Here is a 288,358-nt window from a genome sequence, read left to right on the forward strand (position 1 = left end):
GGCTCCAGTATTGAACTCCAGGGGACACCAGTAGTGATTGGGTGCCAGCCACATTTAACTCCGTTTACCACCACTCTTTAGGCCCAGCCATGCAGCCAGTTTTTAATTCAGTGTAGAGTGCCCTTATCCAAGCCTTGTGCCATGAGTTTCTGAAGGGGAACACTGTGGGAGGCAGTGTCAAAGGCATTACTAAAGTCCAGGTAGACAGCATCCACAGCATTTCCTTCACCCACTAAGCAGGTCACTTTATTATAGAAGGAGATCAGATTAGTTAGGCAGGACCTGCCTTCCACAAACCCATGCTCAGCGACTGCTCACAGGCTGTCACCGTCAACCAGAGTTCCAGGATATTGTATTTTGAAAGCTGAAGTGTTTTTTGATGAAAGGTGATTTATAAATGTATTTAACAGTTTATCCTAACTCAGTGAGAAACAGTGTATCAGACAGCTTGTTTCACTAAGGTATGAGCCTCAGGACCAACCTAGTGACGCAAGAATGTAAGATTAGGTTTCTAAAGAACCTGAAAAAGCAGCCTAAATTCATAGGAACAAAAGAGATATTTATCTAAATCTTTTTCTGCACAGTTACTTTCTGTAATTTCTGGGGCTTTGTTTTGTGCACTTTCTGTGATAGTCAATATGTCAAAGATGCAATGACAGAGAGTGAGGAACTCTTACAGAGCATATAATAGTGGCACATTATCATATATACCAGGCATATAATGTACTGAATGTAGATTTTTAGATTAAAATGTAAGTTCAGGTATTTAAGGCACAGTAAAGAAAAAGCCCCTCAAGGTACCTAGAAGACTCCTTTTTAAATTATAACTTTATTATCACAGGTTTATTAAAATAATTTTCAGCAAAATTAATTTCCTTCCAAGAAACAGGAAAAAAAAATTCAGAAATTATTCAGAAATTATGCTTAGATACCCAGTAGTGTTTGAATTTAATCTGTAATCAGTGCATCTAATGAATCCAGTTGCAAAGCTACTCAGTTAATATACCTTTGTTATACTGGGGTTATAAATAATAAATATATAAATAATACTGGAGTTGAATTAAAAGCATGCTGCAAAGAAGGAACTAGCTATTAAATCACCTGTTAAGACAGTAGTGCTTTTAACTTGGTACTACTTAAAGATGCTACATAATAAAGATATCTGTCAGCGATAACAGGAACTTGGTATCAAAGACTGAGACATCTATTTTACTACAAGCATCCAAATAGCAAGTAATTTCTCTTAATTGCAAGGTAAGTTTTCTTCAGTATCCTAACAGGTTTTTTTAAAAACAAATTGGAAAAAAAAAGGGATGGAACAAATGCTTAAGTGAGTGACTCTCACAGGCAAACACTGAAGATATCTTATTAATGTAACATTGTTGAACAGTTTAAGTGGCAAAGCAGCTTGGAAAGCAGAGGAAGAGAAACTGAAAATGCTGTAAGCTTTAAATAAAACATAAAATTGTTGTGTGTGCATGTGTGTAAGGAGAGGACCCTTACACATAAGTCAGTGTTTGATATGTGGCATATAATTACAGGAAGTTTGTAGAAGGTGCCATGATACCTGCCAATTATCAGCAGGCAGAAAATGCAGATAACATACATAATTCATCAGCATACTGCCCTTTGTTGTTAAGACAGCTCCCATAACATTTAGCTCCATAACATAACTGCTTATTCAAAACAAGACATTTAAATTCAGGTGAAATACTGAACCTCTTCAAAACCTGTTCCGTTATTATACCGATTCATATATATATATGCACTGCTAAATGTTATCAGGGAACACTACTGCTACACAAATTAATATGTGCACACTAATCTGTTCTGTTATGAGGAGCAAAAGAAGTGTTATCACTGTCAGTCAACCCTGACATTCTTGCATGAGAAAATCTGTTATCCAGATAATAACAACAACAACAACAACAACAATAATAATAATATTGTAACAAAATTATTTTTATGTTCTTAACATATTTGTTGTTTATTCTGCTAGTCTCATTCAGAATATTTCAGTAACTGCAAATAATTAAAATGTATTTAATAAATTATACACAGGTCAGTTCAGCTTGATTTCTTTCCAGCTGTAGTCTTTAATTGCACCTGACTGAAGTCGGATGGACCTTAGAAAATCCATATATCTAGACAAGGGCTAGCAGTAAGTACCGATCAGATATTATGTGGAGGATTCTCATGGGTAGGAACGCCTTCATTTAAGGTAAAAAAAAGCAAACACCCCAACACCTGAATTTTAAAATGCCTAATAGAAATACAGTGGTTCTGGAAATAATTAGCATCCATTCCTGGACTATGAAGAGATAGAAAACAGTTCTGTGTTTAGAAAGAGAAAGACCTGAGATAGAACAGAAATTGGTGTACAGTACAAAAAAGCATAAAGAAGAAGGAAATTAACTGCTTTTATTTACTATTTCAGAATATGAGAAGGAGAAGACACATCATGAAATCAGAAGTGTATAAAACAGGAAGGTTGTTGCAGCCGGAGTTCACCCCCACAAGGTGAGAGCTCCTTTGCATAAAGAAGATTTCTACAAAGTTTGAACTTTTGTGAGTGATGAGCAACTTCACACCCATATATAAAGGAAGTTGTGAATGTTCTCATTGTGTGCAAAGGTCCATGTTACTGTATCAAAGCTGCCACTGTCTGATGGACGTATTTCCTTTATGAAGGGGTTATCTACATTTGCCTGTGCTGGTTCTGATTCTGCATAAGCAAATGTGCTCTGCAGCTAGAGTACACCACATCCTGTGTTTTTACTAAATAAAACCAAAATTCTTAGAAGAGGCAAATCCTTCTTAGTCAGAAAATAATTTTCTTAGGAAGAATAACCAAATCTAGTAAATTGGAAATCATGTAGAGACACATGACAAGGAAGTGATCAGAAAAGGGGAAGATAGGTAGAAAAATGGGCAAGAGATTTGTTCTCTCTTCCTGGGCTGCAGTTAACCAAAGACCCTCACTGGCAGCTTGCCAGTAACCCTTTCCAAGCTTCTCTGTTTTCATTACTGGCCTGAATGATGCCTTGAAGAAGAACAAAATACCCACAGCTACAGGGAAAAGCTACCAGTTCAGCTCAGTAAAACTTTTTTGGTTAAATTTTCACAAGGCTGTTGATGAAAACAGCGAAAAAGAAGCAACTGATTACATCCCAGTTTATGCAGTTTTTGAATAAGCAAAACAAGCTGCAAAAAGAACTTTGTGGGAGAAGCTCAAGCTGACACTCCTCCCTGACTCTGAAGATTCCCCCAGAGCCCAAGTACTGTCTCCTTCTCTGCCAAGCTGGTTATCCTTGCTGTGTGGGTTCTGAAGCCAGCTGATAACTCAGTGGCTGGGGAGTCCTTTGGCTAGACCTGAGGAGAAGTTGGCAGGTATTGCCTCTCATTTTATATTTTATCATCCAAACTCATCTCTGACATAAGACACTATTTGTTCTAGCAAATGCAGACCTGAATATCTGTAATTAAGATCAGATTTTGGATATGGTGCTTTGTTCAGCTGCAAATAAATTCAAATCAATTTGTCAGCATGTAAAACAGTACAAAGCATTGCCATACTTGTGTCCAACACAAAACATACACTATTTATCCGTATGAACACTGCTAAAATTAAGCAACATATTTACATGCATGCAGAATAAAAAGTCATTTCAGATAAGTAGGTAAAGGTGTACTGTGCTGCATAAACAAAATACTCATTGTACTCTCAAATGATCTGTATACCCTAAATGTAAAAATCACTGTACTACTGATTATTTCCCCTGAGTACATATCAAACAGTGCCAAAGGGCAGAACATTACCAGACTAGTTCAACCACAGCTCAGGCTTTGCCAGGATGATGATCTCCACACATTTATTTGTCTTTGTTGCCCTTTCTCTCACCCTTGATGATTATTTCACACATATGGCTGCTATGTGGGAACAAGATGGCAGGAAGATGAGGAAAGTAAGTGTTGGAAAACGGATGCAGTTTAGTATGAGCAGAGAACATTGCTGTCTGTAGGATGGGCAGAGAACATTGCCCTCTGTAGTAAGATGCAGTCAAGTCACCTAAATATATGGACAGTGGTAAAACAAGTGAGGAAGCTAAGAAAAGGAAGGAAACAAGAAGTTTAAGGAAGTCCTTGCTTCATTTTTTTTCCACCAATCTATAGACAAGGTTGTTTCGGCTGTGCTTGGTAGTGTTTTATTTACCTAGGGTTAATCAGATAATTTTTGTCATGCTTGTTTGCACCTAAGAAATCCTTCCAAAAGGCAAATATGTTCTTTTCACAGGTACTACACTCTATTAGGTGATGCAGCTATAGCCATTGCTCAAAGCAACTAACCCATGACTGTAGTATATCCTGACTGGAGAGATGTTGCCAAAATATCTCTCCCAGTTTGGGATTGTAAACACTTAGTTTCTTCAGATTGGTAGTTTGTAACTCCTTTTGTTTACACACATTTGTAAGAAAATCTGACAACGGAAGAAAAAGTACAAATATTTCCCCTGCTTTCCCAATAAAATTGAAAGAGTTAGGCCTCAGTACCAGTTAAAGTATGTAGTACGATATTAAACAAAAGGGATAATGCTGAGGAAACAGGAATTCCCCATCCCTAGATACATAAAAGATGACCTTGGGGTACCAGGAAAAAAGGTCATCTCTAAAAGTCCAGCATTCTGTCATTTATCAATGCTTCCACTCATGCATACTGGGCAAAGTTACTTTTAGATCTCATGGTGTGCTGAAAATTCCACCCTCCAACATTAACTTTGATGTACTAGCTCAGTTTGGAAGCAAATGGAGCTGTATTTGCAAGCCAAACTACAATCTACAATGAAATGCATTGAACTCTACAAATATACAGTATTTACAATATTTACAAGTATTTACAGTTGTCAAACAGCACAAGGATCCCCCTGGACAAAAGACCAGAAAAGAAGCTGTAACAGCTTCCCCCTCCCTTCCTCTCCCTGTGCCCCTATAAAAAGGGAGGAGAGAGAAGAAGAGAAAGTTAATACCAGACAAAACAATGCAGCCAAGCTCAGCAAAGTCAGTTAGTATCTCCCTAGTGAAGAAGTGAGAAGAGAAGAGAAGGGAAGGGAAGGGAAGGGAAGGGAAGGGAAGGGAAGGGAAGGGAAGGGAAGGGAAGGGAAGGGAAGGGAAGGGAAGGGAAGGGAAGGGAAGGGAAGGGAAGGGAAGGGAAGGGAAGGGAAGGGAAGGGAAGGGAAGGGAAGGGAAGGGAAGGGAAGGGAAGGGAAGGGAAGGGAAGGGAAGGGAAGGGAAGGGAAGGGAAGGGAAGGGAAGGGAAGGGAAGGGAAGGGAAGGGAAGGGAGGGGAAGGGAGGGGAAGAGAAGGGAAGAGAAGGGAAGAGAAGAGAAGAGAAGAGAAGAGAAGAGAAGAGAAGAGAAGAGAAGAGAAGAGAAGAGAAGAGAAGAGAAGAGAAGAGAAGAGAAGAGAAGAGAAGAGAAGAGAAGAGAAGAGAAGAGAAGAGAAGAGAAGAGAAGAGAAGAGAAGAGAAGAGAAGAGAAGAGAAGAGAAGAGAAGAGAAGAGGAAGAGAAGAGAAGAGAAGAGAAGAGAAGAGAAGAGAAGAGAAGAGAAGAGAAGAGAAGAGAAGAGAAGAGAAGAGAAGAGAAGAGAAGAGAAGAGAAGAGAAGAGAAGAGAAGAGAAGAGAAGAGAAGAGAAGAGAAGAGAAGAGAAAAGAGAAAAATTGTTTTGGGAACCAAATCTTATGGAAGATATCCCTCCAATGGAATTGTTTAGAATAATCTTATTTCCTTTTTACACCCAACAGTAATTTATTTACATTTTTCCTAGTTTCTGCTTGAAATCTGTGAAAAATTTTAAAGGCATAGTCTAAAACTACCACCGGTCTATATGAATGTAAAACCCTTGCAAGATGTAAAGACAATCAGACCAGTGATTTCTGAGTTAAAAAATGGAATAAAACTTTATTCTTTTCCTTGCTGACTTACTAAGAATGGGTTTTGAACATGCACAGAAACTTCTTTCATTCACTGAAAGTGTCCCCACTGGGTAGCAGTCATGGAGTGTGCCTGAGCCAGGGCTGAACTTTACAAAAGGTGGAGTTTATAGCTATGCCCTGTTGTTGCTAAAGAAAGAACACAACTGTACATACATTTTAAAGTAATAGAGGAAATTCCATGGTTTATGGCACAAATAGTTTGCATAATATACTCTAGTCATACAAAAATTATGGTTTGTTCTGTATGGAGAGTTAAATCAAGAACTGTAAATATAGGCACATTTTCTTCAAACATACACTGATAGGCATTTTAATTACAGTATCACATTGTGGAATAGTTGTCATGGTTTAACCCCTGCTGGCAGCTGAGCCCCACACTGCCTCTCATTCACTCACCTCCTGGGTGGGATGGGGGAAAGAATCTGAAGAGTAGAAGTGAGAAAACTTGTAGGTTGAGGTAAAATAGTTTAATAGATAAATTAAAAAGTGCACACACAAGAAATGCAGAAGGAGACATTGCTTTACTGCTTCCCATGGGCAGGGAGGTGTTAAGCCATCTCAAGCAAAGCAGGGCTCCATCACATGTAATGGTTACTTGGAAATACAAACACCACCACTCTGAACAGACCCTCTTCCTCCTGGTTCCCCCAGCTTTGTACGTTGAGCATCACGTCATACGCTATGGGAAATCCTTTTGGTCAGCTGGGGTCAGCTGCCCCAGCTGTGTCTCATCCCAGCTATTTGTGCATTCCCAGCCGGCTTGGTGGAGTGAGAAGCAGAAAAGGCCTTGCCTCTGTGTAAGCACTGCTCAGCAAGAGCTAAAATACCACCATTATCAACGTTGTTTTCAGCACAAATCCAAAATGTGTTCCCATTAGTAGCTCCTATAGAGAGAATTAACCCTGTCCCAGCCAAACCCAGCACAATAAGTCAGAGACCATGTTTTTTATCAAACACTTTACTAATTCTTTCCATACTCTTGACACAAATAATTGATATTTGTGCCATCTCATATTCTGTACAAGTTCAGATTTGTACCATGCATCAGGTATTGTTCGTGTGGCTTTCAAAATGAATATAGAAATCAAAACTAAAATACACTGAAGTGACAAACTGCTCTAAAATATTGCATATGTATAATATATCTAATGTTCATCATCAGTAAAACTCACAGTCTTTGCTGAAGAAATGTTGGCTTTGGGATCTCAAAGCAAAGATGCTGTCAAGGACTATAGCAGTGGCTGTTCAACTTTCATTTTTGATATAACGCAGGACACAATCTCTGTTATTCAGATGCAGGAAAAAGGACTTAAATTCTTCAGTGTGCATGGTGTGCTTCCAGCTGAGTAACAGGTGTTAAGATAGGTAGACTCAGACATAAACTAGGCAGTTATAATTTCTCCTATTTGTTAAAGTAGCAGCTGCTTTTTATTACAGAATTTTCAGATGCAGAACCTCAGATGATGTAAATTATCAAATCCACTGAGGTAAATCTGAACTATGATAGTTTACAACAGATGAGAATCTAAGCTATCACTGGCAATACAGCCTTGCTACAGGAATCTTAAATAAGAAATCCTGCCTAATGGATACAGCAAAAAGTCTGGAAAATCATTTGATCTGATTGTGTCAGTCAGTCCATATGTTAAAAGCAGGGTGTGATCATCTGAGGAATACTTGCCAGCTTGTGGATATGATTTAACTGTAATTTAAAGTGCAGACTAGATTCACCATTTTGTAGCAGAAACAAGACTACTATTAATCTACAGAGCTGTAACAGCCTTCAAAAGTATGTCAGCCAGGAATACCTTCAGCCTGAGCAGTAATTAGATTGCTCTTACAAACACCTGACCACTCTCACAACACTTGGACATAAGGGACTTCTCATCAGAAGTCTGAAAGGCTTGGGCTTTTTATGAAGAAATATCTCCTTCAATGCAAAAAAGAGCACAATTGGAGAGAGGAGGATTGAGAACATTTTGCCACCTTCCCCCCTGCCACAGCTCAAAATATGTTTATTCAGATGCCCAAGAAAAAGGCCTCTCCTTGTGACATTATTGCAACACAAATAATAGCAACTGGGACACAAGACTCTGGTAGAAGATGGTAAAATCACCATGGAAGCTTAGGGTATGAAGCTGTCTCTTTCTTTTTTTCTTTCTTTTTCTTTTTTCCCCCCTTTTTTTAAAAGCATCCCTTTCTTCACAGGATCACAGGATGTTAGGGGTTGTAAGTGACCTCCAGAGATCATTGAGTCTAACCCCCCTGCCAGGATCATAGAATCTAGTACAGGTCACACAGGAACGCATCCAGATGGGTCTTGAAAGTCTCCAGAGAAGGAGACTCCACAACCTCTCTGGGCAGCCTGTTCCAGTGCTCTGTGACCCTCACAGTGAAGAAGCTCCTCCTCATGTTGAGGTGGAACCTTCTGTGTTATAACTTACATCCATTATTCCTAGTCCTATCACAGGGTGCAATGGAGAAGAGCCTGTCCCGTTCCTCTTGACACCCAGCCCTTAGATATTTATCAATATTTATTAAATCCTCTCTCAGTCTTCTCTTCTCCAGACTAAACAGCCCCAGGTCTCTCAGTTTCTCCTCATAAGGCATGTGCTCCAGTCCCTCAATCGTCCTGGTAGGCCTCTGTTGGACTCTCTCCATTAGATCCTTGTCCCTCTTGAACTGGGGAGGCCAAAACTGGATGCAGTATTCCAGGTGAGGTCTCACCATGGCAGAGTAGAGGGGGAGGAGAACCTCCCTCGATCTGCTGGACACACTCCCCTTAATGCACCCCAGGATCCCATTGGCCTTCTCTGCCACAAGGGCAAATTGCTGGCTTGTTATCGACCAGGACTCCCAGGTCCTTCTCCAGCAGATCACCTCCTAACCTTCTCAATAGTGTCCAAGTCATTAAAGAGGTTGGGAGACGTGTAAGGGATATCAAGCCCAACGTTGCACCAAAAGCCTGGAAAAAAGGATTGCTATCAAGCGTAAGCTCGGAGGAACCTTAACAGAAAAAAAATTCAGATCATTAATCGTAAAGAAAAATGAGTGCCAACAGAGATACAAATATCCAATTCTTGCTGGGAACACTTGGAATGCTGATCTCATTACAGCATGCTTCTCAATTTATTTTAAATTTCTTATGTAATCGTACTCTGTTTTCAAGTTCTTGTCACTGCACAGAGGTCCCTTTTGTATAAGTTCACATTCAGGTCAAGTTCAGAAAGGCTTCATAGCTATCAGAGACAAGACATCCTGCCAATGTGGTTTTCCCCTAAGCTGCAAGAAGGCTGAAGTAAGAGATATTTGCCTCTCTCTCTTTTTTTTTTTTTTTAATGAACTTTTCAGCCAAGCAAGTGCATCATTTTAGTTTTCTGCACAGGTTTGCTGTAAATAAGGATCAGTTAATGTTAATAATTACTTCTGCACTTTGTATTTGAGGGACTAAGTATCACTTTACAAACAAGAGCCTAAACACAGGTTATAAGTTTTTGGACAGCCTTAAACCCAGCTGTCAATATGGACATACCCTTGGAGCATCTAAAAATCATACAGGCATATAAGAGTTAATACATGAGCTAAGACTGTTAATTCAACACAGTATTCCACCTTCTGTATATGACCACAAGCTCATATAGTAACACAGAATCACCACACACACTGTTAATTAACAAGACTGTAGCTCAGAAACTGAAATAAAAAAGAAGTGCTAAAATTCCTTGTGTGGCTGGCTGTGCCCTGTGTAAGTCTACAGACCAGGCTTTTCTGAAATATGGATCCCTTGGCACTCTATACCATTTACAGACAACTATGCTCTTTCTTAAACTGCTGCAACTGCACTGAAATTCCAGTGCAAATGTTAACATTCATAGACAAAAAAAAGGGATTATGAAGTAAACCCATAGCAGAACTGAAGAATCAAGACCACCCATCAGAGACGTGGCTAGAACATCCTCTGTGACCATCTGGGCTGATCTGTTTTGTCATGGAAGTCCCTGAGATTTCCTGAACTATTACTGAATTCAGCTAGAATGTATCTTTTAAGACAGACATCTCTTGGGATTGAAACCACTTAAGATGGAAAGCCCATTATAATTTTCATTAAACTGTTCCAGTGATTAACTTCTCATTATTTAGGGAAAAAAACCCAACCCAAACCAAAAACCCCCACAAAACTCAACTAAACCCATTTGATTCTATTTTGATTTTGTTCAGCTTCAATATTCAGCACTAGGATCCTGTTATGTCTTTGTCAGGTAGATGGAAAATCCAGATAGTAAGTTTTTGTTTCATTACAGATACTTTTGGACTGCAGTAAATACACTTAAAACTTCCCTGTATCACACTACATTAATCAGTGATTCTTCTGGCTCTTCTCTCAACCTTTTCTACAAACAGCCTTCTTGAATACTAAACTGGACAAAGTAAATACCAGCAAAAAATGTTTCAGTGCCAAACTTATAACTAGTACTCTCTTTATAGTCCTTTAGTGATTTCTCTTTGTATAGCCAAGAATTACATGAGATGTTTGATCACAGCACCATATTTGAGTTCATCCATTGTTCCTCCACTAATCTCTCTGCACCTCTTCATTCCTCCCTTAAATGCCCAAATCAGAACATAAGAAAAATTCCAAACAGTATTTTCAGTTCTTCTTACGTCCAGCAAAACACAAAGTTTTTTAGCTAAAACAGGCAATAGCAACATTAGCTTTGCTATAACATGACTAATGATTGGAGTATGGGAATCATCTGCAGATGACATCACTTTATCCTGATTTGTTACAATTGTACCAACACCAGAACTGCATCAATGACTTCTCTTTGGTGTTTATTACATCCCTAGTACTTTAGGTCATCTGTGAATGTCATTAATAATTTTGAACAATGCTTGATGTAATTTCAAACAAACATTAAATAACACATGGCCAGAAGCAGTTCATAAAATCCTAACATGAATATACTTGCTAGGTTAGAAGTCCTTATTTATTGTTTTGGTTTTGGCTGTCATTGAACCAATATTCTATTAATTAAAAGTAATAGTGATCAAATTAGCATGGAATATAGAAAGTGTCATGCAGTGGTAAGTCAAAACATTTGGAAGAAGTATTACATAAACGCTATTGTTACATATTTTTTTTTTTTTAATCAACTGTGCTGTTTAGTAAACTGTAGTCATATCTGGTTTTCATATAACCTTATTGATCAACATTAGTTCTACTGGCTTCCTTTAATAGCTTATACATCAGTCATACATTTTTTGCCTACATGGATACCAGCCATCTAGTCATCTGGATTGTCCTCCTTACCCTTTTGATTGCCGGTATTTTTAACTTTGTCAAATCCTCTAGATTGTCTTTCCCCATTTGAAATTTGTTGAAAACAGATAGTACCAAGCCAGACAGCTGTTTGGTCAGTTTGAATATAAACACTGAACTGAAGCTACTGAATTAAGGGACGTGTTACTTTAAACCCAGCCTTGGCTAACATACTCTTGAGTTACTGCTTGAATAGGATGTGTTTTCTCACCTTGCAAAGTAATAGAAGTGTGATGGTTTGAAATAAATAGTGTGTCGGTGTGAGCTGAAATTCCCCCCCCACACACACCGACATAGAAGTCTGGGGCTTACCTGTATGCTTGAAATGTAGGGGATGGGGGGTGGGGAAGTAATTATTCAGTCTTTTGTGTGTTTTACTAGCAAAATTTCCATAATTTCTGTATATCCATATGATTCTTAGGATCAGCATAGATCTCCCTAAATGTACCACTTCAAGCCATGAGGGCAGCAAGAGACATGAACGATGTCATTCTTTGCAAATGTAACTTCCATTTACAGTGCTGACATCATAGGAAGTATTAACTATACATAAAATATTCCATCAGACTGGATGATATGTTATCTCCAGGTGGTGTGTTGAGGCAATAAAGAGCAATCACTGTTCTGAACATCTATTGAAAAGGCAGAGTCATCTTAAAATCTAGCCGACTCTCAAGAGTTCTGTATTTTCCTACACATCTCCTAAATGACTTGTGAAGCCTCTTTACAGAAATGTGTCTTTCCTGCTGACAGATGCACTCAAAACAAGTGACTCACTTAAACAAAACCAGAGAAGTTAGATACAGATAAAAATGCAGGTACTGTAAGCAGGGAATTATTTTGGTTCAGCATTGCTTGCAACAGCTGATACGTCTGAATGAGAAAGGTGTAGTTGTGTTGACCGTGTTCCTTTCAGAAAGATGTGACTTATGGAGAGACATGAGGAAACAAGGTATAATTTAGTCCACCTTCATTCTGCCAGACCACAACTTCCTGTGTAAAAGACTTCTGCAAGAGTATCACAATGTGCAATGAAGTGTTTATTAGACTACATTTATCAACAGTTTATACCTGGGGCAGCAGAGGACTCACTGAGATCTAGAATTTCTTTTGATATTCCCCTCTGCATGCAATTATGCTTTCACTCTTCAAGACAAGATCTATACAAATTATACCACAATACTGGTGTTGAGATCAGTGTAAGCCAAACTAATAAATTTTGCATAATTTTCACTCTGCAGATGCTGAAATATATTCTCATCCAAATTGAAGCTTGGAACATTATTTTTCTGTCTTCAACCTGCTTTCAAACAGCTGTCCTCTGAATGTTAATTTCAGTCCTGTGCTGGCAGATCCACATAGAGGTGTCATGAATGTTGCCATAGTTGTATTCTCCATTTAGTAAACAGTATGATATAAACCCACAGTCAATTGTAATAATGCAACTTAGATCAATTCTAAGTGGTTCCTTTTCATTTACACTTCTTAAAATCTGAGTAAGCAGAGACTGTGGTTTAATTTCCAAGTTGTCTGTACAGAGGACACCATCCCCTTAAAGAGTGCTCAAACTTAGCAAGAAATTTTTAATTACTAGGACCATCATTGTGGATGAGGCAAGAAATTCTGAGCAACGGGAAAAAGTAGCCTTCCTCCCCTTAACAGATGTGGTAATGTAACTCATGAGTACCAGGAGAAGGTTGTCACCACAGCATCAATTACTGGCAAAGGAAACTGTAACTTTTGCAAGGCCCAGAGCTATTTTGGGAGGATTTTTCTGACACTAGAATCAGCTCAGGGTGGATCCAATTTCCCTGGCAGTAAATACCATTTAGAGGGTGGAGCAGGCGACAGACTGAGTTTATACACTCATCCTTCAAATCTTGCTCCCATTAGTTCTACCCTTCTCTTCCTCAGTTCTTCTATTGCTAATTCATATCTTAGTGATTTCTTCTTTTTTAAGGAAACAATCTCTAGCTTTCCTCGTGAACTTCAAAAGAAAGCATTCAACTGCAGCCACTAAACTCGGGGGGGGGGGGGGGGGGGGGAGGGGGGCGGGGGGCGGGGCGGGGTGGGGGGTGAGGAGGGAGTAAGGGGGTCCCTGCCCAGAGGTTCCATTTTTGGGAACCACTAAAACCATGCATTTTACATGGAGATGCCAGAATGGTTTTCTATTCCTTCTGCTCAAGGACCACAACATCCACAGGATGACTGCTGATGACATCTGCCTAAACTTGAAGTGCTCTCCTGGATCATTTGAACAAAACACAGTGCCTGTATCTACTCCCTCTGAAGAACCACAATACAGCCCAGCAGAGGATAGTGTCCAGCAATAATCACAGAATCACAGAATTTCAGGCGCTGGAGGGGACCTCAAAGGATGATCTAGTCCAACACTTCTGCCAGAGCAGGATCACCTACAGACACAGGAATGCATCCAGGTGAGTTTTGAATATCTCCAGAGAGGGAGACTCCATAACCTCCTGGGGCAGCCTGTTCCAGTGCTCCATCACCCTCACAGTGAAGAAATTTTCCCTCATGTTTCCATGGAACTTCCTATGCCTCAACTTCCACCCATTGCCCCTTGTCATGTCATCAGGCACCACCGAGAAGAGCCTGGCTCCATCCTCTTGGGACTCAGCCTTTACATATTTATAAACATTGATGAGATCACCTTTCAGACTCCTCCAAGCTACAGAGCCCCAGCTCCCTCAGTCTCTTGTCATAAAGATGTTCCACTCCCCTCATCATCCTTGTGGCTCTGCACTGGACTCTTTCAAGTAGCTCCTTGTCTTTCTGAACTGAGTGGTCCAGAACTGGACACAGTATCCCAGATGTGGCATCACCAGTGCAGAGCAGAGGGGGAGGAGGAGAACCTCTCTTGACCTACTGGTCACACCTCTTCTAATCCACCCCAGCTCATCTTAATCCCTGGGCACAATGGAGGAAAAAGAAACGTGCTCTCCCCTTCTCTTTACAGCAATTTAAGAGGTTAGATGTTGTTAAGTGATGCACTAGTGCTGCATCAAACCCTCCCTCCCTCACCTCCGTCTGCGGAGGTTCGAATGGAGGAAGACAAAGGCACGAAATTGCCTTCCCCTCGCCATGGGGTTTGAGCAGGGAGAGGTAAAAAGGCGCCTTTCTTCCGGACGGTGGCTGAAGTCCCTTATGTGTATTCACCGATACAGGGATTTGGAACTGTGACTGGCTGGGTGCTTTGCGCCCAGTGTGCCTTGGCACTGGACACATTGTCTAGTGAAATCTTAAACAGAGTGACCAGAAAGCGGTCTCGGACTCTCTCTGGACTCGGTTTCCTGGGATTCGTGCTGGGACTCACTAGATTCACAGCGACATTAGCCTGCAGCACCCGGAGCTGGCTTGTCCCCGGACCTGCCTACCCTGTGGTCCTGCTCCCTGCCCCATGCGGGAGCGACCCTGCCTGCCGTAAACCGCAGCTGTTGGCTGGAAACAGACCGGCGGTGCAGCTTCTCTTGCTTCTCTTGCACTGCTCAGGTGCAGCACTGCTCCACGAGATTTACCTCTTGGGAGCTGTGTTTTAGGACACTTTAACTTTGGCGGGTCCCTTTTTCCTCTGGATTTGTGCTGCATGATTCACAAATTGGATTATAAAGCTTGCAGTTCTGGAGGCTGCCACTGAGAAGAGATCCAGGAACCATCTCCAAATTCCTACTCCGTCCTGGTGAGTAAAATCTGACACATCAGCTTTACCTAGGGTCCTGGCTTGCCTCTGATTTTATAAGTGAGGTAAAGCTATTTTGTGGCTTAACCTTTTCCGTTTTCTGAATTCTCTGAATTGTACTAAAGTTGCCCATAAGCACCCTTGTAGAATTCACAACCGAATAGAACCTGTAAATAAAAATTTAATCCGTGTTGTACATAATTTTGGGGCAGGGATTTAGGTAAAATAAAGATAACTATATTTTTATAATTCCTGACTTGTTAATTTAGCCCAAATCAAAACAGCTAGTAGAAAAAAAAAATTAAATCCTTGCTTCAAGAGAGGATTTTCAGTGAAAGCTTTGAAGCTACTGATATAGAATGAAGCACTGCTTTTGCTGGCAAACTTTTACTACAGAGCTCTAACTGTAGCTTATCTCTGTACTCTAAATTTGACTATGAGACTTAGCTTGGGATATTAGTGCTGGTACAATTTCCAAGACTGCAGGACAGGAAGAATAGAAAGAAGGAAGGCAAGCAGACAGAAATTTTATGGGGCATTAGTTGGGATTGAAAAGTACAGTGCACAATAAACTGGCAGCACCAAAGTATGGTCTAAGATGGAAAAGAGAAACGACAGAAACAGGCAAATAGAGAATGAAAATGCTTACAGGTGGGGTATAAAGGTTGAGGTACATCAACACCACCCAAGATATACCTCAGTAACCTGTGTTTAACTATGAAAGCCGACTGTTCCAAATGGATACAGTATTTCACAGCTCAGTCACTTGGTGTTGCAGGGATAACTTGGTAAAACTAGTACACCTGAGTCTTATCTGCACTTAGGCTACAAAATTTCAAATACTTTCTAAAGCCCTGGGTCAAATGCACAAGTTTTACTTACTTAAACCCAAGCAGCAAAAGTATTCAAGGATGGAACTGACACTGAATACTGCTATACAGATAAAAATAAAAGATGAAGTTGAGGTAGGAAGAAAAAAGAAGAAAAAAAGTGAAAACTATTCCTCAAACTGTTACACCCTTGCATTGGGTATTTATTAATTATTCTTTAGTGCATAGTCTTCTTTGGTAAAACGAAGCTTATCCACATGGCACAACATAATTTTTCTGCCACACATAAAAAAAATCTTGATCTCTAATTTCATAGGATGCCTGAATTATACACAAACTCTTCTATTTACAGCACTGCCATATAAGTTTAAATATCTTTGATACAACCCAATAGAAAGGGTTGTAAATGCTGACTGGGTGTTTCAGCTCCATCAGAGCTAGAGGCAGGCTTGCAATATTATTCAAATACTTCTAAACTAAAAATTTAAGCACCAATAGGAATCAAATGTTAAATAGACTGTTAAGGAAACACCTTAAACATCAGTTCAGTTTGCCCAGCTGGCTAAAGTTATTGGCAACCAACTATGAAAAGAATGCCAGTTATCTGAAGAGCAATCATTTAAGCACTGCTTAGCTATCTGTGCCTTTTCTCTGCCTCCACACTTTCTGTGGGTCCTCAGATACAATTCATATGGGCAGAGAAGTGCACATAAGACTGGTAAAAATCTGAAGCAAGTTGCTGGCCAGTTAGCTATGCTCTCCTCTTCCTTGCACTGATGTCTTGGCTGTGCTAGTGGAGACAAGCAGGCACCAGCACAGCAAGGGTCCTACAGACACGCACCACGTCTTAATAGCACCCGGGCAGAAGCTTTGGGTTATCTTTATTTAAGCTGTTCCTTTCCATGCACAGCTGTTACCATTATGAATGAACCTTGACTCATATTTACTGAAACAGGAGAAAGAAGAGTTTTGCTTTTGATTATTTTTTGCCATTTTATTTTATTGCTGTTGATGGGTTTGTGGAGGGGTTTTTTTATGGTTTTGTTTTGTTTGTGTGTTTGGGCGTGGTTTCGTTTGTTTAATACCATTTTTAAAGCCATTCTACCAGCACTTAAAATCTTGCACTTCTCAGAATTTCAGTATATGTTGCTTCGCTTTCTTTGCCACAGGTCATATCTAGGTATACAATGCCTTTCGTTCCTGACATTAGAGGTCTGAGGTTTGCATGACCTTCTTCATGCAGTTTCTAACCATGAATTATTACGTTGCCTGCTAGAACAAGGCAGTTATTTAGCTTAATGCAAGGAAGTTTAAATTAAAGTGCAATTTAAAGTGAGGAAGCCTGAGAAGATAAAAAAAAAGGTTTGTTAGCATAGGTTGCTTATCTACAAGAATGTAGACCAATAATATTTCCTTTTAGATCATCAGTTAATTTCACTTTCTGTATGTTGTGTGTGCTGAGGTGCTCCTGCAGATGCTGGAAGATAATTGGTGGCATCTTGCATCTGATTAATTTCTGAACTGTCCTATTACAGTTTTGGTGCAGGATGCCTGACCAGAAGAGAATAAAGCATTGAAGAATATTCATTTTCTAAACTACTTTACCCCAATTAAGAGTATGGATTTGCAGTAAAGAGACAGAACACCTGAAGCTTTCATCAAATTTTATTTTATTTCAATACAAAAAAAAAATGCAATTCTTTTAAAACAGTTCATAAAAACCTGTGAGAGCAGTAACATGATTTTACTTTCTTCATGAATTCCGCAACTCAGACCTATAGAAAGTCACAACAAAAACAGAGGGATGTTAAATCTACAGTCCTCTCAGAGACAGGAATTTCTGCTTTTGACTTTTTTACAAATGGTAAGTGAATAAGTAAAACACTGAAGAAAGGTGAGAAAGCCTTATTGTTCAATTTCAAGACTCTGAAATTCTGAACCCTCTAAATCAGCTCAACATGTTTAATAAGTCACTTACACCTCTTACTTGTAACAGTGATGCTTTTATCCCTACTAACCCTGTAGTGAACTAAACTGTCCCAACAGATACCCCAACACAAAGCTCCTTATAAGGAAGAAATAATTTATTCCCAGGGTCTGTTCTCAATAAATGTAAACCGAATGTGCTCATTCCTTAAGGAAATACATGGCAGCATTAATTCATGTAGCTCTGGGACTACGGCACACACAATGCCCTATGCTTAACTCTATCTCATAATGACTTCATGCATCAAATATCAAGCCACACAAAAAGGCAGAGGACACAGAAATGAATGTCAAGTGGATTCAGCTCACATTAAGATGTTTGTCTCTTTTTCTTATTCTATGATATTGGCAAAGCATGTGTAGTATTTTAAGTGTATTTTCCTAAATGCTTGTTTAGATTCCAGCCTCTGACTGCAGTTTTGGAATCATCACAGAATTTAATTAGAATTAAAGCTACACTTTGAAAGGGCTCATTCAGTGCTGCTAGTTTATTTTCACTTTAACAGAGAAAATCCAAAGAGTTGGCAATATTATCTAGACTATTTGATTTAAAAGGCTAGTAATAAGGCAAACAGTCTTTAAACAAAAAATTCTTAACTAAAATAGTTGCTGAACATAGAATAGCTTGAGTTGGAAAGGACCTTAAAGATCATCTAGTGTGAAGAAAAATTAAAAAGTCTTAAAACCATCACAAGTTCCAACTTCCCCTGCCATGAGCAGTGACACATTCCACTAAACCAAGTTGCTCAAAGCCTCATCCAGACTGGTCTTAAACACTTAAGGGATGAGGCATCCACAACTTTTCTGGGCAACCCTTCAGAGAGTCTCATCACCCTCACCAGAAAGAACTTCCATGTCTGATCTAAATCGACCCTGCTCTAGTTTAAAACCATTACCCCTCATCCTATGACCACATGCCCTTATAAATAGCCCCTCTCCACTTTTTCTGTAGCTCCCCTTCAGGTACTGGAAGGCTGCTGTAAGGTCTCTGGGAGGAACCTTCTCTTCTCTAGGCTGAACAGCCCCAACTTTCTCAGTCTGTCCTTGTAAAATAGGAGACCCTGCTTCGGACTTTCTTCAACAGATCCACATGAAGGAAACTGTTTTAAGAAAACATTGTAAAACTGAAAATATCAATAAACTACACTATTTTCTTCACTGACACTCATTACTACTGTTTCTCCTGTATTTGAATTTCCAGTCACTACATTGCAAGGCACAGTGATATTACCTTCACCTTCAGCAGTGTTTTTCAAGCTTTCAAATGAGAAATGCTGGAATACATCTAGCATACATAAACCCCTAGCTTTGTTAAAAGAATTGAAGTACATAGTTATCTAAGATGGTAAAAAAAAAAAAAAAACCAAACCTTGATTTAGCATTGCAAATTGAGCTATTTTCATGAGCCCATCAGTCTTGTATTTATTTTTGTCCTCTTGCTCTAAGTATTTTCCTTTTTTTTTCCTTAAAATTCTAGTTCTGAGAATTCTCTAGACTCTCCTCTTGCATTTGCTCCTCTTTATCTCCAACCCTCTACATTCCCAGTGTTTTGAAATATTTTATGTGGTGCATGAATACAGATTCTTGTTCAGTTGCAGGGCAGGAATCACAAATCCCATCTTTCCAGATAAGTTTTAACTTTGATGGTCACCCTTAGCTTGTCACCATCCATTTTTCTACATTTAGACCACTATTTGCTTCATGCAAACATAGTTATGCAGCTGTATGCAATCTTTCTTTAAAATAAGCACAACTGGCAGAATGCTTAAGCTCTATACATGCTACTGGAATGAGCAAAAATGACTGCAAGTGGTCTAGCACTTTGAAAGATTATTAAGAAGGAATTTCATGGACTGCTTGCCAAGGGTATTTTTCCAAGTAGCTCATAGAATAGCCTTTGATTACAGGCAGGAAGTTAACCAAGCTAAGGTTGCTGCTTTCCAGCCATTCCTTCCTCTCTGCATAGCTCTGGAAGTACCTCACAAAAACTTGAAACAGAACCTCCCAAAACTCTGAGGGAGAAAAAGATGAAATGAATGCCCAGCCAACAATGTCTTCCCATAAAAAGAACATCAATTGAAAGAAAAACTAACTAGAAATGAAAATAAAGTTCAGATACAGCTTTAACACATTTTAATTTCTTCCCTGGAGTTGACACATCTTTCCACTTGGTTTCAGGAAGTTAAAGGACCTCAGGGTGCAAAACTGACAGGGCAAAGGAACTTCAGCCTCACATGTTAATTTGCAAGCAGTTATGGTGCTATACCCATGCAGAGTGAGCCCAAGAAGAATGCTTATAGTGGAATACCAGGAGCAAAACCACCATTACTTCTTCAAGTATTCCCTAGCCTCACCAGGATCCTCTGTAGCTGTTAATATTCATAGACTTAATGGGAAGCAGCTGAGTGTAGATGGATGAAAAGACCTATGGGCTTTTATCCTGGGGTTTCTGAAGCAAATTTAATAATTTCTGCCAAGATCTGCAAAGACAGGAGAATGATTAAGTTGAGATAAGTGACACATGGCCTACTTCTGCTTATTATGGATATTTTGTTGTTTGTCAGCCCTCCTTTCACCCTTCTTCTTTCTCAATTTTTATTGTATAGCTTCTTCACTGTGATGGGAAGAATTCTTCCCATCAGTAGCATCAGTGTTATTTTAATTGCAGCAGGTGGCTAAGACCTAATAAAGAACAGCCATTACCCATTTTAGAAAAGCATTTTTAATGACTTGTTAGACATTTGTTTAAAATAGAAATAGCACAAGAACAACAGAGAAGTAGCTTTGAAATGTGAACAATTGTAACAAAGAGTGACAGGGCAAAAATTAAAAATAGTTGTTTTTTTTTACTTTCTACATATTCCATTTCTCTGCTTTCAGAAATACTGAAAGCAATATCATATTAATAGTAAATCACATTAATAGTTAAAGAAAGTAATGCACCCTCATCTGTGGCCTGTAGTATTCAGGTTCCGTAACACCTCCAAAATTTAGAGTTAAGTTTTAAAATCCAGTAGACCACTTGCAAAATACATTCCTGAAACGAGGAAGCCAGTTAATACCCCAGAAAGGTATCTGTGGATTTATGAAACTGGCACCTCTACCAATAACTGTTTCTATATTTAGAAGCACTACCATCCATTTAAATTAATTTCTTATCCAGAAGGTAGCTCTCATGACCCCAAAGAAAACCCAACTTGTAGTATACACAACCCCGTCCCCCCCCCCAAAAAAAAACCCCAACACACAAAAAAAAAAAAAAAAAAAAAAAAAAAAAAAAAAAAAAAAAACCAACCAAAAAACCCCAACCAACCAACCAACCAAAAAAAACCCACAACCAAACCCAACGATGTAGAACATAGTTCAGGCCTGGTCTGTAGTCTGCAGTTTAAACTCCTTGGTTTAAGAATGACAGTTATTTTGTTGGTATAAGCAATTGAAGCAGAGGAAGAAAAAAGAAAGTTCTATAGCTAGATGCAAAAAAAATTGTCTACCTGTAAAATTTCAAATCAGTGCTACTGCCTCAGAGCTTATAAGCATATAAAAAGGCCACTACTTGAATACTTTCAATGGTCTCCAGATGACCATTGATCATTCTTAAAAAAAACAAGTCAGCAAATCTGATACGATCCATTCAAGTTCCCATCCACTTTTAATGCAAAATGCTCTTCAATGTAAAGCTCTTCAATCCTCTGTCGAGGAAACAAGCAATTGTTTTCCTCTGTGTTTTTGGTGGAAAAATAACCTGCAGATATAAAGTTTGGTGTTACCTGTACTTAGGTCTTAGCCTGGCACACCTGACAGTCTTTCATTGCCATCCCGTACCCCCTCTCCCTGCCCCAGACTGCGCACCTTCCAGCTGAAGACTTGCATTGAACCATGGAAAATGTAGTCTAGCTGGGTAAACCAGCCTACGGGAATGAAGCCACTATGCACTCAAATTAGGGCTTCTGCATTATAGGCTAGCAGGTACTGTTCATTGGGAAATCCAAAGCAGATGAATCAGTATTGTCTTCAACTGTGAAAAACGCCATTTCCAAGCTACATTTCCAAAATACCTATTTAATAGAAGATACTGATCATTTTCCATAAGAAAGACGGTATCAGTTCTGATTACTAGTCCTGATCCTTATTTTACAGCGTTTTCATATTTCACATCAGCAGCTTGGCTGTGGCCGGGACCAGAACTCGTCTCTGCCACACGCAGACGTAGCGTTGGGTACTTATTTACCCGGTACTGTGCAGAGCCCGACATCCTCAGACTGCCGTCGTGGTACGGTTCCTCAGTGCCTTTTTCTTCTTGTTGTTGTTCAGAAGGTCTTTCACTTTGAGGACTCGGAACGATCCCGAATTGTTTGGTTTTTTAACGAACACGGAAAACAAAACCGAATCCTTCCGACTTGACGCTCTGCCGCACCGCCTGCTAAAGATTAACCGGGGCAGATGGCCGCCACCAGCCCTCTCACAGTGCCTTCCACACACCGAGGCGAACACAATGCCTTGTGTTCAACCGATTACTCACAGCAGGTCTGTGGCGCCCAGCCTTTCACCTCGGGCTGCCGGAGCCGTTCAAGGCCAAATCATCTGCGGAGCGAACCGGCCGCCACGCATTGGCACCAGGCTGTAAACGGCACCAACGGGACAGCCTCGGGGCACACCTACGCTGAGGGCGTGCTACGGGAACGCGCGGGGGCATAGGCAGGCTTCAGCGGCAGTCCCGGCCTCCTCCCCTGCGCCAGCCTCCGCCTTTTCCCTCTCGGCCGCAGCGGTTACCGTATATTCCCGCTGCGAGGCGCAGATCGCCCCGCCCGCCGGCTTTCCCAGCAGAGGTGACCGGGTTGAGGCCGCCGGCGGTCCCACCCCCGCATTCCATTCCCTACATGGTGGCAGACAGGGGCGCCGGCGGCCACGCCCCCTTTTCCCACCACACGCGCGAGGCGCGCCCGGGTTTGCGAGCGTGACATCAGCGAAGGGGTGGAGCTGGCGGCGGCCCAGGAGCGCGCACCCGGCCGCCAGCGCTCGTAACAAGCAGTCCCCGGGTCGTTCTATTTACGTTTGTGGCACCGATTTGCATGGGGCTCCGCCCCCAGCCAGTGGGCCAGGAGTCCGGCTCCGCCCCTCGCTGCCAAATTAGGGTAGAAGGGGCGTGTCTCGAGGGGGCTCGCGGCCGTGCGTTGCCTTCCTGGAGCCGTTTATAGGGTACAGCCACTTCCGCTGTCTGCTTAGAAGCGGCGCGATCATGGCGGAGCGCGGTCAGCTCCCTCCCCCCGCCAAGCGCCTCTGCTGCAGACCCGGCTATGGCTCGGGATGTAGGCCGGGCCAGCGGGCGGGCGGCGCCGGACCCGGCAGCGGGGCGCTCTGCGCCGGACCCTCCTCCGCAGCCGCTGCCGCCGCCGCCCTGGGGCTGCTGCCACTCGGCAAGACCCAAAGCCCCGAGTCCTTGTTGGACATCTCGGCTCGCAAGGTGGCGGAGAAGTGGCCCTTCCAGCGGGTGGAGGAGCGGTTCGAGCGGATTCCGGAGCCAGTGCAGCGCAGGATCGTCTACTGGTCTTTCCCCCGCAGCGAGAGGGAGATCTGCATGTACTCCTCCTTTAACACTGGTGCCGAAGACTCCGCCGCCACCCCCGGAGGGGCCGCCACCACGCCTGGCGGGGCCGCGGACGCTGCCGCTGACGAGAACCGCCTGCCCTTCCGCAGGGGCATCGCTCTGCTCGACGGTGGCTGTGTCGATAACGTCCTGCAAGTCGGTGAGTCACCGGTCAAGGCCGCGCTCCGGAGCCGTGCGCCGCCGGCCTCCCCCGCCGCGGGTCTCTCCCTGCATGTCACCCGCCTGCCGTCCGGGGAGCCGCCTCCTCCTTGTTCTCCTTCCACTGCCCTGGTGGCCAGAGCATTCTCGTCTCCTGCGGCAGCCCCTGAGGGGGAGTCCGCCAGTGCAGGCGGAGAACTGCTCCCCTCTATTCCCCGCGTCGCGGCCCGGCCCATACGAGCCTTTCGCTCCCCGGCTATAATGCGGGACGGGCAACTTCCTCCGCCGGTCTCCTCCCCCTCGCACCCAGGACACACAGTAACTCCTTCTCTCTGTGACACCGCACGGACCCCGCCGCCGGGCGGGCCTCCCCCTTGTCCCTTTAACTCCTACCCCACCCCAGTGTCCTGCACGCTCCCGGTAATCCAGCCCATGTAATCCCGTTTGGTTGTGCTCCCTCCCAGCGCCCACCCATGGTAATCCGGGTCATCGCTTTACCCCGAGCCACAATAGCGAGGAGATGCCGCCCCCCCAATCCCGGGGGGGACCGCCGGTGGAAATGAATCAGCAGAAGGACGACCGGCGGGGGAAGGAGCTGGGGACGTGGGGGCTGGATGCGCCGCCGTCCAAAATAAAGACATAAAAGCGGAGCGAGACCCCAGCAGCGGGTGTGCGGGGGGCGGGGAGCGGGGGGGGAAGTCTACGAACAAAGACATTTTCAGGGCAGCGACGGCGGCGGCGAGCCGGAGGGGAGGGAGCGCGATCCGCCCTGCCTAAGGGGGTATGGCGAGGGGTTCCTTTGGCGTGAGCCGCTTCGTCACAAGGGGGGGAAACGCTGCTTTTCCTCCTGGAACAATACTAACCCCCCTTCCCCTCCCACAACCCCGCCGCCTGCCGCTGCTCTTCACCCATGGTAAGCGCCCCTGGTTAACTCCTCCCTGCCTGTGTTTAAAGGGCTGCAGAGGTGGCTATCCCCCTCACTTTCGGGGAGCTGTCCGCCGGGGGCGGCTCCCCTCCCGAATAAGGGGGAGCCACCCGCAGCAGACATCCCCCCTCCGCCTCCGGTGGATGATGCTTGTTATGCGATTCGACCACTTTGTTTCCATTTTCATGTTTATTTCTGCCTTTTTTTTATTGTGTTTTGTTTTTTTGTAGGTTTTTTTTTTTTTTTTTTTTAGTCCTATACAGTTTTCTGTCGCTTTCCCTCCTCCTTCCCCGAAAAGGGGAAGCCAGACAAAAGAGGCTGCTGTTCGCCTTTTGTTGGCGACTGTGGCTTTGGATGTGGGGAGAGTACACCGGAATCTTCCTCCTTCCCCCAGATCCTCGGTCTTGCCCGCTGCGGATTTGACTTGGCGGGCGGTTTGTGAACGTGCCGTCGGGTTTTTTTCCCGAAGAGAAGCTATGTCACTGCTCGTGTACTCAGTGCCCTTCTGCCTAGGGGGACTATAATATTTTTATTTAGTTTTAAATCTAATTTACTTTCTTGTAAGTTTCATCTTTTGACTTTCCCTTTCCAGAGGTCTGAAGTACATCTGTGGTTGTTGGGACTGGCAAAACCAGATGCAGGGCTTTTTGAATTGGGTTAGAAATGGCGAGATTTTTGTTGGTTTTTTTCCCCCTTGCTTGCACTTGATTCTGTTTGCAGGCGATGAGGAATGACAGGAGCGCGCATAGGGAGGGTTTTTTGGCTGATTACATTTATGACAGGAATTCACTGTGAAAATAAAGCCAAGGGGCAATAAATAAAAGATTGCAATCATCTCTAGGAGACAGAAACCCAGCATGGGCTTTGCATTGCTTGCTTTCAGCAGTGGACTAGGCCTCAGTGAGTACTTGTGAAAAAGTAACTTTTTATATGGCTTTGAAAGGAGAGGGGCCTTGAGTAATGCTGGCAAGGGTCAATGTGAAAAAAGAAAACACACATAAATACAACTGAAGTGTTGACTGCTGTTTCTGGGGCCTTAAAATGTATTCCAAAGACATTCTATACCTACTGCTGAAAATGTTTACTTTTTTTGTTTGTTTGGTTTTTTTTCCTCAATCTTATTGTATCTCCTTTGGAAGACTGTGCAGACATGGTAGAGGAAACTGGTGATATGAAGCATGCCAGTTGTTTTGACAGAGGCCTTTGGCTTGCCTGGCCAGGGGGTCATGGAGCACTTGGGTAGGCTGAGTCCTTCTGTAGGAAAGTTCTTGTGTAATTTGGGTAGGTGGCTGTGTCACTGGGGCCAGCTCTTGCTTCCTTGTGAAGCAGAGAGGTGCAACTGTTAAAGCCAATTCAACTGGAATGAGTTATATGGGGTGGAGAATGGAACTGAATCCATATAATATGGCTGAATATGCAGCATTGAGGAAAACTAAATGTTGCATTTATGAAAGTGTATATTTAGCAACCATATAAATGTGAATTGGCATTCTCTGCTGTATGAGTAATGGAAACTCTGTAAATGTTTACTGTTGCACTATGGAAAAGTGCAGTTATTGGACAAAGTACGTTTTATTACGTATCAAATCTACCAGCCATACTTTTAATCTTAAGTAGTACTATAAACAGGGAATGCAGGATTTGATTCCTGAGGGAGATACATAAACTTCAGTTCAGTGTTAGCTAAATGAAACAATTTGCTTCTGAATTTTACATACTTATTTTTTCAGTCTAGCCCTGATTAAGCATATAGACAATTTTATCATGGCAACTTATTTAAAGTGGGAGAATTAAAAAACTTGGTCTACACTGCTAGAAGTTTTCCTGTGAACCTGTTTTGTGCCTCCACCTTCATCTCCTGTGTGATGAAAGGAAAATCCTAAGTAAAAGGAGGATAACACATTAGTGATATACACAAATAATCAGTTAAGTTGTCTGCTAGGCTATTTTGAAGGTGAATGATACTGTCCTAGTATAATAATGAGCATCAATTAATTTGAAATATTTTTCTCCAACGAGCGGGCTTCAGAATTCCTGTTGCATCTAATTTTTGTCTGTTTCAGTTAGACAAGGAGGATTTTCTCTTTCAATTTACAGAAAAATCCCATCAAGCAAAACAGAATGTGGGCTCCCAAATCAGATGTTTTCAACTGCATAAAACAGAGATTTTCTACCATACATGTTTTTAGTTTATTTCAAACCAAATATTTTTAGTAAAAATTACGGTGTAAAAACCAGAGCACTTTATGAGTAAATACAACAATCTGGAAAGAAAATTAGAAATTGGCTGTTCCATATGGCCAGATTTGTGAAGATGCCCACAGTGAGCATACAGTTTTATATGGTGAATCGTACATTTGATTTCTTCAGTTAGTGTACACTACTGTATTGTCACAGTTCTGGCTATCAAGGCTGGGAGAGGTGTGATCCCACAATAGCACAGTTGACCTGGCCAGAGGCCTTAATGCAGCTATTCTAGGAGAACTAAAAAAACTGCCTCTGCTGGTATGACTCTACTTGCTCAAGGAAATACAGAGACTGCCTTTGCTGTAGTTCTGTACTGTTGTAGCTGCATCCACATTAGAAGTAGTTGAGGTGTTTCATTAATATGTCATGTAAGTACTCAGAGTATTCTTGTATATCTGTAATTTGAGGTCGGTTTGTCTTTGCATAGACCCTACTTGCTCATTCAGGCCTTTTTTAAGGTGTTACAATTCTTTTCATTGTACCGTGAGACTTTGTAGTCCTGCCTCTTAGGTATGAATGACAAGGAAGTGAGTTGGAGGGAAGGGACTCCTAGGGAGGGAAATAATGTAAAGGATTAATTGACTGACACTTACTACAACTCTAGCACTTAATGTTTATATTGTCACTTTAGTTCTGCCTTGCCTCTGGAAGAAGGTTCAGCCAAACAATGTTATCAGCATGGACACATACTTGCTTTTTTGAAGCCTCTTGGTGATGTGTGATCAGGAGGATATAACCAAAACACAAGTAAAATTTCTCAAGTGTAAGGTAGTGGCTAGAGCCACCTGGATGTTTCTTTTGTTGATTCTCAAAGGAAGTTAAAGACTTAAGACTTTCCCCTCCCTCGCCCCCAAATTTGTCTTTTAATAAGTATGTAACTTCTGACTCAGAGGTGCTTTAATAATCTGTTATTACAGGTTATTTTTCTCCCTCCCTTTTTTATTTTTTTTTAAGTATGAGGTAAAAGTTGCTTTCAAAATGAGAAGCCATTTTTTTTCTTCCAGGAAGAGGAGAAAGCTTTGCAGGGCCAAACTGGTAACTGCTACATGTAATTTTGATGGGATGTGTATTACCTGGCAAATTTCAGATCTGTTTATAATAGATGATGAATTTAGATAACTCAGAATCTAGGTAATTTTGTTTTTTCTAGGCATTTTTACTCCAAATTTCATGAAACTGTAGAGCAAGTAAAGCAAAGTAATCTCTTATTTTAAAGTTCAGTTGTTGAAATGCCAGCAGTATAATGTGAAACACCACAGCAAGTATTTTAGTAGCAAAGCTAGCAGCGATTGAGTTGAAATGTGCCTTTTAGCAGACATGATTTTCACTGATGCATTCAATATATATCTTTTTGTTAATGAAACCTGTAGGATGAGTAGATTTAGTAAAAATATTTAATGCAAGTTGAGTGACAAAAGGAAGGCTTTTATTTGTGGAGATGCAAATACTATTCTTTGCATTAACTTCTTGATGTGCCATGATACCAATTGGTCCTGGTATATGTAGTAACCTTTTTCTAAGGAGAAAAGGTTGTGTTAAACTCTGGGGAAAATTTTATCTGCTGACACACCAAAGGAAGTATGGTTTCTTTCACAGTCAGCCTGTTGTTGGTGTTTCGTTAGGTATATATGACTAAAATAAGTAATCCAGAATTTGGTAATAGCATATTGTGATAGGGGAATAGACAAAAAATGTCTGACTCTTTGCTGAACTTTTTTTATTTAGTTCCAAGATGACTAGTCTTGTGAAAGTATTTTCATTGATTCCAGTTTCAGTTTGCTTTAGGAAATAGCTATCAGTATGTCCAATTTCCAGGACAGAAACAAGTAAACTTGTTTTATGTGTTTCTTCCCCAAAGGGAGGCATCTGAATGCTTTTCAGTTTCCCTAATTAATGCATTACATTCCAAATCTTACAGGGAATGTGCAAGCTATTTTCAGCCTGTGTGCTCTGATGTACTATCTTTGATCTTGAATAATTTGGAAAAAAAAAAGAGGGAAAGAAAGGAAGAAGACTTTCCTTCAAGACCAGCTCACTAAATGTGGAAAACTTTGTAAATCTACTTCTGCCTGTTTTCAGTCTTTCTAAAAGTATCTAGACTATTTCACGAGAAAGTAAGCACTTTAAAATTTCAAGATATGTAAATAAGACTTTATAATAGCTATGTGATTATGAATAGTAGGATAAATGTAATAGGACAGTGTCAATATTGCTGTGGAATTTACCTACTTTTTAAGGAGAAAGTGAATCAAAATTGTCTTCTCATCAGTTTGGAAAAGAAAGAATCTTCCATGAAAGTGTTGTACCAAGTTGGCCTAACAATTTTACACTGTTCTAGCTCGTTTTCATGTCTCTTATGTTTCATTTTCCCCTAACTTCAAGGCTTTCCTCACTTCCAAGGAAACAATTTTCATTTTCAAAGCTTGCTTTCAGTTTTAGAAAGTGATACACATCTCTGTGTGATCAGATGTTTTGGTATGTAGCAATTCTTGAGTTTGAGCCAGTTGTCATGCTAGCAGCTGATGTCTTGGCGTGCTCTATCCCTGTGCTCAGACTTTCAGAGATGAACAATTAAAAGCAAAATCTGTGCGTAAGGGTAGGCTGGAACTGTTTAAAAGTCAACATCAGGCAGACTGGTTTCCTTAAAAATTGGTAGCTTGTTTCTGTGTTTGGCCATGTCATTTGCCCTTTTCTTTTTTTTTTTTTTTTTTAAGTGAACCTGTTAAAATTGAACTCTTATGTAAGACTCTAGTAAAGTTCTAATTAAAAAAATATAACCTACTTTGAAAAGAAGCATGTAGTCTACAGGTATTTTTACTGGTGAATGATAAAGTATATTAGATGTCACACTGAGATATGTGTGCATGGGTTTAATTTTAATGTCACCTGCTGTCTAGGTAATCTAGATATGTCAAGACAAATTATTACGTATTTTAGTAGTGTAACAAAATGAATGCAAAGTTATAGTAGTATTGGAATGCAGCTGACATCCCTTAACTTGCTTTTTTTTTTTTAGCCCATGTTCTTTGGGGATTAGGTGGAAGGATTTCCTGCATCTTAAAAAAGAAAGAAAAAAAAAAGGACCATACTATTTTAACTGACAAAAGCTATTCTAATTTATGAATATACTGTCTGTGACAGGAACTAATTTGAAAATTTAAAGAGCTTTCATGTGCAGCAAGGGTACAGATTAAATGTGAATTCTGATTGCCTGGAATGCGGTCAGCCTGGCAGCTTGTGAATACTTGAGTACTGTCCAACAACTGTGCTTATTCTGGGAGATCTGCATCCTTTTGAACTTCCAGTTTCTCCTCTCTGTTTACTATCTAAGACTACCTGTCTAAAATATAGCTGGATATGTATGCAGCCCTTGACATGGCTTCCTAACCTTCTGTGACCTGGATCACTAGAAATGTTGGCTGGTACTCTATGCTGGTTTGCATTCTCCTCCTAGCTACATGCCAATTACCATGATTTATGTGATGCTCTTGCGGTGCATTACACTGCTGTCCTCCAACAAAGTAGCAATATGCAGTCTGTGTTGTCTAATTCTTGCTATTGCAGACCAGGATGTCTAGAAAACGTGTGATATAAGTCACTATCTTAAAATATTTTTTTCCTGACTTCTGCAAATGTGGAAACAGACCAGAGAAGCGTAACAGTAACTACAGTGTAGAGAATTCCTTTGTGGTTAAGTCAGAACTGATAAAAGGGCTGCTTTAGAAGCTGAGTAGTTGTACAAAAGACTTTCTCGTTTAACACAATTCAATATAGACTGAAATGTTTTCTAATATGAGTGTTTTACTAACACTTTATTAACCCTTCTGAAAAAAAATTATGGAAGAGGTGAATCTTGAACAGTATTTAGAGTGTATTTTAAGGTAATTGTGATACGTGCAGTCACACACTTTAGATACAAGAGCTTAATTTATTACTTTTGTTAGTTTTTTACTCTAAGTCTCTACTGCCTTGTTGCAAATGAGTGCATTTTGCTGTCTTGAAATACCTAGAAATTTATGCTTTGGAAATGCATGGGCAGTGGCTGAGAAGGCTGACATTAATTGGAAGGATACAGTAAAATCTGTCACTAGGTTTAAATTCACACTAATACAGCTAGTTGATCAGGTAAAATCAGGTAATTGACTGAACTAATGTGCTAAAAATTCAGGTGACTTACCTCATGTCCAGCATTATTTAACAATCTGCCTGTTCACATAAGTCATATTTCATTGTTAGTTGATGCCAGACCTTTAATACATTGCAGGATTGTTGGAAAATAAGTGGGGATAGTAGGAAGAAATTTCACAGAAGGGGATGTTGCTTTCTTTTTCCCCAAAAATTGCATTCAAAAGATTGTTTTAAAGGCTGGGGAAATCAAATATTGTATAGCTGTATGACTTCTAAGAAATGAGACACTTTATTGTATGCATGCCAAGTTTTAACTGCTAAGTGGTTACTGACAGCCAGTAGTAATGCAAATACAGTGCAGGAACTGTGGAGGAATTGTGCAGCTGACTACAATGTTTAATTTATACTAACTAATGAAATAAAAAACATTTGACCACTGAGGCACTTAAAATTGGGTAAACTGTTTTATAAAGTGTGAGACAAATTTACAATCTGTAATAGAGCAGAGGATCAGGTTTGCATGTATTCTAACTATTTTGGTGTTTTTAAGCTTGTGTTAAATGCAGGGTTTTGGGTTAAAGGCTTTTACCAGCACTGGCTGTCAGATTTGTTTCCTTTTTAATCATAAGTTTGATTTTTTTTCTTTTTATTCTAATCCCTTGCCCTCTCTTTGCTATTGGTGTTTAGCTCTGTGTGAAAGGCAAATATTTTCACCAAATAAGCTTTTAGCTTGCCATTGTCAAGACCAGCTGGTGAAGTTTATTACTAGTCCTTAGTTTCTACGTTCAGCTTTGGTGTTTTGACTGACCTAAAGTTCATAGATGCACCAATCCATATTATGTGATTAATGATGATCCCATGGTATGTTTATGGAAAGTATAAGTAAAGTAGGTAGTGTGGTCTTCAGGGTTTAATATGCTTAGATGATACATGTAAGTGGCTGTTTTGTGGCAGCAATGAAGAAGCGTTTAGGAGTTAACAAGTTTGGCTCATTGGACAAGATGTACTTGAAGATAAGAGTGAAAGGCTGAGTTTCCTTTTTTTAGATGAGAAGCTAGGAAGAGAAGTGGGGAGATGACGTCTACCTTATGCCAGGCATCTTCAAAGGCCTTAGCAGGTTCTGGAAGAGGTGTATTTAAAGAGGATACAGTCTTGACCACATTCTATATGGTCAACTTTCAATAGGTATTAATGAAGGCATAGAAACTGATAGGTTCTTCCCTACAAAATAAAACAAAGTTTTTGAAGTGGAAAGCAGGCTGGAAACCAGTAACATAGCTTTACTGTAGCTTTTGAAATTATAAAATATTTTTGAAGTTATGAAGTGTATGTTCTCTCAATCTCTCTTTAAAGCCTTATGTTTGAATTTCAATTTCATAAATAAGATGTATCTGACGCACAAAGGAAATGTGCTGTTTTTCAGAAGGCACTGACTTTCTATTTATTTGCAGGGTGTTTGTCAGATTGTACTTTAACGAAAGCTATTTCTGTTGAGTCATGGTGGAGGCTTTACTATTACAGTGGTAAAACAAACCCATTCACTTAGTTTTTATAACTGAAATAATTTTTTTTAATAGAGATAAATATGTATTGTGAAGATCATAGAACAGAACTGTGTTTCTTTTATTATAGGCCACAGTCAAATTGTATTTCAATTCTTCTCAACAGGCAATAAATGGCTTAATTTTTAAAGCTTTGTGTATATATGTGTGTGTTCTTTGTTTTTTTTTCTTTTTCCTTCTTTCTTCTTTTACTTCCTTTCCTACAGTAGTGAATATTTGTGGACCCAGACTTGTGAAAAACAGACTCCCTTTGCAGGGCTATATGTAGTACTGACCTGGGCATAACGATGTGGGTGCAGTGAGAAGACAGGAATGTGGTGAAGACTGATGCACAGCTTTATTAGGAACCTCTTTAGACAGAGGAAGTAGGAAGGGGAGGGAGGAAGAAAGCTGAGTTGAGAATGGTGATCAGGGCTGGAGATAGTGGATTCCCTTCTCCTCCCCCCCTCCCCCCCATGTGGATAAGAGGCCATGTGTAAGACTAATCTGGACTTTGTAGGGGTAGAAGACAAATGGTAAAGTTTGGAAACAGAACAAATGTGAGTATTTTAATCTCAGCAGCTAAGAGATCCAAAGTTTTGTTGGGTTTAAAAGGATGGACTTCTATGTGCATGAGGCAGGAAGGAAGGGTACTGATGTGGTTGGAAAACTGAATCCTCCCAGCATGTAGAGTAAGCTTGAAAAGGAGCAAGGTGGCATTAAGATCAAAGCTACTACTTTCTGGTTACTCAGGGTGTGAAATGATAACTAGTGAAATGTTAGACTGGATATATGGAAAGACATATGAATCATGAGCATACACTTCAGTGAATCCTCTGTTACCTTTCCCTCCCTCCTTGATTAACAAAAGGAAGTTAAGAAGTAGAAATAAATTGTTGAGAAGGAGGAAGCAGATGAGAATGACTGCGCAATGAGACACTAGGCTATGATTTTTAGGACGTAAAAGGAGAACCACAAAAGCCAGGAAAATCCTAAAGTTCTTGGACAAAAATCATTGATTTATGGAAGTGCTTAAAGGTGAAGGAATCCAAATTCTGAAATGCATCTATCTCCACTGGGGATCTCAGAGAGTCATTCCTGTGTGATGCATTGCACTGAAACCAGTGAAGATTCAATGGCAGAACCACATTCCAGGCAAGGGCCTTGGCATACTCAATGACTTGGCTGTGGGAGCAAGAAGATGGTGTTGTGGGACAGGTGGTGGTGTGGTATAACAGAAGTGCCTCAGGCAGAAATTAATGGGTGAATGAATTGGGAGACTCAGCAGTGTAAGAGTGCAAAAAAACCTCTATGTATTAACCTAGCATGCATGTCACCTGGTTCTAAGGCATAGAGGGTTATTTGTGGCTGTGTTTTGGGTCAGGTAGCCTGGAAGGCATTAAACCTTGGTGAGGACATGAGTGTCCTGAGCTTAGGGATCAGGGAGTGTGGTGTGAGTGAGTAACACAAAGTCAGAGTAGATCCACCTGTATATATAGGTGATGTGGGTTTCAAGTGCCAGAAGTGGAGTGGGAAGGGTGTGTTTGCAGGGTGGGCTGGAGGTGGGACTGCTGCTAAGGTAGGTTGCAATTTAATCTTCCATCAGTAGCTGCATACAAGTAGCATAAGTAACCCAGCAGCATGTTCAGCACAGGCTGGAGCATCCTTTGATAGGCTCATTTTCCCCAGAGCTCAGTGCTTTCGAACTCTGCTCTCAGCACCAGTTTGCTCCTCTTCTGCAGCCAAAAGCACTGCTGGACTTTTGTTGGTTTGCTTTCCTGTTGGGATGAATATATTTGTGAGAAAAGTCCTGTTGTGAGGTTTGTCAGAAGTATGTGCAATAGGTGTTTACCAGTGTCCAGTGGGGTGGTTATGGCTCATTAGCCCTGACATGGGCATGCTGGTGCAGTGATTGACACAGGGTTTCCATTCATTCACTTGAGCTGTGCTTGTCAGCTGTTCAGAGGCTCTTGTACTGGCCTGCGAAATCTGGGCTGCGTTGTATAGGTGGTGTACTGGTCTTTGTTGGTATTACTGCTAAAATACAAGCTTGATCTTCTTTCTAAGACTGATAACATTAGGTTGACTGTCAAAGATTGTGAATAACAAGGACCACAAAACTTTACTGGTAGAGAAGCTGAAGCTATTTCCAGTTACAATTTAGCCGTGTTACCTTGTCCCTCCTTTTTACTAGAAAGCAGGGTACATTCCTTGCTGACCAAGCCTGCTGCCCTAAGGAAAGCTGCTGATACAGTAGCACAACATGGTTGAGAATGCAGGAGTCTTGCTCCAAGAGCCTGTTCCAGCAGACTTGCTCCCTTTTGTCAATCAGTGAACCTCTTCCAAAGACAGACTATGAAACAGGCCTATCAAAATAAATGCTTTTCATTGTGAAATACTCCAGTCATGAATATGGTAAATGAAATAACTGACTCATTTGCTCTACTGTGACTCAGGTACTGCTCTGTGCCTCGTTGTGTAACTCCCAGAGCAGAAAATGCGCATTGCTATGCTTATAAAATTGTATTTTGAAAGTTTTTGTGATTGCTATTTGCAGACTTCCACAACTGTGAAGACCACTGTGGTGTTCACCTTGAAGTTACACAGTTGCTTCAGGATAGCTTGAAGGCAGGCTGCTGTCAAAGGGACACTGCCGTTATCTTCAGGTTTGCAGCTTGTGTCAGGGCTTAAGGAGCTGTGTGGTGAGGTAGAAAACTGGCCTGCTTGTGAATTCAGATTTTGTTGAGTGAGTTTTACCTGGCCTATTGGCCAAGAAAATACTACTGTTGATTTAAGGGAGAGGAGACTGCAAGACAGGGGCACTGAGTAAGTCACACGTAAACTGGCTTAAAGTGATCATGAAACCCTAACTGCTGCCTGAATAAAGGAGATGGCTTCTGTGCTTAGGAATTCACCCATACCAAAAGGTACCCTGTTTGTTCTAGAGACAGCAGCATGGTCCTTTCCTGGTTGTGCTGGGTCTGTATGAGTGAGTTGCCTCACATATGTTTTTATATACTGTGTTTTACTGTGCAACAAAACCTTATCCAAGTAATCAGTATCCCTTCCACACTCCACCAGTGGTTACAAGAAAACCAGACAAATCCTTACTTTAAGAGTATAGGAAAAGAGAAGGAAATACCTGTCTATTCCAGTGGTACATGTTCATGTCTCTCTGTGTCTGCATGGCTGCTGCAAAAGGTGCTTTTTGCCTTCAGAGTTAGTATCTTTCCTCTTCTCTTGCGATAGTGCTGACCTAAAGCATGCTTAGGTATACCACAGATTTTTGATGTATTTTTACTACTTGTTATGCAGTTTACTGACTAGATAACATGTTCTATGTTTATTTATAGCTGTTATATTAATTTGTTAAAATAAATGTTCACACCTTTTTCTCTGCTTAGGCCTGCTGAGCCAGCATGGTTAAGAATTATCTGAAGTCTTGTTTTTTTTGCTTTTTGACTTTGATTTTTTTGCCACTTGGCAATCTCACTGGAGGCAGCAGGGTCCTGGTGGTACAGTAGAAACTTCAGTTGTCTTGCATGGTCTTTATTACTACTGCTTATTCCTAAGGAAACAATGGAGATGACTTGTGGATCTCAATCTTAGGTTGTAGGACCTAAGCGGTCCTACACCTTGCACATAGTTGGGGGGGGGGGAAATGCCTACTGATTGTAAAGTGAGTGCTTTGTGGGGTTCCAGTAGCATTGCTGTTTCCCCAAGTAGAGTAGCAGTTGAGCAGAACATTAGTGCTTTTGTGTAACTTGCTTAGTGTGGAAGTTAAATGTCAGACAGCTGCTCTAGTAAGTGAGGCATGTTTACTGAAATGATCTTTTTTTTTCAGGATTCAAAGCTGTGTGATCTATTCCAGATGGACCTAACTAATGTAGAGGGAAGAAGTTCATTAGAAGACTTGTTGCATACTTCACAGTGCAGATGAGTTCATTTTCAGGCCAGAAATAACTTCCTTTTACCATGAAGATGTTTAGTGGGGCTTTATGTGGGCCTGTCTAGAATATACTTTGGCTTTCTCTGGAGGAGATTAAATCTTATTACAGTTGCTATTTTAGAAGTATCCTGCTTTGATGCAGAAGGATTGCTCTGGGTTGCTCATTTTCTACAGCTCTGCCCCTAGATGATTGTGGCTGTCAGACTTTTTGAGGAGTTCATGAGCAAGAGACTGGGTCTCTAAGTTGAACAGAGCTTAAGCAGGGTAGCTTGGTATTCTTGGTTGTCTCCTGTGGAAGGAAGCCTGCTTGACTTTGTGGGATAACTGCCCAGCTGGAATGCAAGTTAATCTAGTGCACTTCAGGAGCAAGGTGGAGATGCTTACAACCGAGAGATGTCTGTTATGTCTGGAAGTTAAGATCTGTGAAGCTGGCCTTCCAAACAGGCTGAAGGAGGGAGTCTTGTGAAGATAGGACTATCGTGTTTTGGCTAGAACTAACGAATCAAGGCAAAACCAGCAAAACATACAACTGCAAAACATTCTGAAGGCTGTTAGTGCCTGAGTGAAGGCCTTTGCAATTTTAATGCTAAAGTTGACGCTCCTCAGTGTGATAATGAGCCACTTGGGGTATGTGCTAAACATGTGACTTACTAAACTCTCCACCCTAATCATGCTAAATCATATCTCCCACAATATTCTCCTAGAGAAGCTGGCACCTTATGGCTTGGACGGATGGATGCTTCACTGGGTTAAAAACTGGACGGATGTCTGATAAGAGTTCTGGTGAACAGAGTTGGCCAGTCACAAGTGGTGTTCCCCAGGGCTCAGTTCTGAGGACAGTCTTATTTTATTAGTGATCTGTATGAGGGAATTGAGTGCTCCCCCATTAAGTTTGCAGATGACACCAAATTGGGCAAGGATGTTGGTCTGCCTTCTGGTAGGAAGGCTCTGCAGAGGGATCTGGACAGGCTGGAACAATGGAATGATGTCAGTTATGTGAGGTTTAACAAGATTAAGTGCTGGGTCTTGCCCTTTGGGCCACAACAACCCCATGCAATACTACAGGCTTGGGGGAGAGTGGCTGGAAAGTTGCCCATCAAAAAAGGACCTGGGGGTGCTGGTTGACAGCTGGCTGAATATGAGCCAGTAGTATGCTCAGGTGGCCAGAAAGGCCAACAAGCATTCTGGTCTGGACCAGGAATAGTGTGGCCAGTCAGAAGGAGAGAAGCAATTGTTCCCCTGTACTTGGCAGTGCTGAGGCTGCACCTCTAGTACTGTGGGTTTTGGGCTCCTCACTACAAGAAGGACATTGATTTGCTGGAGCATGTCCAGAAGAAGGCCAATAAAGCTGGTGAAGGGTCCAGAGAACAAGTCTTAGGAGGAACAACTCTGGGAACTAGGGTTATTTAGTCTGGAGAAGAGGAGGCTGAAGGGAGACCTCATCGCTCTCTACAACTACATGGAAAGATGTTGAAGTGATGCTGGTGTTGATCCCTTCTCCCAGGTAACTGGAGATAGAATGAGAGGAAATGGCCTCAGCTTGCATCAGGGGTGGTTTAGATTAGATATTAGTAAAAATTTACAGAATGAGTGGTCAGGCATTGTAGGAGGCTGCCTGTGGAGGTGGTGGAATCATTGTCCCTGGAACTGTTCAAAAGATGAAATGGCACTTCAGGACATGGCCATGGTGGTGTCATGTTGATGTCTGGACTACATGAGGTCTTCGCGAACTTTAATGATTCTATGGTTCTAAACATCAGGGGAACATCTCTCTTTGTGGGGGGAAAGACTGTCTGTATGGGAAAGACTAGGGATTTAGCTGAGATGGTTGAAGAGCTCTGTTCCTTCCCCACCCTAAGACAGGTGCTTTCTTGGTAAAGACCTGCACCTTCAATATATGGCTTAACTTTTGCTGGCATTTCTATCACGTTAGTGCTGTTGCAGAGATTTGTGTCTCTGACTTTGTTGGATGTTACCCAGGATTTGTTGACTTGAACTCAATCACTTGCAGATAGTGCATTTATCACTGCAAATCCTGAAGTCTGTTTTATCTGTTGCTTTAATAAATTAAACCTATGATTTTAACTTTGTGAACCTCTTTCAGTGCAAATCGTTGGGGCACTGGAAAGAGGCAAACAGTAATTTTGTCTAGCAGTTCTAGTAAGAGTCCTGGAATTCTGAGACAGGCAGAGGTCAGGATTTTCTTGCTAATGCTACAGACCTCCAACCTTAATTGAATTGTCTAGTTCCTTCCTAACCTCTGCAGGTGGTAGTTGTTGCACATGTGTTGAGGATTAGGGCTGGGTCAGCCAATAAATGAGAGACAGGCTCTCTAAGTCTTCTCTCTTCCTGAAGGGAAGAGAAAGGGAATAAGGATGAGAGACTCATGATTTTGAAAAGAAACCTGAAACTACTTTAGTGAAAATAACTAAAAAATATATGTATAAGTACACAAAACCAATATCAAAACCAACTATCCAATGGCAATTAGTCATCATCACCACCAAATTCATGGCAGAAATCTCTTACTGCACTCAATGGCAGATGGGAACTGGATTCAGGACCACATGGATTGAAGGCAGAATGGAGAGTCCTTCTCAGACACTTGCCATTGAAGAGGCCCTCAGCTTTATATTGAATATGATGTATATGGAATGGAATACCTAGCTGGTCAGTTTAAGGTCACCTATCCTGCCCACTCCTCTCCACAGGTGAGACCTTTTACTCTGCACCCCCAATGTGGTACAAAAGATGTAGCAGTGACCTTGGCCTGCATACAAGTCCTTGGTACCATCTATTGAGTGTTACCACTGCTAGTGCCAGACACTGCCTGGGAAAGATGCTGTTAACCTTCAGAAAGTGCAGCTACTTAGAGTGAGCTAGCAAGTAAAAGCATCAAACACAATTACTCCTATTCTAGCTAAAACAAATGCAACACATTTATCTAAGCTCCTAAACTAAATATTTCATATTTCAGGAATGTGAAATTACTTAATCTACAATCTTTTCTGCTCCATTGCTGAACTGCTATTAGTCTTACAAAGTTAGGTGGCTGGTTTCTCTTTTAGGCTTATCACAAGTGTTTAATGTCATACTTGTGTAAGATGACCATTATTTATACAAGCCAGGTTTAAGAAGTACCAGCTTGTCCACTTTAGAGAATGAACAGCAGTCAGGTATATCAGTCCTTCAATTTTTGTTCCAATTAGTGTGGCTTCACAGCTGTGTTCCTTTTTACCCCTCCACCTCTACCCCTATTTCCTCTTCACTGTTTTGAAGACGAGTTCAATCAGAGGAAACTGTTCAGAATAGCGTATTGAGCTATACACAGTGCTGTTGCTGTCGTGAAACTACCAAATAGGAAAAAGAACAGTCTCCTTGAGTAATGCAGGAGGTTCTTTAAACAGTCAAATAAAACTGTTCAATTTTGAAGTTTAGTTAAGTTTTATATTCAGGATAAGATCTGAATGGGAGAAGAGAGCAGTGCTTGTAGGCGTCCTTTATCTTCATGAAATTCTTCAGTTTCCCTGAAGTAGGTGGATGTGTATATATGAATTATTATATTTACAAAAGGCCAAGATTGTGACACAGGTTCAGGTTAGACTAGTATTTTGAATCATATTTTATTCATAATTGAATATATTTCATCTTTTAATTTGGGGAAAACTTACTTTCCCCCTTCAGTGAGCATTATTCATTGGAAAGGCACTTAGGGTTAAAAGCATGAGTATTTTGTGTACTACATTTGATTGCTCCTCCTTAAACCTGCCAAACTGAAAACTTTCTGGGATTAATGTTTTTAATGAAATGGAGCTCACAGTGGATGTTCTTAGCACAACTTTGAGGTTAGCTCTTTGCATGCAGATTTGCTCACAAGTTCAGAATTTTGCAGAACTGGTTCAGGAATCCTGATGTGCCCTTGGCACCCTTACAAAGTCCCCTAGAAGCATTATGTAAATAGCTTCAACACCAGCTGGAGGTGAGAATGCAGCCTGTGGGTGCATGGCAAGAAGCTGCTGCATGTCAACTGCTTGTTGTAATTTCCTCTCTTCAGAGCTTTATCTTGCACCTTCCCAAAAGATAGCTGACTGCTATCCACCACGGGGTAAAGTCTTGTGGATTATTTTCCAGTCACAGTTGGGAGGCTGTCCGCAGGGCAATTCCTGTGGAGCAAGGAGTGTGCCACCAGTTGTCTTTGCTGCAGTAGGTGTGAAGTTATACAAGATTGTTTGACCTAGTAGAAAAGTCTAAGGCAACTCGTAAGATTTTTAAATAGGAGAAAAGAGGTCACTTTAGGTTCGGATAACTACTACTACTAAAATTGGTTAGTTTTATCGCTTGGTGCTGTTTAAGTTCAGGCCAGAGTTCCTGTCAGTTCTGCTGTGCAGATGGCTGGTTTAGTTCATCTAGTAGTCTCTTTAAGGATAAAATTGCATGCAAACTAGAAGCTGGAAATTGAAACTTAACCTCTGCTAAATGCATGCTAGATGAACTTTGAGTCTGCACAGTGATTTGATATACTTCTGTCAAGTTCAATTTGTTACAGATTCAGGGTGCAAATACTGAATTTTAGCTTATACTACTTGGGTAGAAACAACAGACAAAATTGAGTAGTCTGAGTCTTTGAGAGATGTGCTTTAATAATATCTTCCGAAGAATAGTACTCTATCAGGCAACAAAGCAGAGAGAAGGGGTTTCCACACTGTGATTGAAATCTTAGCTGTTGGGATGCCTCAGAACATTGTTCACTTGAATCTTATACAAAGCTTGCATTTAGATAGAAGTGGATATTCATGTTTTAGCCCATTGTGAATATTTAGTAAATAGAGAAATTAGAATCAGTGTGTCAGCTTTGGAAATACCATCCTTCTCAAAAGAAGGAAAAATTTATGCTGAATGATTAATTATCTTGAAGGTACAGGTCCACTGTGTGAGTTTTATGATGGTTTCAGTTAATTTCCTTCTCTTCCTCCCTGTGTAGTAGTGACTAAAAGAAAAGACAAAGGCAAACCTGAACCCCATGCTGTTTGTATGAAGAAACAGATGAGATTTAAACCACCTATTTGTAAACAGAATGTGACACTGACCTGATTGAATGTGTTGGTTGTGAACTTTCTGAAAGGTGTCAATTCTTGGTTGCTAAAAACTCGAGGAATGTTCCTCATGATTGTAAACTTTGAATTATTTTTTCCCCCTTTTTATCCTGGTTATTCTGGATAGTTCGGTACACCTTGACTAAGCCTGCTTTCATTTCATACATTTGGAGAGAGAAAACAGAACACAAAGGAGGCACCTCAGCTCAAAATTGCGATAGATTCCATTTAACCTGGTCACTTAGGAGAAAAAGATGTTTGTTGGAAGGTTGGATAAATGTGAGTATGCTGTATCTTGGTCATTGTTTGAGGTTTATACCCAAAGTCAAATACCAAATTGGGGAATGTACTAGAACTGGTAGGTTTTTTAAAAGAGAAAAACGTAGCATGGGAAGGCAACCTGGCTTTTAGCCAGTTTGCTAAAAGTTACAAAATTCTTGAGTGTTCCTGGAAAACTACACTGACAGGATTCAGAGTTGATATGCATCTACTGTGTGAGATTTTTATCAGCCCAGCTAGCATTTAACAGGAGCAGGACCTGTAGCAAAATCATCATTAATCTATATGCCAATGATGACTCTACTGCTCCTTTTGCTAATGCTCTCACATTTCACCTGAGCAGCTAGCATGGGGATAGCCTATTTTTGGCATTCTGAGGTTAATTATGTTTAGTATGCCATTTACACAGATTGATTTTTGAAGCCTCATACGAAATAATGTGAAAGGAAAGGAGAAAAGAAGTATCTCAGAATATATTGAAACACTTGTGTGTTTTGGAGACTTTCTTCCATTGTAGACACAAACTACTTGCCAGCTTTCATTCTCTGACGTTAGTAATAGGTTTTCCATACATGTGCAGCTGTTTATTGTGTGAACAGCTGACAAAAGCTTAGGCTTTCAGAGGTAAGGTGAGCTTTCCTCTGGGTAGAACAAAGAGCTTTAGTTGGGGGGAAAGGCGTTTTTCTCCAGAAGCACAAGTGTAAAGGCAGCTGGTAGCATGAGGGCAATATAGAAACGTATCTGGAAATTCAATTCTCCCAGCTGTGGTGTTACTGAAGCACAGGGGTATATTTTTATCTTACTGTCTTTAAGGATGTTAATATTTAGCTATTAAAGTGTTATCTGCTTTTGTATGCTGCTTTCTGGATTATTAAAAAAATGCTATAATTCATACAGAATAATTGTGCAAGCATTTCCTATCCTCTATTTTAACAAAAATGGTGTGAGTTGTCTTTGTGGTGGGGAGTAGGGGAGTTGCTGGGGTTAAACTAGATTAAATAAATAAACAAACCCTGTAGGTCTTGGAGCTCTTGGGTTTTCCTGCACTCAGCATTATGTGGGAGTGTTATGAAAATACTTGTTCAAAGTAAGCAACCCCTGGTGTTTGTAAACCAATATCTTGATGTGCTTGCTTTTGTAATGCTTCTTCCACAGCCACAGTACCTTTTATTTTGCATACATGTTATTACTTAGATAACCTTAGAGGAATGTTACTCATCTCCCCTTTAGTTTTCCTTTGCATCTAAACCTTTACCACAAAACATTCTTGAGCTCTGTGATTGCTTTAATTCTTGCTGTTTGTTTATTCTGCCGCTTAACCCTATAACTGTCAGAACTTTGTTAAGGAGAAATGTATGTTCTGCTTTGAAGGGTGGCTGCTGCTAACATGTGCAGATTAACTGGAGGAGGGTCATGCCCATGACATAGATAGATGTGTTCTTCGCTGAATTGAAAACTGTCTGGATGGCCAGGCCCAAAGGGTTGTGTTAAATGGAGTTAAATCCAGTTTGTGGCCAGTCGCAAGCAGTGTCCCCATGGCTTGGTACTGGGGCCACTTCTGTTGCACATCTTTATCAGTGATTTGGATGAGGGGATTGAATGCACCCTCAGCAAGTTTGCAGAGGACACTAAACTGAGTGGGAGTGTTGATCTGCTTGAGGGTAGGAAAGCACTGCAGAAGAGATCTGGACAGGCTGGATCTATGGGCTGAGGCAAATGGGATGAGGTTTAACCAGACCAGGTTCCATGTCATCCACTTTGGTCACATCAACCCCAAGTAACTCTTTGGTCTTGGGGAAGAGTGGCTGGAAAGCAGCCTGGTGGGAAAGGATCTGGGGGTACTAGTAGATGTCCAGCTGAACTTGAGCCAGCAGTGTGCCTAGGTGGCCATGAAGGCTGACAGCATACTGGCCTGTATCAAAAACAGTGTCTCCACCAGGAGTAGGGAGGTGATTGTGCACCTATACTTGGCCCTGGTGTGGCCACAGCTTGAGTACTGTTCAGTGTGCACAGTATAAGAAAGATATGAAGGTCCTGGAGGGTGTCCAGAGAAGAGCAACAAGGCTGGTGAGGGGTTTGGAGGGCAGATTGCATGAGGAGCATCTGAGGGAACTGGAGTTGTTTTATTCTGGAGAAGAGAAGGCTAAGGGTGGATCTTACTGGTTTCTAGAACTACATTAAAAGGAGGTTGTAATGAGGCTGATATTGATTTCTTCTCCCAAGTAACTACTAATAGGATGAGAGGAAAGGGGCTTAAGTCGTGCCAGGGGAAATTTAGATTGGATACTAGGAAAAATTTATTTATTAAAAGAGTGGTGAGGCATTGGAACAGGCTGCCCAGGGAGGTGGTGGAGTTGCCATCCCTGGAGGTGTTCAAGATGGGGTAGATGCGGTGCTTCAGGATACAGTTCAGTAGTCATGGTAGCTGGGTTATGGTTGGACTTAATTATCTGGACTTAATTATCTTGGCTTTCTGGGCTGCAAGTGCACATTGACAGCTCATGTTGAGCTTCTCATCCACTAGCACCCCCAAGTCCCTCTCCTCAGGGCTGCTTTCTAGCTGTGACTGGCTAGGAGGAATGGAACAAAGCTGGAAGTGGGGAGATTCAGGCTGGATGTGAGGAAGAAGTTCTTCCCCATGAGAGTGGTGAGAGCCTGGAATTGGTTGTCCAGAGAGGTGGTTGAGGCCCCATCCCTGGAGGTGTTTAAGGCCAGGCTGGATGAGGCTCTGGCCAGCCTGATGTAGTGTGAGGTGTCCCTGCCTATGGCAGGGGGCTTGGAACTAGATGATCCTTGTGGTCCCTTCCAAGCCTGACTGATTCTATGATTCTATGATCTTAAAGGTCTTTTCCGACCTTAATGGTTCTGTAAGTTCTCCTGACACATAATGCAACAACATGCGGGGAAAGCAGCCTAACTGTACTGTGTAGCCTAAATGACATACAGAAAGTAAGTTCTTGCGCAGATGGAGCAAGGCAGTGTAGCACAACTCAGCTTGTTCATTTGCTGAGAGTAAATTGCTTTGTCTTGAAGTGCAAACCAAAAAAGGCTCCAATACAAGCCATAATTGGCAAACAGATGTTTTTGTACTTTGGTTTATAAACTGTTATGAATCTACTACTTTCTTCATTAATTTGAAGAACATTCCTAATGTGACATCCTACTTGTTAATATGTGCTGTTGAACTCTTTGGGAGGCTTCCTAGAGAAAAGTTGAGTAATGTGATTTTAGTATAGCTGTGTTTAACATTTCATTGGGACCTTTAATTGATACTGAATATTGAAAATATTTATATGCATTAATTAGAAAAAATTATTTTACTGTATTAGTTGAAATACACTTTTTTTATCTCATTCAGTTCTGCACCAGTTATAAAATGTTAAATACTGTAGTTCTAAGTTTTGTCTTGCACGTAGTAGACGCTGAGCTTAGTTACAGCAGACGAGTGCGTAGGCTACTGTTACAGAGGATAAGATGCAATGTGTTCATGAACAACAGAAAAACAATGGAAAAATTGTTACAGCCACCTTTTATCTCAGCGCTTTACACTTTTAAAAACATTCTATGGAATGTTGTCTGTAAAAAGGAAAAAACTGCCAGATTTTAGCATTCTTAAAGGACATAGTGTATATTTGGGAACAGTCTAGAACAGTTCACTGACGAATTATGTATTAGGGTTATCAAAACACTGTGCTCACACTAAATGATGCAGTTAATTACGCTGTGCAAAACGTTCTTCTATATTAGAGATAAAGTTGAGCCGACTCTGCCATCCATTATCTTTTTACGTCACTTTCTTCACCCAAACTGCCCTAGCTCTATTAAGCCTTGATGCGTTTTTTTTTTGGTTTTTTTTTTTTTTTAAATCTCACTTGTGGCTATTGAAGGAACCTTCTGGATTTTGTAGAGCAGCATTAGTGGAGCTCAAGAAACCATTTTGGTTCCCTTTGACTAGATACTGTTATCAATACATTCCTTTTCTTACTCTTCAGTCCCCCTTTCCAAAATTCTGTGTGCTATTGGTTTCTTTGTTGCAAATGAATTAGTGGTATGAAGTGTCTTGTCTGTGACCTTCATTGCCATAGGTTTTTTTAATCTCATGTAATTCGAAAGCTTGGTTGGGTTATTTTGTAGCTTGACACTTTATCTTACTCTATTTATTATGGGTTGTATTTTTAAGACTCATACAAAGCCTTAAATTTTTTTCAAGGGACATCTGCAGTTCTTGAAATGTGGTTCATCCTGTAAAGAGCTGTATGCAGTATGGCTGATTTAAAAGTTGCAGCTTACTTTTCCTTTGTTATTTTAGAACTTGATTCATTCTGTAGAAAGATTGCACATGTCTACACAATGTCATTGGACATTCCTGGTGCATACATAGTATTGTCTGTATCTGCAGTTGAAGAATATGTACTACTGCAATGTTGATGGGCCTTAAATTCAGGTCACATGAATTGCATGTGTTGTGAAGAATATACAACTAATGTATAACCTACTGTAAGCTGATCAAGTGGTTGGAGAACCTAAACTTAATTTTCACTGAGAACTGAAGTAGTTGGAGTCACATTTGTGCAGTACTTTATACCTAGGTCTGTGGACAAGTGTATGTAGTTCAACAGCACTTACGCAGCTAGTTGCTTGGTGCATGTTTGTATTTGTTGGCACTAAAATGTCTTTAAAAAAATAACAAAACCAAACCCAGGTTCTCACTGGTTTCTTTCAAGAAATAGCTGCTCCATGAAGAATGAGCTTTAGCAAGAGGTTCTTAAACAAAAGCACTGCCACTATTCTTTTGAGCTTTTCAAATGTTTTGGCAGGCAGGCAAACGCTTCTGTGTGTTTGCTGGCAGCTGAATTTAAGCTTTAGAATTTTTGGACCGTTATCAATATAGCTTAGACCTATTGTCTCCTTAGGCTGTGTGGTGGTTTATGTGGGATTTTCTGTTGATTTTATTTATTTATTTAAGTGACTAGCTGAGAACTGAAACTTTAGTCTTGATTTTTGGCAGAGTTAATTCAGGGAGAAAATTAGTTCTGTTTCTGGGGTTATGACCTCTCAGTCAAGACTGAAGAATAATGACAGGCATGCTTATCAAACTGATGGAGCAGCATATACAAGGTCTTAAGAATCAGCTGTTTTTATCTGACTCCATTCTAAGATTTCCGTCTAGAGTAAAGCCTGTACTGATAAGGAAGTCACTCTCACCATGAAGAAGTGTTTCCTTATGTTCAGGAGAAACCTCCTGTTGTTTATTATGTCCCATCTCAGGGCCTTAGCCTGTCAAGAGTCTGGCTCCATATACTCTCATCCAATATTTGTACAAGTTGAGTTTTCTCTGAGCTGCCTTTTCTCTGGGCTAAACAGTCCAGGCTATCTGAGCCTTTTTGCTATGTGAGGTGCTTACCTCCCTGCAATCACCTTTGAGGCCCTTTGATGGACTCTATCCAGTAAGTCGATGTCTATCTCATCCTGCGAAGCCCAGCACTACAAGCAAGAGTCCAGGTGTGGCCTCAGTGCTGGCAACACTCCTACAGCCTAGGATGCCACTAGGTACCTTTGCTGCAAGGGCTCTTGCTGAACTTTATACATGAAGATCTCCGTGTTCTTTTCTGCAATGCTACTTTTGAATTGGTTGTGTGATTTTTGTTTTGTTTTGTTTTGTTGTTTTTTTGACCCAGTCTGGAAGTTCGCAGTAGTTAACACTGATTCTGGATGAAAGCGGAATCCAAATCAGTTGCTTATGAGTATCTTTCCAAGCTTGTTACTGAGCACTTGCACTTGTTTGGGAGGTTGGGATTTTCTTTGTTCTATTGATACTTTTTCCTCATAAGTGAAGAGTTTCAAATGATTTTGAAACTTCTGGTATCAAAATAGAGCAGGTTAACTCTTTTCCTGGTTTCAGACTGCTCTTAACTACAAACAGTGAAATAAAACCAGTCATGGCTTACCTTGCTTGTGTAATTGGAACAATTTCATTCTTAACTCTTCAATTAGAGAGTAGTTTCCAGGCAGAATTCATAACTAGCATGAACTCTAATCTATTAGAAGGTGGAGTTTGGAATCAGTGCTGTTTTGTATTTGGAAGGAGATACAGAATTACTTAGAATTCTTAGCATATTGTTTGCTAACAAGTGTTAGTTTGTTAATGCTGTGATTTCCTTGGATTTCTGCTTAATATAACTTAGTTGCAGGTGAGGTGGTTGCAGTGCTCTGTGAGTTCTCACAGATAGGTGTCTTGGGGCATGAGAGTGCTAAAGTAAGGTTTACCTGGATTTCTCCTCTTCCCTTTCCCATTTCTGCCAAATTATCCTGAATAGAGCAAAACAATGAGGAGCTGATGATACTATCTGGAAAAATTTTAGTTATTTTATCTGCAACCAATAGAAAACTGCTGCAGTTTTTAGTAAGCATTTTTAATAGGAGGACATCAGAGAGCTCTACTGTAGTTTAACCTTCTGTCTTTAGTATTATCTCAGCTGAAGTGGGTACAGTGGTGTAGTTAGAGAAGGCTATCTCTGAGGATCTGTTCCCTATCCTTTCCTTTCCTAATCTTCCTTCCACCACCAAATGTCAAGACAGCTCTTTTTAACTCTTCCAGAATGTAAATAAGATGAATCTCCTACAAGTAGATGATAATTAAACCCAAGAATTACTGTTGCAGAATGCATCTGAGTGGCTACTTTCTGGTCAAAGCAAAGAATGTTTTAATGTAAAGCAAACAATACAGCGAAAGTGAAGTAGTTTTCAAGACAGTGATTATTTGTCCTTAATGAGCATTATATTTTTGTATGTTAAATTTGTCACAATTAGAGAAAGTTACAGCAAGTAAAAGAGCTGAAATACTACATCTGTGACATGGTGTTCTTTTCACAGCAAATATTTTCCCAAAAGCGGTCTAAGAAACTCTCAATTTCCACAGTCTGTCTGGCTTTTCTGTGTACATAAGTGTTATAATAAGCATTTTCATGCAGGTGAAGGAGTAACTAAATAGCATGTTTGTATACTGATGACTTTCCCCTCCCCTAAAGAAAAGTTGGGGGTCTCTGTTTTCAGTATAATTTTGGAGATATCTTTCAAGTGGAATGATACACAACTGATCCATGTTCCCCTGTGCTCTTCCTTCCATGCTGTTTGAGAAGTCACTTGCAGTTGCAGTACTAGTGCAGGAGAGGATTATCACATTTAAAAACACATCTGTTTCCTAAAGCTTACATATAAGGTTTGCTATTGTTTTTGTTATCATTATAATACACAACTTTAAGTTCTCTTTGTTACTTGATTAAACTTGAGAAATAAAGGTAGCCTATGATTTAGGTAGAAGGCTGTTGTATGGGCAGAAGACTGGAAAGTGATAAATTAGATGTAGATACAGATACCTACCACCTTGCAATCCAAGTTACAGCTCCAGCTCTCAGAGGACAGTTGAGTGCAGCAATGATACAGCTTTGTAATGTTTGCAGATAAATCCTCCAAATAAAACACAAAAAGGGAAGGAAGAAAGTGTGCTGGAAACAAGTAAGGAATGTGTCTCTGACTTCTGATGACAGTTTATGTGCTTGACCCTGTCTCAGAATTCTAACAATTTCCTCTGCAAATTTTGGTGTTTTAAAATGGTCTTCCTTGAGGAGAATGTAAGCAAAATTTCCTGCTGCTTTCCCCACCTGGACTGGTGAAGACCTGCTTATATCTTTGAACATTTGGAGGAAAACCCTAAGCATTTTCAGACAGTTAGCTGTGGATGTGTAAGAATGAAGTCATAGCCACAAACGCATGGGTGTATTCATTTAGATGGACCTAAGCTGACTTGGAATCTGTAGGGCGGTAGCCTGCCTATAGGCATATTCTTGAGGACATCTTGCAGCAGGTGGAGATAAGCAGAAAAATGTCATGGTAGAGATTTTGTCTGATGCAGTGGCACACAATGTTTTGTTTTGAATGCATTGCAGGAATACTGCTGATGGCTTAAAAAGACGTTAAAAAAAAGTTACAGAAAGACCTTGAATGTAATACAGAAGATTTTGTGGGAATTGAAGATAAATTCATAGTGTGTAATGGATCACTGAAGGTAAAAATAGAAAGTGTTTAGGGTTACACCAGATACAGGAAAGTAACTCAAGTACAGCCAGAGGACTCATAATTACATTAGTGTTGTGAACTTTTCTCATTGATGTTCCCTCCTGCAATGAAAGTGTGTAGCAAAGTATTCATTTCACCAGTCCAATCCCTGCTAAAACTTTTGCCTTCCATCCTGTTTTACAATTTTTTTATCTAGTCATCAAACTTGGTAAGAAAATGTCTGAGTACAAGGGTGCTACAGTTAATTAGACTCTTCCAAATAAGACTGAATTAGGGAAAAATCAGAATTTTTCAAGTCCAAGACTGAAAGCATGTTTTTTTGGTTTGTATTTAAATATTCAACCAAATGAAGCAAATGGGTGCTTTGTCTTTTGCCTGAAATGTAAATTATTTGAGTCTAAGCAATTTCGTTTGGCAGATCTGTGGTGGCAAATACATGGGTAGGATTCTTTTGTCTTGTTTTGGGTTTTGTTGTGGTAGTGTTTTGGTTAGTGTTTTTTTTTTTTTCGGTGGTGTTTTTTTCTGTGGTATTTGGGGTTTGTTGGTTTGTTTGTTTGGAGCCTTTTGTGTTTTTTTGACAAAGAAATTGCCAACTAATAAAACTCATCTTGGCTTCTTCTATTTGGGTCTTCTGCATCTGCACTGTCATTATTCAGCAGTATGAGTGAGGTGACATTGGCATGTTTGGGACCATCTTTAGAAGTTCTGCATGCATCATTTGGTTTTCTGATCTGTTTTGTCAAGAGGACAGTGATGGAAGAGTTCTCTTCATCAGAGGATGTGAACAGGCAAACCACAGGCTGTTTGGTCTGGATATTTGTGCTTCAGATGCTTTTCTCAGTATTTAAGAGTAGTAGGCTAGACTAACCTGTTTTTCCTAAATTTCTTCTGAACACAAATGGAGGTCTCTGAGGTTTAGGCTTTCGTAGGCAGGCATGCTTCTGTTTTGCCAGAGCAGAGTTTCTGTCTTTCCTTTAGTGTCTTTAGTTTAAGTTATTTTGTCCAGAGATTAGATCATGTAGTGAGACAGCCATATGTCCTCTGTTCTCTCATTCTGTGCAGGGCCAGTGAAGTAACAGGAAAAGCTGTTGTGCAAGTACATTAGTAGATTCTGTCTATCACATTTCATTTGGCAGAAGGGGAAGTGATGCTCATTCTGACCAGCACCATTCTGGAGGCAGAAGATAATATAACTTATAAGTATTTTCTGTCTTCGAAGTACATGCTGCTGCAACCAAATCTGTGACAGCAGTTACTTAAATACTTTGGTTTCATTTGTAAACCATGTCTTCACCTTCTACAGTAATTACTAAGGTTATCCCTTCCATCAAAAAACTCAGCTTCCTTGGAATGTGAGACACGGAGTGAATTCTCAGTAGGAGTTTTGTCATAGCTTTGGCTTATGATTTATGCCTTTGCATGGTGACTGTGGATGGTATCAGGTTTTCAGATAAAATGTGAAGTCACCATCACTTAATTAACAGACTTGAAAGGCTGCTTTTTGTAAAAATAATTTTTAAAAGTTGCATTCCCTAAAGAATCAGCAATGAAATGAAAGGCTTGTAAGTAGAGAATTTTGAGTATGACTTAGTCGTTGAGAAGTACAGTAGTTTAGGAGCAAGAAGAAAGAAATTCGCTATTAAGACTCAGGAGACTTTTTCTCCAACAAAGCTGTCCACTCTGAGGAAACAAGTACTCCCCAGGAACCCTTTGGCTCCCTTAAGCTCTTTGGAGATGATGGTGTATGCAGAGCTGTGTTTATTTCAACTACTGAAAAGCCATTTTCTGTCCTCTTGTCTTTTGGGATGTTTCTAGGAGACTACTCAGAGGTTAGATGGCTGCTAATCTGCTTTGACTCACATTTTCTCACAGAGACTGCCCCTTCACAAAGACAGTGTGGATCAAACTCCCTGGGACCTCAGGTCCTTCCTGTTTTTTACATCCTATCCTTAACTTGGGGACAAAATCTTAATGCATCAGGATACAAGTGAACTCTGCTTTCCCCCTCCCCCACCCTCTTTCTGTAAATAGAGCCTAGAGACTTTGTTACTAATTGTGAACATACTACTGTAGGTGGTGTTGCTGTGATATTTAAATATTCTTCAAGACTGGCATTTTACTAGTTTTTTTTTTTTTTTTTTTTTGCAATGATACATTATCCAAGAAAATCTATTAGCCACTTTTTTGGCATTGGTTGGGGCGGCTTTGAGTCACTAATACCTCATAATTTTGCCCTATAGCAGTTACAGTACAGTGTTTTAATGCACTTTGCAATCCCTTACTTCATTTCATTTTGTCTCAGCAATACTACTGTTTTAGCAATTGGCATTTCTGTGTTGGTACAAGCCAGGAATGTTTACAATTTTTTCTGATGTGTTACAGTGTCAAAAGAAGGGGATTCCTCTTGAGTGTTTTGAACAGGTAATTGACTAGCAGCTTATGAGCTACATTTAATTAAAACATCTGTAATAAGTTCCTTATTTCTGGTGTCCCATATGCAAATATAAGTAAGGACTGTACTACTGCAGCATGACAGTATATTGTCATTGTAGTTACACATTTTGGTTGAACTCTGTGATGATAACACTCCTTCAGTTCCTAGAGTTGCTGATATAATTAGCTGATGATGCTTCCTTGACAATTATTGTGTTTTACCTTGAATGTTATATTGGAAATTGATAATACAAGAACATTTGTAAAGGCTGGAAGATGACATAGTAAACTCCAGCATGCTGTGTAAGCAGTGTTTGTGCCTCTTCTTTTAGGTGTTTCACATTTCAAGAAAATGGGTTTAACCCTTGCTGGATGTCTCTACTCTACTCTACTCCTCTAAAAGTAACTAGCAATAATGTATACTCTAATTCATGGTCATAATGAAACAGAGATCGGATCATGGTGTCTTTTACTTGAAATTGGGTTATAATTTTGTGTATTTGGGATGCTCATGAAAGTTTCAGGCTGTTTCATAACTGTTAGTGCTGTGGTGGCCTCTTAACTAAAATAATGTTGAGAATACAAAATGTTCAGGGGCTGATATGCTTGTGTCAGGATCAATGACTTAACTGCCATGTAGATTCTGGATTTTTGGCAATTTCAGAGTTCAGTGAGGAGAGAACAAATGTTACTGTTGTGTGATTTGAACCTACTGTTATGTGGAAGCTGTTGTGAGTTTTACTTTGAAATTTACATTTTACACTAGTAAAAAACTATTAAAATAATTCCTGGGGTAGTTTAAATGTTGACAAGTACAATCTACCATGTATTGTGGCCAGTGGTGAAACTCAAAGTTTCCTTATGTATGATTTAGGCTGTGACTTCACATACATTTCTTGCACTGTCAGTATGACCTGAAATCACTCTCAGCTGCTTCTTCCTGCCTTTGGTTTATTCCTTATGTGTGCCAGCAGAAGTAAGGTTTTAGTTTTGCATGTGGCCTGGTGTGGCAGTATGGGTCAGGGAACTTAGCAGTTAAAGTGGTTTGGTGGGTAATTTTTTGGTATTCTTGTTTGTTTGCTTTTGTTGTTCTTTTTCCTTGTAGCTGAGTCCATTCCTTGATTAATTTCAGAATGTAAGACCATGGAAAAGAGTTCTAGTGAAACTTGAGAGGATGGAGAGTGGGGGGCAAAAATGAAGGTCAGTGGCTCGTGTCATCTGAAGTTTCTGCCACTTCCCCAATGCTGAAGGTTGCACAGATGAGGTCACTTCTGTAGGTATGTTAGCTGTGGATTTCCTAATCCTGATAATAAGTCATAATAATAAGCCACCCAAAACTAAGAGGAGGAAGAAAAACAGCTGACAGCAGTGTCCCTTTCCCTCAAATGGATCTTCAAGGATTTGCTTTATCTGGTGTAGTTCTGCTGGTAAAAAAAACCAAAACAAAACAACAACAACAAAAAAACATGTAACAGACTCAGGACAAGCTTCTTCCTACTCCTCTGTTCTGTTAGTTAAAAAATAGTGATGTGTGCTGCTCTGCTTCCTGAAATGCATCCAGGTTGACTGAGAAAATGGGAGGAGAGTTATTTCCTCTGCAGCACTTGTTCCTCAGGTCTTTGCTGTAGAGTTCATGAAATAGCCTGATGCTCAGAGCTTTGCTGATGCACTACAGTTCAAGGCAGTAACAGCTGACTGAAATCTCTGCGTATCTGTATGCTTCACTATCCATTGCAACACAAACTGTGCAGGCAGGTAAAGGGGCAGGTTAAGGTGTTTTCAAATTCCCCTTTTCTTTAGGCCTCTTATGAATGAAATATGGGTTGTAGAGATGATAAGAAATTACATCTTTTGGAAGTACAGAGCTCACAGGAGAAAACCATGTTAAGTCTCTGTAAATTAAATCTAGGAGTTAAGTTTTTCTTAAATAGAACTTGTGAAGAGTTGCCAGCTCTAAAAATTTAGTTTATCACTGGAGTTTGTCTTTTAAAATGGTTGCAATGCTAGTAATTTCTATTGAACTACAATAAAAATAATCAAGCTTATTGATTTTAAGAGCCACCTTACCATTTCTCTTTACCTACCTTACAAAAAGAAGCATTCACTTAGAGTTTATAAAGTCATCATCTTTGGCTGATGTGGTAGAAGAGTTGTCCATAGATGACTGGAAGGATTTCTTCAAACCTTGTGTACACTGCCACCTCAGTATTTCCCTATCACCTCTGCCCCTACCCATCTGTATTCTGCTGCATGGTGTTTATTATTTTCTGCTGTTTCTGCTAGATCCTGTGTAAACTCGCATTACCAGCCATTCCTAACTCTGAAAATTTTATTCTTAAATTATGATGCAAAAGGGTGTAGCATCAAAAATAATGGGAAGGGCAAGAGTAAGTGAGAACAGATGTAAACCTGTGGTTTCACAGGCTTAATAGCTACATAATTGTAGTGTTGGGTAATTATCAGCTGAAGTGGTCAAAAATCATTATTAACTCCTTCTGAAATCAAAAGTCTTAAATAATAATAAAAAGCCCTGGGACACAGTTTTGAAATTTATTAGTTATTTGCCTCTTTCAGTGCTTTAGGTATTAGCAGTTTTCAGTCTACCCTCAGTAGCTAAAAAGAGAAGCTTAAAAATAGTCCAAATGCCAAAAAGCAGACACAAATAAAACTTTACTGTTTTAAATGAGGGAAGTCCAGTGGAAAGTAGAAAACCCTAAGAAATTGAAGAATGGAATTATTCTAGGAAGATTTCTGCAGATATGAGCACCTGCCCATGTGCTGCCAAGATGTTCAAGCTTTTTCAAATGGTTTAGTTGGGAAATAAGAATCCGGTGATTCTAAATGGTGCTTAGATTGCAACAGCCTGTAGACATTAGTCATTTTCCTGTGTTCAAATCCCAGAGAAGAGCCAGAAAAAGTGCCTTATATGTTTGGCTTCTGTGCTGATGACTTTTTTTTTTCTTTTGAAGACTATTGTGACGATTGTGATGGCGATATGGTAAAAACCACCCAAAGGACGTTGTTCTCAATGAATTGTTCTACCTGGAATTGTTCTGAAGAAGTATTATAAACATGGTAACATGTTAAATCTGAATTTAAAACATCCACCTCTACACCTGAGAGTAATCATTGATTTGAATTTTGTAATACTCTGTAGAGTCTGAAAAGGAGATATACTAAAGGTTTCTCAACTTGTGTTCTATTAGCAGAAGTGAGTTAGGGACATTTCTGGAACAGAAGAAACACAAAGCTTGTGGGGAGTTATTTTTCATAGTTTTTCCAGCTGCCACAAATGAAAACCCCAAACTCGGAAGGAGGGTGCCTAACTCAAATCTCTTTAATGCTGCTGTCAGTTAGTGAAACATTTTTTCAGTTTGTTGGCATTGTTAGTAGCATTTCAGGAAGATTAACATATTTATAAATATGGGAGTTGTACACTGCAGTGATACAATAGATCAGATACAGCAACAGAACCTTTCCAACTCAATTGTCTATTAAATGTAAAATACATACAGAGCTCATGTGTTTAAGGAGGAGGCCAAATTTGTAAACGTGTTTTGGTTTGGGTTTTTTGCATGTGTTGCTGTATATGTTGATAATCTTGCCTTAAAGTATGTGTGTTGTGGTGATTATAGTAGTTATGTGAAAAATTCATTCAAATGCAGTGTCTTGGTGCTTTGAAGGCATTGAATGCATCCATTCTATGCATTTAGATACTGGTGTCAGTTATGCATTCGGATAAAATGCTTTTACTTGCTGTAATTTGTCCAGCTTTCCATCATAATGTGATTTGTGCAGGATTTATAAAACAACACAAAGTTTTAGAAATGTTAGGTACTTAATATTTGAAGTACAATTTTAATTGATAGTGTAAAGTATGTGCCATAAGTGTTACAGTCTTAGAACATTGTTAAGCATCAGTGCTGTAAAGGTTCGATGACCAGAACGTTTACACCTCCTAGTGATGCTGGTTACAGAAAACTGAAAAAGATGCTTTCCTTGAAACCATACTCTAGACTGCATAGAGGGAATATAAAGGCAAATACATCCTTCCTTTTCTCCCACTCTACCTGCTTGTTCCATTTATGAGCACAGGTTGATACTATTATCTGTCTTTCAAATTAAAATGCAGTGCAAAAAAATGATGGTTTAGAAGTCACACCTTTTGTTTTAATTGTCCCAGAGCAATACCCTGTTCTGCAGAATGCTAGATGACTGTCTTCTTATTTTAAGTGGGGAACATTAAAAATTGGAACTTTTTTTTTTTAAGTACAAATGTGGACATCCATTTTAGGAAATCTGGTTCGTTGTTTAAAAAGTAACTTACTAGTCCTTGCCAACACTGTACTTGCCCCTGTTCAAGAAGTATGGTAGATGTTTTTTCCCTTTGGACTTGGGTCACTTGACCTGGTTACAGGAATATGATTACTTGTGTTGGAAATGATAGTGGAGGTCTGGAAACAGCTGGTCAAAACTAAGTATCTGTAAAATGCTTTCCTGCTTTTTGTAAAGAATTTTCTCTAACAGAGTTGCACATTGCCAGCAATCCAGTTGCTGGCTGATTTAACAATTATCTCAAATTTTACTATGGCATTTCTTGGACTGTTTTGATTCAGGTTTGCAGTATCTGTAATGTTGCTGTGCTGAAGTGATGTTGACAGGCACAGTTAAAGAATTTATTTCCTAGCAGGATCCCTATTTTAAATTGAGTGCCTCTTGCTGGGTGCAGGATCATGTATTGGGTAGAGATACTCACCTGAAAGGGCAAACCCAGTGTGTTAGGAAACAAAGTATTTTTGCATGGCATGTGCTCGGAAAACCAGAGCTAAACTAACAGTGTAGAGCGGGATCTGTGATGAGAGAATGTTATGAAGTGCAGTGACAATTACATTACTGTAATAAAGCTACAGTCTGGGTGCAGTGACCTAAAAATGGGTTGTCTTCTTCAGAGAGTCACAAAACAGTGTGAGTGATGGGAAGAAATTTACTACACTGTGCCATCTTCACAGCTTCTGACCAGGAAATGTGCAGTCTCAAAAGTATCACGGCTGTGTGAATAAAATGTGGAATCTAAAGTTACATGACCTGCAGAAAACTTCCTACATTTTCTTCAGATATGTAGAGACTATTGGAAATTATTTGCATGGTAGATGTAGGAGACTTTCACCACGGCTATTCCTGGCCTCCTCCCTTTTTCTGGTTTTAGATCTACTTGTTTTTGAGCCTTCAGTCAGACAGTCGGTTCAAGTGTGATGAGGGCTGCCTTTTCCTATGTTCACCCTGGGCACCGAACCTAGCGCCAGTGACAATCCGCCCACTTCTCTGCCTGTGTGGATCAAGCCGTATGACCAGCGGCACTTTCAGGATTCACGTATAAGTATTGCATATAAGCATCTGATTAAAATCACGGCTGGTGTAGAGACAGTCTCGATGTCTGGCAGTCAGCACATAGAACCGGAGAAAATGAAGGTCATCAGGCTGTGAATGTAGCTGCCCAATTTGCATCTGCTTTGAGGTACTTGAGGCGGATTCCTCTTTTCCCACACACGACACTTAAATACCTTGTCGCTGCAGCCTGTCCAGTCATTTGCTGTCTTTTTGACAAGAGTATTCGGCTGTCGGGAAAGCACCGCACTCCTAAAATCGATTTCGGCTTGCGGTTGTGTGTGTGAGTGTGCGCGGGTGAATAAAGGGTTAAAGGTAGAAGGGGCCGAGGCATTATGCAAGCTGTTAAGTAAAAAGGAAGTGCATTACAAAATGCTGAGCTCAGTAGTCTGGCTCTTGGCCAGGCCTTTGCTTTCTTCACTACAGCTGAGGGCTTTGTAAGCTTCCCACCAGTGGGTTTGTCTGAACTGTTGAGGAATGCTGCTGCCGCCGCCAGCTGACGTCAGGCCGGGCGGTTCAGCCGAGGGCCAGGCGGTGGGGGCGGGGCGGGGAGCAGGCCGCCTCCGCCCGCCCTCATCTCCCTGTGGAGGCCGAAATGTGCACATCTCCCCGTCAGCGTCTTGAGGCCTCCTCGCCACTTCCATCCCCTTCTTAGTCTTCCTCAGACAGACCAGAACCTATGATATAAAGGCAACGTTGCGTTTAACTGTAAAAAAATAATTAGTATGTGTCCCCCAGTTGCAGAAGGTGTATGTTTGTGCTTAACTTTCAGTGCTGCAGATGATTCGGTGAAGGAAAAAAGTCTTTAGCTTTCAAAGCAGTATATGCCTTACAGCAGCCAACAGACAAAACCACAGTCCCATCGCATAACCTTTTTTCTTAAATTAGAGGAAAACTTACTCAGAAAAGTATTTTCAAGGTAGCAAGGTGTTAAGCTTTCAGCTAAAAATAAATTAAATTATCCTGTCTTTGTATTTGATAGCTTTCTGGGGATTCTATGCATCTCTGTAACTGAGTTCATTGTGGATCAAAGGTTCTGGATTATTATGAAATAAATAGAAAAGTTAGCATATCTGGAAAATACTCAGGCTGTGAGGAATGACAGCATGATTTAATATCAGCTATATAGTCAGTATAGGTAAATAGAGAATTACTTAGGTGTTTCGTTTTAAAAAAGATTTGGTTTTAAATTTTTTTTTGTTTTGTTTTGTTTTGTTACTTGATTGTAGAGGCTTCTGGGCTGCCTGGACACTTGCTAAGCAGGTCCAAGCAGCTTCTTTGAAGCTACTCCCTTGACTTTTTAAATTCATTTTGGGGAGTGGGGAGCTGGCTATCTTTTCTCCTATACCATACTTGTTGCTTCTACTCTTCACTAGTAAACCTGGAAACCTTACAGGATGGTGTTTTATCACAGCTCTGTGGTTGGTGTGTACTTGTCACTGTTTTTTTATGAAACAGTCTAATCCTGTTGTAAATTGAAAATGCAGGTTGCAGGACTTCATTTGGAGTTAAATATAACTACATGGTGGAAAATTTACTGATAGTTCTGTGAAGGAGAGAGGAGATAAAAAACAAACAACAAAAGAAACCCCAACCTCCTCCAGAGAAGCCCATTTCTCTTTGCTCTCTTGCTTCTCTCCTGTGAATAGTATATATGTGTAGTAGCGTATGTTACCTGTTCCTAATAGTAAAAGACACATGAGAGAATAGTCAGCAGACCTGTGTGAGCTGTCCTGGGTGCTCTTGTTCTGGCAGGGGCTTGGACTGGATGATCTCTGGTGGTCCCTTTCAGCCCTTAACATTCTGTGATTCTGCGATTACAGATTTTTAAACTTTTAAGAAACTTGTTCGTAGAAGGCAGATCTAGTTCATTAAATGTACTTGTTTGATGGTGTTTGCACCAAGTCTTAAGTGTAACCAAAAATAACCAAGTGTGCTAGTATGGAAAACACTTTAAAAATTTGTTCAAGACATAACCAAGCAAATGTTTGGGACATTAGGAGTCAGCAGGAGTAAGTTTCTCTTGTACTGCAGAGGTTCTGTGTGACTCTGGGTGAGTCACTCTGCTTGAGTGTATTGGTTTCTCCACTGTTCTTTTCCTGTCTTGTCTGTTGAAGACTAGTATTAAATTTTATGACTGCTGCTGGACAGTGCATATCACAGCTGTGCCTCAAGTTCTATCTAGGCAGTACTAATACGGTAGTGTGACTACAAGGAGGCCTCTGGGTTGCCTCTGTGAATCAGACTAGTTTTACATCTCTCATTCCAGAGAGCACAATCTGGGGTTTTCTCTTGAGCTATAAAGTGACTAAGTCTAGTTAAATGCAGCACATCCCATATAAACCAGGAGTTTGGAACTTTCAAGCTTCCTAAATAGTGCAGTGTATTGAATAGAAATTGCATATACTGGATTTGAGCCATGAGAGACTCGCTGAAGTTCTGCATTTAAGCAAAGAATAGGCATTACACAAAACTTAACGTACCATTTACTTATGAAATTCATTGTAAGAAGTTTAACTTGATGTGTGAAGGTGACTTAAATTTCAGGATTGTGAATTTTACTGAGATGTCTATGTAAGTGTGCATTTTCAAAACATTAAAAAAAATCTATGAATTAACATGGCAGAAGCAATTGTAGTTGTGTAGTTGGTTTTCATTTGTGTTATAGTAGATGGTGTTCTGTGTATTTACTGTTTCACTTTTTCAGAGCCTGGTTATTCAAGATACAGTGCTTCCTTCTCTTGTACCTCAAAGTCACTCATAATTGTGATTCAGTGAAAGAAACCTAGAAGCAGTTTGAAGAGAGAGGTTCTTGCACTGTAACTATCTCCCTGGGTGTTATGAATAGGCAAAAATATAATGTTTTTAAGAGCAGCAAAAGGCATTTCTAGTGATAGGGGAGAAAGGGTGAGGAGGGTTAGACTGTGGCTTTGTGTGACTGACTCAAGAGCAGTCTGAAAGCCTTCTACTGAAGCAGTTTCCCTTCCTGGAACTGAGGGTATCTTGGGTTGGACTCCATGCACTCAGCTGTGATGTCACAGAAAGTGTCTGAGCAGAAGTAAGGTCATCTTGGGTTAGACTCTGTTTCATCAGATGTGATGGTCCCTGGCAGAAAAAGGTTCTGAGCAGAGCAGGCAGGGCCCAAAAGCAACGTGCAGAGAGAAGTAGGCAGATGACAAAGCTGGGCTGTGGAGCAAAGGAGCAGAACTGATGCTGCCAGGAGATGCTGTCTGGCAGAGGAACCGTAGTGGCGGTCCTGATGCTTGTGACTCTTGAACGGAGATCAGATATCTGAGTCTGGTGTGGATACCTGTGCTTGGAACCTGTGATGAGCCAAGAGTGAAATCTGGAGTTGGGGGCTAAAATAAACTGCTTTGCTTCTCATGAGGAGGGCGGATTTAGACTGGAGATTAGGAAGAATAAGTTCTTTAGAGGGAGAGGCTGGGAGACACTGGAACAGGTTGCCCTGTGAAGTTGTGGATGCCCCCTCCCTGGAGGTGTTCAAGGCCAGGTTGGATGTGGCCTTGAGGAACCTGGCCTAGTGGAAGGTGTCCCTGCCCATGGCAGGGGTGTTAGAACTAGATGATCTCTAAGGTCCCTTCCAACCTAATCCATTCCATGAATCCATGATTCTTAGTAGAGCCCTTTGCAGAAGATGAATGTTGAAGGTTTAGCAATTATCTCATTCCCACCTCCCCCCTGCATCTCCCAGTCCCCTTGTTGTGGTGTGATGGGCTGGAATTTCCCCCTTCCTCCCCTATTAACAACTCGAGACTAGCTCAGTTCAGAAGCAAATGAAGCTGTGTTACAGGCAGAATGACAATCTATAATGAAATGCAATGAATATGTACAAATATACACTATACACAAAGTTTACAAATATGTACAATTAACAGAAAAACACAACAAAGCCCCCTGGCCCCAGGGGGGCCCTGCTTCTTCCCCAGACCCCCCCTGGCAAAAGGAAGAAAACCAAGAAGCAGAAAGGTTTGTTAAACTTAGCTTTTCAAGGTCAGTGTGCCAGTGTGTTATCTGCAGAAGAGAACGCAGAACTGCCCAGCAGAGAAACACCAGAGAGACAGAGGCTGCCCATACTTTGAGTACTGACTCTTAAACATTTCTATTTCTCCAATGGAAGTGTTTGCTTTCTTACACCCAGTTGTGATTTATTTAAATTCTTTTACCTTTCTGCTCAAACTCTTTGAGAAAAAGTTAAAGGGATATCATTAGAACTACCGCAATCCACCCCTTCTAAACAATGTCACTGGCTGCTACTACTATCCCTCTAATCTAAAACAGTATTTACAACGAGTGAATGAAGTTCATAGTCCATTCCGGTATCTCAGATGTAGATGATTCAAAAGTTCGAATCACAGGAAAAACAGCAAACAGCTTGTTTCCTCGCAGATGGAGCGAAGAAAGGAACAGGGACTCTCAGGTGACTCAGGGCTCTCAGGGTTCGTGCACTGTAGATCTCATGAACTTCCTCTTGGGCGCGATGCTGTATCTGCGCAACACTCTGAATTTAGCCTCTCTCAGCCAAAGTTAGATTTCTTTGTGGAATAAACTGAATTTCACCATTCTCTTGCATCACCCAATAGATGTGCCCAGGACCTTCAGCAGAAACCACCCCTCGGACAGGTTTGGCCTCTCCTGAAGGAGAAAATACCCAAACAGTTTTGCCTAACAGATTCTTTTCTCTGATAACAGGAACTCTATCACCTTCTTCCTTTTGCAACAAATCTGATTGGGCAGGTCCAGCTCGATTCACTGAACCTCTACTATTCACCAACCAGGTTGCTTGTGCTAAATGTTTCTCCCAGTTTTTCAAAGATCCACCCCCCATGGCTTTGAGAGTGGTTTTCAGCAAACCATTGTAGCGTTCGATCTTCCCTGCAGCTGGTGCATAGTAGGGAATGTGGAATATCCACTCGATGCCATGCTCTTTGGCCCAGTTTTTTACAAGATTGTTCTTGAAATGAGTTCCGTTGTCTGACTCAATCCTCTCTGGAGTTCCGTGTCTCCACAGGATTTGTCTCTCCAGGCCAAGAATGGTGTTACGTGCAGTTGCATGAGGAACTGGATAAGTTTCCAGCCATCCAGTGCTTGCCTCTACCATAGTCAGCACATACTGCTTACCAGATGGAGAACGAGGTAGAGTGATGTAGTCAATCTGCCAGGCTTCACCATACTTGTACTTGGACCATCGGTCACCGTACCACAAGGGCTTGATCCGCTTTGCCTGCTTAATAGCAGCACAAATGTCACAGTCATGGATGACTTGTGTGATAGCATCCATGGAAATGTCAATGGATCTGTCACGAGCCCATCGGTAGGTTGCATCTCTGCCTTGATGTCCTGACGAGTCATGGGCCCACCGAGCTAAGAACAGCTCACCTCGGTGTTTCCAGTCAAGATCAGGATCAGGATCAGAGTTTGTGTCCACCTGGGAAACTCTTGCAGCTAGATCTGCCTGATGGTTGTGTTGTTGTTCCTCAGTAGCTTTGCTCTTAGGAATGTGAGCATCGATGTGTCTCACTTTCACTGGGATTCTCTCAATGCGAGCAGCAATGTCTTGCCACAGATCTGCAGCCCAGATTGGCTTTCCTTTCCTCTGCCAGCCATTCTTCTTCCAGTCTTTCAGCCAACCCCACAAGGCATTGGCTACCATCCACGAGTCGGTGTAGAGATAAAGCTTTGGCCATCTCTCACGTTCAGCTACGTTAAGAGCTAGCTGGACAGCTTTTACCTCTGCAAATTGACTGGATTCTCCTTCTCCATCTCTCGCTTCTGCAACTCTGCGCGTTGGACTCCACACTGCAGATTTCCATCTCCGCTTGTTCCCAACAAGACGACAGGAACCGTCTGTGAACAAAGCATATCTCTTGTCATCATCAGACAGATCACTGTAAGGAGGAGCTTCCTCAGCACGAGTTACTCTCTCCTCTGGAGGTTTAGCACAGCTTGTGCCTTCTGGCCAGTTTGTGATCACCTCCACCAAACCAGGCCTTTCGAGATTTCCCATTCGAGCTCTCTGTGTTATCAGAGCCATCCACTTAGACCAGGTAGCATCTGTTGCATGATGTGGTGAAGAACCTTTGCCTTTGAACATCCAATTCAGAACTGGCAATCTAGGAGCTAGAAGAAGTTGTGACTCAGTTCCAATCACTTCAGAAGCAGCTTTCACTCCTTCATAAGCAGCTAAAATCTCTTTCTCTGTTGGAGTGTAGTTTGCCTCTGAGCCTCTGTAGCCACGACCCCAGAAACCAAGAGGACGTCCTCGTGTCTCCCCTGGAGCTCTTTGCCATAAGCACCAGGTTGGACCATTGTCACTCGCGGCCGTGTACAGAATGTTCTTAATGTCTGGACCAGTTCGGACAGGTCCCAGACCCATCGCTTGGACTACCTCTCGCTTGATCTGGTCAAAGGCTGCTTGTTGCTCAGGACCCCATTGGAAACTGTTTCTCTTTCGAGTCACATCATAGAGAGGTTTCACAATCTGACTGTATCCAGGAATGTGCAGTCTCCAAAATCCCACTATGCCTAAGAAACGCAGAGTTTCTTTCTTGTTGATGGGATTTGCCATGGTGGAGACTCTGTTTATCACATCCATTGGGATGTGACGGCGACCATCTTGCCACCGCACTCCCAGAAACTGGATTTCTCTGGCAGGTCCTTTCACCTTGTCTCGCTTGATAGCGAAACCAGCTTGCAAGAGAATGTCAATGATTTTGTTACCTTTCTCGAAGACTTCTTCAGCAGTCTCACCCCAGACGATGATGTCATCGATGAACTGAATGTGTTCTGGAGCTCCACCTTTCTCCAAAGCATCATGGATCACTGCATGGCAGATGGTTGAACTGTGAATCCACCCCTGGGGCAAACGATTGAATGTGTACTGAATGCCTCTCCAGGTGAAAGCAAACTGAGGCCTGCATTCCTCTGCTATGGGAATAGAGAAGAAAGCATTAGCAATGTCTATGGTAGCATACCATTTGGCCTGCTTGGATTCCAGCTCATATTGGAGTTCCATCATGTCTGGCACAGCTGCACTCATGGGTGGAGTTACTTCATTCAAGGCACGGAAATCAACTGTCAGACGCCACTCTCCATTCTGCTTTCTCACAGGCCAGATTGGACTGTTGAAAGGTGAATGAGTTTTGCTGATGACCTTCTGACTCTCCAACTGACGAATCAAGTTTTGAATGGGCACCAAAGAGTCACGGTTGGTTCTGTATTGTCTGTGATGCACAGTTTGAGAAGCAACCGGCAGCTTTACATCCTCTATCTCATGTTGTCCCACAACTGCAGATTCATCTGAAAGCTCAGGTCTAATGGACAACTTCAATTTTCCTCCATCAATTTCTACAGTTGCTATTCCAAAAGCCCATTTGTAACCCTTAGGGTCTTTAAAACGCCCTTCTCTCAGAAAGTCAATTCCCAAAATACAAGGTGCATTAGGACCTGTTACAATAGTATGTTTCTTCCACTGCTTCCCAGTTAAACTTATATCAACCTCTATCTTAAACAACTCTTGAGATCCACCAGTGACTCCCAGAATAGTTATAGATTCTCCCCCTTGATAATTTGATGGTATTATGGTGCACTGAGCTCCTGTGTCAACCAAGGCCCTGTACTTCTGAAATTTTGAAGTGCCAGGCCACTGGATGTACACATCCCAATAGATTCTGTTATCTCCATTATCCCTTACCTCCCCCTGGCGGAAGGCAGGGCACCCCTAATGGTGGGGATTACCTCCACATGTACAGCTCGCACAACGTCCAGCACCAGAATTAGGATCACTGTTGGAGCTATCAGAGTTGTTCTGGGAAACTGAGGAAGCGACAGCTACCCTCCTGGTATTGCTACCTCGGGATCTGCCCTCTGCAGCTCCCGTAACCTCTTGAAAAGATCAGAAGTTGGTTGACCATCCCATCTGTTCATGTTCTCACCAAACTGATCACGCAGAGTTATCCAGATACTGCCACGTGATTGCCTCTGCTGTCTGTTTTGGTTTGACCTATTCTGGAATGGCCTCCTTGGAGCACGTCTGTTTCTGACAGCTGAAACTTGTATCCATCTGGAGGAAGAGGAATCAGAATCATCCCGCTTCATCAAGTTGGATATGGAGGTTTTAAGTTCTGCCTTCAGCTCTTTCATGCAGTTCTCAATCTTTCCAGTCAGAGTTTCAATGGCTGAAACCAAAGAAACATGTGTGAGACTATCTTCCAATTGCCTCATTTGGTCAGTGAAATGGCCAACAGTCGGAGGCACTCCACCATAATTTCTTGCCATAATTCTGCTTGCCGGAATGGTAGCATGATTAGGAGGAGCATGATACAAAAATGTCTTTGTTTTGCAGTTATTTCTTAATTTTCATGACAAGGGAGTGGAAGTGTCTCTTCAGCTTTAAAAGGGCAGAGTGGTCTTAAGTTGTTTTTGTTGCTTTTTTCTTCTCTCTCCAGTCTGGGTTGGTGAATGAGGACAAGGAAAACTTCTTTTGCTTGATGTTTGACTTGATGAGATTTGGACACAGTAGGGGTGACAAATTAACAGCCTTTCTGTCCCATCCCATTTCATGCATATCACTTCCTTTTCAATCTCTCTTCCAGACACTTGGCAGCTATCATTTCAGTCTGTCTGTCCAGCATCCCGTACTGTCCCTGCACCAGGATGTGAGCCATACTGACTGTAACTGTTGGTGCCCTCTGCTAGGAGATCCTGGAGGACTGAAGGAGTCTCAGCTGAGCAGTAGTGAGGAGGGGCTGAATGTTAATGTTTCGAGGAACCCCACACCAAGTGTAGTATGTGTCTTGGAGCTTTTCTGCATAGTGTAGAATTGACTGTTATTTAAATTTTTCTCTCAGTGCTACTTTAAAATAATTTTATCCACAGTGGGCTGTGTCTCAGTGAATGATTTAAGCATTTTCTTAAACTCTTCAGTCCCTCTAGAAAGCTTTTTGTTGACTTAAGACTCTTGTACCTTGAACATTGATTTGAATCTTGTGTCATTTTTATTCGAATTGTGATTTGAATATATATATAATCTATATTGAAAATCTGATTGGTTTGACTGTTTTCCACTCTTTTACCTTATTATGTGAAGTATAAGCTGGATTTTATTAACTTTAGGGTATAATTGGCACAGCTTATTGAGCTGAGTGCATGCTAAAAGCAGGACGCCAGTTGGTGTGGCTTGGATGTTGCTCTCCTCACTAGTAGGAGGCCCAGAATCTTACACAGTTAGAATTTGGTTAAAGAGATTTTGCGTTCTTTAACTGCTTATGATGGCTCAAGTACAGATGATATTTTGCATGAAACATGGTATAACCTTGTTCTAGCCTTGAAGCCTTAGAGCTCTTTTGTACCAGCTGGCATGTTACTGTAACACAGTGTAGTACTTGTGTCACAGAGATACTGTGGGACTGACAGCAACATCTGTATTCACTAGTGCTTTGAAATTTGTTTTCTCTGTATGAGCAAATTAGAAGAATAAAAGCTTGGTTTTGGCCAGCTTCATGAAATTTTGGAAACTTTTGCTCCTGAGTATATTTCGAAGCATTCTCTTTGGAGTGACAATTGTTGCGTAGATCCTTGTAATCTCCATGTTGCTGTAAAGCTGACTGATATTAAAAATATGTCCAAACTTGTGAATCCATTTCCTTATTAGTGATCCTGCTTGTCTGGAAATACATGGTGTTTTTAAAAAAGGAGTTTTTAAAAAAAAACTTACTGGCTGTAAAATTGATGTATTGCTTATTAATGACACACTCTAGAAGAATAATTCCTTTGTGTTCAGAAGTAACTTCTGTGGGTAACTGAACTAATACTCTTTTCCGTGCATTGATATTTCAACAAATAACAATTACAGGAAAGTGACAAAGCATTTTTATAAACAGATTTATACAAGTTAGGGTTTTAGTTTTTATTTTTTGCTCAGGTCCTTTTCCTGGTTTTGGCATAATGCAGTGAGATACTTCTCACATCAACAGGTGGAAATGTTAAGAGGCTTTTGACTTCACTTGCCTGTGTAAGGATCTGTTGTCTGAAATTCTGCTGCCTTTGAAACAATAGCTATTTTTGTACCAGCAATTTACAGTCGTATTAACTATGAAGTGGTGCCTAGTGATGTCTAGGCAGTCCTTCTGCTGCTACAGAGTACTCTTACCACAGAGTGTGTATTATTTAGTTGATTTGTAGGTAAGCAGTGTCTAAGATACTGTGAAGAAATGAAAATAGTTACATTTAGTAATAGATGCTTGAGTTGCTGGGGTTGTGGAGTTTGAAATGGTTCTGACTGAAGAGCAGAGAAGAAAGTTCTTTTTGGCTGTGACAGATTTGGACAATTCTTAGAAGTTTTTGTGGTGAACATAGCTTGTTCTCTGTAAGTACAAATTTTGTTTTGAATGAAGCATTAAAAAATCAGTCCCCAGTGAATTCTGGGTGATTCTTTTTGGCAAGTGGGGACATTTCCCAGGGAGTTGCCAAAATAAGCATCTTGTGTGTATGCTATCTTGGGCTCCTTCCACTACCTCACCCTGTTGAAACAACTTAGTTGGCAATGGCTTTGCCAGCTGCTGGCACCCAGGCTGCTGGGGTTGAGCTGATGGTGCTATTGGTTGGAAGCTATCATCTAAAATTAGACTAGCCAGCAAGAACTGCATGTGGCAGGGAACATCTGCAATTTGTCGTCCTGTTTCCCTTTACTGGGAGGGGGAAACAAATGCAACACAGCTGAATAGATTTCAGAGGACTGGAGAAAACAAATGACCAGCTGTGAGCTTTTGCTCAGTCTGTACCTGTTTGCAATAATTTGAGTTCAGCTTGGTTGTTTTTTGAAGAATAATCGTGGATTTGTGAATGTTTTGTAAGCTTGTAAAATTTTCACAGAAGTACAGCTCTTAGTTTAGCTAATGATGATCGGTCAAGAGCTGATGAAAACTACAGGTGCTTTCAGAATGGAAGGCCTAGTTAGAGAATTTGATCCCAAATGCTTATGGTTATCTAGTTTAAAAGCACATAAGCATTGTTTCTTTCTTTTACAAACCCCAACACTTGTAAATTTGCTGTTGTGTTATGAGTAGAGACATAGTTTATTAAAATCAAGACTAGCAAGAGGAGAGCAGTATTGTCTTAGCAGCTGCAGGTCAGTGCAGAGCATGCTTAGAAGCTATAGCTGTTCATGGAGATTTCATGTTGTGAGTATTGGAGCTTCTTGATCTGGAGGGAAGGAAGAAAGTTGTATATTAAATGCCAAAAAGGATTTATCAGAAATCAAACAGTATTTTTATTTGACACTGTTTCAACTTCCTGCTTAATTAAGATACAGGCATCCTGTGGTGAAAAATCAGTGCCTAGCTTACTTGAGGAAAAGGCTCTTTTTTTCCCTTTGGGGTCTGGCTATGTCCTTTTGTTGTTTGGCTGTGGTTTTTTGTTTGTGGTTGGTGGTTTGTATTTTTTCTTCCTTTTTTTTTTTTTAAGAAAAATAATCCCTAGCAACTCAAGAGAGCAGAAGCAAGTACCTGTTTTTAAATTCTGTGTCCTTAAATGTTGATTTGATGCTTTGAGGCATAAATGATCTTTTTAGTGAGCTCAAGCTTGCCAGACAAAAGAACTACAGAAACAAGCTGAGTAGTTCTTATACAAGAGGCTGCTTTTCAGGGAGAATTTGAAAACAATTCTGGCTCCCTGTTCTCAACAACATTAAATTAAACTTTGTCCTGTGTTACACGTGAACTTTGATGTATATACATTATTGGAGTGATGGTGATAGAATCTCGCAACCTGTGCAAATTGAACTCTAGACTTGAGCTCCTGAGGCCCCAGGCAAGTGAATAGTGCTTTCACCCACAGTAATCCCAGTTGATATTACTTAGCAGCTACGTGTTGGTCAAAAACTAAGACTAGGATTAAAAGGAGGTTTCTTGTCACAAAACTGAAGGGGAAAAACATAAAACCACCATCACTTTTTGAAACCTTCTAAGTGTTTGGATTGCTGTATACACCTTGGAGGTCAGATTTAAGAACTGAATAAATCCTACAGATTTCATTGAGACCGAAACTGTGGGTTAGTACTGTGGGTAAGTATACAGTCTACAAGAAGAGGGAAAACAGTGGATCAGTGCTGAGTTTGTTATTATCAGATTTACCAGGTAAAAGAAACACTTCAAAGGTCAGGATGGAAAATATAAGACAACCTAAAAAAAGGTTGTCTTTATACAAGGTAACACATTATTTTATTCTAATGTTTTCCAAAAAGAAAAAAAAAAGTTACATTGAATTTGATAGTTGAATACTATTCTACTCTGGCTGCTTTGCTTGCATCTGAAACTAATCTCTGGGAAGACTGACATGCATTCTGAAGCAAGAACCACACACAGTGGTAAACTTTCTCTGGTGTACAAGTAGTATTAGAGTAGTAACCTGATGTTGTAGTTCTTGTGCCTTGTCTACTTTTGTCCTATCTGTATTTTTTGTCTTTGCTCACTCACTTGATCTGCGTCTAAAAGGAATGTCTAATTCCTGAACTTTTTCAAACTTCAGAAATGGGAAAGTGTTCTTTTAATGGTTTGTTCTTCCATTACTAACCTGTTCAGAGATTTGCATGTTTTGCTGTATCAGCTGTTGGCTTAGTCTAAAGTGCAATGCTTCCATAAATTTCACAGCTAGATGGAAGGAGGCAGCACCACTCATATATAAAAACTCAGCAGCTGAGCAGTATCTCATAACCTCAGACTTGTATTATTACCGTTTATTAATATTTGGTTACCTGAATCTTCTGTGTTAGGGTTTATTTTCTCTTAGGTATGAAAAATGCAGTTTGCTATAAAAATGCTTGAGGAAAGCTAATGAAGTTCTTTCAGCCTATCTTATTAGATTGTCTTCTCAAAGCTGTTTATATAAAACAGGAAGAAGAGAAATTACCTAGTAGATGGTTCACATATAACCACACTTCAGCATCCATTTGTGAAGGTATTTTACTTTGGTAGACTCCCCTGTTTACACGTGTTGCATGATTTTTCTCACATCACTGTGTGGTGTTGAAGGTTTTTGATACCTTATTGAACAAATTTATATACATCTTATTTAAATCTTCTTTTGGTTTTGATCCCTAGCAAGAAGAAGCTGCTCTTAGGGCCTGAGATCTTGTATAAAGCACACCTCAAGTCAGCTCAGGCTAAAACATAACCAGATTGTGTACCTATGTGAACCAGAACACATGACTTTGGAGGGACTAGGGTTACCTGACCCCAGAATTGGGAAAACCAAATTCTTGCTTCCAAAAATGCCAAATACCTTCCCCCCCCCCCCCCCCCCCCCCCCCCCCCCCCCCAGTCTTAAATATCAATATGTGAACAAACTGTAGGACAGAAAATTCTGTCCTCTAGATGAGAACAAAGAGATCCTTCTTTTTATAATAGTGTCTGCAAAATCAGGCCACAGTGTTGTTCTGGACTGTGAAATGCTTTGTCAGTCTGTTGTCTTCATTCAGAACTAGGAACAAGCTGTGACTGCCACAAGAAATGCATATGCATGTACCAAATTCATGCAGAATTGCTGGCGGAAAACTTGGGCCAACAGCACATAGTTCAACAAATTGACATAAGTACGAACAAGGCTTGTTAATTATCCCATAGCTTACTGGGTTTGCAAATGATTCTGCTAGTTGATCCAAATTGCTGTCAACGTGTATTTTCTTGCACACAAAAAAATGTGCTTTTGCTTTTAAATGATACAACTATTTCAATTCAGGTTGTACATATTTTAAGCAATTGTTGGATTCTTTGATTGAATACTGACATGGGTATCTATACGGAACTCTAGGTGAGGTTTTGAGCATAGCAGAGCTTAAACCCAAACTCCTCTCCTGTATTTACAGTATTGCTGGCTTTTATCTAGACAAGGTTTATCAACTCTGAGGCCACAGCCTTTTTAAAAAGATCGGCTTTTCTTTGTATGTCTATAAGATGCCTACACAATTAGCTGCTGAAAATGCATCTTCAGCTGTTTGGCCCTGAATGTGTTTTGTGGTGCTATGACAACTTCGTCACAAAGAGCCTTGGCTTTGTAGTTTCCAGGCTTGATTAATACAATCTACTGTAATTAGAAATAGGAAAAGCCCCCACAGGCTCTTTTCCAATTTAAATATTCCCACTGCTCCTAAGACTTCCCCAGTTTTCATTGTGCATTGTTTCAGATGAGTCATAATTGAAGTATTTATTTTGCTTAGTACAGCCTAGACACTAGGAAGAGTCCTTGGATTTTATCAGAGCTTTCAGCCTCTGAACAGCTTGGTTTTGGCGTCTCTCAGAAGTTAGAATGATTTGATATGCTCCGTCAGAATGGCCTGAGATATTAGCATAACAGCATTTATGTATTGTACTTTTAAAATGACAGTCCTTATCCAGAAGAAAATTACAGATAATACAAGCAAGACTCATGTCAAGAACAAAGTTCTTGACATGTTCTTCAGTCATTGTTACTTCTTTCTTGTGCCATTGTAGATGGGAAATGATTTGGTGAAGAACATTAAAGTACTGAAGAAGGAAAGAAAGTAAAACACAAAGCTACATAGACTTAATTTTTTCTGGGTGCAATGGTAACTGATTGGACAAAATAGTTTAAAGAGTTTTCAATTTTTAAAATGTGAATTGTAACTTAGCCAAATGTCATTACTCATTTTTTTTTTCCCCACTACAGCTGCTGTAGAAATGTGGGCACAGCTACTGTTTTTGGTAAACAAAGCCTAGTAGCCAGATGGCAGTAATATTAAAGAAGTTGAGTGATATGGTTTGGGAACCATCCAACTGGAATATGTTGTGCTTTGCCTAGGTACCTCAGAGTTAGTACACAGTGGAAGACTTGAATTGTGTTATGACTTCAGTGGCTTGGAAGAACAAACAGAGTATGTAGAATACAAATAATGCTTATTAAACTTGCAGTTGATTTTTTTTTTTTTCTGATAGATGATGCAAATTGCTCTCAGATTGTATTTACTTACACATAAACAGATGTGGTCCTGCTCTAAATTGGGGTAGCTATTCCAAATGTAGTTATGGATATTTTAAACAACTGTTAAATACTATGTTTCAAATTCTGGTTTCATGAAGGCTTAGTTTATCTAATAGATCCTTTCTTCACTCTTATTCTATTCCATCCTCCTAGATGGATGTGGCTAGATGCAGTGCTATGGAAGGAAAAGGAAGAAGTAAAACAGTTTTCTTGCAAGGTATTGATGCCCACAGTACTCAGATGCTCTCTTCCTATTCTTAATCTCATGAGTAATTGTTTACTGTGGTGCATTAAAAGACTCAGCTTAGTGTTTTTTCCTGATTTCTAGAAGTATCTTACAGACAACCTGGCTCTTATAATTAGTTTAGCCACTGTCAAATTTATTGGGAGATAATGAATTGCATCCAGCTTTTCTGATGCAGCTAATGAGTCGTGAAGTACCATCAATAAATGGTGGCAAACTTCTTCAGTCATTAAAAATAGGGTATGTCTTCCTGAAAGACTGCCTGCCTCTTCCCTTTCCTCTCCTTCCCTTTCCGCTTTTGATCTGGAGAAAAAAACATTGTGAAACAGTTGAAGAAACAAGCTGCAGCCCCCACACCTTTCTTCCTCATTTATGCTGCCTCCCCCCCTCTTCCTGTCTAGACTGCCTGCTTCTCATGCACTGCTCTTTGGGGCAGACATTACTTACAGGTTGTGCTGCTCCTTCCTTCATGAGCAACAGCCTGGGCTCTCTCCCATTCTTCATTTGGAGTTCACTTGCTGCTGGTGTTAGACATCCTTCTCATCTGAGTGGTCACTTTACCCTGCAGGCTTTTTACATACGAGCTTCTGATTTTCAGGGTGCTGTAGACGGTAAGCAGTTTTGACAACTGCAGCCTGACTCTTCTGCATCTGGGAGAGGCACAGTGTTGCACATCTTTCCTCTAGAACAACCATCAGCTGTTTTCCATGGTCTAGTCCACGCTGCCATCCTGCTGTGCTTTCACTGCCTTTCCTCAATGATACCATATGTAGTCTATAGTAAGTATAGAATCTATAATAAACATAGATCCCTTTCCCACCCCTACTCCCTTCACTCCCCCCATCTGAGACCCTCTGCAGGTGATTTTCGTGGATTATAAATATAAATAATACTGTAGTGCAAAACATTGGCAAAGTGCCTCTAATACGTTGCAAGTCTTTTTTCTCTGCCCTGTGCACTGGTGGTGGAGTGGGTCAGTGTTGGACAGCATCTAAGTGTTATAGGGAGCTACTTCCTTAGAGGCGTGCTTTTGGATTCCTAAGGAAAACAGAGCAAAACAAGCTTCCTTAGGTGCTTGGTGGCACAGGTACTTAGTGAGATTAGTAATTTTCTGTCTCTTTGTTACAGAATCACAGAATTGTCAAGGTTGGAAGGGACCTCAAAGATCATTGAGACAGGGACACCTCTCACTAGATCAGATTGCTCAGAGCCCCATGCAGCCTGGCCATACAAACTTCCAGGGATGAGGTTTCCACTACCTCCCTGGGCAACCTGTTCCAATGTCCCACCACCTTCATGGTGAAGAACTTCTTCCTAATATCCAACCTGAATCTACCCACTTCTAGTTTTGCTCCATTCCCCCTAGTCCTATCACCACCTGCCATCCTAAAAGGTTCCTCATCAGCTTTTTTGTAGGCCCCCTTCAGATACTGGAAGGCCACAATAAGGTCTCCTTGGAGCCTTCTCTTCTCCAGACTGAATAGCCCCAAATCTCTCAATCTGTCTTCATGGGAGAGGTGCTCCAGCCCTCTGATCACCCTCGTGGCCCTTTTTTGGACGTGTTCTATCACATCCATATCTTTCCTGTAATAGGGCCTCCAGAACTAGATGCAGTACTAAAGGTGGGGTCTCAACAGAGCAGAGTAGAGGGGGAGAATCACCTCCCTTCACCTGCTGGCCACACTTCTCTTGATGTAGCCCAGGATACTGTTGGCTTTCTGGGCTGCAAGTGGACATTGACAGCTCATGTTGAGCTTCTTTCTCATCCACCAAGCCCTTTTCTTCAGGGCTGCTCTCAAGCCAGTCATTGCCCAGCCTATGTCAATCCTTGGGATTGCCCTGACTGGGATGTAGGACATTGCACTTGGTCTTGTTGAACCTCATGAGGTTGGCTTGTGCCCACCTCTCCAGCCTGTCAAGGTCCCTCTGGATGCCATCCCTTCCCTCCAGTGTGTCTGCTGCACCACACAGCTTGGTGTCATCAGCAAACTTGCTGAGGGTGCACTCAATGCCACTGTCCATGTCACCAACAAAGATGTTAAACAAGACTGGTCCCAGCACTGATCCCTGAGCGACTCCACTTGTCACTGGCCTCCACTGGGACATGGAGCCATTGACAGACACTCTTTGGGTGTGGCTGTCAAGCCAGTTCTTTATCCACTGAATGGTCCATCTATCAATCCCGGACTTTACCAGCTTGGAGACCAGGATGCTGTGTGGGACAGTGACAAAGGCTTTGCTCAGGTTCAGGTAAATGCTGCCAGTTGCTTGTCCTTCATCTGATCATGTTTTGACATTTTCATAGAAGGCTATCAGTTGTGTCAGGCACAATTTGCATAGGCAAATTTGTCAGGCACAGTAAGAAGGGAGGTTTCCTCTGCTTTCAAGAAAGGGATGATTTTCTTACTGGAGAACTTTAGGCCAGGAGCTCTGTATTCAAACAAATGTCCTTTTTTTTTAATAAAAGCTTTTTTAAATTAAGTAGCTTGTTTTCAGTAAGTTTCACTCATTCTTTCAGAGATGGTATTGAAATCAGAAGTAAAAGTAGCATTTGTCCTGAGCTATTCAGATGGCAGAACATCTTTATTCTTGTACTGAATTTACCATTTCATTACAGCAAGAGATGCTGCAAGTGTTTTCACGAACATTTTGTTTGATATAAAAATGAGTTCCTAAAACATTTACTGTCCAAATGTGGTAAACAGTAAGGTGGCACAGTTAGCAACAAAATCTCTGAAACTCCCCTGAAACAGAAATAATGCTGATGGCTTTCCCAATGTTCATTTATTTGGAAGACAACCTGAAGAGAAAATACAAAGGTTAATTCTTTTAATACTCTGAACAACTGGACAATTTCTGTTCAGCTTTTTCCAGAACTCATGTATTAGCCTGGTTTAAAAGGTGTGGGTTTTTTTCAGCTATATTTTGTTGTTCATAGTCTACAAGGCTTGGAATTTGCATTGCCCTCTCATGCTGAAAACAAATACCATTTAAAACAAAATGTGTAGAGTGTGACATATGCATTCTTAAAGAAAATAAGTTTTCTGACCAGTTTTATCTCTGGTAGGAATATTTTTAAGACATTAAATATGCAGACCAGTTCCATTTCTACTTCATGAATTTAATGTATATGAATAAAATACGTATTAGCCTTTTTTAGAAGAGTCTTGGTTCTGCTTCAGAATTTTAGTATTCAGAGTGTTTCTCTTTATGTTGACTATGAGGGGTTGCCTTTGTTAAATGTACATGTGGTGAAAGAAATAGATTTTGTTTGTTCTTAATCTGGCAAAGTTCATTTGAGAAATGTCTGTATGCTTGCCTTCATATGCTTCGTAGGACTGTCACAACTATTGAAATATTCATAACTGATAGGGTCAAACATTGCTTAATCTTGACAGGTATTGATGTTTTGTTTGAGTAGCTTACTACTTTAAAAAGAGAAACTGTATATTCCCATAACAGCACCAAAATTACTAAAATGTTCTTGTTGTTTTATAGAATATCTTAAGCAGATCCAAAATGAAGAAAATAAACCATCAGTTTTCCTGATCTGAGTGCACACAAACTCTGTGTGTATATGCATGTATGTAAGGGGCAGGATCGTGGTCGTCTCTACGGTTCCTCCCTCGTACAATCTTCCCAGTATCTGCAGCCCATGCTCTGATCAGTGATGCATAGCAGGCAGCAGTCTGCTTCAGCCTGCTGGTTTCTTTAAGCTGTCAGGCAATGAGTGATACTCTGCTTCACAAAATTTCTCAGGGCGGTGTTTGGGTTGTACGTCAGAACAGCCCAAGTGTGTGTTGGGCAAGCAGAAAGGCTCCGTCTGCTGGAGTCCTTCTGTCCTTAGGAATGAAGTTTGTCTACTGCCTAAATAAAGAACGGAGGTATAGAAAACCCTTGGTCATCCTTTCATACTGAAACAATGGGTATTTGAATGTCACAGGATCAGAGCAGATAAGACTAGATTGGCCTTGTCTGGCCAGCAAGGCCTGTCTCTGCTGCTTCTTTCTCATCTGTAGATCTGTTTGTAGTTTGGAATAAGGAGACCACCAGTTGGGATTTTTGTTCATAACATCCTATAGGGGTTTTTGTCATAGCCCCTAAATCTTATTAACATTGAAATGTTCTGAAAACTAATTCTAGAGCAAATATCTGTTGCATAATCCTGAGTGTTGAGCTGAGATTTTTTTTCGTTTTGTTTTTGTTGCCTTGCACTACATTCACCCTCCAACAGAGAGCAGATGATTGCTTGCTCCAAAGCAGGTTTGTAGTCTCTCCCAGAGGGCATCACTTCAGTAATGCAGAATAGTTTTATTACCATTACTTGAGCTGCTTTGGAAGTATGTCATTCAAGTTAAAACCTGAGCTTGGAACCATACATGCTAGTGCTCACGGCCTTCCTTTTGTTACCTGGAATAACCATGCTCATAATCAGTTTTCCCTGAGTTAGATATAGGGAGGACTATTGACTCTGTGTTATGAAGACATTTGGAACATATTGGAGGAGTTCTTGAAAGACCTGTGCCGGTTCAACTTGATTCTAAACCCCTTGCTTCTTTAGTTTTAAAATTTTGGCTTCTCTGTTCTGAGGTAGTTTGCTGTTCTGAATAAAATCTCTTGCAAAGACCACTGTTCTAGTACAAGCATTTGCATTTTCAGTGGCAAGAGTAGCCTGGAATAGCTTCCTCCCAGCTGTTGAGGTTTGTACCAAAACAGTAAAACTATAGGCTGGGGAATGAGACCCAAGAAATAAACTAAATTATATCAGCAGTTGCAGGCCAAAAGCTTGTCATATTTAGTTATCTCCCTCTGAGTCCTGGCGATTTTTTTGGTCTATGATAGCCTATGAGTTGCTTGTCTGGAGCTCTGTTACAAACGCCACTAGGGAGAAGGTCTAATAAAGTATGGCATTTTTCAAAGGGAATAATGCTACTTAATAGTACATAATGTCTGAACAAACAGGCAGTGAACAGTATATAATCCTGCACATTATGCAGTGGTGCTAAATATATATGTTAGTAAGGTAGCATAAGCTGTACTTGTGAAATTGCCATGTAAAATAGCAGTCTTTAGCAGCAGGGTGCTGCTCTGTGTGAGACTCCTTCACATGTAATGAATAGCTAATTTCAGTGCTATAGTCCATGAGAGGGGAGATCGAGGAGGGTAGGTAACTGCGTCAGCACTGGCTAGCTAGCTCCGTGCTGTGCCGAGATCTTTAGGAGAGGAAAGGAGGCTCCCAGAGACAGACTGAGAGAGAGCTGGGGAGAGATGACCTGACCCGGCATCTCCTGTGAGGATGCCTGAGAGGGCAAGGTGGCTGGGGGCATTCCTGGAGAAGCCACAGGAGATTTAAACCTGATGAAACCAGAAGAGGCTCTCAAACTGTGAGCTGCAAGGCAGCAGCTTTCTTGCTCCTTGGAACCCAGTGAGTGTGGTGCAAGAGGGAGGGGTCGTGGTCAGACAGCTGGGAGCACCTGGCCCTTGGTACAGGCAGGCACAGGGAGAGCAAACAGTGACTGTGTGTGCCCCGGGGGCTCCTTTTGAGTCAGTTCGGTAGCTGGCACGAGCAGGGCGTGTGGGCAGGACAGAAGGTGCGTCAGTTGTACTGAAGGAATGATGGTGGCTACTCAGAGGAGGAAGACTGTGCTCTCTGAACCCACCAAAATGGATACTAGCATCCAGGCCACAGGCTATGAGGAATGCCAGAGCCTTTCACTGGCAACAGGGGGCAGTACTGACTATAGGTGTGTATAGTGTGAGCAGGTTTTTGACCTGCTCAGCCAGTTGGCAGAGCTCCAGGATGAAGTGATGGAGCTCAGGGAAGAGGTGAGTAGGTTAAGAAGCATCAGGGATAGGATAATGGATAACTTTCACAAACTGATTTTTATGAAACAGAACAGCAGTTAACTCTTAGTGAGGCAGAGGATTTGATATCCTCTCATCAGCAAGCTCCTCAGCCTTCCTCCAGTAACTCACATGTGCAGGGTCAGTGGGGACAGGTAGCTACCCAATGAAACAAACAATGCAAATGGAGCAAACGTGCTCTTTTAAGAAGCACACCACCTACAGTGCCCTTGTAGAACAAGTATGAGGCTCTGCAGAAGGAACTGCATTGTGAGCAAGGATAAGGGCTCTTGAAGGCCAAAAGTGCCACCAAGGCCAACTTGCCTTAGGCCAGCCATAAAAACTGACCCTGAAAATACACATTGAAGGGTCATTCTTGTAGGTGACTCCCTGCTGTGGGGAGCAGAGGGCCTGATATGCAGACCAAACCCACTTCATAGAGAGGTCTGCTGTCTCCCTGGTGCCCAGGTAAAGGATGTAGTAGGCAAACTTCCCTCCCTTGTGAGTCTTTCAGATTATTACTCATTTCTGGTTTTTCAGGTGGGTAGTGATGATGCAGCAGTGAGAGGCTCACAATCAATTATCAAAGAGACTTCAGGACCCTGAGGCAACTACTAAAGGGATCAGGAGCTCAAGTTGTGTTCTCCTCCATCCTGACATGAACAATGGGTGAGGGAACATTTAGGAAGAGCCAACAGGTCAATTCATGGCTCTGGGACTGGTGTCATCAACAGGGGTTTGGACTTTATGATCACAATTTAGTTTACAGGGCACCAGAGCTGCAAGCAACCAGTGGGATGAACCTGTCCCAGAGGGGGAAAAGGATTCTAGGGCAGAAGTTGGCAGTGCTCATCGATAGGGCTTTAAACTAGATTTGAAGGGGGAAGGAGTTGTTAATCTCATGCTTCCCTGTGCAAACATTGGGGCAGCTCACCAGAGGCAGAGGGATGGAGTGCTAGCAAGGGCTCTCAACTTGTCAACCTTCTGGAAGCATGCTCTTAGTTAAACAGCTCTTTTCCTTCCCATTTGAATGGGTTGGAATGTTTTGTTATCTTTATTTTAGAGCATCATTTACATTATAATAGACAGCTCTGGTGTAGTACCCAGCTCCTTCCTTCAAATGACTGCTGAGAGAGCAGGGGAGGTTTGTGGAAAGGTATGGCAATGTTATTGCAAGGGACAAGACTGATAGCATTCTTTCTTTCTGGATACTTTTTTTAACTGTTTGAAGTATGAAGAAAACTCAATCCTCTATGTAAAGGGCCTAATTCAGAAGTATTTCAGTGCATTTTGATGAAACCTGGGATTTTGACAATGTTAGAAGTTGAAGTACTAATTTTCAGTTCAAGGTTCTTTGTCACCATTAGAGGCTAGATAGAGAATTTAACTCTGTTCTGCTTCTGCCATTCTTATGATGGTAAAAGAAGTACTTCAAATACTGGGAAGTCACAATCTGAGTATCTTGGGCAGTACTGAAAACTAATTTGTATATAATCTTTTCTCTGTCTTACTATTTCAGTGCACTGTGTCAACACAACCTTAGGCAGGTGACAATGGAATGAAGGAATAGTCCAGTATGTCTCTGAGCTTATTTTAGTCTCATCCAGAAAACAAGCTTTAGCTGTTAGTATTAATATCAACAAGTGCTGTAATTCTTGTCCAACTTCTCTGCCAATAAAGGGCATCCTTCATCTTTACCTGTGTCTCTTTCAGAGTTTATGTAAAGGTATGGGTTTTTTTTCTTCAGGAACTTGGAATGGTCTTGCTTTTCCCTCTCTCATGAAGGTTATGATCAAAATTAAGAACACAGATACAGAACTGTTTTGTACTGCTTATAGACTTGTAGTCATGAGACCTGCATCAAAAAGGAGATTTACTACCACTAAAAGAACCATGTCTAGTTAGAGGATAATAAAATTGATCAACAACCTTGAGTCACAAAATCAGCAGTGTAATTGTTGGTTGAGTTTCATGTTCATCCAGAAGCGTAATGCTTGACTATTTTAGTATGCAACCTAAGGTAACAAAACCAGGCTTTGGTCACAATTCCACAAGCACGCTACCTACTGGCTTATTGCAAATGCTGGCAGTGGTATTATAGATAGATTATGAGAAGTTCAAGCCCAGAAATACATGGCAAGAGAGTGCAGAGATCTGAAGGCATGAAAACAGGTATTTGCTTGGCTCAGTGGTAGAGTGACTTCCCCTCCTTTAGTTTTGTGTCTTCTATATCCTTGCCTCTCTCCACAGTGAAATAATAGTTTCACAAATGTTTCTTTTTTCCTCTGTAAGAAGATGGTTTGTAAGGTGTTCCTTGGCTTGACAGTGAAAGCTGTAAATATGGTATGTTGCCAGATGTCTTTTTTGCTAGGGTCCTCAATCTAAGAGTTTATGTACTATAAAACCTTGTCTGAAGGCCAGATCACAGCATGCAGAATTTCAGAGACTTGCTTAATAAATTTGAATGACAAATTAGATTGTGTTTAGCTGTGTAATTTGTCCTCCTTCCTCAAATCGATTTGTTTTCTTAATTTATCCTTGAAATTTTTTTTTCTTGATGTTGCAGTTCCTTCTTTCCCCTGCTTTTCCAAGCATTTCACAATCTGTGTTGTGGTCTGGAAAGCTTTGATTCTGTGGTTGAGGCATAAATTTTGAAAGAGAAATATCTCGTGTCACATCTTACTGTTCAACTGTATGCATGTTAATAGAAGGTTGGATAATGTGTTGTGTACTAATGTTCTATCTAGACTGAGTAACAGATGTAATATTGTAGCTTGTCAAACTTATGAATGCTGCAGGTTAAAGGTTAATATTCTTAATACTTTCTTGGCTCTGTCAAGGAAGGAGTGGGCTCCTAAATGACCTTTTAAAGAAAATGGTGTATTAATCTTACCTGAATTGTTTAAGGAGCAGCTTTGTGCTCTGAATGTGCTTCAGCAGTAGAACATACAGCAGGCTCCCTGATTCACACACCTACTTTCCTTCAAGTGCTTACTGTGCACAGAGTTCCCAGATCAGAGATGCCAAGAAATTTGGGCCTGCAAACATACTTCTTTGTTGTTTATTTGTTTGAACTAGCAGATATTTGTATTTGATAAATGTAAGATGATCTGTGGTCATCTTGCACTCAAAATTGTGCATTTGAAAATCCATTTTTCTTACACAAAGCCTATTCATTCTCCATCACATGTCTGGAAAAGAGGTGGTGCATATCTGTATGAAGGAGTACTAGTGTGGCAAGTCTGGTTGGCCAGTTTTGATGAGGTGGACTTGTCACCACTACTGTGTTTGTTTTGATTTCATTGGAACAGTGAGAAGTGAATTAGGGGCTAGCCTAGCGATAGTATGGAAATACTGTGAACCGCAAGAATATGTCCACTTGTGTGGGTTTGGGATGCGTGCCGGTGTGATCAAGGATATTCTGAAGAATAATATACGTAACTTTTGCATTTTTTTAGCACTTTTATTGTTACTCCAGTAGTCCCTTAGGATTCCACTAAGTGTTTGGGACTCCCCTGTAGTTGGGTCTGGACAGCTATAAAAATGATTCTTCCTACTTTGTTGGCTTCAGCCATGCAAGGGTGACTCATTTGCATGTTGGTGGTTTTTTTAGACTTCCTGGAACTCTTTCAAAATTATTGTTTTAGTGGCTTATTCTCTGCTGCTTTGTCAGGAAATAGTATGTCATACTTAATTATTTTTCCTGGAAACCCTTATAATGGTCTGGTGACCAGAGGAAGTTGTCAAAAACATTTGTCCTGTAAAATTTACTATCCCAAATGAATTGACACCCTCCAAAAGTCCTACGTAGTGACTCTTATTTCTACACTTAAAAACCTCTTTTTCTCTTTTTACTTTGACTTTCATTGTGAATAAAACAGGAGTTCAGTGAACATTCTGACTCTTGCAGTGATACATAAGCTGCTGTAAAAAAAATAAAGAAAAGAGAAAATAATGTCCTAAGTGCTAAGAACTGTTTTTGTGAATATGTAGTATACAAGTGGAAAAATAGAATCATGGTCATAAAAAAGGGATCTTGCTTACTGTGAGTTTTAATGCCATTTTGTTTGACACAAGTGCACCATTGGTTGCTCTTTGCTTGCCTTTTCTAAACAAAAGAAAATCATTTATTCTACAGCTGGTAATGGAAATAGGAGTGGCAGTTTCCTCTTTTAGGCCAAGTATAAGATTTTGTGGTGTCAGTTTAGTTTAAAAATTACATTAGCTTTTATGTAACTTAAACTTGAATTGTTTGAGTGCAGTCTTAAATTACTCAATCAGTGAAATGTTTTGTGCTGTTGGAATGATCTAAATAGCTTTTGCTGCAGGGGTGTCTGTCCTTAGGACATCCTGTGCTGGATTTTTCCAGATGTAAGACACACTCTCCAGGAAGTAGGAATTGTTTAATCTTTAAAATCTCTTCCCAAGTTTGTATCAGTGATTGCTATTGTCTTCATTTTTAGGATTTTTCCCACTTCCCGTTAAAAAATGCAGAGGGAGTTTGATCAAGCCTTTATCAAGTAGATGAAGCAGCATTTTGAGTCAAGCAGGATGTAGCTTTAAAAAAGTTTTCTTCTTGCTTCCACTCGTCTTCTGATGAAGCTCTGTTCTGTGGCTTGTATTAACTGAGTTTGTCATTGAAAAGCTGTGTAGACAACTGCTGCTAATAATGCCTTATTTGTAAAAGCTGAGCAGCAGTGTTAAGTCCTTACAGAGGAACTGTAAAATTAAGTCAAGGATGGACTGTAACTGTAGATAAAATGAAGCTGAAATGAAAACTACATGTGGTAGCAGCAACAAAGAGTGTGAAAAGTGCAGAGATGTAATTGAGCTGACAGAGGGAAATTTCAAAACAAACAGAAATTTGGTTATACTGGCTTCTTCCTCTCTTTTCCTCCCTTAAAAAAATGAGCAGCTCTTGCTGTAGGCTTTCTTGGCCTCACATGACTTAATTTCTGTTACTTCCTTTTGGTGGAGACAGATGATACTTGGTTACAGCATCAGTGGATAAGGGAAGAACAACTGATGTCATCATCTACCTGGACTTGTGTAAAGCATTTGTTACTGTCTTGTGTGACATCCTGGTCACCAAATTGGAACAAGCATGGGCTTGAGGGCTGGACCACTTACTGAAATGGTTGGATGGCTGCACTCAGCGTTGTGGTCAAGAGCTCAATGACCAAATGGTGACAAGAGATGTCCCTCAGTGGTTGGTACTGGGACCAGTGCTGTTTAACGTATTTGTCAGTGATATGGACAGTGGAATTGGGTGTACCCTCAGAAAGTTTACAGATGACACCAAGCTGCATGGTCCAGTTGACATGCTGGGAAAGGGAGGGAAAGGATGCCATCCAGAGGGACTTGGACAGTCTTGAGAGGTGGGCACAAACCAACCTCATGAAGTTCAAGAAGGCCAAGTTCAAAGTCCTACACCTGGGTTAGGGCAATCCCAAGCACAAATATAGACTGGGTGAAGAGTGACTGGAGAGTAGGCTTGAGGAGAAGGACTTGGGGGTGTTAGTTGACAAAAAACACCTCAACATGAGCCATCAATGTGCACTTGCAGCCCAGAAAGCCAACCGTATGCTGGGCTGAATCAAATAAAGCATGACCAGCAGGATGGGGAAAGTGATTCTGCCCCTCTACTCTCCTCTTGTGAGAACCCAGCTGGAGTACTGCATAAAGTTCTGGGGCTCCCAGCATAAGAGGTATATCAAACTGATAGAGCAGGTCTGGAGGAAGGCCACAAAGATGATCAGAAGGCTGGAGCACCTCTGCTGTCGGGACAGGCTCAGAGAGTTGGGGCTGTTCAGCCTGGAGAAGAGAAGGCTCCAGGGAGACCTTATAGCAGTCTTCCAGTACCTGAAAGGGGCCTACAAGAAAGTTGGGAAGGGATTTTTTTACTGCGGCTTGTAGTGATAGGATGAGAGACAACAGCTATGAACTGAATGAGGGTAGATTTAGACTGGATACTAAGAAGAAACTCTTTATAATGAGGGTAGTGAAATACTGGAACAGGTTGCCCAGGGAGATTGTGGAATACCTCTCTCTGGAAGTATTTAAGGCCAAGGTGGATGAGGGTTTGAGCAACCTGGTTTAGTGGAAGGTGTCCCTGCCCATGGCAGAGGGGGTTGCAGCTAGATGATCTTTAAGGTCCCTTCCAATCTAAACCATTCGATGGATCTGTGAAGCACCTTAGGCAACAGAGGTTATAGGATGAATTGAGAACCTGCTTCTTGCAGGAGGGCTGCCAGCTTTTATTTGCCATGGTAGAGAGAATTCCTTCTCAAAAGGTAGCAATAAATTTGTTTTCACTGATCCTCTGAAGACTGGTCATAATCAGTCCTCCTTGGTCACTCTCATCATGTTCCTGGAATGCAGATCCTTGCAGACTCTTTGCGCATCCTGCTGTTCCCTCAATCTGTTAAATTCACCAGCAAAATGAAGATATGTTTGTCTACATTTAAATGTAGATTAGTAAACTATTTTAACCTCTTATTTCAAGCCTTTTTTTATGGCTGAATATAAACTTGAGCCTAATGCTGACCTACATTTATCCTATTACAATCTGCCTATAAACATTTTAGTGTGCATTAGCTGGACAGTCTGGACAGTGTGGTTAGTTAAAATCTCAATTATTTTGCAGTAGCTACACTTCTAGAAACTTTCTTGGGTATTAATTATCCCTTTTTCCCCCTTACCCTTCATTTTGAATCACAGAAACATTCAGATTCGAGAAGACCTTCATAACCCTACTCTACAAGGTTCACCCCTAAACCGTATCCCCAAGCACCACCTCCAAATGACCTTTAAACACATCCAGGGTTGGTGACTCAACCACCTCCCTGGGCAGCACATTCCAATGCCTGACCATTCTTTCTGTGAAAAAAGTTTTCCTGATGTCCGATATAAACCTATCCTCTTGTAGCTTGAGGCCATTCCTTCTTGTTCTATCACTAATTACCTGTGAGAAGAAACCAGCGCAGTGTCCTTTCAGGTAGTTGTAGACAGCAATGAGGTCTCCTCTTCAGCCTCCTTTTCTCTGAACTAAACAGCCCCAGCTCCTTCAGTTGCTTTTCGTAAGATTTGTTCTCCAGGCCCTTCATCAGCTTCATTGCCCTCCTCTGCACTTGCTTCATGACCTCCACATCTTTCTTGTATTGAGATGCCCAAAATTGGACACAATACTCAAAGATGTGGGCTCACTAGAGTACAAGGGGACAATCACCTTCCTACTCCTGCTGGACACCTCATTTCTAATACAAGCCAGGATGCCATTGGCTTTCTTGGCCACCTGTGCTCACTGCTGGCTCATATTCAGTTGCTTGTCCATAGAACCCCCAGGTCCATTTCTGCCAGACAGCTTTCCAGCCACACTTCCCCAAGCCTGTAGTGTTGCTTGGGCTTGTTGTGACCCAAGTGCATTTGGCCTTGTTGAAGCTCATTCCATTAAGCTTCGTCCATTGATCCAATCTATCCAAGTCCCTCTGTAGAGCCTCGCTATCCTTGTGTAGATCAGCACTCCCTCCGAACTTGGTGTCACCTGCAAACTTAGTGATAACACACTCTGCCTTCATCAAGGTCATCAATAAAGATGTTAAACAGAAGTGGTCCCAACACTGAGCCCTGAGGAGTACCACTTGTGACCAGATGCCAGCTGGATTTAAGTGCACTGACCATCACTCTTTGGGCCCTTTCACCTAGCCAGTGCTTTTTCCATCAGTGTGTGTTCCTCCAAGCCACTAGCAGCCAGTTTGTCCACAAGAATTCTGTGGGGAACAGTGTCAAAGGCTTTTTGAAAGTCTAAGTAGACAAGAATTTCTTTCCCATTTCTTGAGTTTCTTTCCAGTTTTTTTTTCAGCACCAGTGCAACTGCATGATGACTCCTACTTCACGTTTTTGCTGCACCCAGAGAGCCCATTAAATCTTCCTCAGAAGTTAGAGGCTTCTGTGTTCCATGTGTCATAAATCATAAAATGTTAATTTGCCTCCATTTTGTAAACCTTACTATTTCTTTGGCATTCTTGACTTTTTTTTTTTTTATCTGTCCTGTTCTTTGTGGGGTATATTGTTAGAAAAATTGCCATATATGTATACAGCAATAAATCTCCTGCCTACTGGTGTCTCACAGTAACCTGTACTTTTCTACCCACCCACTTTGCAGCTTCCAGACTTGCACTAGATTTTTATTTTGTTCACTGGTGCTCACATGATATGAGAGAGGAGCAAAGTTTGTTTTAAACTGATGCCTTTTTAAAAAACCAAAACCCAGAACAAACAAACCAACTAACAAAACAAAAACACAAACAAAACCAGGCATAACAAAAACCCCCAACAAAATCATCTGACCCCAAACCACCAAGCAACCGACAAAATAAAAACAAACCACACAACCAATAAAAAGGCTTGGCTTGTATACCTGATAGAGGGTGGCCTGTAGCCATGAATTGCAGATCTTTTTGCCCTAAAAGTCAGTCAGCATTACAAAATATATTGACCTGGTTGGAAGAGACCTCAAAAATCATCCAGTCCAACCTTTGACCTGGCACTGAAGGGTCAAAGTGCTCTCTAAACATAAGCTCTTCTGTACCCTGTGTATTCATTACATACAGTAAACGTGTGCTGCTCTTATTAATTGTTCTTTTTAAATACTCCTCATTACCTTTGTACTGCCACGTTTAAGGTTCTGTGGGTAAGTATTTTCCATTTTTAATCAGTCATTTCTCTGGTTTATAAATAGGCTGCTAATCTTGGCTTCAGGCTGAGTGGAGGCATGCAAAGGTTTGACTTCATAGTAATTTCAAAATGTGTTGTTGATCTGTTTTTAGAGTGTTCCAGAGTTCAGACAGCATTGAAAGAAGGATACTATTTTGCAGTCTTAAGAGAAAACCCATTTCTTAAAAGACAAAATTTAAATGAGTTGTAAAGATGGTTTAGACTTCTACTTGTCTTGGGGAAAAAAATGTAACCACTGACTTAAATTATGAAAAGATATCCAATGGGCATAACTGGAAACTACTTTCCATACGCATTTCTCATTGTTTGGTAGACGAGATGAAGGAAAGGTATTTACACAGTGATTGTGTGTTTGCCAAGTAATACAGCAGTATAAATAAATCTTAGCTGATAGGGCTGCAAGTTAATTTAAATGACTGTAAAATATAAAGGGGAGATTCTGATTGCCAATGAAAAGTTATGCATATGTCTTGCGTGCTGAAGGCAAGCTCCTGGAACAACAAACTCTTCCTCTGTGAATGTAAAGTAGAACATGTTTTCCTGACTAGAAGTATATATACAGATATTTCTTGTAAACTACTTGGAAAAAAAGCTCGATGGATGAATAGTAAGGAGAGCATCCATTTGCCAAATGCAGTTGGTAGCACATTTCCTGATTTTAGGCAATGTGCATAGTGGATGAGGTTTGGATGGTGTTCTCAAAAAGTACATGGCAGAAAGCTATTCAAACACACAATTTTTTAAGCTTTAGGGAATTTCTGTGATCCAGTTCTGTCATTTTTGTAAAGGATAAACTATATCTTGTAGTGATGCATGGTTGCGTTACAATGAAAAATTCCAATTGCAGGTGTGAACTTAGTAGGTTTTTATGTTTTTTTCTTGATTTGTTTTGTTGGGTTTTTATAGCCACTGGAATTATTGACAGCACAGAAATATTTTTCAATATATGCAATGCGGGTTTGCGTTTTTTTCATAGTTAAAGTACTGCTGTTATATGTTCATAAGACTGGCTTGTTATTTTTAAAGCTGGTAATGTGTTTTGATATCATGTTATTGGTATTTTAGAATAGGTAGCTGAAAAATTTACTGACAGAATTTTGTTTGTTGGGTTTTTTTTTCCTGTGCATATAGGAACACATTGGAATTTTGAATTTTAAATTATGGAGAGAAAAGAAATCAACAGTCTAAAATTCTAGAATTAATTACCATTTATAGTTAAAAAGTTGTATTGTACTTTACTTTCTTTGAAACACACCACTGTGTAATCTCGGTATCATTTCCCGTCCCCACCCCAGCATTTTAGATAATAATGAATGAACTTTTTAGTTGAAAAGTGTTCTTGAAGTGTTTTAAAATGAATTGTCAGAAAAGGTTTGTAATTTTGAGTAAAAGAGGATTTCTCCCTTTGAAGGGAATACCTATTTGGAGTGAAGGTTGCAGCATTTAGCTGAAGAGACTTTTTTTGCTCCTTTGGCTCTGTTAGCGAAATGTCATCTTTTGAGTTCCCACACAGGTGATTCCTTTTGTCTTCTTCCAGGAGTATGTAACATCTCTCTTGTTATCAGGCTATAAATTAATGTCAGTGAATGCTTTCTAGGAAAGCACAGTGCATCAATTTTACTTGCTACTAATTTTTCACATTTTATTAGGAGTTGATTAGATGGTTAGGTTAAAGATGAAGGCTGTCTGCAGGAGGGGAACAGCCCTCCCTGTTGAGTACTCTGTAGTGTTGTGGGCAGTGAAGAAGGTGGCATTCGATATCTGGTAGGTTAAATTATAACAACCCTACCAGGTCTGCTGAACTGAAATGTCCTCAATTGTTTTTTATGGTGTGTTGAAACCCTTTATAAAGGTTATATTTACTAACAACAATTTCTTTCTTTAAAAACACAAACAGAAATGGAGGAAGAAAATATTGTTTCATAATTACTAGGTATAGTACATCATTGTGGCATAATTAATACAAAGCTTCTACATTCTAACCTGCAAGGACACCTGATGTTTTTGTTTAAACCCTCTGTAATTTAAGAAGGGTAGGTTAGGTAACTTGAACTCTGCTACTGCTGTCATTGTTTAGACCAGAATCTGTGTTTATAAATGTTGATGCTTATAACATGACTTTTCAAAAAAATTTAGTGCAGAGGGAGGGGGAGTCATGAGCTACGTTTATATCTAAATGGTGTAGGGACTTGAAGGCAGGCCTCATATTAAGTCTAAATATTCCTGGAGGTACCCATCTTTCCAGGAAGATTTTAACTTTTTGAATTATTGAATTATATACTGACAGTTTAAAAGTGATAAAACTGTTTGAGCAGGTGGCTGTAGTAGAAGACCTTTCATTGGGCCTTTTTCTACTTGAATTAATGGTTCAAGTATTTATTGAAAGTAGGAAGGAATGGGATCAGGCCCTTTTGATGTTAGAGTGTTAGTCTTTGCCTCAGCTCATAGATGAGAGATAGTTTTATGTATACTTCATAGAAAAGTGTTCTAAAATTCCTGTGTGGTTTCTTTGGACCACCAATCCAACTTGCATTTACTAGGAATTAATCTGTAATAAATAGATCTGGCTAAGCCTTTCTTTTTGGGAGAACATGGTAACATACTGTGACTAGTTAAAAGCCAAAATGAGACGCAGTGGGAGGGAGTATTCTCACTAATGGTGTTCCCCAGGCCATAGTTCTGGGGTTAGTTTTTATTGATAGTTTGGGTGGTGGATCTGAGTGCACCCTCTAAGTTTGTAGATGGTACTAAATTGGGTCGGAGTGTTGATCTACTTGAGCATAGGAAGACTCTGAAGAGGGACATATACAGGCCAGATTGATGAGCTGAGACCAACTGCATGGGTTACACCAACACCACGTAATGCTACAGGCTGGAGGGAGGCTTCTGGAAAGCTTCCCAGAATCAAAGGACCTGCAGGGTGCTGGGTGACAGCTGGCTGAACATGAGCCATCAGTGTGCTCAGGTGACCAAAAAGGCCAACAGCATCCTGGCCTGTAACAGGAATAGTGGCCAGCAGGAGTAGGGAAGTGATTGTGATTGTGCCCCAGTACATGGCACTGATAAGGCCGCACCTCAAATATTGTGTTCAGGTTTGGATCCCTCACTACAAGGACACTGAGGTGCTGGAGCATGTCCAGAGAAGGGCAGTGAAGGTGGTGAAAGATCTAGAGCACAGGTCTTCTGAGGAGCAGCTGAGGGAACTGGGGTTGTTTAGTCTGGAGAAGGGGAGGCCGAGGGGAGACTTCATTGCTCTCTACAGCTACCTGAAAGGAGGTTGTAGAAAGCTGGTGGTTGGTCACTTCTCCAAAGGTAGCAAGCAAGAAGATGAGAGGAAACAGCCTCAAGTTTTTTCGCTGGAAGAGTGGACAGGCATTGGAATGGGCTGTCCAGGGAAGTGTGGGAATCGCTGTCCCTGGAACTGTTCAGAACACGTACAGATTTGGTGCCGAGGGACATACCTTGGTGATGGCCTTGGTAGCGCTAGGCTGACAGTTGAACTCAATGATCTTGAAGGTCTTTTCTAACCTTAATGATTCTGTGATGTAAGCAGCAATTATTCCACTCCTCCATGCAAGTGTTGAGTGGAGACAAAAGCAAGAATGCTGTGTATGCCCGTGCTTTTTTGTCTACCTCCTTTACTCTGTGTGCACTTTACAGCTTACCTGCCTCTTGACTCTTAAGTGCTTCAACTGGTAAACATCCTCTTGCAAAGTCTATCTTAGTGTGTGTGTGTATGACCTTTTTCAGTATACAGAGTACTGCAGCTGAATGTAATCCAGTGATGCCAGTTGTACAGCCTGCTCTGAAATGTACAATGTAAACAAATGGCAAAATGGAAAGATTTCCCTCTTTGTTTCTTCAACTTCTAAAAACAATTGGTGATGCAATATTTTGGATGGGATCTCTGTATATATCTCTTCTTCCTGCCAAATTTTCATGTGATATTGCTTCCCACATTACACTTTCCTGGTATTTCGAGAATACTAAATCAGTTTTGGACTTTAAGTGTGGTTTTCTGTTATTTACATTATAAATAGCTAATGTATAACATCTTACTTGTAGTCTTCATCCCAGACCTTACACGCCCTGTCCATCAAGTTTAATACTAGTACGACAAATGAAATGCCTCTGACAGTGCTTGAGCCAGGATCAGTGTCATGCTTATATAAAATTCAAAAGAAATCCTCAAGTTTTGTTATTCAGTGATAGTGTTGAGAGCCAAGGCTGGGCTTTCATGTTATGCAAACAGGAGTGGATTTAAGTCTGATCTTAAGAATTTGAGACCTTGGTTCAATAGGGTGCTATGTTGACTAGTGGCATTTTTCCTAAGCAAACATCTGCATGGTATATAACATACCTTGTTACTAGCCAATAAAGCTTTTATTATACTGAATGCAAAATAGGACCATAATGCAGACTTCTGAAACAATGTACATATCTCGTTCTGTATTGTAAATCAGATATCCTGTGTGTGGGTAACTGTAGAACTTGCCATCTCCAAAGAGCTACACAAATACAGCCTTCCTACTAGGTTGTTTGGGTGAAGGTGAGCTTTAACACGAGCTCAGCAGTGGAAGAGGTGAAAGCAGTGTGACTTGTGGCAGTGAGTCAGGCATTAGGATTAGGACCTGGGTTCATGCCGCTAGAGTGCACTACTTCCCTCTTACTTAATTGAGAGAATGGTTAAATATGCTGGTAGGTGTTGCATGTTTCCCGGTGAAGGCTTTGAAATGTTGTTGCAAACTTGCTGAGCTACTGGGAGTTTCACACTGGTCTTAATGAGATGCAGCTCTGCTTCTTCAGCTATCTTTTCACAAAGAAATGTTTTTATTACTGTCAAATCTTTATGACTGTTGTGATGGAATGACAAAGAGGTATTGTAAACTAGTTGGGGTTGTTTTGGTCCCTTATGATTTTGTTGATGAAAAGGGTATGTACAAAAGAAAGAGTAATCATATTTGAAATTAAAGCAAGTTCTTTATGTAATTTCTCAGAAATAGATTGACTTTAACAAGAGGTTCTTGATAAAGAGATATAGTATTTTATTTATTATTAAGTTGTTGCTTTTTCCCTGTACAGGTTTCCACTTGAGTGGCACAGTGACAGAGCCTGCAATGCAATCGGAGCCAGAAACTATTTGCAATGTAGCTATCAGCTTTGATCGTTGCAAGATTACCTCAGTGACCTGTAGCTGTGGAAACAAGGACATATTTTACTGTGCCCACGTTGTGGCACTCTCTTTGTACCGGATCCGCAAGCCCGATCAGGTCAAACTGCATCTTCCCATTTCAGAAACACTCTTTCAAATGAACAGAGACCAACTACAAAAATTTGTACAGTATTTGATCACAGTGCACCACACAGAAGTTTTGCCAACTGCTCAAAAATTAGCAGATGAAATTCTTTCTCAGAATTCAGAAATTAATCAAGTCCATGGTGAGTCCTTTTGCTTCATTCCCTCTTTGGTATTGAGCTTTTTGGGTGATGTTCTGGAGTGTGACCTGCTGAGGTCCTTTCTGCAATTATTCTGCAATCCTGTTGTATTTAGTAAAGAGCATGCTTTGCTTTAAAGTGTTTAGAAAGCAATACTTTTCAGAAGAGAAAAGAATTCATCCATAAGTAATGGATTGAGTTGTCTTCAGCGTGGTTAATATGTGGCCTGATCTGCTTCACACTTGTATTTTCCAGCTATGAAAACTCTGGGTTTAGCAGTGCTCTTTCTATTGCCACACTGCTTAAAGGAGCAAATCTACCAGCAATGGTCTTTTGGTTGTTATTTAGTTCTTTTTGAACTAATCTTCTGACATTTTGATTGGGTAATCTTCTTTTCATTACAAAGCACAAAGGAAGTAGGTATTATTTAGTGGTGTTTTTGTTGTTGTGAGTTTTTTCCCTTTCATTAGATATACTTTTATACATACTTTGAGATTTGATTTCTGTATGAATGCAGGAGAAACAGAAGGATCTCTCTTTTAGTTGCTTTTTAATTTTGATTCTGCAGCAGCATACATCTTTGGCAAATTCTTTCCTGCTCCTTTTGCTGCATGTGGTTTTAATGACTGTTTTCTCGTACTGAACATCTTACGTTTGTTAAAGGGTGCTCGATGTGACTTGAGGCTTCTGAGGAGGGTTTTCTATGGATCTTGCTGAATGGAAAGCAGGTAATTGTGGGTTTGAGGTGACCCAGCTAGTTTATTAAAACCCTGTGTCCTTACATGGTCACCTGATAGATGTGTTCTCTGAGGTGAGGTGTAAGTGTAAGGACAGCTTAGATGGGAAGAATAAGTTATCTAAATATCTAAGAATACCTTATTTGTTGTCAGGAACAATTCTTGTGTTTTCAGTATTTAAAAGAGATCTATTTCAAGGAATTTGCAATGCAAACATAACAAAGCTACTTAATATTAGAGGAAGAAAATAATGTGTGTTAGGTACAGTGTAGTCAAAACAAAAGAAGGGAGTCTCTCAGTAACAAGACTCATCTGCAGCCTAGCCCTTCTCCTTAGGGTCTAGTGACTCTGTCAGGCCCAGGGAGGCGGTGCTACATGAAGATGACTTTCAGGAGCAGTGTTTTCCAGCTTTAGGGGCTATGGGGAATATGGCCAGAGGCAAGCTGATTGCTGTAGTTGTTATGGATCGTAAGGAGGTTGGCAGAGCTGCCTGGTGTTGGGGGAAGGAAAGGGAAGCTGAAACATAAAGCCGTAGAGGAAGGTGTTCGGGTGTTCTAAGCTGAAGGCACATAATGCATAAGAGTTGGTAACGGTCTAAACATGGATGATTAAGGAGAATGAGGAATTTCAGTGAGTATGAGAATGGTGCAGGAAAGTGAGTCAAGGGTGATTAGAAAACAGGAAAGCAGGTGAAAGGAAGGACAAATGATGGCTATATATGACTACATTAGCTACACTATGGCTAATGTAAGAGAAGTGAGAAGCTGTTGCAGAGTGCTTAAATTTGATCAATATTAACTCTGTAATTATACTAATTATAGGCATGTTAGTCTTTGACAGCCATTTTCTTATTGTCAAAATACCTCATTACTCATTAGTATTTAACAGCAAAAAGAACAGGAGAGGAAAAACTAAGTTGATCATTAGTTATGGAATTTCATGATAAGAGTACAGTAGTTTAGAATTATCCAAATAAACAAAATGGAGCTGTTTTCCTAGTAAATAAATTGCTGTATGTCTTTATTGACTTTATTTCTTAATAAAGTAACAAAAATTAAAAAAAAAAAAAAAAAAACAAAGGACCCATAATTCAGGCAGCATAAGAAAATAAACTGCTGTTACCAAAGACAGCTCGGTTACAAAAGAGAATCTATAGCCTCCTGCTTTTTATGTTGGACTCCTATAAAACCATGGCCTGTTTTTTTTCAGTGTTTCACAATGTTAAGTAATTGCAGAATTCTTATAAGGATAAAGTAAGCTCCTCTTACATACCAATAAAGCTTTCTTCTGGAATTCATGCAGTAATTCTGTTATTTTGATCTTTAATAAAATTCCTTAAATTAATAAAGTTAATCAAAAGAAAACTGGTTCCAGTAGCATAGGCTGGTGAACGTAAGTTTACTCTTCACTCTGTGATACCGACTGTGCTGCAGATGCTCAGTTTGTAATACAAAATTCCGTTGTATCCCTGTGTTGCCCTGAACAGTTTAACTTCAGTAAACTAACATTTGAAGAGGATTTATGTTGAAAAGTGCTTGAAGGCACTGGTTAGTAAGAGGAAAAACTTAGATAAATGTGCTCATAAAAGTGAAAGGAGATCTGGCACATTGAGAAAGAGGAGGAACAGCTTTGATCAACGGGAAGTTCTGAATCTGGAGTTGGATAAGGAAATTCTTGTTAGTGATACCTACAGGTGTTTTAAATTCAGTGTTTATATAAAAGCTTTTTTTTTTTTTGTCTTTTTTCCCCTCTGTGGTTTCTGTCCTAGTTTTTATGTATTTCCAACAATAAGCAAAAGAAATTTGTACGTAAGAGTGATCTGGGTCATGATGAGCTCTGACCACAGCGGTCTTGTTGATTAGTTTATGAACTGGCTAGGGAGGTGGAACAGCTCTTGCAGCGCTTTCCTTTCACAAAGGTGAGTTGTATAATTGTTCATTTGCTCAAAGTGCTCTTCTGCAGCATTCTGTGTCTGACTTTGGCCTCACATCCTTGTGAGGGAGGTTACTTGGGGAACTAGTGAAGTGACATACACTAATTACATGGGTTTTGAAATGACAAATCCCTCTTGAGTTCCTTGGTGAATACAGGTGATACAATATACTTTCTTCAAAACTGAGCCTCTGCAATGAAGGATAACAGGGTGCTGTTAGAAATACTGGAATGTATTGTCTGTTCACTAAGTTCTTCAGGAGAGCTAAATGGTTCTTTAGAATCCTTTTGCCATGCTAATTTTCGCTTGATGGTGATTACATCACAAGAGGATTTTGCATGTTCTTAGAGCCTTTGAGAAGATGTATTGCCTTCTGATTTTCTCAATATGACTCTGCTCCAGCTGTATGTGTTCCTGAAGATTTCAAGACTGGAGATCTGTGGGGTCCAATCTATACTGGAAGGCAACTGTAGGTGTTTGTACTGATTCCTCGATGCCCTCACTGCGTAACTCTTCTCTTCACTTTGAGGTTCAGTCCTAGATGCTGACTCTAGAAGCTGGATGTGAATTTGGACCCTGCTTAGTTGAGGCTCTTTTCCTCCCTGCTAAATTTTTGTACTGTTGTAGCAGATGTGCTGGCAGGTGTGTATGGCTAGGAAGAGAACAGCCAGCATGACCAATTGCCAGGTACATTTGTCATTTGGATCTGTCTTTTCTTTGGTATGAAACTTTAACTTAAATTGCTTGGAAGGTCAAGGTCAAACTATGTTCCTGAGAATTTGAGTGGAAATAGGAAAGTATCTTCAAGTTTGGGGGAGGGTTCTCTCTATATGAGGTAAGTCTGTTTACATATTAATATCATGTTAGCATTGATTTTGTATTATGTGTGTAGCGAAAAAGGGTCTGTCTTTTATTGGTATAAGGACAGCCTAGCAAACTAATTAAATTATTGATGTTTTAAGCTGTACTGTTTCTTTCCTGAATGTTTAGTGCTGTTGTTGCAATCTCTAGTTCTAGAAGAACTGTATGGATTTCTCCAGATTTCTTCCATTCTCTGATTTTCCTACTCAGCATATCAGTCACTCACCAGTACGAAAAGCCTGGGGAGCTGTTTCTTTGTTGAGGCAGATCTAGGTACCTTGTCTGCTAACACTGATCTGTAGTATACTACAAGTGCTGGTGAAGGCATTCAAGGAAGAAACATCTGTACAAAAAATAGCTTTTAAAAAAGTTTTCATGGTATCTGTTGTTGTTTCTCTATATTGTAAGTTCCAAAGGGCAATCCAGAGGTACAGATGAATGTGTTTTAATATGAACTTAATGTATTTAACTGAAATGGAGATTTTTGTGGAAAATTATAGGGTAGGATAGAATGAACAACCGAATACAATGTATTGCCCATGTACTAGAAAAGGGAACATTTAATGTTAAAGAAGATACATTATTAAAGAGAAAAAAAAAAGAAAGATGGAATTATTCATTTTAGTCCTATTTAAACTGGCAAAATTCATGGAGAGACTAGTTGAAAATGCAAATGTAGAAAATATCAGGTCAATTTCCTTAGAAGAGGCATGAAAATGAAGTATCTCAATGCTTAGTATTAGAATAATTTATTGAACCAGAACTGAGAAGGAAGTTACAAGAAGCCTAGCCAAAACTAAAGAAATTTCAGAAACTCGTGTAGAAGTAAATAAGTAATACAGTGTAAAATAGAAGGAAAGAGTGATAGCTGCAAAATAGGATGAAAGAAATTTGATTTATGAAATTCAGATTTTTAGGAAAGGTATTTTCAAGTACATTAAACAGTAACATAATACTTATTATGTAGAACATAAACAGTGGGATTTTGTTTTCAGACATAGAAGGTAAAAATAAATGTAAATATGATATGTTAGTCTGTACTGATAAAGAAGTTCTATTGTCTGCTACATACAAGTAGACTTTGAAACTTAGCGCTCCATGATTTTGCTGTATGTGCAGATAGAAAGGAATTTTTTTTTTTAAGTTAAAAACTTGTTGGGAGACTTACCAACTTTCTTCAATAAATTAGCACAGCCAGTCCTGTCTTTGTATTTTCTGTTGTTATTACTGGCTGCTTCACAGCCATTTCTCTTTTTCTTTGATGCTGTGCACTGCTGAACAGGTGCTACATCCCACCCAAGAGTTCTGAAATTAAGTAGGAGATGAAGTGACTTGTCTGAACGTTGCATCCTTTGGAGAATATATTTTGAATTTTTTTTATGATGTTTGGTTTTTTGGTAATAATTCTGAGTTTATAACATTAATTGCTAGTCTGTTGTGAATCAACTTCCAGAAGTGTTAGTTTCTATCTGGGACTGTTCAGTCTTGTATAGTTCTCTGTAAATCATGGTTTTTGTGTGTAATACTTCTTCTCCGTGTTCTTCTACTTAGTAGTGCCATGAGATAACATTTAATAAAATTTAAATTATCTACAGTTCTTATGTACTATAAATTTAAGAAGATTTTTAGAAAATGAAGTTTAAAGAAGTTTCAGTATGGCTATGAGTGAATAATATTGCATGGTTTCATTTGAAGCCAACTCTTGTGATGTAATTGGTCATTGGTATGTCCATACTGCAGTTGTAAATTCATGATTGGCTACAGAGAGCAAGTATCACGTGAATGCATATATTTTTTCCAAGGCTTAAGCATACGTCAGGCAAGAGATAAAAGGATTCCATAATTCTGCATCTTCGATGTTACAACTTTTACCGAGTTCCTGTTATCAGGTCCCTGCATAACTCCCTAGGTCACAGTGACTACTGGCAGTCAACCTATCTATGTTTTCCTTTCTAGCTGCACTCTGTTCCCAGGGTGTGCCGCCCATCAGGGTTAAAGCATCTCCTACTATCAGTAAGACAGTGTCTGGAGGTCTGGTCCCTAAATCAATTCCTTCATTGTGATACTTCAAAAATAAGGATCAGGGAAGCAGATTGCGTTCAAGACTATTTTCTGTTGTTGTAACCAGATTTCACAATTGATCTTCACCTAAGTACTTTGCAATATGGGCAATTCTTATCCTATTTTAGTCAGTGCACCTTACTTCACCTGTGCTTACTTTTTCAGGTTATGTTTTCCATATGCAACTTCAATTGCTGAATGTGATTGCTTGTATTTGAAAGTAGTTGCCCTTAAAATTGCTACGTCTATGGTCAAAGTTATTTCTTTAAATGCTTCTGTTTCTTAGACCTTAGGAGTTGGTTGTATTTAACACGTAACCTGCTATGACCATAAGTATAAAAGGCTATTAGCAGGTTTTCAAATTTCATTTGTGTGTCAGTATTATAAACTGTTGTGCACAATATTCCTGCTTTGATTGCTAAAATTTCAACTTAGTAATTTTAGTAAAAGAACAGTAGTAAGTCTGTCTGTATCTATACACAGAGTATAAATACCTTATTTATTGTATTTAACTGTAAGTACATGACGTAAAACCTATTTCAAGCATCAGTCATAGTAGAAGCTAAAGCCAGAGGTTAGAGGGAGGGAGATGAATGTGTTAGTGTCTATAAACTGACACAGTTTAATTGCAAATTTTACTCTTTAGTATAATTATACTGTACTTTTCATTTTCTTAGTTCAGATGTGAAATAATTTATCTTCATGACACCCCTCTAAAGCATGTAAGTAATGCTGATTTATAAGTGGGAACAGGATTTCATCTTGGTACCAAACTGTACTTGCAGAAATTAAATTCAAGACTGCCAGTATTCTTCTCCACAGCCAATCTGGTCTCATGTCTTCAGGAGAAAAGTGGCTATATAGAAATGCTGTCTGTTGTGCTGGGTGATCTATTTGAGTGGGAGAGGAAACATGGTGCATCAGTTAGTATTCACCTTACTTTGTGACCATAATGAGTTTGAAAAGTGCCTAATTGTGAGAGATGGAGCTGACCCTGTCTCAACCATAGAACAAGAGTCATATAGACAGTGGAAATTGAGGCTCCCCCAGTGACACTACTGTGGACTGCTGCCAGGGTGCAAAGGCAGTTTGAACTCATACCTGATTGGACACACCGTCTCTGAACCTTCTTAGCCCATGGCTATTGTTGAAGACAACAGTGTTGAAAGATAAGAGAATTACAACTGTAGCTGGTGCTGGTTGCATGAATTTCTTCTGTAAATCCTGATTAGGAATTTTATCATATCGAGTGCAGCCTTTGTAAGATCTTGTAAGGTAATACTGCTCTGAATTGGACATATCCATAGTACTGTGCTGTACAGCATTGCAATGCTCAGACCCTCAGCTTTTGTAGTTAGCTTTTACATTCTTCTAGACTACTGGAATGAAAATAACACTGGTGTAAGTATAGTAATGTTGAGCCCCTGGGAAAAGTATATTTGGAATTGTGCTGGGAGAAGAGGCGCTTGTGGGGTCAGTGCTGCTGGCTCCAGACAGCAGGCACTGTTGTTCCTCTCAAAGAACCCTGTTGTTAAGGAATCTGTGGTAGCTGTGTTGAAACTTAACCTTGTAGCACAAACTGACCGATGAGCTTTTGATAAAATGTAAACAGTTCCAAAAGGAATTTTGGTTTTTTTTTTCCTTAAATAGGAAGGCTTAGCTGAGGAATCTTGAGCTATTTTTAACTCAATTTAAAAGCAGCCATCCCAAGATTATTTGAAGATAAATCTCCATCAAAGTAAAGGATAAATAAAAGTGTATTTTACATATTGGTGCCTCTATATAGTTCCTTTTCACAGGTCTTCCTTTTCTCTGTTTTAGAGTAATGAAATATTTAAACTATTTGGAAAGTGATACTGCAAACCTGAGTCTGTGTAACAGCTGCTCTCCTTGTTCTCATGTGGCTTGATTTCTGCTTTTATCTTATTTGCAACTGAAGACTTACCAGTATGTTTCATGTTGCTGGCTGAATTGAAAAGTCCCTTAAAACTAACATGCTATAGATGGAAGCACTCACAGAAAAGGAGGTTTTTCATTCCATGTTTTTATATTGTCTTAGACTTGATTCCTGTCTTGTGACACACTGTTAGGGTTTTTATGAAAGGCAGAAGAGTTCATTCATGTCTTCAAAGACACAATTTCTTAGTAATCTAAACACGTGTGTGCTTCTCTAGATATATGTTTATATACAGTAGCGCAGCATTCTCGGCTGTATGCTCTGAAGGTGAATGCAGTGTAGGAAGCTGCTGAGCTGGAGGATTTTTTTAAAATTTTATTTGCTGAGCGACTAGTAGACATGACATACCTCTGAAATTGTAAAACAAAGCCTTGAATCAATAGAATCAATGTTTAATTCCCGTAGCCCTGAAGAGTTGTATATATCTTCGCATTTCAAGTTCTCAAGACTTGTTTGTAAAAACAAGTTTAAAAAAATCTGACTGTATAATATTCCTTCCCTGACAGTTTTGGGGGTTTTGTTTGTTTGTTGTTGGGGTTTTTGGTGGGGGGAGAGTGGGGAGGGCTGGATTTTTTTTTTTATTTGTTTGTGTTTTTGGGTTTTTTTGTTTTGTTTTGTTTTGTTTTTTTAGGTTTTTTTTTGTTTTTGTTTTTTTTTTGTTGTGTTTTTTGGCCACAGAGTTAATACGAACTTGGATTTCAGTGTTAGAGTGATTCAGTTTCTCATGTCATCTCAAAACCTGACAGAGATAGAGATTACACAGTTGTGACAAGCCCAAAATCAACATGTCAAATAAGCTTGAGTCTTGGGCATGCTTTAAATACCTTACATTGGTATAGTGGTGCACTACTATGAGTTATATCCCTGGCAGTCTGGACAAGTGCTTTTCAGCCTTTTCAATTTGAATACCTTTTTAAAACTATCTAGTAGAAATGCAGTCTTCTTCAGGAAAATGTAGATTGCTAGATGGTGCAAGAACTTGTTTTAGTTAGTTAATTCTGTCAGCCTTCAGAAGAGGTGGAAAATCACTCACCACAACCACAGACTTTTGACTTTAGAGCATCCTGTGACCAATGCATTGGGTGATGTAAATGTAGTCACTTCATACTAGGTTAATTCAGGTAGAGTTGCTCTGAATTGACTTTGTGATGATTACATTGCCTATGTAAAAATACTTGTATGGAATCAGAAGCAGTTTCACATAGCTCTAACTCTTATTTAAGATAGAAATGCCTTTAGTGCTTTAAGAACTTGGATTTGTTTGGGGATTTTTTTATACTCTTTGTTTAGGTTTGCAGAGCCATCACAGCTCAGAGGCACCGAGGGTGATGATTTTCCTCATGTCCATCAATAGCAGCGCTCACTATCAGTCACTTAAACCTGAACAAGATTGTGGAAGGTACAGGAATTACACAGGTGTTTTGGGGAGAGTGGTTTTAACATCACAGTTGTAGAAATACTATGCAAAGTCTAATTTTCTAGATAAAAGCGTTCAAGTATAGCTGATCAAATGGGATGAAAAAACCTTATCTTGATTTAATGTTTTGTTATAAAATGTAAATATCATAGAGTGTAATTTCTAAGTGCTTAAAACTGATGAGAATAAATTTAAGTCTGTTTTAAAGAGTGCTTAAATTAAAGCAAAATCATCCAAAACAGGACAAACACAAATTCTAAAAGCTACTACTCTGCAGTAGTCCTCTGCCCTGGATCCATGAGCCTCTTCTTTATAATAGAACATAATGAATTCTTTTCTTGCTGCTTGCAGGTGCTCCTGACCCAACAGCAGGTGCTAGCATAGATGATGAAAACTGCTGGCATTTGGATGAGGAACAGGTCCAAGAACAGGTTAAACTCTTTCTTTCCCAGGGTGGATACCATGGATCAGGGAAGCAGCTCAATTTGCTTTTTGCAAAGGTGCGTTGAGTACTGTAAACTTTTTTCCTCTCCTCCATTCCCCAAGCCAGTTTGTACTTGTTTGTGCGTTACGCAAAGTCCTGTTGTTCTAAAACAAGACAAAGCCTTGAGAACATGATGACAACTTAATTACGAGTTTGTACAGCAGTGCACTGCAATCTGATACATCTTGAGATCAGTGTAACGATGTGAAGTAACATTTCAATCATCTGCAGCTTTGCTGTTCTCCTTCCCACTTCCAGAATGTTGGAAAGACCTGTAGAAATTAGTCTTGCTGCAGTTTTTGTGGTACACAAGTGGATTACTTGTGAAAAAAAATGTCTTTGAGGAATTGCAGTGGGATACTGAAACAAAATTGCTAAAATTGGGAAGACAGGATAATTTTTTTTTGCTTAAAAAATTCACATTGCATTTCTTATTTAACAGAGATGGAATATTTAACACTGCAGCATATTGTCTGTTCTGTGATTTCTTTGGGTTTTTTTCAGTTTGTATTAAAAGACTTGTTTCCTAGGTGCGAGAGATGCTAAAGATGAGAGATTCAAATGGAGCTCGCATGCTGACGTTGATAACAGAACAGTTCATGGCTGACCCTCGCCTGTTGCTTTGGAGGCAACAAGGAACTGCAATGACTGACAAGTATAGGCAGCTCTGGGATGAATTGGGTAAATGCAGACTTCAAATTTATTGAGGTGTTTATATGCATAATGAAGAAACAATTACATATATATATGGTGGAGAGGAACTTTATTGTGGTATTAGGTAAAGCAGATCAGGCTTTTCTGCAATTTTGCTTGTTTGGTTGAGGTTGGGCAGAATTGAATTTCTAATCTACAACGTGAGACAGTTGCAGTTGGAGGGGAGGAAGCACAGTGTGAAATAAGTGCAACAGAAGGGTAAGTGTAAAGACTGCTAGTGCTAAGCTGAAGAGGTTAAGGGAGAAATCAATGCCCAACCAGAGAGAAAACCAAGGGAATGAGAGAAGATTCATTAAAAGTAGCAGCAGAAGAAAGTACAAGTCCATTACTGAGCAGGAAAGAAGATCAAATGAAAAAAGGGCTAAAACAGTTAACACTGCTTTACAGCTGTGAACAGATACATGACTTAGTTGTACAGTGGAAAGAGGAATTGAAATGAGAAAGGAGTGTTTAAACTGGTAAGGCCTGAGAACACTTGTTCTGAAGTGTTCCAGAAACTTGGTAATAAAATTTTGAACTACTGCTTCAGTAGTAGTTCTCAAAATCTATGGGAATTTGTGTTAGTGAGGGAGAATTCAAAAGGGTTTGAATGTGACTGTAACTAATAGATTCTCAGATTCACAGATTGGATTGGAAGGGACCCTCAAAGGTCACCTTGTCCAAGCCCCCTGCAGTGGGCAGGGACAGCTCCAACTAGATCAGGCTGCCCAGGGCCACCCCAAGACTGATCTTGAATCTCTCCAGGGACAGGACTTCAACTACACACCTGGGCAGGCTGTTCCAGTATTTTACCACTCTCATTGTAAAGAACATCTTTGTTATGTCCCACCCAAATCTACCCTGCTCCATTTTCAAACAATTGCCCCTGATCCTATCGCTACAAGCCTTTAAGCAGTCCTTCCCCAGCCTTGCTGTAGGCCCCTTTCAGATATTGAAATGTAGCTGTAAGGTCTCCACAGAGCCTTCTTCTTTCTGAGCTGAACAGCACAAATTTTTTCAGCTTGTCTTAACAGGAGGGGTGCTTCAGCCCTCTTTGTGGTCCTCCTCTGGACCCTCTCCAGGAGGTCCATGTCTCTCTGGTGTTGGGGGGCCTCTCAGTTCTGGACACAGTACTCCAAGGTCTCACCAGTGCAGGGTAGAGGGGCAGAATCATCTCTCTCAACCTGCTGGCCATGCTTCTTTTGATGCAGCCCAGGATGCGATTGGCTCTATGGGCTGCAAGCACACATTGTTGGCTCATGTCCGGCTTCTCATACACAGTACCCCCAAGTCCTTTTCTGCAGGGCTGCTCTCAATTTTGTCATCCCCCAGCTTGTATTGATACTGAGCATTGCTTCAACCTAGGTGCAGGACCTACCTTGCACTTTGCCTTACTGAACCTCCTGAGATTCATAATATTTTAAAGGTGGATAGGTAGCTGGAAAGAATGCTAAAAAACTGCAAGCACTGCTTTCCTAAGTATAATGTACTGGAACCAACTATTAACCAATTGGTGTATAAGTATGTAGAAAACAAGACAACCTAAATACAGTGATAAAACTAGGTGGTTTCTCTAACAGATGAAGGGATACATCTTAGCTGTAGTAAGGTTTTGGATGCTGTTCTGGAGACTTTTTCAAAGCAAGCTGAAGACAGACAGCCTAAATGAAGTGGCCTTGTGGTTCATAGAACTTGGAGTAGTTACCTTTACTTTCACTCAGTCTGGAAAGACACTTCAACTCTAGACTTAAAGGAGTTTTGGTTAGTAGAGCTTTGCCTGAATTATGTGGCATGGAATGTATAAATAATACACAGACAAAAAATTTATGGATGATACCCAATGGGACATTATGGAAATACTGCAAAGAAGAGAGCCAAATAACATAATTCCTGAATGATTAATTTCATTTAGTTTGATTTAAAATATAATCCAAGCAAGAATAACATTGCATTTAGAAAGGATACATCAAAAGTAAAACTTAGTTTCCCACTGGTTAAAGGTTAAAGATGACCATGACTGATTCATGTTGACTGGTGGGACAAAGACTGGGTATGAGCTGTTTAGCATTAATAAAGTACTGGCAGTCTTAACTGCTGAGGTTAAGAGATCTGTGGTGGAAAGACATAAAATCAGAGTAGGCAAAGCTCTATTGAAAGCATAGATGTAACTACTTGTTTAAAGTGTAATGACCCTTTTTGCGTGTAATTTTTTTGATTCCTTGGCTTGTTGGGGAATAACAACTTTTCCCAAGCAGGGCACATGCTTATCTGGGCGTGTATGCACCAAAACTGTGTTCCACTGTACTACTGAAAACTGAAGAGTCTCATGCTTCATGGCTCATGTGGGTTGAGCTGATAGCTGGTGGGAGAGGCAGAAATGTGTTCTCCATCTATTACCTATAGCAGTCATACCACATGCTGCTAGTAAACATAAAAGGTTTTGTTAAATTTTCTTAGTGGCTCCTCTTCTTATTTCATCAGCTTCATTCTTTCCTGACAGAGTACTAAGTGCTGTGTTGTTTTTTCCTGTATCAGTTATTTGGGCAAAGGGGGTTTTAATAATGACAGGAATTTGAAACACAGCATGTCCTTGCCTCATTTCTTTTCTAGTGGTGGTTACTCAGACGCAGCTTCACATAAAGCTTCTACAGAAACTACTTTAGCAAAGGCTGTGATTGACACCACTTTTTCTTCCTCTCCTTTTTGTTATTAGGTCTGCCTTTGGGGATTGCTCATCTGGTGAACTCCTGCAGCCAGAGAACTAAGAACAGAGCACTCCCATGGCTGGTGTATAAATTAGGCAGCTCTTTGATTAGATAAGAAAGTTACAGAACTACGGTCAACAGAACTATCTCCCTGGGTATTACAAATAGGCAAAAATAAAGGCATTTCTAGTGATAGGGGAGAAGGGGTGAGGAGGGTTAGACTGTGGCTTTGTGTGACTGACTCAAGAGCAGTCTGAAAGCCTTCTACTGAAGCAGTTTCCCTTCCTGGAACTGAGGGTATCTTGGGTTAGACTCCATGCACTCAGCTGTGATGTCACAGAAAGTGTCTGAGCAGAAGTAAGGTCATCTTGGGTTAGACTCTGTTTCATCAGATGTGATGGTCCCTGGCAGAAAAAGGTTCTGAGCAGAGCAGGCAGGGCCCAAAAGCAACGTGCAGAGAGAAGTAGGCAGATGACAAAGCTGGGCTGTGGAGCAAAGGAGCAGAACTGATGCTGCCAGGAGATGCTGTCTGGCAGAGGAACCGTAGTGGCGGTCCTGATGCTTGTGACTCTTGAACGGAGATCAGATATCTGAGTCTGGTGTGGATACCTGTGCTTGGAACCTGTGATGAGCCAAGAGTGAAATCTGGAGTTGGGGGCTAAAATAAACTGCTTTGCTTCTCATGAGGAGGGCGGATTTAGACTGGAGATTAGGAAGAATAAGTTCTTTAGAGGGAGAGGCTGGGAGACACTGGAACAGGTTGCCCTGTGAAGTTGTGGATGCCCCCTCCCTGGAGGTGTTCAAGGCCAGGTTGGATGTGGCCTTGAGGAACCTGGCCTAGTGGAAGGTGTCCCTGCCCATGGCAGGGGTGTTAGAACTAGATGATCTCTAAGGTCCCTTCCAACCCAACCCATTCCATGAATCTATGGATCATTTTCTTGACAGCACCTGTGTGAAGGTAGATGAGGTGGAATCTCTCTACTGCAGCACTGAATCAGCAATATTGTAGATTAATTGAATTGATTGGTTTACATCTGTTTAATCAGAATTATCGATGCCACTCCGAAAAAGGTCTTAACGCTCACCGCTACCTCAGCTTCTGCGTTTGCAGTCTCAGACAGACTTTGTTCTTTCAGTCCTGAACTGCTCAGCTGTCTTTTAACAGTATTAAAATATGTTGACTGGGTAACACAATTTCAACTGAAAATCAGTTTCACTTATTTCAGGTGTGCCGTATTCTAGGAGTGGAACATGGTTCCTCCACCTCCAGCTTGTTTATGTTGCTGAACTGTTAGTTTCTTTCCTGCCTCAGCGGGATTCCTTCTACCAGTGCTTAGCAGGTTCCCTCAAAACTGCACTCAACTGGATGCATCTCTCCAGCTTGACTCCTACCTTGTGCTAAAGTTACAAGCTGTTGACATTTTTGTTGCTGGGATTTCACCTTTTCACATAAATATTTCACCATTAGTTTCACTTAAATTAAACATGCTCCTTTTTCCAGGTGAAACACACATCTCTAGGTAAAAAAGTAAATAAACATGAATGTAAAAAAGTTGAAGGAGATTTTAAAGGAGACCAGAGTTACAATAGCAAGCTGCAGAAGAAGGAACAGAATGGGCCTGGCAACATGTGATCTGTGCCAGTAGTAGTGGAGATAATACACACATAAGGTTGAGGAGTTGATGTTACTGTATTCTGAAGTAATATTGGCTTTCTGTCTTGTCATCTTCTAGGGAGTCAGAAGTCTAATATGAGAATCTTGTGTATACTTAATGATGTGTATTAAGTGTTCAGAGTAATCTGGGAGTGGCATATATGTATGTTGTTAAAAACAATTTTATCTATGGTCTCATTTATTTCATGGATAGGTAACAATTTAATATTTTATTTGTGGTGAATTTTAGGGCAAAGTATGCAACTATAGACTCCACATAATAAAAACTTGCTTGTCCTGGTTCACTGTCTGCCAACTGCTAGGCATATGGCCACTTTGTTAGTTTCATCTTGGCTTAAACAGGTGTTTAAGCATACATAACTTCAAAGCTTTGAAAGTTTTGAAAGCTTATGGGTAAGAGTGAAAGGACATAGACATGGGTCTTCTGATGAGACCTTCTATGGGCAGCTGGAAGCAACCTCAAGGTCAAGTGCCCTAGTGCTCATGGGTGACTTCAATCACTCTGATATTAGTTGGAAAGATCACACAGCCAAGCACAAACATTGAAAAAGGTTCCTGCAGTGCATTGATGACAACTTTCTCCTGCAAGCGGTTGAAGAACCAACCAAGAGAAGTGCAATGCTGGTCCTGGTATTAACAAACAAAGAAGGACTGGCTGTAGATGTTAAGGTTGAGGGTAATCTTGTTTGCAGTGACCATGACGTGTTAGAGTTTAATATCAACAGATAAAGGAGCAGGGTGATAAGTAATATTTCAAGCCTGGACTTTAAAAGGGCACCTCTTCAAGACTACTTAGAAATATCCAGTGATATATATATATATATATATATATATATATATATATCCAGAAATATCTTATACCATCTGAAGATACACAAATCCATGGGCCCCAATGGGATGCATCCATGAGTGCTGAGAGAGCTGTTGATACTGTTGCTGAACCTCTCTCCATCATCTTTGAAAAGTCATGGAGAACAGGAGAGGTGCCTGATGACTGGAAGAAAGCAAATGTCACTCCAGTCTTCAAAAAAGGCAAGAAGGAGGACACAGGCAACTACAGACCAGTCAGCTTCACCTCCGTCCCTGGAAAGATGATGGAGCAGCTCATCCTGGAGGTCATCTCTAACCACATGGAAGACAAGAGGGTTGTCAGGAGTAGCCAACATGGATTTACCAAGGGGAGATCCTGCTGACTAATCTGATAGCCTTATATGAAACTATGACCAAATGGGTAGGTGAGGGAAGAGCAGTGGATGTCATATATCTTGACTTCAGTAAAGCTTTGGATACTGTCTCCCATAACATCCTCAAAGAAAAGCTCAGGAGATGTGGCATAGATGGCTGGACAGTGAGGTGGATTGCAAACTGGCTCCACAACAGAGTTCAGAGGGTCATCATCAGTGGCACAGAGTCAACTTGGAGGCGTGTGGCCAGTGGTGTCCCCCAGGGATCTGTACTGGGTCCAGTTTTGTTGAATATCTTTATCAACGACCTGGATGAGGGCATTGAGAGTACCCTCAGCAAGTTCGCTGATGATACAAAACTGGGGGGGTTGGCTGACACCTGTCAGGCTGTGCAGCCATCCAACGTGACCTGGACAGGCTGGAGAGCTGGGTGCAAGCAAACCTCATGAAGTTTAATAAGGACAAGTGCAGATCCTGCATCTGGGGAGGAATAACAGCAGGCACCAGTACAGGTTAGGGACTGCCCTGTTGGAAAGCAGCTCCACAGAGAAAGACCTTGGAATGCTGGTGGACAGCAAGTTCTGCATGGAACAACAATGTGCTCTGGTGGCCAAGAAAGCCAAAGGGATCCTGGGATGCATCAAGAAAGGTGTGTCCAGCAGGTGTAGGGAAGTTCTTCTACCTTTCTACTCTGCCCTGGAATACTGTATGCAGTGTTGTGCTCCCTGGTTCATGAAAGGCAGATAGAATCCAACAGAGAGCCATGAGGATGATTAAGGGACTTGAACGTCTCCCCTATGAAGAGAGACTGAGATCCCTGGGGCTATTTAGTCTTGAGAAGAGAAGACTGAGAGGGGATCTGATCAATGTCTATAAATATCTGAGGGGTGGGTGTGAAGTGGAGGGGTCCATGCTTTTTTCAGTGGTTCACAGTGATAAGACAAGGACCAATGGGTTCAAACTTGAACGTGGAAGATTTCACCTCAACATGGGGAGAAACTTCTTTACAGGGAGGGTGACAGAGCACTGGGAATAGGCTCACCAGAGAGTTTGTGGAGTCTCCTCTGGAGACTTTCAAAACCCACCTGGATGCATTCCTGTGCAGACTACCCTAAGTGTTCCTGCTTTGGCAGGGGGGGTTGGACCCAATGATCTCTTGGGGTCCCTTCCAGCCTCTAATGTACTGTGATACTGTGAACTTCAGCATTGCCTCTTGACTGGGTCACTCGAATGTTTCATTAGCATTTAATTGATGCTTCCCTTATGGCATTGGTGAAGGTAGTGAAAGGGCACAGTAGGCTCTGAACGGAGGTCCTTCTGAAATTCATAGTAAATTATTTACTGAAGTACAAGTCAGATTGGGTTTGAATCCTTGAAGCTGCTAATTTTAAAAAGAGAAAAAAACCCAATTACACCCCCCATCCACTCACAAAAAGTCCCAAGCCCCAACTCACCCTAAACTAACCAAACAAAAAACTCAAACAAAACCAACAAAGCCCCCACCCAATGCCCACAGATACTTCACATCTGAGTATGAACCTTGAAATTGTCTAATACAAAGTCCTAATTTATGAGTCAAAAGCCTCAAGTTACCAAAAAAAACCCAAACCAGCACCTTGTGCCTGACTACCTAGTAGGTTTTTAAAGCTGTTGGATGGGGAGCAGGACTACAATAATTACATTCAGCAGATTCCCCTCTTGTACATCAAAGAATGTGTTGAGCTGAATGCTAAATAGGGAGCTCTAAGGGTGTAGTATTGGAAAAATCAAGGCTACAGTTCAAAGCTACAAGGCCTGCTCATATGCTTCTCATACTAGAATAAGTTAGATGCAACTTCAGTGATGCACTTCCAGCTTGGCTTGCCACAGTAATACAGGAATGCTCTTTCCAAGTTTAGAATGGAGTTGGAATTCTTTATGTTGCTGTTTAAATGGTATCTGAGTAGGTAAAGTTCATATGCTGATCTTTTGTGTTTAGCTCCTGGTGACTATGATTGAAGACTTCAGTATATCAGTATGATTAATTGTCTGAAGCTCCTTGGTTTACTTTTTTAATTAAATATGGAAACGCACATTAAATATCTCTTTGATGCTCGTTGAGCTGAGATCTCCTATTTGAAGAAAAGGTCAGTTAACCCTCTTTGTAGTCTAGAGGTCGGAAAAGGACAATGCAATACTACTACAATTTGTTTGTTCATAATCATCCATGAAAAATAAAAGGTGATGGTGCTCTAAAAAAGTGAAAAAAATTCCTTAAAAAAAGGAGGGAAATTTTGACTTCATGCCCCAGCCCACAGATCATGATGGGTGCAAGGCTCTGCTTTGGAATTAAATGTTGAGCAGATGCCAGACATTGGGATGAGGCTGAGTTTTGTGGGCAAATGGGATCTTCAAGTTAATTGGTGTTTCCTGCAAGCTTCTGGCTGCAAAATGAAATTGGAAGCCCTTTAGCCACATGGATAATACAGGACCTAAATACAAATGTCACATGTCACTGTCAGGGCCCACTGGAAAACAATAGTGTTCCCACTCGAACACTGCGCCATTACAGATCATTTAAATATGGGGATTACATTTAAACTAAAAGCCCCATTTGCCTTTTACTGCAATTTAAATGTCCTCTTAGCAAAAGCTAAGTGACAAATTAAATGAAAAAAGTGCCCACATTTTTAAAGCTGTAATGCAAAACAACCTTTTATTGCTTCTCATGTGCCACGAATGAATCATTATCCTTGTCAACCCTAAACCAAGCCATAATTGGAGCAGCTACTGTTATCTGCTCTTGTGACAGCTTAATAAAGCTGAAACTGTTAAATTAAATCCCAGATGCTTAATCTGATGAAAGCAGTCAAGTAGAAAAATCTAAGACAAGTATCTACCGGTCTGCTTAGTGGATTGATGGAGCCCAACAGCTTGTCAGCATGTAGATTACAGGTTCAGATTTATTTTTTTTTATCTTTGTAGACTCTTGTCTTTGTGGTGAATAAACTTCATATAATTTGCAAGTTTCAAAACAATCGTTTCTATTAGATTTCTTCCATTTTGACATTGAAGAAATGTTTAAGGGAAAGAGCTGTTTGGGTGTTTTAAGTCAAGGATTAGTTTCTTGTGGAACAAAAGTTGTCATGGTAGTTGTTATGAGGAAGAGGGTGTGTCCAAAGAGCTCTTGCAAGGTAGAGTGGTGAATAAAATTACCTAGTAGGTTCTGAGTTTCCATCATGCTGGCCCTGGTCTTTGTTGGCCCTATCATGACATTAAGGAGAACTTAAAAGGTATTCTGTACTTCAAGCTGGATAGTCTCCACATTTTCATGCATAAGCTTCTCCTCTCTACCTCAATTACTCGCTGCAATCTGTGCTTTTTAAATGCAAAACCTTCTCACACTGAAGCCATCAGCCTCATTCATGGACTTAGGCTTTCCTGGGTGACTGTCCATAGAATCCTTTTCTGTTTGTTATACTAAGTGAGTCATTGTCATAAAGGTATTTCCTGACTGGAGAAACAGGTCTTTGCCGTAGTGGATCTAGTAGTAGTTTTTCATTAGTTCTTTGCCCTGTTGGACACTTTCTAAATGCTGGAACAGGTCTACTTTGAGTTCCCATTTGCTGATATTTTGGCCACTTTCTGGATAAGAGTGATACATTTTTCTGATAAATTTGAAATTAAGATATTTTATATGATCATGTCATGTAGACAAATAGTACAATATATTTCCTGAAGGATAACACCTAAATTTTTATTGGTATCACACTGGTCCTCATCTAAAACTTAATTTTTAATGTTGAGTTTAGACAAGGAATTATTATAGATTAATTAAGAGAGATTTTGCCATGAGCAAAGTGATGATTGAGTGTTAAATAATGGGGTTTTTTTAGATTTGGAAACCACTTTTAATTTTTAACCTTAACTAAGTGAAGCTGTTCTCTGTCTATATTTCTATCTCAGGCATTCCTTCCTGTTCCAAATGGAGAAAGAAACTTCTATGAGTGGGGCATGCTAGCTGTTCTAAATAGATTATCTCTGTTTAGTACTTAGTTGGAGAAGTAAAAAAATAAATAAAAAAGACACAGGCACTGGGATTGTTGCTAATATGTCCATAGATAAATTTCTTCCTGATGCCAGATTAGATGGCTACTTCAAGGCTGCCATGAAAGAAAGAGTAACGAAGTTAAGCATTCATTAATTCATTTTTCTGGAGCTGCATACTTCATGCAATCAGTTTTTAGGATTAGCTGTGAGGTAGAAACATCCACTTTTCCTCATATTTTATGGTATTTCAGAAATGGTACAAGAAGTCTCCCAGTTTCAAATTTTGTGTTGTGCTTATATCCATATTTTCATGGTTTCTTTGAGTATCTCAAGTTCAAATTGCATTTTGTTCTGCATTAAAGCTAAGGAGAGTACAATGCCTTGCATCAGTAGAAGATAAACATCAAAGTTTAGATTAATTGGTACACCTCTGGCCTTGATGTGAAAACTGTAGGAAGACCTGTGTTTCAAAGGAGGTGTGTCATGCTTTGCACCGTTTCCTTTGGTCTTTCATCATGGGACTAGTAGGTGGCATTTTTGCACATTTGTGTCTTCAACTGTATCATATGTGATAGATTGACTTTGCTTAATTCATATTAATCCTCTTTTACTTAGCTGCCATGGTGTTGGTGCCACATAGGTATAAAATACATGTACCTTCAGTTCATTCTCTTAAGGTTACTGCTGTCCTTTCACAGAAGAAGCTATTAATATACGTCATTGTATTTGAATGATTTGTGCTATTGGAGGAACTAAATTAAGAGGACTTTTGAGTTAGCATCACAGGACAGTTTTGCTGATCTAAGACGTGAATTATGCATAACATCTTAAAGAAATGCCTTTTATGGTCCTGAATTGCTGTGGTTTTTGCTGCCACCTTCATTTCACCTGTGAATGAAGCCAGCCTGCAGTCTGTGAAGATGTGTTTTCTGAGGATGATTTCCTTCCTCCTTCAATACTGGCATGTGCCATAATAGTATTTACACTATATGAGGAGCTATTTTCAAGAGGACATTCTTTTCTATGATATTTATCAGATTTGAGGAAATGGTGAAAGTAATTGACTTTAGTTTGTAAGCCTAGCTTGAGAAGCTTGGGTTTTAATGCTATACATACAATTCAGGTTTCTGTATAGTTCAGTTGGATGGAAGGTACTTTTCCCTTCCCTTCCCTTCCCTTCCCTTCCCTTCCCTTCCCTTCCCTTCCCTTCCCTTCCCTTCCCTTCCCTTCCCTTCCCTTCCCTTCCCTTCCCTTCCCTTCCCTTCCCTTCCCTTCCCTTCCCTTCCCTTCCCTTCCCTTCCCTTCCCTTCCCTTCCCTTCCCTTCCCTTCCCTTCCCTTCCCTGCCCTTCCCTGCCCTTCCCTGCCCTGCCCTTCCCTGCCCTGCCCTGCCCTTCCCTGCCCTGCCCTTCCCTGCCCTGCCCTTCCCTGCCCTGCCCTCTCCTCTCCCTCTCCTCTCCCTCTCCTCTCCCTCTCCTCTCCCTCTCCTCTCCCTCTCCTCTCCCTCTCCTCTCCCTCTCCTCTCCCTCTCCTCTCCCTCTCCTCTCCCTCTCCTCTCCCTCTCCTCTCCCTCTCCTCTCCCTCTCCTCTCTCCTCCGTTACACCTCTACTCTCCATAATGCACATTCAGTTTAGAGCAGAAGAGCAATGATTCCCTCTTGCCATCAGTGCTGCAGGTAGTCTACTGCATTAATCAGCCAGCTAGTGTGAAATGCATGGAGAGTGATTATACTATCATACACAATACAATCAGCATGAAGTACTTGTCAAGACCAATAAATCAAAGTAATTCAAAGTAATAGCATGAATCAGAGCAAAATGAAGCATTCTGTTCTCCAAGAAACAGAGCACCCACAGAAAGCCTTTTTGTTTTTGAAGGCTGCACAGTGAAACCAGAGTGTAGTAAGGAATTGTGTTTGTAAATAAAATTGCAACTTGCATCCAACTGGATCATAAGAGTGCTTTTCATCAGGGTTTTTGCCAAGGAGAGAATAGCATTGATGTGCTCTGTCTATCTTCACAATTCCATAAACCAACTATTTAGTTGGAGCATTCACCAGTGGAACTTCTGATTATGCTTTGTTCTAATGGAGACCTCTTTGTGCCCAGAGAAGGGAGGTGGCTTTGCCAATTGTTCTGAAGACACTTGTACTTCTAGTGTGAGGTGTCCCTGCCCATGGTAGGGGGATTGGAACTAGATGATCCTTGTGGTCCCTTCCAACCCTGACTGATTCTATGATTCTGTGATTCTAGTTGAGAAGCAATAAATACCATACACTAGCTTCTTTGAGGTTTCCAAGTGACTGTCCCAGTGAAAGCCCATACATGTTTACATCTGGGTTTTAACCCACTTTAAAATCCTTTGCTGGCACTTCTATTTTAAAGGGATTATGGATTCTGTCTCCTGATACTGTTTCTTTCATGACACTTCCAATGCTGGAAAATTATGCTTCTGTAAAAGAATTGATTAGTCTCAAAAGGGGCAGAGTGGCAAGTGTGCCGCGAGTTCTGAAGCAGATTTGACTGTTGCACAAAAGGAATGATCTGGGTTACCTGCTTCCATTTTCTTTGAAATCATTAAATGCTGCTCTCCTAGTAGTTTATAGGGTTTTGTTTTTCAAGAAAGAGATGAGTGTAATTAAGAGGTAAGAGCAAAGAAATGTCACAGTGGGTGTGCATCTTGTTCTTGAATGTTTTAATTTTGTGAATTAATAGATTGATCTTAAGTGTATTCAAGGTAAAATTTCAAAGTTACAACCAAGTCTCCACTGTTGATTACACAGCATTGTGAATGCAGAAATGCTGACCCAAGTTTAGCAACACAGCAACCCTAACAAGGTAGCATAACTGTAGGAGAAGGAGATGTCTCAGGAAGACTTGTAATCAGTCAAACAGAACTGTACACTGGATCTTCAGTCATGGTCAGTGTCTTAAGACCCCACTAAAATCTTCCTATTTACTGGGGCAAGAGTAAAGTCTTCAGGATTTATGAAAACTGGGCAATGTTTAGTCTGTATGCACTTCCTTTGTCTTCATGAATACATGCATAAACAGGATGTGTAATTATTACAACACTTACTTTCACAGTGACTGAATGCTTCTTAATGTTTTTCAGTTTGCATATTTGAATCATAATTATTATAAAGGCATGCTGTCTTTCTACCCCATGAATTCAAAGGTAGTGGTGTTTACTGAGAAACAAAAAGGTACTTGTGTTCCCTTTCATGTACAAGGAAGGAGTGTATTAACTAAACCAGTAATGTAACTTTTTCCTTTTTTTTTTTTTTTTGTGTTGTAAGGCACACTAAAGATGAATGACAACCATGTTCTTTCAGAAGGAGAGCTGTGTGAACCAATGGTCTGTTTTAGCAAACCTAGCTTTTTCCATGTCAAGAGAATTAGCGTGGAACCACAATAGGCAATTCCTCACTGCAATATGACAGTTCCAGTGCTCATTTCCTTGTGAAATTAGTTTCAAATTGGAGTCACAGTGTGTCTTATTTTACAGTAATCTTTTGGCGGAGTAATTTTTATATAGTGGTTTGTGATCATTTTGTCACTGTGCTGTGATGAGTTTTCTGCTGGAAAGATGTACGTCCAAGGTGGATCTTTACTTGTGGTTTAGTGTCAAGTAGCTTAGGAACAAAGATATCAGCCTGCTGAGAAACAGTATGAAAAAGTACCTGTTGCCTGCAGAGGCACAGACAGGAACAAGAGGGAGCTGTGTTACAGACCAAAACAGTATGTAAGCATAGAAGCATTCTCTCTTTTGTTTTGAGGGGTCTTGTTTGGTTGGGGTTTTTTTTGTTTGTTTGTGTATTCAATGAGACAGGTAGCATTGGTTACATCATTAAATCTAGTTATACAGGTAAACTCAAGAGCATTGGAAAGGTATTTTGGGCAACCCGAGTATAGATTGTTGTCACCAGCAGTTTCCATGCTGAAGACACTGGAAATGGATACCTTCCCCACATACTATGAATATCTGTGGTTCATTTTTTTGTAAGCCTTATCTTTTGTATGGGATAAGCATTCATTTGCATAATGATAGCCCGGGTTCCTGAGACAACTGCTGCTAACAATGTACTTATGCTTGATGAAACATCTTTGGTTTAAAGAGGTAAACTTAAAAAATTTCAGTACTTTGGTCTGTCTCTTCCCTCTTCTGTCTCTTAGATGTACCATGTACATAATGGAGCTTCTGAAGAAAGAAGTGAATTTCTTTGCCTCTAGTGATGTTTGAGACATGGAAAAAGCCATACATTTTGTAGGGGTGTGATGTTACCAGTAGTGTGTGTGTGTGTGTGTTCTGCTTTGATTGAAGTACTTACCAAGTGCAGTTAAGATAGTCCACTTTGGTTTTGCTTCAGTTTGAAAACACTGGCAATCTAGTTATAAAGTATTAAATTGCACTTTTTCTTAGATGCTTAGAGGTACAGTTTCTCCTTAGTGCCTTCAAGTGATACTTTATTTTGAAAGTAAATAAGCCAGCCCAAGTTAACTGTTCTCTAAGGCTATCCAATATGCTCCATGTTCTGTTTTGTTTTGAAGACTGCAAAGAAGTGTAGTTATTGGGCAGTGCTGAATGCAATGATGCTTAATAATTTGTCTCCATTTGGAGATTGAAGCACATCAAGTGTCTGAAGAAAGTCACATAATTACAGAACTGTCAGGGTTGGAAGGGACCCCCAAGATCATCTAGTTCCAACCTCCCTGCCATGGGCAGAGACACCCTCCACTGGATCAGCTTGCCCAGAGTCACATCCAGCCTAGCCTGGCTGGATCCAGGGATCAGGCTTCCATCACCTCCCTGGGCAACCTGTTCCAGCATCTCACCACCGTTATGGTGAAGAACTTTTTCCTGACGTCTAATCTAAATCTACTGTCCTCTAGCTTGGATCCATTCCTCCTAGTCCTATCACTACAATACCCTAAAAAGTCTCTCCCCAGCTTTCTTGTAGGCCCCTTCAGATATTGGAAGGCCACAATAAGGTCTCCTGGAGCCTTCTCCAAACTGAACAACCCCAACTCTCTCAGCCTGTCCTCATAGGAGAGGTGCTCCAGCCCTCTGATCATCCTAATGACCCTCTTTGGGCATGTCATAACACTGGGGTTTAAAGGAAGTGATGATATGTGTGAAATGTCCATGCAAATTAGCTTTCCCTTTGATGTCCGTAAACAGAAAATGTAAAACAAATTTTCTGGTGTAACCAAATTACTGAAGTAATTGCCGTAAAAATACCCTATTTCTATCAGACTGCACAAACCCAGTGTTTACTGAATTTCTGAGCCCTGGGTGTGTTTGAGAATGAGTTACATGAGCAGCAGTATTTCTGCTGAGTTCTGAGTGTCAAAACGTAACTTTACAAAACACATGTCTTACTAATGTGCTTTTTTGGTTCCTGTAATGTGAAGCTGAAAGGTACATAGTTCTTATCTGTAGAAAACCACATTCACCTCTGGTACAAAAATTAGAATTAAAACTTGGGTAATTCCCTGATGTAACTTTATATGAATTCTTGTATGCTTTTGCTGGTGTTCCTGTCTGATGAGCCATACATTTTGAGCTGTGGATTTTCTAATACAAAAGACCTCTTCATGCTTTTTAATTGAGAAGGTTGGCTTGCTACTGTCTTTCAACTGCCTCAGATGGGCCACGCCAGTTCCAAAGTTTTGCAATCATAAAGTCATTTTACTTGGTGTTAGACCTGGCTGGGAAGAAGCAGTGTAGCCTTTGAGGGGAGAATAAGTGTTACAGTATAGAAGTTTGCAATTGGTCATTGGCTACTGCATTTTTAATAGAAAACATAATTTAGCAATTTTTTTAAAATCAGGTGCTCTGTGGATGTGTATAGTCTTAAACCCTCACTGCAAGTTGGAGCAGAAGGCCAGTTGGCTAAAACAGCTGAAAAAATGGAACAGTGTGGATGTTTGCCCGTGGGAAGATGGAAACCATGGAAACGAGCTGCCCAATTTAACCAATGCTTTGCCTCAGGGTGCAAATGCTAACCAAGGTGAGCCTAAACATGTGCACTGACTGCAACATACAACATAACCTATCTTACACTCTAGCCTTGCAGAATTCAGCAACTTTCTGGTTGAGAATTGAAAGTCAAAATTATTTTCACTAATACTGTCCTTGCAGAAAGGATTAACAGGTGGGGTTTTTGTGCTGAGGCTGCAATGTTTTCAAGGCTAGTATTGGTGTTTAGCTAGGTCTTCTAACTTTCTACTTGGTGCTTCTAAATATATGTTGTATGAAAACTGGATGCCCTTAAATATGTTGTGTATGCCTGTTTCTTTTCTTCAGTGTAATCTTATATTTCTTCTGGTGTTGGGGTTTTTGTTTGCAATTTACAAAGCTTTTGATACCTGTTTAAAGCGAGATCTGTTGCAGCTGCGTGAAACTGGAGTGTGTGAGAAACTGAATCAGCTATCTGTGGGCTATGCTCTGTATGTGCAGTCTGCAGTGCCAGGCACAGGGGGAAGGTGCGCAGAGGCAACACTGCTGTGCTGAAGAAGGTGTCTGTTCTTACTCAATATGCATTCCAATCTAAAATCTGACAGAATCTTTCTCCACTTCTCTTCAAGCAAAGACACATACTTTGCTAATATCTGGGAAAGATACAGGATATTTTCTTAGGTAAAAAGCTAATAATAATCCTCAAAAATGTCAGTATTTTGATACTTATTTCACGTAATTATGATAAAGTTAAAATTGCTGGGAGGTGGCAGATTTTAGGGTTTAGGTGGGTTTTTCTTTCTTTTTTTCCCTTGAAAACTTATCAACAAAGAAAATGGACTTGGTTCCTTTTTAAATCATCCAGCTAGCTGGGGACTGAATTTCATTCAGCACAGAACTCCCTGCAGAGAGATGTTTATAGCTTTATGTGTCTTGTGATGTTCAATCCAACCTGGGCAGCCTAGTGGTAATTCTGACAAGGTGTTTAAACATTGGTAGAGGTACTGCCATGTCAAGAGAGCAATTTTGCCATAGGAAGGTGTCCAGTAAGGATAACGTTGGCCTCAGTACCTCACATTATTTACAGTTTTTGTATATGTTTGTGGCAACAACAAAAAAATCTATGCAGGTGCTCAAAGTTAATGTCAAGTCTCCAAGAGAACGACTACAAATCTTTCATGTGATGTTTATCTCTAATCCTGGCAGCTTTGGATCTGAAGAGGAGAGAAACTGGAGGTGCTTGAGTAGCTGTGTCATACACCTTCTGGTTTGTTTTTGGAAGAGTTCTGTATGTGGTATTGAATGTCTTTCAAGTCTAGCTGTTCCCTCTGCAAAGTCCTGTTTAGCATGAGCCTGTGGGTTTGTAGGTCTCTCTAAAGTGGAAGTTGAGCAATGGTAGGACTTGAAATGTCATCTGCAGGCTGCTTGCTGCAGAGGGGGACAAGGCAGGCTGCCATCAGTTGGGGAGTTGTGAATAGGCAGAGGACAAGAATACTGTGAATGACTGATTCACATATGAATGAGTAAAATCTGATGCAGCTTTCTGAACTTGTGAAAATGACAGATTCATCGAACAGGCCGCATCGGACGGTGTTCACTCGAGCCATTGAGGCATGCGATCTGCACTGGCAGGACAGCCACTTACAGCACATTATCAGCAGTGACCTATACACCAACTACTGTTACCATGACGACACTGAAAACTTGCTCTTTGACTCTCACGGGTGGCCTCTTTGGCATGGTAAGTGGCTAAACCGGAAAGACGTTTCCATGACTTGCTACTTTGTTCATTTTCTGTGGCATTATTTTGGGGGGGAGATGAGTGAAAAGCCTGGCAAAAAGAACAGAAGCTCCCTTGAGGTTCTGGCTCAAAGAGTAGTCCTCTAAGTCTCCCTTGCATAGCTAAAAAAAAAAAAAAAAAAAAAGAGCAGACAAAACCCAAACAAACCAACAAACAAAAAGACCTTTTTGAGTAACCTAGCAAAACAGGCCATTGCAGACACGGAAGCATTGCTGTTTCTCAATTATTTTCTCTATTTTAGAACATGTTCCTACAGCCTGTGCAAGGGTGGATGCATTACGATCTCATGGATACCCACGAGAAGCACTGAGGCTAGCAATAGCTATTGTTAACACACTAAGAAGGCAGCAGCAGAAACAGCTGGAAATGTTTCGGACTCAGAAGAAAGGTAAATATGGGGAAGAGAGAAGGGCATGTGAGGTGACAATAGCACTGGGCTGGAATTTTGCGTGAGAAAACTGATTATGAAACTAAAGTGAAAGACTCTTCTATCCAAACTGTCATAGTGGTAATGTCATATTATGACATATGTTGGAAATTTCTGTGTGCTGGGTTGTGAGCTGTGCAGGGCAAGGGCTCTTCTGCCTTCTGCAAAGATATGACACCTTTATTGCAATCAGGGTTTTTTCGTTACATAGTGAAAATATTCACCCTGTGTAGTTTAGAGGCTTTTAAACAGAGCTTTGCATTTGGCATGTCAGGTGTTCAAAATACCTTTTCTGATCTGACATAGAATTTAGCTGAACTATATATTTCTGAGGTGTAAGCCTGAAGTTGACATAGAGGATAACAATGAGGTGAAGTCTGCAGTTTGGAAGTTCGTTCTAAAAGTCTCTAACGATGCTTAAAATTGTAATGTTTCTGAATGAAGATGGATTGTTTGTTTTGGTTGTTTTTGAAACATAGTTTTGTATAAAATATTCTGTGGTGTTCCTCTGACCACTCCCCCTATTTTTTTATTTTTAACTTTTTTTTGGTGGGGAGGGAGAACATTCAGATACAGCATCTATGCCATGTGATTCTTGCTACCCAAAATAATCCTTCACTGAACTTTGTTATTAGTTTGCAGTGACAGTGGAAGAAGAAAATGGTTTTGTAGTTAAAGAATGCAAGTGGAAAAACTGAAACTACTTTCTCAGTTGCTACAAGAATCCCTTAATCCAAACTTTATTTTAGATCTTTGTTTCTACTCTTACCTATGTGTATACTCATGCATTATAGGCAAAAGTACCAGTGTGAAGCCATGTTTAAATTTTTCAAGTATATGTGCAAATGTCTTCCAAGAAATGACTATTTAGAAGACAATGTGGACATCTGACTTTAAAAAAATTATCCTGCAGTTCCTGTGTGCCTCCATTTATTTATTTTCCTTTTTCTTTTTTTTCCCTTTTTTTCTATGGTATCCAAGGAACAAGGGATTTTTTTTTGAGCACCATTGTGGATCTTATATTGGAACAAAACTTTATATTATTACATAGGATAACTTGCTAAGTCTTTTTATCATATGTCTTTTCTTAATGTATTTCCTTAAAAGCTTTTCTAGCTTCTCAGAGTGGCTAAGCTGTGTGTGTTTAAGTACCACTAGTAGGTGTGAAGGGTCTGCTGCAAGTGTACTTGTCTTCTTCATTCCCAGTTGCTAATGCAGTATTGAGATAGTCAATAGTTCTGTTAAATTCCTTTCCCTGTGAGCAGTTTCTCTATCTGACAACTAATACTATGCTATTATAAAATAAAACTGGAGTGCATGAAATGTAATCTGTCCTTCTCTGATGTTGTTTTGTCACTTGCTGATTTTTTTTATTTTTTTCCTCTTATGTTTGGGATTTTTTAAAGACTTAAAGCCACAAAATATGTCAGTCTCCTCTGTAAGCAGATGAATTCTGCAGCTACAGCCCAGCTTTAGATTTTAGTTCAGCAAAGGCCACATGCTTCAGCTTGGCTTGTATTCATGTGACTGATCTGACGTCTATGAAACCACTTGAATGACGTAAAGCTAAAAATCTACGTGACTGAAGGACTGAAGCCTTTGTTTGGCATGACAGAGTGAGGCTCATAAGTAGGCGCAATAAGTCAGTTAGAAGTCACTGTAATTATTCCTTTTGGGTAATGTTACTTGCCTGTAACTAACAAATAATGTTAGTAAGTCAGTGTTGTTAGTAAGATAGTAAGACAGTGTTTTACTTGTTTATTTTTCATACTGTGTATTGGTGGATTCTTTGAAAAAACAACAAAACTAAACAGCACCCTTCTGAAAGTGTGACTGTTTTGTTTTTTTAGCCCCATATATTTAGACAGGCAAAAACAGGATTTCAGAGCTCTATGGCAATTCCTATGGTTATTTGGAAAGATGACACTTTGTGAAGGAGAGCAGGGGCGGATAGATACAAGTTAGTGTGTAACACACAGAGAAACAGAACATCCATAGCGACTTGTATACCATTTCTAAATGGTGGCCCACAATTTATCTGATCTTTCATAGTTCAGTTGTGTGTGTATCTAGAAGGAAAAAAGTTGAGAGTTGTAGTCAAAGAGAGCTGTTGTCATGAGACTGTTGGTAAAAGAAAGGACTCATGGAATCCCTAACATCTGTTACCACAATCACACATCTTTCAATTCACTGTGCTAAACAATTTTTTTTCATGTTCTAATTGAATGGTGAGTGAGGGCCACAAACAAAAGTATCCATGAGGGTATTTTTTAATTGAAAATTTAGAATGACAAAAATGCTCTTGGTCTACTCAAAAGACATTTCTTTTCCTTGTATACATAATTTAAACTTTCTTTGTGTTTTTAAAAAGGACATGCCACCCTGAGTTTGTTATTTTAAAAATATTTAGATGTGGGATAAGCTTATTATATTTTATTAAATTGGAACGTATTTTATGATTTTTTTCATTTCTTTCATATTAACTTAAAATGTCAAAATGGTACTATGTCTTTTTTAAGTGGGAAAACTGGTGTATATATTTTGCCAAAAAGAGTTATCTGCTGTAATTATCAGCAGATACTTTCAGAAGAGTTACTGGTATCAAGTTAGAGATTTTGACCCATAAGGCACTTTGCTAGTGCTCAAACCACTTGGCCATTATTCTTTTTTTCCTGTTTTAACAAGTTCATAAAGGGCAGTGAACTCACCCTGAAAAATGCTTTATTCTTCTAAGCAAAAGCTACTGCAATATTTTGAATTCTCTACCAAGGTCATTTTAATCACTTTATAATTATTTTGAGGGACTTACATGCGTTCATAACTCCCTCCACCTTTTCTGTCACAGAACTTCTTCACCGAGGAGTAACCTCAATAACAAATCTTGAAGGTTGGGTGGGACATCCCTTGGACCCCATTGGCACCCTCTTCAGTAGCCTGATGGAAGCCTGCAGGGTGGATGATGAGAGCTTCCATGGATTCTCAGACTTCATGGGTAAGGCCAAACAAAGGAAACATTCTATGCACCTTAATTTACTGGACAATTTTTCTGTCTTGCCTTTCTGAACCAGATTTAAAAGCTATTGTTTGTATAGTGGAAAAACTCACATTTGCATTCCCTAAGAAAACACAAGAGAAATAAAATACTTAAAGTAAAATATGAAAGCACTTAAATTACCGGTTCCTCATTCTTGAACACAATTCCATGCTTCACACTGGAAATAAAACCAAGTAAGATTCTTTAGTAGCAGTCTTTTCCACATGGATTGTTCTGTCGTGTTTCTGAGAAAGTTTGCAGGATCACAGAAGTGCTGAGTTTGGACAACACATCTGGAGATCTAGTCCACCTGCTCTGCTCAGAACAGCATCACCTAGAACACATTGCCCAGGACTGTGTTCAGTTGAGTTTTTAATAACTCCAAGAATGAACACAGTACATTTCTTGGCAACCTCTTGCAGTATTCAAAAATGTTTTCTTATGCTCAGGTAGAATTTCCTGTATTTCAGTTTGTGCCCATAGCCTCTTGTTCTGTCACAGGAAACCACTGAGAGGAGACTGTCATGGTGTTCTTTACAGTTTCCTTTCAAATATTTATCTACTTTTGTAAGATCCTCCTGAGCCTTCTCTTTTTGAGGTTAAGAAATCCCACCTTTCTCACTCTCATTATATGAGAGATACTGCAGTCCTTTAATCATCTTTGTGGCCCCACACTGAATCTGCTCCAGTACGTCCATGTGCTGGGGAACCCACAACTGGACACGCTGCTCAACGTGTGGACTCAGTCAGTGCTGAGCAGAGGGAAAGGATAACCTTCTTTGACCTGCTGGCAATGCTTCTCCTAATGCAGCCCAGAGTGCTAGAGGAGTTCTTAGATGTAGTTTACACAATAATACAAATGGATGACCACTTAAAATTGATCACATATGTAGTCTATAAATGGTATTAATGGGAAAGTAGTGTTGCAGTATCAATACATGAGTTAGGATAGGATTTTAATTTCAGTAGTTCATTCCCAGGAGCATAACTGATTCATTCCTTGGCCTCAGCCTCTTCTGTAGTAACTTCTTCTCACCTCAGTAGTAGCTTCTTCTCATCACTCGTGTGGACAGAAACTGAATTTATGCCACTTCCCGCAGCTCTTTTGTATGCACATCTGTAGTCTTTTTGTGGCTTTGCCTCAGAACTCCTTTTATTCAGTTAGATTTTCTTCAACACATTTCCTATATCCCCCAATTATGGAAGAACTTTTAATTGAAAGAAATTTAAACGAAACTTCTAATCGAAAGGAATATAATTTTACTTGAAAGAAATCGTAAATCGGGTCCTTTGCACTTATTAAACAAACAAACAAAACCCAGAGACAAACCCCATGAAATGGAACCAGTATGTGTGGGAAATAACTTCCTTATAGACATGTATATGGCTTGGTTTCTTTGGAATTTGCTTGTAATCTTTCCTAAAAGAAGAATTTCTAGTATTAGTAATGTACACTTATCATAAATCCAACTGTAACAAGTAACAAACCTGAAAAGAGCACTAACGAACAGAAGATGCTTTAAAGTTGTGGAGTTCCCAGGCTTACTGTGTTTGGAAATTCCTAATGGCTTCAAGCAAATCTATGCAGGTGAATGAGCACCTTTCCCTACCTCTTATAAAACAAGCCTTCAAGGAGATCCAGAAATGAGTGGGGGGGGAAAAATTGAATTCAGTCTTCCAATTCTGATGTCATTAACATAAAACTGGAGAGGCTGTCTTTCTCTAAATCGTGGAGTTTAAAAATGAAAACTTTTATTTTTACTTGATTGAGTTATTTAAAACCTAGTCGGTGTGTTTATTTCTGCCATGTGGAATTGGATGAGATATTTTAGATTGGATCATTGGATTTTAAGATTGTGCTACTAATTTAAATAATTTGAAAAATAATTATACAGAGGAAGCATTTGTATGTGTGGCATTGTGGGCAGATTATATGTTAAGAATGATTTGATGATGTGTTTTGCTTTCTTTGTCACCTTACAGAGAACATGGGGCAATGCAAATCTCTGGAGTACCAGCACCTGCCTGCACATAAGTTCTTAGAAGAAGGGGAATCTTATTTAACACTGGCTGTGGAAGTAGCATTGATAGGGCTGGGACAGCAACGAATAATGCCAGATGGTTTATATGCACAAGAGAAGGTTTGTCGAAATGAAGAGCAGCTCATTTCTAAGCTACAGGAAATTGAATTGGATGATTCTCTGGTGAAGATTTTTCGAAAACAAGCAGTCTTCCTGTTAGAAGGTAGCTTAATATAGATGCTAACTGCTCTTTAAACTATCTTCACTTACTCAAGCACACAGAACTGCTATTGCTGTGGAAACTGCCTTTCAAACTCCATATTTTTTCTATGTACAACTCAAACGAAGTTTTGTTTCCAGTCTTTCATTAAAATCAAACATACTTTAGATATTATAGGACTATAAAGATAAGGTGTCTATTGCGCTGTAAGCTCAACACTTTGATTGCATTTTGTTCTTTAAATTTGTTGCTTATCATAATCTCAGTATCTTGATTATACAGCCGAAGCTGACAATTAAGTAATACAGACATCAGTATCATCAACATTTTCCAGACAGCAAAATTTTGAGTACCCTTGTGTCCTGAAAAAGGACCTGGCAGCTTTGTAAATGTGTGAAGATTTTCAATCTTGGTCCCCAAGTGAGGAGCTCAGAAAATTCACTTGGAATTGCTGGGATATAAATGTAACATTTTATGTGTAGCAATAGGAAAAAACGCCTTTGAAGTTTGTGTCATACATGAATATCAAAATATGTGGTCAAACACTGAGGTTTAAGGCCTAGTCTTGTTACTGAATTTTGACCAAGACAATTTGTGTGTGGCAATTAGCTGGTGTGTTGCAATAAAAGTCTATACCAAAAAGTGCATCTTTTGCCTTGGCTTTTAGAAAGATATAATATAGGTAGCACTTCAGCCTTCTTTTCAGAGAGCAGCCTCATGCATTCTGAGCTCACATTTCTGTTATTTCAAATGAAAGCAAGAGCTTTAGAGGAACTAATTAGCCAAAGGCATGGTCAAAGTTCTGAGTGTTTGCTCAAGGGATGGTGGGGGGAGTATGCTATTGCTGTAGGTAAGTTATGAAGATTGTTACACAGCAGTCTGGTTTTGCTTTCTTTCCAAAATACATTTTTCTTTCAAAACTTTCTCTGTAATGGAAGAGGTGCCGTATATTGTTTAGAGTTCTCAGCTTGGATTCACTATTTTTGCCCTGATCCTTAAGGACTTTGTTACTTACTCGTGGTGCAATTTGAAACTCCAGAGAAGCCACACCATATGGAGAGTTTCTGTTACAGTGTGGCTATATTGCTGCTGTGGCTACTCACTGGATTCAGCTGTTAACCACCATAAAGGGATCCTGTGGATTATAAAATCATGAAGAAAAGGCAGGATTTCTCTAAAGCGTCATAAGATAATTCTTGTTTACTGATTTGATCACTACATTTTAAAAAATGTTTTCCTAGAGTAGTAAACAAGTAATCACAGCAGGAAATCTAATATGACCACCTACAAAACTGCTGTGATGAGCAGCATGCAACAATGCATTTCTGTGTACTGAGAAACCTGGCTTTCCTGCATAGCTGCATTTTATTCCAGGATAGGCAAAACTATCAGCTCACATGAAGTAGAAACTGCAGTGATTTAAGATACTAATTGTATCAATTGTGTTTGTGTAGTTAAAGTCTTGTAGATGTAATAAAGAAAGCCTAATCCAATATTAAGCTGATTTCTATGCTGTTAATGCAGATTAATGGATGTTGTATGTAGCTACCATTTGAGTGCGTGGGAAAGAGGAACCTAAGACTGTTTCACAAGAGCTGTTCTAATTTTTTGCTTGACTGCTAAGTTAATGGCAGAATATATTTTCATATAAATGTGTTGTCATGTATTCTTCGTGTCCCAGCTGAGTTTCTGACTGGACCACCAACTGGCAACACAGATGAAATGGCTTCTTTCATTGAAGCAATGCCAGTTAGTTTTGAATGGCTTTCAACTTCATTTTAAATAATTATGAGATACACTGTCACCTACTAAATCTTCACTGACATTTCCATTGTAATCAGCCCCAGTCTTCAGAAATGCCCACCTATGGAGCTCAGAATTTTTTCATGCCTAGTGATTTTTATCTTTGCTTGTTGTGCTAAGGCATTGGTCAGAAAAACATTGCTGAAGCAGCTTGGCTGTTTCTCCTCGTCTGCTCACTTTGTGTGCTTCAGTGTAGAGTCGGCCATGTGAGTTTTAAACGGTGCTGGCTGCAATTTAATTGACATGGCTGCACCGAATAAGTGTGTTTGTGTGGTCATTCTGAGTTCTGAGTGTTTGCTCAAGGGATGGTGGGGGGAGTATGCTGTTGCCCATCCAAGTGTGGTGGGTTGGAGCCTTCAGTAGAAGTAGTAGCTTGTAGGACTGCTGACTGCTTCTCTGTAATAACAATCTACTTATACTTAACGTGATACTCATACTCTGTATCTAACAGCATTTAATGCTTGAACCTCTAGTCACTAGTGAAAAATGGTTTGAAATACTTTTCCCTCTAACAATCCTTAGGTTGCAGGGAAAATGTAAAAATGGGATTCATATGCACTACAAACATTCAGAACTCATCAGGGCAACAGTTGGACTTGACTTTTTGTTCTTGCCATCCTGACACTGCTGTTAAGAAGTTGAAATATTAATGCTGGCTGCACTGACTGTGAGCAAAATCTATTGCTCCAAAAATGGGGATAGCGTTGCCAGGACAAACGGGTTTTTGGCTATAATGGACTGACAAAACCAGCTTTGGTACAAGATCTGATGTAGTCTTTTCTAGAGATCAGGTCTGGACCAAAGGTTTATTTAAATGCCTAATATCAGGTGAGGCATTAGCAGGGATCAGGTGCTGCTGTGGTGATTGGTCATGTAACTTTAATTGAAGATACACGTTTTTCCACTGCAACCATTCCTTTTTTTTTTTCCTGATGGATTTGTGATAAAGCAGTTGTGCACTTACAGGGCATGTAGGTATTCAAATGCACAATGTAGCTATGTGGAGGCAGCGCTAGGATTATCACTTTCTCCTTTTTGTGTACTATAGGCTTTACAGAATGAGCCCTGTAGAGTGCTGGAACCATTCTGTCATTTTTATGTGCACTGGTAGGGTGCTCAGTCCTATGCAATTTGCAGTCTTTTGTGGTCTCAAATAATATATGGTATTTAATATACTTGTAACACATGGTATATGTGTGATACGCATAACACATTTCATAGGAAATACCATGTTACCTCTTGTGCAGCAAACTCTGTCTGAATACTAATTCTAACTGAAGGTATAGTGAATGCTTTTAAAGGCCTAGAAAATTAGTTTTAACAGTATGTAAATCATGATGTTCTCTTTCTGTTTCCCACAGCTGGACCATACAGTGGTTTAGGTGAAGTCATCCATCGAGAGAGCGTTCCAATGCACACATTTGCCAAGTATCTCTTCACCTCTCTCCTACCTCATGATGCTGAATTAGCATACAAAACTGCACTGAGAGCCATGCGGTAAGTACTCATCAGTTGAAAGAGCACAAGGTGTTGGGGAAAGAGGAAGAAGCTTGGCCTAGCCTTTTTTTCTAAAAGGAGCATTCTTCCCTTTAAGAAGAAATTATTTTGGTTCTGTCATCTGTAAAAGTAATTCATGTCTTTAGTAACTACCATCTAATCATTTATAAAATACACAATTAGTTTATCTGCAACTGTAAAACAGAATTCTCTATTACAAATCCTTCTAGAATCCCACTCTTGGAGCACATGGTTTCATATTAACCAAATGACAGCTTTAGCACATGTGTCACAACCTGGCTTCCAAAGTCAACCCTGGGCAGCAGGCATGGGGGTCATGCTAAGATTTAAAATTTCACTTGGAGTAAATTAAGGTGAAATGACACTAAACTGCTGATGAATTAGGTTTATTTGATCCAACGAAAAACTCCCAGTAACTTGCACCTTAAGGACATTTGATTGGACTGGAGCAGAGGGAAAATGGGAAGAAAAGGGAGAGGAAAAAAAGAGAGAGTGAGTTAAAAAGGAAGAGAAAAAGAAAGATATCACCACCCCTTGGATCCAGTGAAATTTTCACAGGATTAGTCCAACTTCTTGGTGATGGGTGTACATCCCAGCAGGGTCTTCTGTGGTATGTACAATATGTGAGCACCAGAACAGTCAGTCTTTTTATCCACTTTTGGCAGGAAGTGGTGGCAGGACGGGTCGTCCCTCCAAATCACAAAGGACTATCACACACGTGTGTGGTGTGGTTGCGTGGGTGTGTATGCAATGGTATTGGTGAGGAAATGAGGACTGAGGCATCTCACCAATAGTAGTGCTGCTTAGCCTGTTTGTAGGACTGTTTGTTCCTCTGGCTTTCTTTATAAATAAGCTTTCAATGGTAGATACTTAAACTGCATGGTGTAGTCTGAACCAGTACTTCTTTTCTTGTGCTTTGTAATGAAGCAGTCCTACCCACTTCTGGGTGAATGTTAGGCTTTAAATGGAGTATGTCATATGACAACCAAGTGTCTGACTTGCATCCCATTTTTCTTCAGTAATCAGGAAAAATGTTTCTTAAAGAATGCTTAGTGTCTGCATAGGTCAATGACCAATCATGGCAGCTCTAAGTATTTTAGTTCTCTCTCTTCCAAATCACAGAATAGAAGGGGTCAGAAGGGAATCTGAAGATTATCTAGTCCACCCTTCTGCTAAAGCGGGGTCACCTACATCACATTGCACAGGAACATGTCCAGGGGGGTTTTGAAGGACTTCAGAGCAGGAGACTTCACAAACTCACTGGATAGCCTGTTCCAGTGTTCTGTCATCCTCAAATCATCTGTTGCTGTCTTACTTTTTGAATGCTAATTTTAGTGTGTGAAACAGTAGGAAAGCAATGGAAGCTGATGCCATAAAGCCTTTCATGCATACACCTCAAGTCTGCAGGGAAAGGATTGTGCTGACTTCTATGTATAGTTCTCTGCTTGCAGCCCTGAAGCATATGGAATGGAGCCTTAGAGAATGTGGATCTGCAGTGACCTAGTTGACTGCTCGCTTGGAATCTGAACTTGAACGTTTGCTTTAGTTGGACTGATCCTTTCCTTGTTAAACCTGAATTTCACCCAAGCTTTGGGAGCTAGACTTCAATGGCAATGTTTAATCACAAGGTGGCTTTGCTAAAACCTAGCTAAATAATTGATGTTTGAAAAGGGAAAAAAACCCAAACAGAAGTATGCTGAATCTGCTTGTACTTGTTCTAATGTTCACTAATCTTGCCAAAACTGCATGAAACCCTCAATTCACAACAGCATTCCTTTTCACAGCAAAAGGCTATAGAACCTGGCAATAAAATTCAAAAGTGACAAAAGATTTCCCAAGACAGTCTCTTTCTTTCATGCTCTTTGTCTGTTTACTGTTACTCATAACCTCATAATCCCTTTTTGTATTGGGTAGCTAGGATTTTTACTGTTTATTGAAACCATTTATTAATGCATCTTTCGCCCCACCCTCTCTCTGGAAAAAAAATTCATCTGAAGAGTTTGTCTTTTTTTTTTTTGCATATAAAGCTGTATGAAGAGGCACCTGAGTTGTACTAGGGAAGAGATTTGATTCTTGATAGGAATCAAAAGAAAAATTTGTTAGGTTGTTTCTTTCTTTCTTTTTTGGTTTTTGTTTTTGTTGGTTTTTTTTAAATATTAGCATCCACATACATGTGTCTGAAAATGTAAATATGGCCTGCTAGTAATTATTTGAATGATGTGTTCTATTTATATGTGGCTGCTAAATACCCTCATAGTGAATAGCTAGACACTGTCATATGCTGCAGAAACCCACAGAAAACTGATGGAACTTAAAACTACTGTACTGTGAGAAGACATGCACTCCAGTTACTTACAGAACTTAGATATTCATTTATTGTTTAAATTATCTTATTCCATATGAAATATTCTATCACAAAAAAAAATCATAATGCATTGGATTTTCAATATTCAGTATTGCAGTTTTATTAGCAAAAGGGACCCAATTTCCTTTGTCCTCCCTGATGACTTCTTGCTAGAAAATCACTTGCATATGAAAACTGGTAGAAGCAGAACTCAGATATTAACTCTGCCCTGATCAAGAGGCTAAGCACCAACAAGGCTTTTCTTCTGGACATTGTCTTACACCTGTAATTTGATTTCTCATCAACCACTTAGGTCCTGAAACTGTGAACTAAAATGCTTATTTTTGTTCACTTCTACTTTTGCATTGACATTCAGATAGTATCCACTGTACTGCTTGTATCTAGTGTATTATGAGGGACATCAGTTTGGTCTCTGTTGCAGTAATTATTTGTGTGATAGTAGTCAAAAAAAGCACATTATTTTGGATTTTCTGAGTATGAACTCTCCTTGGTGGATAAAACTGCTGTAGACTGGCATGTACTCAATGGAATCTTCACTTCAGGATTAAAATACTGATTCTGAAAAGTAATTTTAAAGGGAACTTCCTCTGTCACTTTTTATGGTCAGAGTTTAAGGATTTTAATGTAGTTTAAGGACTTTAAATGTAGCCGTAGTCGAAAAACAGAAGGCCCTTTTTGGACATAAATTTATGTCTGAATTTATTGCAAGGTCAAAATCTGAATGACTTGGTGGCTATCCTTCTCCCTTACTTTGAACATTTTTAAGTGAAGAAAGTGTGTTCCAAATATTGAAAAATATTTAAATGTTCTCCAATAGTAATACAATCCTACTCTACTTTCAGAGACTGAAACAAGTGAGGGTTTCAAGTGTCCACTGTATGCATGATGCAGAGAGTCTCTACTGCCTTGGCTAATCTCTGGAGAGCTTCTGCAGATGCCCAGTGATGCAGGCAAAATTGGCAAATAAACTTTTAAGATTCCCCAAGAAAATAAGGCATTTTTCCTTCTTGTTTTTTTTTTTTTTAGTAACCAGCAAGGGACATTTCATGAACAAGTGTTCTTGCGGCTTTAATTTTGCTCATGAGTAACCTAATGTAATAATGATTTAATGAAAGAGGATTTCTTCCTTATTTCAGGTTGCTAGTATTGGAATCTACTCCTCCTTCTGGAGACATGTCCCGCCCACACCACATTGCATCAGTTGTTCCAAACCGGTATCCCCGCTGGTTCACCCTAAGTCACATTGAATCCCAGCAGTGCGAGCTGGCATCGACCATGCTAACAGCAGCCAAAGGTACATTGCAGTCAGTATTAAAACAAATGTATGCTTTTTAATATTGCTTGGAGTAAACAGACAAAACTGGTGTTTAGGAATCCAAATTGCAGTCTCACAGGAGCTTGAAATGGGTACCACAAACTGAACAGGCTTAAACCTGTCACTTAATTTTCTGGCAGAGTAGTTAAATTAGCTAGATGGTAGCCAGATGAGTTTGATTTGAGGCCGGTGAGATAGCTCTTTGTTCTTCTGACACATTGCATTAGACTGTGAGACCCAGGAGTGGACAAATCACTTCTAAAGTTTACAAATCAGTATGACTTTTGGCCCTGTTATGGACTGGCACTATGAGGCACTAGAGAATTTTGTGCTGCCTCTTTTGTGTGTCTTTTATTCCTGCGATTAAATTGTGGAAGATTTCTGATAGCAAAGTGTGTATAACTGAAACATTATACGACTGCATAGCAATAGCATGTTCAGATATATCTCTGGATGTTTTTGGTTATTTCTGTTTATACGTTGCAGGTGATGTTCGGAGACTGGAAACAGTGTTAGAATCTATCCAGAAAAATATCCACTCCTCATCACACATCTTCAAACTTGCCCAGGATGCATTTAAAATAGCAACACTCATGGACAACTTGCCAGACATCACTCTTCTGAAAGTTTCACTGGAGTTAGGTCTCCAGGTATTTTCCTCATTCATTCCCTCATTCATTATTTATTACAGCAGAAGAAAGGAATTTGATCCAGTGTTGGTGGGCATAGCTTTTAAACACTGAGGACCATACCATCTTTGGGCTTTATTTGGAGTTTTTAGATTCTGTTTTCTTATAAAAAGCTCAATGAAAACACAGACCCTTAAGGGTCTGTGCAGGCCCTTTGTACCATTCAGGTGGAAGACGGAGCTGAGACTGGCTGACTGCAGGCACTCTTCTGTTTGGGCATGAGAGGACAAGTGCAGTGGATTCAGGAGTATATGTAGGGCTGGCTACAAAGCAAAGTTATTTTGCTTGCCAGAAACTCACTGTATTTTCTGCATGGCCTTGAGGGGTTTCTTGCTATTCCTTCTCTTTTATTCCACTAAATGACATTTGGTAGGTGTTTGTTGAATTACTAGAGAAAGCAAAGGTAATCAATAACAAGTTGTTTCTAAACTGAACCATGCTAATAGCAGCCCTCTTCTTCCTTCATCAGAATCCTATGCACTATAAGCTGTGAGACAGTCAGATTCAGTGTACTCAGCTCAAAGTGTACAAGAACGTCAGATCAGTTTTCAGGCTCTTAGGAGAGACTTTGCAAGCTTAAAGGAGACATCTAAGTTTCGGCTATCTGGAGTAACACTGCCTGACACAGGCAACCTTGAAATTTACGCAGTTCCTTTCCAAAAAAAATTATTTCTTCATCCCTCTTCAGGGAATTAGAAACGTGCAAAGATCAGAGAAACACTTAGCGATTTTCTTCAGTAAGCTAAACTCCAAAGACTTCTGGGAAAAGGATATTATCCTGGTCACTTGTCATGCCAAAGAAGAGTGCTAGATGTTTAGAAGCTAAAGTCTTTAATTGGAGAACTGAGGCTCTGTATGCATTGTTAGCTTTTCATATTCCTGAGGTTGCTGTGGAATTCTGCTTCTTTTTTCACATCTTGATATGCTTTTCCTGAAATGTTTGTTTACGTGGGAGAAAGATCCTTATGACTGACCTGTGTGTCGCTTCAAGCATTCATCATTCACTGGCGGCAGCACGCTTTGAGTATCACTGTATTGATGGAATAACCCTTTGTGATTGGTGGTGTCTTCAGAATGACTTCAGTGAGATCAAGTAAAAGAAATAACATGAACCCCTACTTTCTTCTCAGTTCTAAGGCTTGAAACAAACTGGCTTTCCTGCAAAAACCTTAGCATCAGCACTGTCTGTAGTGGCCTACTGGAGGCCTACCATAGCAGAAGATACTGCTTTCCTCTTCCCTGTCCCCCTGACTTAATGGCAATTAGATTGTCTGTCTGTATTCACTATCTGGAATCTAACTACTTAGGACATTTATGTTCTAAGAAAACTTTCTCCCCTCATGTACTAAACTAAACATCAATGTCCTCACTGGTACACTGTTTTGCTTCAGGTACAGCAACAAGTTGGCATGGCTGGGCTCCAGAGATGATACCAACAATTTCACAACTCTGTCACTTGAACTTCTGTGACAGAAAAGCCTCTTCTGTTTTTCTAGATTTGGGAGTAATGTATAGCCTCCTGGGTTCTTTACTGCTATTTCCAATGGCAGCATGTGTTATGTGACTTAGCAGAGGGAAGGTTTTTAAACTGGTTGGGAAGGAGTTCATCAGCATGGCTAAAGTGGCATGGAATATCTCAGGTGTGTTCGGTTTCAGAACCTTGCTGGCACAAATACTGTGAGATCTGCAGGTACTTGAGGGGCTTCTGTTCCTCTGTTTGCCTGTTGTATACACCATTCAAGGCAGTATTCACACACACATGCAAGTAAGTACTGCTAGCAGAACTCCTGAGCCGGTTAGTACAGGTAATCACACAAAGTTGCTGTCTTTTTTCCCCCCAAATCTGTGAAAGAATAAATGGGTAAATAGGCCTCCTTCCAGTGTGCATGACAAAGATTTCTCATTGGTGAAGGAGCTGCTTGAAGTGGGCAGATTTAGACTAGATGTAGGAAGAAAGTCTTTACAATGAGGGTAGTGAGACATTGGAACAGGTTGCCCAGGGAGCTATAGATGCCTCCTTCCCAAAAGTGATCAAGGCCAGGCTGGACAGGGCTTTGAGCAACCTCACCTAGTGGAAAGTGTCCCTGCCCATGGCAGGGAAATTGAAAATAGATGATCTTTAAGGTCCCTTCCAAACCAAGCCATTCTATGGTTCTAATGATTGGTTGGCTATTTCTTGTACATCTTACAAGTGGTGAGATCTTCTGTTCCTGTACCAGAGAGATCCTCTCTTGCCCCGAGAGGGACAAAAGAATGACACTCACACAGACGGATTGGAGAGTGATGGAAAGTTTAAATGGAAAAGCAATTGGTGAAACTACAAAAACTACAAAGCATAGTGCCAAGAATATCCCAAAGCGTACAGAGCCTCTTCCATAACATCCAAAGGCTTCCCAACTCTTCCCTTCTCCCACCTGAGGGTATACCCAAAACCCCCAGGACTCTTTCTTCCCCCCCCTCTTCTAGGCTAGTCTCAGGCTGGCCAGGTCAGAGACTGCCTCCCCGCCCTGCCCTCCCTTCTCCTCCTGGCATTAGGCCTAGACAGACCTAAGAGGCCTTGAGATACTCCCCCACCGTTACCAGATAGAGAGCATCTGCCACGGGAGCAGAGAGGGAAGAAAGAGGAAGAGAATGACTTTGCAGATGGATTTATAGGGCACAGGATTTATGGGTAGCAATACGCCGTTTCCTGTGTCCACCTTATTGGGTTGGAAATTTGGAACACCAGAGGTGTAACTCATGTGGCAGTAACAGGAGGCACCCAGCCTGAACTGCCACATTCCAGCCCTTATTTCATACCCATAATTCCTGCACCCAAGACATATCATCAGATTAGAAGCAATCTTTAGATGACATGTCTAGCAAAGTCCAAGTCTTCATCTGGGCGTCTTTCCGAAAAGTCTGTCACTCGGGCTCAGGTAACAGTTCCAGTTCATTCCAGTTCTTCTCCCTCATCCTGTGGAACCTCCCAGCGATGCAGAGTTCATTCTTCTGCCCGGTGAACTCTTCGTGGGTCTGATGGACATCCTGGCCACCTGGAAACAACCTCACAACTTCTCAATCAAACATTTCTCTATCCACTCAAGCGGCATGTTTCCACCCCTCTGGGCAATCGAGTCAGAACAATCAGGCTCCACGACTCGACTTCTTCCACCCCTTGCAGGCAACATCACGCTGAGACTTTCCAAAGCTGCACGGACCTTTCCCAAGCCCAGTGCTGACCGCTTCCAGCCGCGGCCCGAGGCTAATACGGATGCACACCACGCACAGGCACACCGCTCCCCCCGAGCGTACACATGCCGAGGCATGGAGGCATCCTGCTACACAGCCCTCCCCCGGAGAGGGAGTGGCTGCACTGCAACCCGCCAAGAAGAGAGGTGGAGCCAGGTGCTAGGCGCCATTTTCAGAACACATCCGAAAATCAGGGGAGAGATAACAATGGCCATCACCCGATATACGGAACGACAGAGCCGCTGTCACCTATGCAGCCACAGTGCAGATCAAAACTGCTGCCATCCCTCGGGCCACAACAGCGGCTTTTCCAGCCAAAGCTACACTCGCTCCCTGGGCCCTAGGAAGCAGCTTTTGAATTGGAGCCACTGCTCACCTTATTGGATTGCAGGAGCCACTGCTCACCTCCCCACTGCAGCTAGCCCCCACCACTGTGGGACAAGCGACTCTGGTCTGCTTACAGCAGTCCGTCCCCCTTCTCGGCTCCGCGCCACTCCACTCACTGCTCACGCCATGCGGAACAAAAGGGAAAGGGACAGGCACCACATTCTTAAGCTTTCCCCAGTCCCTGTAGCTACAGAATCGCTGCTGCCACCTTGGAATGGCAGGAGAGATTCCACGCCACAGCTATTCACTAGGCATCCGCTCGTAACCCATAAAACGGCCACACGGTTGCCCCGGCACAAAACCTTGAGCCCAACCACCAATACCAACAATGCCCAGATACCCATTTTAACTTTTCCATCTCTGCACTTCTCCAATCCAATTTGCAGAGTTTCCCACAGCAACCATCCTCTGCTACAATGATCTATGCTGGTTTGAAGGGCCAGACAGATCCTCTCTTGTCCCAGGTGGGACAAAAGAATGACACACAAAGAGATTGGAGAGTGATGGAAAGTTTAAATGGAAAAGCAATTGGTGAAACTACAAAGCATAGTGACAAGAACATCCCAAAGCGTACAGAGCCCCTTCCATAACATCCAAAGGCTTCCCAACTCTTCTCTTCTCCCCACCTCTTCCCTTCTCCCCACCTGAGGGTATACCCAAAACTCCCAGGGCTCTTTCTTCCCCCCTCACTGCTAGGCTAGTCTCAGGCTGGCCAGGTCTGAGACTGGTCCCCCCCCTCCTTTCTCCTCCTGGCATTAGGCCTAGACAGACCTAAGAGGCCTTGAGATACTCCCCCACCGTTACCTGATAGGGAGCATCTCCCATGGGAGCAGAGAGGGAAGAAAGAGGAAGAGAATGACTTTGCAGATGGATTTATAGGGCACAGGATTTATGGGTAGCAATATGCTGTTTCCTGTGTCCATCTTATTGGGTGGACATTTGGAACACCAGAGGTGTAACTCATGTGGCAGTAACAGGAGGCACCCAGCCTGAACTGCCACAGTTCCTCTGCAATGAATCTTTAAAAAGATCATCAACACGAAGTCAAGGTTGTTTTGTGGGGAACAGAGTTTGATTTTCAGATTAGCTATGTAATTCCCAGAGGCCTATCATAATTGCCAGACTTCATGACTTGTTGAGAAGCTGAGAAGCTCTCATCAATTGATAGCATAGACCTTGGAGAGATGTGGAGCTCCGTTTCAGGAAGAGCTAGCTCAGGAATGTATTGAACAGAAGTGAAATAGTTCTTTGTCTAAATGCGCTACAGTATAAATTAACTTAAATTCCTCCTTGGTCAGGACATCAATACATAATTTGAAATCCTTGTGTTTTCTGTCAGTAAAGGACCTCTCTCTTGCTGTTCTCAGCTTGTCAGTTTAATCAAATGAAAGGAAGTAAATTCCAGAGTAGCTTGTCAAGAAAGTTTTCCATGTCAAGAAACTAGATATGGTGTTGATTTTTTGCTTTCATGTCAGGACTGTCTATGCAGGCACTATTATTATGCCTACTATATATGCTGAAGGCTGTAGTAAAAGCTGATCCACCACATACCACTGTAGTGATGGAAGTTATCAGAGAAGTCAACTCTCACACCTTTTTTTTTCCTTCTCTCTAGCTCCTACTAGTAGCAGAATTTAACCCTGTATTTTCTCTTGGATTCATTCTGCTTTGGGGAAGTAGTATCGCTGTGGATAGTGGAAGAATTTTAGCCTTCAGTTTGTGTACATCGATACGGCAAGAGCCCTGAACTCCCTCCATTCAATGGACAGAATAGAACAGATAATTATCCTCCAAAGCATCAGGGCTGCCTATTTTTCTTTCAAAAACACTTAAAGCAAAGGCTGATTCCATGATTTACCTTAGCTGCGTTTTCATAATAGGTTGGGAAGCTCCTCACAGATCACTTTCCTTTCTTCTGAAATGGTGTTCTCCAATCTAGCACTTAGATTGCTGTTTATTTAAAATGATACTACAATGTGTAAGGACAGCAAAGCTGGCCTTACTGTCTAGCTTTGACTGATGTACAACCAGTTACCAGGGCCTCGAGGTGCGAATGTTTGGAGGCTGGCTTGGAACAACTCATGGTTGCTTATGTCTAGACTTCTTAAAGGTCATCTATGCATTTGTGCTCCACAGCAATCTTTTCGCTTTAGAATTGAGAGGGGATATGAACTGAGAGCTCTTCTACAAATGCTCCTGAATTCCAAGCTGTTTGTGAGTGCTTTTGTTGAGCTTCATATGTGAAAATCATTACTGAGATGATGACCTATTATGTTCTTTTTTCAACTGCTACAAATAGTAATACCATAGTATTGTAAGAGGAAAATTACTTGTGTCCTTCATTGAGGTATCTATGAAGTCTGTCTGTGTAGCTGAAGCAAGCTTTACATGCATTTTCCATGCAGTTTTGTTCTGAGAAGCAGAAATTGCAAATGATGTACATTGCAATCAGAGCTTAAAGTTCTTTTTCTAGGATTTTCTCATGGTTTTGTGATAGAACTTTGCGATTCTTTCTTGTTTGGAGAGAGAAATCATTGCTGTAGACTCCTTAGTAATACCTGGATATATCTGAAATTGTATATACATCTTTACAGAAAAAACAGTCACATCACAATACAGTATCTCCTGCCTGTATTGCTGGAGTCAATGAAAATGAATGTGAATTAGGGAAAAAATAGAGTTAAATTGCTTGGCAAGAATCATGGAATTGTAGAATGGTAGAGGGGTTGGCAGGGAGATCATTGAATCCAACGCCCCTGCCAAAGCAGGATCACCTAGAGCAGGATACATTTCCACTTTGATGACTGCTGTGCATGGACAGAGGGGATATGATATGATATAATTTAGTTTGAATAATGGCTAATTGATTGGGCTGTTTTTGTTGTTTGGGGGAACTTTTTTATGGGCTGTTCGTGTTGCTTCCCCAGGGAAGCCTTGAAAGATCTACAGTTGGAATTACTCTCTGCATGCCATTTTAACATAGTCGAGCAGTACTTTCTCAAATCTTCTGATGTATCAGCTAAAAAAGAGATAACAGTGGAGAGGGCAGGAGGCTACCATAATGTATTTGAGTAACTTTAAACTGTTGGTATATTGCCTTGGTTTGCAGTAAGTTTAATTTGTATTTTGTGTGGTTTAAGGTGATGCGAATGACGCTGTCAACACTGAATTGGCGACGGCGGGAAATGGTGAGGTGGTTGGTAACATGTGCAACAGAAGTAGGTATGTTCAAAGATGCTTTTGGTCTTGCTTGTCAGCATCCAAGTTCTGCAAATGTCACCCGTTTTCTGTTCATCTATAAAATTCCTTTGATGAGAAGGCATTCTGGCAACAATGAGTGGGTTTTTAAACACAGACCAAATCAGACAATAGTTGAGTAGTGCAATGTGACTTCTTTCTACCAGACGATGGGAGTATGCATAAACTGAAAATACCCCAGTTTTCCTTTTTGATGCCTACATGATGGGCTTGGGTTTGAGGCTGCAGTGGAGAAAAGGGTCATGATTCTGAGCTGTTCAACAACTTTGCCTGATCTGAAGGGTTAGGCTCTGAAAGGCAATGGGAAAGCTATCTGCTCAGCTGAGGGAAGCAGGATCAGAAAACAGGTGAAAGAAATGCTGAGGATGCTTCCTACTTTGTGGCAGACAGGATCCGATAAAGGGACTCTCATTGTTAGGGTCTTTTTTAAGCCCCCATGTAAATTCAAGCATAGCATGTAATGCATCTTTATTATGTGGCTATGACACTGGGGAAGCCTCTTGGGTTGCAAACCAAATATCAGTGCACCCATTATTAACAAGGAAAGGTAAAAATAAGGTGGGAGCAGAACCAGCCTTGTACTTAAGAGACAACAGTGGAAGGACAGTGCACTCAGCAAGATGTTCTGTTCATTTCTGGGCTTTGTCATAAATTTACTGTGTGTCTTGGTGAGGTGTCCCTTAGCTTCTGTATTCCAGTTTACCATCTGCAAGATAAGGATACATAATCTGAAACTGAAGATGAGCGTATTAAAAACTGTGAAGCTGTAATAAGTAAATAAGCAGCTGTGACAATGGGGAAAATATAAATACTTATGATAAGGGAGCAGTTTTAATTGTGACTAAAGTTAATTCTGGAAGGCATGTTTCCCTACTGTGTTTATTCCTTTTCATACATCTGAATTGGAATGCATCACATAAGTGCTTCTTGAGTTTCAAAGCTAAAGAGGATTTCACCTGCTTATTTTCTGGATTAGTTTATTCCTTGCTTTATGCTTAACTGGGAAATTAATGTTGTCAGTAGCATGGAAAAATAAAGTTTGCCTTTGTATGCCCTCAGCCAGAAAGTGATTTGCATCTGCAATTTTCCATTCAGTACTCTTGTTTTATTGCTTTTACATCTCTGCTAATATGATTATTGCTGAGGTTATCTCATGGATATTAGTGCCTCAACATTATTTTGTCCAGGTGCATATTTGTAAATAAAATGCTGGGTTTAATAATGTTTTAACTTGGTTTCTGTGTTTTTAAGTACCACATAAAGCACCTATAATGTATTGCAAAGTACTCTTGAGACTTGGTAAAGCAAGGAATCTGTTTATTTAAATGAAGTTCTGGTATTCTCTGGTTATGCTAATTGTAAATGAGTGCTTAGGAAGCTTCAGAGCCCTAAAGATAAAATAAGGACTGATGGTTATGGTTTAGGTGGGCTCACAGATGTGTGTGAACTTCCTCTGGCAAACAGGCACTCTTGTTGGCTATAGAGTTCAATTTATGGAACTCATTAGTCACTGTTTCTCTCTCCTTCCCCCTGCCAAACACACACAAGCAGACATGAAGTGATGCTAAGAAAAATATCTATTTCAGATAGTGTCCTGTAGTTCACATTGCTCAGAGTATTTTCCTAATGAGGATCTTGATGTTCAGGTACATATGGATTTGATACATGATGTATCTGAAAACCCTGGGAGTAGGTGTGAGTTAGGATTTTCATATCTCATATTAAGATGTGCTTTTTGTATTCTATTAAGGTTTGCACTGGTGCTGTATTAATAAAACTATTTGTCATAATTTCACATTCTTTTGTGTATGAGCTGTGCCTTGAGATGCACAGTGAGAAAAGCAGTTAAAAGTGCCTTTTACAAGTGTTCAGTGTGAGAAATGCTTTTGAGTAATATGATGAGACTAAATGAGCCAGAACTTGTCTTAGGATCACAGGATGTTAGGGGTTGGAAGGGACCTCCAGAGATCATTGAGTCTAACCCCCCTGCCAGGATCATAGAATCTAGTACAGGTCACACAAGAACGCATCCAGATGGGTCTTGAAAGTCTCCAGAGAAGGAGACTCCACAACCTCTCTGGGCAGCCTGTTCCAGTGCTCTGTGACCCTCACAGTGAAGAAGCTCCTCCTCCTGTTGAGGTGGAACCTTCTGTGTTATAGCTTACATCCATTATTCCTAGTCCTATCACAGGGTGCTACAGAGAAGAGCCTATGCCCTCCCTCTTTACACCCAGCCCTCAGATATTTATAGACCTTTACCAGATCCCCAGGTCTCTCAGCCTTTCCTCATAGGGCACATGCTCCAGTCTCTTAATCATCCTGGCAGCCCTCTGTTGGACTCTGTCCTGCAGATCCTTGTCCCTATTTAACTGGGGAGCCCAAAACTGGATGCAGTATTGCAAGTGGGGTCTTACCAGGGCAGAGTAGAGGGGGAGGAGAACCTCCCTCAATCTGCTGGACACACTCTTCACACAGTAGCCTTTGTTTCATGGTCCTTTCCTGCCATGCTGTCAGGTTTTTGCCATTCCTGCTGAAGAGCATCCTCTTGGATGTACTAGCAGCCTCTTAGATTTGTTGCAAATGTATTATCTTGCTGAGCATCTGTGTTTGCTAGCTTTTATCACTTGTGGATAATTTTTTCTTTCTCTTCCCAGGTGTTTATGCACTGGATAGTATAATGCAAAACTGGTTTACACTTTTCACTCCAACAGAAGCCACTAGTATTGTTGCTACCACAGTGATGTCCAACAGCACCATCGTCCGTCTGCATCTCGACTGCCATCAGCAGGAGAAGTTGGCTGGCAGTGCTAGGACGCTTGCTCTACAGTGTGCCATGAAGGATCCTCAAAACTGTGCCCTCTCTGCACTGACTTTATGTGAAAAGGATCACATAGCTTTTGAGACTGCTTACCAAATTGTTCTAGATGCTGCTACAACTGGCATGAGCTACTCGCAGCTTTTTACAATAGCACGATACATGGAGCACCGTGGTTACCCCATGCGAGCCTACAAGCTGGCCACTTTGGCCATGACACATCTCAACCTGAGTTACAATCAGGACACACACCCAGCCATTAATGACGTTCTGTGGGCATGTGCGCTCAGCCACTCCCTTGGGAAAAATGAGCTAGCAGCTATAATACCTCTGGTGGTCAAAAGTGTCAAATGTGCAACAGTACTTTCAGACATTTTGCGTAGGTGTACTTTGACCACTCCTGGCATGGTGGGACTTCATGGAAGGAGGAACTCTGGTAAGCTCATGTCACTGGACAAAGCCCCTTTACGGCAACTCTTAGATGCCACGATTGGAGCCTACATTAATACAACTCATTCACGTCTTACTCACATCAGTCCGCGACACTATAGTGAGTTTATAGAGTTCCTCAGCAAGGCACGAGAGACCTTCTTAATGGCTCATGATGGTCACATCCAGTTTACACAGTTCATTGATAACCTAAAACAAATCTACAAAGGCAAAAAGAAACTGATGATGCTGGTTCGTGAGCGGTTTGGTTGACAGAAGTGAGTGAATGAGGGGATATTGGGGGGGGTGGGAGGGTTGGTTTGTTTTTACTTGAGCCTGCCTTTGTATCCTTTTTAACTTAAAGAAACAGAGCCACACCGGTATTATATGTGTATAGTTTTGTTGAGTTTGCAAACTAAACTGTCATGTTGTGAAAGTTTGTGTGTTTAAATTTTTTTTCCTTTTTTTTTCCTGTTTTGTATGAGAGAGAGGTTAAAAAAGGTTTGGTTTACACTGAGTATATGTTGTCAAGTGGCAAAAGCCCACATCACTCTCCTGTTCTTTCTGTATGTGTTCACGGCCTCAAAAACAAACATATATTGCAATGGCTTTAAAAACCAAACAAAACACCTCCATCCTGTGATAAGTACCTCGAATGGATTCAGCTTTACTCCTTTGTAACTCATCCTTACATTTCAGTGTATTTAAACAAACCAACAAATGAAATACTAATAGTTAAAAGGCTGACCACGTGGCTTTGCAGTGCTGTTCATCCAGAAGCATGGCACACAATGCTTGTGCATGTGGAAACTTAGCGACTGTCAACATACATTCTCAGGGATTTATCAAAAAAATTAAAAAAAGAATGAGAGCATTTATTGTACTGTATATATATTATAGTATATGTCTGAATATTGAAAAATATAACATTAACTAATTTATAAAAAAAGAAAAGTCTATGTAATGCAAAATACTTGAAGCTGCAGTAGCTTGGGTTTAAACAAAAAAAAGTAAACCTATCAGAAGGACTAAAGTGCGCCTTGCTTCAGGGTTGGCTCAGGTGGTGAACTATATGCTGGGCATCTATGCAGAGCCACCTTTTGGATTGCATGGTTGGACTGATACCTATTGGGGAAATTTTATATATATATATTTATACAACCCGTGTATACATATATATGTATGCACACATACACACATGCTTGTAACAGGCACTATAGTAAAGAGGGACAACAAAAAATACACAGCCAGAGCAGCAAGCCTTAGCATTAAGAATACAGTATGCCAGAACTGGGGTTCGTGCCTCCTAGCCTAGAAGACTTAAAGAAATTATCCTTTTTGACACACAACACAAAATGTTTTCCAAAACAATTGACATGATACATTACGCCTTTGCAGTGAGCTAATAATAAGCTAACCTTTGTGCACAAATAACATATATATATTATATATATATATTCTGCATAGGTATTTTGACTTTGTGCAGGACAGAAAGTTGTGTAGGTATGACTGTTCTACCTTTCAGTTGTTTTTTTTTTAATATATTTTATTTTCTCTAGAATTACTCAAACAAAAGCAGCCTTCTATCTTGCCTTGTCTTAATGCTTTAAAATAACCAAACTGGAGATCTAACTACCAAACTGTTCATTATATTATTAAATACCTACTTTGGTTACAGTATAGTGTCTTTACTTTAGCTGATGGTTCTGTATCCTTGTGCTTTTTAAAGCAGTTTTTATGTTTTGGTGCAAAAAGTTGTCCAGTGTCTCTTGTTCCCTTCATTAGAGAACATGCTAGAGGTATGTTTGTAGGTATTTTTGTTTAGAAAAACTATTTCATGCTCTCCATTTTATTTATTATATTAGGTAAAAAGGTTGTACTTCATCACCCATGTAAACATGCTCATGAAGTTGAAAGTAATTAAGATTTGATACACTGATATCAATTTATTTATGTAACTAAATCACTGTTTTATAAACTTGTTAATGATCAACAATTTTTTTTGTTTTGATTAAAATTAGTTTTTTGAAAGTTGATTCTGCCTCCTTTATGGTGTCTCTTACTGGAGTTGAATTGTGCACGGACAGTTCATGGATCTTAAATGACCAGCCTGCAACTTTGGTGTGTTATGGTGATAAGCAATATGACCACGAAGACCAGGAAGGAAATGTTGAATTCCTCAAAAATCTGTTGAGGAATGGTAGTGGTCACAATTTCTGGTGGAAAAAGACCTGATGCATCAGGGGAAGAGACCAAATGCTGCCTGTGGATGAAGACACTTGGTCTGTACAACAAAGAGTAAGTCTTGACATAGTGTCCTGGTAGGATGGTAGAGCGTAGGAGCTATGTTCCAGCTCAGAGGATTATTTGAGTGACTATGAGAATTGAGATGTGCTCAAATACATAAAAGGACAGTTCTTACTGTTCTTGCATTGGCTTTTTTGAAGTATTTTGAGCCACACAGCTCACTCCACCCAGCATGGAGTTCTTGCTCACCATCTGACAGCCAGCATTTCTGCTTTTTTGGAGCCTTTGCTCTGTGTAAGGTTTCCAGCAGAGCAGTACATAGCATGATTGAAAGCTGAAGGAGCAACTTTCTGCTTCACCATCATCTTTTGTTACCTTTGGAATGTTCCATCTTGTTATATTTGGCTATGGTCTGAATGCTGCCATCACTTTGTGGTTTTTTAGTATCTTCAGCTGAAAAGAGAACTAGAATGCAGCAAGCAAGAATTGAAGATGCCAGTATAACCATGACTTCTGACAGTGAGGTTTGGGTCACTGGAAAGTAAAGGAGGAAATCTTTGTACAACTTGTCATGTACAATATGACTCTTTACCAAGCCTTGCTAACACTGGAGTTGTCCTAGCTAATAATACTAACCTTCTGTAGCTTCGGTGACATCTATCCCTTCCCAAGTACCAAATCCTCATTATGTTTTTGCTTTGTTACTTTGTCCTAGATTAATTTTCTGCTACAGGCAACCAGGAACAAGAGGGATACTCCATTCCGTAGCAGGTTTGGGGTGGAGAAGGGTGTGTGGTGGTGTTTGTTGTGGGTTTTTTGCCTCTTACAAATAGTTCCATATTAAGGTTATGTCAATTGCAAAACTGAAGAATATTTGAAGACCAGACTTTAGAAGTAAATGCATTTCTGATGGTTGCCACCTGCCTTTGATGAGCAGAATTCTGATTCCAGAATTGATGAAAGTTTACTTGGCTTGTTTTCATGACTGAATAAAAACTCTTCTGTGTTCACAGTGGTACTGCACAGTGCAGTCATATGTTAAAAGCCCTCAAGGACCAACAGAGGCTTGGCCAGTCTGTCCAGCAAACATGTCTAGATACGTACTGCTCTTGTTTCATGGAGGCAGGAAGAAGCCAGGAATGAGATTCTACCAAAACAAGCCTGAGGGCTTGTTTGGTGAAAATCAAATCAAATATTTAACAACCAAATACTTATGTAACTTCTAAAACTGAAACACAAGAAAGCATAGTCAAAATACAGCGTCCCAAATTCCTTACCTTCTCTTTGAGATATAAATCTGAACACCTCTACTATCAGTGTTTCCAACCGTTCAAGTGCTTTTCAGCAGCCCTTTGAATTAGAGCTCTCTTTAAATCCAGGACTGTATTCAGTAGTGACAGGAACAAAGTACAATTCATCTATATTGTAGGCTAGCATTAAATCTTCATTCATGTGGTGAATTGAGTGAAATCAAAGATTTAGCTTTTTAGTGTTTCAATGCTTACTTCCACATCCAGTTTTCCCATTACAGAAAACTACACAACTTTTCCACATGACAAAGAAAGAAAAGCACCCATGGGAATTTAAGGTGCAGCTGAAATCCAAGACTGCTTCTCTCAGTACTTCACATGTCTTATTCTAAAAATCTTTTGATTTTAATCCTGTGGTAGTCGAGCTAAACCTGAGTTGCACATACATGACAAGGAATTTGAGAGAAATTGCAGGTAGTATTCTAAGGCTAGACCTGCAATGAGAAGACTGGGACTGTGTTTTACCATAGTTATCTAGTAGAAGAGATGGAGCTCTTTGAAGACAGTGCATATTCTGAAGGGTGCAATCAGTGCTTGGGATGATCAATCAACTGGTCTTGCAGTACAGATTAAATTCTTGAGGACTTTTTAATTTTTTTTTCCCTGTCAAAAATTAAAATTTATTTCCTAGTGTTTTGAAAGATAGAAGTTACTCTGAGTTTTTCGCTTTAGTAAAATTCTCTTCTGTAGCAAGTGTACATTCCATCATTTTATACATCCATACAAAGTTTCCTACTGCAAGTTTTCAAAAGCCTCTTCTTTTGTCTGAGGAAGACTACTGATAAAGTCACTTCTCAGTAATGCTTTAGTATTCTGTCAATTTGAGTTACAAGTTTCTTTCAGGTTATCTGGTAGCCATGAAGGTTTTTTCTATAAGTGGGTATAAGTAGCGTAAGTACCTCAAAATCAGGGTACTGCTTACATCAAAGGGAAAGTTTGCTTTCTGAGTTGTGCCAATTTAGATTTATAATTCCAGGCTGCATTTGTCCTAGAATTAAACTTGCTTCACTGAGTTGCTTTATATTTTAATAAAGGATAAATTTTTCCTGAAAAATCATCCAGCCTTCCACTTGTGCTTTAAAAACAGAAGTTGTGGTAGTTCATCTACTTTTTTATGCAGGCTATAATTCAAAAAAATTGCAATGTAGGTGATATCTTTACAGAAGTAGGAAGTATAATCATAGAATCTTAGAATCAGTCAGGGTTAGGGTTGGAAGGGACCACAAGGATCATCTAGTTACAAGCCCCCTGCCATGGGCAAGGGACACCTCACACTAGATCAGGCTGGCCAGAGCCACATCTGGCCTGGCCAGGGATGGGGCCTCAACCACCTCCCTGGACAACCCATTCCAGGCTCTCACCACTCTCATGGGGTAGAACTTCTTCCTCATGTCCAGCCTGAATCTCCCCACTTCCAGCTTTATTCCATTCTCCCTAGTCCTGTCACTACCTGATAGCCTAAAAAGTCCCTCCCCAGCTACTGGAGGCCCCCTTCAGCTACTGGAAAGCCACAATAAGATCTCCTCGGAGCCTTCTCTTTTCCAGACTGAACAGCCCCAACTCTTTCAGTCTGTCCTCATAGGAGAGGTGCTCCAGCCCTCTGATCATCCTGGTGGCCTTTCTCTGGACACCTTCCATCATGTCCATATCCCTCTTGTATTAGGGGCTCCAGAACTGGCTGCAGTCCTCTATTAATCTCTTGCTCTGCTCTTCTGGCCAGTGTTCATAGACATTTTCCATCCTTTAAGTGCTTGTCCCCTTGAAAGGATACTTTTTGCAGGGATAAGATGGGAAGCAAGGAGCAAAAAACATAAATGTTATGTCCAGCTCTTATCTTGTGACAATGCATTGGATAGTAGAGATTTAGGGATATTATAGGTTATTGCAAACTGCACTGAATATGAGATTAAAAGCTCTAATATTCTTAATTGGAGAGGCAAAGTGCCAGAAATAGCTTTATTTGCGAGAATTTGTCTCTCCTGTAGAAGTGCATACACCATACCACACATGGTAAGACAGAAGTCATACCTCTACCAACACCCTGGGCTGTCAGCATCAAGTAGCATCTAGCTATCAACTGAAGTTATAACAGGTAGTATCACTATGCCTAAAGATAGTGAAAGTAGAGCCTTGTATGCTCTGGGAAAACAGAACCTGTCTTACAGATAAAAAATCACATCAGCTGGTATATTTTCAGGTACCTGCAGGGTCATAGAATCAAAACTTTCTTTTAACACGTATTGGCTACAAAGCACAACTTATTTCTAAAATGAACCTTGACAGATTTCTAGATAGCTCTTGCTGTAGAGAGCAATTATTACTAGAAAGTACCAAAATCATGAACTGGTCCAGGAGCCAGTCAGTGAGTTGTCTTTTACTGAGTTTTGTAACAAATGCATTTCATTGTGATAACTTTACTTTTCTTTGTCTTTAGCTTTCTCTTTTTCTATATGTAATTTTAAGAGATTTGTATTTGGAAGAATGCTTACCTGAAAGATGGTGTGCATGTAGGTTGATGATGTGAATCAAAAAATAGAGCTATGGCTTGATGATTGTGGTCCCTGGTTTTGGAAGTATCTGTGGAACAGTAAATGAGAAGCATGAGCTGTTCAGTCAGCTTACTGTAGGAGTTAGTGAGGCCTAAGGTGGCAGCCACAGCCATCATGCAGAGCCAGCACTGTCTGCCTTTCCAATCCTTTGACCTTGGAATTGCTTGTCCAAGCACAGAGAAGACTTGGTTTGACATCCTAAGCATCAAAGGCAAGTTACTGTTCATAGAAGGATTATGAAAAATATTTTTTTTAAAATGGTTGAGGGTGATTAAGGACAGAACTCTGGTGAAGCTGCTGAAATCACTTCAAACATAATCTTGGCAGATGCCTTTGCGAAGCCTGTTAGTTACAAGAACAACAGAGATAAGAGAAGTAGTGCCAAATCTGCCCAGTTAGTGGGCAGGGAAAATCACTTAGGGTTTGTCCCTCCATTTCCAGATGAACTGAATCGTATCAAACAGCACAACCACTGTTTGTAATGCTCTCTTTATTGCCTGCATTTTCCAGTGTGCAGGGAAGTGTGCCAGGCAGGCTGCAACTCATCTCTTACTGGATGCATTGCAAGTGGTATCACTGTCCTCTCTGAAAATGCAGGGCCATCTTGCCTATGTATTAAGAAACCCTTAGCAACACAACCAGACCAGTTCTGGAGGATAAGGTTGCAACAGAGAAAACTGTATGAAAATCTTTCTCAGAGAGATCCCATTAGTATAATAACTAACAGCAGCTGCACTTAAATGAATGGAAATCATGGAATTGTTACAGTTGGAAGTTCCAACCACCCCCTTCCATGGGCAGGGACACTTCACAGAGTGTGCCAGAGCCACATCCAGCCTGGCCTTAAAAACCTCCAGGGATGAGGCTTCTACCACATCCCTAGGCAACCTTTTCCAATGTCTCACCACCCTCATGGTGAAGAATTTCTTCCTAACATCCAGTCTGAATCTACCCATTTCTATTTTTGTTCCATTCCCCCTAGTCCTGTCACTACCTGATATCCTAAAAAGTCCCTCCCCAGCTTTCTTGTAGGCCCCCTTAGGATACTGGAAAGCTACAATAAGGTCTCCTCGGAGCCTTCTCTTCTCCAGGCTGAACAGCCTCAACTCTTTCAGGCTCTTGTCACAGGAGAGGTGCTCCAGCCCTCTGATCATCCTCATGACCCTTCTCTGGACATGCTACAGCACGTCCAGATCCTTTCTGCAGTAGGGGCTCCAGAACTGGACACAGTACTTCAGGTGGGGTCTCACCAGAGCGGAATAGAGGGGCAGAATAGCCTCCCTTGACATGCTAGCCACACTTCTGATGCAGCCCAGGATCTGGTTGGTTTTCTGGGCTGCAAGCACCCACTGACAGCTCATGTTGACCTTCTTATCTACCAGCACCCCCAAAGTCCCTCTCCTCAGGGCTGCTTTCTAGCCAGTCACTGCCCAGCCTGGATTTGTGCTTGGGATTGCCCTGATCCAGATGCAGAACCCTGCACTTGGTCTTGTTGAACCTCATGAGGTTGGCTTGTGCCCACCTCTCCAGCCTGTCAAGGTCCCTCTGGATGCCATCCCTTCCCTCCAGCCTGTCTGCTGCACCACACAGCTTGGTGTCATCAGCAAACTTGCTGAGGGTGCACTCAATGCCACTGTCCATGGCACCGACAAAGATATTAAACAAGACTGGTCCCAGGACTGATCCCTGAGCGACTCCACTTGTCACTGGCCTCCACTGGGACATGGAGCCATTGACAGCCACTCTTTGGGTGTGGCTGTCAAGCCAGTTCTTTATCCACTGAATGGTCCATCCATCAAACCCAGACTTTACCAGCTTGGAGACCAGGATGTCATGTGGGGCAGTGTCAAAGGCTTTTCTCAGGTCCAGGTACATGATATCAATTGCTCAGCCTTCATCTTTGTGACCTTGTCAGAGAATGCCACCAGGTCTGTCAGGCCTGGTTTCTGAACAAGACTTTCTTTCATGCCTCTAATTGACACTTCAAGCAGTTCAGCTGATCAGTGTGGTAACTAAAAATCTCACCTAATAACCACCAAAGTGGAAGACACAATTGCCTTGCTAACTTGCACTTGAATTTCTTCAGTCATGCTCTGCTTACTTCACCATAAAGACAGAGCTATGAAAGATAGGCCTTACTGACACTCATCACATGTCTCCAGATGGTTTTGGTGGGGGAGAGGGTAAGCAGATGTTTTTGGAAGGTGTTCTGTTTCCCAAGTTTAAAAGCTTTTTTTTTTCCTGCCTTTTTTTTTTCTTTTTCTTTTTCTTTTTTTTTTCTTTTCCCCTTTAGCCACCTGATGGGTGATTTCTAGGTATGGTGTTCATGCAGCAGTAACCTTGGGAGGACTGAAGACTCTGCCTGGTTACTCAGGGTGTCTTTGCTCCACCACCCCCTGTGTCAATAAAAATGTCTGACACAAGGCTCCATCATGGTGAAATTTTTACATCCTTGAGGATGCTATAGAATCATTAAGGTTGGAAAAGACTTCTAGGATCATCAGGTGCAACCATCAATCCAATACTACCATGACCACTAAACCATGTCCTGGATTGCAATGTCTACACATTTTTTAATACCTCCAGGATTTATGACTGCCACTTCCCCAGACAGCCTGTTCCAATGCCTGACTAATCTTTCAGTAAAAAAAAATTTCTTGATACCAAATCTATACCTCCCTCAGTGCAACTTGAGGCCATTTCCTCTTGCCCTGTCAGTAGTTACTTGAGAGAAGTGACCAACACCCACCTGACTCCACTCCTGTCGTACTACAAAATCTGGGAATTTAAAAGTTTTGAAAGCTGAGTTTATCCAACTCTTCTCAAGAATCCAGGGTTTGAATTAACAGCATTAAGTGTTACAAGAGTTTTGACACTCTATTTTAAGTAGCACTGCTTGCCTGCTACTTAGTCATTTAGGAGATCTTTCATATGCTATGTCTGAATCATACAATGAGCAACTGAGAAGCTAAATAGGCATTCTGGGAAATTTTAGTCTGATACCTAAGTACTGAACATGAAACTTCAGCATTATCTTATGCAGTGGTAATTGTAAAAGGGAGACTGTACCTACAGTTTTCAAGCATCTCTGAACCTCTCAGTCTCCTATTCCATAAAAGAAAGGCTGTTGCAGTAGCACAGGTGCTTTGGTTTTACAGCCTGCATTTTCCCAGCTGTCACTGTATTCTCCATCTGGAACAATCCAAGACCTTTTCCATACCTCAGCAATTCTCTTTTTCCATTTCCTCAATCACAAAGCATAAGCAGTGGTGTACTTGGTTCCTCATCACGGAATCAATAAGGTTGGAAAAGACCTCAAGGATCATCAAGTCCAACCTGTAACCCAAGACCTCATGACTGTCTAACCTATGTCACCAAGTGCCACGTCCAAACCCTCTTGAACACCTCCAGGGATGGTGACTCCACCACCTCCCTGGGCAGCACATTCCAACATCTAACCACTCTCTCTGTGAAGAACTTTATCCTCACCTCCAGCCTAAACTTCCCCTGGTGCAGCTTGAGACTGTGTCCTCTTGTTCTGGTGCTGGTTGCCTGGGAGAAGAGACCAAACCCCTCCCGGCTACAACCTCCCTTCAGGTAGTTGTAGACAGCAATGAGGTCTCCCCTGAGCCTCCTCTTCTCCAGGCTAAACAGTCCCAGCTCCCTCAGCCTCTCCTCATAGGGCTTGTGCTCAAGGCCTCTCACCAGCCTTGTTGCCCTTCTCTGGACATGTTCAAGTATCTCAATGTCCTTCTTAAATTGAGGAGTCCAGAACTGGACACAGTACTCAAGGTGTGGCCTAAGCAGTGCTGAGTACAGGGACACAAAGACTTCCCTGCTCCTGCTGGTCACACTATTCCTGATACAGGCCAGGATGCCATTGGCTCTCTTGGCCACCTGGGCACACTGCTGGCTCATGTTCAGGCGCCTGTCAACCAGTACCCCCAGGTCCCTTTCTGCCTGGCTGCTCTCCAGCCACTCTGTCCCCAGCCTGTAGCACTGCTTGGGGTTGTTGTGGCCAAAGTGGAGCACCCAGCACTTGGACTTGTTGAATGCCATCCTGTTGGACTCTGCCCATCTGTCCAGCCTGTCCAGGTCCCTCTGCAGAGCCCTTCTACCTTCTAACAGATCAACACCTGCTCCCAACTTGGTGTCATCTGCAAATTTACTGATGATGGACTCAATCCCCTCATCCAGATCATCAATAAAGATATTGAACAGGATGGGGCCCAGCACTGATCCCTGGGGGACACCACTAGTGACAGGCTGCCAGCTGGATGTGGCACCATTCACCACCAGTCTCTGGGCTCTGCCCTCCAGCCAGTTCCTAACCTAGCGCAGAGTGCTCCTGTCCAAGCCACAGGCTGACAGCTTGGCCAGGAGTTTGCTGTGGGGGACAGTGTCAAAGGCCTTGCTGAAGTCCAGATAGACTACATCCACAGCCTTCCCTGCCTCCACCAGGTTGGTCACCTGATCATAGAAGGAGATCAGGTTGGTGAGGCAGGACCTGCCCTTCCTAAATCTATGTTGGATCATGCTGGGCTGCATGATCTTAATGTAGCAAATAGAGTTTAGCCGGGTTTGGTTTGGTTTTATCTGGAATCATGATACTTGCACTGGTCAATTTGTGACTTTCAGAGATAATTAGGGACCATATATGTTCTTGTCAAGTGAGAAAAAGTGGTTATAGCTCATGAGGAAGTGATAAAATGCAATTCAGAGTTTGAATAGCATTCATTTTGTGAGCATATTGACTTCCTGACACAGGAAATGCAGACCAAAAGAGGTAGATGCCATAAAGAGGCTTTTTTTTTTTTTTTTTTTAAGGCAAGGGTTTCCAACACCTGGTCTGGCATCAGCACGAATCAACGCAGGAAAACTAATTACTGACAAGAGTTTGAAATACATCACAAACACATATACTGCCAAGGCACAAGTTCTCCATGCCTAGAAAAGTCCAGACAAACCAGACAGGATGATGTGGTCATTTAGTTGCCTGTTGGTTAGCATCCAGGTAGTCTGTTTTGTTTGGGGGTGCATGGAGGAGATATAATTGGGTGTACTAAATGGCACTGACTGTTTATCCTAGAGTGAAAATGATAGTTTGTGGATGTTTGTCCTGCTGAACTCTGGAGAATAACATGTACTTCTGGCACACCTACCACATTGGCAATCTCCCTGTACTATCTCATTGCTCAGCCAACATTACCTACAATACATGTAGGTTATTTGTTACCAACAGCAATCCTGAGTCTGATTTTTACAAAATGAAAGGCATTTCTATGGTTCAGACTGGGTCTTGAGAAAGTGCAGCTACACTGATCTCTGAACACAAACCTGAGCTTCAGCAACTGCTGAGTTCAGCTCCTTAGCTTGACAGTGGCTTTGCAGGGGTTTTGTCATTTCTGATGTTCAAGGTTTTGCATACAGGTAATACTTACCTGTTCAGCAAGGCCAAATGGAGACTCGCCTCTTGGTGTGGGAACAAAGGGAGGTGTCCAGGCCTGAATATGATTATTGCCAATAGCCCAAGCTTTTCTTCAGATGATGCATTTGGGTGAAACATTTGTGGACTGATGCACGGAACAGGCTGGCTTGCTAGCTGATATCTGCAGCTTTGGTTTTTCTGAGCAGCATGTGCATCCTGCAAGGACATGTTATGGCTGGGTCAGAGGGCAGTAAGTGGGTAAAAAACAGCCAGGGAACATATTGTTTCTGAACATAACTAAATGTTTTGATAAATCATAGGCATGGATAGCCTGGGAGAAACTTCTTTTTTCCTCTTTCCCTAATACTAAATGCTTCTCTACTGGATAAACCATGGTGAGGATTAAGGCAGCAGGGTGAGCCCTGTTAAGGGCTCTCATCCCATCTGTGAGCCAGAGTGACTGCTGCTTCTGTGCCTTCCTTGAAGTGAATACTCTTTTGTGCAGCTCTGCAGATGCTTCATCTTGCTAGGAATTCTGGTGGTTTTATGTATGCAAGAACTGCGAGGAATTAAAATGCTTCTTGTACTGCCACACTGTAGATTTGTGATTGAATTCAGAAATTACAGTGTTGGAATTCTGCTGTAAAGAATATTCTTTGACTTGTTCAGGGAGTCCTTGATGTCTGGCATTTCAAAACAGTGGTGGTTTCAGCTTGCTGCGTTTATTTCATGACCAGCAGGACAACTGCAGATCACTTTTGATGCTACAGGAAGCACATACAGGACAGATGTCTCTGGAAGCTGCATTTAAAAAAAAATAAGTACATCTGGCTTTTGGGGTTTTGGTATTGGTTTTTTTCATGGTGTTTTTGTGGGTTTTTTGCAGGGGGAGTTGTTTCAGAAATTCTTATTCTATATACTGGGTGAGTAGTAGTTTCTATGGCAGACCTCAGGGATTCCTAACAGAAAGTCCAGATACTGAAGTCTGGAATAGTATTAGTGATTTAGTTCTCTTAATTAGCAAGATATGAGAGCAGAAGGCTGAGTTTCTGGGTGTGAATAGTCCCTGTGAGATCAATGGTGCTTCTCACTTTCAAATTGCCCAGGAAGCTGGTTGGGGGCCCCTCCATGGAGATGTTCAAGGTGAGGCTTGACAGCGCTCTGTGCAACCTCATCTAGTTGAGGATGTCCCTGCTGACTGAAGAGGAGCTGGGGCAAAATGACCTTTGGAGGTCCCTTCCAACTCAGACCATTCTGTGATTCTGTGAAAGTATTTCACTAAAAAGAGGAATTGGAAGCACAGGGGAGAGCACAGCCTGTTTCTTCAGCAGCTGGCAGGAGCCAGGCCATGTGTCCAAAGTGCATCATTCTTGGGGACACCTGCCTAGAGCTGCTGGGGGTGACTTCCCACCCCTCACTGCAAAGCTCCACTGATAGTCTTGGGACAGGCCCATCCTGCTGTGTGAAGAGACACGGTGCTCCTTGAATGTTCAGAAACGGACATGAGAGGTTATACTAAGGAGGCTTGTGGAGGGAACAGAGAGGTTTTCTTAAATGGAGTTTTGATTGTTTATAATTTATTTTGTTGGTTTTGTTTGTTTGTCTGTTTTTTTAACAGCTTAAAATCAAAAGCAGAACAGGAGTGAAAATAAAACAAATTGCTTCTTGGCAGCTCTGATGTTTCACAAGTATCAAAGCTCTTTACAGCCTAGTCTTTTTAAAATTCTCCTATTTAAAGATGGCCTTTGTGAGCTGCTGCTAATGGAGGATTTCAGACTGCTGCTTATTTACCAAATAGCTCATTATAGGCCTGCTGTCGAAATGTGCATGGGGAGGATGAGGGAGGCTTTCTCCTTTGGTGAAACTCCCATGGCAGTAACACTATAAACCTCAGGACAAGTGTGTATGGTATAAAAACAAACTATTACTGGCAGGAGATCAGTGAAAGTAAAGAACTATGTCAGAGGCTGAAGACAAATTGTTCTTTTGATTTAGGTCATTTTGGGCTACAGAACTGCACCAATACAGAAACAGGTGAATCGTGTCTGTCTCCACTAGCTGCCATGTTTACAGCTGAGTTCTAAAACACTGACACATCCTTAAATATGAAGGTGTTAATAGGCACCACCATTATAAATCTCACAGAGGCATTAGAAGTGAATTTTCTAGTTCTGGAAGAGAATATACTGGCTTCTGTCTGAAGTGAAGCTTGTAATTTCTGTTCTTCAAACTATTTGAGCCTTCAATAATATCTAAGATGGTGCCAGTATGTAGCAAAATAATGGTTTTGATATCTAAAAATTCTTCCACTTGCAACATGGGAACCACAGCCATTTTCAAAACATGTAATTTTACCTCTGTGCATGTGATACAGGGCAAAAAGACATCATGGCTTCTTTCCTATCTTTTATTTCCTGAAATAAGTCCCAACAGGGAGCAACTCTTCTAGTTTTTTTGTATACTAGGTGCAATCACCAAATACTAGTCTTTGTTAAAATTCCTTCCAGGAGAAACCTTGTCATTAACTTAATTCTTAAACATTTTCTTACAGATTTTAACAGGCCTCTGACTTTCCTGCAAACAATAGTAGACACACTGCAGTGTTTCACATTACCTGTAGTGAAAATTTTTCACACAAGCTCTTGTGAGAGGTTTTGGAGCTGAACACAAATATGCAGCTTCCTCCAGGACATGAAGCTTACCTGCCACACTCAAGATGGCAAAGTGGACCTGAGTGTGGTGGCATGGATTGTACTTGAGCTATGTTCTCATGGCTAACATCCTTTCTGGAAAGCAGCACAAGCGAGGGAACAGGGTCATTAAACACAAGACTGCTGCTGTGCTGTTAGATGTTACTGGAGTGTTTCCTGGGGTTCGCTACTACAATCTTGCCTTTGTCTTGCACAACAGTGACAGCACATTTTCATCAGTTGTGTTTTATATTGTTGTGCATTTCCTTGTTGTTCTCCATAGAACAAAATATCCCCTGGCATGAAGCCTCCTGGGATCTTGCCTCAAGTGAAGGATGTGGGATGGAACTATGCTGACCGTAGGGTGAGGAATTGTGCAGTATGTCTGAGGAGGCTCAAAAACAACTCAGTATTGCACAGTTGGGCTTTGTAGCCACATTCTCATTGTGAAGTGAAAAGGTGTCCACCCCAAAGGTTGCTTTGGAGTGCAATTCTTAAATATATGTTGACAGGAAAATGCTGAAAAATCTCTGTAACTCACATTGTTGGTACCTTCTGAGCTGTGGTGGTTATTACAACTGGGGCAGTAAAACTCAGTCTGACAGAAGTAGATGATTGACTGCTTTCCCCTCTGCTCTGCAGTATCACACAATTCCTTTTGTGTCTTCAGCAAATTCCTTCTGCAAACCTCCCTGAAGCTTCCTAATTTTCAGTGTGCACCAGAAGGCTCAGAGGGAGGTAGATGCTATGTTTGCTGACAGAGTGGGAAGCAAAGCTGCCTTCAAAACCTCAGGCCAAGGCACATCAGATGCAGGCTGGTATGGTACAGCTGAGTGGGATGAACACAGGTGCCCTCTGCTCATGACTGTAGCAGTGCTGTCCATTCAACAGGCCAGGCAGGGCTCAGCTGCAGTATTTCCAGTGGTGATTTCACATCTATGTGCACAAGGAATTTGTTGGTGTGAAGGTTAGGTGACAGCATGTAGTCTGTGAAGTAACCACCATAAAGGCACCAGCTTCCTGAAATTATGAAGTTCATGCACACATATCCAATGCAATCTCTTCTGCAAAAGAGTACCAGGACATTTAATTCAATGTTCTGGAGCTCCATGAGCTTATTTTTCATGTTTTCCTTCTAAGGGCTCAGTTTTCCGTCTAACCTGCCTTCCTTCTGCACCTGCCTTGGAGAGAGATGGCTTTCTCAGTTTAGGGTGCAGTCCTTAACAAAAATGTTACTGCAAAGGAGACCCACAGCATGTAACTCATCTGGTACAAAACCAAAAACCTGTCCAACAAATCCAGTCCATAAACGAGGTTGTAGTTTTGTCAGTGGGAAGTTTACTTCAGTAAACTTCAGAACTGGAAGTAATGACAAGAAACCTACTATTTGTGTTACAAATCACAAATAAAGCAGTGGCTATGCCACCTGAATAAAGTGCTCATTGTGAGCTGCTCTGTGGCTTCCTGTGGTAATTAATAATTCCTGAATTGAAGTTGTCAGATGTGGTGGTTTGAAACTGTCTTTTTAATTTTTCCTTGCAAAGTTCAGAACAGAGAAAGTGAAAGAATGTAAATAAGTCACTATTGGGTGTAAGAAAGCAAAATAACGATTGTTCTAAACACTTCCATTGGATAGATAGAAATGTTTAAGAACTATTACCCAAAACAAAGTGGGCACACTCTGCACATTCTGCGTTCGGCAGTGGGGGCAGTTGCTGGGCTGTCTGGCTGCTGTTTCTTCTTCTCTTCTGGCTGAAGACAACACGTACTGACCTTGGCAGCTAAGTTAACAACTTTCTGCTTAACTAACTCTGCTTTTCTGTCCAGGGGGGTCTGGGGGAAGCTCCTGGGAGAGAGAGAGAGGCCCCTTTGGGAGGGTCCCCTTGGGGGGAAGCAAAGGGAGATCGGTTGTGCTTTTTCTGTTGATTGTATATATTTGTGAATGTTGTGAATTTTGTATATTTGTACATATTCATTGCATTTCATTGTAGATTTTAGACTTTGCTTGTAAATACAGCTTTTCATTTGCTTTCAGACTGGGCTAGCCTGGTTATTGTCGGTGGGGGGGGGAATTTCAGCTCACACCGACACACTTTTTATTTTTGGCGCCCAACGTGGGGCTCGATTTCTTGTGATTTATTTCTGCTCAGATTAGGAAGCAAAATGAAGCTGTTTTGGATTCTGAGTCATTCTATTTCATCTATTATCAGTGTGATTGTTTACAGATGGGCCGTTTCTTGCATGATAGACAAGATTGTGAGATATGTGGCATATAAGTTGTTTCTTTGGGTTAAGAACAAGTTACTGAATGTTGGTGAATTCTGTTGTGGTCTTATTGGGCTAAGAAGCTATGGTAACTCAACTATGGATCTGCTAGCAGACACATGAGTTTGTTACTCCTCTTACAACTACAGAGGGTCTTTGGAACCAGTGGTACCCTAGATATCTTGTGCTTGCCTTAATCTTAATTTTGTTGCTTCTTGGAATAATCATATGGCTACTGAAAGCGCTGTGTCAAGAAAGACATAAGACTACTTGCTCTTCCAACTCTGCTGTGAATGTGAAAACCAATCCAGTAAATTTGGTGGCCACTGTGACCAGAAAGCGTAAAGGAGCTGCAGGAGGAGATGCAGATGCTGCAGGAGATGGTGCAGATGGAGATGAGGGTCCTTCTACTCAGGGTCCCTCTGTTAAGAAAGATCCTTCTGGTGAGGAAGAGAGGGTTAGCCTTAAAACTCTGGTAGACCTCTTGAGACCCCACATGGATGATGGAGATGTAGGTCAGGATGTAGATCCTGGTAGATTAGCAACTGATGGCAGTGCCTCTGAACTCAAGGAAATTCAGCGGAGGATTACAACAGGATTATGGGGACAGCGACCTCAGGATGATGGTGATGATGATGATGAGGATGACATACAGTCAGCTGATGCACCCAGACAGGAAATTAGACATGTGAGGAAGGATTACATCAGAGGAGATAACGAGCCAGTCCTGTCTTGGCTAGCCAGGTGTTTTGATATGGGAGCCCCAGCATTGGTGGTAGGTGACAAGTCAGCCTCTCAGTTGGGGATGCTCTCAAAGGATACAGGCATAGACAGGCATCTAGGCAAGTGCATTGGTAAAGTTTCTCTGTGGGCACACCTCCTACTGGCAGTCTCGCTGAGGTACCCCAGCAGAGATGATTTACCATGGAACCCTAAGCCTTGGACCACAATAGCTGAGGGAATCAAGCGTCTGAGAGAGTTTGCTGTGAGAGAAGTAATGTATGGAGATCATAAGACTCTGAATCCTGATGAAATTCCTGTTGGAACAGGCCTTGCCAAAAAGCTCATTAAGCTTGCTCCTCCTAATTATGCTACTATTCTGGCAATCAGGATTGTGGCAAGAAATTATGGTGGAGCACCTCCTACTTTTGGCCATTTCACTGACCAAATGAGGCAGTTGGAGGATAGTCTTGCACGTACTTCTTTGGTTTCAGCCATTGAAACTCTGTCTGGAGAGATAAAGAATTGCATGAAAGAGCTGAAGGAGGAACTTAAAACCTCCATATCCAGCTTGATGAAGGGGGATGATTCTGATTCCTCTTCCTCCAGATGGATACAAGTTTCAGCTGTCAGAAACAGACGTGCTCCAAGAAGGCCATTCCAGAATAGGTCAAAGCAAAACAGACAGCAGAGGCAATCACGTGGCAGTATCTGGATAACTCTGCGTAATCAGTTTGGTGAGAACATGAACAGATGGGATGGTCAACCAACTTCTGATCTTTTCAGGAGGTTACGGGAGCTGCAGAGGGGCAGATCCCGAGGTAGCAATACCAGGAGGGTAGCTGTCACTTCCTCAGTTTCCCAGAACAACTCTGATAGTTCCAACAGTGATCCTAATTCTGATGCTGGACATTGTGCCAGCTGTACATGTGGAGGTAATCCCCACCATTAGGGGTGCCCTGCCTTCCGCCAGGGGGAGGTAAGGGATAATGGAGATAACAGAATCTATTGGGATGTGTACATCCAGTGGCCTGGCACTTCAAAATTTCAGAAGTACAGGGCCTTGGTTGACACAGGAGCTCAGTGCACCACAATACCATCAAATTATCAAGGAAGAGAATCTGTAGCTATTCAGGGAGTCACTGGTGGATCTCAAGAGTTGCTTAAGATAGAGGTTGATATAAGCTTAACTGGGAAGCAGTGGAAGAAACATACTATTGTAACAGGTCCTAATGCACCTTGTATTTTGGGAATTGACTTTCTGAGAGAAGGGCGTTTTAAAGACCCTAAGGGTTACAAATGGGCTTTTGGAATAGCAACTGTAGAAATTGATGGAGGAAAATTGAAGTTGTCTATCAGACCTGAGCTTTCAGATGAATCTGCAGTTGTGGGACAACATGAGATAGAGGATGTAAAGCTGCCGGTTGCTTCTCAAACTGTGCATCACAGACAATACAGAACCAACTGTGACTCTTTGGTGCCCATTCAATACTTGATTCGTCAGTTGGAGAGTCAGAAGGTCATCAGCAAAACTCATTCACCTTTCAACAGTCCAATCTGGCCTGTGAGAAAGCAGAATGGAGAGTGGCGTCTGACAGTTGATTTCCGTGCCTTGAATGAAGTAACTCCACCCATGAGTGCAGCTGTACCAGACATGATGGAACTCCAATATGAGCTGGAATTCAAGCAGGCCAAATGGTATGCTACCATAGACATTGCTAATGCTTTCTTCTCTATTCCCATAGCAGAGGAATGCAGGCCTCAGTTTGCTTTCACCTGGAGAGGCATTCAATACACATTCAACCGTTTGCCCCAGGGGTGGATTCACAGTTCAACCATCTGCCATGCAGTGATCCATGATGCTTTGGAGAAAGGTGGAGCTCCAGAACACATTCAGTTCATCGATGACATCATCGTCTGGGGTGAGACTGCTGAAGAAGTCTTCGAGAAAGGTAACAAAATCATTGACATTCTCTTGCAAGCTGGTTTCACTATCAAGCGAGACAAGGTGAAAGGACCTGCCAGAGAAATCCAGTTTCTGGGAGTGCGGTGGCAAGATGGTCGCCGTCACATCCCAATGGATGTGATAAACAGAGTCTCCACCACGGCAAATCCCATCAACAAGAAAGAGACTCTGCGTTTCTTAGAGACAGTGGGATTTTGGAGACTGCACATTCCTGGATACAGTCAGATTGTGAAACCTCTCTATGATGTGACTCAAAAGGAAACAGTTTCCAGTAGGGTCCTGAGCAACAAGCAGCCTTTGACCAGATCAAGCAAGAAGTAGTCCAAGCGATGGGTCTGGGACCTGTCCGAACTGGTCCAGACATTAAGAACATTCTGTACACAGCCGTGAGTGACAATGTTCCAACGTGGTGCTTATGGCAAAGAGCTCCAGGGGAGACACGAGGACGTCCTCTTGGTTTCTGGGGTCGTGGCTACAGAGGCTCAGAAGCGAATTACACTCCAACAGAGAAAGAGATTTTAGCTGCTTATGAAGGAGTGAAAGCTGCTTCTGAAGTGATTGGAACTGAGTCACAACTTCTTCTAGCTCCTAGATTGCCAGTTCTGAATTGGATGTTCAAAGGCAAAGGTTCTTCACCACATCATGCAACAGATGCTACCTGGTCTAAGTGGATGGCTCTGATAACACAGAGAGCTCGAATGGGAAATCTCGAAAGGCCTGGTTTGGTGGAGGTGATCACAAACTGGCCAGAAGGCACAAGCTGTGCTAAACCTCCAGAGGAGAGAGTAACTCGCGCTGAGGAAGCTCCTCCTTACAATGATCTGTCTGATGATGACAAGAGATATGCTTTGTCACAGATGGTTCCTGTCGTCTTGTTGGGAACAAGCGGAGATGGAAATCTGCAGTGTGGAGTCCAACGCGCAGAGTTGCAGAAGCGAGAGATGGAGAAGGAGAATCCAGTCAATTCGCAGAGGTAAAAGCTGTCCAGCTAGCTCTTAATGTAGCTGAACGTGAGAGATGGCCAAAGCTTTATCTCTACACTGACTCGTGGATGGTAGCCAATGCCTTGTGGGGTTGGCTGAAAGACTGGAAAAAGAATGAATGGCAGAGGAAAGGAAAGCCTATCTGGGCTGCAGATCTGTGGCAAGACATTGCTGCTCGCATTGAGAGAATCCCAGTGAAAGTGAGACACATCGATGCTCACATTCCTAAGAGCAAAGCTACTGAGGAACAACAACACAACCATCAGGCAGATCTAGCTGCAAGAGTTTCCCAGGTGGACACAAACTCTGATCCTGATCCTGATCTTGACTGGAAACACCGAGGTGAGCTGTTCTTAGCTCGGTGGGCCCATGACTCGTCAGGACATCAAGGCAGAGATGCAACCTACCGATGGGCTCGTGACAGATCCATTGACATTTCCATGGATGCTATCACACAAGTCATCCATGACTGTGACATTTGTGCTGCTATTAAGCAGGCAAAGCGGATCAAGCCCTTGTGGTACGGTGACCGATGGTCCAAGTACAAGTATGGTGAAGCCTGGCAGATTGACTACATCACTCTACCTCGTTCTCCATCTGGTAAGCAGTATGTGCTGACTATGGTAGAGGCAAGCACTGGATGGCTGGAAACTTATCCAGTTCCTCATGCAACTGCACGTAACACCATTCTTGGTCTGGAAAGACAAATCCTGTGGAGACACGGAACTCCAGAGAGGATTGAGTCAGACAACAGAACTCATTTCAAGAACAATCTTGTAAAAAACTGGGCCAAAGAGCACGGCATCGAGTGGATATTCCACATTCCCTACTATGCACCAGCTGCAGGGAAGATCGAACGCTACAACGGTTTGCTGAAAACCACTCTCAAAGCCATGGGGGGTGGACCTTTGAAAAACCGGGAGAAACATTTAGCACAAGCAACCTGGTTGGTGAAAAGTAGAGGTTCAGTGAATCGAGCTGGACCTGCCCAATCAGATTTGTTGCGAAAGGAGGAAGGTGATAGAGTTCCTGTTATCAGAGAAAAGAATCTGTTAGGCAAAACTGTTTGGGTATTTTCTCCTTCAGGAGAGGCCAAACCTGTCCGAGGGGTGGTTTCTGCTGAAGGTCCTGGTCACACCTATTGGGTGATGCAAGAAAATGGTGAAATTCAGTGTATTCCACAAAGAAATCTAACTTTGGCTGAGAGAGGTTAAATTCAGAGTGTTGTGCAGATACAGCATCGCGCCCAAGAGGAGAGTTCATGAGATCTACGGTGCACGAACCCTGAGAGCCCTGAGTCACCTGAGAGTCCCTGTTCCTTTCTTCGCTCCATCTGCGAGGAAACAAGCTGTTTGCTGTTTTTCCTGTGATTTGACTCTTTTGAATCATCTACATCTGAGATAGCTGGAATGGACTATGGTCTTTATTCACCTAGTGTTGTAGATATTATTTTAGATTAGATAAATGATAGTAGCAGCCAATGGAATTGTTTAGAAGGGGTGGACTGTGATGGTTTGAAACTGTCTTTTTAATTTTTCCTTGCAAAGTTCAGAACAGAGAAAGTGAAAGAATGTAAATAAGTCACTATTGGGTGTAAGAAAGCAAAATAACGATTGTTCTAAACACTTCCATTGGATAGATAGAAATGTTTAAGAACTATTACCCAAAACAAAGTAGGCACTCTGCACATTCTGCGTTCGGCAGTGGGGGCAGTTGCTGGGCTGTCTGGCTGCTGTTTCTTCTTCTCTTCTGGCTGAAGATAACACGTACTGACCTTGGCAGCTAAGTTAACAACTTTCTGCTTAACTAACTCTGCTTCTCTGTCCAGGGGGGTCTGGGGGAAGCTCCTGGGAGAGAGAGAGGCCCCTTTGGGAGGGTCCCCTTGGGGGGAAGCAAAGGGAGATCGGTTGTGCTTTTTCTGTTGATTGTATATATTTGTGAATGTTGTGAATTTTGTATATTTGTACATATTCATTGCATTTCATTGTAGATTTTAGACTTTGCTTGTAAATACAGCTTTTCATTTGCTTCCAGACTGGGCTAGCCTGGTTATTGTCGGTGGGGGGGGGGGAATTTCAGCTCACACCGACACATCAGACAAGTGAATGTTTGTATTATGCTACTATTATATAAGCTAGTATGGGCCCTTGCATCACCTGGGCCTCCAGCATAGTCATGGGAATCAGCACAGAACAGATCCTTCCATGCAAAACTCTATGACACTTCCTTTCCAAGTCTGGTACCTTTCTAAGACAGAATAATGGCTGCTGCTCTGCAGTATTTTCTGGATAATCAATCTATACCTCCATTACGAAGATAGTATCAATGTGGTAACATATGAACCTCAGATACAAATTGCAGTAACACGATTTACATAATTGTTAGAAGAAAAATTAAGTTATAAGCTGGTAATTCTTGTAGGTTTGATTACTCACTTCCACAGAGCAGAACAAAATAGGAGGGATCAGAAACAGCAGGCTGTTTGGCTTTCTGAAATGGCTGGGTAAGACCAGCTTTCATCTGAAGAATATTGCTGTTAACACCAGATATCTCATCTGTGCATTTTGGGTCCCCAGCAGCGGGACAATGGATTAGTTGGATCTTACTATCAACTTGTCTCAAAGTACCATGTAAAATTAATAAGCATAGAGAAAGAGGGCTTTCAGCTCTTGAGTGAATTAAAGAGTGTCAGAGACAACACGGACTTAAATATGTAATGGGAAGTAAGCTGCATTCAGGGATTTCTGTAATAAAGATAATGGAATCCTGAAATGCAGAAAGGTCATTAAGCTTTTGTTTTGATCTTATCTGCTCTGTAGAAACCACTCTAGTGATGGATATAGTTAAAAATATTGATATCCCATCATATTTACAGCATGACCTAGGTGATACTGATAGGAACAGGATACACCTGTGCTGTTACTACATTCCCAGATTGTGCAGCTTTGAGGAATTCAGTTTAAACATAGCCTGGGCTCAGCAAAACTAAATGATGCTTATGAGGAAGATGTACTATCTGATTCTTCTAAACAGTTCCTTCTGGGATCACATTAAAATAAATTGCTTCAAATGTGGCATATTTAGCTGAGGTAATTTCTTCAGCTAATCTTGACTGGTCTTTCCTTTTCTGTGTACCGTTCTATAAAGACTGAGTGTAATATCTTCTTCCTAAACTATGTCAAGTGGCATGCACCTCTCAGTTCATACAAGTACCGACTGTGGGAATTAACTATTAGGCAGCCTGTTCTGAAAATGGCAGTAATCAAATGCTATGGTTTTCTGTCAGTGACTTTTCAATTGTCAAAAACGTAATCAGATGTTTTGGGTTTTCCAAAGCAGCCCTTTGTAATCTATAGGACAGAGCAGAAAGCAGACAGCCAGGGCAGACATCCCCTCAGATCTTTAATCTTTAGGAATTTCCCAAGCTTGAACACAGACAGGTGCCTTCCAGGTGGTGGCAAGTTTGTGACATATAAGAAGAGCACCTCAATATGGCTCCTGAAGAGATTAGCTGGAAAGAATTTTTCTTTTATCATAGGCTCTCTTGGCAGATTTCTTGTGGGTAAAGCTGGTTATATTCTGTACTAAATATGGCATTATAAGCAAGAAACCTAAGGGGAGCTGTCTGTTTTAAATTCTATTATCCTGAAACTTGTGTTGTGCTTCCTGATTCAAAAGTTCTGTTTAAGTCATGTGCAGAAGATACTGTTCCAAATAGTTATCCTCACAAATATCTCTAAACTAACTGCTAAATTCACACTCAGAGTAAATGAGCTGAATACAGTGCATCCGTGTGTATCTTTATCACTGAAACAGAACGATTTTCATAAATGAAATCTGAGAGATTCACAGTCACTGTGCAAGACATATTCACAAATGCAGCAGCTGGAGTAACTGTGGGGCTAGATAGGAATCTCAAGTGGGAAAGAAAGTCAGCAGTGTGTATTATTCATCATTTGTCATTTGCAGTTGAAGAAATGCAATGTCCTCTGACACATCTGAAGAAGTTCATGATTTATTGGAGCAGGGAAAGAAGTATAAAGCCAAATAGTAATATAAGCCCCTGGGGATGTCTTGCTACAGTCTTTTACATATATTAGATCCACTGTAAATAGCTGGATTGATACAAATCCTAGCAAATATTTGGCATGAAAGACTTGAGATGAAAGAATGAAACTATTAATTCTTTGAAGAAATTTTAGTCTTGCCCAGTATCATAATACTAAAACATGCTGCCTTTGTTTAAAAATCCTTCAAACTCTTTTTCACCCAACACTCATCTGTAATAAAATATATATGTATATTTTATATTTAATGTTTTGGGTGGTGGTATCTTCAGACACCGCCGTAACTTATTTACAAAGTGTATTTGCAGGTTCTGTTACTTGGTTGTGGGTACATATTCCACATATGAAGACAGTTAAATGATTCAAGCACAAATCTGAGAATTTCCAATACAGTGATTCAAATTAGAAATAAAGTTTCTGTGATCTGCAGTTTCCCACAAGTGGGATTCTGTAGCAGATTACCTGGGAACTCATGGCTTGCTCCTCTGCCCGGTATCTTCCCAGGTGCTGTAACTGTCTTGGCTCAGAGAGGGCTAAGGGACTTCTTTCTTCTCATGCACTCCATCGCCAGGCTGTAGCCTTTTCTTGGCTCAGAGAGGACTAAGGGACCTCTCTCTTCTCATGAGCTCCATTGCCGGGCTGTAGCAGTGCAGCTCTGGGATTTGGTTCTCTTGGGGCTTTTCCCCTCTCTGCCTCCAGCGCAGGGCTCTCGGAGTGTTGGTTGCCTTGGTCCAGGTGCAAGGCCCAGGTGTGGTTTGCCTACTAGGACAAGCTCTTCATGTGCAGCTCTGATGGCATTCAGCTGTTTTTGCTTTCTGGGTGAGAACGAAGCAAGTTGCCTACCATCATGTCTGGCTTAAACACCAGTCGAGGACAATTAATGGTAACAGAGAAAGCTGATAGCTTAACCTATAGAATGGGGCATGTCCAAACACGGCCAGGGGCACACACAATTCACAGCTGTATTACATGTGCTGCATGCTTACCTGCACCATCTGGACCCCAGGAAATGTCCAGGTTTGTGCGTTCGCAGGTGCTTAACCCATTATCTGGGTTAGGGCATGGTTTGGGGTTTGTCCCTTCAGGACACCATCCTGTTTTTACCAGAGATGCCCCAGATGATGACTAGCTTTATCCATACCACCTCAGCTCTGTAGACCTGTTGTCACAGAAAGATGCCTGATCACAGTGATTACAATGGGCATTGTATGGTTTGCTTTTGAACTAGGAGAATATTGCCATCATTTATTTTTGACAGCCAGTACAAACAGAACTGTTTCATAGAAAATGGCCAGATGGAACAAAATAGTCAATGACTTAAAAACATAGTTATTACGTGTATGCAATAGTCAATATGGAAATATAGTGAGCCAGTCTGGGTTAACTGTTTTACAGATATTACCTGTTAACTTCGTTTCTGCATTCAAGCCTAAATGAACAGCATCGTGTCTTCCTAAACTGGAAATTAGCAAATACTCCTAAGAGGCAACATCATTTTAACAAATGACATATGCAGACATTCCTGCCTGTACTTCATCCCATGGCATGAATACTCACTGGTTTCTTCCTCCTGCTGCATTGCAAGTTACTTACATTGCTTTGTAAGACCAGGAATTTCATGCGTTAGAGCATGGATTAAAACAAGAGGAGAGTATGGAGATAACTAAATCAAAAATTAACCTGCCACGGGTCTAAATAGCAGCAAGCAAATGTTCTCAAAATATGCTTTCTTTTAAATAGCACTGGAGCCACTGTAAATAGTTGGGCTCCAACAAAAATAACTGGTGCTGGAGAGGTAGTTTGTGGCTGTGTGCTGTATAACGATTCCAAAACACAGTTCTTGTATTTTATCTTTGGGCAGTGCTTTTCCTCTAAATTCTCACAAACACGAATTTGTGTTGGAAATACCCAGCAATACACATCAAAGACAGCAGATCAGATTCTGTGAACAGTAAGCAAGGGGAAAATCTAAACATGCTGACATAGTAGTGCAGGTGCAGATCAGTTCAGTCATTCAAATGTCAAGAGAGTGCACACAGCAAATAATGTGAGAGTGCTGCAAGTTATATCCTCAGGCAGGAGAAAAAGAACCATGTGTCAGTGTCAAGTACTTCCGTGCAGTTATAAAATGTTTGTATCAAACAAACTGGGGTTAAACTCAGCTTTTGTGAAGTGGCTTCCTCTTGTCTTGTAAACACAAAGTTTCCATTTTTGTGTGTTTGGAAACATGTCCTTGGTCATATTAGACTTTAACATCCCACACGCTTTAGCAGCCAGCTCAAGAATGAAGGTGCACACCTAGGCTGGCTCACACTGGCAATGTGGCCGTAGAAATAATCAGACATTTAAGCAGGATTCAAACACAGTTTGGCAATACTGCTTATAGCCCAGAGCAGGCACAGCTGAAGATTAAGAATGTGAGTGAGTTTTTCCTACACATTCTGCAGGGCAGACACAACTGTATTTTGCAGTGTGCACAGCTGGCTAGCCCAAACAGTTGATAAAATACTCGTCTTTTGTCCATTGCCATTGGAGACTCTGACACAAGTAACTTAACACAAACTTACATCTCTTTCCTGGGAGAAGGATGTAACAATTTGGCCTGTATTACTGTAATTTTCTTCTTTGATTTTTTTCCTCCCCAAGTGACAGGTACTTTAGTGCAGTGTGGGGACTTCCCTGCTGTGCATCCCCTTTCAATAGTCTCTTGTATGATCCATGAGAAGCTATGTTGTCCAACATGTTCTTCATAGTCCTTTCGACAACGAAGGTACCTTTCATTATGGGTTGCTAGGCTAGCCCTTAGCCTTCTTGCTAAAGGAGTTAATGTTCCTGAATCTACCCAAGTGCCTTCTTTCTTGCCCAGATTGTTTTTCTGTTGATTGAACTGACAGCAACCATGATCCAGTTACCTGCAGGTCCCACCACCCTAGTCCATTATGGGGCTGTATGCCATGTACATTGCCTCTCAGTGTATGTATGATAGAGAACTCCTAGGACAGAAAAGCAGTAGAAGGGCTCTGCAGAGACTCTAAGTGAATACACAGAATGAAGTGCAAAAGCAGGATTGAAAACACTGCTTTGATTTTGTTGAAATAAACATTCACAACTTTTCTGACCTTTTCCTGTAGATCACGTCAAGCCCTTCATTAAAATTCAGTGAGATTTAAAATGCGGAACAATACACCCTTTAGGCTGTTAAGGTCCAGATGCAAGCAAATGTTCAGGCTCAATCTGAAATTTTAGACCAACTTCCAAATTTGTAACCTGCAGGCAATTGCAAGAGGGTTGGCTGCAGATGCCTATTCATTGATCATAAACAAGGGCTCTTTGTACACAATGGCAGGGATGATGTAGCTTGCTCCTTAACTGCTTTGAAATAAAGATAATTTACTAACATGGTTGTTTCTTCAGAACCTGCTTTTGGCACATTTTATTCTGTTCTTCCATGTGCAGGCTATTTTCTTATTTACTCTATTGAAAGATCAGCAGCAGCTAACATAAAGGAGTATTTTCTATTACCTAAAATAAATACTGCTGCAACATCAAATGTTCTGCAGCTATTCTTCACTCAGCATAGATCTGCATCATGGTGACATGCACAGAATCTCATAACAAGTGTGATGCAAATAAGACTTTGGGAAACCAGCTTTGACTTTGGTGAAAGAGGTAGGACAGAATTCAGGAACATGTTTTGGAGGAACAGCTTATATTGCTTCAGACTCAATTAAGGACTGAACACATTTCAGCCACCATATCTGCTCCACTACTTCTGGTTCACAGAATCACAGGATCACAGAATGTTAGGGGTTAGAATGGACCTTGGAAGATCATCTAGTCCTACCCTCCTGCCAGAGCAGGATCATCTATACCAGATCACACAAGAATGCATCCAGGCAGATTTTGAATATCTCCAGAGTGGGAGACTCCACAACCCCTCTGGTCACCCTTTACCAGCGTTCTGTCACCCTCACAGTGAAAAACATTTTCCTCATGTTTCCATGGAACTTCCTATATCTCAACTTCCACCCATTGCTCCTTGTACTGTCACTAGGCATCACCAAGAAAAGCCTGGTTCCATCCTCTTGGCACTCACCTTTTACATATTTATAAATGCTGAGGTCACCCTCTTCTCCAAGCTAAAGAGACCTAACTCACTCAATCTCTCCTCGTAAGGTAGATGTTCCATTCCCTTAATCATCCTTATGGCTCTGCATTGGAGTGTTTCAAAGAGTTCCCTGTCCCTCTTGAACTGAGGGGCCCAAAACTGGACACAATATTCCAGATGCAGGCTCACCAGGACAGAGTAAAGGGGGAGGAGAATCTCTCTCAAACTACTAACCACACCCCTTCTAATACACCCCAGAATGGCATTGGCCTTCTTGGCCACAAGACCACGTTACTGGCTCATGGTCAACCTTCCATCCACTAGGACCCCCAGGTCCTTTTCCCCTTCACTCCAACAGGTCAGTCCCCAACTTATGCTGATACATGGAGCTGTTCTTTCACAGGTGTGAAACTACAGGTCCCAGCCCTCCCATCATTTTTGGGGCCCTGCATAGAAAAGGTTCTATTTAATTGCTCAAATGCTGGTGTCTGAGGCCAGTTGAGACACTCTAAGACATCTCCCTGGGCATATGTGTGACACAGGTGGGGGAGACCTTTAGGCAGCCCAGGTGAAGCTGGTTACCTGTGTTCTGTCAGCTGAGCCAGCTCTACAGTACCGGGGCTTGTAAACCAATCCAGCTGCACAGGCCCAAAACAGATGTCTGGGGACACCATCAGCTGAGGAAAGATTGGGAAATGCTGCTCAGTCCACACTGAGGTATACACTTGCCCTCTCCATGCCCACTCAAAGAGTGGCTGTCAATGGGTCTATGTCTAAGTGGAAACCAGTGACAAGTGGAGTCCCTCAGGGATCAGTCCTGGGACCAGTCTTGTTCAACATCTTTGTTGGTGACTTGGACATTGGCATTGAGTGCACCCTCAGCAAGTTTGCTGATGACACCAAGCTGTGTGGTGTAGCAGACATGCTGGGGGGAAGGGATGGCATCCAGAGGGACCTTGGCAGACTGAAGAGGTGGGCCGATGACAGCCTCATGAGGTTCAACAAGACCAAGTGCAAGGTCCTGCATCTGGACAATCCCAGAGACTGATATGGGCTGGGCAGACTGGCTTGAAAGCAGCCCTGAAGAAAAGGACTTGGGGATGCTGGTGGATGAGAAGCTCAACATGAACCACCAGTGTGTGCTTGCAGTCCAGAAAACCAACCAGATCCTGGGCTGCATCAAGAGAAGCATGGCCAGCAGGTCAAGGGAGGTGATCCTCCCCCTCTGCTCCACTCTGGTGAGACCCCACCTGGAGTACTGCGTCCAATTCTAGAGCCCCTATTACAGGAAGGATCTGGGGGTGCTGGAACATGTCCAGAGAAAGGCCATGAGGATGATCAGAGGGCTGGAGCACCTCTCCTACGAGGACAGACTGAGAGAGTTGGGGCTGTTCAGTCTGAAAAAAACACCAAGGTGACCTTCTTGTGGCCTTCCGGTATCTGAAGGGTGCCTAGAAGGAAGCTGGGGAGGGACTTTTTAGGCTATCAGGTAATGACAGGACTAGGGGGAATGGAACAAAGCTGGAAGTGGGGAGATATCCATTACATATTAGTAAGAAGTTCTTCACCATGATGGTGCTGAGACACTGGAACAGGTTGTCCAGGGAGGTGGTTGAGGCCCCATCCCTCGATGTTTTTAAGGCCAGGCTGGTTGTGGCTCTGAACAACCTGATCTAGTGTGAGGTGTCCCTGCCCATGGCAGGGGGGTTGGAACTGGATGATCCTTGAGGTCACTTCCAACTCTGACAATTCTGTGATTCTGTGATCTATTGCAGCCTCCCTGATTTTCCTATCTCCTCCAAAACTTCAGTTCCTCCTTCAGTGATGGAGGGAGGAAAGCTCTGAGGCCTGGAAACATTCCAGGTCAGGCTGGAGAGGGTTTTTCCTTTGTGAACCTCTGTGGACTGTGCCTGAGGCCTGCATTGCCCTTGCAATGTCTTTCAGGGATGCCAAGTAGGACCTTGCCCATTATTTCTCTAGGTGTTCAGGTCACACTGACAGCTCTGTCCTTTCCTGCCTTTTCCCTCAGGCCTTCCTTTTTGATTCACAGTGGGAAAATGTTGTCCAGCTTGCAGTCAGCAGGGACCTGCCCAGCCTACCTTTGGTAGGATGATCGACAGGGGCCCTGCCCACTCTAGTGCTCCTTCAGAACCCTGGGATGAATCCCACCAGGCCCCGTGGACTGGTGACCATTCGACAGACACAAACTGCCCCTCACAAATTCAGTGCCCACAAATGGACTCTGCTAACAGTCAGTCGCTGCTCCCGCCATGGTGCTCCTGCAGCTCAGAGGAGCAGGCAGCTCCAGGTGTGTTGCTGGTGTGAAGGACGGAGGCAAAACAAGCCCTCAATGCCTCCCCTTCTGCTGCACCCGTTTGCCAGGGGAGCATCTTCATCAAGTATGGGTCTAGTGTTTTCCTCCTCTTGCTATCAACATCCCTCAACAGCCCTTTCTTGTCTGATGACACAAGACTGCCCAGGCTCAGCTCCAGGGCAGCTTTGGCCTTTCACACTGCTGCGACCAGAGTCTCCCTCTGGGGTGGGTCAGGCAGCACTTTGTGGAGCCATAGCCAGCAGCTGGTGTCCCTGTAGAACTTGGAAATGCACTTTCGCTTTCCTCCTCAGCTGACAGTCCCAGCACTGGGAAAACACCAGGGAGTGGGCAGCGCTCCACAGGCAGAGCAGGCCGGAGCTTATGACTGAAGGAGACCCTTTTCCAGTTCCAAACAGTACCAGGATCAAACCACAAAAGGGACTTGGGGAAACACCTAACAATGAACAAGGGAATGTGCAGCTCACTCACAGGCTGAGACGGGAAAGATCCTTCCCTCTGCATTTGCTTTGCCCTGGAAGGGCTTGAAATAGCAAAGCTTTTCTGGTCACCGCCTGCCTGTCTTAACCCCTGCTTCATCTTCAGAACAAAGAAAGGAGCCAGCAGGCAGGAAGAACACAAATGAACCTATTTTATTACTAGAGAGCCTGAGCTGTTCTCCATTCCATCAGCAGGACCGTGAGCGCTGGTTTGCTCAGTTGCCCATCTGTCATGCAGCACCAGAGCTGAGGCCATCCCAAGTTGTCCTTCTCAGTCCCGCTCCAAGCAGCCACAGCAGGACCTGGCCTCAGGCACTAGTGGACGCCGTTCCTGGCTTCCTTTGCTGCGGTGATCAGTGGGATCAGGCTGGAGACTGGCCCTGCTGATGTCACAAATGGGTGCTGTCCAGAAGAAGAAACACAAACGAACCATTACTGTCCAAACTCAGGGACCCACAGGCTCAAGCAGCACTCTGGTTCCCAGCCGTAAGCACAAGGAGGGCTGAGGGGAACACCTGCCCCTCTGTCTCCATGTCCAGTCCCTTGCCATCTCAGGCAGACAGAGCCACGGTCCCATCAATCCGTTTCTCAAGGGGTTCTCAGCTGGATGGGATTTTGGCCCTGACAGACCTCAGGGAATGCTGCTGCTGTGCCAGGAAACTCAACCCCCTTCCTTAGTTCCTCTTTCCTAAACACATGGGCTACTTCAGCTGTCACAGAGGCTGAGGGGCATCACCCATTGCTCAGGGAACCCCAACACCTCTAGGAAATGTCTATTCCAGCATTGTCCAGGCCCAGGGCTGTTGTGAAGGACACTGAGGTGCAGGGTTTGAGCAGCAAGGCAAGAGCAGGGAGACACATGATGGAGAGCTGATGGACTCAGCTCTGGCTTGCAGTGGGAGCAGGGTCTGCCTGGCATCATTGCACTCGAGGGTCCTTCAAGTGTAGCTGATGAGGAAACCCTCCCATAGTGCAGCTGCTGCACTTGCAGCTGCTTTGCATTTTACCTGCAGAAGGTCCTTGGCAGACCATCGCCTGTCCACATCCACCTCCAGGCAGCACTGAAGGAAGTCAAGAAGGGCAGCAGAGAGCTCAGCCGGGTTCTGCAGCTTTGGTGTCCCATTGGCCACAATCAGATCACCCACCTAGATAAAAAGGAAGCACGAGGCTTCATCTGCTTCTTTTACTGTGCTCCAGTGTCATTTGTAGAAGCAGGCCATGGTGGCCCTAGTTCAGGCTGATGTGACTGAGATTTTGTCTCCTGGCAGACAAGAGGTGGCACTAGTCAGAAGGACAATGGCATCTACTGGTGTGCCCCTTACCCTGCTGTCGTTTTCAGAGGCGTAGGGAGGTTCTCCTTCGGCCATCTCCACTGCTGTGATGCCAAGGGACCAGATGTCCACCTTGGCGCCGTAGGACTCTTCCTTCATTATTTCTGGAGCCATCCAGTGGGGAGTTCCAGCATAGGTGGTCCTCTTGTTCTGCTCAGGGGTGAGCAGAGCACAGACGCCAAAATCAGCTGAGAAGAAACCCAAGTCTTGTTAAAACCAGCTGAATGGGGCCAGCGAGCCAAGGAAACACCCACTGCATCCTGGGCTGAGAACATCTGCTTGGCTCTACCTGCAGAAGTGGCCATGCATCGGTTGTCAGTGCTGTAAGCCAAGGCACTGCTGAGCTGGCCACTTTACAAAGCCCCCAAGTTCCGTGCAGTGGCCTTTATTCATCTGAACTTTTATCTTGTCACTCCCTCTCTGTGGCAGGAGTTGCCCAAGCCACAGCCACTCCCCACACCTTTTCCTGTCCTTCTCTGCATGCTGGCACTGCACTCTCAGCTTGCAGTGGCGCTCTGGGCACTGCCACAGCCAACGCTTCTGGTACCTGACAGTCGCTCAGAAGCAGCCCCACACCACAGGCTAGGAAGGCTGCCCCTGACCAAGGATACTCACCCAGTTTGACGGACCCGTCCGTTCCAAGCAGGATGTTACAGCCTTTGATGTCCCTGTGGATGATTCCGTTGGAATGAAGGCAGTCCAAACCTTGCAGACACTGAGGGATAAGAAAGAAACAGGAGGGTAAAAATGCATGACCAGAGTTCATCCCAGAAGCACGCAAAGGGCTCTAAAAGATTTCATTTCTAGATGGATTGTGAGCAATGTCAGAATCTTGTGCTCTCTGGAGGCACAGCTTGCTGCTGCAATGCTAGCAGAGGAATGGCCTTCCAAAGGAAGAGAACTATCCCTTGTTGCAGACCGTCCCCTGAAAGCACAGGCACACTGCAGGGAACGGCTGAAAGCAGCAAAAAAGTGAGAAGAGCAAAACTAAACTAACAAAGAGAAGGGACAGTAAGATCAGAGAAGAAGAGAACAAGAGAGCTGAAGAAGTGAAGTGCTACCGGTAGGCACTTCACTGAAGGTGTCCTCTCCTCTCCATACTGGAAAAGCTGCAGAGAAACAACAGCCTCTGAAGACGCCGCCTCTCCCGTTCTTACCAGCTGTGGAGAAGAACCATCCTGTCCCAATATCTGGAAGCACACACAGCGTCCCTTACCTCCCTGCAGACAGCTGCTGTCTGGCCTTCATCCATACGTGTCGCCTTAAGCACGTCAGCCAGGGAGCCTCCATCCAGGTACTCCAGGACCAGCCACAGCTCAGCACCCACCAGATAGCTGACAAGAAAGTAGTGTCAGAGTAGAGCAATAAGTAAAGAGGTCACTGCTCTGCAGTGAGTACCTTTGGCTCGCACTATGCATTGTTACCTTCACCTGGTAAGAACAGGAGCACTCACCTGTCCAGGTAGTTGATGATGTTTGGGTTCTTTTGGTCCCGTAGGACGAGGATTTCATTCATCACATAGTCCTCATCCCCAGGATTGACATAAATGTGCTTGATGGCCACCTGAAATGATATTGAAATCCATGAGCTTCAGCAGGCTGCTGCATGAGATCAGGATCAACACAGAGGGAGCATTTGTGCAGGGCCATAGCCAAGCTGTGCCCAACTGTCTTCCTCTGAGACTCAGGAGCTCCTGAGTTTGAGTTACATGACAACCCCCTGTTTCTCTGCTGCCTTGGGTGCTACTTACAGGATGCTAGGCCATGGACATTGGGCCTTGTGAAACCTGTGGAACTGTTGAGCTACTGTAGCAGAGCAACCACCTCACTCTGAAAGAGCTTGCACTGAGCAACTGAAGAGAGCAGATGACGGATTTTGCCAGCTGGCGCTAGTCTGTGTTTCAGAGGAAAGGGCTAGGGGTGACCTGAAAACTCCATCCCGAGTTTGCAGCCCCACAGAAGGCAATGAAGAGCTGCAGAAGCTGCTGGGACTCCTGGCACTCACCTCTCGTTCTGTGGCCATTTCAACAGCACGATAAACAGCTCCATAGCTCCTAGAAACACAACAGCAGCAAAGAAAGGAGAAGGGGTTTAGTGCCTGTGAGTGAAAGGCAGCCAAGACAGGAGAGCTCTGCTGCCTGCAGTGGTTCTAAAGCACCTGTGCTCATCCACTGCTCAGCCAGGAAGAAAAAGGCTGCTGCAGCAATCTGGCTCTCCCAGCTCATCCTCTCTGATTGCCTTTGTGAGTATTTTTTCTAGAGGATCTTTCCACTGCACTCGGAACCGACCTGCAGCAGCACAGGCATGAGCTGCCTATGGCAGCACACTCACTGCTCTGCAAGCAGGGCCTGCAGTCCTCAGACTCTGCTGAGAGCTGGACGAAATCAGCTCAGGCAGCCTTTTAGGCCAGAGATCATCCCCCTCTCTTTGCACTAGTTGTTGAGAGGCACCTTTGCACAAGCTCAGCTGCAGGACAGCCAAGAGGTTATGAGGGCAATGGCCGAGTGCTCACAGTGACAGCATTTATCTGCCTCACCCCCGCCCACCCCCCACCTCCCCACCTTATTCTGACTCTGCTGTCTTCATCTGACACCCATCTCTGGATAGCCTGGCACAGATCCAAGTGTCCTCTACAAGGCAATGCCTTGTTTAGAAGTAGCTATGATTAGGCTTACCCTTGGCCAAGCTTTTCTGCTTCTGCATATTTATTCTCAGGATGTCCCATGCTCACAATGCTCCCTGGAAGATACAAAAGGAAAGAGGCTTCCTTAAAGATGTAGCAGAGCAGGTCACAGCCTTGTGCTCCAGCAGAAACAATCTCTGCATTTGCCTTTCTGGCAGAAGGAAGCTCAGGCAAACCCCAGCCTGGGCACAGCTGCCCTCAGAGGCAGCAGCAACACCCCCCTCCCCCTCAGCAGCAGTGCTCTCTGGTTGCCTCCAAGGCCATTCTCAGCTTGTGTAGGGAGCTGTGAGTGACTCCTGACACTCAGCTGAGGATGAACATTGGGCAGCTGTCATCCTGAGGCATGCACACAGTGCACTGCTCTCTCAGGCAGGAGTACAGAATACATACTGAGTTTGTCCAGGGAGTCCTCATCTGTCTGCAGTTGTCCACACCTCTTGCTGTAGGACGCCCATAAGGAGGCCTGTGACGAGAGATGGTTTAGGGTCAGAAAGGAGGCTTGCAGAGATGCCCCAGAGGTGGTACGTTGAGTGCAGACCCTCAGGAAGATCCAGTCTGCCACACACAGAGCTCTGGGTTTGCTGTCCCTGTCCCAGACTGGAGGGGCACAATGGCAGGCTGGCTCTGCAGACGTTCATGGCTGCTGCCACTTCAGCCCTCACTGCTTTTCTGAATGATGGCCGATGTAGTGAGTTTGTCTTGTTGCTGGGGACAGAAATGGATGTGCCCAGGGCCTCACAGCCTTGTTACTCCATGCTCAGGTGTTGCCATGGGTAACCAAAAGAGTCTGGAAGTTGCGACATGAATGTCTGAAAGAAGCAGGGAGCATCTCCCTTTGCTGACCTCTCCTCAGTATTGCAGGCTTTGGGGAGCAGCCTGCTCCATTAGGAGCTGCGCCCCAGGCCTTCACAGACCTTCCTTCTCTTCACAGTGCAGAGCTGTGCAGGGCTCTTCTCGCCACAGTTCAGCCATATAAAAGTTCAATCTGTAGTCTAAGCTGTTCATTCAGCTCCTCAGAGAGTCTGTAGGGGAGGGACAGGTATCTCCATGGCACAGTTTCTGCCATGTTTCCTGCGTGGGCCCACCACTCTCTCCACCAATGACAGAGAGCCTGCAGAGATGCTTTGGGCAAAGCTGCTTCCTTTTACACCAGCAACACTCAAAGACACAAAGCCACCTTCTCCCTGAGACTGTGATGAATTCAGACTCCCTCTCAGACTCCCAGGAAACTCATGGCTAATAGGAGATATCAAACAGATTGTCCTGGTGTCAGTAGCTTTGGTGAAACACTAGGTCATGGCCGGTCTCGAGCCCTGGGAGTATTCTTCCAAGGACTGCCTGATCAGAAACATGTCACCCTGAATGATACCCAACACAGTGCTGACCAAAGCTGGGACTTACTGAGTTTGCATGTTCAGAGGGGGGGACCATAGCCGGCAGAGGCTCATAGTCGTCCTCCCAGTTTTCAGCATCCTCAGCCTCAACGTCCTTAACTCTGTCAAACTGATCTTCGTATTCCTCATTTTCATTCCCCTCTCTGTCATATTCTTCATCTTCACAGCCACCTGCTTCATCTTCATCCCCTTCAGCAGATACTGATCCATCTAGCAGGTGACCTGATGCTGGTGGTGTGTTCTGTGGATAGACAGGGCTGCCTGATCAGAAACATGTCACTCCGATTGACACCAAGCACAGTGCTGACCAAAGCTGGGACTTACTGAGTTTGCGTGTTCAGATGGGGGGACCACAACCGGCAGAGGCTCATAGTCATCCTCCCAGTTTTCACCATCCTCAGCCTCAGCTTCCTTAACTCTTTCAAAGTGATCTTCATATTCCTCATTGTCATGCTCTTCTCTGCCATATTCCTCATCTTCATAGCCACCTGCTTCGTCTTCCTCCCCTTCAGCAGAAGCTGATCCATCTAGCAGGTGGCCCGATGCTGCTGATGTGTTCTGTGGACAGAGAGGAGGACAAGTGACAGTCATCATCTGGGCACTTGGGAGGTGTGGTCACTCCCCATCACTTCAGTCTGCTTAGAGCTCAGGAACCAGTCCAGACATGGCTATAGTCCTACAGGCCTCAGCTCTAAGTTACACCTGACACATAGGTCATGGTGGGACTTCAGCCCTTGGACTCTTCACCCGAGGGCTGTCTGATCAGAAACATGCTGCTGAATGACACCAAATCCTGTGCTGACCAAAGCTGGGACTTACTGATTTTGCAGCTTCAGGCTGGCGTACCCTCAGAGGTTGAGGTTCATAGTCATTTCTCCTCTCTTCAATGACCTTATCCTCTTCATCAGAACCAGCAGGAACTCCTAGGTTCTCTGCTCCTGGTCCCAAGTCCTGTGGACAAACAGGAGCATGAGTGGCTGTCACCGCCACTGGCTGTCACTGCTGTGTGAGTTCGTTTTGGTGATTCTCAGTGTGGCTAAAAACATCTAAAGCACCCCAGCCCTCAGTCAGTGTCACTTCACAGCATGCAGTGCTGGGATACATCACTGGCAGTCAAACCTAGCAGCTGGTTAACTGCTCTGGCCTTGTGTCTTCCCCAGCTGTAGGAGCTGGAGTGGAGCACACTGCCAGAGAGTCACACGCAACACAGAGGCTTGCAGCTTGGGTGAGACTCAGTTCCATCACGCAGCTCTGAAAGGGAAGTGGGGTAAGGGGCAGCATGCTGCTCTGGCCAGAGCAGGGAATGACAGGTCAGACGTTCCAAAGACACCTCACAGCACGCTCCACTGTCCTTAACCAGTCTGGGAGCAGCAAAGGAGACCTCCACACTCACCGAAGGATGGGCTCTTCCAAATCCACGTCTGATTTGATCTGCAATGAGCAAGGCAGAAGTCACCAGAGGTGTTATGGACCTGCTGCTGTGGGGAAGCCCAGGGAACAAGCACACCCAAAGGGATGGAATCTTTCTTTCACATCATCCCTCCGGCAGCCATGGATATCACACAGTACATATGGCAACAGGGCAATGTTGTGTCAGGGTGTTCTTTTGGCACAGTTCCTTGTGTTTAATTTCTGCCCTGGTTTGCCAGCAAACCGAAGAAATAGAAACTTGCTCAAGAAAATGCTTTCTGCTCTGTACAGGAGCTCCTAAAGCAGCCTCTTTCCTCTTTCTTTGTTTTCTCTTGAGCTGCTGACAATGTTTCCCCTTGAAAGCTTCCCCAATTGCCCTTTAGCCCCAGCAGTTCTGTAGCCAGGAGCCCTACCAAGCCAACGCTATCTCAGTGGTGTTCTTGTTAAGGACCAACTGGGCCACTGAGGAAGGCCACGAGAACACAGCTACACAGCAAGCAGATTTGCTGCTCCCTCTAGTAAGAGCCTCTACTTACTTGCTAACAGCTCTGCCATCAGCCAGGGCTTGTCCAACAAACAATTGAAAGCATTGTCCAACAGGAAGCCAAGGCCAGCAAGGAGCTGCCCTGCCATCTTTGCCGCACTGCACAGCAACTGCCCAGGCTGCAGCCAGGCAAGGCTCAGCAGGATCTTCCTGGGAAGAGCAGGCGTGGGAGACTGTTCTGTGCACCAGGGAGACCGCTCTGAACACTGAGGCTTCAGACCCTGCTTCTTCTGCTGCACCCAGCACGGCTTTTACATCACAGCAGAGCCCTGCTAGGTGCGTTTGTGACATCAGCAGAGTCTCCTCTACAGCTAACCACAAGCAGCCTTGACACCTCTCCTCTGTCACAAAGGTTCACCACAAATCCTCGTGCTCCATAGCCTCTTGATGAACAGATTGATGGATTCATGGAGTGGCTTGGGTTGGAAGGGACATTAAAGATCGTCTAGTTCAAAGGCCCACTGCCATCTGCAGGGACACCTTCCACTAGACCAGGTTGCTTGAGGTCTCAAACACCTCCAGGGTGAGGGCACCACAGCCTCCCTGGGCAACCTGTTCCAGTTGCTGAAAAGCCTCACTGTGAAGAATTTGTTCCTAATCTCCAGTCTAAATCTCCACTCCTCAAGCTTCAATTCACAGCAACCCCATGTAAAAATTTCCTCCCCAGCTTTCCTCCAGCCTCCACCAGGTACCAGAAGGCTGCTCTGAGGTCTCCCTGAAGCCTTTTCTTCTCCAGACTGAAGAGCCCCAACTCTCTCAGCCAGTCCCATAGGGCAGGTGCTCCAGGCTCTCCCCTGGACCTGCTCCAGCATTTCTATGCCCCTCTTGTGCTGGGGACACCAGAACAAGAGGCAGTGCTGCGGGTGGGGTTTCAGCAGAGCAGAATCCCCTCCCTGTCCTGCTTCTCTCATTGCTTGAATGCAGCACATGGCTGCCGTCTGAGCTGCATGAGGGCACAGCTGGCTCCTGAGGGGTCCTTGCTGGACCCTTCTCTTCTTCTCCTTGTCTGGAGGGACAGTCTGGGCAAGGCAAGCATGGAAGAGGTGGGGAAAATCATCCCAGCCACTAGCCCAGCAGGGCTGGCTGGGAGCCTGGGCCTGACCCAGTTCTGAGGTAGAGGGGCCTGGCTTTGGAGGCAGGGGAAGCAGCAGCTGCTGGCTTTTGGTAGAGAAATGATCAAGGGAGGCCGTGACAGGCTGCCTGCTCTCTGCCAGGCCGAGGTGAACAAAAGCCACCACTTCTGGGCAGAGCAACACAGAGCATGGCAGCAAGACAGGCATGAGAGTAGAAGAGACACTGAGGGGATTCTGCCTCTGTTTGCTTCTGCTGCACCCACAGAGGCCTCAGAGCAGGACAGGAAAGCTGCTGATGCAGGAGGCCAAGCCCTGCTCCAGCATTTCTATGTCCCTCTTGTGCTGGGGACACCAGAACAGGAGACGATGCTGTGGGTGGGGTCTCAGTAGAGCAGAATCTCCTCCCTGCCCTGCTGTTCTCACTGCTTGGATGCAGCACATGGCTGCCATCTAAGCTGCATGAGGGCACTGCTGGCTGCTGTTGAGTTTTTAATCAACTGACTCCTCCAAGTCCTTCTCCTCAAGACTGCTCTCAAAACACTTCCTCACTGAGACTGTTTGTGCTTACAGATTGTCCTGACCCAGATACAGGAGACTCCACTTTCACTTGTTTAACCTCTTTCAGTTGTCACTGCCCCTCCTCTCAAGCCTGTGAAGGCTCTTCTGGATGGACCCCTTTCTTCAAGTGAGTCTGGCACACCACACAGACTCTGCAGAGTTGCTGAGTGTGCACTCAGTGCCACTGTCCATATTATTGACAAAGATGGAGAGGAGCGAGATGAGAAAGGAACAACTATAAGGACACCAAGGACCCTGGGTAGACAGCAGGCTGACTCCCTGCACCCCATGGAGATTGACAATGGAGCAGAAGTCCACCTGCAGCCCTTGCTGCAGAGCAAGTTGTGGTGGACTGTCCCTCTCCAGGCCATGGAGGTCCTTGGTGAAGCTGTAACAATGTGAGAGCTGAAGTCCCCCCACACCCACAATAACCAGGCTAGCTCAGTCTGGAAGCAAATGAAAGCTGTATTTACAAGCAAATCTACAATCTATGATGAAATGCAATGAATATGTAGAAATATACACTATTCACAACATTTACAAATATGTACAATCAACAGAAAAGCACAACCAAGCCCCCTTTGCTTCCCCCAAGGGGCCTTCCCCAAGGGGCCTCCCCCCAACCAGAAGGCAGAGAGTCACAAAGCAGAGAGGCTGTTAGACTTAGCTTGTCAAGGTTGGTGTGTTATCTTCAGCCAGAAAAGAAGAAGCAGCCAGACAGACAGACAGACAGACAGGAAACCGAGGGAGCAAGCCGAGTCCACAACTCAGACTGCCCCAATTCCCCAACCTTGTTTTGAGTAACAGTTCTTAAACATTTCTATCTCTCCAAATGGAAGTGTTTCGAATAATCATTATTTTGCCTTCTTACACCCAATGGTGATTTATTTATATTCTTTTGCTCTCTCTGCTTGAACTTTGTGAAGAAGAATTAAAGAGACAGTTTCAAACCATCACAGTCCACCCCTTCTAAACAATTCCATTGGCTGTTACTACTATTCGTCTAATCTAAAACAATATCTACAACGAGTGAATAAAGACCATAGTCCATTCCAGCTATCTCAGATGTAGATGATTCAAAAGGTTGAATCACAGGAAAAACAGCAAACAGCTTGTTTCCTCACAGAGGGAGCGAAGAAAGGAACAGGGACACTCAGGTGACTCAGGGCTCTCAGGGTTCTTAGGGTTCATGCACTATAGATTCCTCATGGATTTTCCTCTTGGTCACAACGTTGTATCTGTGCAACACTTTAAATTTAGACTCTCTCAGCCAATGTTAGATTTCTTTGTGGAATACACTGAATTTCACCGTTCTCTTGCATCACCCAATAGATGTGCCCAGGACCTTCAGTAGAAACCACCCCTCGGACAGGTTTGGCCTCTCCTGAAGGAGAAAATACCCAAACAGTTTTGCCTAACAGATTCTTTTCTCTGATAACAGGAACTCTATCACCTTCTTCCTTTCGCAACAAATCTGATTGGGCAGGTCCAGCTTGATTCACTGAACCTCTACTATTCACCAACCAGGTTGCTTGTGCTAAATGCTTCTCCCAGTTTTTCAAAGATCCACCCCCCATGGCTTTGAGAGTGGTTTTCAGCAAACCGTTGTAGCATTCGATCTTCCCTGCTGCTGGTGCATAGTAGGGAATGTGGAATATCCACTCGATGCTCTGGTCCTTGGCCCAGTTCTTCACAAGATTATTCTTGAAATGAGTTCTGTTGTCTGACTCAATCCTCTCTGGAGTTCCATGTCTCCACAGGATTTGTCTCTCCAGAGCAAGAATGGTGTTACGTGCAGTTGCATGAGGAACTGGATAAGGTTCCAGCCATCCAGTGCTTGCCTCTACCATAGTCAGCACATACTGCTTACCAGATGGAGAACGAGGTAGAGTGATGTAGTCAATCTGCCAGGCTTCACCATACTTGTACTTGGACCATCGGTCACCGTACCACAAGGGCTTGATCCGCTTTGCCTGCTTAATAGCAGCACAAATGTCACAGTCATGGATGACTTGTGTGATAGCATCCATGGAAATGTCAATGGATCTGTCACGAGCCCATCGGTAGGTTGCATCTCTGCCTTGATGTCCTGACGAGTCATGGGCCCACCGAGCTAAGAACAGCTCACCTCGGTGTTTCCAGTCAAGATCAGGATCAGGATCAGAGTTCGTGTCCACCTGGGAAACTCTTGCAGCTAGATCTGCCTGATGGTTGTGTTGTTGTTCCTCAGTAGCTTTGCTCTTAGGAATGTGAGCATCGATGTGTCTCACTTTCACTGGGATTCTCTCAATGCGAGCAGCAATGTCTTGCCACAGATCTGCAGCCCAGATAGGCTTTCCTTTCCTCTGCCAGCCATTCTTCTTCCAGTCTTTCAGCCAACCCCATAAGGCATTGGCTACCATCCATGAGTCGGTGTAGAGATAAAGCTTTGGCCATCTCTCACGTTCAGCTATGTTAAGAGCTAGCTGGACAGCTTTTACCTCTGCAAATTGACTGGATTCTCCTTCTCCATCTCTCGCTTCTGCAACTCTGTGTGTTGGACTCCACACTGCAGACTTCCACCTTAGCTTGTTCCCAACAAGACAACAGGAACCGTCTGTGAACAAAGCATATCTCTTTTCATCATCAGACAGATCACAGCTTGTGCCTTCTGGCCAGTTTGTGATCACCTCCACCAGACCAGGTCTTTCAAGATTTCCCACTTGAGCTCTCTGTGTTATCAGAGCCATCCACTTAGACCAGGTAGCATCTGTTCCATGATATGGTGAAGAACCTTTGCCTTTGAACATCCAATTCAGAACTGGCAATCTAGGAGCTAGAAGAAGTTGTGACTCAGTTCCAATCACTTCAGAAGCAGCTTTCACTCCTTCATAAGCAGCTAAAATCTCTTTCTCTGTTGGAGTATAATTCGCTTCTGAGCCTCTGTAGCCACGACCCCAGAAACCAAGAGGACGTCCTCGTGTCTCCCCTGGAGCTCTTTGCCATAAGCACCAGGTTGGACCATTGTCACTCGTGGCTGTGTACAGAATGTTCTTAATGTCTGGACCAGTTCGGACAGGTCCCAGACCCATCGCTTGGACTACCTCTCGCTTGATCTGGTCAAAGGCTGCTTGTTGCTCAGGACCCCATTGGAAACTGTTTCTCTTTCGAGTCACATCATAGAGAGGTTTCACAATCTGACTGTATCCAGGAATGTGCAGTCTCCAAAATCCCACTATGCCTAAGAAACGCAGAGTTTCTTTCTTGTTGATGGGATTTGCCATGGTGGAGACTCTGTTTATCACATCCATTGGGATGTGACGGCGACCATCTTGCCACCGCACTCCCAGAAACTGGATTTCTCTGGCAGGTCTTTTCACCTTGTCTCGCTTGATAAGGAAACCAGCTTGCAAGAGAATGTCAATGATTTTGTTACCTTTCTCGAAGACTTCTTCAGCAGTCTCACCCCAGACGATGATATCATCGATGAACTGAATGTGTTCTGGAGCTCCACCTTTCTCCAAAGCATCATGGATCACTGCATGGCAGATGGTTGAACTGTGAATCCACCCATGGAGCAAACAGTTGAATGTGTATTGTATGTCTTTCCAGGTGAAAGCAAACTGAGGCCTGCATTCCTCTACTATGGGAATAGAGAAGAAAGCATTAGCAATGTCTATGGTAGCATACCATTTGGCGTCCTTGGATTCCAGCTCATATTGGGGTTCTGTCGTGTCTGGTACAGCTACATTCATGGGTGTGCAACCAGTGAGAACGGTAACACGACTCCAAAGGTTAACCCTCAAATTCCTGTGACTAAGAAGCAACCAGAAGCCAGTCTGCAGGAGACATGAAGCCAGAAGTCTTCTTCCTTTCCTCCTCCTTTCCAGTGCCTGAAATAGAGCTGCACTCTGGGTCCTCCCCACTCCATCAGGGCCCTTGATGGTCTCCTGGGTGAGTAGGCTTTGTTGCTTGGAAGGTACTCCCCTCTGCCATTGCCCCTGCTGCAGTCCTAGAGGATTTCCCATGAAAAGGGCTTTGGGTCAGGGCTAAGTTATTCCACCACTCAGGCTATGAGGGTTTTCTCCTTTCTTCCCCTCTGGCTTCAGAATGCTCATCATTTTGACTGGTGAAAGGGAAACTTACAAAATAAGGGCTGGGGGGTCTCCCTATCTGCAGGACTCAACTGGAGAAGGATGGGCCTGCAGAAACCTTAGGAACCTGCAGAAACCTCAGGAACCTAACTGCATGCCTTCAGGCTGAGAAGGAAGCCAAATGCAGATCTCCCATTTCCCATGTAAGCATTCTGCTCACTAGGCTAAGAGCTGACTTTCACAGAATCATAGAATAGCCTAGGTTGGAAGGGATCTCAGAGGACATCTACTCCAACATCCCCGCCTCGGGCAGGGACACCTCTCAACTAGACTCAGATGCTCAAGGTCTCATGCAACCTGGCCTTGAACAACATCTTGGAGCAGTTGTCCTCAACCTCCCTGGGCAGCCTATTCCAGAGTCCCACCATCCTCATACTGAAGAACTGCTTCCTAAGATCCAGTCTAAACCTACTCTCCCTCAGCTCTTGTCCTGTTGCTAGACATCCTTTATGAAAAGTCCATCTCCAGCCTTCTTGTAGGATCTCTTCAGGTATTGGAAGGCAGTTATAATGTCCCCCTAATGTCTTCTCCTTTCCAGGTTGAACAGCCCCAGATCCCTCAGCCTATCCTCACAGTGGAGGTGTTCCATCCCTTGGATCATCTTTTTGGCCCTCCTCCAGACTAGCTCCAGCAGCTCTGGTGTCCTTTTTATGATGGAGACACCAGAAACGAATGCAGTATTCAAGGTGGAGTCTCACAAGAGCAGAGCAAAGGGAGGAATCATCTCTCTTCTCCTGCTGGCCATGCTCATCTTGATGCAGCCCAGGATAAGATTTGCGTTCTGGGCTGCCTGAGCACACTTTTGGCTCATGTTGAGCTTCTCACAAATCAATGTACCCAAATTTCTTTCTTCAGAACTATTCTCAACCCACTCTTCACTCAGCCTGTATTTGTGCCTGGGATTGGCCTGACACAGGTGCAGGACCTTGCACTTTGACCTGTTGAACCTCATGCAGTTGTCAGTGGCCCATTTGTCAAGCCTGTCAAGATCCTTCTGGATGGTGTTCCTTCCCTTAGAAGAGTCCATTGCCCCACACAGCTTGGAGTCACCAGCAAAGCTACTGAGGGTGCACTCAATGCCACTGTCTATGTAGCTGACAAAGATGTTAAACAGCACTGGACCCAGCATGGATCCCTGAGGAACCCCACTTGTCACTGGTCTCCACTTTATTTATTCATTTACATTTGCCATTTGGTTTCATATTTTTTACTGACTGCATGCATGAACACACAAAATACATTTCCTTAGGAATTTGGAAACAACTTGGGAATGTTACAGATACTGGTGAAAGAGTGCATATGCCTGATCATTCTCATTTTTGAAACAAACAACTTGAAAATACTTCTTGTTCTATGGATTAAAAATACAGTTTGGCTTCAGTTAACCAATCACAACTAGTGAGCAAGCAGTAACTGCATTGTTCAGTAGGAGAAGCTCTAGTGAAGAACAACAACAGCTGTTCAGGAAACCTGTGGGTCTGTGTAACATGAATGTACTTTGTGCTAGACGCAATAATCCAAGTCCAGCAATCTGTAGTGGATGGTAGGTGTCATTCAAAGTGACAAAGTAAATGCCTTACTACGTAGGCTTCACCCAGAGGCTACATCATCATTGCAAGTTCACATGGGTCGCTTTCTTTTTCCATGTTGACTCCTCTGGAGATGACCATGCTTGGCTGAGAACCGGTTGTGGTGCCAGGCACCAGCTCCATGGCATTCATCTGAGATTTGCAGCACACTGTGACCCCAGTCCTAGCTGATGAGCTCTGGATATTCAGACTTCAATCTATCCACTCACTTCACATTGCATGTGCATTGGGACCTTTGTGTGCAGTTTAGCTTTGAATTAATGGCAACAGACAGGTTATAATATCAATCAATTCTTGCAGTCAGGATGGGTACTTATTTGTATCAGCTTGGGGATGTTACTGCTTTTGGTGAGCTGGAGTGCATATTCAAATAGAGCAGAATGATGGCTCTTTCCTCAAGGCACCTGTGAAAGTAATCATAGAGGTAAAACCCCCCAAACTGTAGTGATAAAAATAGCTCATGCCCAACACCTTCTTGGAATTTTATGATCTAGAAGGGAGGGACTAAAGCTTATAGTCATTGTAGCAAATTTCCCTGTTGTTTTCAAAATGTTCCTACTTGATGCAAGGCAACAGCCTAGGAAAGTTACTCAAGGGCAGTGAAGATTAACAGCAGATTTATATTTAAACAAGATAAACCAGATCATGATAAAATGTTTTGCCAAGCCACAACTTGGCATTAAGCCAAATGCATGGAAGTAAATTGTAGTACAATGTTGCAGAAACTTTCGTTGATTTTTTAAATTGCATTTTTAATTTTGTCTGTGTGATCAATATGTTACTCACTTGCAATTAAGGCCTGACAGTGGGAGAAAGAACAGTAGTAAAAAAGTGAATCAGTCATTCATTTGAAAATAAGTGAACAAAAACATTATAGAGAGAAATGAAGGAACTTGTGAAAGATCTGTGTATCATTTTATTTCCAACATTCAGCCCCTTAGCTTCACCAATGCTTAAAATATCACTCAAAGGTTGTGGCTGTGAAGGAAAATGCACAATGTTTTCTGACACTTGTGTAGTTTCTTCTAAAGGCACCAGATGAGAAGAATAGCTTGGGGCTTCAGCAGGTTTGAAATGTTGTACAAGAGGCCAGAAAGAAATTGATCTGAAAGACACAGTAAATGGATTTAAGGTCTTATTGACTGCCCTGATGAGTTACTGATGTTGAGATCTGTACTAAAGGCTTTTCTTTCAGATATTCAGCCTGCATGATCTATTTGCATTCAGCATTGATATGCAATTTTATTTTTATTGGAAAAACACAAGAGGCAGGTTGAGGAAGAAATTCTTCACCATGAGAGTGGTGAGAGCTTGGAATGGTTGTCCAGGAAGGTGGTTGAGGCCCCATCCCTGGAGGTGTTTAAGGCCAGGCTGGATGTGGCTCTGGCCAGCCTGATGTTATGTGAGGTGTCCCTGCCCATGGCAGGGGGGTTGGAACTGGATGATCCTTGTAGTCCCTTCCAACCCTGACTGATTCTATGTGGATCTGAAATCATAAGCATTTTGGAATAGCCAGGTTCTCTTTATGCAAGCTCTCAAACTTTTAGAATGTTATGATGGTACATGAACCACACTTCATTTTACTTTAGTCCTTTCAGACTTCTGTAATAAAATGTATAATTTTATATATTTTACTATTTAATATTTTGGGTGGTCTACCTTCAAACTCTGCAGTAACTTTTTTAACAAAGTATATTTACAGGTTCTGTCATTCAGTTGTGAATGACAAGTTCCACATATAAAGACAGTTAAATGATTTAAGCACAGATCTAAGAATTTCCAATACAGTAATTCAAGTTGGAAATAAAGGTGTTGTGATCTGTGGTTTCCCACAAGGGGGATTCTCCAGCAGATCTTCCCAGATTCTGTGACTATAATTCAAGTGGCTCTTGGCTCAGAAGGGCCTCTCTCCTTTTGTGCCCAGTTCACGGTCTGGAGCTTGCCCTTGGCTCGGACGGGCACGGGGAACCACTCTCTTCCTTGTGTGCACTGTCACTGGGCTGTAGCCTTTCTGTGGCTCTTCTGGGATTCAGTTCTCTTGGAGCTTTCCTCCTTTCTGCCTTGGTCCAGGTGCAAGGCCCGGGCATAATTGTGGCCTGATAGGACAAGTTCGTCACCTGCTATTCTGGCAGCATTTGGCTCTTATTTCTGTCTGGGTGAGAACAAGGCAAGTTGCCTACCTTCTTGGCTGGTTTAAACACTGTCCTAAGACAATTAATGCCCTTGGGTAACAGAGAAACCTGATAACTGGACCTATAGGATGGTCCATATCCAAACATGGCCAGGGGCACACACAGTTCACAGCTGTGTTACAAAGTTAATTACACATGTTACATGTTTATCTGGACCACCTGGACCCCAGGAAGTGTCCAGGGTTGCACTTTTCCAGGTGCTTAGCCCAAGGTCTGGGCTAGGGTATGTTTTGGGGTTTGACCCTTCAGGACAACTTCTAAAGTACTGTGGCTGCATGGCTGTTAGGTTTTACTGGAAACACTTCAGAAATCTGGATTAGGTTGTGTATTTACTAGAACCACAGAGCTAAATGGGTTTCACCCATAAACATCAGAGAACATGCTTTTATCTGAATATATGTTGTCACAAGCTGCAGTGCCATACTGCATTATGTGATCTTTTACATCCATGCCTGTAATAATCATGTCAGAATGAAGAGCTGGCCACCAAATGGCTAAAGAATCTGTATCTGTAAACTGATTTTTCTGATTCGGCATTATAAAATAGATTTTACCTCCACCTCTGGGCTTTGGTAATAGTCAGTACTACTGCATTTGAGGAGCTATAGCTGTGGTAAGAGAGTTTGGATTATTATAGAGGAAGAAAAGGGGTTGAGGGGAACATCTTGGCATTTTGGAAAAACGTATACTTCTACATTTAATCTAAGGCTATTATTATCCCAGAAATTTGGGCCAGAGCTCCTATGGCAAATTCTGGAGAGCTGTCAGTTGCTTTGTCATTAAAAGATGAGGACAGCAGGTCCCTTTGGGAAACGTGGCATCCTGAGCAGCTCTGGAAGCTGTCTGTGCTTGGAGCATCTCAACTTGGAACTGAACAGAACTACAACAGGAATCTTTGAGAATGCCAAAATAAACCAGAAAGAAACCATGAATCTTCCAGAAAGGCACAGAAAAATATTTTCCCTCTATCCCCAAAGTCTGTTTCCTAACTGAAAATATTATTTTGTAACATCTCAGCTTTAGATTCCTCTTCAGAAAAGATGAATAAATTTAAGCTAGAGGGGAAGGAAAAAGAATAATATTTAAAGTTATTTCAGTTCACTCAGTGAAAATTACGAAGGCATGGTCTATCCTTTGTTTGTCCTTTCAACACAGAATCATAGAATAATTTATGTTGGAAAAGAACTTTAAGATCATTGAGTCCAACCATTAACTTAGCACTGCCGAGTCTACCACTGAACCATATCCTTAAGTGTCACATGTCTTCTAAATACCTCCAGGGATGGTGACCCAGCTACTTAACCTGGGCAGCCTGTGCCAGTGCTTCACAACCCTTTCAGTATTTTTTTTTTCCTAATATCCAATCTAAATCTCCCCAGGCAAAATTTGAGGCTATTTCCTCTTGTCCTATCACTTGTTAATTGGGAGGAGAGACTGACACCTACCTCACCACAATGCTCTTTCAGGTAGTAGTAAATAGCAATAAGGTGTACCCTCAGCCTCCTTTTCTGCAGACTAAACAACCACATTTCCCTCAAATATGGAGAAAGACTGGCTAAGTTTGAGGGTAAGCAGAATTTTACCTGCATTTTAGTTTGTCAATGGGCAATAATTTATTGAACTTTGAAGGTCATTCTCTCAGGGTTAGCAACCATGGAAATGTGAGACTACACAGGGAGCCCTTAATATCAACCTTCCAAAAGTTCACTTTCATTTTCAGAAGTGTTCTTAAAATCATATAGATATCAAAACAAAGTGTGTAAAGAAGAGAGAAATACCTGCTCTCCCAAAGGCAAATTTGCAAAAAAAAAAAAAAAATTCTCCCATTTGTAACTAGATTCTTTCTTCTAGTTGAAAACAGCTATCATGTATTGCAAAGATAGGAAAACAAGAGTTCAAAAAAAACATGCAACATTTCATGGTTTGTTTATTTCAATCTGAAACAGTCAAGGCTTTTTATTCTCTATTTTTCTCAGCACCATCCATTTTCTCATCAGAAACACGTCTGTCAGATTTGGAATGGGCTCTTCTCTTTCATAAGGGCATTCCTTCAATGCATCTCTAGCTTTGAATATATCTCTGCCATGTTTGACTTATTTTAGTTAGATTGGATGAAAAAAGCAGAGTAACCAGTTAGCTGTGTATCTTACCATTTACTCACATGCTCAGTCAGGCTTTCTGCCTCTGTTGAACTTCATGTTGCTGTGACATCCTTCTGGGTACACCCAAGTCGAACTATTGTCAAACTTTCTTGCCCACATAGTGAGCATCTGGTCTCAGTACTAGTTGCAACAGCAATGTCCCCACAATGCTGGCTCACTTCAAAGGCAGAATCTTTCAATCGCCACAATCCAAGGCTGCAGTATGGAGGGGGGAAATCTGTGAAGCAGTTATTACAGAGTTTCCAAAGATTTTTTTATCGTCAATGTGGAAACAACAGCTTGAGTAAACTTAGATGAAGATTGCAAAAATATTTCCAGCCAGTGACACTAGAACAATATGCCAAGAACGTGAGAAGCCCATAATTTGGTGCCTTTCAGCTCCACACTAAAAGGAACAGCCCTGCAATATCAGGGAAGGATGTGGCTGCTCTAAGTGATTTATCTTCATCTCTGCTTTTTAAAGTCTATATTTGTATATCAGATACCTATTGACACACTGGTGTTAACCAAACTCTGCATGCGAATAGATTGTGGAGGCATGTGTGTTGATGCAAGCATATCTTGTTTTGAACATGTACTAGAGGTGCCCTTGTATGATGGATCCTTTGAGGGCAAAAGCTGGTTGCACACATTAGGACCTTCACTGCAAATGCCTTCCTCTCCTATGACTGTATGGGCTTCATGTATCACCAGCACTGCGCTCACCTTCCATGAGTATCTGGAACTGGAGACTTAAAAGTAAGATGAGGAAGTAACGTGAAGAAAAAAATTTTCACTGTGAGGATGATGGGACACTGGAACAGGCTGCCTGGAGGGGGAGGAGGGAAGGAGTGGATCCTCCCTCTCTGAAAATATTCAAAACCCACCTGCATGTGTTCCTGTGTGATCTGATATGGACATGGACAGAGGCATCGAGTGCACCCTCAGCAAGTTTGCTGCTGACACCAAGCTGTGTGGTGCAGCAGACACGCTGGAGTGAAGGGATGCCATCCAGAGAGACCTTGACAGGCTGGAGAGGTGGGGTCATGACAGCTCATGAGGTTCAACAAGACCAAATGTAAGGTTCTACATTTGGGTAGGGGCAATCCCAAGCACCGATATAGGCTGGGCAGTGACTGGCTTGAGAACAGGCCTGAAGAAAAGGACTTGGGGGTGCTGGTGGATGAGAAGCTCAACATGAGCCACCAGTGTGCACTTGCAGCTCAGAAAGCAAATCACATCCTGGGCTGCATCAAGAGAAGCATGGCCAGCAGGTCAAGAGACATGATTCTCCCTCTCTACTCAGCTCTGCTGAGACCCCACCTGGAGTACTGCAGCCAGTTCTGGAGCCCCTATTACAGGAAGGATCTGGAGGTGCTGGAACGTGTCCAGAGAAGGGCCACCAGGATGATCAGAGGGCTGGAGCACCTCTCCTATGAGGACAGACTGAGAGAGTTGGGGCTGTTCAGTCTGGAGAAAAGAAGGCTCTGAGGTGACCTTCTTGTGGCCTTCCAGTATCTGAATGGGGCCTAAAAGAATGCTGTTGAGGGACATTTTAGGCTATCAGGTAGTGATACGACTAGGGGGATTAGGAAAAAAAATAGAAATGGGTAGATTTATATTGGCTGTTTAGTAAGAAGTTCTTCACCATGAGAGTGGTGAGACCGTGGAACAGGTTGTCCAGGGAGGTGGTAGAAGACTCATCTCTGGAGGTTTTTAAGGCCAGGCTGGATGTGGCTCTGGCCAGCCTGATGTAGTGTGAGGTGTCCCTGCCCATGGCAGGGGGGTTGGAACTGGATGATCTTTGAGGTCCCTTCCAACCCTAACAATTCTATTATTCTATGATTCTACATCTATCTTCTGTGCCTTCAGCTTTGCTTTACCATTTCAGAGGGCTGTGTCCCTCCTCCTTCTTGCTCTGCTCTGGACAGGCACTGACCCAGGATAGATGAGAAATGCTGACCTTGCCAAGTGAGATTCTAACATTCCCTTTTCCAGAGCTGCTTCTCTCCTAGTGGACTCCTAACTTTATAGGAACTTGACTTTCCAGTTGAATGTGGAAATGACATTTCTTCAATTTTATCTCTTTTTCCAATACCCATTTAAAATAGAAATCTGAGGAGTTAGAGAGGCTGGTTAAGATTTTTGGAATTTTCTTTCTGTTGTATAGAATAAAGATTCTTTTTTTTTTCTGTAGGTCTAGTATGTCCTAAATGGTTTCTGTGAGATTGCTTATGGACTTTGATTATATGTAAAAATATAAATTTCAAGCTGTGGTAATAGCCATGGGTTTGTGACACAGGTTTGCCTGGTTACAGGATGTGGGGAGGAGTGGAATGCATGTTAAACGTGGCAGAGGAGAAGGCAGGGGAGCCCTGTGCTGGTGGAAAGGTTACAAGTGAGAATGAAAATGAGTGCAAAAATTCAACTCAGTCATCTATGTTGCCTTTTGCTGGTTTTGTGAAGACATTCTTTGTCTAAGCGAGGAATGAGAGATTACAATGGGCTGGGTGGTGGCTGCTGAACATGTAGAAGAAATTACTGGCACTGAAGATGGAGGGATCTTTCACTGGGGAACAAATATTTCTGCTATAAAGTTATAGGATGGCAACAAAAGAACATCCTGGGATGCTCTGCTAAGCATAAAGTAGTTATAAATAAAATGGAACTGTGAAAAAATTCAACTTTATATGGTGTCATGAGAGGTAGGGAAATATCTTGTACATGCCAGAGGGTGCAGGGCTTAAGAGATCCCATCTGGAAATGTGTAAGAGGTCTGGTCCTCTATGTAATGAAGCTACTCAGATGGGAGATGGGCAGAAAAAGGCTCCTAGGACTGCCATAACAATGGTACCATGCCCTAGGGGATATGTGCTTCTTGCCTTCCTTGGCAGAGAAAAGGACATGGCCACTCTCTGTAAATATCTTGGGAAGCAGAGTGATTTAATGCCAAGAAGAAAAGGAGAGAGTGACAGCTAAGAGAAAATTCCAACTTAGAAACAGAGGCATAATAACTATCCCTGAAAAAAATCTGAGTGTGTAATTAGCAGCAAATTTCTTTTGATCAATGGAGTGAGGTGTTTTAAGATCTTCTGTTGCTGGGGACATAAGCCTGATTTTACCTTTTGCTTGATCTGTTTTTGAAACAATAGATTTTGATATGTTTGCCTGGGGCAAAAGGGTCTGTCCTCCGAGTCCCTCCCAGCCTCGTTTTCAATAGGAATCTTATTTTAAGAAATGCTTAAAGCAGATCTGGCATGAGGACAGTTTCTTTAAAGGCGTAAGCCAGAACATTCAGAGCTGTTCCTACAAACAGTGGCATGTGTGTTCACATCATACAGTAAGAAAAAATCCATTACTCAATGCTAAACTGTCAATTATTAGTCATACTTGTTGAAAGTCTACCAAGAACTGAAAACATCAAAGAGGAGAAAGTATGTTTTTATCAACATTTGCAGCAAAGATCCTCTGAAATATATAGTGCAACTTTCTGCAACTATGAGTTGACATGCATCTCTCCCACAACACTGCCAGACACTGGCTTTGGCAAGTTGAGTATCACAGCTAACTTGGTGGCAACATATTTTTTTCTGAGCCATATTCAGAGAGGTTGCAGTTAATGGTTTGGAGGTGACAGCCCTTGTGATGGTGAATTGCTCATTTGGGGCAGCGAGGCGGGGTTGTTGTGGGGATGGCAAATGGGCAGGGCTGAGCCTGTAGAGGTGTGAGTGGTGCACATCATTTGGTTCGGTAAAGCTCATGTGTGCAAACATACAGTTGTGAGTCAGAAAAGAGGGGAATTGTTTGGGAATCCTCTGTGAAAATCCCACCAGCAATTCATGTAGACTCAGCAGACAAGAAAGTTTATGCCTCTCAAGTATACTTCTCAGAGCAGAGGGGTTTTCCTTTTGTGTACTTCAGGAAAAGCAGTTTGCTGTGCATACTTTCCAGGGTCCAAATCTGGCTCTGACACTTCAGAGCCCACTTCAACAGTTCAAACATAAATCGACTAATGTTCTAATCTACTCATCCTGACCATACTGGTAAAATTCTGACAGAGCATTGAAAGCCTTGCTGATGGTCTCAGGGAAGGCATCGATGTGCTGAAGGATGCTGCACATTTTCTCGAATGGTAAAGTGGCTCCTCTCACCAGCACAATGTATTTTGAAAATTTTGGAAGAAGGCTGTTCTTCTGCAACACTTATATGGCTGCCTTCTCAACAGATGTGTCTGGTATTTAAACAAAACACCAGCCAGCACACGCAGTTCTGCGACAAGCAGTGATTTTTCTTGAAAATTTAGAAATGCTTTGCCCTTAGGAAGTTGTAAACTGTTATAAACTTTGTCTTATTGCAGTCATTCTTCTGGAAGACAGAGGTGTTGGCTGTGGTTTGATGTTTCCCATCATATATGAAAAAGAAATCTTTCTCATTATGTACATTGTCCCACACTGCTGGCAACACTCTGAACAGAGTTCAGAATTTTGCCAAACCTCAAAAGCTTCATAATCTCTCTAGGAAAAGTACATTTTATTAAAGAATGTCCTCCAAGGCTCCTCTGGGATTTCCAAGCAGATCCTGCCTACTGCCCAGGGAGGACACAAGTGGTCACAAGTGACGTGGAAAATGCTGAGGTTCTCAATGACTTCTTTACCCCAGTCTTCACTGCAAGAGCCTCCAGCCACACTCCTGGAATAATTGTGGAAGCTAATGGCAAGAACCAGAAGGAAGAACTGCCCATCATAAGTGAAGATCAGGTTCGTGATCACCTGAAGAACCTGAAAGTGTTCAAGTCCATGGGACCCAACGGGATACACCCACAGGTACTGAGAGAACTGGCAGATCAGGTTGCTAAACCCCTCCCTACTATACTCCAAAAGTCCTGGCAGTCTGGGGAAGTCCCCACAGACTGGAAAAGGGGAAACATTACTCCCATTTTCAAAAAGGGGAAGAAGGAAGAACAAGGGAACTACAGGCCAGTCAGTCTCACTTCTGTGCCTGGTAAGATCATGGAGCAGATCCTCCTGGAGGCACTACTGAGACAGAAGAATAGTGAAGAGGTGATTGGGTACAGTCAGCATGGGTTCACCAAGGACAAATCCTGCCTGACAAACCTGGTGGCCTTCTGTGAACAGATGACAACATTAATAGATGAGGGGAGAGCAACTGATGTCATTTACCTGGACCTGAGCAAAGCCTTCGACACTGTCCCACACCACATCCTGCTCTCCAAACTGGTGACACATGGGTTTGATGGGTGGACCACCAGATGGATAAAGAACTGGCTTGATGGCCGCACCCAAAGAGTGGCTGTCAATGGCTCCATGTCCCAGTGGAGGCCAGTGACAAGCGGAGTCCCTCAGGGATCAGTCCTGGGACCAGTCTTGTTCATCATCTTTGTTGGTGACATGGACAGAGGCATTGAGTGCACCCTCAGCAAGTTTGCTGATGACACCAAGCTGTGTGGTGCAGCAGACATGCCGGAGGGAAGGGATGGCATCCAGAGGGACCTTGACAGGCTGGAGAGGTGGGCACAGAACAACCTCATGAGATTCAACAAGACCAAGTGCAATGTCCTGCATCTTGGTCGAGGCAATCCCAAGCACAAATCCAGGCTGGGCAGTGACTGGCTGGAAAGCAGCCCTGAGGAGAGGGACTTGGGGGTGCTGGTGGACGAGAAGCTCAACATGAGCTGTCAATGTGCACTTGCAGCTCAGAAAGCCAACCAGAGCCTGGGCTGCATCAAGAGAAGTGTGGCCAGCAGGTGGAGGGAGGTGATTCTCCCTCTCTACTCAGCTCTGCTGAGACCCCACCTGGAGTACTGCAGCCAGTTCTGGAGCCCCTATTACAAGAGGGATATGGACATGCTGGAACGTGTCCAGAGAAGGGCCACCAGGATGATCAGAGGGCTGGAGCACCTCTCCTATGAGGACAGACTGAAAGAGTTGGGGCTGTTCGGTATGGAGAAAAGAAGGCTCCGAGGTGACCTTCTTGTGGCCTTCCAGTATCTGAAGGGGGCCTACAAGAAAGCTGGGGAGGGACTTTTTAGGCTATCAGGTAGTGATAGGACTAGGGGAATGGAACAAAGCTGGAAGTGGGGAGATCAGGCTGGACGTGAGGAAGAAGTTCTTCACCATGAGAGAGATGAGAGCGATGGGAGCCTGGAATGGGTTGTCCAGGGAGGTGGTTGGGGCCCCATCCCTGGAGGTGTTTAAGTCCAGGCTGGATGAGGCTCTGGCCAGCCTGATCTAGTGTGAGGTGTCCCTGCCCATGGCAGGGGGGTTGGAACTAAGTGATCCTTGTGGTCCCTTCCAACCCTGAATGATTCTATGATTCTATGATTCTATGATTCTATGATTCTATGATTCTATGATTCTATGATTCTATGACTCTATGACACAGAAGCTCCCTGCTCTCCCTGAGCATCAGGCGCCCTCCATGCAGAGCAGGTTTTGGCTGCTCCTGTCTCTTGTGTGGCTGGAGCTTGGTGGTCCACAAGACCCTCTCTCACAGGTGAAGCGCTGCAGGTTGAGTGTGGCCCTTGGAAGAGCATAACCTCCAGCATGAGGCTCTGATTTGAGGACAAAACCATTCTTCTGTGAAAAAGCTTTATTAATAAATTCAGGGAAGTTGTATGAGCTCTGTTAAAAAACCTGGTCAGGTTGGATAACCACAGATATCCTTATCTTCCCTGAGATGACATATTTAGATTCAACAAGGCCAAGTACTGGGTACTGCACTTAGGTCACAACAACCTCATGCAATGCTACAGCCTTGGGAAAGAGTGGCTAGAAAGCTGCTTAGACAAGAAAGACCTGTGGATGTTGATTAACAGCTGGCTGAATATGAACCAGCAGTGTTCCCAGGTGGCCAAGAAGGCCAATGGCATCTCAGCGGGTATCACAGTGTGACAAGCAGGACCAGGAAATGTCCCCTGTGCTCAGCACCAGTGAGGCCATACTTTGAGTACTGTGTTGTTTTGGGGCCCTTACTACAAGACATTGAGATGGTGGAGCATACTAGAGAAGAGCAACAAAGGTGGTGAAGGGCCTGGAGAACACAACTTACGAGGAGCAGCTGAGATAACTGTGGTTGTGTAGCATGGAGAAAAGGAGACTGAGGGGAGACCCTCTTGCTCTCTACAACCACCTGAAAGGAAGCTGCAGTGAGGTGGGCGTAGGTCTCTTCTTCCCAGTATCAAGTGACAGGACAAGAGGAAATGGCCTCAAGTAGTACCAGGGGAGGATTCAGAAATGGTATTAGAAGAAATGTCTCTACTGAAAGGGTTATGAAATACTGTAATAGGCTCCCCAGGGACGTGGTTGAAGCCCGTATAGGCAAACTACCAAAGCAAGCTGAGGTTTGAGACTCTATGGTTATGTTCTCTCTGTGCTCTTGTCTAGCCTTTAAACACTCTTCACTGTGTTAATAGCACAAGCAATAATTAGAGCAGGCAAAATCAGTAAACACACAATACCTGAGCACTGTGATTGGTGTTATGTCACTTCAGTCCATGACTGCATACACAACTGGTAGGGGAGAGGTAAGGGCTGCCTTGTCAAAGCTGTGACGTATATACACATATGTGGATGTGCAGTGGAATAAGAAGTTCTGGAACTGGGCACACAAAGCCTGCAGATGTATGATGAAGTCCTACCACCTCCATGCCTGTTGTCTGTTTCCCCCCTCCATGGAGCTACCTGTGCAGACTTTGCCTTCTGCCTGTTCCTAGGAAGTGCAATGAGAGTTCACCAGTTAAAACCTGGAAAAACCAAAAATGTTAATGAGAGTAATTGCAACCATCTTCAGTATTTCAATTTCCCCAGCATCACAGTGTAGAGAGATGCCCTTGTTGAAATGCAGCTCAGGTCAGTCCCTGGTGTAAACAGCCCATGTCACAGCCACAGTGTAAGGGCTGGCTGTGTTCAGTGGTATTTCCACTTTACTTCTGAAGTCCTGGAGATCACCGTGTCAGTTCTTCTGACTGGTGAAGTTAATGAGCCCTGGTTAACTTAAAATGTAGACTATCTACAGAAAAGCAGACTTGGTCTTATACTAAGATGTGGTTCCATCACTTGACTGAACAAAAGTGCAGGACTCCAGAGGCTACCTTAGCTCTTGCTTTAGAGTTTTTTTGGGTGGAGTTGGTCATTTTTGTTTTGGTTTTTTGGGGTTTTTTTGTTGAGCATTCCAGATTTTACTTTCATCCTCCCATGCCCTTTAAAATCAAAGTTAAACACATCAAAGCGGGGACTAACAAAAGAAAAGGAAGAGCATGCACTTTTGCATACAATTACATGCCTTGTACATGAGGTGTTTGAGCCCCAATACAATTTTAAAACTGTGGAAGCTTGCCAAATTCCAATCTATACTGAGCTGTTTTCTGGAATAAAAGAGGTAGTTAGAAATTTTTAACTAGCTAACAGTGTCAATACTTAAAGCTCAGGAAAGGTATGTTTTATTTGTCTGTATAGATTTTTCTAGTATTATAACTGGAGCTGTTGTGATAACATGAATTCACAGACACATAGGATTAGGAGGTACTTGCATCTAGTTCTCTACTTTTGAAGGCTGCTGCAAACTGCCTAAATGATATTCTAAAGATAGTTTAGTGATCTGTTTTCATTTTTCTTTTTTTCCCTGTGTTGTTGGAATGACATATGCTGTGGAACCACAGACAGAGAACAAGTTCTTCACAAAAAATGAAATAGAGCTAGACTAGTTAAGCACCTAGTTCTTGCAGCTAATTTGAGAAGATATGCTAACAATGCAATGAAATACCACATGGCCAATCAACATACAGCTTGTGGTCCACACAGCTGGCTCCTCTTTTGGGAGCCACACAGCCTCCTACTTTTGGGACTGTGTTGCACATGGGAGGTGATAAATCTGGTTTCATAGGTCATTCAATATGCTAAGTAGGTGGTATCTGGGAAATGGGAGACAGAGGTAAATAATCCCCCTGTCTTATTCTGTCTCTAACCACAAAAAATATAAAAATACAGATGTTCACATGCAACTCCAGAGGCATGTGATTAGGTGATGGAGGAAAGGAAATATGTAAAAGTTTGGTATCTTAACGCTTGAAGGTACCAAAATATATCTTGAGTCTTTAGTGTTACTGCTCAAGTCTTTGTCTTCTGTAAGCTCAGTAAAATATCTAATTAAACCCCAGACATAATATGTATTGCAGCACAGAGGCAGCTGCTAATTTTGAAGGAATATTTTTGTTAACTGCTGTGTTCTGTGGAGACAATATAAAGAAATGTATTCAGGAACTCAGTTCTCTATATTGGCAATGGGAATTGGGAGCATCACTGAAAGGAGCTGTCTCTTCTTTATTTCTCAAGTTTAATTTTATTAGCAGATGCAAATGATACATTAAACAAATATAAAACAAAAGGCAAAGGAAAATGAACTCTGTGTCATCACTGGGTCCTTTAGTTTAAACATCCCACTAAAAATAACCAAAAACCTTCAAGTATCTAGTGTGTTTTATCTTGGGTTTACACTACACTCTAATGCAAGGCCTTGGAAGGCAACAGATAAAGAAACCATCTTAAAACTTCAGTATTTTCATGTCAGCCACTCATTTCCTTGAAGGCTAGGTCCCTGTTTAAGGTCTAATGTATTTGGAGAGCAAAAAGAACTTTATGTTATTAGGCAGAATCCCTTTCATACACAGGGAATTGGATCAATCTGACCCTGATTGTCTCTCTCCAGTTCATTGTTCTACTACTTCAGTCAGCCCTTGGCATTATCTTAAGGAGCTGATTGAACTATAGGTCTGGCACTTGTCAGTTGTGGATAATGTTGGTTTCAGTCAGTCATGTTCACATATAAACGAGCCATGGCAGAGACAGACTAATGAATAGAAAAAGCAGTTTACTGCAAGTAACCTTGTTTAAATGCAACAAATATTAAAGTCTGTTCCCCAGGGAAACAGCCTGAAATACATAACAGTGATATATTGTCTGTTTTACTGACAGGAATTGTCCATTTCAAAATGGGCACCTTGTGGGGAGAAACAACAAAAGGGCTAAAATTATAAATACTGCTTCTGGTCTGTAATGTGAAATAATGAATGAGGCTCCTGCTTGTGAACAGAAGATGTTGCCGTGCACAGAGAATTGCAGTGGCGTCATTGTGGCATCAATTCTTCCTCAGGCAAAAGTGACACACATCTTGAGTAAAACAGCAGAAGTAGAAACCCCCTCCTTTTTCTCTCTTTGAGTTTTTATTTCTTTCTGCTTGTCTAGAAATCAGGAGTCTCAGAAAAATATTCCCTTTGAGTGCAGAACCCTCTAAGTGAAAAAAGTTAAAGCAATATAAGCTCATTTCTCTCCATGTGATGTCACTGCAACTCTGCTGTGCACAGTGTGGGAAAAAATGTTAAAAAAGAAAGGATGGAAGGAAGAAAAGGTTTCTTCCTAAAGCAAATACAGTTCCAATGCATTTTCAAAGCAGTTTGTATAAACGTCTCTCTTGTGATCTTTTTATTTATGGTCCACAAGTTTCTAATTAAATACTACTTACTATTATCACCAGAATTGTCTCCCATCCTCCACTCTTCATAGCTTTGTCTCTTTGATTAATGCATAGTCATTTATTAACTTATTTAACAAGTTGAGGTGCCTCATGACAACTGGATTAAATTATTCCTGTAACAGTCTTATTACTAAAAAAAAAAAAGTTTTAAACTTAATAAAAGTTATCTTCAGTTATGTTAAAGATTTTTAATTGCATCCTTAGAAGATAGAAATAGGGGTTTTGTTTGATTTGTAATATATGGAGTTGTATAAAGTATTCATTAATAACATATATATCTTCATTTAAGCTTGATCGCTGCAGTGCTTCTGCAGACCTGGGTGCTCATTATTTAACTCTTGTTGTATTTATGAAGATAACTGACCAAAAAGGGACTAAAATACCCACTAGAATGAGATAATTGGGGGTATTAAATAACATTTAGGTCTTGTGGTTTACTCTTTTAATTAATTGTTTTGTTTTCCAGCAAAACTGGATACAGAGGAAATCAGAGTTTACCTGGGGATTATGATCACTTTGCATGAAGCAATTCGACAGTGCCAGAGCTGGCTGGGAGTCTGTGCTGTGTCCTGGTGCAGAGAGGTGGTCTATGACTGGTGTAGAGGGGTGCAGTGCCACAGGAGTCTGCAGCCACTATGCCAGTAGGAATAGTCTCTCTCCAGGAAGCCTAAATCCCACCATCTTCCCTCCTGTCCCCTCTGAGAGGAGAGTGGAGGAGTGGGGATGAGATCCTCTCATCCCACAAGCAAGCCCTCCTGCCACAGAGACGAGGAGGATGGAAACGTCAAGTTTGTGGGTAGTGAGGATACTGGTGCACTTGCAGCCCAGAAAGCAAATCATATCCTGGGCTGCATCAAAGATGTGTGGCCAGCAGATCCAGAGAGGTGATTCTGCCACTTTACTCTGCTCTGGTGAGACCTCACCTGGAGTACTGTGTACAGGTCTGGAGCCCTCAATATAGGAAGGACATGGACCTGGTGGAGAGAGTTCAGAGGAGGACCATGAAAATGATCAGGGGGTTGGGGCACCTCTGCTACAATGACAGGCTAAGGGAGCTGGGGTTGTTCAGCCTGGAGAAGAGAAGGCTCCAGGGAGACCTAACAGCATCCTTCCAGCACCTGAAGGGGGCCTACAGGAAGGGTGGAGAGAGACTGTTTACAAAGGTCTGTGGTGACAGGACAAGGGGCAATGGCATCAAACTAGAGAAGAGCAGATTTAGATTGGGTATCAGGGAGTTCTTCACTTTGAGGGTAGTGGAACACTGGAACAGGTTGCCCAGGGAGGTGGTTGAGGTCCCTTCCATGGAGATACACAAAGTAAGACCCAGTGAGGCCCTGGACAGCCTGATCTAGTTGGGGATGTCCCTGCTGACTGTAGGGAGGCCAGACTAGGTGACCTTTGGGGGTCCCTTCTGGCCTGGACCATTCTGTGATTCTTTGCAGAAAGTTGCAGCCTGTTGTCAGACTGTGAGGGATGGTGAACCACCACCATGCTTCAGGACCCCCTCCAACATGCAAACTATTAGGTTCCCAGAGTACTTAGAGTTGTTTGAGCTGCAATCATTCTGCTTCTTGAATTCCACAGACGGGAAGGGTTGAAACAAACTGGAAAACAGCAGTTCATTGCATTTGCTCCTAAAGCTTGCTTCTTCCTCTGAGTTATATTCATAATGTTGTATTTATTATTTATTCAAATTTCCTTTAAAAAGGAACTCGCTGTCATTCCACCTGTGTGGGTCTTAAACATCACATATGGATCATATACAAATGTCAGGAATGCAGTCATTTTATTGGGAAAGCAAACATTCACCAATAAAAAGCATAGATGACAGTAACAGTCTCAGGTGATACCCAGCACACTGGACCTCCTGAGGTGAGGGTCACAACAACCGCAAGCAACACTACAGGCTTGGGGAAGTGCAGCTGGAGAGCTGTCTGGCAGAAAGGGACCTGGGGGACAAGCAACTGAATATGAGCCAGCAGTGTACCCAGGTGGCCAAGAAAGCCAATGGCATCCTGACTTGTTTTAGAAATGCTGTGTCCAGCAGGGGTAGGGAGGTGACTGTCCTCTTGTACTCAGCACTGGTAAGGCCACACCTCGAGTACTGTGTCCGGTTTCGGGCACCTCAATACAAGAGAGATGTGGAGGTGCTGGAGCGAGTGCAGAGGAGGACAACGAAGCTGATGAAGGGCCTGGAGAATAAATCTTATGAAGAGTCACTGAAGGAGCTGGGACTGTTTAGTTAGAAAAAGAGGAGGCTGAGGGGAGACCTCATTTCTCTCTACAACTACCTGAAAGGACGTTGTGGAGAGGCTGTGCTGGTTTCTTCTCACAGGTAATTAGTGATAGAACAAGAGGGAATGGCCTCAAACTATGACTGGGTAGGTTTAGGCTGGACATTAGGAAACAATTTTTTCACAGAAAGAGTGGTCAGGCATTGCAATGTGCTGCCCAGGGAGGTGGTTGAATCACCAACCCTGGATGTGTTTAAAGGTCGTTTGGATGTGGTGCTTGAGGATATAGTTTAGGGGTGAACTTTGTAGAGTAGGGTTATGGGTTGGACTTGGTGATCCTGAGAGTCTTTCCCAACATGAATGTTTCTGTGATTCTGTGATTCTGTGTTCAGGTAAATACAGGTCACCTTGCAGGGTTTTTATGTCTCCAGTGACCTGAGGTTTACTGTATAACATGACATTTTAATGCTAATTAGTATGACTTTTTTTCCACCAACCTTTGATGAGTTTGCAACAAAACGACACTTTCTAGCTGCAGAGCCTCAGGACATAAAAAGCAAAAGTATACAGCAAATTAAAATTAAAAGTCAATGTCAGCAGTCTCTGCAGGAATTACTCAGCAACCTTGCACTTGCATATGCTCATTTAGAGCCTCCTCTTTGTTTTTCTCTTGCCTCTTCTTACTGTCCTCTACTGGATTTTTATTTTGTGGAAACTGATTCATGTATTCATAGAATGATTTGGGTTGGAAGATGATGGGCAATGGCAGGTTGCTTGCAGGCAGTGGTTGACATAGCACCCAAGGGCCTTAACCTGGATTCATTTAAGACTTTGATAATGTTTTCAGAGTGTGCACTAAGCCTAGGCCAGGTAAATGAATACATCTTGATTCCTGACACTAAATAAATTGAAACATATGATTCCTCAGCGAAGAAAGAAGCAAGGACAAACCACAGCAGCGATGAAAAGCACAGGATCCAGCAGGATCATTATGCCATAATAAATGCTTTCCAAACTCCCTGACTGCACAAGACAGCACATCTGTGGCTGTACAAATAAGACAGTGCTCAGCTTCTCCTTTTCAATGGAAGATGCCCATTTTGTTACCTCACCATCCTGCTCATGGGGACTGCAGAGACGTTTTGCATTGTACTCAGTCCCTTTGTGAAGTTTCTGGGTTGCTATGACAGCAAGGGTAGCTGAATGACCTTCACCAACCTGAAGTACCTTTCAAAACTTTGAACTCCAGGGCTAATAAAGTGCCTATAGAGGAGTTTAAAGGTTTTTAACTTCTGTTGAATTAGATAGCCTGAGGTAAGGAATTGCTACAAGTAACAAGGAAGTTATGCTATGTTCAAAACAAAAGACAGAAAAAGGCAGAAACCAAGTTTGGGCCAGTTAGGACATACAGTCATGGAATCTGTTCCAGTGGAAATGTGATTAGATATACTACTAGGAAAGATGGACTAAAATTAGTGAGATCTGGTTTTAATACTCGATACATAAAAGCTACTTACAGGTTGATCTTCAAAATAATAATTAAAATACAGCTTCCAGTTCCTAGCTCTCTTCATCCATCTACACAGAAGACTGAAACCTAGAAAAGTAAAACACTGAATTTAATAAAATTATTAGCCCTATTATTAGACACCAACAAACATTACGGAGGATGTTCATAAGAAGCATATCTAGTAATGAGAAAAGCCATCTTTTTTTCAAATTAAAACTCAAGATTAGACCTCTAGGTAATCTTCATTGAGTTATAACAATAAACCACCTTACTAATTTACTCACAGCTTACTTTGTGGCTTCTTTCCTCATATACAATACCTTCCTTGCACCAGTTGCAGATCTCTCTTGACTAGTAATTGTCAGTGTTGCATAATTTTGTTGAATTGTAGTGTAGTTAAACTTTCTGTATAGCAGTTCCATGTTGAAATGTTTGGTCTTCTGCCTCCATCATTGTTATGAGAAGGTTGTTTAGTCACTTTGCTCCCCTGATGATGACTCTGTTTTATTGTCATCTATTCCTTATTTACGTATGTTCTGAAATATTTTACGTATCAGCATTGTCCCTTTGCTTAAATAGCACTTCCCTATCTCACTGTTTTTAAACATAAGTGACAATCTCTCTTAGCCTTCATTTGTCCTGCTAAAGTTGCTTTCTGCTGCATTTCACAAAGACATGAATCTTACTAGTGGGTCAGATTCAGTCACCAAAAGATTTGGGCTAGAAGGAACCTCTAAAGGTCATCTAGTCCAATTCCCCTGCAGTGAGAAGAGACATCCTCAAAGAGATCAGGTTGCTCAGAGCCTTGTGGAGCTTGACCTTGACTAGCTCCATGGATGGGGTCTCAACTACCTCTCTGGGCAATCTGTTCCTGTGTTGCACCACCCTCATCATGCAGAACTCATTCCTTACATCCAATCTAAATCTACACTTCTATAGTTTGAAACCATTGCCCTTCATCTTATTACTACAGGCCTTTGAAAACAGTCCCTCTGTAGCTTTCTTTAGGCCACTTTCAGGTACTGGAAGGTCGTCACTGTTAGGTCTCCACAGAGCCTTTTCCAGAGTGAATAATCTGGGCTCATTCAGCCTGTGTTTATTCAGCCTGTCCTCATAGGACAGGTGTTCCAGCATCCCAGTCATCTTTATGGCCCCATTTGGATGCACTCCATCAAGTCCATGTCCTTCCTGTGTTGAGGGTTCCAGAGGTGGATGCTGTGCTCCAGGTGAGGTCTCACCAGAACAGAGTAAAATGACAGAATCAGCTCTCTGGATCTGCTGGCCATGCTGTTTTTGATTCTCTGGTGTTTGCTCCCAGTCAATGGGACCTTATGTTTTCTGGCTAAAGTTCCTGTCACCAGTGTTTCTGCAGATGACCTTCATTTTTACTGTAAATTTAATCATTATTGTATTGTAGTCATCCTCAAGATCATTCAGTGCTTCTGGGATGATGCTGTGATCCTCATCTAGTGAATCCTGAGGAGGAACGTTCAGTGAACTAGTGGACACAGCATGAAATTCTGTGTCATGTGTGTCCATGCCTATGAGAGTGTGTGCCTGATCACTTGTCCTTAAAGAAATATAAGAATGTTTTCAAGTGTTGGGGTTTTTTTTCATGATTTTTGTTTGTTTGTTTGCTTGGGGGTTTTGGGGTTGGTTTTGGGGTTTTGTTTGTTTGTTTTGTTTGGAGGCTTTTTGTTTGTTTTTCTTTTATTGTGGTTTGGTTTGGGGGTTTATGTTTTGATTTGGTTTGTGTTTTTTGTTTGTTTGTTTGTTGCATTGTGTTTTTTTTCTCCCTAGTGTACAAATCCAGAATGGGATTTTTTCAGTGGGGTTCATAAATTACATAGTTTAGTTCTATGGAATTTCATACTAAGATGTCTGACTTCCTCTCTCTTTCTTGAAAATCAGTCTTATAGAGAAGAAAATGACTGGAGCAATTTCTTCTGTATTTTCACGTGCCAGCCATTACTTGTAAGGACTAAATTTACCTGGAGCAATTTGTCTGGACCAATTTAACTAAAGGTCAGTTTGGCTCATTAAATGAGATATTATATCCTTAGCAATTTTATTGTGTTTTCCTGGTAAGAGGAACTTGTGAAATTTCACAGGACAAGGAAATGTACATCATCTAACACCTGAAAGAACTGTGCTCCTACCAGCAACACCAGCACAGAGTCACCTTGGAAAGCAGGGAACTATTGTCAATTCTTGTTCTGTTGATGGGTAAGATGTAATGTTAAATTTCAAGAGAAGACACCCAAGAGGTTCCTCAGACTCCTTCAATACCTGAGATGTCTTTGACACCACTTTATAGGTTATCCTATACTTTTTATACAGCAAAGTTGATAAATGCACTAAATGTTTGAAATATTTATTGGTTCTGAGGCGGGATAGAACATGACATAAAATGAGATCTTTCTCTACAGTGCTACAACATATGAAAATTGAAACTGTATTTTTTCCCCCCACTAAAAAGAATTATGCAAGTCACAATTTTCATAGAATCATAGAATCAACCAGGTTGGAAGAGACCTCCAAGATCATCCAGTCCAACTGATCACCCAGCCCTATCCAATCAACTAGACCATGGCACTAAGTGCCTCATCCAGTCTTCTCTTGAACAGCTCCAGGGACAGTGACTCTACCACCTCCCTGGGCAGCACATTCCAATGGGCAATCACCCTCTCTGTGAAGAACTTCCTCCTAACATCCAGCCTATACCTCCCCTGGCACAACTTGAGACTGTGTCCTCTTGTGCTGCTGCTGGTTGCCTGGGAGAAGAGACCAACCCCCACCTGTCTACAACCTCCCCTCAGGTAGCTGTAGACAGCAGTGAGGTCACCCCTGAGCCTCCTCTTCTCCAGGCTAAACAACCCCAGCTCCCTCAGCTTCTACTCATAGGGTTTGTGTTCCAGGCCCCTCACCAGCTTTGTTGCCCTTCTCTGGACACATTCCAGTACCTCAACATCTCTCTTGAATTGAGGAGCCCAGAACTGGACACAGTACTCAAGGTGTGGCCTGACCAGTGCTGAGTACAGGGGAAGAATAACCTCCCTTGTCCTGCTGGCTACACTATTCCTGACACAGGCCAGGATGCCATTTTGCTTTGAAGAATTAAAGTATAGAAATGCTCTGGCAGTTTAAAGTTGCAGGTTTGCAGAATCAGTTAATACATACTCTGTTTCTGAATAAGTCATTGTGGGAATCAAGGAAACAATATTGCTATCCATTATAGAATCATAGAACGGTCTAGGTTGGAAGGGACTTTTGAAAGTCATCCTGTCCAACCCCCCCTGCAGTCAGCAGGGGCATCCTCACCTGGAGTCCTGTTGAGCCCCACTTTGAATACTTCCAGGGGTGGGGCCCCAACCACCACCCTGGGCAATGTGTTCCAGTGTTCCAACACCCTCATATTAAAAAACTTGTTCCTAACATCCAATCTAAATCTGCTCTTCCCTAGTTTGAAGCCATTGCCTATCACCTCAGGCCTTTGTAAATATTATGTCTCCACCCTTCTTGTAGACCCCCTTCAAGTACTGGAGGGTCACTATCAGGTTTCTCCAGGCTGAGCAACCCCAGCTCCCTCAGCATGTCCTCATAGCAGAGGTGCTCCAACTCCCAGATCATTTTTGTAGTTCTCCTCTGGACCCTCTCCATCAGGTCCATGTCCTTCCTATACTGAGGACTCCAGACCTGCACACAGTACTCCAGGTGAGGTCTCACCAGAGCAGAGCAAAGTGAGATAATCATCTCTCTGGATCTGCTGGCTGTGCATCTTTTGATGCAGCCCAGAATGCTCATGTCCAGCTTCTCGTCCATCAGCACCCCCAAGTCCTTTTCCTCAGGGCTGCTTTCTATCACCTCATCCCCCTGTATTGATTGCAAGGATTGTTCTCGCCCAGGTGCAGACCCCTGCCCTTGCTCTTACTGAACCTCTATTTAGTGCATTCCAATTTAATGTCAGTCACTAGGTAAGATTTAACCAGATATGTCAATTTAGCTACATCAGCCTAGATGACATGAGACCTTCCTGTCAGGAGAGGAATGAATGTTATGTATGAGGCAAGAGGATGGTGAAGTCATTCTCGCTACATGCTGTGTGTGCTAACACAGTATTTAATTATTTAAGTGAGTTGAGGAAAGGCACTGAATGTATAGTTGTAGATACCTCTGTTTGCAGCAGAGTGGGCTCAAGGTAATCTCTGCAAATGGCATTCCAGTACTCTTGCTTCATTGGTGACCTGGAATACTCCTGGCAACTAGTTGTTCAATCTCCATGTCCATTTAGCCCTCAACTTCTGCTAAAGATTGCATCTTGATTATAGATGGTTACATTTAATCCTGGTTTGTAGTCCCAATCTCTCTTTCAGATATTTTTCTCTGTGATACTCTACATTCATTTCACAGCCCTGTTTTCTGTGCTGTGGTAAGAGAATTAATTAATAACTATTATGAAATGTATTGATAAGATTGGTAAATCTCTGTGCCTGTAGTTTTCTTTCCTAGAGATACATTGTTTTATCTCTCCTTTAGGTAGTGTAATGTATATCTTAAAATTCAATTCACTCCTATTTTAACCATTCCAATAGCTTCTCCTTCAACACAATATTAAATACTAGGCAAAGGATACATTTTATCAACATACATTTTAGATTTATTCAAGCTTCTTTTTAGAAAAATCGACTCCTTTAGTAAAATAAGATTGTTCTGTTGTGCTTCACTTGTCCAGAGAGAATTTCTGTTGCATGGTCTTCGGTCTAAAGCCTTTCATACTACTGAAGTGAATCTTAACAGTTTGTCCAATTCCTTTTTGTTATGTCCTCAAACACAGGGCCTATGTATGTTATTCTGCATTCATGCAGCGTTACTTTAATGGGAAAGACAATTAAAAAGTCTCTTGGACCTACAATGTCAGTTAATGCCCGATCTTTTCCTGGTCTGCCCACCCCTCCCTTGGCTTGCATGATTTAAGTTCAAGTTCAGTCCCAGACATGGTGAGCTCTGCTCTGAAATCTTAATTTCCATTAACCATCCTGTTTGTCCCTCCCTTTGCAATATCTCTTTGTTCTGTTGTATCTAGAGCAAATTATTTAAATTGGAAGTCATATTTCCCTGGTCTCTCCCTTCTTTAACAGCTAAGGAACACACTATCTCACACCTTCCCCCTTGCTATTCATATGAATAATTTACTTTTCATTGTTTGCTCCTGATTTTCTTTGTAAGGTGTAGCTACACCTGAATTTTGAGCTCCAAGATGTGCTTTTCCTGATAGATTTTACCTAGATTTTTCTCTGTTCCAATAGTTTTGTATCTTTCCTTTAAAAGCATTCCTGTGTCTCACATATTCAATTTCTTCAGCACAACAGATTTTATCAACAACTTGTTTATTTTTCAATTCTCATTTTTAAACAGACAATGTTCTAGACTTATTTTTGTATAACTCTCCATTTCATCTAAATTCAATCTTATGTTCAGTCAGTTTGAGTTTATCTTCAATGGCTGATTGTTCTGTAGGTTTCTGAGGATCTATGAAACCCATGCCATAATATTATCTGTAGTCCATCCAGCGGTTATTTTTTAAGACATTTGTCATCCATCATATTCAAGAATAAGTTGTACCATTAGCTGTTGCATATCTGTGGGGTCAATGACACAACAGTGATACATCCATGGTTGTATTTATCTCTTCAATAACTTTATAGAGATATTTGTCCATTTCTAAGTCCAACCCTGTAACTGACAACAAGTCCTGTTCTAGAAGAAGTTTGGTAATTTGATATAAATCTGCTGCTTAGTTGTTTCTCAACACCCCTGTCGAATAGTTCAGAAAAAAGTTAGTCCTTTCACGATGATAATGCCTCACTGCCCAATGTTCATACCCTTAAGTGTTTATTTCCTTTCTCCCCAGTATCCATCCCTTTTGGAGTCTTGGTCTATTGCCACATTTTTATTGCCACATCTATATTTGTCTCACTCCTGCCTTTCTTCCATTCTGAGTCTTTTAAAGCAGACACACAGGTCAAGCCAAATTTCAGCTACCTTGCAAATGAGAAAATAAACTATTCAACAGATCATCCAATAGACTCTTCAGGGAGCTACTGTATAACTAAATAATTGAATTACCAGCGCGTCACATCATAGATGTCATTGGATCCTCAATATGATAAGACCTGCTCAACTTAATCTTACAGTCATTTTCACAGAATCATAGAATCACTGAAGCTGGAATAGACCTCTGAGATCAGCAAATCCAGCCTATGACCCAACACCACCCCACTGTCTAGACCATGTCACTAAGTGTCACATCCAATATTTCCTTAAACACCTCCATGGAGGGCAACTCCATCACTTCCCTGGGCAGTCCATTCCAGTGTCTAGTTACCCTTTCCATGAGGAAGTGCTTCCTAACATCCAGCCTCCCTTTGGCACAGCTTCAGGCCATGCCCTCTCATCTTGTGACAGGTTGCTTGGGAGAAGAGCCCAACCCCCAGCTTAGGACAATTTCCCTTCAGGTAGTTGTAGAGTGTGATAAAGTCCTTCCCTGAGTCTCCTCCAGGCTAAACAACCCCAGCTCCCTCAGCCTCCTCATAAGTCTTTCCCTCCAGAATCTTCATCAGTCTCATCACTCTCCTCCAGCTCCAGCACCTCAATATCTTTCTTGAAGTGAGGGCCCAGAACTGCACACAGTACTCAAGGTGAGGCCTCACCAGTGCTGAGTACAGGAGAGGAATTACATCCCTAGTCCTGATGGCCAAACTATTCCTGATACAAGCCAACATACCACTGGCCTTCCATGTCACCTGGGCACTCTGCTGGCTCATGTTCAGTCAGTTGTCAACCAGCACTCCCAGATCCCTCTCTTTCCTTGAATGTCATACAATGACTCTACTAATGCAAAAGGAGGTGTTGGAAGTGGTTATAATTAGATAACTCTAAGTAGATTGTTGTATTTTAGACTAAAATACTCTTGCAGAATGTTGGCTCTGATCCATCCTGGAACAGATTGCCTTCCTATCCTATGTGGCAGACTATCTGAAATATACTGTCATCATCACACCATGTCACAGTCAAAAGATATCGTCAGCAAAGTGGCAAATAAATGATAATTCTACCATTTTGTTGTACTATTTGTGCACATAAAATATAACCTTTTCAGTTTCTGGTGTTCTCTTTGACTTTTGAAATCACATAAAGCTGACATAAATAATGGTTCATTATTCTCTAACAAAGGCACCTGAGGAATTAATCTACAGTATTACAACTCTGAAACACAGGCTCTGCAAAATATTACTGCAGAGGTTTAGGAAGCTACTACTAGAATTGTCTTTTTGGCTTTCTTGTTGGAAGTTAGCAGCTCAGTAGCAAAGTTCATAGGAAAGGGTTTGTCCTCCTACTTTGTCTGCTGTGGGGTACATACTGGTGCATTTGCTACAATGTGCTGAAAGAAATGCATTGTCACATGTCATGAGGTGTGTTGCACAGTGAAGAGTGGCAGCAAACAGCTAATGGACTCATAACATTGTTAGGTGCTGCAGTTTTCAGCTGAGCACTGGTGTCAGATCTCCAACACCCATAGGTGCTACACAGGATTTACATTTAAAGCAGGAAATCTGGAAATATTTGCAACTTGCAGACCTGCTATGGGTAAGTTTTTAATTTTGAAGACATCTGGTATTTTATTTATGTGAATGGTTTAATTTCAGTTCTGATCCCATTAAGATGAAAGCTTTTTCCCCATGTTTCTGGTGCTGTAGTCATACAGTTTGTTTAATGATGACAGAGGCACTGAGCTATTCTTTGCCCTGTAGGATCTAAGAGACAGAAACAGAAGACAGACAGTGCCTTGGAAAAGTGAGAGACACTTCTTAGATGTGTCCACCTATCTTTTTAGAAAATATTGTCGTGGAAAGAAATGCCTGCATGCCTGTCGAATCCAAGATAACTACCTTTATTTTCCTGTCCAAAGTATTTTCTAACATTCAGTTCTAAAAAATTCACAGTTGTCATCCTCTGAATCCATCCTTCCTCACATTCCTTTCTCTATGTATGCCTGTTCAAATAGTGTATTGAGGACAAATACTGTTTGTCACCAACCCCATTCTTCTGGCGCATAGGCTGGTACCAAAGAACAGTAAAGCAGCCTCAGTACATCTTCTCACAGTGAATATTAATTCAGAAAGGAAACAGCTGCATCATTATTTCTGAATGGGTAATTTACTTCCCTGTCGGTATTTTGGGTTGAAGCAGTCAGAAACTTCTCAACATGGGTGCATTTATCAAGCTATTTTGATTAATTTTCTGGCAGCTATGAGCTTATCATTATGTCACAGGTATCGCATGCCCTGCCTAACTATTCTAATTTGTTGCTGAGAGACTCTCTGTATGTAATGCTTGTTCCTTAAAACAAGATCCATGGCTGAGACAATCTCACTTAGCATTTTGAGAACGGAGTTGCACTGGGCATTAAGACTGCATGAGAGCCTCCAGAAGGTAAAAGCCATAGAGCAGCCTGCTCCTGTCCTCTATAGCTGTGTTCCCAGCTCTTATCACTCTGCTGTGGCTGCAGTGGTGGAAGAAGAGATGAGGAAATGGGAATAGGGTCTGTTCTCCCACCTTGCATACCTCCAAGTATGGAGGATGAAATAACAGAATCACAGAATGTTAAGGGCTGGAAGGGACCTCAAAACATCATCTAGCCCAACTCCCCTACCAGAGCAGGATCACCTAGGGCAGATCACACCAGAACACATCCAAGCATGTTTTGAATATCTCCAGAGAAGAAGAATCCACAATGCCCCTGGGCAGCCTGTTCCAGTGTTCCATCACCCTCACAGGGAAATAACTTTTCCTCATGTTTCCATGGAACTTCCTATGCCTCAACTTCCACCCATTGCCCCATGTCCTGTCATTGGGCATCACCAAGAAGAGACTGACTCCATCCTCTTGGCACTCACCCTTCACATATTTATAAACATTAATGCCCTCAGTCTCCTCTTCTCCAGGCTAAAGAGCCCCAGCTCCCTCAGTCTCTCCTCATAAGGAAGATGTTATCATAGAATAGAAAGCAGTTGTAGCCTTATCTCTGGTCCCTTAAGTAATAACTCAATAACTGAGTTGCTACATTATCATAGAATCAAGAAGGCTGGAAGAGACCTCAAAGATCATTGAGTCCAACCTGTCACCCTAAACCTCATGACTATCTAAACCATGGCACCAAGTGCCACCTCCAATCCCCTCTTGAACACCTCCAGGGATGGTGACTCCACCACCTCCCTGGGCAGCCCATTCCAATGGCCAACCACTCTCTCTGTGAAGAACTTTCTCCTCACCTCCAGCCTAAACCTCCCCTGGCGCAGCTTGAGACTGTGTCCTCTTGTTCTGGTGCTGGTTGCCTGGGAGAAGAGACCAAACCCCTCCTGGCTACAACCTCCCTTCAGGTAGTTGTAGACAGCAATGAGGTCTCCCCTGAGCCTCCTCTTCTCCAGGCTAAACAGTCCCAGCTCCCTCAGACTCTCCTCATAGGGCTTGTGCTCAAGGCCTCTCACCAGCCTCGTTGCCCTTCTCTGGACATGCTCCAGCCAATTCAACATCTTTCCTAAACTGAGGGGCCCAGAACTGGACACAGTACTCAAGGTGTGGCCTAACCAGTGCTGTGTACAGGGGTGCAATGACCTCCCTGCTCCTGCTGGCCACACTATGCCTGATGCAGGCCAGGATGCCATTGGCTCTCTTGGCCACCTGGGCACACTGCTGGCTCATGTTCAGGCGCCTGTCAACCAGTACCCCCAGGTCCCTTTCCACCTGGCTGCTCTCCAGCCACTCTGACCCCAGATCATTTGATCATCTTTGTGGCTCTGCACTGGACTCTTTCAAGCAGTTCCCTGTCCTTCTTGAACTGAGGGGCCAAGAACTAGACACAATATTCCAGATGTAGCCTCACCAGGGCAGAGGAGAGGGGGAGGAGAACCTCCCTCCACCTACTAACCATACCCCAGAATGGCACTGGCTTTCTTGGCCACAAGAGCACTTTGCTGGCTAATACTCAACCTTCTATCCCCTAGGACCCCCAGGTCCTTTTCCCCTTCACTACTCTCCAGCAGGTCAGGCCCCAGCCTGTACTGATACCTGGGGTTGTTCTTTCCCAGGTGCAAGACTCTACACTTGCTCTTGTTGAATTTCACTACATTTCTCCCTGCCCAGCTCTCCAGACTGTCCAGGTCTCACTGAATGGCAGCACAACCCTCTGGTGTGTCAGCTACTCCATCCAGCTTTGTGTCAGCAGCAAACTTGATGACAATGCACTCTGTGCCCTCATCCAGGTCACTGATGAATATATTGAACAACACTGGTCCCAGTACTGACCCCTGAGGGACTCCACTAGATACAGGCTTCCAACTAGACCCCATCCCATTGACCACAACTTTCTGACTTCTTTCATTCAACCAGTTCTCAATCCACCTCACTACCTGTGGCAGTTCAGGCTGGGTGCCTCCTGTTACTGCCACATAAGCCACACCTCTGGTGTCTGAGTGTCCAACCCAATAAGATGGACACAGGAAACGACGTATTTCTACCCATAAATCCTGCGCCCTCTACATCTATCTGCAAAGTCATTCTCTGCCTCTTTCTTTCCCTCTCTGCTCCCGTGGCAGATGCTCTCTATCAGGTAACGGTGGGGGAGTATCTCAAGGCCTCTTAGGTCTGTCTAGGCCTAATGCCAGGAGGAGAAGGGGGGGGGGAGGGGGGGAGGTGGGCAGTCTCTGACCTGGCCAGCCTGAGACTAGCCTAGAAGGGGGGGGGGGGGGGGAAGAAAGAGCCCTGGGGGTTTGGGTGGACCCTCAGGTGGGGAGAAGGGAAGAGCTGGGAGGTTTTTGGATGTTATGTAAGGGACTCTGTATGCTTTGGGATGTTCTTGTCACTATGCTTTGTAGTTTTTGTAGTTTTACCAATTGCTTTTCCATTTAAACTTTCCATCACTCTCCAATCCGTTTGTGTCAGTGTCATTCTTTTGTCCCTCTCGGGGCAAGACAGGATCTGTCTGGCCTCAAACCAGCACACTACCTGATCATCCAGACCACACTGCCTCAGTTTAGCATCAAGGATGCTGTTGGAGACAGTGTCAAATGCCTCATGTCAAATGCCACTGTCAAATGGAGTTAAGATAAACCACATCCACTGCTCTACCATCATCTATCCACCTGGTTACTATCAGGTTGGTCAAAAGTGACTTCCCCTTGGTAAAACCATGTTGACTGGTCCTAATGACCTTCTTGTCCTTGATATGCCTAAGGACAGTGACAAGGATAAGTTTTTCCATCACCTTTCCAAAGATGCAGGTGAGGCTGACTGGTCTGTAGTTACCTGGATCCTCCTTCTTACCCTTTCTGAAGACTGGAGTGACTTTTGCCTTCCTCCAGTCCCCAGGCACCTCTCCTGTCTGCCATGACTCACCAAGGATGATGGAGAGTGGTCTGGCAATGACCTCCACCAGCCCCCTCAGCACCTGCAGCTTCGTGCCATCAGGACCCATGGATTTATGGATGTCCAGATTGCTAACTGTTCCCTAAGCCAGTCCTCATCAACCAAGGAAAATTTCACCTCTGTCATGTTCTCCTCTGGTGCCTCAGGGGTCTGGGGCTCCTGAGGACAGTCTCCAGTTTAGATGGATACAAAGAAGACATTTAGTATCTCTGCCTTCTTTGTATCCTCTGTCATCAAGGCACCCACCTCGTTCAGGAATGGACCTACATGCCCTCTAGTGTTAGTTTTTCCTGCAATGTATTTGTCTCAGTCTGGAGGTGGAAATAGACTTCAGTTCTTTTTGAACATTCCTGTGTTACAAAATTAGAGGCACAAATGAGGCCAAAATATCAACAGTGAGGCTGTTTATTAGCTGAATAAAGTGGAGGGAACAGAAGAAGGGAGAGAAAGGGGGAAAACGGAGAGAGAGAGAGAGCAAGCAGGAAAGGCATTATATTACCACCCTTCCCCTCAGTCCCAAGACAGTGTGGGTCTGTGGAAGGGTGCTGCTGCATCCTTGTTGGCTTGAGCTGTCTGCCCTGGAGGAGGGGAGAAAGAGATCCCAAAGTCCAAGTCCTAGTCGAAGTCCTTCTCTGAGCAGCCTCTTTTCTCTACTCCATGAGTTACAGCAGGCAAAACTTAGGGCACAGAGAGAGGGTTCCTGGTCTGCTGCTTCCAGGCTGGATGTTCATGGTGATGTTTTTTCTCTCAGACTTCTTTTCCCCTTATTTTTGTCCTCCTGAGCAGGCATCACTCAGGTCTTTCATAGAGTTTTTTAGTCACAGGTTTTTTTTAGGTATGTGTCCAGATATTGTGCCCCAGGGAATCTTCCCGTGTATTACTTGCATGCCTACAGGGGTCCAGTAGAGGAAAGCTGGCCTCCACCTCCTCCTTTGCCTTTTACCTGTCCATACACACAATACACATCAGAGGCTTATCATGCCAGGTCGTGAATCCATTGTATAGTCCAGAAGCCTTTTCACCACCCTCCCTTTCCGGGGTAGAGATGATCTTGTCTGTGCACATTCCAGAGAGTCGTTATCCAGTGGCATCTGCCCATTGCACATTTCTGTTGTCTGGGAGCAAAGGTGATTTTATCTTTGTTGATTCTCACCACGAGAGAGAAGATTTAGTCTCTTACAGTATTTGAAGAATCCCTTGGCCTCCTTTGCAAGGTTGAATTCCAAGGAGGTTGGAGGTTGCCTTCCTAGTTGTCTCAGTTGCAGCTTGAGCCAGGATCAAGTTGTTTCATTTGTAACACAGGTATATAACTGCAAGTCAGACACTTTCAGTAGCTTTAAGCCTGTGTGCAATGAAATGTGGGCAACGAAGGCAGAGATGTCCAGTAGCCACAGTGTGGTCAGTTGAAGAAATGGGAAATAAACCCTAGATGGTTGATTTGTGACCCTTCCTCATGCGCAGGTCAGGTACCCTGAATACATCCTTGTTATATCCCTCTTGGTGTAGGCCAGCAAGTGAGGGAAGAATGCTTACTAGATGACCTGTAGTAACACCTCTGCTTACTCTCTGTAGAGAAATGCTGATGCCCTGGCTCCCATCCTAGTTTGTTTGTTTATGAAATATCGATTTGGTTATGCATTTTTGCTGTAGTTTTCTTCTCCCACAGACCAAAGAGCAAGTCTAGGGCACCACTGGTCCAGCCTGTATCACCACCAGTCAAACACTGGCTTATAGGGGAGCCGGATTCTATAACCTGTATGAAACCATCAAGTCACAGCCTCACCTCCCGGCCTGGGTGAGGGCTGGGTGTATTGGGTTTGGCCAAGCTGGAGTTAATTCTCCAGTGCTGTGTTTTGCAGCAGCAGTTGATAACATAGCAATGTTTTGGCTACTGTTGAATAAGTACCCAGGCTATGTCTTTTCAATGTTTCCCTGCCCCAAGAGTACATTGAGGGATGGGCAGGATCTTGGGAGGGGACATGGCTGAGCTGGCTTACCTGGACTGGCCAAAGAGGTATTCCATGCCATATGACATCAGCTCAGATACAAGAATGAAGTAAAAGAAGGAAGTGGGGGGATTGGTCCATGGCGTCTATCCTCCCAAGCAACTACCAAGCTTAGAGAGCCCTGCTTCCCGAGACCGACCATCGTCCTGCTGATGGGAAGTAGAGACTAACATCTCTCTCTTGCTTCCGCGCGGTCTATTGCTTTTGACTATTATTGTTATTAAATTAGCTTCTATCTTATTATTAGCTTTGGTCAATTTCTTTTTCTTCTTCCTCTCCTCTCCCCCTGTCCATTTAAGAGGGGGAGTGATAGAGCGGCTTTGGTGGGCATCTGGCCTCCAGGCCAGGGCCAAACCACCACAGTCTATTTTGGTGCTGAGACTTGGATAGAAGGAAAAAGAAAATACATATATATATAATATAGCTGTAAACTCTGCAGTTTTTCTATAAGCCTGCTGAAGATACAAGCTTCTGTGCTGGTCACGTGGCTTCTTGATAATATTTGCTTTTTTTTGGAAACCTTTTGGTTGTTTGGGAACATGCCGAGGCAGATAATGGCTATGTGTTTGTTTCTCCTACTTGTAGGGCTACTGTTCTGTGGGAGCTATGCTGGAGAGGTTATCATTTCTTTCTCCCCGCCTGAAATGAATATAGAGAATTTTATTATGCAGGCCCCCAAGATTTTGATCCATCCTTACGTGAGCTCTCTAGTACTGCTAATCAACGTCACTGGCATGTTACGGGTTTTGTGGAGTTTGGTTCCATCATGGTATGACAGGAAAGGTCCATGGAAAGTCTCAGTGTGCTGTTGCCTGCAAGGGGTGGAAGGAGTCGAGTCGAGGAGCCTGATTGTTCTGACTCAATTGCCCAGAGGGGTGGAAACATGCCACTTGAGTGGATAGAGAAATGTTTGATTGAGAAGTTATGAGGTTGTTTCCAGGTGGCCAGGATGTCCATTGGACCCATGAAGAGTTCACTGTGCAGAAGAATGAACTCTGCATTGCTGGGAGGTTCCACAGGATGAGGGAGAAGAGCTGGACTGAACTGTTACCTGAGCCCGAGGGAGAGACTCTGCGGCAGGACACCCAGGAGGACCTGGACTTTACCAGACATGTCATCTAAGGATTGTTTCTAATTTTATTATATGTTTTGGGTGCAGGAATTATGGGTATGAAATAAGGGGTGGAATGTGGCAGTTTAGGCTGGGTGCCCCCTGCCACTGCCGCATGAGATACACCTCTGGTGTCCTGGGTGCCCACCCATAGGGGTGGACACAGGAAACGACGTATTTCTACCCATAAATCCTGCGCCCTATAAGTCCATCTGCAAAGCCATTCTCTTCCTCTTTCTTCCCTCTCTGCTCCCATGGGAGATGTCCTCTCTTATCGGGTAATGCCGGGGGAGTATCCTCAAGGCCTCTTAGGCCTGTCTAGGCCTAATGCCAGGAGGAGAATGGAGGGGGGGGGCAGTCTCAGACCTGGCCAGCCTGTGACTTGCCTAGCAGTGGGAGGGGGAAGAAAGAGCCCTGGGGGTTTGGGTTTACCCTCAAGTGGGGAGAAGGGAAGGATTGGGAAGCTTTGGGAATTCTGTGAGGGGTTCTGTATGCTTTTGGGATATTCTTGGCACTATCCTTTGTAGTCTTTTGTAGCTTCACCAATTGCTTTTCCATTTAAACTTTCCATCACTCTCCAATCCGTTTGTGTGAGTCTCATTCTTTTGTCCCTTTTGGGGCAAGAGAGGATCTGTCTGGCCTCAAACCAGCACACTGGGTCACTCTCTGTGGAGGAGGAAGGGAGGGCAAGGAAGGGAGTTACTGTCATCTGCCCTCCTCTTCCTCCACTTGCACTGTGTGTTGCTCCACACTTCCTCAGCTCCCAAATTCTGGTCACCTCTGGGAAAGCAGATTTGCAGAGCATGCAGCCAGTGTCCCAGCAGTGCAGAAGGGCAAGGAGCAGCTGTGTGGGGATGGCTTCATGACCTTGGGTGAGTAATGGGGACCTGTCTCATACCACGCTGGAAGGGCTACGAAGACAAGTTCTAAGTCTGTGTAAACAGTTCAGGTAAGCACATACTAGAAATTAACAAATAATTTGTAATGAATAATGTATTGGTGATTTTAATATCTTTCTGATTACAAATTGTCAACGAACAAGCCATGGTTTATCAAACATTCACTTCTCAAAACACCAAATTATTGTGAATAAGTCATGAGATATAACTTGTTCTGGTGTTACTTGTTTTAAATATTTAATAACCAAGTGAGAAGTTGTTTTGATTGCATGCAGATGGCACATGGTGCTGACCTGCTACGCCCATGCATGATCCCAGGCCTGTAAGTCAGGTGTGAAGTGGGGATGCTGACAGCCATGCATCTGTGGAGCTTTCTATGCGATTTCCTTTCCAGCATGCACTCTAATGTAGCAGCTTTCCTGCATGCAACCAACAGAAAAACAGAGGGGGGATGGAAAGAAAAGCAACTAAGCTGGCAAAGGGCCTGGAGAATAGGTCTTATGAGGAGCAGCTGGGGTCATTCAGTCTGAAGAAAAGGAGGCTGAGAGGAGACCTTACCACTCTCTATACTTACCATAACGGAGGTTGTTATGAAGTGGGTTGTTGTGAGTTCGTCTCTTCTCCTAAGTAACTAGTGACAGAACAAGAAGGAATGGCCTCAAGCTACAGCAGGGGAAGTTTAGGCCAAACATTAAGAAATTTTTTTTCACTGACAAGATTCTCAACCATTGGAACAGGCTGCGAAGGGAAGTGCTTGAATTATCATCCCTGAATGTGTTTAAAAGCTGTGTACATGTGGGCTTGCTTATATGGCTCAGTGGTGGACTTTAGGTAGAGTAGGGTTAATTGTTGGACTTGAAGGTCTTTTCCTACCTTTATGATTCTCTGAAACAAATCCAGGCAGACACGATCAAGTCACAGCATAATTATTGGCAGCTTTCTTCAATGTACTTGTGGGGGACCCATTTTTCTTTTTACTCTCAGGGTCTATTCTGGTCTTTATGAAAACATTCAAAACCTCCTCCACAGCAAGTTAAAATCTTGCATTAAAGTTTAACCTAAACTTTGCATTACAGTGTTTTTCACAGATGCTGAGATCAAGCACCTCTGCCTCTCTTCCCTTTTCTCCTCTTTCAAAAGTTACATCTTTATGGGACCTGTGATTCCCCACCTAAGTCCCCAGGGACAACACTAATGACTCAGCCCATCCCCGAAGCACCTTAGGTTAGTGTTCATCATGCTGCATCATTTGAAGATGTTTAACTTTTTGTGTACTTTCTAAGGTTATTCAGGTTGGGTATTCTGCTCCTTTTCTTGCTAGTATCATTTGTTCTGATTAACTGATCTCAACAACGTTTGTAAAGCTTTCTCAGATCTTCTGAAGCTATATCAGAAAAACTGTTCTCTCAGTTTCTAATGCTGGAGGTGTTTGACTTCTATAAATAAGAAGTTTACCAGACGTAAACATTGAACAAGAACCTGCCAAATGGCTAAAGATCATATAAGTCAGCAGATTGAGGTCTCTCTTCTGGGTCCTGATGGAGGTATTTTTTTGTTGTAGCATTCCTGAATCTATCTTTATTACTAGATACTTCACTTTCCGCAGACTGGCTTCTGGAGGATACCATGGCTCCTTTCCTGTCATTCTGCCTAAAACAGGGGGAAATTACTGCCCTTCGCACATGTTGCGTTAGCACAGAGCAGCAAATGGGCACTGGACAGGTTAATTCCACAAAAGCTAAGCTAGCTATGTGTCTACATATTTGTAGCAACAAATCGGTAAGGCAGATATTTTAGAAACCCTTGCTGTAACTAGAGTTCTCAACTGCAGAGTGAATCAGACCCAAGGAAATCTTTTTCCTGAAATTTTAGAGAATTTTGCTGGATCTTGTGGGCTTTAGTACCACGTCCTCCATATGCCTCAGTGGACCATGTGAAACAGGATGCATCTGCTACAGTTCCATACATGTGTCCATCTTGATCCACTGCCTCATGTGAGGATGAGAATTTGTTCAAACCAGAAGATGCAAGAGTGCAGGATTCTTCTGGTGAGCATCATCAAACTGCTCAGATTAGTTAAAGCATGCAGGGATGGGAAAGACATCAAGGCCAGTGAGTCTGTTTATTCCAGGCAACAATATTATGTAGCTTGTTTGCAGACCTGTAGGATGTTTGCTTCTATGGTGTGTGCTGCGCAGCAGTGGTTATTTATTATGCCTTCCCTGTTTTACAGGTAGGAAGACAAAATATGTACTTCCAGACCAGGGAGTGTAAATTCATTGTATAAATCCACAGTCAAACTTCTGAGAAAATAATCTAGTGTTTGGAGGTGTCTGTTTCTTGGATGACACAGATTTAACATCACCTATAATTAAACACATACCTGTTAGCCCTCTATGTTTAGAAATATTTGACGCAGACACCCTTCCCTTCAGATTAAACTTCTGATTTCAAGAACTTGCGAAAAGCCATGAGACCCATTATGAGCAGAGCTGAGAACAGAGAAGAGCCTCCTGGCTGAGTGCTTGATTCACCCATTGAAATTTGTTGTTATGTAATGAAGCCAAGCGAGTTGTTGTTGTCTTATTTAGCATTCTGCATCTCCAGGATACACTGATCTCACCCTGCACAGAAATTGATGTATTTTTTGCCTCAGTGTATGGATTTGCAAAAGTGAGTTAGAACTGTCTTCCGGGGAAAAGTAATTATTTTTGGTTTAGCATCTTTTTACTTCCATGTCTCTCCTTTGCAGGCTCCTAAGAGATAGAGATTCACCAACTTTTTGCTATTAAATGAAACCACTAGCAACAGTCTCTGCTATGATCTCAAACTGATGAGTACACAGTTCAAGTGAGAACCAAATTATTTGAATTCTGTATTTTTTACATTTTTATAGTCTACATAATTTTGTAAAACGATTGTCACAGCCTCATGTGCTGGTTTTACCACATTATTATCACTCTTCAGTACACTTTTGTCTTGAAACTCCTGTGCATAAGCTTCTATAATACAGCAAGTATTCAATCTAACGATGCTTTCCCATTGAAAGCTATTGATCTGTCTCAAATAAATTGTTTTTGCTTCAGGGGACATTGCTGCTCACCTTCCAGGAGAAACTAATTTTAACCTAATCACTAAAATTTGCATGTAAAGTACATATTGCAATTAGAGTACCCATCATTGCTACAGGGAAAAGACTTTTGGGTCTGTGGTTTTAGAATACTTCAAAGAAAGCCAAATGAAATGTCTTAATACTGATTTCCTCAGGGTGAACAGTGGCAGAAGCAGGAGAAAGGTGAATGAGAGTCTCATGTAAAATGAAAGTAAGAGAGGGTGTCTGCAGCGTGTCTTTGGTAGCAGATGTGTAGCAAGGCAGATGCCATAGGTGAACAACTCTCTTGTGATAATATTTTTACACTAGAAAATCAAACCTTACAGACTTCAGCCTCTGAGCAAATAAGACGATGTACCAAAAATTCATCACACTCATGTCCAGGATATTGCCAGTCTGCTGTTCCTGAGAGTCTTTGCACATCAGCTGCCATGCAAGTCATGGGCAGAACTTCATTCTCTGCTGCCCAGAAGGAATAAAAATCATAAGAGAGCTGCAACCTAAAAGAGCTGCAACTGGGGAGAGGCGGGGGGGAAACAATGGAATATCAAATGTTTTTGTTTAACTTGGCTTCAAAAATAAAATTTAAGAAAAATTGAGAGAAAATTCTATTTATTTTTCATTGTATATAATTGATTTTGCTAAGATCAAAATTGTTTCGTTTTGAAGAGGTGAGAGTTTTCTCTCTGGGTTTGACTGTCTCATCTTTCAGGTGCCACACACAGCCACAGATTTTCTGAGAGCTTGGATTCCAACAGCTCCATATTTTACAATGAAAAATAACCCTACAGGAGCCATTTGGACAAACTTTGCTAGACAGGAAAGGTATGTCCAAGTTTAAACTCATGATTGAATAAAGAAGGAAGAAGTTATCTGTATGAATTTCTATCTGTAGCACAAAAGCCAAAATTTGCATGAGTGATTTTAACCTTTAACCTTGCCAGGAGGCTGTTAGAAACAAAATAAATGGCAAGAAAATCAATGGAAAAAGTACTCTCAGTTTGCCTCCTACCAATGGAGCTAACAGCAGGGAAATTATAGCTTACAACTTGTCTCCTGAGCAGCAGCAAAGAAGAAATTAAACAATTCAAGCTGTCATTTTCAGGGACATCATGAGTGGAGCAATTGGCAGTAACTGGGCATGAAACTTTCAGAAATGGAAAAAGATTACTGCAGACGGCAGGGTAAAACTAGCTGTGCCTGGGAGTGTTCCCAGGTGGTGGGACAGGATCACATAGTGAAGTGCCCACAATGGCCCTAGCCCAATGCAGTTGACAGGTGCCCAGACTCAAAGGTTCAGGTTCAGGGACCATCTCCCACAGGTGACAAACAGGCAGCCATCCAGTTTTCGTGGGCCAGGTTCACTCCCCAGCATGAGCTCTTTCAAGAAACTCACAGAGAGCAGAGGATCTGTGAACCCTTTCTGCAGTGCTGGAGGGAGCAGTCTGGGACCCCTGGATCTGCCTCCTCACAACAGAAGGGTTCTCTGGCTGCACAGTGTTTTGTACCTTACAGATAACTGAGTTACAATAATACTGTGGAAATTAAAGTTAAAATACCCTGGAAATTACAGATCAGTACCAGAGAGATCCTTTTGGGAGACCAGCATAAAGCTCTCTTTCTGGAAGATCATCATCTTGGGAGAACCTTCATTAGAGATGGGTTTCATCTCAGAAGTTGTCAGTTCATTGACCTTACATCTGCTTTAGGGTACACACAGTCTCACACTGGCAGTGCTGATTCTCCTTTCTGTGCTAAGCATCCTTAGAGCTGCTGATCGAGCAGCATTTATCTGTGTTTGGACAGATTAGTATCAACCCTTGCCTCTGACCTCACAGTAACCTATGCAAGACTTCCTTCTATAAATTAATAGAGGAAAGAAAATAAGTGGAGAAATTATCATTTATAGATACAGAGGAAAACAGAGTGTTCAACAGCAGTTGCAGAGGACTTCTTTAAGTCAAGCAGTCATCAGCACCCTAAAAACAGTTGACATAGAACTGATTAAAAGCCTGTTTAAATTAGCAGAAAATTACAATTTTGAAATGGTCTGGATTGAGGTCACAGGCAAGAATTACTGACTTACTGGACTGGAAAGGAAGATTAGGATGGAAAAGGATATGTTCTTGGTGAGAGAGAGGCATAGAAGGCTGCTCCAGAGCACCACAGCATCAAGGCTCGCATTTAATGTGTGAGAAAGCAACAGATCAGGGGGAATGGAGCAGGGAAGATGCAGAAGCAGAGCTCAGTTATGGTGCTTCAGTGAAGATGGGAAGGCCTTGCTGTGACCAGCCCAGTGGCTGCTGAAGTCATTCACACCTCCTTAAGTCTGGAGGGCTGTGGCTAGCAAATATTTTCCTTTAGATTCCCCTAATCCTTGTTGATTTGTGCAGGTGAGATGGACTCAATGGATGTAGGGAAAGCAGCTCATTTTTGCCGAATGTCTGCTGTTTTTCTTTGGATGAATGAATACTCCATGCCCACATCACCTACATGTGACTGAACATCTGCTGCCCAGGTGCAGATGACATGGCTTACATGATTTTAAGGCATTTAGCTTGCTCCAAGAGAGCCATAAAGGCATGACTTCTACGCCTCGAGTTGCAGAATGATGTCGCTTGTCTGCAAGTCAGTCCTTCATGTATATCCTCCTGCTTATCTCATTTCTCTGAATTGTACTTTTGGTAGGATGAAGCAAATGTGATCAAGAGTTCTTGAAGTGTGTGCCTTGTGCACTGACAGCAGATGATGCTTTTTAGTGGATCCAGTCTTCCTTTACAGCAGGGTCAGTTGTAAAAAATCCATCTGAATCATGAATTATATACAAATGTTTAGTTCATGCCAGTTTGTTTAGAGCAGGATTCTGGGCAGAAAATTGCAAAATTGTCTAGCCTGCAGAACATGGGTTTGTCACTACTAGGACAGCTGTCTTTGGAACCTGCTTCTGCTTGCAGGAGAGGAAACAACTGTATAATTTTAAAGAAAACAGCATGAGCATACAAGAATTTAGTGATTTTCTGCTAAGTCTTAAGGCTGGAGTGAGAATGTAAGAAGCCGATAGTGATGTTTTCATTTCAGAGGGGCACTTGGTCTCCTTAACCAAAACATTACAGTTTCATCCAATTAAGGTGATATCTACCTCTTTAAAAGGACTGTGGCTCAGAGAGCAGGTGACGGCTGTTTCTCTGTATATAGAACTATAGTCCTTCTCAATTGTCAAAGATGTAAATTACTGTTATTTCCTTACCAGAATGAACATCTTCCTTAAATATTTGAAAGAAAAATTGTAGGTTGTCCTCTTGGAAAAACTGCATATTCTTAGTATGTAAGTCCAATGAAAGTTCAGAAGTTTATCAGTGCAAACATTGTATTCTAATAATTTATCTAACAAGTCCTCAGCTCATATTCTGTTATTTTGAATTAAGAGATATTTTTCTACTGCTGTCATGTAAAAGAAATCAAACAGCACTTTACAATACATATAACAACATCTATTGATCATAAACTAACTACATACAGTGTTAGTATCAGAGAACTCCTGTACGACAATTTGTCAGTCACCAGGGCAAACTCACTCTGTCTGTCACAGGATCCTGTTTTTCTTGGTCAGTATTACTCCACTAGATTTCACCCTGTGAAGAACTCCAGGAGTTTGCATGTAAAACAGAGTTCTGTTTTGTTGGGTTTTTTTTTCCAAGTAAATCAGATGTTTTCACACTTGCTTGTCTTAGTGGCCTTCATCCACGAGGTAATACAAGGATTAATGGATGTACTCTTAGCGCTATTGATAATGTTGTCAACAGCCTGCTCTGTGAAGTACAGTGAAATACAGAGTAGCTCAGAATTATGAAGCTCACAAGTTATTCTTAGTTCCTGGAAAAAGCTGAAATCATTAGCACAAACCATTTTTAAACATCTACAACAGAACAAGGTGAGCAGAAGAAAGAATGGGTTTGACAAGAATAAACAATGCTAGTCAGTCTAGCACCACTTGATAAACAGTTTTCAGGCAGAAAAACTGGAATCATCCAACATTTTGATTTTCATGCCAGTTAGGATTATTTTTTTCCTAACCTGTCTAAGCAGGAAGGATCTAGGTAGGGTAGTCTTTAAGATGGGTGCAATATTGTCTGGGTGACAAGAAATAGACATGATGCATTATTAATAAAAGTTGTGGGTGATGAGGTAATGCAGCAGACAGTCCATGGTCCAGTTCTCTTTAATGTTTTCAGTATTGAGCTATAAGGGGGGAAAATAAAATATGCTTATTAAATTTTCAAGAGGCACCTTATTGGAACCAACCACAGATAAATTGGAAGATAAAGCTAAAATTCAAAATTATCCTGATAAGTTTGATGTATTGAAAAAGTAGAGTGTCAATAATCACAGAATCACACAATGTTAGGGGTCGGAAGGGAGCTCGAAACATCATCTAGTCCACCCCCCTGCCAGAGCAGGATCACCTATACCAAGATCACACAGGGAAACATCTAGGTGGGTTTTGAATATCTTCAGAGAGGCAGACTCCACAATCTCCCCCGGGCAGCCTGTTTCAGTGTTCCATCACCCTCACAGTGAAAAAAATTTTCTCCATGTTTACATGGAACTTCCTATAATGTAAAACGCAAGGTCCTATTCTTTGGAAGGCTTCTTCAAATAAACATAGGATATAGAACAGCTGGCAAAATAAAACTTCTTCATGAAGCCACTGTGAATCTTGAGCTGAGAAAGAGAAGATGCTTACAAACCCAGGAAAAGTTATAGTAGTATAAACAGAAACTTAATACTTGAGAAATCCTTTCATTCTGTTCAGCCTGAGTGAGCCCAAACCCCCTGCAGAACTGCAGGGCTGAGTCTGAAGCTGGGTGGTGTCTTTTGAAAGAGAGCCTAGAAAGGAAGCGAACAGGCCACCTAGGAGTCACATCTCACATAGTGCCAGCAGCTAGTCATAAAAAAATCACCAGAATTTCCCTTTTAAGCTTAAGTACATTCCTTCCCTTCCTGGCCTTACTAATCCCAACCTTGGCAGGCTTTTCCTAAAGCCAGGTCTAGCCTGTCTACAAAATCTGTGAAAAATTAGACATGACATCCTGAAAGAGAATTTAACATATAAAGAAAATCCAATTGAAAACCATAACTACAGAAGAGGTAACAATTTTGTTGGATGAAACATTCACTTCACTTGAACTGTAACTTAACATCTGGGACAAAAGTTTATTTGCTTGCAGAAAGTTTGACATGACATCGACATGAGACTGACAGTTACAACATAAGGGATGGCTGAAGGCAACCTAAAGTTTGGGATGTTGTTGGTAGAGATTGATCTTGTCTGGTTGGTTTTGAAGTAAACTTGTAGGCTTTTATCCTGCAAATCCAAAGCTCAGAGTACAAGTTGCTGAGTATTGTGGAGCATCTGTAGTACTTCATACTCTCAGGATACTTTTTCACAGCTTATTTATAACCAACACCTTTTTCAGGACAGACATCTTGGAGTGAACTCAGCAGAGTCATACTGCTGCAGACTGAGTAAGTGAGAGGCGTGTGACTTGCATTTCTTTCTCTGACTCATAAGTCAGTGGAAATGTTTTTAATATATTTGCAGTGCATTGGTTCCCCAAATGGAGTGTGAATTACATTGCTTTCTAAATGGCCATCTAGCTGTGGAATGCTCTAAAAAAGTGACAATTAAAAACAAGTTAATTTTTAAAATAGGTTTTGTGGTTTGAAGTACGTTATCTTGTCTCACTTTCCAGAGCAATACTAGAGACATGAACAAAGCAGGCACTGCTCCTGGTCAGCATTGGTATAGGGTATAATAAGTACTACCATGTAGTAGAGAAAGTCAGTTCATTTTTATCACACACAGTAACATAGAACAACACTGTGTAGCAAGTTCAGGGCTTCTGACTTGATGCTTGCTAAATGGCATCCACAAATACTGAAGATTCCTGTGACATATTTTTGGTATCTCAAGTTACCAGGTTTAGGGAATGCCTGAGCCAAGGGTGAACTTCTCTGGCGCATCATCTCTTTTCCAGAACATGTGGTTCTTGGATCTATCCCAAAATGTAGACAGGGATGGTCCAATGTTTCTGTGGACAGTCTGTTTCTTTTCCTTGAGCAGTTTGTTTTGTTTTGTGTGCAAACTAATCTTTAGTGATGTCATCATCTAAGACTGTTTATTGTTTAGTGTTCAAGAAGCATAAATAATGTTCTGGAAAGGTATAATAAATTCTATTAGAATCAGCCAGTGTTCAACCAGCTCATTTGTTTTGGCTACTTCTTAATCCTTTTTATTCACTGTTATTCAGATTTTTCATGAAATGCCAAAGGGCATTCCTTTTCTGTGTCCTTTACTAATTTATAGTCATTTTCTGAAGGCACTGTGCTGTTATCCTTGAAGATAATGAAAAATTCTCCTTGACTTCAATATCAGAAGAAAATTAGCTTAAGTGAGCAGTTGGAATTTATTTATGTCTTAAAGGGCTCAGTCCTGTGAGTTACTGAATGCCTGCTAGCAAGCACTGACCATGTTCAGCTTCCACTGATGTCTGCAGGGGCTCGGAGTACTCAGCAACTTGCAATACTGCCTCAAAATTAATAGAGAGAAATAATTTCAAGTAAAGTGTAGAATACAAAATAACATCTTTTCTGGCATCTGTATTTTTTAATCACAGTATATAACCTGAATGCTGTGTGGAAATTATAACTTTTCAGCTATGACAACTTTTCCCAAAGTTTAGACACATCCCTACACTAAGAAGAGTTTGCCACATTCTGTTCTTGCTCATAAGGTCGTGACTAAGATAAATAGATTTTGGAAAAACATTAGAGTGGGAGTATGTGGGAGGAATTTTATAGTACTAACCAATTTTTTAGCAGCTAAATTTTTTAAAGGTTGCTGAATTTTGTGCTTGATTCCATTAGAAGGGAATATGGCAATGGTACGTAGAGAATATACATTCCTAGAAAACAGCACAGTTTAATTTCTATTTAAATGGAATTACACTGTGCAAAGCTACTGAATAACATCTGAGGAAAACTACTTTAAATCCTGACATTTAAAGGCATGCAAAATGGATATTGAGAGTGACAAGACTTGAAATAACTTTAAGACTTGACCCAGTTTCTCTCTGACGTAGTGACAGGATTCCCCATGCGTCTTAATGAGGACTGGATGAGACCCTAAATCCCAGAGTCTTGGCATACCATAAAACCCCAGTGTGGCACAATTCTACCAAAGATATGTCCTGTGCTGTCTGTGCCCTCACCAAGACTCTGCCACTCCCACCAACCTCTCTGCCAGGTTTTTTCAGAGACTTATGGCTGACCCAAAGCAAGACTATTTTGTGTGCATTTGTTGCTTGCATGTAAGGTGAAGATCATATTTGGAAGCCATGAGGAAGATGGGGTCCAAGGAGATTTCTATAGGAAGAAGGATGAGGAGTGACTGTAAGTGAGAATGTGCCAGAAAGAAACAGGACACCAAGGTGATGAGTTTAGACTTCTTCCCCAAATGTTATCAGCCATATAGGTATAATCTGATGCCTAGGCAAGCATATTTCTTGTTAACAGAGGAATAACAGAGGAATAACCACAAGCATATAAACAAACACTCAAAAGCATGGGCTTTTGAGGACAGCAGGATACAAACTTTAGCAAGTGAGAACAGGACAGCCTTAGTGCAGGAGCCAAGAAGAGTCAGGAAGAAGTCCCAGGCTGAGGAAGCCTGGAGGTGTAATCAACAGCCATGGAAATGAAAAGGAAAGCAAATCCTTAGCAGAAAATATAAAGAAGGTTTATATATCACCATCCCCTACTGGTTTCATTCCATCTTCCGCTCTCACTGCATCCACTTGTGAAAGCATAAAGAGGAATTTGTGACGTGATATTCAGTAGACTGAACATTGCACCCACAGGATAACGATCCTACTGGAAAATGAACTCAGAAGTAAAGCTGTTATCTTAGATCAAATGCCTATCTAAATCACAAAAGCAACAGAAACAGATACATACATATATATATATACACACACATATATACACACACACACACATATATATATATGAATCAGATTTCACAGGAAATATGTACTCTGTGAAACAGAACTGGTTTCCTTAGGAGCCCGTGGGACAAAAAAAAAAAAAAAAAAAAAATCCAATGCTAGGTACAAACTCAGAACCTGTACTTTTTCCGTGGCTGCTGGTAGGGTACAAACCAAACCCCATGTGCAAGGTACTGCACATTCATATTTATTTCTTAATTGAGCTGTCTCATTAATCTTGCTTTTCCTTCCCATGTGCTTGATAACACCTCCAGCCTTCCTTAGCCTGGGAATTCAGCAGCAGTTTCAAAGGGGACACTTGAGATGCTCCTTAAAGCCATCTGGAGAGGCTGGGCTTGCTCTCAGGATGAAGACTCACTGTTTTATGAGCAGGGACTAGCTGGGCCCCCACAATGGCTGACACAGATGGAGCACTGCTGTTTGCACTGGAGGATTTATAGAGGTATTGTGACACCAAGGTGATTCTTCCAAGTGTGGTGCAAGTCTCTCTCTTCCCTCTGGCATGGGCAGGGTCAACAGGTTTGTAATGTTGGTTTAGAGAGCAAAGGAATAAATTCAACAAGTCAAAAGTGGTTTGCTGCTTAGTGCTAGCTATCTGCCACTGCCAATTCTTACTGACCACCTGTAGTTAAAGGTTTGCCCATGCAGGCTGGAGATCACCCAACCTGGTGTTTACTGCTACACTTGAAGAACCCACTTATGCTGTTTTCAACCTCCTATGCCTTTAACTAAGATGCTTGCATTCAGTCAATGATCAGAAGTAATGAATATTTGCCAACCAACCATGCTAATAACCTCATTTCGGTCTGCTTGTACGCGGCACAATGTGCCTCACTTGGCATTCGTGTGAAAAGTCACACAAGCCATAGGGAGAAGGGAAAGACCTCTCAGGAAGACCTGAGAAGCACTGTAGTGTGGGAAGAACAGTGCAGTGTGACCCCCTGGGCGTGGGCAGCAGGAGCTGCCAGGAAGTAGTTTTCCTCTCTGGAGGGGTTATGTTGGTGTGTGTTTGCGTTGGTTAATTAGACAGATACTACATCTTCATGCTCATAGGCAGTAGTGACTCACTTTAAAAGAAAGGTTGAGAAGTCAGGAAAGGGACAGAATAAAGGAATTCCACACCAGGATGTTTGCTATTCTGTGGCTTCTCTGCATTTAACTAAAGGTTTTTAATCCTTGTGATGAACATTTCCATTACACATTCATTTCAAATGCTAACTTGGTGTTTTGAAAAGCACTTTGTAATAGTTTTATCCAGATTCAGATCATTTGCAATCCAGACAGAAAGCATGCATTCTTTGCAAGGCGAGTAGAAAACATACCCGAACACAAATCAAAAGAATTGTTATGGCATACATGCTTTGTACTCATTACTGGATCCCCAAGGCACTTTCTGTTTGCTTAGGCACTTTTTCTTCTGCTGCTTCTGGTTGGACTGGGTGTAAACTCAGCCATGAATAAGAATAGCTGAAATGGGTAACATAAAAAGATTTGATGTTTTTGAAAGATCCTGTGTTTCAAACTTACATGCAGGTGAAAGCTACCAAATAAACACCTCCCAGTGTCCTCAAAGTAGATCCTTTTTTTTTTTTTTCAGCACAGCAGAGGCTTGCATACTCATCTGTCAAAAGTGGTCTTCTGATCTCATTTCAGGCCAAGACAAGCTCAGATTCACTGTGTAATGAAAAATGATATTTGCACAAAGTGGAGAGAACTGGCATTGTTTCTACAGCACATTTTGTTTTACAGTGCTCATAAGACAATGTTTCATATCCCATAAAAAACCCTTATCTGTAACTTAACAGTGCATGCTAGAAAAAACAACATTGTCCCATTAAAGGAGATCTCATTTCTGAAAATACATTATCTCTCATATTTCCCTACCCACAAAGTAACCTGTGTTTATAAGCAAATCCACTCAACGCCCTGATAGTGACCTAGAGTAAACATCTGACATGCACTGCTTTCAAGCTCCTCTTTGTTTAGGCATGAATTGTCCATTTTTATGTCTTTTGTATACTGCCTAAAAGAAAGACAAATGATACAAGGGATGTTTTACATTATCAGTCATGGCAGAGGTTATGCCTGTGTTTATCTGATCCGCTTTTATTGAATTACAAATGGTAAGATAAACTGCTGGCTATACAATGGTCATGAATTTCAGGGCAGATTTTCACAGTGGATTTTTAAATTAAATGTATTAGATGCAGGACAGCCAGTTGTCAGGGTTCCTAGTGATCTGCAAAACCTGTAGCCACCTCATATAATAAAGAAATCGCTTTCCAATATCAGTGCTGAGATCATTTTAAAATATGAGTGCCTACTCTATTTGCATCAGGTAACATTTCCCTGCCTGCCCACGTTCACAGTTCAATAAGCTGTGTTGGAGTGTCCAATCTCATCGAGGACACCCTTCACTGCCATCTACCAGTGCCAAACAAAATAGCAACATTAGAACTTTAAATCTGAGACTATGCAAGTCAAGAGAGAAGGGGGGGGGGGGGGAAGGAGAAGAGCACTGTAGCTCTCTTCCTGCAAAATACCCATGATTCTGAGTGCATCCTCAGGTTGCCCAGGAGATGGTTGAGGCCCCTTCCCTGGAGATAGTCAAGGTAAGGCTCAACAAGGCCCTGGGCAGCCTGGTCTAGTTGGGGATGTCCCTGCTGACTGTGGGGAGGTCAGACTAGATGGCCTTTGGAGGTCCCTTCTGGCCTGGACCATTCTACGATTCTGTGACTCTACAATTCTATAATCCTCTGTCCTTACCATAAATTGGCAGGCATGGCAGAGCTTAATAAAAGTAATACAAAACTTTTAAGGGATTAAAAAAATATTACAGACAGCATGTGGTTGGTTGGTTGGTTGGTTTGTTTGTTTTGTTCTGGGCTTAAGATTTCTTTGCTACTTTACAAGACACACTGTCAAATACACTACTTGCTTTATATGAAAGCAGTTGAAGCTCCAAACATGGATCTTGCAACAGCCAGTTCTCAGAGTTTTCTCAGCAAAGGCATTAGAAGAATATTTTATTGTAGATGCTGTGCCTCAGACTAGTATCACCCTGTGAGCTGAAGCACTGGCACAGCTCAGGGTGCCTAATGCTTCCTTACAAAGGTGCCATTTTTTTCAGCCTCTCACAGCTTTGCCGTGGCCTGGTCTGACAATTCTGTGCTTCCTCCTCCAGGAGGAAAAGACAAATGTTTTGAAAATTCAGTAAAAAACATTCATTAAGCTCTGAGAATGAAGATAGCAAAAAAGAGGCAGTTTTGTTAGCAGAACTGGGAGTTGTTTATTTTGTATCTTTTATGGCTTCTGTAGTCTTAAAATTTGCAAAGGAGCCATTTAGCAGCTGGGCAAGTATCTTCTTGTTCTCATGCAGGACCACTAAGTTGTGGCTAAACTATAAGGCAACAGACAGACTACTGTTATAAGGCAATGACAACAGACTATTTGCTGGGCTGTGTAGTCTTATCCTCAATTCCACTTCAGAAAAGCACTTTCTGGAGCATTACATCCCAATACTGATGTGTTGCATACTGAAATAACTGAGTGAGCTCTAGCCCAAACTTCTCCCCTCACAGTCTTTGCTTTTTGAGAGCTATTTTACACATGAATTGGAGGATGATATTTCAGGTAAATACCATTCCTCCTGATCTAACACACAGAGGTGAGGAAGGACTTTGTGGGATGCCTTTGTGTGCTCACTAGGCAGGAGGTGAAGAAAAATCTTCAGAGATGTTGTCTTTTTCCAACCAGCAGTAATCTTAATTACTAAATTTCAAACCTGGCAAAACCTCAAACTGTGCAGCATCTCCAGGAGATCACTTTCAAAAGCAAGAAGTAATTTTTTTCCCCATCTTTATGGGATCGCCTCGCTCCTCCCCACCAACAGGGGGGGGTAGATTATTTAGTTTTTGACACTATGGAAGCTAATCAATATTTTAATTTCCTCAGAAACTGCGCTTTCATTGCCAACGCTCTGGGCACCTCTCCTCTCTCTCCCCAGCTAGGCTCTTCATCCAGTCTCCAGGGAGACAAAGGGTGGGTGGTGGCAGAGACGCTGGGGACCCAGAGCTCAATGTTGCACAGCCGTACTCTCTCCACCCTGTGTGTGGGAGAGGATCTCACGGAGGTCGGCTAGAGGAGCTGCAGGGTGGAGTTCGAATGATTGCACAGGTTATTTTCTTGCTCCTTACAGCTTAGGCAGTGCAGCTGTCCTGCTTCACACTTAATGCAAGGTCTACTAGTTCCATCCTAAGAACCCTGGAGGTAAATGAAGTGCCCAACACTAGAAATATGCGGGATATAGACTCCAGGACACTACAATCCTTTGTGTATTTAGTTTTTCTGGCTGTTTCCGTGGCTGCACAGATCCTCACCAGCCCAGCTGCATGGCCCTGTAGGAAGCAAAATGACAACAGACTATTTGCTGGGCTGTGTAGTCTTATGCTCAATTCCATTTCAGAAATGCGCTTCCTGGAGCATTACATCCTACTGTTGACTGACTCTAAATAGCAGTAGTAAAGCTCACAGTCTTTGATAAAATAAATCTCACTTTGGATTTAATATAAACAGAAAAAAAACCCGCATCCTTGCATACAGGGCACAAAAGAGCACATGGAGTGGGGGAAAGAAGATTGAAGTAATTTAATTTAATATCACTGAAAGTGAAAATGGGTGAAAACAGTCAGTTATGCTGTTTTACCTGCTGTTATTTCCCTGCTCCCAGTGAGCTGTATGGGCAGGATCCTGTGAAGAGAGAAGAAGGATGACTATGTACAGGCATGAGCCATGCAAGGACTCTGCTATCCGCAGAGGAGATAAAGGGATGATATGAAGGAGTTGGAAGGACATAATTCTCATTTCCAACACACTCACTCCCTTTTAGCACATTCGAGTTCCCTTGTGCAGGAGTGTGTCAGCAGCAACTTCCTGCTACATAGTATTCTTGTAGTGTCTGTCGAGAGCTAGTGAAGGCCAGGAAGCATAAAGCACCCTACCTGCTAACTGCCCATGGTGTGGGTTTGCTGGCAGCCAGCTTGGACGTACCTGAGCAATACAAAAGTCCTCGCAGCTAGACTAGCCCCAGCACATTGTGCCTGACTCTAGAGAAAAATCTGGGGCAAAGAAAAATAAATGTCTGAAATAAGGTTACTACTGCAGCCACTTCCTTCAATCCCTTAACTGCCTTATAATCCACCAGGTTCCAAAAGTTTACTTGTGAACTGAAGGATCCCTGTGGCTATAATACTCTCCCAGGAAAGGGTGCTCTGGCTGGGAAAGGGGTTCTGCTACATTCAGTTATTACCTTTATCTCCTTGTGCCCCCTTGTGATGGTTTGAAACTGTCTTATTAATTTTTTCCTTGCAAAGTTCAGAACAGAGAAAGAGTGTAAATAAGTCACTATTGGGTGTAAGAAAGCAAAATAATGATTGTTCTAAACACTTCCATTGGATAGATAGAAATGTTTAAGAACTATTACCCAAAACAAAGTGGGGCACTGTGCACATTCTGCGTTCTGCAGTGGGGGCAGTTGCTGGGCTGTCTGGCTGCTGTTTCTTCTTCTCTTCTGGCTGAAGATAACACGTACTGACCTTGGCAGCTAAGTTAACAACTTTCTGCTTTCTGTCCAAGGGCGATCTGGGGGGGAAGCTCCTGGGAGAGGGAGGCCCCTTTGGGAAGGGTCACTTTTGGGGGGAAGCAAAGGGAGATTGGTTGTGCTTTTGTGTTGATTGTATGTATTTGTAAATGTTGTGAATTTTTCATATTTGTACATATTCATTGCATTTCATCATAGACTGTAGATTCTGCTTTGTAAATACAGCTTTTCATTTGCTTCCAGACTGGGCTAGCCTGGTTATTGTTGGTGGGGGGGGAATTTCAGCTCCCACCGACACACTTTTTATTTTTGGTGCTCCAACTCGGGGCTCGATTGCTTGTATGAGTTATTCCTGCTCAGATTAGGAAGCAAAATGAACCTGTTTTGGATTTTGAGTAATTTTATTTCCTCTGTTATCAGTGTGATTGTCTACAGATGGGCTGTTTCCTGCATGATAGACAAGATTATAAGATATGTGGCATATAAGTCATTTCTTTGGGTTAAGAACAAGTTATTAAATATTGTTGAATTCTGTTGTGGTCTTGTTGGGCTTAGAAGATATGGTAACACAACTATGAATCTGCTAGCAGACACATTTGAGTTTGTTACTCCTCTTACAACTACAGAGGGTCTTTGGAACCAGTGGTACCCTAGATATCTTGTGCTAGCCTTAATTTTGTTGTTTCTTGGAATAATCATATGGCTGCTGATAGCACTGTGTCAAGAAAGACACAAGGCTACTTGCTCTTCCAACCTGCGTAGATGTAAGAGGAAATATAGAAAAGCTCAGAGAGGTTTCTGATTCTGATTACGGTGACCAGGAAATCACAGTTCAAGTTTGTGAGAAAGCTGCCGATAGTTTTGACTCAGAGCCAGCAGCAGTAGCTGCGGGACCTTTGCCAGAATCTGAGATAACAGAAATGGCTGCGCAGGCAGACATAGTTACACAGACAGACTCGGCAACACAGACAGACAGGGGTACACGGGCAGATATGGCAACACAAACAGACACAGTTGCTCAGAGAGAAATGGTTGTGCAGACAGACATAGTTACACAGAGAGAAATGGTTGCGCAGGCAGACATAGCTGTGCAGGCAGACGCCATTAACGAGGCACAGTCTCCTCCTCCTCCCTCTGCTGCCCAGACGGACGCAGCAGTGGCTGCAGGATCTCAAAGCACACCTCCTGCCAACCCTGCACAGACTCCCTCTGCTCCTGCTAACCCTGCACAAAATTCCTCTACTCCTTCCAACTCTGCTGTGAATGTGAAAGCTCAACCAGTGAATTTGGTTGCCAATGTAAGCAGAAAGCGTAAAGGAGCTGCAGGAGGAGATGCAGATGCTGCAGGAGATGGTGCAGATGGAGATGAGGGTCCTTCTACTCAGGGTCCCTCTGTTAAGAAAGATCCTTCTGGTGAGGAAGAGAAGGTTAGCCTTAAAACTCTGGCAGACCTCTTGAGACCCCACATGGATGATGGAGATGTAGACCCTGCTAAATTAGCAACTGCTGGCAGTGCCTCTGAACTCAAGGAAGTTCATCGGAGGATTACAATAGGAATATGGGGACAGCGACCTCAGGATGATGATGATGATGATGATGATGAAGAAGATGACATACAGTCAGCTAATGCACCCAGACAGGAAATTAGACATGTGAGGAAGGATTACATCAGAGGAGAAAATGAGCCAGTCCCGTCTTGGCTAGCCAGGTGTTTTGATATGGGAGTGTGGTGGTTTGGCCCTGGCCTGGAGGCCAGATGCCCACCAAAGCCACTCTATCACTCCCCCTCTTAAATGGACAGGGGGAGAGGGGAGGAAGAAGAAAAAGAAATTGACCAAAGCTAATAATAAGATAGAAGCGAATTTAATAACAATAATAATCAAAAGCAATAGACCGCGCGGAAGCAAGAGAGAGATGTTAGTCTCTACTTCCCATTAGCAGGACGATGGTCGGTCTCGGGAAGTAGGGCTCTCTAAGCTTGGTAGTTGCTTGGGAGGATAGACGCCATGGACCAATCCCCCCACTTCCTTCTTTTACTTCATTCTTATATCTGAGCTGACGTCATATGGCATGGAATACCTCTTTGGCCAGTCCAGGTAAGCCAGCTCAGCCATGTCCCCTCCCAAGATCCTGCCCATCCCTCAATGTACTCTTGGGGCAGGGAAACATTGAAAAGACATAGCCTGGGTACTTATTCAACAGTAGCCAAAACATTGCTATGTTATCAACTGCTGCTGCAAAACACAGCACTGGAGAATTAACTCCAGCTTGGCCAAACTCAATACAATCTCCACCCCTTATTCCATACCATTTGCGTCACGCTCAGGTTCTACACAATTCAGTACCTTTCATCATCTCATTTGATTCTCACACTTAAATCCTTTCTTACTCGCACTCACGATTCAATCTACATACTTAAACCATCTCAATATTCCACACATAGAGACCCATACAAATATAAAAAAAAAGTTCTTCCGCTCCTCCAGATGTTACTTAGGAGTATTCAGGATAGGAGAAGCAGGATATTCCACTCTTGGACACCAACACCAGCTTGGTCTCAGCCACTGGGTCGCTCTTGTTCTTCACAGGCCTTCATCAGTTTGAATCCTTCTCACTTTGTGACTTTCTGCAACATACAACTCACATTACTCACATCTCAAATTACTCACATTACTCACATCTCAAATTACCTTTCCCCCAATGTCATATCTCCTTGAAGCACACACTGGGTTTCCCCATCCTTTCTCATTAGCCACCAAGTACATCCAGGCCCCTGAGCAAAGACAATCCCACGAATGGGTTTGCCTTTTCCCATAGGAGGAGCAACCCACACTGCCTTTCCAAGCTACTTTCCCATGTGCACTACAGGGACTTCATCTCCCCCCACAGTGTGCAAGGGTTCTGTTTGGGCAGAGCCAGGACAGTTAGCAGATCCTCGGGAATTAACCAGCCAAGTAGCTTCTGCTAAATTTGCCTCCCAGTGCCTCCATGCCCCATTACCCAACGCCTTCAACATAGTCTTTAACAGTCCGTTATATCTTTCCATCTTCCCAGAGGCTTGTGGGTGGTAGGGAATGTGATACACCCATTCAATGCCATGTTTTTTGGCCCAGGAACTGATGGCATTGTTCCTGAAATGAGTCCCATTGTCAGATTCGATTCGCTCAGGTGTACCATGTCGCCACAGGATTTGCCTTTCAAGGCCTAAGATGGTGTTCCGGGCAGTGGCATGGTTTACAGGATATGTTTCCAGCCAGCCTGTAGTTGCTTCTACCATGGTGAGGATGTAGCGCTTGCCCTGGCGTGTTCGTGGCAGTGGTCCGATATAGTCAATCTGCCAGGCCTCACCGTAGCGAAAACCCAGCCACCGCCCTCTGTTCCAGGGAGACTTAGCTCTGGTGGCTCTCTTGATGGCAGCACAGGTTTCACAGTCATGTGTGACCTGCGTGATGGCTTCCATGGTCAAGTCCACCCCTCGGTCTCGAGCCCATCTGTACGTAGCATCTCTTCCTAGATGTCCCGATGTTTCATGGGCCCATCGAGCTACAAACAGTTCACCTTTACGTTCCCAGTCCAGATCCACTTGGGCTACATCGATTCTGGCAGCCTTGTCTACATGCTCATTGTTTTGATGCTCTTCATTAGCACGGCTCCTAGGTACATGAGCATCAACATAGCGTACCTTCAGAGTCATGTTCTCTGTTCGAGTAGCAATATTCTGCCACAATGAAGCAGCCCAAATAGGCTTGCCCCTGCGTTGCCAGTTGGTCTTCTTCCACTGTTGTAACCATCCCCACAAGGCATTAGCCACCATCCAAGAATCTGTGTAAAGATAAAGTACTGGCCATTTCTCTCTCTCATCAATCTTTAGAGCCAGTTGGATGGCTTTCACTTCTGCACACTGACTTGATTCTCACCTTCACTTCTGCACACTGACTTGATTCTCACACCTTCTCCTTCAGCAGCTTCAACAACTTGTCGTGTAGGACTCCATACAGCAGCCTTCCACTTTCGATGGTTTCCTACCACACGACAGGATCCATCAGTAAACAGAGCGTAAGGCCTTTCATCTTCGGGTACCTCGTTGTATGGTGGTGCCTCCTGGGCACGAGCCACCTCCTCAGGTGATGCTCCGAAGTCTCTGCCTTCTGGCCAGTCCATAATCTCTTCCAGAATTCCTGGGTGGTTGGGTTTCCCTAGTCGAGCTCGCTGCGTAATCAGTGCTACCCACTTACTCCATGTAGCACTAGTCGCATGATGCGTAGAAGGGACGTTCCCTCTGAACATCCAGTGCAGCACAGGTAACCTGGGTGCTAAGAGGAGAGGTGCTTCTGTACCCACTACTTCTGAAGCAGCTCGAACTCCTTCATAGGCTGCTAGAATCTCCTTCTCAGTTGGTGTATAGTGGGCTTCTGATCCTCGATATCCTCTACTCCAAAATCCCAATGGCCGACCTCGGGTTTCACCTGCTGTCTTCTGCCAGAGGCTCCAAGTAAGACCATGTTCCCCGGCCGCGGTGTAAAGGATATTTTGCACCGATGGTCCTGTGCGGATGGGCCCAAGTGCCACTGCACGAGCTATCTCTTGCTTGATCTGTTCAAAGGCTTGTTGTTGCTCACTGCCCCATTCAAATTGATTTTTCTTCCGAGTTACTCGATAGAGAGGGCTCACAAGCTGACTATATCCTGGGACATGCATTTTCCAGAACCCCACAAGGCCTAGGAAAGACTGTGTCTCTTTCTTGTTGGATGGTGGAGACATGGTTGCTATCTTGTTGACCACGTCCATAGGTACATGACGGCGTCCATCCTGCCATTTTATTCCCAGGAACTGAATTTCTTGTGCAGGTCCTTTGACCTTGCTCTTCTTTATAGCAAATCCAGCCTTCAGAAGTATCTGAATAATTTTTTCTCCCTTTTCAAACACTTCTTTTGCCTCGTCACCCCATACAATGATGTCATCAATATATTGTAGATGTTCAGGGGCATCACCTTTTTCCAGTTCACTGTGGATCAGTCCATGACAAATGGTGGAGCTATGTTTCCACCCCTGGGGCAATCGATTCCAGGTGTATTGTACACCCCTCCAGGTGAAGGCAAATTGGGGCCTGCACTCTGCTGCCAATGGAATTGAGAAGAAGGCATTGGCGATATCGATGGTAGCGTACCATTTGGCTGCCTTCGACTCCAGCTCATACTGGAGCTCTAGCATATCTGGTACAGCAGCACTCAGTGGTGGCGTCACTTCATTCAGGCCACGATAGTCAACCGTTAATCTCCACCCTCCATCAGACTTCCGCACTGGCCAAATGGGACTGTTGAAAGGTGAATGTGTTTTACTGATCACTCCCTGGATCTCCAGCTGGTGGATCAGTTCATGAATGGGAGCCAGGGAATCTCGGTTTGTGCGATACTGCCTCCGGTGCACTGTTCTGGTAGCAATTGGCACCTGTTGTTCTTCAATCCGAAGCAATCCCAAAACCAAAAGATTTCTCTGAAAGGCCAGGCAGGGTAGAGAGCTGTCTGATTTTCTCTGTGTTCACTGTGGCCACACCAAAAGCCCATCGATAACCCTTTGGGTCCTTGAAGTACCCCCTCTTGAGGTAATCTATACCAAGAATGCAAGGGGCCTCTGGGCCAGTCACAATGGGATGTTTCTCCCACTTGCTCCCTGTTAGACTCACATCAGCTTCTAATACAGACAGCTCCTGGCAGCCTCCCGTCACTCCAGAAATCCAAATGGATTCAGCACCTTTGTGCCTAGATGGCATCAGCGTGCATTGTGCCCCCGTGTCTACCAATGCCTTATATTTCTGTGGCTTTGATGTGCCAGGCCATCGAATCCACACAGTCCAATATACTCTGTCATCCCTTTCCTTCTCCTGGCCAAAGGCAGGGACCCTCTACTCTTGGTCTTCATCAGAATATTCAATGTCTGATCCAGGTGGTACGTGGCCAGAGGTCCCCTCATCAGGATCAAGGGGTGTAACCTCAGTTCTTTTCCTCCTGGAAGATCGTTTGATTGCTCTCCTGGCTTTCTACAGCAGATACCTTTGCTGCCTTCTTAGATGATCCCTTTTTAACCGCCGTCTTCCCTCTTAGTTCACGAACACGAGTTTCCAGTTTATAAGTGGGTTCACCATCCCACTTCCTCATGTCCTCTCCCTGGTCACGCAGGAAGAACCAGAGTACTCCACGTGGCGTGCGCCTGGGTCTCCCCTTCCCTCCAACTGGGGCAGAAGGGGACTGGTTTCTTGGGGTACACCTAATAGGTGAGGCACTGGTTCATGGGAATGAGTTGGTGCAGAGGTTATCTTCAAAATTCTGGAGCCAGGCTGACACTACCTCCACAGGCCATGTGTCCTCATCTAGATAGTACATCAAAGCTAGGCTGCTTGAGTACAATGCTGGAGCACTTTGGATCACTTTCCTCCACATGGCCTGCGTGCATGGGGCATCCTCTGGGTCTGTGGAGACACTTTGATCATCTAAGTCACCATAGATAACTTCCAGCACCGCTAATTCTCTTAGGTACTGGATGCCTTCATCTGCAGTGTTCCATTTCCCTGGAGAGCTCATAAGGTCCTCCTTGCATGGGTACCTTGCCCACACTTAACAAGAGTCGTCTCCAGAGGCTGCATATGCCTGTCTCCTTTGCAATTCCTTTTTCAATACCTCTGTTTCTGGCAATGGGACCCAGTTGTTGGGCCTCTTTCCCTTCTAGCAGTTGACTATCAGCCCCATTGTCCCAGCACAGGAGCAGCCAAGCAGCAATCCGCTCTCCTGGCTGGCGGCTGTAATCCTTGCGCAAGTCTCAGCTCTGCTGAGGTTAAGGACCGAGTAGTTTCTGCTTCTTGTTTGATCTCGCTCACTGCCTCTGATCTCCCAGTTGATGGACCAGCCTCTTGATCATAATCTTCCTCATCCCTTATCAATCGATGAGAGGGACCTGTTGACCTCCTTGTCCACTGTTTCTTTGTCACTACTGGGGCAACCTCTTTGGCTGTCATTTGGGTCCCCATCTCAACCATGATATCCTCAGGTAATGTTTGAGTACCTGTCTCAGCCACAGTTTTCTTAGAGCACTGAACTGTGGCTCGATAAGCACAGGCCAGGCCCCAGTAGAGTGCAAGAAGTTGTTGGTTCTCATTGGGATAGGCAAGGCACCCTTGTATCAGATGGTGAGTCAGCTTAGTGGGATTGCTCAGCTCTTCTGGGGTAAAGTCCCAGGCTATGGGAGGTGATAACTGTCCTAGGAATCTGCCCAAATCCTTCCACACTCCCTGCCACCCAGGGACCGACCACCTCAGGGCACGTTTCAATATATCCCCACCCAAGGGCTGTTTCCTGTCATACCATGATGGAACCAAACTCCACAAAACCCGTAACATGCCAGTGACGTTGATTAGCAGTACTAGAGAGCTCACGTAAGGATGGATCAAAATCTTGGGGGCCTGCATAATAAAATTCTCTATATTCATTTCAGGCGGGGAGAAAGAAATGATAACCTCTCCAGCATAGCTCCCACAGAACAGTAGCCCTACAAGTAGGAGAAACAAACACATAGCCATTATCTGCCTCGGCATGTTCCCAAACAACCGAAATGTTTCCAAAACAAAGCAAATATTATCAAGAAGCCACGTGACCAGCACAGAAGCTTGTATCTTCAGCAGGCTTATAGAAAAACTGCAGAGTTTACAGCTATATTATATATATATGTATTTTCTTTTTCCTTCTATCCAAGTCACAGCACCAAAATAGACTGTGGTGGTTTGGCCCTGGCCTGGAGGCCAGATGCCCACCAAAGCCGCTCTATCACTCCCCCTCTTAAATGGACAGGGGGAGAGGAGAGGAAGAAGAAAAAGAAATTGACCAAAGCTAATAATAAGATAGAAGCTAATTTAATAACAATAATAGGCAAAAGCAATAGACCGCGCGGAAGCAAGAGAGAGATGTTAGTCTCTACTTCCCATTAGCAGGACGATGGTCGGTCTCGGGAAGCAGGGCTCTCTAAGCTTGGTAGTTGCTTGGGAGGATAGATGCCATGGACCAATCCCCCCCCACTTCCTTCTTTTACTTCATTCTTGTATCTGAGCTGATGTCATATGGCATGGAATACCTCTTTGGCCAGTCCAGGTAAGCCAGCTCAGCCATGTCCCCTCCCAAGATCCTGCCCATCCCTCAATGTACTCTTGGGGCAGGGAAACATTGAAAAGACATAGCCTGGGTACTTATTCAACAGTAGCCAAAACATTGCTATGTTATCAACTGCTGCTGCAAAACACAGCACTGGAGAATTAACTCCAGCTTGGCCAAACCCAATACAGGGAGCCTCAGCATTGGTAGTAGGTGACAAGTTTGCCTCTCAGTTGGGGATGCTCTCAAAGGATACAGGCATAGACAGGCATCTAGGCAAGTGCATTGGTAAAGTTTCTCTGTGGGCACGCCTCCTACTGGCAGTCTTGCTGAGGTACCCCAGCAGAGATGATTTACCATGGAACCCTAAGCCTTGGACCACAATAGCTGAGGGAATCAAGCGTCTGAGAGAATTTGCTATGAGAGAAGTAATGTATGGAGATCATAAGACTCTGAATCCTGATGAAATTCCTGTTGGAACAGGCCTTGCCAAAAGGCTCATTAAGCTTGCTCCTCCTAATTATGCTACTATTCTGGCAAGCAGAATTGTGGCAAGAAATTATGGTGGAGTGCCTCCTACTGTTGGCCATTTCACTGACCAAATGAGGCAATTGGAGGATAGTCTTGCACGTACTTCTTTGGTTTCAGCCACTGAAACTTTGTCTGGAAAGATTGAGAATTGCATGAAAGAGCTGAAGGAGGAATTTAAAACCTCCATATCCAACTTGATGAAGGGGGATGATTCTGATTCCTCTTCCTCCAGATGGATACAAGTTTCAGCTGTCAGAAACAGACGTGCTCCAAGGAGGCCATTCCAGAATAGGTCAAACCAAAACAGACAGCAGAAGCAATCACGTGGCAGTATCTGGATAACTCTGCGTGATCAGTTTGGTGAGAACATGAACAGATGGGATGGTCAACCAACTTCTGATCTTTTCAAGAGGTTACGGGAGCTGCAGAGGGGCAGATCCCGAGGTAGCAATACCAGGAGGGTAGCTGTCACTTCCTCAGTTTCCCAGAACAACTCTGATAGCTCCAACAGTGATCCTAATTCTGGTGCTGGATGTTGTGCCAGCTGTACATGTGGAGGTAATCCCCACCATTAGGGGTGCCCTGCCTTCCGCCAGGGGGAGGTAAGGGATAATGGAGATAACAGAATCTATTGGGATGTGTACATCCAGTGGCCTAGCACTTCAAAATTTCAGAAGTACAGGGCCTTGGTTGACACAGGAGCTCAGTGCACCACAATACCATCAAATTATCAAGGAAGAGAATCTATAACTATTCAGGGAGTCACTGGTGGATCTCAAGAGTTGTTTAAGATAGAGGTTGATATAAGCTTAACTGGGAAGCAGTGGAAGAAACATACTATTGTAACAGGTCCTAATGCACCTTGTATTTTGGGAATTGATTTTCTGAGAGAAGGGCGTTTTAAAGACCATAAGGGTTACAAATGGGCTTTTGGAATAGCAACTGTAGAAATTGATGGAGGAAAATTGAAGTTGTCCATTAGACCTGAGCTTTCAGATGAATCTGCAGTTGTGGGACAACATGAGATAGAGGATGTAAAGCTGCCGGTTGCTTCTCAAACTGTGCATCACAGACAATACAGAACCAACCGTGACTCTTTGGTGCCCATTCAAAACTTGATTCGTCAGTTGGAGAGTCAGAAGGTCATCAGCAAAACTCATTCACCTTTCAACAGTCCAATCTGGCCTGTGAGAAAGCAGAATGGAGAGTGGCGTCTGACAGTTGATTTCCGTGCCTTGAATGAAGTAACTCCACCCATGAGTGCAGCTGTACCAGACATGATGGAACTCCAATATGAGCTGGAATCCAAGCAGGCCAAATGGTATGCTACCATAGACATTGCTAATGCTTTCTTCTCTATTCCCATAGCAGAGGAATGCAGGCCTCAGTTTGCTTTCACCTGGAGAGGCATTCAGTACACATTCAATCGTTTGTCCCAGGGGTGGATTCACAGTTCAACCATCTGCCATGCAGTGATCCATGATGCTTTGGAGAAAGGTGGAGCTCCAGAACACATTCAGTTCATCGATGACATCATTGACTGGGGTGAGACTGCTGAAGAATTCTTCGAGAAAGGTAACAAAATCATTGACATTCTCTTGCAAGCTGGTTTCACTATCAAGCGAGACAAGGTGAAAGGGCCTGCCAGAGAAATCCAGTTTCTGGGAGTGCGGTGGCAAGATGGTCGCCGTCACATCCCAATGGATGTGATAAACAGAGTCTCCACCATGGCAAATCCCATCAACAAGAAAGAAACTCTGCGTTTCTTAGGCATAGTGGGATTTTGGAGACTGCACATTCCTGGATACAGTCAAATTCTGAAACCTCTCTATGATGTGACTCGAAAGAGAAACAGTTTCCAATGGGGTCCTGAGCAACAAGCAGCCTTTGACCAGATCAAGCGAGAGGTAGTCCAAGCGATGGGTCTGGGACCTGTCCGAACTGGTCCAGACATTAAGAACATTCCGTACACGGCCGCGAGTGACAATGGTCCAACCTGGTGCTTATGGCAAGGAGCTCCAGGGGAGACACGAGGACATCCTCTTGGTTTCTGGGGTCGTGGCTACAGAGGCTCAGAGGCAAACTACACTCCAACAGAGAAAGAAATTTTAGCTGCTTAATGAAGGAGTGAAAGCTGCTTCTGAAGTGATCGGAACTGAGTCACAACTTCTTCTAGCTCCTAGATTGCCAGTTCTGAATTGCATGTTCAAAGGTAAAGGTTCTTCACCACATCATGCAACAGATGCTACCTGGTCTAAGTGGATGGCTCTGATAACACAGAGAGCTCGAATGGGAAATCTCAAAAGGCCTGGTTTGGTGGAGGTGATCACAAACTGGCCAGAAGGCACAAGCTGTGCGAAACCTCCAGAGGAGAGAGTAACTCGTGCTGAGGAAGCTCCTCCTTACAGTGATCTGTCTGATGATGAAAAGAGATATGCTTTGTTCACAGATGGTTCCTGTCGTCTTGCTCACATTCCTAAGAGCAAAGCTACTGAAGAACAACAACACAACCATCAGGCAGATCTAGCTGCAAGAGTTTTCCAGGTGGACACAAACTCTGATCCTGATCCTGATCTTGACTGGAAACACCGAGGTGAGCTGTTCTTAGCTCGGTGGGCCCATGACTCGTCAGGACATCAAGGCAGAGATGCAACCTACCGATGGGCTCGTGACAGATCCATTGACATTTCCATGGATGCTATCACACAAGTCATCCATGACTGTGACATTTGTGCTGCTATTAAGCAGGCAAAGCGGATCAAGCCCTTGTGGTACGGTGACCGATGGTCCAAGTACAAGTATGGTGAAGCCTGGCAGATTGACTACATCACTCTACCTCGTTCTCCATCTGGGAAGCAGTATGTGCTGACTATGGTAGAGGCAAGCACTGGATGGCTGGAAACTTATCCAGTTCCTCATGCAACTGCATGTAACACCATTCTTGCTCTGGAGAGACAAATCCTGTGGAGACATGGAACTCCAGAGAGGATTGAGTCAGACAACAGAACTCATTTCAAGAACAATCTTATAATAAACTGGGCCAAAGAGCATGGCATCGAGTGGATATTCCACATTCCCTACTATGCACCAGCTGCAGGGAAGATCGAATGCTACAACGTTTTGCTGAAAACCACTCTCAAAGCCATGGGGGGTGGATCTTTGAAAAACTGGGAGAAACATTTAGCACAAGCAACCTGGTTGGTGAATAGTAGAGGTTCAGTGAATCGAGCTGGACCTGCCCAATCAGATTTGTTGCGAAAGGAGGAAGGTGATAGAGTTCCTGTTATCAGAGAAAAGAATCTGTTAGGCAAAACTGTTTGGGTATTTTCTCCTTCAGGAGAGGCCAAACCTGTCCGAGGGGTGGTTTCTGCTGAAGGTCCTGGTCACACCTATTGGGTGATGCAAGAAAATGATGAAATTCAGTGTATTCCACAAAGAAATCTAAGTTTGGCTGAGAGAGGTTAAATTCAGAGTGTTGCACAGATACAGCATCATGCTCAAGAGGAGAGTCCATGAGATCTACGGTGCACGAACCCTGAGAGCCCTGTGTCACCTGAGAGTCCCTGTTCCTTTCTTCGCTCCATCTGCGAGGAAACAAGCTGTTTGCTGTTTTTCCTGTGATTTGACTCTTTTGAATCATCTACATGTGAGATAGCCGGAATGGACTATGATCTTTATTCACCTAGTGTTGTAGATATTATTTTAGATTAGATAAATGGTAGTAGCAGCCAATGGAATTGTTTAGAAGGGGTGGACTGTGGTGGTTTGAAACTGTCTTTTTAATTTTTCCTTGCAAAGTTCAGAACAGAGAAAGTGAAAGAATGTAAATAAGTCACTATTGGGTGTAAGAAAGCAAAATAATAATTGTTCTAAACACTTCCATTGGATAGATAGAAATGTTTAAGAACTATTACCCAAAACAAAGTGGGGCACTGTGCACATTCTGCGTTCTGCAGTGGGGGCAGTTGCTGGGCTGTCTGGTTGCTGTTTCTTCTTCTCTTCTGGCTGAAGATAACACACACTGACCTTGGCAGCTAAGTTAACAACTTTCTGCTCTAACTAACTCTGCTTTCTGTCCAAGGGCGATCTGGGAGGGAAGCTCCTGGGAGAGGGAGGCCCCTTTGGGAAGGGTCTCCTTTGGGGGGAAGCAAAGGGAGATTGGTTGTGCTTTTGTGTTGATTTTACATATTTGTAAATGTTGTGAATTTTGCATATTTGTACATATTCATTGCATTTCATCATAGATTGTAGATTCTGCTTTGTAAATACAGCTTTTCATTTGCTTCCAGACTGGGCTAGCCTGGTTATTGTTGGTGGGGGGAATTCCAGCTCACACCGACACACCCTCAGCTGATGTTCAGGCAGTGCAACAATAATTGGCCTGGTATTGCCTCAGTCAGGTATCTAGAAACCAGCAATTTCTCATGCCGTCCCTGAACATTAAGGTGAAACTTCTTCAGTTTGGGGTCCCAGTTCACACTAAACAAGCACATTCTTTCCAAATCAAAGCTGAGCAAACACTTCAAGAATCAAGAATCAAGAAGGTTGGAAGAGACCTCAAGGATCATCGAGTCCAACCTGTCACCCTACACCTCATGCCTATCTAAACCATGGCACCAAGTGCCACGTCCAATCCCCTCTTGAACACCTCCAGGGATGGTGACTCCACCACCTCCCTGGGCAGCACATTCCAATGGCCAACCACTCTCTCTGTGAAGAACTTTCTCCTCACCTCCAGCCTAAACTTGTTGGGGAATAATTTATTTGATCATTTTTATATCCCTCCCTTGCCTTCTCCTCCCTTTTCCTTTTTAGTAAAACAGGTTTCTGTTTAAAAAAAAAAAATGATTCATTTAAATCACATTGTCTCACAGGAATGTGTTCATTTCAATGAAATTTGCTATGAAAAATGTCAAAATGAGTCACCTGAACTTTACAGTATTAATTATGTCACAATGTTTCAATAGAACTAACATTTGATTTTGTGACATGAACATTAAAGATTATAATTATGTTTATAATATACTATGAAAGTCAAAATGCTAAAGTATATGGACAAAGTTGAAATTAAATGTATCAGAACTACAATAAAAAAAACCCAAACAACCAAACAAAAAAACCCAACAAACCAAACCACTATCCTAAATCCTTTATATTCCCCAGAACATTTGTTCTCCATGAAACTGAAAATCTGTTCTGGACAAGGATTTTTTTACAAAGTAAAAATAAACAAGCTTTCAAATAACTGATATTTTCTTTAGCATACTGCTTTGTTTCATTGAATCCTACTCCAGAAGTAGTATTTCTTAACTTACGTGTGAAATAAAAAAAAAAAGAAACTGGGAAGTTGTGTCAGAGCTCTTGCTGTAATGCTCACGTTAACATTAATCAAACAGTGGAAAGATTTAGAGGAAATTCCCAGGCTGAGACAAGTAAGATGAGCAAGGGGCAGCAGTTTGGCAGGTGAGGCTCAGGGCTGCTGTCCGAGCTGCAAGGGTGTAACGGTCTGTCCTATGCAGGCGTCGGTTTTCAGATGCTACAGGAATGTCAACAGGACACATCCACAATCATTCTCCAATCAATCCACAGTCAGTACTTAGCAGAGCTCATTTCTTGTGCTTATGAATAGTGTAGATATCAGTAATTAAGTGCAGACATTCAGAAAATAAACCCTCAGTATAATTTTCCAAAGTATGTAAGAGTCATCTGCGAGTCATCGCTTAGACAAATGAATGAAAACCTTAGCTCAGTAACATCAACAGTCAGCAACCCTACCAAGACATAAGGATTTATCATGAATAGCTTCAAGAATCATAGAACTGTTTTGGTTGGAACAGGCCTTTAAGACCATCAAGTCCAACCTTCAACCTAAGACCACCATGGCCATTAAACCATGTGGTTCCCAAGTGCCATGCCCACAAAGAATAACACACAAGCGACCACAACGAAATTATATAAATTCAGCATATGTTCTCACCTGTAGGGCTGTGTTCAGTTCTCACTGCTCTGTCCCACAGATTTGATAGAATGGTAAAAAATCAGGAGTCAACTTCAAAGACATGAAAAGTTTAGAAGCTGGAAAAAGCTCTGCAAAAGCTGTGAGGTGAGGAAAAGACCACAAGCACTCTTGTAGGTGTTCTGCTCTGCAAGAAGCATCCCAAGGTTGACAGGATGCCGAGCTGTGCTCCCTAAGTGAGCACTGGTGTTGAGGAATGTGTGAACCTGAGCCTGTGCGAAGAGCATGTGTCCCTCCAGCCTCTGGAAACAGCTGAACATAAACAGACTCACATTTGGTTATAGTCTTTGTGTAATGAGCATTGGACAGAAAAATTAAATCTACTATCTTTAAGACAGAGTTTTGGGGTTTTATATAATACTGAAAGTCTTTGGACCCTGTGGACTTCTGGAAATGGTGGCAAACACCTAGTTTATAGATAATATTATACCCTGTGTGTAACTGTAAAATCAGTTTTGGGAATGCCCTTGAGAGAATGATGCCATTCAAATAGACTTCAGATTAAATAATAAAATATAGGTTTATTTGGGTTTTTTCGGTGGTTGTTTTTTTGTGTCCTATACAGGGAAGCATAGTGTCTGAAACTGGTTAGACAGAAACAAACAAACAATAGAGATGGTTTTACCATATCCACAGGTTCTGCAGACAAGCTCCTTGTCCTAGCTGTAGATCTCTCACATCATAGCAGGAAAGACTCCTAAAGCCTTGGGGGTTTGCCAGGGCATTTTCCCAGCAGAAGGAGAGGGCATTCCATTCTACACGGACACAGAGGTCACAAGTGGGCAGCAGCTCTTGGAGGTGTGGGCCTCTCTGTGTGACTGCTGGGTGGGAAGTGATGCTTCAGCCCAGCCTGTGCCTGGCAGAATGTGAGGCTGGCACCCTACATGCTGCACCATGAAACCTCATCCTCCACCTTTTTGGGGTGACTTCTAGACAAGCTTTGTAATTTCACCCTTGTTAAGCACATCTTGCTGCCTTTCTCTGTAAATGTGTTTTTTAAAAAACCTTTTGCATGGCTTGAAAACAGCCACCCAAACCATAGTGGTTTTGTGCACCTAAACAAACCAATTCAAAACTAGCCTGAAAGGAACTGTGGCGAAATAACACCCATAGGCAACTGGGACATTGCTTGCCTGATTCAGTGATGCTTAGATTCAGCTTTGATGTAATGCCTGGGGAAATCTAGCTGTCTGTAAAAAAAATGCTTCTGGTTCATGAATATCTTTTTACCCAGTTGAAAGTGCTCCTATATTTGTTTAGGTGAAATCAACTAGTCAGCAAATGACTGTGTGTGCCTGGTGCAAATATAGATTCCACTTTCTGCCCTACAGATGTTCCAAATCACTGCTTAAACATCCTTGTTTTAACGTATATATTATAAAATCTCCACAGCCTCTTGATATGACCAGAAAAAAAAAGTTTTTGTAATTTCTTCTGCACTGCTGCATATGGAAGTTTTTTTGAACATGTCATAGATATCCCTGTGATTTAAGCAAGACTGTCTTCTATTTTTAACACTATATGAAATCTATCTGAATATAAATACATTCCATGTGGCACTTTGTGGGAGTGTCTTGAATACAGTGTAAAAATTAGTGGAGAGCGACAATAGAATATATCTTCATTCTTTGCTGCTCTCCTCCCATTCCTCAATACCACAGATGAAACACAATGGGTCACATCTGCAGTGTCACGTGGGGGTTTGTTTGATATACAGTACTGCATTATACACATATTCAAAACTGTAATAACACTAAAGCGTGAAATAGCTTGCTCCTGAAAATATTCCTGTTGGGATGTAGATGCAGCCTCTTTCTCCTGAGCCAGCATATACATCTGGATCAATGAACAAAACTGGCAGGGGTCTGCTGGAAGAAATCCATTACGGGAGTCTGCCATGTCACAGTTCTGGGCAGAGAAGCTGAACAGTGGGATAGGAACAATCAAAATACATGTGCAATAAATCATTGGCAAAATTTTGCTATGTTCACTTTCCATAACACTTTCCCTCCACCATCACCTTCTATTACAACTGACATTTTTTTATACAGCAGAACAATAAGGAAAATGTTTTGCTGGAGACTAGGCCTTTTCCACTGAGCTGCTGCCCTTGGAATCAATTTCTTTATTCTTACTCTGACCTCGGTATCCATTTTCCCCTCTATTCAATTCAACTGTAAAATCTTGAACTTCTTTAGACCTTTCCCATCCCCCAGAAAACCAGTGCAAAGGACGTTTGTACCAGAAAACTGGAGACTGAAAGGCTTTTGCAGAGAAAAATTGTAACAAGATAAAGAGAACCCAAATGCACTCAATCTAACATGTCCCTCATTTACAAAAACCACCATTAGCCCAATCCTGTTTACTCAGAGTACAACAGAAGCAACTTAGCTTGCATGTCTGAATAGGGTACTTTAGATAATATCATTTGTCTTCAGGCACGCAACTATTTCCATAATATATAAGAAAAATGTTATATTTAATCCATTACCAGTGGGTTCACAGAACGTAAGGACTGGATTTCTTTTTTTTCATGTTCTTACATCACTGCCTGCATTAACATTAGGCTGAGACTGAAATGAAAATGAAGTGCCAATTTCAGCATACAAGCTAGGGCAGACAAGCAACAAATAAAACAGAAAAGAAACCATCTTACCAACCAAAGAATCACAGAATTACATAATGTTAAGGGCTGGAAGGGACCTCAAAACATCATCTAGCCCACCCCCCCTGCAGAGCGGCGTCACCCATACCAGATCACACTGGGATGCATCCAGGCAGGTTTTGAGTATCTCCAGAGAGGGAGACTCCACAACACCCCTGAGCAGCCTGTTCCAGTATTCCATCACCCTCACAGGGAAAAATTTTTTCCTCATGTTTCCATGGAACTTCCTATGCCTCAACTTCCACCCATTGCCCCATGTCCTGTCACTGGGCATCACCAAGAAGAGACTGACTCCATCCTCTTGGCACTCACCTTTCACATATTTATAAACATTAATGAGGTCAGCCCTCAATCTCCTCTTCTCCAGGCTAGACCCCCAGCTCCCTCAGTCTCTCCTCATAAGGAAGATGTTCCATTTGATCATCTTGTTCCATTTTGATCATCCATCTGATCATCTGCACTAGACTCTTTCAAGCAGTTCCCTGTCCTTGAACTGAGGGGCCAAGAACTAGACACAATATTCCATATGTAGCCTCACCAGGGCAGAGGAGAGGGGGAGGAGAACCTCCCTCCACCTACTAACCATACCCCAGAATGGCACTGGCTTTCTTGGCCACAAGAGCACTTTGCTGGCTAATACTCAACCTTCTATCCCCTAGGACCCCCAGGTCCTTTTCCCCTTCACTACTCTCCAGCAGGTCAGGCCCCAGCCTGTACTGATACCTGGGGTTGTTCTTTCCCAGGTGCAAGACTCTACACTTGCCCTTGTTGAATTTCACTACATTTCTCCCTGCCCAGCTCTCCAGACTGTCCAGGTCTCACTGAATGGCAGCACAACCCTCTGGTGTGTCAGCTACTCCATGCAGCTTTGTGTCAGCAGCAAACTTGATGAAAGTGCACTCTGTGTCCTCATCCAGGTCACTGATGAATATATTAAACAGCACTGGTCACAGTACTGACCCCTGAGGGACTCCACTAGATGCAGGCCTGCAATTAGACTGTCCCATTGACCACAACTCTCTGACTTTCCTTCAACCAGTTCTCAATCCACCTCATTACCTGATCATCCAGACCACACTGCCTCAGTTTAGAAGGATACTGTGGGAGAGAGTGTCAAATGTCTTACTGAAATCAAGATAAACCACATCCACTGCTCTACCATCATCTATCCACCTGGTTGTGTCCTCATAAAAGGTTATCAGCTTGGTCAAACATGACTTCCCCTTGGTAAAACCATGTTGACTGCTCCTCGTGACCTTCTTGTCCTTGATATGCCTAAGGACAGTGACAAGGATAAGTTTTTCCATCACCTTTCCAGAGATGGAGGTGAGGCTGACTGGTCTGTAATTATCTGGGTCCCCCTTCTTACCCTTTCTGAAGATTGGAGTGATGTTTGCCTTCTTCCAGTCCCCAGGCACCTCTCCTGTCTGCCATGACTCACCAAGGATGATGGAGAGTGGTCTGGCAATGACCTCCACCAGCTCCCTCAGCACCTGCAGCTGCGTGCTATCAGGACCCATGGATTTATGGATGTCCAGATTGCTGAACTGTTCCCTTACCTCTGTGGTGTTCTCCTCTGGATGCCTCAGGGGTCTGGGGCTCCTGAGGACCATCTCCAGCAGTGTAGATGGAGACAAAGGTGGCATTTACGATCTCTGCCTTCTTTGTATCCTCTGTCACCAAGGCACCACCTCACTCAGCAGTGGGCCTACATTCCCTCTAGTGTTAGTTTTTCCTGCAATGCATTTGAAGCAGCCCTTTGTCCTTGGCTTCCCTTGAAAGGTTGAATTCCAAGGAGGTCTTAGCTTTCCTAGTTGCCTCCCTGCATCCTCTGACAAGGAATCTTATACTCTTCCAAACTGGCCAGCCCTTTCTTCCATGAGCTGTATATTCTCTTCTTCTACTTGAGTTTGCTCAGCAGTTCCCTACTTAAACATGCAGGTCTCCTGGCTCACTTTCTCGATTTCCTACTTGTTGGAACGCTCGGATCTTGGGTTTGGAAGAAGTGGTCCTTAGATATTTACCAAGTATCATGGGCCCCTTTGCTTTCTAGTACCCTGTCCTACGACATTTTCCCTAGCAATTGTTTGAAAAGGCCTTGCTGAAGTCCAAGGTAGGGATCTACCTGTGAGAGTCCTACAAGGGCTATGGAGGGCTACAAGGATGATGATTAAGGGACTGGAGCACATGCCCTATGAGGAGAGGCTGAGAGACTTGGGGTTGTTTAGTCTGGAAAAGACTGAGAGGGGATTTAATAAACGTTTATAAGTATCTGAGGACTGGGTGTCAAGACAGGCTCTTCTCAGTTGTACCCTGTGATAGGACAAGGGGCAATGGATATAAACTACAGCACAGGAGGTTCCACCTCAACATAAGGGGGAACTTCTTCTCTGTGGGGTTCGCCGAGCACTGGAACAGGCTCCCCAGAGGGGTTGTGGAGCCTCCTCTGGAGACTTTCATGACCCACCTGGATGCATTTCTGTGTGGACTACGCTAAGTGATCCTCCTGTGAGCCTGTGATCCTGCTTGGTATTGTTCCCACCACACAAGATCCTGAACTCTACCATCTCAGGATCACTACAACCAAGGCTGCCCTCAGCCTTCACTGCTTCAACCAGACCTTCCTTGATAGTGAGTATCAGGTCCAGTGGTGCTCCTCTCCTAGTTGGCTCATCCACCATTTGCATCGAGAAGTTACCATCAATGCACTGGAGGAACCTTCTGGATTGTGGATGGCTGCCTGAATAGGCCTTCCAGCAAATATCATTTAAAAAGAATAATCTGCATTGTAGAAGCTTTTGCTGTCTTTCTGTGCTCCATGTGGGATGACCAACCATGCCCCATTAGAGGTTTGCACAGCAGAGCAGCCACAGCCCATGGTGAACTGGACACTGCAAGCTCCTTGCCAGAGGGTCTTTGCACTTGAAAGTGGCTCCCAAAGCAGCCATGCATGCCAGGAGCTGAGCAAAACGAGAAACACAATTAGTCATGGAATAGGTACAGGCAAGGTACTGGGTGTCTCTTCCTGGCTTCCTGTGTCACCTCAGAGTGCCCGGCTGCCAACTGGCCAGCAAAAGCCTCAAGCAGTCCAGTCCCAACAGAAGCCATCTAGGAAGAACCGTGTTCAGGGCACTTGCTGATTTACAGAGGGAACAACCTATTGTACAAGTGAGAGATGCTCTGACACTGTGCTAGCCTTCAGCTTTTCTCCTGGGCAGATCTATGTTGGGGCACATCCCATGACTGAGGGGCAGGCACAGAGGCATATAGGTGTCCTGTTTGGAGAGATGAGTAAGTGAATGCCTCCTTCTCTACACGGCTCCAAGACAGGGCTGGCCTCCCCCAATGCAGAGATATCTTTCCTGAGTCCAATGCAACTGTTGGCAATACAACGTAAAAATCAGGCTTGCAGGAGCACTGCCAACTGAATTAGCAGGAGACTTCGAAATAACTGGGTGTGACAGGCACCGCACTAGTAATGTAAGCTGTAAGGGAAGGCAGAGAAGCCCCATGCCTGGCCAGGGCTTGTGGAGGTTAGGACTGCAGGATGTTTCTCATTGCCACAGCCAAGCAAGTTGCTAACTCATTGTGCTTTATCTAAGAACTAATACAAACTTTACAGAGGGGATGTTTTTACTTACAAGCTTCTCTTTTGCTTGCTGTGTGCCAGTGAAGGTGTTGTGAGATAATCCTGGCCCTTTGAAGGATGCTCAGTGTCCCTGTCATGGACTTGCTTTCTTCAGGAAGACAATGCTTTTGGTGGCCGGGGGCAGAGTATTGTCACCTTGGTGGTGCCAGGCTGACCTCTGCCCTCCACAGCTGCCCATGCCCCACTGCTGCCCCTGTCCAAAGAGTGAATTAATAACAAAAAGAGATAGATATGGGTTCCAAAGTGGTCTCAACATCTGAATGTCACTGCAAGCACGTGGCACGGGACAGTAAAGGTTTCTTACAGTCCCACTGTTTACTGCTCTCTGTGCATTGACTTCCTTCCTGACACATGAGCCATGACTTGAAAGGAATTGAGGCTCCAGCAAATTTTGCATCATGCTTCAACGAGGCCTCTGAGATTGAATAAGGGCAAATCTGTTGCACTGTTGCCATGACAACCTCGGCACAGCCGTCATGAGGAGCACTGATGCCGTCAGCCCCACACAGGGCAGTGGCACAGTCAGCACAGCCAGATGTGGGGACACCATGAGGGGTGCAGCATGTGTGCACCCCACTTGGCCCTCACCCGGCAAGTACACTCATCAGACCTGACCAAGCCGTGATGATGGGGCAGCAGAAGGCACCAAGTTCTTTCCTGGGCTCCAGCAAAATTAGTCTTTAATTTATCTGGGGAGGAATCAGGCTCCTGTAGTATAAGTGAAAAGGGTGTACTTTGCCTCAGTTGGTACAGGTAGTGCAAATCCTGGTGTTTAGCTGTTTGTGGATCAGTGGTAAGCCTGTAAGGTCAACCTGAGCTTAATAAGGAGGGTGATGGCAGTGATGGATTTTAATCATTAAAATGATTTTATAACAAATAAGTCTTGGTCTTCTCTTCCTTCTTGTGAGCAATCTTGGCTTTGCAGATTTTTTTTCTTTTTTCTTGTGTGGACTTATTTATTATCTATTATGGATATGAATGTTTAGTTTTGGTAAACTCTGATTTAGCTTTTTCACCTCAACCTTTTTGCCTATTGAATAGTCGGGAATGGATGTTCATATTTCCCCCTTTTGGTCTAGCAATGATGGTCATGAGCTGCAATCATGACAACTGTTTGATCCAAAGCATCTCAGTTTCAGCATATAGTAACTAAACCTAGGACTGAAAAGCGTTAACAATGCCAGACTAAAACCTGCATCTGACACTTGATGAGATTACTATTACAGAGTGCAAAAAGCTTTTGCATTCTTTTCTGCTGCCTTGCAGACCTCATAAGGCCCCTCTCAGACTTCTGCATAGTTAATTTCTCGTTTTATAAATTACCACATTACATTAATGCTGAATGCTTCAAAACACAAACACATGCACAGAGGGCTTGAGTATTTGGAGTGTTTTAGTACTACAGGGAAATAATTTTGTTGTCAAGCTGTGGCAGATATAGAAGTGCTAGGGGATACATGACCATTTCATCAGGACAGTGCCGATGATGGCCTGTGAACATCCAAGGGGGGAAATCATCTTTTATCACTATTGTGTACCATGCAGGTCCAGATGGAGGATAAAACATGCATGAGTTGCCCGCAGCTCTGAAAATAATTATACTCATTTGCCAGAAATGTAGAAAGTGCATCCAACCAAGTTACCACCCATCATAGTGACACTCAGTTTGCATACTGATGAAGTTTAAAGCCGGAGACAATGGTGTTGGTATCAACAGCTGAGGGGGCTGGGAATCACCAGTGCTATAGGATTAATAGTGCCATCACTTTATACTATGTAGCAATTCACTTGTACTGCATATCAAAACCTCCTGGTGCTGATGCTCACCTAGATGTTTACAGGATAGCTTTGGTTTAGGATTTCACACAATACAAGAGATTCTGGAGAATGAGGAATTAACACTATTACAGCACCCCCTGTGAGGGGCTTCTCAGCAATTAGGTGCAATAAGCTATGAATGGATACACAGATCTCTGTGTGCCTGTGTGTAGAGCAGGGCAGTCACACACACTACACGCTCATGGTCTCGCTCTTCTCTCCAAAAGACTGTACCGGAATATGAGAGAAAGATGATATGCACATGCTAAGCTCTGGTGCCACTGCAGAGTCATTGATGAATGGACTTTTAAAGGGTGGAATGAGAATGGATACAAGCAGGACCCAGGAGAATAATTCTTTATATTGCAATCAGCAGTGATTATATGTAGTTGGTTTAATAGTAGAAATCAGCAATAAGGAATAGAGACTTTGTTATTTAATCTTTACCAAATGGAAAACAAAAATATTTTTGAATACTTCTTCTACAATTAGATGTTTATTTTAAAACTGAATTATTTGGGGGGTATTATTCAGTTTTAAGTGACCATCGAGTGAACTAACCAATAAATGCTAGCATAAAGTGAACTGATTTCTGCAATTTCATTAAATAATTAATTAAAGTTATATATAAATATATAGACACTATGATGTATGCATAAAACACATATATGCCATTTCAGCTATTCCAGTACCTCTTGCAGTCCTTAAAATATTTGTTGTGAAGTACTGTCTCAATACACTTTTGCATATATGCTTGTTATCACATTGTTAGTCAAAGTATGCCTTCAGATATAAAATAAAATATGTTCTAATGAAAAGCTTTAGGTACAGACGAAAACATGTTGGCAAGTATAAGAAAAGAATGTTAGCATAGCACGTACCAAAGTGTACACAGAAGAACATCTTTGCTTATCTATAACATGACTATGGTATGGTATACTGCAAGCTAGAGGATACATCTGATAAAAATGTGCAAAGCAATTCTATTTTGACTGAACATAGTTTAGCCATCCACATTTATTTTAGTTCTGGAAAATCCAGCATGTAATCACTGTAATGACATAAGGACCTTGAGATGATCTCTGATGTAATTCTATGCAACATTTATGTGACATTAGCAACAAATCAGGTCCATATGTTTTAATCATTTGCTAGAATATCAACAGTTTGATACTTCATGCTTTCAAGGCTTCTTAAAATATCTTTGGAAGAAAAATGGATGACGGAGTAACGAAAGTGTGCTTGCTCAACGCTATAGCAGATAGATCTGGATTTAAGTACACAACTAGGTAAAACTAACTCTTCTCTAGCATGGACAAAACAGAGCTGAGGAATTAGGGACTTTTCAGTCTTGCTGCTTGTAGGCCCATTTCTTCACCAAGTGACAATGCAGTTTTTAGGCATACACTAATGCTGCCATTTGTCTACACTGTCTTATTAATGTGCACATGCTAGTGTGGTGGATTGACCCTGATTAGACACCAGGAGCTCATCAAAGCTGCTCTACCACTCCAGTCCCCAGCTGGACAGGAGAGAGAAAATATAACAAAAGGCTCAAAACACTCCTGGGTCAAGGTAAAGACAGAGAGAGATCATTCACCAATTACTGTCACAGGCAAAACAAACTTGTCTTGTGTACATTATTTTCCTTTGTAACCAAACAAGTCTTAGAATCACAGAACCACAAAAACATTTGGTTGGGAAAAAACTTTAAGATCTTCAGGTCCAACCATTATCTAACACTATCAAGTCTGGTGCTAAACCAGGTTCCTTAGCACCACGCTATTTAATCACCTCCAGGGAAGGGGATTCAACCACCTCCCTGGGAAGCCTGTTAGAGTGTTTCATAACCCTTCCAGCAAAGACATTTCTTCCAATATCCAATCTGAAACCTCACCCAGTGTAACTGGGCTACAACCTCTTTTCAGTTAAGTTGTAGAAAGTGAGGTCTCCTCTCAGCTTCCTTTTCTCCAGATTAAACAAGCCCCAGTTCACCCAGCCAATCCTCCAAAGACCTGGTCTGCAGATCCTTCACCTACTTCATTGCTCTTTGCCCTGCAGCAGGTCACTAACCATCTCCTCTTAAATTATAGGGTCTTCATTCCCATCCCTACCTTCTAGCTCAAGGGGCTGGGTATCCAGGGAACAACCAGCCTACAACTATTGCAGACCAAGGCAAAGAAGTATTGAGCACCTCGGCCTTTTCCTTCTCCTTGGTCACTATGTTCCCCCATGCATCCAGTAAATGATAGAGATTCTCCTTAGTCTTCCTTTTGTTGCTAATGTATTTGTAGAAGCAGAAAATGGGGGTTGAGGTCAGCTCATCACATATTGTCTCTGCTGCTTCTTTCTCCTCATACTCTTCCCCTGCCCCCAGAATAGAGTCCCTCCAACAGGAGACAGTCATTCATGAATTTCTCCAACATCAGTCCTTCCCATGGGCTGTAATTGTTCACACACTGCTCCAACAGAGGTCCCTTCCATGGAGTGAAGTCCTCTAGGAACAGACTACTACATTGTGGGTCCCTCACCGGGTTACAAGTCCTGGCAGCAAACCTGCTTGAACATGGGCTCCTCTCTCCATGGGGTCACAGGTCCTGCCAGAAGCCTGCTCCAGCATGGACTTCCCATGGGGTCACAGTCTCCTTTGGGAAGCCACCTGCTCTAGCATTAATTCCTCCATGGGGTGCATGCAGAGAGGCTGCATGTGGAGAGGCTGCATCATGCCTCATGCCCCATGGGCTGCAGAGGAATTTCTGCTCTGTTGTTTGGAGCATCTCCTCCACTTCTGTGATGGTTTCAGGGCTACGCCACCACACCTTCCTTCTTCACTGCCCTTGGTGTCTGCAAAGTTGTCATTCTTCTCTCCCACTGTGGTTGCCATTGCACAGTTTTGGATTCCCCCTCCCCCCTTCCCCCCCCCCCCCTTAAATATATTACACAACAGCATTGCCACTGATGCTGATGGCCTTGACCAGTAGTGGGTCTGTCTTGGAATATGCCGGAACCTGCCTTATCAGACACAGGGGAAGCTTCTCACTGAAGCCACCCTTTGTTTCCTCTTCTGCCAAAACCTTGCCAGGCAAACCCCATACAGCTAGTTGTAGGGACACACCTGGCATTCAAATGAGTAACGAAACAGAAAAAGTATCCTGCACTTATCTGGCCAGCAAAAAGCAAAGATGGTGATGATGTACACCAAGATCAGATCTGTAGTGCCAGAAAGATTTAAAAAATACTGAATTCAAGTAGGGATAGCATAAAGCAATTAGAACTTCACTACGAAGAGACATTTCTACCAGAGGAGATAGACAGGGTTATGTGAATATTTTCAGACATAATTTGATACATAATCCAACACCTAAGTAGAAAAATCATCCCCAAAACTGCAAAAATAATAATAATTTTTAAAAAGTTAAAATCACCTCAAAGATAAAACATGACTTTACATAGTATTTTTGCAGCCATAATAAGGGACGTACTCACATAAGTAGCTAATAAAAGGACGTGACAGATGTAGTTGAAGCCAGGTTTCATTAGGGATGCACAAATCTCATCCTTTAAGGTTTCCTTTCTTCCTCAGAAGCCTGGCTCTCAGGGTACCTTGCCAGACATCAGCTTGCTCCTAAGCTCCTTTAGCTGAGAAAAGCCATTGCAGAGTTGGTGAAAGGGAAAGTTCAGCTACAATCTAACTGACTGTGGTATTGCCCTATAGGAAGCAGTACCTCCAAGGGCTCTGAAATATATTGGTGAGACCAGCTGCTGCCCTCAGGTACTGGGCCAAACTGAGCAACACTGAAACAATTCTTGAGATCCCACTCTGAGCTAAAATTTGTCTTATTCACAGGTGCTTCCAAAGAGTATGCTGTGAGGTCATATCTGGGGAGTTTTAATATATATATATACCAGCTTCCTCTGCTGGGCTTAGTTCTTATACGTAAAAGGGTTCAGAACTTTATTTCTGAGAGGCCAGTGACAGTGGAGAGTGATCATCTAACATTCAACATGATGACAAAAATGAGCTTCACAAATATTACCCAAGACTAAAAGGATTTCATTTTCTCTGAAGATTTATGATTCACATTTTGAATGCAATAGTGGAATAGATCTCGCTATTGCATAAGCATTTCGTGGAGCATTTGACAATAGAAGTAGAACAAAATCCACGAAAAGATTTAATATATGTACCAATAAGCTTAAAAAAATAAATATCTCAAATGACATATGGATTCTGACTGCCAGAGACAGAACTGTAAATGACACCCAGACTGGAGGCAGGACATGAAAAGTGGAGTCACAGTAGATGTGCTTACGTGTCTTGCAAAAAACTAAACAAATTATGCATGACACAGATGACTAGAGACTTTCAAAACCCACCTGGATGCACTCCTGTGCAGACTACCCGAAGTGATCAGGCTCTGGCAGGGGGGTTGGAGCCAACAATCTCTCGAGGTCCCATCCAACCTCTGATATGCTGTGATACTGTGACTCTTTTCACCAGAGAAGGCAATATAGCTAAAGATGTGATCATCCACATCACAACTAAAATTACTACATATAGGAACCTTGGTATTGTAATGTCTGAAAAAATGCTGCTTATGTTCCCAGATCAGGACTTTCAAGCAAGGAAACCTTGTTTAGACAAGTTAATCACTAGTCTTGGTTACCTCTCATTTGTTTTGGTAAAAAATGGTACCAGAATCTAAAATTACATTTGTTAATAATGACTATTTACTGCTTCTGTTACAGAATGTTATTCAGGAAATAAGAGTTGTCCATTTGAGAAAAAAAAAAACACAACAATGCTGTTTGGAAAACGTCTGCAAATTGTATCAGGGCCAGAAAATGAAGAGTTGCTGTTGCATGAGCATCTCCTAAAATAGATACAAACTACCGGCTGTAACTGAGGTGTTCTCCCAGACCAAGAAACCACATACAGCTGAGATAGAGAATTAAGTGTTTTGTCCAGGAAAGCTGCCACACAGGGTTCAGTGATTGTCTGAGACAGGGGAGAGAGACACTTGAGTTGCACAGATTTGATGAACTAGGGCTGAGACAATGAGCAGGCAAGTTTTGTCAGGCTCTTGATCCTGAGCAAATAATGATTAATGCAGTCATCTAAATACTGTATAGATAAAAGCTGAGCTTTTAGCACCCAAGCTCAGATGCTGGAAAGTATTTTAACAAAACTTATGTTCACATCTTTGAGATCCTCATTTAATTTCACAGCTCAGGCTTTGCTGTCTGGGTGCAAGGAGCAAGTGGTCAATAGCAGGTAACCTGGCAGTCCCCATTGTGCCAGAAGGGTGTTAAAGGTAGCCAAGAGTCAAGTCCTGCACAGAAGCATCTCTTAAGAAGGCAGTGCTCATGTGAATACATACCTAGATCATTCACTCACTCCACAAGTTCCCCTTTGTGTAGCTACCTTGCCCAGCTTTACAGATGAATCAGACTTGCAGATCAAACTGAAGCACTTTGTTCTGCCTACCTTTAGCTTCACCTCTACTGAGAAGTGTTTTCCTCACAGCTACCTTTTAAAAGCAGAATCTAAAAATACAAAAGGATGCATCAAAACTTCGACAACAGCTCTTCGTGCAGTTTCAGTGCACTGGCATATGAGAAGCACAGAATTCCCTCCTGAGGAGCCTGCTGAGGTAAATATACTTTGCAGTACCTCTGAGCTAAAATAGGAGAAATATCTATTAAGAAGTCAGGTGGAAGGATTTCTTCATGTTGATTTAGTCCAAAAGTCTTCTGAATTGCTTGAAGTCATAATAGTTGGAGAATCACTTTCATTCATCATGGTGGAGAGTGTTAATTAGACTTAAGTGTAGCACAGCACATGTTAACAAGCTAGAATATCGCTGTTAGCACCAGAAAAGTCTCTTGCCACGTGGCTGGGCTTGACATGCAATAAGACATGTGATCTGGATGCAAATTTAGCATATATGAAACTAAAGAAAATATGCTCAAGAATTATACATAGGCATACTCTGATGTGAAACAAAGACCTAAAAGTCATCCTAGCAATAAGGTATTTCTGACAAAAATGTCTTCAAAAAGCAAAGTATCTCTGGGCCTTGGAAACTCTATTTCACAGCTCTACTACCCTCTCAAAATCCTCACCTCACTGTGGCCAGCAGACTATGTAAAATTTGGAGAAGAGAAAAAAATATTTAGAGTATTTATATGTAAGCAAGTAATATGTACTTATTCCAAGTAGACAGTAAAAAGACCCTTGTGAAACTGAGAACTCTTTGTGATCTGGACTATTATGGAAAAGCAGACAAAACTGCACTTCTGTTTTTTCTAGGTGCTCAGCAGAAATAAGTTGGAGCAAAGTAAAGCCTCTAATAATTACTTCACATGGGGTGAAGCAGCAAGGCAGTGCAAAGTCACAGGAGGATGGGGCTGCAGGAAGGATCATTATTCACATTAGGTGCTATTATGTTGTGCTGTGTTGTTGAGACCATGTTGAAAGGATTATTTCTCTGTTGCTTTTCTGCACACCCTTTTATGAGGTCAGGCTGTTGGAGACCCCTGTTTCACATCTAGCTAACGAAATATGGATGAGTAATTTTAAATCAGTTAACTGTGCACAGAACTGTCCTCATAGGTTGCTGAGCTCAGTGTTTTGTTACAGTGCTCTGCTTTTTATTTCCTTTTTTTTTTCCCTTTTGTTTTAATATGGTTCTGGCATATAGACCATTTGTATTTGTATTTAAATCCTGTAATGTTACATATTCCTTGTCCTGTACTATTTGCTTTTCATATAGTGGCTGGTAGATCAGTATGTGTTTGATCTGTGTTGTTTCTATTTAATGTTTTTAGTCTTTTAGAGGTAAATTGAGATAGGGTTTTGTCTCCTCAAAATAAAAGAATAAAAGTATTGTTGAGTCTATTCTTTCCTTCACTTGGGGCCATCCTGTGCCAGTGTGCTGGGGACCATTTATAGCTTTAGTAGCAAGTCCTGTTTCCTCCAGGGTGATGGTATAGCCTGGCAGAGACACCTGTGTCTTCCTGACAGGCCTCACAGCCCGCTGGCCACCCTACTCAGATGCTGTGGATCTTACATTAATTTGATCCTTGTTTAATTCCTTGCTAGGCATTGCTGCCTCTTACTTTTTACTGTCATACCAGTGTTTCAAATCACAAAACAAAAGAATAACGAAAATGTTCATCAGAATGATGGTCAGATAGCACAGGATTATGTGATCTGTGGCTTTGGGGTTTCTTTGTTAAGTTGGGCAGTCATAGCTTGCTGGATGTAATACCATACAGTTACAAGCACAAATACCTGCCTGATCGAGTTTACCACCTGGAGACCAGAAAAAGGTGTGAAGAGAGATGGGAGGTTTCACCCAAAGTGACACACTTTGTTAGCAGCCGAATTAAGACAGGAGCCCAGACTTCCTGCTGCTTAGTCTCTATGTTGTCACTCACACTAAGTCTTTTATACAGCAGTGCTTGAGCCAGATCCAGGGATCTACTGAGGAGAACTCTGTTTATAACAGTTAAATTCTGGATCATGTTTTTCCCTAGAGTGATTTCACTGATCTACTGATCTTCAACTACAATAGAGCAGGTAGGAACTTGGGGGGTTTTGCTTGTTTGTTTTGATGGATGGTGCTTTATTTGTCATAAGGTTTTGCATGACGCCTTTTCTGTTTCTAGCTGTGTTTCTTGCTGTTGCAGTATTAGCCAAGCAAGGCTCAGAGCCTACCTCAGATGGGTAGCCCACTTGTTCTTAGCTCTACACAAGCACAGAATGAAAAGGCACTCCTCATAGCCATCAAAACCAAACATATAACCAAATATAGATGATGGATGAAGTCACGCAGGCAAGGAAATACAAAGGAAAAACTACTGAGGCTAGACCAAACCCAGCAGTCTCAAAGAAGATGAGCATGCATGGAGCCAAGGGCAGCACAAGTGGGAAAGTTCCAGCTTTGGGCTCTCTCCTTTACCTTTATGCCTGACTAGCTGGCATGGTTCTTCACAGATATTCACAGTCTAACCGTCAGCAAATAGGAGTCATGCCAAAAGTGAGGAGGAAGGTGAGACACTGTGGAGAAAAATGGATATTTAAGGAATTTCTTCCCAGCAGTTCTAGGGCTAGAATGACAGGAAATACCTGACTTTAAAATAGAAAGAGAGATGATTGCAGAAGGCAACATCACAGTAGAGGAAACACAGAGAGAAAGGTTTTATATGACAGAGAAAGTCAGGCAGTGGATGCACACAAAGTGCCCCTGCAAGAATTTACCTGGACAGTATCATACATGCAAGAAGAAACCTCAGCGTCATTTCTGCTTGCCTACACTGAGGCTGGGATCTCAGCAGGACTAACAAACTGGATGTTTAAGGGGGTTAGCTGGCTAGTACAGACTGGAGGACAACGGTCAGCATCAGTAGTGTCCATTCACAGAATCACAGAATCATTTAGACTGGAAAAGACCTTTGCATTCATGGAGTCCAGCCATTAACTTAACGCTACCAAGTCTGCTGCTAAATCAGGTCCCTAATCACCACAGCCACTTGTCTTTTACGTACCTCCAGGGATGGAGATTCAACCTTCTATGAGGAGACTGTCTAATGCTTGTCAACCCTTTCAGTGAACAAATTTTTCTTAATGTCTGAGCTAAAAGTCTCCCTTCACAACCCAATTCAAGACCACTGAAAATCTCTGATGGTGGATGTGCTCAGAAGAGCTGGGTCTTCTTACAGAATCACAGAATGGTAGGGGTTGGAAGAGACTTCTGGATATCATCCAGTCTAACCGCTCTGCTAACACAGGTATGCTTAGATCATCTTGCTCAGTAATGCACCCATGCAGGTTTTGAAAGTCTTCAGAGAAGGAGACTCCACAACCTCTCTGATGAGCCTACTCCAGTGCTCTATCATCCTCACAGTAAAAAAGTTTCTCCTTAAGTTCAAGTGAAACCTCTTGTGCTCTACTTTTTACCCATTTCTCCTTGTCTTGTCACTGGACACCACTGAAAAGAACCCAGCCCTATCCTTCTGACCTTCACCTTTTAGGTATTTATACGTATAAGATCCCCTCTCAGTTTTGAGCCCTCTCTCTCCAGTCTCTCACTCAGCCTCTTCTCGTCAGAGAGATGCTCCAGTCCCCTAATTATCTTTGTGGCCCTCCATTGGACTCTCCTCAGTAGTTCCCCATCCCTCTTGAACTGGGGATCTGAGAACTGGACACAATATGCCACACTCTTCTTAATGCACTCCAGAATACCATAGGCCTTCTCAGCCATGATAGCATATTGCTAGATACCAAGTCCTTCCCTGCAAAGCTGCCTTCCAGCAGGTCAACCCCTAACCTTTACTGATGCATGGGGTTATTCCTGCCCAGGCACAGGACTCACCCTGCAGTTGTTGAACTTCATGAGGTTCATGCCTGCCCAACTCTCCAGTCTATACAGGTCTTGCTGAATGGCAGCACAGCATTCTGGTGTGTCAGCCACTCCTCCCAGTTTCTGTATTGTGAGCAAACTTATTGAAAGTACACTCTCATTCTTCATCCAGGTTGTTGATGAATATGTTGAACAAGACTGGACCCAGTATTGACCCACAGGGAACACCACTGGCCATAGCCCACCAATTAGACCCTGCACTGCTGATCACTGCTGCCATTCAGCCACTTTTCGATCCACCTGTCCACTCATCTAATCCACACTTCCTAAGATTACCTATGAGAATGTCATCTGAGACAGTGTAAAAAGCCTTTTTTAAGTCATGGTAGACAACATTCCTCATCTACCAAGCTGGTCACACCATCATAGAAGGCTATCAGATTGGTCAGGCATGATTTTCCCCTTAATGAATACAAGCTAACTATTCCTTATAATCTTCTTTTCCTCCATGTGCTTAGAGACGAGCTCCATCACCTTTCCAGGGTTGGAGGTGAAGCTGACTGGCCTGTAATTTTCTGCATCCTCCTTCTTCACCTTTTTGAAGATTTTGATGCTGGGTTTCCTCCAATCCTCAGTCACCTTCCCTGTTCTTAATGACATTTCAAAAGTGATGGAGAGTGGCTTATCAATAACTTTAGCCAGCTCCCTCAGGACTTATGGGTGCATCCCATTGGGGCCCATGGATCTGTGGGTGCCCAGCTTGTCTAGGTGATTTCTAACCCAGTCTTCCCTGACTAAAGGAGAGCCTTCCTCCAGTCTTTCTCTCTTACCTTCAGGAACTGAGGCTGGCCTTAGTAGTAAAGACTGAGCAAAGAAGGCTTTCAGTAGCTTCTCTGTGTCCCGTCACCTGGGCACCCACCTCATGCAACATCAGGCCCACATTTTGCCTGGTGTTCCTTTTCCTGCTGCTGTACTTGAAGAAGTCCTCCTTGTTACTTTTTACAGCTTTTGCCAGAATTAATTCCAAGAAGGCCTTAGATCTTCTTGTGGCATCCCTGCACACCCTAGCTATGTTCCTCTATCCCTCCCAAGCAGCCAGTCCCTTTTTCCACATACTGTGGACTTCTTCAAGTTTTCCAGAAGCTTCTTGCTCATCTGGAAGGTCTCTTGCCTCCCCTACTTGACTTTCTACTCATGGGGTTGGGCTCACTGCTCTTGAATTTGGAGGACATAGTGCTTGAATATTAGCCAGCTCTCTTTGGCCCTCACCCCCCAAACTGGTATGCCATGACTAGGCTGATTTCTAGTGATCCTGGTTTTATAGGCGTCCCACTTTGAACCTAGTTAAAAGCCCTCTCAATGAGAACCAGCAACTCATGAGTGAGAATCCTTTTTTCCCTTTGAGATGGTTGGACTCCATCTGTCACCGGCAGGCCAGTGCTGTGTAAACCTCTCATGATCAGCGAAAACGAAATTCCACCAATGGCACCAGCCTCTGAGCCTACGGTTAATCAGGTGTGTTTTCCTGCTTGTTTCAGTATTCTTCCTTGTCACTGAAGGGATGGAGGAAAACACTGCCTGTGCTCCTGATCCTTCAACCAAATGTCCCAGCATCTTGAAGTCACTGCCAACCTGCATAACCAACAGCGGGTAAGGGTCATAGGGTCATACCATACCAGGGAGTTTCCTGGTAATGTCTCTCACCTGGGTCCCAGGGACGCAGAAGACCTTGATGTGGGATGCGTCTGGTTAGCAAATTGGGTACTCCTCCCCGATGGGCATAACATATGAGAGTTACCCTCCTTTTTTACTTAACAAAGGCAGTTATAATGCATAGGGCTAACTGACACACCCTAGGCAACCCCCTGGATGGACCTTCATCTGTGTCCTCATTTGCCTGGCCTTGAAGTTCCAGAGCCCAGTATCTGTTGTGTAAGGGCAACTGTGAAGATGAGTGAAGTTAGATGGTGATCCACCTGCTGCCCTGAGCAGAGACCTGTTTTCATTCACCCTCAACTTTTAGATCCCCCACTTCTGCCCAATGGCAAGAAGGCTGGGGATCCTCCGCTCTGCTGGACCCCCCATCTGCTGCCCTCTGGTACTAGCGATAGGCACAGACACTCCCTGAGGCTGGAGACCTGGACAGCTGTACCCTTCCGTGGGAGCTGTTTGGGTCTCCACATTCCTTCTGGCGATAAGCTTTGACCGAGTGGAAATCAAAGATGACTCCTCCTCTGGCAGAGCAATGACCGCTACCAGGGTTGCCCATCCTACGCGCCCTGCCTGTGCCAACAGCCGCGCCGCGCCCCTCCGACGCGCCAGCCCTGGTCGCGCTGCCGGGGGCTGCTCTGGTGCCGCCGGCCACCTTCACCCTTGTCCCCGCCCACGGTGAGGCTCGTCAGGCGTTCACCTTCCCGCTCTGGGGCAGGGCTGGGCCGCCCTCTCTGACCCTGCGCTTGTGCTTTCACTCTTTGCCGTGGTATTTCCGCTTGAGGAAGGTTCCTTTTCCGAGGTTCACTCTGGAGCCATTCGCCTCGGTGATTTCTTAGCTGAGAATGGGGACGAAAAGGAGGCAGGACCGCAGTTATAGGAGTCAGTGGTTGGTTTGTTGAAGAAAAACGAGCACCAGCGCTCGCTGCATCCTCTTGGCAGAAGGAAAGTTCTGTGGAAATGGAGACCTCGGAGGACAGTACTTTTGAAAGGACCGGTATTTCTATAAATATCAATGATGTCCTTAGAGAATAGATTTATCTAAGATAATAGCAAAAACTAGCAGCTTGTAATGACACCTTTGTAGACATCATCATATCAGAGGAAAGGTAGTTGATAAAATGAACTTTTGCTTGACCCTGCATGGCAGCCCTAGTTCCCAAGGTGAAAGGGTTTTCTTGGCATTGTTTTGAGCTATTGGCCTTTTGGGGTTGCATATTTCATGGACTTTCCATAGTCCACTGATAGTTTCCATGGAGAATTTTTGTCATGACTTCCCAGTGTTAGAGCTGGTAAAGTGTCATACCCCATTAATTACATCAGTAGTGAAGAATTCACATGGGATTTAAATCACAGGCTATGTTCAGAGCATAATAGATGGCCAGAGATCAACAATTGCAATGAAACCTTAGATTACCATTTTGGAATTCCTGTTAGGAATGCCTATTAGGCCAGAGCAATTAAATTAGTTTTAAAGAAAGAAGTCTGTCAAAGTATATATATTTACATTTTCGGACATATTACATGAGGTGGGATTGACTATAAACAATTTTCTCTCAACAGTGTATACAGATACTTTCTATATTCATTTGTGAAGATGTCTTTGAAATGCATTCATTGAGGCTAATTATAGCTCTTCATTTAATGCTATATAGCTCTTCATTTAATGCTATAAAATTAATGGCCCTTCATTTTTACCTTCAATGCAAATGATCGTGTCATCTTCAACTGGATGCAGTTGTTCTTCTCGTATACTGAGTATGATTAGCTTTCTTTAAGCAGAATTAAAGCATGTGATTCTCCAAGGTTAGACAAGAGCAAGGTCTCCTGATTCTGTTTCCAAAGCTTTTGTTATGATACAGTTTTTTTAACAAAGGAGTTTTCAGAAATTCACACTGAAAAATGTTAGACAAATGAGCTCTAGAGGCTGTGGCCTTTGGAGAGCAGAGACAAAAACAGCAATGGGAACTCATAATTGTCCAACATCTTCATATGGCATTAGCCAGACGTTGCAAAAATTGCTTGCAAGAAAAGAACCATGTATGCCATGTGGTTTGAAAATACTTTCACAGAGCTCCATCCAGCTCCAACAGAAGTTAATAGCTTGAAAATATTAATAGGATCCAGATAAAGCCTATAATAGTTTTGGTTGGTTGGTTTATGTTGTGTTTTTTTAATCTGGTTGGTTGGTTTGTGGGTTTGGAGTTTTGTGTGTTTGTTATTTTAACCCAATATTCTGTATTTGTCTAAGAAATAGTTTCTCAAAATTGAGACAAGCTTCACCTAATTTTCTAGAAGTTAGACATCTAAGATCAAAGCACAAAGATGTGCATAGTCACATTTCCCATTTTTGTTGTCAGTCAACTGCTAGTGCATGAGTGTGACAGAGCAGGTACCTACCATTTAAGAGTGAAAACCAGACATAATTTTTAACATGTGCTTCTAGCTGTCAGATCTGCTTGCAAACATAGGAGACAAATGCTGCAGTCATAGAAAATAATTTGTGATTTGAATGCTTTGAAGGTATCTATCTTGTAGGAGTGAGCTTGAGTAACTGTCCACTTCCTTTAGTTAGAACAGATGTTGATGGAAGAGATACTGTTCCAGATGACTGTTCCAAAAGTGGAGTTAAAATAATAAAAAGGATACATTTTAATCTTATAAAAATAGTTTGTTTTTCTTGTAATTCTGCTTATTTCTATGTCTTGGAGCTTTTACCAGACAATGCGTATGATAACCTGGGAAAGTCAGCATGCAAGCAAGAAGGAGCTTGTCCCACAGCCTGGTGCTGCAGCCAAGTCCAGCCCAGACTGCAGGACAGGACAACAGCTGGGGTGGTCAGGGTTCTTCGCTGTCAGGAGAGAACTGGGACACCATCTCCAGGTCTCTGGAACAGTAATAAAACCTACATTAGTCTTTTACTGAGATTTCACTGAGCAACTCTTGACCATCTCAACAGGAGTATGAAATGTAAGCAAAATATCCAGGGGAAGTATCCCAAATTTTCTGGCATGCCATGGCTAATAGACTTAATAGTTGCTGTCAACAGTGTTCTCACCAAGTGAAAAATACAATGATGTAAAATAAGTGCAAAATAAGTGTTGATCAAGCTGTGGGTGTGTGCTGGCTGCCCTGTATTTAGTTGCCATCCTCTGAAATCTGCCACACCTTCCTAATGTGGAGTGAAAGCAAAGGTTGTGTTCAGTGAAAAAGTGTGAGCAATTATCAGAGACACACAAGCAGAGCAAGTTTCCACAAACAAGTGTTTTGGGTAAGCAATGGCAACCACAAAGCTTATTCCTTCCTTATTCAAGCAAGACAGGGGAACTTGAGACTACTAATTTAAAACACAGTAAGTTCAGAGAAGCAGTAATACTTCTAAACAGCACCTTATGGGTATCACCTAACAATTTTTGGCTTCTTTATCAAGCCTGAATGTCTAACACAAGCAGCTTGGGAACACGATATGTTCATTTGTTAGTGATGGAGCAGGGGTTTGTGTCTGAAGCAAGGAACTGTTTGGTCTGGCTTTGAGCCAGGTACTGGTGACTGTCCACACACCTGAATTATGCAAAATCCTGAGGAAATGCTCCCATCATGCCTCCATAGATAGATACATTTCTTGTGCATAGTAGGCGTCTGGCTGGAAATACCATCTGGCTGCACATCCCTCAGCAAAGGACATCCTCCATGAAAAACAAAAAAGGGGGGGAAATTTTACACATCAACCCCCCACATTATCTCTGTGGTATGGTCCACATGAAATCAAGTTCACTTCGTCTTTATCTTCAGGGAAGGATCCTACAACTTCCACTAGCACCCAGCTGTTTCAGACACTGCTGCAGGGCCATGCCTAAGATTTCTGATGAATATGAAGGTAATATTCTTGCCACTTCAGCATAAGTGTTGCTGCTCACTCTGTGTTCCTTGAAAAGCAGGACTTGGGTCCAAGAGAGCCACCCCAGGACAGCTGCAGTTTTGTGCTCTGGTGTTAACAGACTACAGTCCTTCTCTTCTCCTAACAGATCAGCTCCATCCTGTCTTGAACATTGGTAAGTATTTGTATCTTGGTCCCAGTAACATTTTGTCAATGGTTAATTAAAGAACACCAATAGCAGCTGATGAATTGTTCTGGTTGCTTGAATCATTGCTGAGATAGCTTTAAGTGTTGTGGAGTTACTCATTTTACAGCACCACAGGCAGTAGGGAATGGGAGGCACTTTACTCTAAATCTCTACACTGTGTTTTCTGAGTAATTTTTAGTTGAGTTTTCTTGGTGAAATCAAAAGTATATTGTCAAGCATCAGCATAAAATTTTGCATTCCTGGCTCTATACGAGTAATTTTTTGCACAAATCCTTTACTTGCTTTCTCAGTGCTCTCAGGAACATTTCAGCCTCTCATACGTAAGGTCCAGAATTTGAGTTAGATTATTCTAACTAGCTCTTGTTTGGATAAATAGCACAATTCTTCCCTTATCTTTTCTTCTCTGCTTCTTAGGTGTGGTTTCAAATGCGTATATACACATCCATAAATGTGACAATCCTGCTAGGAATTCTTATACTCCTAGAGCATAAATTTAGTACAGTAAATACCTGAGTAGAATTCTCAGTGATTATGCTATGCATAAAAGAGCCTGCTAAATCAGAATTCCTCACAGAGCTGAGAAGCAAACCAAAGCAAGATACCTACTCTGCATGTGGTTTTACTTATTAGAATGAAACATACCTTTAAAGCTCAGTACCCCTGTACTTTCAGAAAGATAAGATACAGATCTGTCCTCTGCAAAGCCCTCTGCAATACCACACCATTGGCAAGGAATAACATATTTTTCTAATGGTTTCCTCGTAGTTTGTACTATCTTTGCATTTTCAGTTTATATGTGTACTCAGCAGGCTAAGCTTAACTTGCAGGAATGTAGCAGATGATTTACCAGGGCAGTCATCTTAACAAAATAAAGAAGGTCTTACAAAATACACGATCCTGAGAATGACATGAATATTCTGTGTAGGGTGGCTTCAGGTCTAAAGCTCAAGGTCACAGATCAGTGCAAGGTGCATTTCAAGGACAGCACTGTGGATCAATTCTGGATCTCTTTGTAGATGCTAGAACTGGAGAAGGAACGTCCATATAAAAAGAAAGGAGAAAAAAAAAAGATGATGGAGCAAGAACAAGGGAGAAGATGAATGAAGCCTTTCCAGCTGTCCTGAAGGGACAAAGCCTCAAAAATGTCCTGACAATGGAGCAGGAGCCAGGAGGTCTGGTTTTTCAGGAGATTGCCTGCATTGCCCAGGCTTGTCTGAACATGACCTGGGGTCCGGGTGGGCCTGGGGGGAGGTGTGTGTGTGTGTGAGCATGCATGCGCCTTTGGCCACGGTTGGAGAAAACTGATTCTATAGGCTAAAGTATCAGGTTTCTGTCTCTTAATCTCTGTTGTCACTGGCCATCATTGTCTGGGGAAATCTATAAATACTAGCCCAAAGAGTGAGTGCCTTGCCTTGCCTTGTCCAAGATCTGGGAGAAGCCACAAGCCTTAACCCTACAAGCCCGAGAAGCCAAGCTTCACTTGCCTTGCAATTTGAATCTGTGCTGTGCTTCTGTTTACCCAGAAAGATGCACATGCCCCTCGCAGTAACGTGTTGTAAAGCCCAGGAGCAGAGAGACGAGTCTTGCTGGGTTGAGAGATGAATCCTGGAGAAGCCAAGACTCTGGGACAATTTTGTTTTATTGGAAGAAGCAACTAGAACAGCTGCAAAGATTGCATCTGGAAGAACCTCTCCAGAACAGGCAAAGCTACAAAGCTGACAAGTCCTGCAAGCCTCAGCAGCAACCACTTTTCTACAAAGCTTTCAGCAAGCCTTCGGAGATAAACCTGTATGTGCTACAGCAACAAGCTACAGAAGCCAACAGAAAGTGAAACTGTATTCCTTCAGCTTTCAAGTTTTAGGGCAATGAGGCTGGTGAGAGGCCTCTAACACAAACCCTACGAGGAGAGGCTGAAGAAGCTGGGATTGTTTAGCCTGGAGAAGAGGAGGCTCAGGAGTGACTTCATTGCTGTCTACCTGAAGGGAGGTTGTAGCCAGGAGGGGTTTGGTCTCTTCTCCTAGGCAACCAGCACCAGAGTAAGATGACACAGTCTCAATCTGCACCAGGGGAAGTTTAGGCTTGAGGTGAGGAGAAAGTTCTTCACTGAGAGAGTTGTTAGACGTTGGAATGTGCTGCCCAGGGAGGTGGTGGAGTCACCATCCCTGGAGGTGTTCAAGAGGGGATTGGATGTGGCACTTGGTGCCATGGTTTAGTAGTCATGAGGTCTTGGGTGACAGGTTGGACTTGATGATCCTTGAGATCTTTTCCAACCTTATTGATTCTGTGATTCTGTGTGATTCTGTGTGATTCTGTGATGCCATTTTGGTTTTGTTTAAATCCCCGTGAGTGCTGTGTGGTACCATGATCTGTGGATTATAAACATTGTGACTGAATATGCTGGACTAAAGTGATTTGCAGTGAGTAATCTACAAAATTTGATTTTTCTAAACATCTGTTAAAAGGTCAGTTGCCCTAGAGAATTCTAGAGCTCCCCCACCCTGTGGGCACAGCTGGCATGTTGCTGATGTTCTTTTTTTGCTTTACAGATTGAATTACTGTTTGTTGTTTCTGGTGTTTTGCTAATATTGTTTAAATTGTTACATGTTCCTGCTGGGGAGGTATCTGTTCCGCAACCAAATATTTTGAAACTTGCCTGGACCCTCATGAAGGGTAGCTGCTGAGATAATTAGGAGGTGCCCCATGTTGGGTCCTTCAGGGCTGCTGGACAGGGTCAGGCCAGGTATAGGAGACTCTCCTCTGGAGGCAGCAAGACTGGGGGCCATTGCAGGGCTGCTGCCCCCTGGCAGCATGACTGTCCTCTAGGCCTAGTAGACAGCGAGCCTACCTTCTGCACTGTTGCACGGTGATGTCTGTAATGTGGTGAACAAATGTCACTATGCAGTTTCTGAGGGATGTCACCAGCAGCTGGAGCAACACCTCTTCACCCAACCCAAAGAGGACTGGGAGAGGCACGGTAAAGCCCTCCACTATGGCTGCCCATAAACACTGACTCCCAAAGATGAGTTTTAGCTACTGCTGCATCCAGGTCTGAATGGGCTGGAGGAGAGCTGGGTGGTCCTGGAAAAGAGATGCCCAGGTTCTGGACTGGAGGCTGTTCAGAGGAACTGTGGCCAGCACAGCCACAGGCTGTAATTGTGCTGCTGCAGGGCTGTAGGCAGCTGGACAGCCAGGAGCTTCTGCCTGGTGACTGACGACCAGTGATGCTGCACATGGTGTGATGATCTGTTCCTCAAGTCATCATCAGCATGCACTGAGTGCACAGTAGAGAGGATCTTCCTCTTGCTGAGCAGGCATTTGGGCTTGTTCTCAGCCCATCACAGGATGCAATCATAACAGAATATGTGGAGGCATAGCATGATGTAGCTGGCCTCCTCCCAGCTGTCAGGAGGATGCATGCCTCAGGTGTGCATCAGAAGCCTGGGGAGCAGCAGTGAGGTGAGGCTCTGCAGGCAGGCAGGCAGAAAGCAGCAAGAGCAGGCCAGGCCCAGCTGCACTGGGGCTGTGTGGCAGGTATGACCACCCAGATACAGGTACAGGGTCATGACAGACCTTGATCAGGGGGCCAAGGCTGGCTAATCAGCTTGATGCCTCCAGACATTAGCTGGAGTCTCCAGGCCCAGATGACTTTTTGTTGCTTGGAGAAATCAGCCCTCCAAATACACTCAGCAAAGAGGGGTGAGGAAATCCCGTTCTAAAGGGAGAAGACCTGACTGCTTCTGTGTGTAGCAGAACTCCATTTATATCTTTGTGAGTTTGGCTATGGGCAATTTCTTAATTAGTTGGAGGGCCAAGTTCTCCAGAAATATGAGTAACAAACAAGAGAAACTGGAAGCCTTGGTACAACAGGAAAACTACGATGTAGTTGCCATTACAGAAACGTGGTGGGATGACTCACAGGACTGGAGCACTGCACTGGATGGTTATAAGCTCTTTAGGCAAGACAGGGGAGGGAGAAGAGGAGGCGGGAATCTCTGCATGCCACAGAACTTGAGGTTAAGGATGAAAGGATTGGTTGCCTATGGGTAAAAATCAGAGGGAAGGCTAACAAAAGTGTCATCCTGGTTGGAGTCTGTTACAGACCAGCCAACCAGGATGAAGAGGTAGATGAAGTATTCCACAAGCAGCTGCAGGTCATCTCAAGATCACCAGCCCTTGTTCTTGTGGCTGACTTTAACCTGACAGATATCTGCTGGGAACTTAGCCGAGAGGAGGCAGTTGAGAAGGTTCTTAGAGTGCTTGGAGGACAGCTTCTGGACACAGCTGTTATGTGAGCCTACCAAGGCTGAGGTCCTGCTTGACCTGCTGTTCTCAAATAGAGAAGGGCTGGTGGGAGATGTCTAGGGTGCAGTGATCATGAAATAGTGGAGTTTCCAATATGCAGGGAAACAAGGAGGAGCAACAATAAAACCCTTACTTTGGGCTTCTGGAGAGCAGGCTTCAGCTTATTTAAGCAACTAACCCAGAGAGTACCTTGGCAAGCAGCCCTTAAGAACAAAGGTGTCCAGGATGTTTGGACCTACTTCAAACAGGAACTCTTGAAGGCACAGGAACAGGCTGTCCCAATGTGCTGAAAGATGAGCCAACAGGGGTGGCAACCAGTTGTGGCAGTTCAGGCTGGGTGCCTCCTTTACTGCCACATAAGTTACACATTCAGTGTCCCGAGTGTCCTACCCATAAATCCTGCACCCTATAAATCCATCTGCAAAGTCATTCTCTTCTTCTTTCTTCCTTCTCTGCTCCCATGGGAGATGCTCTCTTATTGGGTAATGGTGGGGGAATATCTCAAGGCCTCTTAAGCCTGTCTAGGCCTAATGCCAGGAGGAGAAGGGGGTAGGGGAGCAGTCTCAGACCTGGCCAGCCTGAGACTAGCCTAGCCAGGGGCAGGGAGGGGGGGTGAAGAAAGATCCCTGGGGGTTTTGGGTAGACTCTCAGGTATGGAGAAAGGAAGTGTTGAGAGGCCTTTGGGTGTTGTAGAAGGGACTCTGTGCACTTTGGGATTCTTTGCCACTATGCTTTGTAGTTTTTGTAGTTTCACAGGAGGAGGGCTCCTCCTTGACCAGCTGGACAGATGGGCAGAGTCCAACATGATGGCATTCAACAAGTCCAAGTGGAAGGTTCTGCACTTTGGCCACAACAACCCCATGCACTGCTATGGACTGGGGTCAGAGCAGCTGGAGAGCAGCCAGGCAGAAAAGGACCTGGGGGTACTGATTGACAGTAGGCTGAACATGAGCCAGCAGTGTGCCCAGGTGGCCAAGAAGGCCAAAGGCATCCTGGCCTGCATCATGAATAGTGTGACCAGCAGGAGCAGGTCTTCTTCCCCTACAGTCAGCACTGGTTAGACCCACACCTTGAGTACTGTGTCCAGTTCTGGGCTCCTCAATTTAAGAAGGACATTGAGACACTTGAAGGTGTCCAGAGAAGGGCAACAAGGCTGGTGAGAGGCCTCGAGCACAAACCATATGAGCAGAGGCTGAAGGAGCTGGGATTGTTTAGCCTGGAGAAGAGGAGGCTCAGGGGAGACCTCATTGCTGTCTACAACTACCTGAGGGGAGGTTGTGGCCAGGAGGGGTTTGGTCTCTTCTCCCAGGCAATAGGCACCAGAACAAGAGGACAGTCTCAAGCTGCACCAGGGGAAGTTTAGGCTCAAGGTGAGGAGAAAGTTCTTCACAGAAAGATTAATTTGCCAGTGGAATGAGCTGCCAAGGGAGCTCCCCATCCCTGGAGGTGTTCAAAAAAAAGATTGGATGTGGCATTTGGAGCCATGGTTTAGTTGTCGTGAGGTGTTAGGTATTAGGTTGGACTTGATGATCTCGGAGGTGTTTTCCCACCTGGTTGATTCTGTGATTCTGTAATGGTGGCAGCCTGTCAGAGGCTGTCCACTTATCCTGCCTTGTGATGATTTTAGTCCCATCCATTAACTAAGTACTACAAAGCCACTCCCTCATTCTTTCCCTGCCCCTTGCTGGGGCAGTAGAATTGAAAGGCTAAACCCTATGGGTTGAGATAAGAACAGTTTAATATGGCACCACAACGATAGGTAAGAATCCACAGCAATAACATTAATACTGATACAATAATATATAAAGTGAGAGATGTACAACATAATTGCTCGACACCTGAACCCTACCTCCCTGCTCTGCCTGATGGAGCTTCACATTTCTTCCCCCACCCAGCTCATCTTTTATATGCCGAACATGACACGCATAAAGTATTAAATACCTGCTTCTGGAGTTTGGTTAGGCTATCCTGGCTGTGTCCCATCCCAGCTTGTGAAAATTATCCACACCTAATTCTATGCCATCTATGTCAATGGCCAGATCCTACACTTCAACCACTATATTTCCTGTTCATGAGATGGATCTATATCTATATACACATTCACACAATACATAGATTCTCTTCACTTATACTATGGGCTATCCCTCTAACAAGTCTGTTTAAATAGATTCTCTTCACTTATACTATGGGCTATCCCTCTAACAAGTCTGTTTAATTAATTTAACCCATGTCTTTGGTTCTCTATCTGTGGTGACAATCTTTGAGGAGAGATAGTAAATGCTGTCAAATTGTTGTATGCTGTGTCCAGAGCTCATATTTGGTATATTTGGCATGTTCCATGCTCGTGGTCTACAGGTTGAAGATTTCAATTTTAAGGAAATTTTTGGGAACCAGCTCCTGAAGCCAGTTCAAGATTCATCACCACTCCTCCTTTCTTGGTTTTATCAAGGTGAACTTTCATTGATTACAGTGATACTTACAGTAACACCATTGTTATGATGCGCTACAGCTGCAGTAGTGGCAGTTTTACTTAGCAACTAACATCATACAATTTAAATTCACTTCCAACAATCTGCTCACCAAGAATTTCTTTCAAACCACCTTACACAGTATTGCATGAAAAGGTGACATAGGTATCACCAGAGATAGGTTTCTACAGTGAAATTCTGACATCTAAATGAGTTTAAAATTTCTTCTTTTCTGCTGCTGTCTCAATGACTGTGCAAGTTGTGGAGCAGTAATTGATAGGTTTTGGCAAGTTCAGCTTTTAAAGTAACAGTTAAGGTTGCTGATGCCCCGAATAACTGTATAAAATGGTAAATATAAAATAAAGAAGAATCAAACTAATCACATTTGTATTTTATAAGAGATGTAAAACACCCATTTTTGCGAGTTTCTCCATCTTGCAGAAAGGGTATGTGCAGATCCTTGCATGTCATGTTCTGCCATCAGTTAGGGAAATCAGCTGTCTTCAGCAAGGATATGTGGGTATAACTGAAGGGCAGTTTTTAGGCCTGTATCTTCAATTTAATTGAAGAATATATTAATTTAAAGAATAAAATAAGGGTATTTTTCAGGATTTTGTTAATTTCCAAAGCTCTGTTAGTTTGGTGGAAGAAAATCCATACACTATCATCATCTGGCAACTGGCAAATAGTGATTTTGAAATAGATTTAGGGACACAGTCTCAGCCTCTGACTCCTTTGGCTTACTACTGAGCAACCAGAGAATCTTGCCTTGGATGTTCTCTCTCATATCCTCATTTCTCCATGCAAAGGGCATACAAGATCTCCCCGGTGAGTACTCCAGTGTGGAGCTAGCATGACAAAACACATCTTCAAGTACAGTCTGTAGTCTTGCTCTGAGGGACCATTGTCAAAGCCTTTACAGAAGTCTAGACAGATAACAACCATAGCTCGCTCTTTGTCCACTGCTCCATCAGAGAAGGCCATTTGTTTCATCAAGCAGGTCTTGCCCTTGGCAAAGCCATGCTGGCAATCTTGAATCACCTCTCTGTCCTTTATGTCCCTTATCAGAGCTTCTGGGAGGATCTGTCCTTTCAGAGGTGAGGCTGACAGGATGGTAGTTCCCAGGGTCCTAATTTATGTGCTTATTAAAAATAAGTGCAATATTTTCCTTTTTGCAATCACTAGGGACTTCACCTGACTGCCATAGCTTTTCAAATGTCGTGGAGGGTGGCCTTGGCAACTACAATTTTCTCAGGATTCTGGAATGTATCTTCCTCAGGTCCATAGACTTATATATGTTCAGGTTCCTTGGGTGGTCATGAACTTGATATTCTCTTACAGTGGGAAGGACTTTGCTCCCCTAGTCCTTGTCTTGAGGTTCATTGACACAAGAGATGTGAAAATAGAATGCCAGTGAAGACTGGTATTGTGAGTGTCTCGTCCTTACCCTTCTCTGCTGTTATCAGTTTGCTAGTCACATTCATCAAGGTGGAGTATAATTTCTTTGACCTTCCTTTTCTGGCTGACATACTTGTAGAAGTCCTTACCATTCTTTGCATTCCTTGCAAAGCTCCAGCTGCACCTTGACCTTCCTGACCCCATCACTACACTATTGGCAGTGTCCATGTGCTATTCCCAGGATACCTGTTCCTGCATCCACTGCCTGTGCCTTTCCTTCTTGCCCTTTTATTTGACCAGCTGGTCTTGACTCAGCCATGCTGGTCTCTTCCATTCATTGCCTGATATCTTATATCTGGGGATCAAGAGCTCTTGCACCCTATGGAAAAGTGTCTTTAAAGATCTGCCACCTCTGTCTGCTCTCTTGTCCCTGAGGATCGTTTCCTAGGAGATTTAACTGACTAACTCTTTGAACAAATGGAAGTTTGCTTTCCTAAAATTCAGAGTCCTGTCTACTTGCCTGACCCATATCCCTCAAGACTTGTGAACTCCACCACCAGCATATGATCACAGCAGCCCAGGCTGCCTCTAGTCTTGACATCATCTTTGGTGATCATTTGGCCCATTATCACATCCCTTCTGGCTTAAGAAGGTATCCTCAATGTATTCTAGGAGTCTTCTGGATTCTTTACATCTCTCTGTCTTGTTTTTTTCAGCAGATGTTGCGGTGGTGGAAGCCCACAAGTAGGACCAGAGCCTGTGAGAGTCAAGCCTCCTGTAGCTGGAGTAATAAGGCTTCATCATTAGGCTCCCCTTGATTGGGTGGCTATAATGGCATCACGTACTATTCTTCTCAGGCTGCATGCCAAGATGTTTCCAGGTGAAGACGAGAAGACTCTTATTGTGAAAGGCAAAAGCATTTATTGCCTAAGCAACTAAGCAAAGCAAAAGCAAAAGCAAAGCCTAAGCACAAGCAAAAGCCTCCTACCGTGTTACATAGTCAACTTACATACTTTTCTAATACAAAGCTATTGACTGTCCTTTCACTGACATGGGCCCAAGCAAAGCATCCAATAGGATAATACTGACAAACAAGCTTCTCAACATGTCCAGTCAACTTCTGCCTGGTCTTTCTCTTCAGTTACAAGGTATTTAGATTCTTTCCAACTCAAAGACAAAACATAGCCTTCTCAGAAGTTGTTCAAAGGTTTCTATCTTCCTACAGGTGTCATGTAGTAGACACCAAGAACAAGGTTCCCTTTGTTACTCCAATTCTTACTCATAAGCTTTCAATGTTGAGACTATTCTCCAGACACAGCTCTTCACACTCTGTTTCTTGATGTAGGGAAACAGGCTGTAGCCACCGATAGCCACACTCCAGTTATGGGATTCAACTCAGCAAGTTTCAGTAACTGGCAACCAGGAACATGGTGGCTTCCAGATCTTCATGTTTCTTCTCCTTAATGTGTGTATTGATGTAGAGGCACTGCAGCTAGGCTGTTGGCCATGTCACCTTCTTAGAGAAACACCCTTTAATTCCTTTGAG

At 42.5% G+C, this 288,358-nt stretch overlaps 2 protein-coding genes across 3 annotated transcripts; one reads left to right on the forward strand and one right to left on the reverse strand.

The window, feature by feature from the left end:
• The first annotated feature begins 23,063 nt into the window (after positions 1 to 23,063).
• On the forward strand, positions 23,064 to 144,180 carry ZSWIM6 (zinc finger SWIM-type containing 6). 2 transcript variants are annotated; one of them, XM_054397385.1, is made up of 14 exons: positions 23,064 to 23,571; positions 92,545 to 92,901; positions 102,216 to 102,364; positions 102,879 to 103,029; positions 118,467 to 118,646; positions 120,159 to 120,335; positions 120,637 to 120,783; positions 123,668 to 123,814; positions 125,840 to 126,100; positions 129,262 to 129,397; positions 132,920 to 133,077; positions 133,585 to 133,748; positions 140,546 to 140,627; positions 143,318 to 144,180. In XM_054397385.1, the coding sequence occupies exons 1-14, from the start codon at positions 23,064 to 23,066 to the stop codon at positions 144,178 to 144,180; spliced, it is 3,480 nt and encodes a 1,159-aa protein (XP_054253360.1). The 2 variants fall into 2 exon arrangements, with proteins under 2 accessions (XP_054253360.1, XP_054253361.1); XM_054397386.1 differs by lacking the exons at positions 120,159 to 120,335; positions 120,637 to 120,783 and having other exon boundaries at positions 118,467 to 118,628.
• Positions 144,181 to 175,366: 31,186 nt separating this feature from the next.
• On the reverse strand, positions 175,367 to 182,501 carry LOC128979332 (serine/threonine-protein kinase PAK 3-like). The gene is made up of 14 exons (XM_054397548.1): positions 182,405 to 182,501; positions 181,852 to 181,889; positions 181,278 to 181,409; positions 180,783 to 181,016; positions 180,466 to 180,699; positions 179,455 to 179,527; positions 179,057 to 179,120; positions 178,387 to 178,435; positions 177,836 to 177,945; positions 177,599 to 177,716; positions 176,998 to 177,097; positions 176,374 to 176,570; positions 176,059 to 176,196; positions 175,367 to 175,453 (listed from the first exon to the last, which is right to left on the reverse strand). The coding sequence occupies exons 1-14, from the start codon at positions 182,499 to 182,501 to the stop codon at positions 175,367 to 175,369; spliced, it is 1,671 nt and encodes a 556-aa protein (XP_054253523.1).
• Positions 182,502 to 288,358: the final 105,857 nt, after the last annotated feature.

Source organism: Indicator indicator, chromosome Z (assembly GCF_027791375.1).
Source record: "Indicator indicator isolate 239-I01 chromosome Z, UM_Iind_1.1, whole genome shotgun sequence".
Classification (NCBI taxonomy): domain Eukaryota; kingdom Metazoa; phylum Chordata; class Aves; order Piciformes; family Indicatoridae; genus Indicator; species Indicator indicator.

Coding starts and splice junctions, on each gene's coding strand:
- ZSWIM6 (XM_054397385.1), top strand. CDS start 23,064: ATGGCGGAGCGCGGTCAGCTCCCTCCCCCCGCCAAGCGCCTCTGCTGC. Junction 123,815..125,839: donor TGGATTCTCAGACTTCATGG/GTAAGGCCAAAC, acceptor GTCACCTTACAG/AGAACATGGGGCAATGCAAA. Junction 140,628..143,317: donor AACATGTGCAACAGAAGTAG/GTATGTTCAAAG, acceptor TTCTCTTCCCAG/GTGTTTATGCACTGGATAGT.
- LOC128979332 (XM_054397548.1), bottom strand. CDS start 182,501: ATGGCAGGGCAGCTCCTTGCTGGCCTTGGCTTCCTGTTGGACAATGCT. Junction 181,890..182,404: donor GATGGCAGAGCTGTTAGCAA/GTAAGTAGAGGC, acceptor TGCTCATTGCAG/ATCAAATCAGACGTGGATTT. Junction 177,098..177,598: donor CAGCAGCTGTCTGCAGGGAG/GTAAGGGACGCT, acceptor CTTATCCCTCAG/TGTCTGCAAGGTTTGGACTG.